General features: G+C 43.2%; 3 protein-coding genes, 2 long non-coding RNA genes and 2 other non-coding genes across 9 annotated transcripts; 2 read left to right on the top strand and 5 right to left on the bottom strand.

The window, feature by feature from the left end:
• Positions 1–9299: 9299 nt before the first annotated feature.
• LOC124177359 lies at positions 9300–9915 on the bottom strand. The gene is made up of 2 exons (XR_006869595.1): positions 9761–9915; positions 9300–9640 (listed from the first exon to the last, which is right to left on the bottom strand). It is a non-coding gene; the product is annotated as an uncharacterized LOC124177359 (long non-coding RNA).
• LOC124177332 (protein I'm not dead yet-like) lies at positions 9370–15009 on the top strand. Its single transcript, XM_046559628.1, has 9 exons — positions 9370–9460; positions 9549–9666; positions 9913–10178; positions 10420–10534; positions 10621–10685; positions 10885–11010; positions 11158–11487; positions 11635–12013; positions 13238–15009. Exons 1-9 carry the CDS (start codon positions 9381–9383, stop codon positions 13508–13510), a joined length of 1752 nt encoding a protein of 583 aa, XP_046415584.1. The 5' UTR covers positions 9370–9380; the 3' UTR covers positions 13511–15009.
• Positions 15010–24632: 9623 nt separating this feature from the next.
• On the bottom strand, positions 24633–27151 carry LOC124177360. Its single transcript, XR_006869596.1, has 3 exons — positions 27103–27151; positions 26785–26883; positions 24633–24684 (listed from the first exon to the last, which is right to left on the bottom strand). It is a non-coding gene; the product is annotated as an uncharacterized LOC124177360 (long non-coding RNA).
• Positions 27152–29870: 2719 nt separating this feature from the next.
• LOC124177772 (nuclear pore complex protein Nup88) lies at positions 29871–149976 on the bottom strand. Of its 2 annotated transcripts, XM_046560562.1 has the most exons (14): positions 149972–149976; positions 138553–138783; positions 50803–50972; positions 32923–33048; positions 32672–32846; positions 32460–32557; positions 32165–32351; positions 31877–32037; positions 31616–31701; positions 31184–31422; positions 30992–31105; positions 30646–30872; positions 30152–30400; positions 29871–30043 (listed from the first exon to the last, which is right to left on the bottom strand). In XM_046560562.1, exons 2-14 carry the CDS (start codon positions 138760–138762, stop codon positions 29980–29982), a joined length of 2106 nt encoding a protein of 701 aa, XP_046416518.1. In that variant the 5' UTR covers positions 138763–138783; positions 149972–149976; the 3' UTR covers positions 29871–29979. The 2 variants fall into 2 exon arrangements, with proteins under 2 accessions (XP_046416518.1, XP_046416517.1); XM_046560561.1 differs by lacking the exon at positions 149972–149976 and having other exon boundaries at positions 138553–138799.
• LOC124177773 (uncharacterized protein F21D5.5) lies at positions 71279–74903 on the top strand. 2 transcript variants are annotated; one of them, XM_046560563.1, is made up of 8 exons: positions 71279–71557; positions 71819–72315; positions 72555–72800; positions 72887–72958; positions 73051–73329; positions 73442–73723; positions 73842–73903; positions 74220–74903. In XM_046560563.1, the coding sequence occupies exons 1-8, from the start codon at positions 71350–71352 to the stop codon at positions 74452–74454; spliced, it is 1881 nt and encodes a 626-aa protein (XP_046416519.1). In that variant the 5' UTR covers positions 71279–71349; the 3' UTR covers positions 74455–74903. The 2 variants fall into 2 exon arrangements, with proteins under 2 accessions (XP_046416519.1, XP_046416520.1); XM_046560564.1 differs by having other exon boundaries at positions 71280–71557; positions 74331–74903.
• On the bottom strand, positions 139042–139115 carry Trnat-agu. Its single transcript has one exon. It is a non-coding gene; the product is annotated as a tRNA-Thr (tRNA).
• Positions 139427–139500, bottom strand: Trnan-guu. Its single transcript has one exon. It is a non-coding gene; the product is annotated as a tRNA-Asn (tRNA).
• Positions 149977–266036: the final 116060 nt, after the last annotated feature.

The raw sequence follows: 266036 nt of genomic DNA, 5'->3' as shown, positions 1-266036 counted from the left end.
AGGAAAACCGAAAATAACGCGTATTGCTGTTTGATGTAAACGCAATAGCTACAATATCTTATTCAAAACATACTCACCATTGCTGATTACAGATCATTGATGGTTCAATTGAGAAATCTACATTCTGATAAATAGTTCACAAGCTGCATTGACAAAGTAATTGCACTGATCTGCGTTTTATAAAAGTATGCCGCTTTGATACGTGAAAGGAATTTTTATTGAAGTTAGTAAGTTCAATAACAGAAATTGAATGTGGTTGACTACAGTTAGGCAAGTTGTTTTTTATGCACATCGTAATCAAATTCCGGATGTGGTAAAAATATTGCGTTTTATCCGACAACGTAAATGAAGTCGTGACATGCTGCACGGTGCGTACTAAGTGGATAATGTATGGGCACTCATTTGTGCGATGATTTGTCCTTGGGAATAAATAGTCGGCCTTGTAACTTTTTCTGATGTATGCAAAGTATCGTTTTACACATCTTAAGTTTAATATGGCATCAGCATAAAATCAATTGACAATCCACATTCGCAGTACACTTTAGACACATAAATGATAGAAGCTACATGAAATTCGATTCTTCAATTCGTCCAAGATAATTACTCGCAATGTTAAGTGCATCAATCGGAATAGGTGTTTTTTTGAGCATGCGACACGTAAGATAATTATGATACCGCGGTTGAAGCGAAGTAATGCCGCTTGTTCACGTATACCATTAACATAGTTCGAAGAATATATGCACATGGTAAATAAAATACGATGCAAAGATTGATAATGCGAAGGAAAAATTGTGCATGAATCTCTCGCATGTCAGACGAATCGTTTATCAAGAAGACGGACGTCCAATCTATCATCTCCAGTACTCTACTAATTGCAATTTGTACAAAGAATTACTTCGATTAACTACAATATATACTAATAGGCTATTAGCGATATATTACATAAGTAGATATTATACGGATGCCTCTTCGCAGATTGGACGGGCACAAAATGCTCTGCATCTTCGGTTGTACTACGCAGCGTATTAAATTTTCCACGAAAATAGTTGATTATGCTTGATTGGTTATGGGGCTAAACTGATGCCCTCACTTTAGGCTTGGGACAAAATGTTCATGCATTCTCTGAATAACGGCATGTTCTGATATGTAAAACAACACGTTCAGCTTGTAAGACAAAATATAAACGGCTAAAGAGTATTGATTCAGTAATGATAGCTTGAAGAAAAAACTGCAGCCAACCGCAAACCAACCGGTTTTCAGCTGGAACTTAGTATACATAGCCATCGCCAAAAAAGTGGAATCATTGGTTAGAAACCTCGCTGTTCTTGAACTTTATAAAACTCGATACCTAATGGTCAGTTCCACGAAGTGAAAATTAGCCTGTCGAAACATTGAAAACTCCTCAGCATAACCGTCCTCTATCTGTAAGAGTTTAGTCAGCGTTCGCATAAGTGTAATAGCCTGTCCTGACTTGGCTTACAAATATCCCTTATATCTTCAAAACTATTGATCTGTTTGTAACGAAATATGGCCTATAAAACCCGAGCAGACGCCGTAGCTGTACAAAGAAAAAAAAAAGAATTAATATCGGTTCAGCAGTTCTGGAGTTATAAGATAACATCCGAAGAGACAGTCAGAAAGACATTGATTTTATACTTATATATACCTTTGTAGAGAAGAGAAGAGATTAATTTTTGTGAGGACCATTTTCAGAAAACTATTATGTTAAGATATTCAAGTAACAAGCCACACATCCTGCAATTTCGACCAGAAGTTACAATTAGCCACTGCATCGTTCGAGCAGGGACTACTCAGACATTTTATCACGCATTTTATCGCAAATCAGAATTTTCGCAATCAGAATATTAACTTATATAGATTACACAATATCTTACATTGCGGTAAAATGAAAAAAATATCTCATCCTCCAATCGTACGTTGACAACGAGCTTGTTCAATCCATCCCCATTTAACGACAAGGACGTAGTCGTTGCAATGACGACGTGCCAGTTCATATGAAACCGAACATTTGATTGCTCGAAGAAATCAAAGATTGATTCGATCCAAGTTAAGACGCAGGCTGCGATCGCTATTGCGGTTTCCTCAACTTTTCCCGGTACAGTTAACCGACTTGTGAATATTTTGGAAGCGTTTGATTTTGAGGTGTTTGTGTTTAAATTAAAGTTGGTCGTTCAAGTGGTGGGGATTGTTTCCGAATAGATAATAGTAACTCTGAAGAAGTAGGCGATCAGTGGTTTCATAGTGACACTATTGATAGTACGTGGGGTGATCATCGAGTGACGGTTTCCCGAATCACTGATGTCGCTTGATGTTATACTGTTACATAAAAGCAGAGGTTTGATGATAAGCAGGCTCTGGATACGTAAGATCAAGTTACACAATAAGTACCAAACGAAATGAGAATTTATAGAAAGTGCAATCTCATACGTATATTGCCGGCAACATTGAGAACAATCCCATCATACAGCGTCTTTAGAATAAAACAAAATTCTTGAAATAGCTGTCTGTATGGTAATCTGACTTGCTGCTTGGGTATGTTTTGGGAAAGATTTAGGAAAAATGATTTGTGTTTATCTGTATGAACAATATGTCATATAAATTTCGTGGGTATTCCTTGCTGCAAATAGCCATGAATCAATAATTCGTGAATATGTAGCGTGCAAGTCTTTTCTTATTTTCGTACACCATATCCCGTATCAATCTTTTGCTTCTTTATACTGATTTAAACCTCGTGAATCCAGTAATCTGCGTGTCGATGCGGTCAAAGTCAGTGGGGAGGTGTATCAAGGTTGAATTCCGTAAGCGACAACAAATGGTCGAAAGTAAAAAAACGAAGAAATCGCCAGATCTGAAACATGTGTCCTTTCTCGTATCGCCCCACTTTCTGACGTCGCTACGATATCAGTTTATAAATAATCGAGTCAACTGAATTTCTTCGTTCGGTGATTGGATATTTGAATGTAACACAATCATGTCGAACTTGAGGCCAAGGTGAAGTGTGTCAACGCATAGCACGTCGATTAATTTTTAATACAGTGAATCTGGTCAAATTTTTTTGCATTCACAAGAACTTGTTCGCGACTGCAGCATCTTCGTATTAGTTTTGTCCTTTTTCGGTATTCATTCCGAATTCTCTTCTTGCTGTAAGAAGGAAGTAGGTATATAGCTTGCTGTTTGGCCCTTTTTTGTCCACTAACAATAAGGGATCAGAATTTACAAACCTGAAGTCATCTTACGTATAGAGGAATTGATTGACATCCGCTGTGAATGGCTGTGTCGATTGGTCAATTCTTCAACTGGGAGTAGAGCATGGAGAAACTGGACAATAGCTGATAAAATCATATCTTATCGGCTATAATCAGTATGCCGATGATATATGAATATATGATACATGTCATGTATATTGTATATTGATTTTGACATTCAAATGAACACCTTTGATATGCAATATATGATGCATATCAAAGGTGTTGATCTGAATGTGTCGATCTGTGGAAATAATCCCCAAAGATAAGTCTGACCAAGTGTGGAAACAGAAATTGTTAAAAATCTATTCTTCTGCTAACAGTGTTTCATTGAGAATGACCTTGAATTTCATAGTTGAGAACGTATATGTCTGCTTAGAGAAACGCTACGAAAAAAAAATCAAACATTTTGTTAATGCAAAATTGATTGGGTGAAGGATACACAAAACACGATCGCGTCGCTCGTCTAACTTGACATGAAAGATTCGTTGAATATGGTAAGATAGCACGGAGCTCTGTTGATATTTATTCCGTGGAGTTCGAGGTTAAAGTTCAACTGCAACCACATTCATACGTTACTTGTATCTCAGCCGAAGAGCAGATAAGCACCCATAATAACACGCACTTTTCCGTTTCGACATTAAGCCGTGTAGAAGTTTCCGATACTTTGTCTTTGCAAAGACAGATTAGAAAACATATTCCCAACTATGCTGTTGTTTAAAAACATCGTCTATATAGTCTGATTTCAATTATGTCGGTTTGTTTTCCGAACCGAAGGTGAGCGGAATTGACTTATAAAAAAACAGCAACACTCAAGCCGACAATAAATCACGATATTGCTTATTATTCCGTGTACAAATTTGCATTCCCATCGCGGTTTCATTCGTATATCAACAACGCAACGCCTCGAGTCTGGCTGGAATCGAAAACATAATTTCATGATGTATAAAAATGTCGGCGAGTTACATTTTCCGGTCACTCATACAGCAGCCTTCGAAATGCAAGGAACCCTGCTCGGTAATGACCGCGGAATTGAGAAAATCTGGTGGTTGTGCCGATAACATTCCTCAAGATTGCACGTCCAATATTCTGATACGTGTACTGCATGCAGAATAGAATAACACAGAACTGCACGATGAATGTCAATATGCCACTTCATCGCATCTCTCTCCACTTGACCGTTCTTTCTGTGCACGTTCAATTGACGAATTAGTCTACTAGGCGAGTCCGCGTCTCGGTTTGTCTACTTCTGTGACTAGAGAAGCTCAACGCGGATATGCCAAAAACGATTAGCACGTGGTCGAGGATCGAGGGGTAAGGACGGTTCAGTATTTCGTTCAAGTTCGTCAGATTCTGTTATATATCATAACATATTCATTGTCAGACTTTTCTCCAATTTTCGAGAGGAACTTGAGCGTCATTCTTATGTTACACAGGAGTAACCGTCCGAGGACGATAAACGTTTGTATAATTATGTGTTACGAATGGACAGAGCTTGTGAGTGGATTTTCCGCCCGTTTTGTATGGCGCAAACGATGAGCGTGGGAGGCGTAATTAGGCATAAGCAAAAGTACGATGCAACGTTAAACGGAGGTGGTTGGACTTCCAAGCCACCGCGAGGACTGACCGGACAGTTGCTGTTCGCTGCTCTCAAGAGCAGCAACACGTCCTTCGCCGCTCACTCTTGTATATAATACAGCACTACGGTTTTATAGTTCCACTTAGTTTTCGGATTGTTAATAAGTACAATAAAATGACTGTGATCTTGTGAAGACCAAAAAAACTCGTTCGTGTATGGTTAAGGGTCTGGAGGCTCCCTATTTTTACTAGCGACTAAGGTAAGGTGTCGTTTTTTATAACGGGTTTCAATCGGCGCAGGGTTTACTGCCTTAAGCCCGGTTTCGTATTTGAGATACGTAGACTCCGATATTTGATGTATACGTCGCGTCGAAATCGACCAGGGCACCCCCTTAAGCTTGAGTTTCTCTCCTCCGGAAGTGATCATTGTATGTACTTTCCATCACTAATGGTTATTGTTTTGTATTCTTGCGAACAAAACAATCGATTGTGTTACGTTGGCAATAGACCAACGCATACCGACTGTAACGGAATAAGGTTGACACTGCTATTTTATTCCATTGAATTTATTGACTGCAATCCAATCGTCGTCAGTGCGTGTTATCAATCGCTTGATCTTTTTACATAGGAAATCAACCCGATTAACATATCTCGGTAAGATAAAACTATAACCGCTGTACAGTGAAACTTCACTTAACGGACACCTCTCAATAACGGACACCTGTTTACAACGGTCAGTCTAACAATTTCCAGCAACCCGATTAACGCGTTAATGTTGTTTTAAATAATGGACACTTCTCAATAACGGACGATATTTTCAGTCCCGAAGGTGTTCGTAATTACGAAGTTTCACATCATTGGGTGGTATACGTGTTCAGAGTATATGAACAGTGTTTTTGTTTTTCCTTTTAAAGTTGTTTTTCCTACCGTTGCTGAATTTTTGCAGCTTTGCAGTCTACTGATTAGATGATTAAAATCGCTGTTTCCTGGGAAATCATGTTACGTTGGGATTTTTGTTTTCACTTCAATCCAAGGTCTTCAGTGCATTGTGGATCCAAATTAATTATTTGATACTTTGTAGTCGTTAAACATAGCGTGAGACGTGTCGAGAATTTTAAGTATTTCGTGCTGCTGCGGTATAATAAAATCATATTATACATAATACATATATGTATCATAAATTGAGCGAGTGCGATTAAAATGTCCAGCGATAGCATAATGAGCATTTAACGGTTTGCCATCAAATAAATTAGCCGTATTCCCAACTTTATTGGATTCTTTCACATCCTCGTCCTTGAAACGAATGACATAAGAATTGCGCATTTTTATAATTCACATAATGTTTTGTAATTGGACCACATATAATTTATCTCAATTGCCGAAATCGCTTCTTAAAAATCTTCTTATGAAAACGGCACGGTATGACCGTTTAGAAGGCGGCGTGTATTCGGTCTCGTCCGGAAACTATTCACACGTGACAATTCACACTTTCGGAACTTTGTACAGATGGTTTTGGACAGGCTCACGCACACCCATCCACTGCTTCAACTTTCCCCTACTTCGCTTTCGTATCACCCGGTATATGGTCCTAAAAAAACACGTCTTCAGGTCTCAGGCACCTGCGGAAGGTGCACCCCAATTATCCAACCATCACTGCTGCATCGGACTGCTTCGGTGGTGCACCGTTATTCTGCCCGTGGCATACTTTGGAATTTTTTCCTTCAACAGTATCGTGAATGTTCTATTTTTGTACTCGTAAACTACAATCTATACATCATGTCACACGGTATCGCATATGTTTTTATACGCGAAGTGCTATTTTTATACTGGGATGGTGCGAATAAAGATTAGTTGTAACCTTTACTACTGGTGTACGTGACGTGAATTGTGTATATAATAAGGAAGGTAATTCATTTGAGTATTAATCGTTAATTTGAGCTTATCTACTAGTGTTATTAATCGTCGTTTCGTCTTTTTTGTTTAACGAGAGGCGATGCTGACTGCTAGATACCATGGAATTCGGAAATACATTAGTTCGGGAAAATAGTTGAGACGTGACCGAATACCCGTATTTGTAGTGAACATAGATAGTTTGGCCAGAAAAACACGCTTGAAAATTATACATGTATATTCGTATTAGCTGTAGTCTATCAAAATCATAAGCGATAATCGTTTCATAGGTATATGCGTCATCAATGTCGTATAATTTGTCATCATACTCGATTAGGCACATGTGTTTATAATTAGCGAACGCGGTAGGCAGAACCGTTGACGAAGAAATATTTTTCGTCAGTCGAACATTAAATTTCAAGTCTTACAGGGAATAAGAGAACGACGAAAGCCAAGGCGATTATATTTCAATACTTATACCTATAACTGTCTCTATTATATCATGATTATACAGTGAATAAATACTTTAGCATTACTTCTTAACCGTTTAATTAGATTCTTGAATCAACATCTACGGTTTTCCTTTCTTATACGAAAGTGACTGACCTACATTGATTTGAAGTGCAGTGTAGATTATTGCACCGTACGATGCGGACTTTCAATATCGTAGAAGTAGAATTTAAAAATTGCAGTAGTAATCATCCACAAGATAAATCCAAGAGTGCATATTTGCTTGACAATTTCTAAAACCTAAAGTATCAGAGTAAAGTGTTCAACTCGTAATGAATTCTTAAATATGGAGGAAACAAATATTCAAATATTTCTCCTACTTTTCCGTTCTCGGGAACTTGCAGAGAAATGAGTCTATTTTCGATGATAACCAATGAACCTCACGAATGAAATTTGATCTTTATAATATAAATCTTTGTTTACGACTAAAGAAAATCGCTGAAAGTGGGTCTTGGCTACTCTTTGTTTTTACAACTGCGCAATTGCTTATGTGCAACCAATAGGTGGGTATTTGCAATTCAATTAAACTAAACTTGTGTGTCGGAAAATGAATATTGAATTGAATGAACTGAAAGTTGAACAACCGTTGGGAAAGGGTCTATTTTATTTTCTATGTTTGTCTTTGCTTTCTCCGGTTGGTTATCTTTCCTTTGCTTCAAAGCTTGTTACAATATTTAACATAATTTATACACATGAAGTGGCAGTATTGATTTCAATGCAGTTAAGAGCGGGTTGATAACTATATTTAGCATTACATGTCAAAGGTGAACAATAAAATTGTTATATATGTTTCATGAACTTCATAAGATGGAAAATCACGTTCGCCAAATAACGCACTGTTTCTCATATTGCGTTAGTATTATACGTAGAATTATACGTCCCATCGATTCGAAGTGTAAACATTTAATTCGGAAGTTTGCACTGCAAATTACCAGGTGGCATTCCTCGCGTAACCAACTCATTCGCCACAGTCGTAAAATCCGGTACTTCGGTCTGAGATATACCAAATTAACGATTTCAAACTATTATTTGTTCCTTGGCTCTTTCAAGTTGACCTACTTGACATTGGTTAACAATCAATTCTTGATTTTGATATTGTGTGTTACGTTCGTAACAATACTGTACAACAAAGTATTTCCCCAATTCAAATCTTTCTCCATTTTCTTCCAACGTTTCGCAATCTTGCATTCTTCTAATACTCGTATATTCAACCACCCACCATTTTGGAAACTTTCCGTCTATTTTAACCGTCCCTTATACCTGCAAAGCCTCATCCTCGTCCCGTACATTAAAAATGTTTTGGAGTTTCCTTCCCTCGCTAACGCTCTTACGTATTTTTATATGAACCAAAACCTTCCAACCTTTTGTCCTTTCGATAATCACCGTCAAATACTTCTGCACAGTTCATCCACTTTCCATCATTTTCTAAGATAGCACTTCTTAATTTTGAACTTAAAGGGCAGTCGCCGTTAAACCTCATCACTGTACACGCGTTTTTTAGCTCGTAACAAACTGTTGATTATTTCTTATAAGGTTATATACCTATAATCAATAAGTTCGCACGTCACTTCTATCAGACAAAGGAATATTCATTTCTGGCATCATTGTGTGCTTATAATCCTTTAGTTCAGAAAAATTCGAGGTCACGTGGGTCGTTGCATTCGCAATACGCGGAGCGACATGTGACAAGATGTATTTATATATCCATCCCACCGACGCATTCGCAAGTGAAAGAAGGAGGAAAACGCGTAGACGCGTAACAAATGTTTGTTCGTATTTTCATTCGTGATTTTCAAGAAACTTGATTCGTTATTTGACATTCAAGAGGTCAAGATTTGCCTACCTTGAAAAATGGTTATATCTTGACCACTTGAATGCCAATGCACAACATGTTTATTTCTAAGTAAATTTTTACCACTTGAATGTTGAATGAGGATAGAAGTTTCTTGAAAATATTGTTATTCGAAAGCAAATCCTGACGAGTTGAATGTCAAATGAGGATTGACGTTTCTTAAAAAAACGAACGAAAATACGAACAAACACATTCTTAAACACTGTAGCTATGAAAATATTCATTTCCTCTTATTATTGGCTCATTCCTTATTATTCTTCTTATCAGGCTAAATAAAACCCAATATGAGCACTGCAAAGCAGGATATCATCGCGGTTGAAGCTGCCGCGGAGAAAGAGCCATGCCTGGAAACGTCTGTTCCAAGGTTCGTTTTGGACAATTAATTTGTGATTATTTTTATCCCTCATTTCCACCCATGTCTCAACCAGCGATTTTTCTTATTTACCATTTAGGAAAGCTGCGAGTTTCCGACAACTTCTACTTCGATTCATTGTCATATACTGGCGATCCATTGTTGTAATAACATGGCCGATAGTTCTGTCTCCTATAATAATTTACAACAATGAAAGGGTGAGCGAAAGTTAAAATATTCACATAATTAGCTTCACCGAATATGTATGACTTGTTAATGTATTGCATGATTTTCCAATTTACTTATACACACCCAGTAATCGTAATACGTGTTGTTCTGATCGATATCAATGCCGTAACCGTTTCTTAGTATTCCCAGCCGGTTCGTTGCTGCGATTACTTTATCATTATCAAATCGAGAATATCACAACTTTACTGCAACAAAATTCATTTCTCTTTACACAGATGTACAGATGTTTGTACGTCGTTGCTATGATGGCGGTCTACTGGGTGACGGAAGCTCTGCCGCTTCCAATCACATCCCTCATGCCGATCTTTCTTTATCCGATAATGGGGATATTGGACACAACCGATACAACGAAGTGTTATTTAAACGATACCACAATGATGTTCCTCGCAAGTCTTATCATTGCCGTTGCAATTGAACATTCAGGATTGCACATGCGCGTTGCTTTCCTGATCATCAAGGTAGTTGGATGTGGTCATAGGAGGTAAATATATAACTTACGCTCTAGGCCTCACCGGCAATTACTTACGATAATGGAAATGTGTTGTAATTTTAACGAAGGCAACGGAAACCGGTTCAACTATCTCAAGTACTTGCGTATCATGTGTCGATATTTGTAATATTTGAAAGCGAGATTAGATCCCGCAATTGCAATTAATATGTGAATGCTGAACTGATCCTGTGTAATTATAAAAAACAATGATTTTTTCTTGTACTCTTCCAAGGTTATCCTTCGGTATTTTCTTGGTTACCATGTTCATTTCTATGTGGATTTCGAATACCGCCGCTACGGCTATGATGATTCCAATAATTAATACTGTGCTCATGGAAATGGAAAATGTAAGCGGAGTTATGCTCAGTTTACAGAATCGTATGCCGAAAATTCTGACTTGTTTAATAATCTTGCCTTATTGTTTTCATCGCAGCAAGGACTCGGCGCTATGTTTATCGAAGACAAAGACGACTTTGAAAACGCCGAAGGTGGTGAGTCGTAAGTAATTTCCAGTCATTGCTTTGAAGGAATCCTGAATTTTTGAGTATAGGCTTACAGTAATAGTTGTCAGCAGCAGTTTACAGTATCGTTTCAATGGATGAACAAACCACTTATGGAGATTATTATAAACGCCGTTAAGAAGTTAATGGATATTGAAAGGCTGTTTCTTAAATTGGTATCGCACTTTTTTTTTTAGTGCCAAGAAACCGACCCGTGCCACGATGACGTACTATATGATCGCATCGTACGCCTCTAGTATAGGTGGTACAGGTACAGTAGTTGGAAGCGGAACTAATTTAACTTTTAAAGGACTTTACGAAGGGTAAGTGTATTCGCACCGCTAACACGTGGCGTTAATTTCATTTTTTCAAACATTTTTTCTCTTTAAGTTGTACGGAAAATACCTCAAACCATGTTACGTATAACTCATCGGAGATATTTGGCTGATGAAGAATTATTTAACTTTCAGACGGTTTCCACATAGTCCAGGCATCAATTTTTCGGAATGGATGTGTTACGCTGTTCCACCAATGCTGATTTGTGGTTTTTTGATATGGATATGGCTACAAATTATGTACATGGGAATGTTCAGGCCAAACAGCAAGGATGCTCAGGATGTAAATATTGGCCGGGAGGGTGAAAAAATTGCCGAAAACGTTATTCAGCAAAAATACAAGGACTTAGGGCCAATCACGTGGCACGAATCTTGCGTTGCAATTCTGTTCGTTTTAGTCATTTTCATGTGGTTCTTCAGAAAACCTGGATTTGTTACCGGGTGGCCCACATACATTACTTCTATGTGAGTATGAAATTTCATTTCAAGAATATGAACACTTTTTCTACTTCGTATCACCTGCCGGTCTCGTCTGTATTCATACCGTGTTACGTATAAAAGTATTATAAATTGATGCACATACTTTCATATATTTTTGTTCTGTATTTCCAGGCCCTTCAAGGACTCCAGTTCAGCAATTTTCGTCACGCTTTTAATGTTCATAATCCCCGCAAATCTAGACTTTCTCAATTCGTTCAGTAAAGACCCCAGCAAACGTCCAACAAAACCGACTCCCGGATTGATAAGCTGGAAATTAATTCAGACAAGAATGCACTGGGGTCTCATGTTCGTTCTTGGCGGTGGTTTCGCTTTATCAGTGGGCAGTACTGATTCAGGACTCTCGACACTACTGGGAAATGCATTAACCGGCCTGCGGTATTTGCATCCAGTAGTTATTTTATTCATCGTTTGTTTCATGGCTCAGATGATTACAGAATTGACCTCGAACGTCGCGATTGCCAACATTATATTACCGATACTTGCTGAATTGGTAAGTGGACAATTGTGTCGTAGATTATTACTAACCTACAAATATACATGGCTAAGAATAGTACTGAATTTTCATCACATCTGTGGTGTAGAAAACACTATCCTGTTGAATGTACGGAATAAAGCTCATGACGGGTCAAATTACTTTATTTCACCGGTATAACAGTACTCATTTCAGTTGACGATTATAGGACTCATTATAGCTAAAAAAATAAAAATACAATTTCGTCCATATCAGAAATCATACTAGGGAAATAGAGTTGACTAACGATAAGATGAACTCCAAGATTTTTGCATCTGCGAAAATGAACTTTGATACATTGTATCTTGGGAAACATCATTGCACGAGAAACGACATGCAGGACTTTTTTCTTCCTCGTCAAATCATCTAGCAACAGCTATTTTCGCATTCTTTTTTTTAATTCGATGTAAACTGCATCTTTTTATAAATTAATACCTTGGCACGCTGTATCTTTGGTACGTTCATTTCAAAAACGAAGTCGTACCTGACTTTTCTTCCTCGTTCGATTATCTAGTGGTGGCTGTGTATAGATATTTCAAATTTTGCACACACATTCTGTGATTGAGGGACATGATGTAGTAGTACCACAGTACCAGTTTGTCAAAAAACGTATTTTGGATCAGTTTAAAAAAAAATGTTGAAACAGACGCCATTAGATAATGGAACGAGGAATACAAAATTCCTGCACGACGTTGCTGTCGGAAAGATCATACCAAAGATACAGCGTGCCAAAGTTCATGTTTGCAGATGCAGAAATCTTGAAGGTTATACGAGAGTGAAGAAGTATATTTTTATATTGATGGCTATAATATATTCGTACAAGGATTACGAATGAGTAGTTTAAAACTATCGGGCTCCTCCGTGATGGTCGCTATAATTATGGTCGCATTTTAATGAACGAAGTATTGGAGTCTCCTGGCATGATAAGATAATCTTATCAAAGTTTGCTGTATCTGCTGAGTGGAGAAGTTTACCAAGGGTATTCTTGAATCAGTCTTAAGATGTGTTAAATTGTAATTTTCGTAAATTTTGTAATCGCACGTATTCTTAAACTTCGTCCAATCTACTGTCATTCGAAGATATAATCCTTGTGCATAAGTATAGCAAGAATATCGTTAAGGAACAGGAGGTAAAATCATCCAAGTATTCAACGTTACAATGCGATCAACTAACCGAATAATTTTATGGTTTGATTGTTTTTAGTGCGTATCGATCAAGTTGCATCCGCTGTATTTGATGTTACCAGCTTCCTTGTGTTGCTCATTTTCGTTTCATCTGCCAGTCGGGACACCGCCAAATGCCATCGCAACTGCGGCCGGACACATTAAAACCAAGGATTTGGTGATAGCGGGTATAGGTCCAAGTGTAATTACGTTGATAGTGCTGACTATCGGATTCCCTACTTGGGGAAGTGTCATATACGATCTCCACGAATTCCCAGATTGGGCCAACATGACGATGAGTACCAAGAGTTAATGTATTCCGAAAATTTGAGGTGCATATCATCGATATATGCCGATAGAGGACTATACATACGTTTGAGAATTTAATGAAGTCATTTACCAAACAAGTTTGGTAAATAAAGTTCCTCATCCCAATTCAACAAGCTCATTTGATTCAAGACTATTCGAGCACTTCGGAATGATTGAATCAAAATTTGATTATATTCTTTCCGAATGCAAACTGTTATCCGAATCTTCTGTATAAACACAAATAAATGTAATTTGAATGGCGGTCCAATTATCGTTTCCGGTGCCATAAAAAGAAACAAAAGGAAACGTTTGAACGCATGACAATTATGTGGTCACTTTGTCGTTTGCAGAATTTGTCACATGATGCCACTTGCCTCATGTCCTCAATTAGTGTATACTAAAGGAAATAGGCAGATGGAATGGAGGCTGTAAATGTCAATTATCATGTATCACTTTGAACTTTTTCACTGTTTTCCGAATACAAGAGCAATCAATAACTTCTTATTCAACGAAGCATAACATATTTCTCAGGTTAGATACCATTAAGTGTAACTCTGGTACGTACCGTTCGTAATTTCAACTAAGGTTGTAACCGTGCAATGTAATTTAATTGGGGACCTTTAGTTAAGCTATCTTCATAGGTGTAATACACATCATGTAATGTATAGCACTTTGGCCTTTTGTAACTTGTGAAAATTGCAAAAGTAGCTCTCTATCATTATAGTCGTTGATTCACAGAAGATTCATGATCGTAATGTATAAATATTACATATAATATCTTCAATACACTTCAAGCCTTCGAAGAGAGTTGTGCTAGTTAATTTTTACATACTCCAGTAAATACGTTTTTTGCGAGTTGTGAAAGATTCGCTAACGAGAACTACTTACGCCATAATAAGGTTATTAATAACAGTGTGAATAGAAAAAACAAATTTCACGATTAAAATGAGAGCGAGTAACTTATCGTATAAGAGTGGAAATCTTTACCTAACTACGATTATCGTTCATTAAATCAATCATCATAATTAACACCTATCCAGATAATTAATCATTTTCTGGTTAGTTTATCAGAATAAGATTTTCTTTTACAATTAATGCGATGAATTGTTTATTCCATTAAGTCACAAATATAAATCAGCCTACTGTATTAGTCGGCGATAAAGATTCAATATGGTTATAGAAAGATAAGAGTACAAATGACACTTGCAATTATGATATGTGAAATAAGAACTCACATCAAAATGTTAGATGACCTTTATTTTGGTAAAAAAGACCTGTTTACAGCTGCTGCTGATTAGGCTCAACCTAATAGATTAAGTACTGGGAAATAAAGAGGGTGACTCGAGAATAGCAATAAGAAGGGCAAAAATTATACCGTGTCAGAATCTGTCTTGTCCTCGACCAATAGAATTGTGTTATACATACAGCTAAATGCCGACGTGAAATCATTTTACAACCTCATTTTAGAACCATCGTAACAAAGAATAAAAGTAAGCGTGAATATGCAAAACCTTGATGATTTTATGACCTCCTAATGAATAACGGTGGAGTCCATTCACTTTTCAACCTTTTTCTACGATCTAACAATGTTGTCATTGCTATTCGGCAATTCCTAGGGTGAAGAGAATGTTGCGTTTAAAACGATACTCAGGGCCGACACTCTTTGCATATTTGCGAAAGATTTGGGTCACTCGAAGAAAATTCAATTGTTTGAGATCCTGGTCATGTGCTTTTCAGTTCTCGTGCATCAATCCTTGAAATTACACAGGTAAATGACCGTGGCTTTTGACCGGCCAAATGTGTGACTTACACCCGTATTCATAGTCCTTTCTTGAGGAACAAGGATTCCTTGTTCTCATTTCATGTTTCATGAACAAGGAACCCTTGTTCCTCAAGGAAGGACTATGAATACGGGTGTTAATCTACAACATACTTAACTATTTGCCTTAAGAAACAGCCAAGTTCTTCGTAGGGGAACACATGGTAATGGGCCATGAGTATCCTGTAACGACACTTTCAAAATCTCAGATAATATTCCTATATTAAGATCAGGGTTATTTACTTTCAGATACTACGTCAAGATTAACCGCACGCACAGTCGGCTTCAATGGTCAATATAACTTGTGTTGAGTCCCTTCACTTGAACTCAGGTAAGTCTATCGTTGTCCAGTGATACTGCTAGCTCAGATCGAACAGCGGACAAATTTTGATATCACCCAATTCGTAGACCGAAGTTATCTCCACACAGTATTGGCATAGCACTAAATTGACAATTCATTTTTTCCAAATGAATTTAAAATATCTACACGCTATGTTACAGAGACCGCGCGAGGTGAGGTATCAGGAATCTGCAATATCTGCAACACTGAGTCTTATCATTCCATGAACAGTGCACTACGCACGGCAATTGTATACCCGATTCAACCGGCAGTTGGTGCTTGATGTGAAGCGAAAAGTTCACCACCCGAGAAGTAAGCGAATGCTTCGAGCGAATACAAAGCTTTTCAATTAACTTTAGTTTTATGGGTATTTCATAAGATGGCGTCGGTAGACAGTGAAGGATATAGCGCCACCGAGAGTCCTCTCCAATTATGCGTAAAGCATATTTTTATCCTGCCGGCTGTACGTACAACCGTTAACATAAGATACTAAAGTGTTTGAAGCGATAGATGAAATTATTAACACTAACTATTACCATAGATATGTCGGAAACGTGTTTTTGTTTGCAGGACAATGGGAAAAATCTGCCAATGAGAAACATCAGAAACCTGCACTTTAAATATTACTCAAACCTCGACCGATATTTGAAGGATATGGAGATAGTTATCTTAGTGGGCTTTGGTGTGACAGCCGAAAATCGTCGAGCACTCGCGTCCCCTGAGATGTTCCAACGTTAGAGTTGAGAACTTATTACACAACATCAGAGAGTTACCGATTTCGACATGATGCTGGCTGCATTCACCTTCCCAGTAACGCAGTCTTCGCAGTGGGTAGCCCAAGCCAGTACTTGACCTGTGTGTAATTACCGACTTGTCGACGATGCGAGAAATTCATAATGAGAAGAAATTTCTTCCAAAATTCATAGCAAAACAGTGATTTAATTGAAGTATGTAGTACAAAGGTACCCGAGAGAAGAATGTATACATAGATCATGAATAATAATAGATCAGATGTGATAATTATGCTGAGACCAAACAGTATGTACGTATATGCAGTCCATGTACAATATTAATATATGTGATCCATTTGCGATTGATGCGTGATGCATACTCTAAATTTTATAATTTTCCAGGAGATAAACTAGATTATCTACAATGATCGGCTATAATATGAAAATAGCAGAATTATTCACTGCGAAATGGGATTCTATTCGACACGCGCTCGATGTACTTCATAACATTAATATTTATGATTATTCCAACAACTTTTCACATGCTCTCTCGATCTTGAGTTTTCGTAGGCATAGAATCGAAACGCTGTTTTAGCTAGTCGCAAGTGAAGTATCTACGTTGGGTAGAGAAGCAGAATTGTTTTTCGGAAAGTGGTCGGATGAAAAAAAAATCAGAGTAACTGTAATACATCACGGATGCGCTAATTTTGATCGAGATGAAACGGATGCTCCGTATATGAGACAGTATTTAACGCAGTGTCCTGATCTAAAGACCTAAAAAGGTGATTGTCGACGATTTTTTATTTTTTTTTGATAGGGAGAGAAAGAACGAAGCTGCTTAAAACTTCGAGTGTATTTTAACACACATTTGAAAGATACGAGCGAAATCTTTCATCATCCAACTGTCGCAGAACGGCAGCGTAATTAGCCGACCCGTTCACTGAAGAATATATCTTCAGTCAACGGCTGACCATCGAAGGGCCTGGCCGCTTGAGTCTGGAATCGGCAGGAGAGATAAAGTGCGTATTTCTGGTATGAAACGTGAAAACTAAAAGCATTATACATCATATCATATCATCATACATCATACATCATACATCGTACATCATACATCATCATACATAGTATCAAAGTTCGAAACCATAGTTTGGATGTCGGATGTTCAGAAAGTGACGTCACCAATTCAAAATCAGCTAGCAGAATTCCTCAGTCGGGAAACAACCGCGCAGTAGAGCGGACGGATGAGAGTCGCGCTCCGCAAATTTCGCGTACCGGGTTCTCAACCTCCCGGATCCCGCGCTTCGGGTCCGCTACGTATTTCGAGTACGGGGTTCTCAACCTCCAGGATCCCGCGCTTCAGGTCCGCTACGCGGTGAAACTCGACTTCTAGGATAAGCGCTCCGTGGTTCCTCGTTCATGTTTACAATAAATTATTTCAATTCGTTTTTCGCGCAATCCCAAATTCGGTAGCTGTCAGTCCGCTACTAAAATTTCTCGACTTCCAGGATAAGCGCTCCGTGGTTCCTCGTTCATGTTTACAATAAATTATTTCAATTCGTTTTTCGCGCAATCCCAAATTCGGTAGCTGTCAGTCCGCTACTAAAATTTCTCGACTTCCAGGATAAGCGCTCCGTGGTTCCTCGTTCATGTTTACAATAAATTATTTCAATTCGTTTTTCGCGCAATCCCGAATTCGGTAGCTGTCAGTCCGCTAATAAAATTTCTCGACTTCCAGGATAAGCGCTCCGTGGTTCCTCGTTCATGTTTACAATAAATTATTTCAATTCGTTTTTCGCGCAATCCCGAATTCGGTAGCTGTCAGTCCGCTAATAAAATTTCTCGACTTCCAGGATAAGCGCTCCGTGGTTCCTCGTTCATGTTTACAATAAATTATTTCAATTCGTTTTTCGCGCAATCCCAAATTCGGTAGCTGTCAGTCCGCTACTAAAATTTCTCGACTTCCAGGATAAGCGCTCCGTGGTTCCTCGTTCATGTTTACAATAAATTATTTCAATTCGTTTTTCGCGCAATCCCGAATTCGGTAGCTGTCAGTCCGCTAATAAAATTTCTCGACTTCCAGGATAAGCGCTCCGTGGTTCCTCGTTCATGTTTACAATAAATTATTTCAATTCGTTTTTCGCGCAATCCCGAATTCGGTAGCTGTCAGTCCGCTAATAAAATTTCTCGACTTCCAGGATAAGCGCTCCGTGGTTCCTCGTTCATGTTTACAATAAATTATTTCAATTCGTTTTTCGCGCAATCCCAAATTCGGTAGCTGTCAGTCCGCTACTAAAATTTCTCGACTTCCAGGATAAGCGCTCCGTGGTTCCTCGTTCATGTTTACAATAAATTATTTCAATTCGTTTTTCGCGCAATCCCAAATTCGGTAGCTGTCAGTCCGCTACTAAAATTTCTCGACTTCCAGGATAAGCGCTCCGTGGTTCCTCGTTCATGTTTACAATAAATTATTTCAATTCGTTTTTCGCGCAATCCCGAATTCGGTAGCTGTCAGTCCGCTAATAAAATTTCTCGACTTCCAGGATAAGCGCTCCGTGGTTCCTCGTTCATGTTTACAATAAATTATTTCAATTCGTTTTTCGCGCAATCCCAAATTCGGTAGCTGTCAGTCCGCTAATAAAATTTCTCGACTTCCAGGATAAGCGCTCCGTGGTTCCTCGTTCATGTTTACAATAAATTATTTCAATTCGTTTTTCGCGCAATCCCGAATTCGGTAGCTGTCAGTCCGCTAATAAAATTTCTCGACTTCCAGGATAAGCGCTCCGTGGTTCCTCGTTCATGTTTACAATAAATTATTTCAATTCGTTTTTCGCGCAATCCCAAATTCGGTAGCTGTCAGTCCGCTAATAAAATTTCTCGACTTCCAGGATAAGCGCTCCGTGGTTCCTCGTTCATGTTTACAATAAATTATTTCAATTCGTTTTTCGCGCAATCCCAAATTCGGTAGCTGTCAGTGCGCTAATAAAATTTCTATAACCTTACATTCTTCTCATAATCTTCTTGGTAAAATATGTCGATAAAAAAATTATATCAAACCTTACACATTATTTTTGATTTGTTCTCACGCTGAAAATATTTATTAGTATTCGAGGTATAACTCGAGGTGGTTGGCGGTTTTCGTTGGAGGTAGTTAGGGGTGGTTGCGGGTAATCTCGGTGATTCAGGAGGAGGGGGACGAGGATTTGTGCTCGGTGAGTAAAACACTTTTATAATATTTGATGGCAATTGTAATTATATTTTATCTGAAATATTTCAAACTTGTCATGTTTACATTAAATTATTTCAATTCATTTTTCGCGCAAGCACAAATTCAGTAGCTATGAATAAACTTATACAATCTATTATATTATTATTCAATTAATTAATATTCTTATAATATTTGATGGCAATTGTAATTATATTTCATCTGAAATATTACAAACTTGTCACATTTACAATAAATTATTTCAATTCATTTTTCGTGCAAGCACAAATTCAGTAGCTACGAATAAGCTTATACAATTTATTACATTATTAATTAATTATTTAATCAATGACTCAATTATATTAATCCTTACACAATATTTTCGATGTGTTCTTATACTGAAAATATTTATTACTATTCAAGGTATAACCTGAGGTGGTTGAAGGTGATCGGAGGTGGACGAGGAGGAGGACGAGGAGGACGAGGATTTGTGCTGGGTGAGTAAAACACTTTTATAATATTTGATGGTAATTGTAATTATATTTCATCTGAAATATTACAAACTTGTCAAGTTTACAATAAATTATTTCGAATCATTTTTCGTGCAAGCACATATTCAGTAGCTATGAATAATCTTATACAATTTATTATATTATTAATTAATCAAATAATATTCTTATAATATTTAATGGCAATTGTAATTATATTTCATCTGAAATATTACAAACTTGTCACGTTTACAATAAATTATTTCAATTCATTTTTCGTGCAAGCACATATTCAGTAGCTATGAATAATCTTATACAATTTATTACATTATTAATTAATTGATTAATTACATTAATCCTTACACAATATTTTTGATGTGTTCCTATACTAAAAATATTCGTTACTATTCCAGGTATTACCCGAGGTGGTCGGAGGTGGACGAGGAGGAGGACGAGCTGGACGAGGAGGAGGACCAGGTGGACCAGGTGGACGAGGAGGAGGACGAGGTGGACGAGGAGGAGGCGGGGTGGGTCGTGGGAGAGGACCTCTCCTCTCCTCAGAGGAGGGGAGGGGGAGGGGCAGGGAAGGGGGAGAGGTGGGCGGGGAGGGGGAAGGGAAGGGAAGGGGCCGGGAGGGGAGGGCCGGGGGAGGGGGGCGGGCGGGCGGGAGGGCGGGAGGGAGGGCGGGAGGGAGGGAGGGAGGGCGGGCGCGGGAGGGGGGGGGGTGTACTGCTCTATTAACTCTAACGGGCTCGCATCGACATCCGTCCTCCACTCTCTCCATCCCTCCCGCGCCCGCCCTCCCTCCCTCCCTCCCTCCCGCCCTCCCGCCCGCCCACCCTTCCTCCCTCCCTCCCTCCCTCCCGCCCGCCCCCCTCCCCCGGCCCTCCCCTTCCGGCCCCTTCCCTTCCCTTCCCCCTCCCCGCCCACCTCTCCCCCTTCCCTGCCCCTCCCCCTCCCCTCCTCTGAGGAGAGGAGAGGTCCTCTCCCACGACCCACCCCGCCTCCTCCTCGTCCACCTCGTCCTCCTCCTCGTCCACCTGGTCCACCTGGTCCTCCTCCTCGTCCAGCTCGTCCTCCTCCTCGTCCACCTCCGACCACCTCGGGTAATACCTGGAATAGTAACGAATATTTTTAGTATAGGAACACATCAAAAATATTGTGTAAGGATTAATGTAATTAATCAATTAATTAATAATGTAATAAATTGTATAAGATTATTCATAGCTACTGAATATGTGCTTGCACGAAAAATGAATTGAAATAATTTATTGTAAACGTGACAAGTTTGTAATATTTCAGATGAAATATAATTACATTTGCCATCAAATATTATAAAAGTGTTTTACTCACCCAGCACAAATCCTCGTCCTCCTCCTCGTCCACCTCCGACCACCTTCAACCACCTCAGGTTATACCTTGAATAGTGATAAATATTTTCAGTATAAGAAAATATTGTGTAAGGATAAATATAATTGAGTCATTGATTAAATAATTAATTAATAATGTAATAAATTGTATAAGCTTATTCATAGCTACTGAATTTGTGCTTGCGCGAAAAATGAATTGAAATAATTTATTGTAAACATGAACGAGGAACCACGGAGCGCTTATCCTGGAAGTCGAGAAATTTTATTAGCGGACTGACAGCTACCGAATTCGGGATTGCGCGAAAAACGAATTGAAATAATTTATTGTAAACATGAACGAGGAACCACGGAGCGCTTATCCTGGAAGTCGAGAAATTTTATTAGCGGACTGACAGCTACCGAATTTGGGATTGCGCGAAAAACGAATTGAAATAATTTATTGTAAACATGAACGAGGAACCACGGAGCGCTTATCCTGGAAGTCGAGAAATTTTATTAGCGGACTGACAGCTACCGAATTCGGGATTGCGCGAAAAACGAATTGAAATAATTTATTGTAAACATGAACGAGGAACCACGGAGCGCTTATCCTGGAAGTCGAGAAATTTTAGTAGCGGACTGACAGCTACCGAATTTGGGATTGCGCGAAAAACGAATTGAAATAATTTATTGTAAACATGAACGAGGAACCACGGAGCGCTTATCCTGGAAGTCGAGAAATTTTAGTAGCGGACTGACAGCTACCGAATTTGGGATTGCGCGAAAAACGAATTGAAATAATTTATTGTAAACATGAACGAGGAACCACGGAGCGCTTATCCTGGAAGTCGAGAAATTTTATTAGCGGACTGACAGCTACCGAATTCGGGATTGCGCGAAAAACGAATTGAAATAATTTATTGTAAACATGAACGAGGAACCACGGAGCGCTTATCCTGGAAGTCGAGAAATTTTATTAGCGGACTGACAGCTACCGAATTCGGGATTGCGCGAAAAACGAATTGAAATAATTTATTGTAAACATGAACGAGGAACCACGGAGCGCTTATCCTGGAAGTCGAGAAATTTTATTAGCGGACTGACAGCTACCGAATTCGGGATTGCGCGAAAAACGAATTGAAATAATTTATTGTAAACATGAACGAGGAACCACGGAGCGCTTATCCTGGAAGTCGAGAAATTTTATTAGCGGACTGACAGCTACCGAATTCGGGATTGCGCGAAAAACGAATTGAAATAATTTATTGTAAACATGAACGAGGAACCACGGAGCGCTTATCCTGGAAGTCGAGAAATTTTATTAGCGGACTGACAGCTACCGAATTCGGGATTGCGCGAAAAACGAATTGAAATAATTTATTGTAAACATGAACGAGGAACCACGGAGCGCTTATCCTGGAAGTCGAGAAATTTTAGTAGCGGACTGACAGCTACCGAATTTGGGATTGCGCGAAAAACGAATTGAAATAATTTATTGTAAACATGAACGAGGAACCACGGAGCGCTTATCCTGGAAGTCGAGAAATTTTAGTAGCGGACTGACAGCTACCGAATTTGGGATTGCGCGAAAAACGAATTGAAATAATTTATTGTAAACATGAACGAGGAACCACGGAGCGCTTATCCTAGAAGTCGAGTTTCACCGCGTAGCGGACCTGAAGCGCGGGATCCTGGAGGTTGAGAACCCCGTACTCGAAATACGTAGCGGACCCGAAGCGCGGGATCCGGGAGGTTGAGAACCCGGTACGCGAAATTTGCGGAGCGCGACTCTCATCCGTCCGCTCTACTGCGCGGTTGTTTCCCGACTGAGGAATTCTGCTAGCTGATTTTGAATTGGTGACGTCACTTTCTGAACATCCGACATCCAAACTATGGTTTCGAACTTTGATACTATGTATGATGATGTATGATGTACGATGTATGATGTATGATGTATGATGATATGATATGATGTATAATGCTTTTAGTTTTCACGTTTCATACCAGAAATACGCACTTTATCTCTCCTGCCGATTCCAGACTCAAGCGGCCAGGCCCTTCGATGGTCAGCCGTTGACTGAAGATATATTCTTCAGTGAACGGGTCGGCTAATTACGCTGCCGTTCTGCGACAGTTGGATGATGAAAGATTTCGCTCGTATCTTTCAAATGTGTGTTAAAATACACTCGAAGTTTTAAGCAGCTTCGTTCTTTCTCTCCCTATCATCTTTCTAGGCCTTTAAGTCACTACGCAGCGTCAAATACTGTCTCATATACGAAGCATCCATTTCATCTCGTTCAGAATTAGCGCATCCGTGATGTATTGCAGTTACTCTGAATTTTTTTCCATCCGAATACTTTTCGAAAAACAATTCCGCTTCTCCGCCCAACGCAGATGCCTCACTTGCGACCAGCTAAACCAGCGTCTCGATTCTATGCCTATGAAAATTCAAGATCGAGAGAGAAAATGAAAAGTTGTTGAAATAATTATGAATACTGATGTTATGGAATACATCGAGCGCGCGTCGAATAGAATCCCATTTCGGAATGAATAATTCTTCTCTTTTCATATCATAGCTAATCTAGTAATATAGGTAAATAGGATGGTTGGAGGTGTTCGGAAATGGTAGGACATTTCAAAAGTTAAAGTCGACGATGATTCGGTGCATCAATTTTATCGTCACAGATTTTCTTTTCCCATGAGCCATAAAGTATTCAACAACGATAATGCAGTCCTTAAATTTCATCATTCATCTCTGTCTGGAAAGCTAATTCGCAAGGCGTGGTATTCTATTCTATTTGCATTATTAGAAAAATACCCGTACTCTATATACACTGTTTCTAATCTTTTGCTACATTTGGTTTAATCCCCATGCTTCCACAGCACGAATAGTCGGAAATGTTTTTGATTATCCATAATAAAATAAAAGAAATAACAAAGCTTAAATTTATTGTCAAAGCTCTAATGAATACATCAAACTGCGGTCGAATCAATTCATTTATTATTTGCACATGACCTCTGTATATTTGATAAATTATTCCTAAATACATTGAAACATATGTATTTATAATGGAATATCATGCAATGGGCTGTGTGAAGTATAAACTATAATTTCTATCGAATAGCTGCTTTTATGTCAACAGGGCTTTGAGACTCAGTTCAGTTCGTCCTCCTCCTCGTCCACCTCCGACCACCTCCAACAATCGCGAACCACCTCGAACAACCACCGATAACCACCTCAGGTTGTACCTGGAGTAGCAATAAATATTTTCAGTATAAGAACACATCAAAAACATTACGTAAGGATTCATATAATCACAGGTTTTGTTTTTTGGCTGTAACTTTCGAAGCGTTGATCGCAGCGTATTGGAACTGCGCCCAATCGATTTCTCTCGCAAAATTACGTCCGAATAGTGCATGAAAGAATTTATTCCAGCACTTTCCAAAATCGCGAAAATTTTCGCCAAAAATACAAACGGGTTAACCTTTCTTTTTTTTTTACCAAAAAATTTTTCGTCTCAGAATTGATTCGTATGACTCTTTCCCGACCAATTGGAACCCAAGGAATCCAGAAAACGCAGCGAAAAGAGCGTAGGACCAACAGGAGAGAAACGGCGAGCGAAAAAGCACCTGCTGAAAAATGTCGAAAACACAGGTTCTCGTTTTTTGGCTGCAACTTCAGATGTGTTGATGGCAGCGTGTTGAGACTGCGCCCAATCGAATTCTTTCGCAAAATTACGTCGGAATAGTTCATGAAAGAATTTGCTTGAGCACTCTACAAAGTGCCGAAAATTTTCGCCAAAAATTCAAAGGGGCTAGCCTTACCATTGGATGCAGAATATAAAGACAGTTGCCCTAATGGGCTTAGACGTGACAACCGAAAATTGGTGCGTGAGATATTCCAACGGTATAGTTGAGAACTTATTGCAGAACATCAGAGAGTTTCCGATTTCGACATCATGCTGGCTGCATTCACCTATACTTAACCCGTGTGTACTCACCGACTTGTCGGCGATACAAGAAATTAATAATGAGAATAAATATCTTTTAAAATTTGTAGCGAAACAGTGATTTAATTCAAGTATAGGTAGCCGAGAGAAAAATATATACATAGATCATGGATAAAAATAGATCAGATGTAATAATGATGCAGAGACCAAAAAGTATAAATGTAGGTACATGCGGTCCGTGTACGACATTGATATATATGATTAATTTATGATCAATATGTGATTAAAACTATAAATTTTATAATTCGCTAGGATACATACTAGATTATCTACTATAATCGGCTATAATATGACAATAAAAGAATTGTTCGTTTCGATATGGGATTCAATTTCACACGTAATCTACATATTCCGTAACATTAATGTTCAGAATTAGCATTAGAAATAGGGGTGGGATCAAGAGTTGGAGTGAGATCGTAGTAGAAGTAGGAGTAAGATTGAAGTAAAAGTAGGAGTAGGAGTAGAAGTAGGATCAGGAGTAGAAGTAGGAGTTTAGGAGGAGGGCAGGACCTAGAAGGGCAGGGTAGGGTAGGGTAGGGGTACTCCTACTTCTGTACTTCTACTCTTGATCCTACTCGTGATCCTTCTCCTGATCCTACACCCGATCCTGCTGCGACTCCTACTCTTACTCTATTCAATACTTTAGACTGTTATACACACAGCGCACAAATCTTCGTCATCCTCGTCCTCCTCCTCGTCCACCTCCTCGTCCACGTCCGACCACCTCCAACGACCACCGCTAACCACCTCGCGTTATAACTTGAATACAAATATATAATTTCAGTATAAGAACACATTAAAAATATTGTGTAAGGAATAATGTAATTAATTAATTAATCAATTATGTAATAAATTTTGTCAGCGCATTGATAGCCACTGAATTTTGGCTTGCTCGAAAAATTAATTGAAATAATTCATTGTAAACATGACAAGTTTGAAAAATTCCACCTGACGTATAATTACAATTGCCATTAAATATTATAAAAATAGTTGATTATAATGATTCATTTTGCACTATTATCGTCTACAAATGGTTCAAAACTGAACGCAATCAATAATTATACAGCTAAATATTTAAGTAAGACCGAAAAAAGGTTAATAATCAAATCAGATCATGGAGAAAAAATATCTTTTATATCGGTTAAAAGTGGAAACCGGGTTCTTTAAATGCTGCCGTATGAAAGATCGGGACAAGTACACATATTTTTTTTTTCTAATCAATCAAATACGATTGTTCGTTATTTTTTTTTTTTTTGTTAGGGTTTTAACTTACGAAGCTTTCTAGAATTTCGAGCGTATTCAGACTCACATTTGGACAGTACAAGAAAAATTTACTCACCATCAATTGTCGCAAAATGGCCAAGTTATTAGCTGACCATTGAAGCGCCTTGCGCTGGAATCTCGAATTGGCAGGAAAGATGGAGTGCGTCATTTTTGTCTGAAATGTAAAAAAATAAAATTACTTTGAATTGTCATATATTTTTTATCATCGACGAACTAAAAATCTCATAAAAAAACGTTGAATCACATTCATTTTCGTTCAGAATTCTTACGTTTGAGCTCGACAATTAACATGATATCACGGTTTTTTGGATCATTTTGGTACATCAAATAGAATGGTGCACGAATTAAAAATAAGTAGTTTTAAAATACTTACTTGCTGAAGCTCGCTCGGGGTCGGATGCCTATGTAACTGGTTACCTTTGCTGAATATAGTGAGGCTGACCCCTTTGGATTGTCAGTCAAAACTTTCAAGATCTTAGATGATGCTGAAATCAGTTCTTTTATGCTCTATATCGGCATCATTTTGCGAGAGGAACCGATTGGATGTGGTCCAAATTCCCTGCGAGCAATGGATCAAAAGTTACAGCTGAAAAACAGAAAAATGTATATGGTCAGCTTTATGCTGCTCGTGTTTCCTGCGTCATTTCTGTGCTGTTGGTCCCACGCTACTTTTGGTGCGTTTGTTGAGTTCCTGCAGGGGGTCGAATGAGTCAAGAAACGGTCATACAAATCAGATACCAGACGACAAATTTTTTGCTCGAAAAAAGAGTAAAGCACACCGTCACCAACCGACAAAATATGGTGAACAAAACAGCAATGAAAAAGATCTACTATGGTCTGGCAAATTCCATAATAGAATACGGTATAATAGGATGGGGCCGAACATACGTTAAACACCTGAATCCGCTGGAAAAAACTCAGAAGCTTATCCTGAGAAGCGCATCCCTGTAGAATAGAACGTATTCTACGGATAAAATCGTTGAAGAAACGGGACTACTATAGACATCAGACGAACCTACGTGAAGACTTCGGTAATAAAAATACATAAATCATGTTTAACGGATGAAGAATCCAAGATTGTACAAACGCATGAAACAAGGGCAAAGTCAACAAAGAAGTAACAAACTTGAAAACCCGGCGACAACAGGACAACATCAAGCTGACTACATGAGAAGAAATATTTATGACTAACTGACTAATGAGATGAGAAAACAGCCACGATGAATCTTCAACAAGGGAAGAGAATACTTTGACAATATTAAAAATCCGGAATGAACTGATCAAAACTAGAAAGCCAGAACACAGGATGGATGACAAAAAAATAATCATTGACTAATCGAATGCTAAACTCTGCACACCCTACGCTCAAGTATCCATACTTATTTAGGGATGGGCGAAGATGTCCATATGGATGTATACATTACGATTTTTTTAACTTAAGGTATATAATAATTAAATATCAACGGTAGTGGCTCAGGTGCTAGCAGGTGTAACTGCGGAACGGGAGGCCTTTGATTCAGATCCCCAGCCTGTCAGTTGGGTCCTGAACAGCAACTGCCAATATGTAAGACGGGCACTCTGTTCAGGCGCCGCGTCGCTAGTCGGTGGTTTGGTGACAGGTCCGGCTACACCTGGACAAGGGTTTCGGCAGTTTCGCTTATCCCTAGTGCGAATGCAGATGATTCTACCGACCACTGTCAACCCCCTGCTCTATTGTACTGTAAATCCAATCTATTGCAAACATATTTTAATGAATTGGCGATTATTATGATTATTATTATTGGAAGGCGGAAATCTACAAAATAAGACAAGCAATAATTGTATGGAGAAAAAAAAAAATGAAAATTATTTCATGTATATATGGTTGCACAACTATTGTAACGTCTTCACCGACTTTGTGAAAATACGGATACACTGAACTAAACTAAACTGATCTCTTTGGATTGTGGGTGAAAATTTTGACTTTTGACGATTTGGAAAAATGCTGAAATCAAATCAACGGATCAAGACTTACAGAGAAAAGACCAAAAATTTCCTTCACAATTTCTTTGTTGTTGGTCCCACGCTCTTTTCGACATCTTTCCTGCGTCTGGGGGTCTAATTAGCCCTAAAAGGATGAAGAAAAGCGATTCTGATGTTAAAAATTTCCATTTCGAAACATACATCTTCAGATAATATCATTCGTTACTTTCTCATGTCTAATTTAGAATCATAATTAATTTATATCACTTTTCAAAAACGTATCATGAGTGGAACAAGGGATTGACATGCGATAAATTACGTCCAATTTTCATCTATTTCATAACGGCAAAACCTTATTCGTAGAGGATATACGGCGTCTATAATACGTTGATACACGAAAATTTTAATCGGTGATTATTTCACAGTCATAATAATATCGGACGCTGCATTATGCATCTACGTACACGTGATGTAACCATTAGTTCTTGTCGTCCTTACGTGTCGATCCTGTACCGACTTAAGTTGCGCGTCGCAGACAGCGTCGTTAGACGATGAATTTATTTCGTCTATTTTCCGTTACCAAAGCCCCATTAGGGTAGCAGTCTTTACTGTATCATGAATGCAAGAAGAAAAAACACACGACAATCATACGAATTAAATTTTCTCTTCGACGAGCAAACACTTTGTGGTTGTTATGAATCTGCGTGAGGTATTGAGTTAGCGCTAAATCAACTCGTAAGAGTTGAAATACAGTCCCACTTTTTCAATAAGAACGCTCAAGTCCTCAAGGGGAAGAGTGTTCCCGCGAAATTAGAGTACCTCCATCATGTGCGCGCTTCTCGATTGCTGACTCTCACTTTCTTTTCTTGTAGACTTGGCGAGCTTATTGAGAGGTTCGCACGCGAATAATTCGAGCTTTGAAGTTAAGTCAGAGTGAAGGAACTGCGAGAACGACAAACTGGGGATGCGTTCTTATTACTGGCGTTCTTATTGAGAGGTCGGACTGTATGCCTGTGTGGTATTGAAATTCTTCACTCCATGAGATCATACAAATCCAAGCTGTACCTCTTCTAAACGGTTAATGTTTATTTGTAGGATCGATGCAGACCTCATAGCGTTCTTGTTCATATCTCCCCTTGTTAATGTTTGGAAAACTAATAAGACGCTTAGTGGTTTTAATTGAATGAATAGCTTTTATTTATAACAGATTGAATCAGTATCGTTAAATTGTAGATAGAATTTGTGTTGGCTTCGAAATCACAATAGACTGTAAACAAATATATGTAAATTAGGACAACACTTCCTCTTCTAATGATTTCACCGTTGACATCAAATTTGAAATTTTCGCTGATCTGCAAAATGATAAAGTGAGTCGGGTTATAAAATGGACTTGATTCCATTGCAATTACGATTTGTCAGTTCTAAAAGTAAGGAGATAACATTGATGAATAGATGCTTACATTTCCTTGAGGTTTGTCTTGATTGTATCTTCCCTGGCTGTGCTAATAATTATATTTTTGTTTGCTTCGAGTTTGTGGCAGTTCGCCAACTGCTCAGATTGATACTTTTCCTTGTATTTAAGCTTTTCAAGCTGCTGAATTAGCTCCTTTGTTTTGCTGCTAATTTTTTTAAACTCATTCGCTTCTTCTTTTTCGGCCACTGACATCGACGGCTGTCGTTGATTCGCCAACCACAAAACTTCTTCGGCTCTGCCATGAAACGAGATCATTTGAAATATTCATTAACGTAATTAACATACTGCATTAACCATTCATCCGTAATCGTATTATATATTTATCCGATTGCTGATCTACTGCCATGAGTTATATAAATAGATAACATGCAGTATGTGTAGGAATTAAATGTAATTATCGTACAGGCCTATCTGTGGCATCTAACATTAAGCTCTAGAAGTAGCCTGAAATAACTAATAATAGAAAAGGTCTTTCCGTACCTTCGCGCAAGTTCTTCCTGCTGATCTTTCATGTCTTCGTAGCGTTCAGCAAGACGTTCAGCGACTTCCTGTAGTTTTTTTTTCTGTTCTGCCAACAATTCCAATTCTTTGAGCTGATGCGTCTTCAGAGCTCGTAATGTACGGACTCGTTTAGCAATTTCTGTTCGCACTTTGTTGTGACGAGCAAAGTGTTCACTGCGAAATACTTCGGTGGCTCGCAATAATAGCTGAAGAGAGAAAAACCGTAAAATTCAATAGAACGCGATCTATCAATATAATTCGACAGTCTGCTAATCACGTGTTATTGCAACAACAAATCTGTATATGAAATATTCAAACGGTTTACCTGTAACACTTCCTGAGGCATCGATTCCGTGGTTGATCCAAACTTCAAGATAGGTTGCGACACATTATGCCTGAGAAGACTTTTGATATACGTATCGAATGCTTCCTTCGTTATCTGGAGTAAGTAAGTGATATTGATTTAAGCGAGCTTTGTAAATTTTTTATTATTGAGAATGAGTTGCTGCTGTCCTACCTTTTTACTGGGACTTGTGACTGGTTCTAAGGGCATAGGAGTTGGTAAATAGTAAAGATCCACCACAGATAGGCTGATTACTGTTCCGGTGTGAAGAAGCGCAATCATGATACATGGTTCTTGGAGAAGTCCGAAGCCCAAAACGGGAGCAGCTTTTAAACTGCTTTTCGTCTTGGTGCATACCAGATACTGAGAGCTTGACTGTGTTGATAATGACGGAAGGAATAAGTTTGAATCATCTGTGTGAAAGGAAAAACAAGTTCATGCGAATCAAGTCTGATTATTCACACGACTACATATTGCATAAAAGGATGAAAGCTCTTAACCACTATCTATCTTATGCTTGAGGTAATATTGCGGCTATTAGTGAAATAAACATAGATTTTAATAATCCGTTATATGTGACACAGTAAATCATTTGAATAATTTTACCATCTGGAGCCTGAATAAAGTCCGCCAATTGCGATACCATTGGCAAATTTACGACGTGAATGCCTGCGTTGTGAGAACAGAAGTACCTGCAGAACAAGTAACAATGGTAATCGAGAGAAATCAAGTTTTTTCTACATTACGTGATAACGTAAAGTGTGCGATATACAAGTTTCTTCCTAAAAAACTTTCCAACTCATCTTAAAAATCACTAGAAATGTAGTCCCAGCTTGTATTCAACATATTTGAGGAATTCTGTTATACCTCGCGCTGTTGCCACGATCCACGTGCAAGTGTACAGGGCATGAGTACTTCTTTTCAATGTCCCAGAAACCAAGTCCCAGCTCCATTTCAACACATTCGTACACGTAGAGGGCATCTTCTGGCGTATGAAGACTAAAGGTCGATCCGTACTGTGACCACGACTGTATTGGTAGAAAAATATCAGTGTATGGTTTAGTAATATGCTTCCCAAGATCGATCAATGATTCACCGTAAGGTAATTGTTTGGGTAGATCGAAGTGACGGACTATGCGCGAAGGTTCTTCGTACCGTTTTTTCATCGTCTTCGAATTTTTCCTGAAGTAAGATACTGTGGTAGACCTTTCCGGTATTAGTAGCCACAACGACGAGCGGAGGCGTTGTCTGTAGGCACATTATCGAGCAAGAGTCTACGCCGTAGTTGTCATGTGTCCTCGGGTATATGGACAACGGACCTGTGACCACTGGTTTTTCGCCTCTGGAAATGCACGAAGATATTGTTAATCGATGATGTAGCATGCTAGGCAATCATGCAGCGCGCGCTTGGAACACCTATCGTATATATAGAATAACACTTGAAACGTACTTCCCGTTTAAAATGTTGCCGTGTACAGTATAGACATTTCCGTTGCCCTTCAGTACCAAAATCGGCCATTCTATATCATTCCAATCCACATCTTTGCTCTGTAATAATCATGCGTTACAAACGTGAAGGTATATGAAGGTAAGCGAACGAGCAACAGAATTGGTTTGGATACCGATGCAAAATTTTTTCTAGACTTAAATGGGAAATCGTACTTGAGTGTCTTTCCTGTCAATTTCCGGTCTGAGAGTGGGAGTAGCGAAATCGAAGTCCACTGCAGTTTCACCCAAAGAAGCAGGACTAGGTATTTTTGCCGGCGAGCTAAACGCTGGACCAACAGTCCAGGTCTTGATCAGGGATTGTCCACCATTTGGCTCACACTCGTATAAGCTGAAGAATCAAGTAACGTCGTTGTGGAATTGCATGATATTTCAGACGAGAAAACGTGTTTGAACCAACGACTTACTTGAAAGTGTTCTGCGATGTCAGTACGAGGAGATGACAGTCTTTGGTGGAAGCTGGATGCCAACGAACGCGTCTCACTTCGGTCACAACCGAGCAGTGAAATAACCTTTCATCGAGACTGTGGCTCCTGCAAGATACAAACGATGATCTACATGTGTTTAGATGTGGATTACGTATTTTCTGCTTATCAATTGTTGAAACAGCAATTCTGAATGCTGTTGAATTTCTTCGAGTCATAAAGTGCATAAATTATGAATTAATTAATTTAGAGATAGAAACGCTGATTATAGCACGAAGGGACAATTGGAAGCATATATTCTTCGCCCCTTCCCCACACGTCTACCCTCTGCGGAGAGTCGTCGTGATACGAGGGCGTAAGCTGAAAATAATAATTATTTTAAAACACAGCGCGCATACGTTGTCCTCGGGCCTCAATTACGTGTGTTTTATTTAAAATTCTGGACCAGTTCTGATTATCTCGCCGCCATACTGCGACGCCGTGTGGAATTCTAATGTTTGATTATTCCCGCTTAGTCTCTTCTTGTCAGTTCTCGAAGTACCCTCTTCCATCAGCATCATGCAGTGCATTTGCTAGCCGAATACTGTGTTTCGATTTCAAATTGAAGATAGTATTACGAGGAGTCGACACAGACAAATACTCGACGCAGAAGAAATCAAAGATTTTTGTAACGTAACGCAAGGAGATTAATGATTAATCTTTGAATGAACTTGCAATAATAGTGGAGAAATGAGAAGCGGATTCAAGGCAGACTATAAATATTTGTGTGGGTGAGTGAATCCTTATTTGAGACATAAGAAAAATGTTGAGAGGATACTCTGTATACGTGACAGCGTATTCCTGATTCTATTTTTTAACATTACCGTGCACTCGTGTTCGGAGTTATTAATGCCCATAACATTGTACACCGGGTATGCAGCACTCACTGGCTATCCGAGTTCTTAATAATTGATAAAAATGAAAGCGCGCATGAAGGGCGGACGCAATATACCCGTACTTTTTATCCGCGCAGGGGGAGAAACAGCCACAGAGGGTGACGGACTGCAGAAAACGTGTTTTCCTTCGATCCGTCACAATTCCGGGATTATAAATATTCATGTATATACCTAGTATTATTTCAGGATAACGGAAAGATTAATCTCGATCTTCCCGCCACAATCACTCGAGGGCAGTGCTATAAGCGCAGTTTTCCGTTCGGAAACAATTCATATTAAGTCTAGCTTGCGCGTTTACGTGTATATTTTGCTTAATAGGCGCTAGGAGACATCCGGGGACCTGAAATTTAGCGCAATTGTAGCGCTGTAATAAATTATAAATTAGACAAAGGCTGAACAAGTTCGTATACTCGACTTGTACGCCGGTATTCTATACGACGCTTTATACCTATGCATACTTCCATCGCTTTTGCAGCTTGGGAGTATTTACGGTACGGAGTTTTCGTTGGCATACGTAGCCCGGAATTCACGTCGTGGAACGCCACTCCGGGCTTTGTAAGGCGAATTAAAGAAACTAGTAATCCGAATGCATTTACGTATATATTTAACGAGGGTGAGCCGCGGGGACTCTGGATGTGCAACCTTCTGCACCATGGAGAATAGGGGTTTTAGTAAATGCGACAAGGGGTTAGCGAGAGTTCAGAACAGACTTTGACAAAAAATTTCGTCTCACGCGCTGGAACCATACAAGTGTGTTTCATTTATTGGGAAAACAATGCATTTTCAACAATTTTGCAATCAAAGTTCCAAAGTTCTCTTTTAGGTCGTGGCATCTTTCAATCAAGGTTTGGAAACATTAGGTTCAGGTATTTGCGTAGATAAAAAGCTTGAAAAAAGAGAAATCGAGGATAAAGAAAGACGATTGATGGAGAGAATCGTTGGTTCAAATCCGTTACTACTTAACGTAGAGTCTATAGTCTATAGTACATTTTATAATGAAATAAAAGAAACAGCCTTGACGGCTCAGGTATAATTAAGGACTTCTAACAGGGTTGTGTCGCGCAGGGTAGTGTCGTAGAAATTAAAAATAATTTCCCTGACAAATATATAGGTCTATATATAGGTATATTCTAAGCCAGGAGAGACTTTTGAGTCGTAAGTATAATAATTTTCATAAGTATAACGAATGCAAAATAAAGTGTGAAAATTTATAGTAAGACTCGAGAGAAACGTCTAGGAGATGGTTCCAAATGAACTCAGGCTCATGAAGCGCTAAGTGAAGTATTAAATTTTAAGTCGAAGAATCTCGTTAACTAATGCCTGAAATTACAGGGGCATGGACGAAAACGGCAGTGGCGCGTCCTTTAGCGATTTCTCGAAATGAAAGATTAAAGAGTTGATTAGCAATCAGAGAAAATCTTTGCACCTGAAACTTCTCTTCGAAATGACAGCGAATACTTAATGTCCCAAGCGCTTGAAATTACGTTGAATACCTACAGGTGTAAATAGCTACTCCATGCGTTTGTTACACAGCTCATATTGCTAATAGTGACACATTGTACCCGTAGTGACGTTTCTTACAAAAGACTTTATATAGAGTATTTATTATGTGTGAGGCGTAACGACGGGCTCGATTTGTACAGGTATAATATGGACCAAGTCGAGCGGGACAAAACGATTTCAGTGAAACGAAACATTCCCTCACGAGTCTTGTGCCGGGTCCTGAAACTACAGGTAAGCAACCGTTATTGAAAAGACTTGTTTGCCGAGAGCGGCGTTGCTAATGATCAATGGCCACCACCGTGGAGCTGTGGAGCTGTTCTTTCCCTCTACGACGCACATTCATCGTACATAACACACATACCTTATATGCATTGTACCTACATGTGCAAATGTGTATTTCTCTGTTTATAGGTGTACGTACACACGTATAGTTGCGTGCAAGGGACAGGGATTAGGGATTTGAACGAAGTGGGAAATCGCTGGGGTGTGTGTGGGGGGTTCGCGAGGCGGCGAACAGTTAAGCATTAATGGATTTATAATCTAATGAATTTTTAGGTTACCTCTCGAGTCCCGCGGGTGGACTCCGGTATTTTCGTGGGGATTTATTGCCGTGCGAGAAAATCGTTTATCTCGAGTCTCCGGCGTCGTCGTCGTCGTCTCCCCCCTTCGCCCTCCACCCTTGCCGACGTGCCTCAAGCCGACCGCTCGCCTCTCTCTCTCTCTCTCTCTCTCTCTCTCTCTCTCTCTCTCTCTCTGTCTGCACGCCAGAGTACCCACCGTTCTCATTCTCACGAAAATCATTTTCCATATCCAACGAAATATCAAATCTCTTACACAATTTCCCCGAATTTTTGTTAGCGTGATTTTAAGCTACGTTCTCACTGCGTCTTCAAACCTCTTACTTGGTCACTCGACGAATAGCAAAGTACTTATGCCAGGCTTTATGCCTCGTGTGTTCAGGGGTCAATGCATGGCCCATGCAAAATTTCCATACTTTCTACTTGTGTTTTTTGGCCGCATTCAAAAACATCAGTCATTCGCCAATTATATGATATAACTGCTGTAGGGGCACAATGATTCTATTTTTTTAATTGTTCCAATACTTTGAACAGGGACCTCAAAATATGCAGGTTTGATATTTCTGTTCTTTTTTCACTCAACTTGATACTTTTTCCCGTAAGAATTTCGAATTCGTTAACCCACGGTAATGTCACGTTAAATTTGGTCCTCGTTTCGAGAACACTTAAAAGTAGAATTGCTTTAATATTTGCTTCGATACTAATTTTACGTTCAAAATTTGACTGGCAGTTACATCAATAAATAGTAAATAATACTAAAAGTCTTACATAAGGTACGAGGATTTTGGGAGAGAATAAGAGGAGATGATGCACGCATCGATTATAGCGAGTATAGATTCAATGACTGTTAATTGATATGATAGGAGACAAGATAAATCACGGAGAAGAGAGTTTCTCGCAGAGCGATTCGGGGGTGTTTCAGTATGCCTCATTGTCAGACGGTTAGCCGTATTCGGAACCGTTCTACTACAGATGAAGTCGCAGTGTAGAGCGGTGATGCGGAAAAAGTTGAATTAAGTAACCAGTGAGCGACGAAGAGAAGGCGGGGTAAGGTGGAGGAAAAGTTAACAATTGAATAACTTTATAATTTTTGGTTTTCTTTAATTCCCGCGATAATTTTGCTCCGCTTCATAATTCTCGTCCGACCAGCAGTCGCTCTTCCACCCCCCCGAGACCCCCGATCCTCGTCTCCGCCATCATCGCCACCGCCACCCCGCAGTCACCTACAAGTTTATGATCTATATACATGGAACTGTAAAATTTTGTCGCCATTCGCTCCTCCTCTTCCCTCACTTTGCCTGGCCGCTCTTTCTCCTTCGCTTTCGTATATACCTACTCGCACAGCGCATAAGGCTGCAGGTTTTCATTCGTTTTAATATATGTGTTTTTGTTCTTTTCTTTTCTTTTCTCATTCTGAAGATTTTTATTATTATCCCAAGCACCGAGAGCGGTCCGTTTCTTTTTGTAAGTTTTTGGTTAGGGACGAACGAATCACCGTCGGAAAGTAATTAGAAATATGGCTCGCCGGTGGTAAATGGGCCGTGATGCCTAGGATAACCTCGACTCCTCGCTTCTCCTCTTCGCCCCCTAGACGGTCGCCCTGCACAGCTCCGACCATCCGCGGGGTGCATCTTGGATTTAATTCGGATTGTGCAATATACTAATTTCAGCCGCTGTTTAAATCGGCCAAAACTGAGTCAGATAACGCATCGAGAAATCTAACAAAGACAGGTATCGGGTAAAGCGAGTTAGTCGCCAATTTTGGAGTTAATCAATTTAGACCGATTGGTCCGGTGAAGTGAAGGGCTCGTGGGAACTCGATGGGCCTCCAGGTTCATACAAATCGTTTATACAATACGAATATTTCATTTGCAATAAATTTCTGGTCAAATTCGACCCCGGACTTCTTAAGGTTATTGGAAAATTGATCTTTTCGAAGAATGCTGGAATACGACGTCGCCGCGTCGCCGCATCGCGTTGAACACGTTCGAGTGATAGTACAATTGACGATATCTCCAAAAAACGTGTCTTCAAAGTAGCCCGCAGAGTTTAATTAAAACAAAAGTGATGCCTGCAGGAACAATTGGTCGAGACGCGGTGCGAACGATGCAGGAGCATGTAGATGTAGTTGGAATTCGCGTATTTGCTGTGTAGCATTCAGAGAGTGTCACCCAACCGTTCTGGCTTCGTCCGGTCCGCAATCGGCCCGAGGGAGCTCTGATATTGCTTCAATTTGTCCGGTCGGAGGTTGCACAATGCCGTTTCAGTATCTTGGCGCTTCGAGGTTCCACGTCTCTCGGGAGGGCGAGGCATTCGAAGGCTGCATCCGGATGCAGGGTTTGGAAGAGGCGATGTACGTGCCTGAAGGTATACGGGGTATGAAATCGGCGTATGAAAGTGGCACATACAGTCGGAAGTAATAATCCCGCGTGTTAAATTTAACGATCTTTACTTTCGTTGTAATTGCGTCCCCGGCGGATCCCGAGAGGAGAGGATGGGGCGAGGTTAAATCCTTGAAATACGTTAAATATTTCGGTCTAAGCGATAGCTCTGCCTTTCGTACGCTCGCGCATACCTGCCTCGGAGGCACGCGTGAGTGCGTGTGCTCTCGTATATGGCCACGCGCTTCCGCAGGATCCTATTTTATATAAGCAACCGCAATCATGGTAACAAGAGCGGAGCAACAGCAAAGGCAACAGGAACGACAACAGCAGCCAGCGGCAGCAGCCGGTAATGTAAGATACTAGCAAGGGTGGTCCGCGAGCGTTAAAATACCCAAGGTTTACAATACGCACACATATTACAATTATGATATTAGGGCCCGGTATAACACACGCGAAACTCGTACCACCGGCGTATATACAATTGCGGTTTCTAACAATTACGCCACGTTTTCGCTGAATTTAATTATATATGTGAAATGCTCCGCGTTTCGCGTACGTCGCCATCCATGCAGCCTCCTCTAGGCTTCCGCGTCTTTACGATCCAAAACTCCAGCCAACCCGAAACTGGACTAACGGCACGTGCATACGTGCTTTGCTCTATCCGCACAGTATCGCGAAATAATAATTATTCGCATGATAGTGGCGGTCGAAAGATTTGTGGGAAAAGGCGATCTTTGTATGGTGCGCAGCTTCTGCGAGACTATCACGATCCGTCGTTACCGTCGCGTCGTTGAGAAATAGAAAAAGTTACCGCGCGGTTATTAAAGAAGGTCTTCGTCGAACGTCTACCGTGTTCACTGTATGCCTGGAGACTCGGGTATCCGCTCCTGGCCGCAGTCGCTAACAATATTACATAAATATAAAATAAAATATGAACTTTCTTGTGAAGTTTGCGCATAAACCCGCGGAGTGGCTAAGCACTTTCTTTGTGGGGATTCTTAACTTTGTCACCTCTTCCGGCCACTGAGGAGGGTGAAAATTTTGTCCGCGCAAGGGTTGCCCGCGGTCTCTGAGACTGGCTACGCGCCTTGAATCGTCGTCTGCTTCGAATTTTCGCGAAATTGACTCAAGGCAGCGTCGGGCGAGGAGCGACGGCCGGAAGTCGATGAGGAAATTCGCGAGGTGCGCATCTGTCGAATTGTAAGGAAACGATAAAATTGGACAAAACAATTCCAGTCGGCTGCAGCTTAGCAGAAATGGTGTGAGGGCTGTTTTAAGGCGTAATTTAACATAAATTTGGTAGGCAGAAGGAACGGGGGATGGGCGAATGGGTGGGTACCGGGATGGCCACCAAGATCACTGTGTATCTTTGTACCGGGCGACTTGGCCCTCCGTAGGGAAACTTTTTGATTGTATTACCAACACCAACCTACCACGGTGTTTAATGTGTTTGCTTTTTCGGCTGGAGAAACTTTTAATGCATTGTAAGCGGTAAATAATAAAGTTTCGTTCACTTTCGGACAAATACCGCGGCTACTCGTTAGGCGTCAGGTGAGTACCTACGTATCTTCTTCCAAGTACCTATCCATTATCAGAAGTCTACCCAATCGGACAAAGGACCACCGAAGCAGCGTCTGCTCTAAGGTGAAGCGATTATTCCCTAATTACGCGGATACTCGGCAGAATGTTCCCAAACCCAATTGGAAAAAGCGCCGATACTTAATCAATCGATTTTATCAATAAGCGAAATGATGCGTTGGTAGAGCCGTATTTGGGATTTGACATTCGCAACGAATCGTTCGACACATAGAAGCACGATTAGCCGATACTTTCGTGAAAAGTAAATAAAGAGATGAGAAATAGATTAGATGAAAATCGGAAACCAGTTTTATCGAGGCAAGGTCTGCGGCTCGGAATCTGCAGAGACGTCACACGCAGGTGGTTTAATGAGTTATGTCTAATCTATGCATCGGATTATCATAATGGGTCTCTCTCATTATATCTCGAGCATCCCCTTCCTCTACCGTCCTCCTTACTCCTCTTGCGATCCAAGGACGATGTAATATATTCTAAATAAGGTGATATTACGTTAGGCGGCCGCGTACGGCAAACTTAACTTCGGCAACTGTTGTCTCCAAGGGTGAGTTACAGGGCGCCTAAGTAATCGCAAAGAGTAAAAACCACATAAAGTACAGGTGGCGTCCTTCCCTTTCCTCACGCCTTTCTCATCCTCCTCGGCACACTCCCAAAGGACAGGAGTATAACCCACGTGCCTACACGAAATGGGACAAATAGCGGGTAGATCACTCGCATTATGATAAAGACTAAATCCATTCAGATTGCACAGCCAGCAAATGATGAGGAATCAGGGTGTTTAATTATCAAACCAAGTGGTAGGTACGGGGTCAGCTCATAGTTGGAATATCTTGAGTATCAAGTCAGTGAAAGTATACCTGCCGTAGAATAAAATGTAACAGATGTCCTATCACTGGGTAAAAAAATATCGAAGTGACTTTCTTTTGTTGGAAACGAGTTTCACTGATCTCAACGACTTCTTATCGAACTACAATTTTCTCGGCTGACTTTATTGGCAAACGAAAAATATACGTACCATCAGCACAAAGCTACTAAATCTGGTGTTCAGACGCACGTAATCTTTGGAGACGATCATACAGGAAGTTTTCAAAAATGGGCTTAGCTTTGTGTTTTATATTAATTTTTTTTATGTGAGAAGCCACCCGAATGTGTACGGTGCGAATGACGTGTGTTGTCGGTAATACAATGCGATCGAATAAAGTTCGTTAATAATAACGGCGTTCAATTTATTTCCAACAAGGGAAAGCTAAGAATAGATTGATATTTAATAAACACAAGCGAAGATCTAGGTCTGCAGTAAATTATCTGAGCTACACCATCTGGGACGTGATCAACGCTTCTCGGAGGAGTTCTACAGTAGTTTGAACTCGGGTCAAAGGGTAAATCCTTTGGCTAGTTAGAGCGGTTTCCGTATTGCACTTCGGTGGTATGGATTAGCTTATACCTATACGTACATATATGTATAGGTGCTCGCAGCGTCGTCCATTACGTATCTAGTTAATTAGTAAGTTACGAATAAGTTCTACGAGATTTTCGTATTCACGACGGCGTGTCCTCAAGTTCGTTCGCATCATAGCCATAAAATCAGGATGTTGCACAAAATATAACAGTTACCCTCAAGTTAAGACCTGTTCGCCGAGTTTGCCATAATTTATCCGTGTGCCCGCGTCCTGTGACTCTCGCGTCGTACGGTGGCGGGTTCGCCAGCGTCGCCTGCGACGTTCCCGTCGGCCCCGTCGGCAACTATGCCCGTTAATCCTGCCTAGCGTCTCCGGCCCCTATTTGCAAAGTCCCAGCGGCCCTTGTTGCTTCCCCTGCCCATACACCCCTCCGCCACCCCCTGGTTGCCACCTACTGTCCCGACGCCTTCCTTTACACCCCGAGCATGAAATACACGTACGGCCTTCGTGTATTTACCTGACCTCCTGCCGGTATGCATACCTACTCTAATTAAAGCTAGAGACTTTTCATTTGATAAACAATTGTACGAAGTTGACGGCGATACATTTTTTTACTGGGCGCAAAGAATGTGCCCCTTAGAATTTTGGCCTGTCGATATTGTTTTTTTCATAGACATCTGGCAATTTTTAGCGAATTATTTTTCCTCTCGCGATTAAGGGTCAAGGCTGACTATTTATTCTGGAGTGATTTTCAAGACTTTTCATTCGAATGCTTACACGAATGAGTAGATGAGACTGTCTGATGGTGTGTATTGCGAAAATGAATCTTCTTCCCTTCGCAACTGCTGGGCAAATGGCAAATGCGTACTCGACGGCAAAGAAATGATCAAGTAAATTAGCACGCGAGTGGACGATGACGAACGTTTCAAAAGTAAAAGTGAAAAATGAAAAAAACAAAGTCGTATCTGTCAGAATCTTTGAAGCGCATAATCACGATACAAGATGAAAAAAATTAGCGTCATTGAAGGTTTTACGGGCTTGGAAAACGGAAATGAAACTTCCACTCGTTGCATATCATCTGCAGTTCTGATTTGAGGTTACACGCGAAGGTGGTAGGCACAAACGTGAAGTATTCTACTCTGCGGAGCGAGGAATAGGGGTCCGCGGAAGGTTGAGTGCGATAGAAATTGAGATAAAAGAATAAAGGTATAAAGGATGCCCCTTTGCTTTCGGAGCGTGCGGATCGCACGTAGGATGGTAATTAAAAGAACCGACAGCTGTCTCTTTCGTCCTGGTTGGCAGCCGTGGTTTGCGTTTATTTCGCTACGTGCGAGGCATGTCTCGTATTTAAATTTTCCCTCTGTCTCTGCGGATTCTTTGATTAGAAAAGGCCGCCGGAGGTAGCAATGAGCTTGTGCATGTATATGACTACGTACAAATACATTTGCGCGAGGGCGCACGTCCGGCTATATACGTCATGCACACCAGCTCCTGTATCTTTCGTGCCCCAAAAAACCTATATTACTTTTGTATTCTTCCGACGTCCGTGGGGCTGCTGTTGACTCCCTTTATCTACGTGTACCTGCCCGGCTATATCTATGCATGCATCCCCGTCTTCCATCCGGAAGCTTTACATGCAGGATGTGTGGAATTTACTATTTCAAGAATTCAAGTGAAAATATGTATGTTATTATACTTGGGCAGGAAACGTAAGATTTATCAAATTCCGTCATTATTCGATTTGAAGTGGTCAATTCAACGAGTCAATTTTGATACGGAGAAAACCAGGCTTGGCTGACGATGTGCTTGCGGGAAAAACATGATTTCAGCAAAGCTATAGCGAGAAGAAAAGCAATTACGAAAGCGAAATTTCAGGCTCTTGAAAATGTATCTCGGTTTATTGATCACCCACAACGGACAAAAGTTGAATCAAAACGAACCGATAACCATTTGCACAAGGATCAATTTTACCGGCAATCAATTGAAATTGTACGGGCACGCAAGTTATACAACTGGTCGTTTTAATTTCACGAATTGTCGGCGGTGGTGGTTGAATAGGAAATTTCTTTATGTTCATAGAAGCGTTCTTAGAGATGCAGAGAGCTGCGGGAAAGGTGGATGCAGAGGCTGGTGGATGCACCGCGTATAATATAATATACATACACTCGCATATATGCAAAGTACTTAAAGGCTGCGCCTCTTGAAAAATACGAATTATTCAACGACGTAGAAAAATGTAGACCCGCCGTTATACGCCTGCTGTTACGGTGTGCGTGAACATCACGTAAAACCGCTCGACTCACGTTTGAGTCTTGATGGTGTCAGCCGCAGTGCATCAACTATGACGTTTCGTTTCCTTGCTTTGCTTTGCTTTACGCTCCTTTCCTTTGCGAAGAGTACAGTGCCGCTGTAGACCGCGATTCCAGCTCAGGAATTCAAGTTTGGCTCTGATGTGAGCCGGGGATCCAGCCCGGAGTCGGAGCTCTGAACCAGCTCAGCCGGTGGTGGTCGGGAGTCTGGCAAGATGAACCGGCTGATTAGCTCGTAAAACTTGCGATTGTTAACCGCGCCGAGATACTGAAAAGAACGTATAATACCGTGGCATCTTCTCCCCTCCCTCCCTTTCCACCCACCAATCTATGTGCTTCTACACACCCCGGCACGTGTGTGTCTATGAATGTTCACCACATTGCACAACTTCCCTCTCCACAAATTTGACACCCTGGTACTTCGTTCCATACTTCAATCTTTCGTCCCGAAACCACGGATTTCATTACATGCTTTATATATTAAATTAGAAACTTTTTTTTTCACTTTACCCAGTACTCGCGAACCCCGCGCAAAATCTTGTCTTTGCGGTTCTTCATCTCCCTATATCTACGCTATTTACCGATATTCCCTTACATTCTCTTAGAGCGGACGAATTTGGTTGAAATTGGCGGTGTAGGTTTTCGAGTTCGTTGGCAGCATGTTTTCGTTTCGATAACAGGCGGTTTTGGGTGTACTGGAGTAATTCCAGGGGGGAGACGGCACGGAGCGGCAGGACTACTTGACCACGTGGCGCGGGTTAATTTGGCGAAGCTCGTAAAGAGTGTCGAATTGGGCATCTCTGTAGGTCGTATAGTAGCATCAGCTCTCGGGCTGCGGGCGACTTACAAGAAGATACAGCCCAATCACCGTCCTCCGGCATCCCCGCCCCTCTCCACGTCCACCTTGTATACCTACGACCCGGCAGAGTTTATTTATTCATTAATTAATTTGTGGGAGGATAGCTGCAAATCACCTTGTCGCCATATATACCGCTGGCACGGGATCTTCAGTCTTCGCCGGGATAGTTGCGACTTGCGAGTTGAAAAATATTTTTTAACTATCTCTCCTCTTATATGTAGCCATGTTGGAAGAAAAGAAGCCGGATGGTTTTACCGCTTTTCGTATACACCTGCTTTATACAGGCGTGTGTACGCGAGAGTATACATCCGAAACTTGTCTGGGTGCTTGAAACTCTTTCTTCATTCAGGGTAGGTAGTATAAAAGTCGTGCGAAACCACCGGCGACGCGAGGACGTCGGTGAAAATTTAAGAGACAAGTTAATTTTTCCTTAAGAAAAAATTCTTCGAGACTACCCGCAAGAGTAGTTTTTTCGTTTTTACGCAGGTATCGCAGTAAAAAATTTCAAGGATCGAATCGCGAAAGCTGCAGGGTATTGAAGCGGATAAAAATATGGTCACCAAGTTATTTTTCTAAATTTTTTTTAACAATTACCCCACTCATAAAAAAAAGCAGAAGAAAATACACATTTTACGATGTAATTATACAAGTACTTTCACCCTTTCACGATGCTTTGACGGGAACCAAGGACCGTCGGAGACGTTACGCAGGTGTTTACTGTATTTTGCCAAATGCGTAAACTTAGGAGCAAAGCGTACGTGTGCAGAAATTTATCTGTAATCGTTCGAGTCAAGACTCCGGGAGGGTTTAACGAGTCCCGATATTTCACGAGGGCGGAGGGCCGGCCCTGCAGCTACTTGGTATAACGCGTTTATTTAAAAAATGATTTAACCAAACGGTTTTACATATGTAATCTAACGTAAACCTGGGCTAATCTCGGCGAACCACACGCCGTTGCCTCGTATATTCCCTCTGATAATCCATACGCGAGAGGGAGTCCCGGGCATCCCGCCCGCCCATCCCGGCACTCGCCGTTGACACAAACCCCTTTCACTCCGTCCCCCACTATCTGAACTTTTACCGCATTTTTTTCGATGAGCAAGCAGAGAGTAAAAATCGTCGTGCTGGGTCATTGTTTTGGGTTGTTTGCACACCGTGACCGACACGCCGCAACCCCGCGGGAGTGGCGACACCGCTTTGCAGTCGGCCGGCGCGCGATACAGAACGTGATTTAGTACCGTCGAATGAATTTTTCGCCTCTTCTTTTTCCTTTTTCATAACGGGGAGTAGGATCACCAAATCTGTGTCAATGGACTGGGTTCGGACGGGCGGCCAAAGAGCAAATCCTTGTTTATTCTTCTCTCTTCTTTATTGAGATTTATATCCTCTCGAAATTATCAAATGACGGACATCTCGCTTTTTGTCTACAGCGCCGGTGTTCCAAAATAGCCCAAGCGCAGAAATCATGCCGAGAAGTTTACGTCTGCAGCGCATTGAATTTTCAAATCTTTCATTTTTTAACATATACATACCTATGTATACATATATATATATGTACATATGCGAACGATTTATGAATCAGGAATTTATCAGAAACGTACAGAGATTTTTACATTTCCTTTTTTCTGCAAGCATGCGCAGCCTGCAGGGTTCGTTTGCAGGGGATGAATAATGATAAAAGCAAATAAGAGCATGAAATATCGGCGCAAGGTGGTCTATCTTGATCTCCCACGCGGACAGCTCGATCCGGCAGGGCGAAGCCGGAGTTTCCGGATGCGACCTCAGCTTTCGAAATTTGTCGCCGCAGCGTCCAAACTTCCCCCCCTTCCCCCCGCCCTTCCTCATTCTCAACACCTATATAATTCCTACGAGTGAATAGGTTTGATATGAAAGCGTTTTATGACCGATGATAAAACTCCGATTCAACCAGGTGTATACCTATACATATATGTATATGTATATACAACGCGGGGAGAGTTTCGAACAATATTTCACAATCACGCACAATTAAACGCGCATCTATAACACTGCAGTGAATTTTAATTCGCTTTATTTGCTAGTCTGTCGCTTTGAGCACTGCACGTCGTACGTATTACGGATATGATGAAATAAAAATTCGTAACATTCATTCAGGCTGCAGGGAGCGAGGCTATGGAATAAATGCATATCTGCGTAAGATATTGAAGCGTAATTCACGGAAGCCTGAGGATCGTTGAGTTTTACAAACTTGTGCGCAAAGATAACTATATTTACACGATAGTATAGGTGTTGTTCCGTATTAGAAGAAGATTTTTCTTGACCAATGACCGAGTCAGCTGATTCAGTCCACCGATTACGACGCGTTGTGATTTCGTTGTGATTTTTCATTTAGACTGAGACTACGCGCAGGTCCCTTAGGTCTGAGGTGTTAATCAGTATGAGCGGTTAACCACGTACGTGGCTTTTGCTTTGTGCATGAAATCATCGTATTTCCTTCAATTTTTTCACGTCGCGAGTAACTGCACGTTTATAATGAGGTAATTTGTAATGCGGATCTAACTTCTAGGAGGACTGTAACAGCCTCTACCCTACCTTCCTTACAGACTCCTACAACCGCCTATATACGTATATTTACTTACCAAGTATAGCCTACGAAATGAAATCTCGCGCGACTAAACCCAACCGCTGCCACCACCTTAGCCCGTAACCCTTCAAGATATTCCGCTAATCTTTTAATGGCCTCAGAAGTAGAAATTAGTCCGACGCGGTCTCAACGCTTCGCGATATGAATAGTTAATTCTCGAAAACCAAAAATGAAAGCACTGAAAAATATTACGAAAAACTAAAATCAGAAACTAATTACGCCTTTCGCGAAAGATATAACGTTACGCGAAGTCTGTGCGCCAAATCGTCGTAACTGCAGGCACAACATGCAGAAATCGGATGTGAATTTGAAATGGAAGAAATTGAAAGGAATCTAATTGCATTCGTCGACGAGATTTTATAAGAAATAATTGATCGATTTGGTTGGTCCGATATAAATTACACTCAGTTTTGAATTCTCTTCGCGTATACCACAGGTATGGATGATACCGACGATGACCTGGTAGGCGATCCGGAGGAAGGACCAGACCGGGCCTCGTTGCCCTCGCGCGCTCGGCTCATAAACGTACAGATGAAAAAATAAAACGACGCCATCGAGAGAGCGCCATGCATAAATGAAGTGGGACCCCCGCGATTCCCGTCCTCCGGCCATCCGCTATGCCAGGTCGAAATACTTTCGCTCTTTTCCTTATTTTACCTTCGTTTTTCTTTATTTTTTTTTTTTTTTATTTGTTCCATTTTCTTTTTCACCTTTTTTGTTCTCTCTTTTTTCCTTCTTTACCTTCGTTCGGCATTATTGTGACTTAGAATGCGTGGAGCGGGCATTACGGTTTACGAGGCGAACTTTCGGGGGTTAGGAGAGGCGCGAATTATTCATAAATGGCGGAGGCGAGGTGAAGGTGGCTTTGCCTTGCTATACACTCGCTGAATGCTACCGAATATTACGCCGAGCGTCCTCGCATAATAAACACATAACAGTAATCCTTAAAACAATAATTAGCTTCAAAACCTCGCCCGCCAAACCCCGAGAACTGTTTCTGTATCCGCCAGCAGGAGTGGGGAGGAACGAAGAGCGGATAAGGTGGTGGACTGGAGGGTGTACTCTCTCCTCTCCGAAGGGTGTTAATTTCCTATTCGTTTAAATTAATCCGCGTTCGCTTGTAAGCCACTCGATATAAGCCAACCGAGCACGTTTCTTTGCTGACCGTTTCTACATTTCCATCTCTAGCACTCATACGTGTATGTAACCTGTTGATATTTCAACAAAAATTATTCCAGCTATGGCAAAAATTGATGTTTGTCAAGTTAATTTCAAAAATTCTTTTTATCACGATCTTATCCACGTTGGAAAGAATTAATATACACCTTTTACATATATATGTTTTGATGCGAGCAACTTTGCTGTCCAAGAAGGTTCTCGTTGAATATAAAGCCGAAACGGAAAAGGCTTCGATTTACTTTTACTCAACGATACAATGGGTGATATACTTATATCGGAGTATTTGTCAAATGGAAATATTTATTCTTCAATTTGACGTAATAAATTGAAATGTAAGTTTGGGTGGTTAATGTCAAGACACGAGCTTCCGTCGTGATTTTGAAAAATCTTTGCAAGAATAACCAATCCTGGTTCCCACTGTACGAAAGTTTGCTTCTGCGTCACGGTGAAATGGCGGATGAAAGTTCTTAAGAAGAGAACGGGGTTGGGGATGAAGTGGTGATAGTTTTAATCCAGTGTCTTGGGGTCCACGGATTCCGCAAGCGGTAGTTAGTGGCTGGCAAGTCGCGCACCCGCACTTGCCGCGCTGATATCATAAGCCGAATAATTGCCATTATTGCAACCATTTTGCTAATCCACCGGCAGCCTGGTGCAAGGCGCCGCGGCGTGGTGTTCTTCACCCGGAAGTCAAATTAATGTTTCACGGTTTAAGTATAGGTATGTTCATCCGAAGCTCGCCGGGAGAAAGCGGGGAAGAAAGATGCACCAGAGCCGTGAGATTTTCGTTTACCTTGAAATTCTGAACCTCATTCAGATTTCCGTCGGTATGAAATCAGGGAATCCGAATCCGTTTTCGCCTTCAGAAATCGGGGAATGTTCGATACTTTGGGGCACGCCAGTTTATACGCAAAACTCAAGTCACTGTTATGATCGTCATGCGAAGGTGGTGCAAGAAATTTCCCGTCTTACAGCGGAAGATTTGTATATACCGTGTACAAAAATTAGTATGAAAAAGATGGTTACAGTACCGGGCGTCTGGGTTCAAGGTGTATAAAATAGCGGAGCAAAGTGTGATTGTAAAAGTGTGCTCTTTCGCTAAACTGCATGCAGCAGCTCGGGGACAGCGGGCCTTAAATCCCTGAGATTTGTTCTAATGGCTGCAACTTGCTTACAAACTATTCGCGTCGCATTCCCCCTTCCATGTTTCGTGTGTCACGTGTATATATTTACCTAGAAAGTATACCTCAAATATGTATATGTGTGCACGTTCTAGGTTACAACGGTGCCTGGGTATGAATGCGTCGGAGAATATTATACGTCCGATTGTGTAAATTTGGCGGAACACTCACCGGGACGCTAAAGGAAGAGCGAGTCCAGTGTGAGTGCAGAATTTGAAACGAAAAATTTCACTTCTGAATCCAGCCTTTGTTTTGTACGTTACGTATTCTTTTGGCATGCCAAATAATGTAATTAGTGAGAACTGTTTTTTATTTCCGTCCTTCAAAGCAAACGATACTTAGGTCGACTAATCACAGTTTGTCACAACACAGTGAAAATACATTTAGATACGAAACTGGAGTGGAAAAAAACAATAATTAAGAAGAGTCAAATGATGAGGGTTTTAGGCACGAAGAGTTAGATATGTTATAATAATAAATGTGAAATGTGAAATGTGGAAAGTAATGCCTAAGTAAGTTGGAAACGTGCGACATGTGAACGCCGTCAGCAGGATCGTGTTCGCGAAAAGATTGGATACCGACAGCATCGCAACTTGCGGACGGTTATCTCTAATAAGGCCACTAATTACGTGACATTATAATTGCCCGAAAGATTAGATCCTCGGGAGTTGGGCTGCGGGTGGGTGGCATGTGTTGTTGATGAGGCGGTTAGTATTCAGGGCTGCACCCCGCGCAGGACTTTTCAAAACTAACTAAGTAAAGCCCCGTTAATTCCATAAGAGGCTGCCTTATACCTTACATACCTTACACACAGTTACACCTCAGACCTCGTATACCTTATACCTCTCGCCCCGCTCGACGAACCCGACGAGAAGGGCTAGGCAGGACGGAAGGACGGAAGGACGGAAGGAAGGAAGGAAGGAAGGAAGGAAGGAAGACACGGTTTTGAGCATTATTATGACACCCCCGTAATTGCTAGATATTAGAACGCATCGCGAGACGTTGCGAGAAACGATGCTGTCTCCAATTACGCTTTGGTATGTTGATAACGCCGCGAGTCGCTGGTTGTCACAACGTTTATTCGCATTTTCTTTTCCTAGCAACAACCCAGTTAAAATTTCACCTTTACTCGTCAGCTGTATTAATCACGGTTAGAGTACCATCTTTTTACCGTCTACTTTCGACTATTATTTTCTTATTCAACGTATCCAATTAAGGTGCGAAAAAAGATCTTCAATGTTATCACCCACACCATGAGATTTTCACAAGTTCGAAAACGTGAAGATATGTTAAACGGTATGAAGGTGTTGAGACTCACCGACAGGAAATTACTTCTTTGCCACCTTGAAACAGAGCGTCTTTTCCCCATCGTTTTGGCAGCTCTACGACAGCTATCCCGCAGTTACCCCAGATTGCAAGTTGCGTTGTGGTTTCATTAATCTGCAAGTTTGTCACCTCGTACGTGGGAGGATCTGTGAGCAGTAATGTCTGAAAAGATAAAAAGTAAATTAGGATTAGCATTCGATGTTACCGTTGCACTATCTAGGATTGAATCCTATTAGTTTGCTATCCCGAAGCGGGCAGATTATTTGGAACCAGATACGTTTTGATATTCCATTATTGCATGGGTTTCAATCGACACGTCGGTTCTCTTCGTCATTCAGATTGTTTTGTTATTACATGTACGTACAGACTCTGAGGGTTCGGAGAAAAAAAGGAGACAAAAAACATCAATTAAGTGTTGAAATATGCATGCGAGTTTACAGAGGGTATTCCTAACTCTGGAATGGATACGCCTTATCTTCAAAGATGTACGGTAAGGAGAGGTATACATATACATGTCTTGCCTAGCGACGAACGTAACTCACAAAATATCTGCTCAATTATTCACTCTGAGGGGCGGGAGACGTCTTCATTTTAAGAAGAAGTGCACCGTTGTGTGTGCGTCTGTGTGTGTGGGCGGCCTTTTACCCGAAATCATATTAGGATGTATCTTACTTGAGACTTGAGTGGAATACAGTGAGCTTTGTGGCTTTATTACGAGTAAAAATTTTCCACAAAAGTATGAGCGTTGATATGACGATATTAATACGCGTTTGCGTCTACACGCATTATTATTTGTCATAAGATTTTTACGCGCCAATTTGGGGTGAAAAATCTCGTCGCCAAATATCGCACCAGCGGCTACAAGCAGGTGTTCTAATAATAATTTCCAATAATTTTTTTTCTCATTCCGACACACCGCATATTGAGATTATTATTATTATTATAACAACAACAATAGGATTAATAATAATGACAATAACTGTAACAGTACCAGCAATAATTAATACATGCAGTAGAGAAACGATTTATAAAAAGAACAAACGGTTTACTTTGAACTCTTCGACGAAATTTATCGGCAAACTTGAGGCTTGTAAGACGTTTGCCAAACGAGAAAATTACTGCAAGGAATTCGATGCCATTCTCAAAACAAGTTATATTGATTAAAAAAGTTTATAATACGAGGTCACCACTTATTCGTTCGTTACTTTGATTTTTATGTAGTCGCTGGCGTCTACTCGTGAATATGGTACCCAGACTCTCGATATTTAATTTCGCAGGAATTTCTACGTAGCCCGTTTCAAAGTAACTTTGGGAAGGATATCAGCCCATGGAGACGCGATTGCTTCTCAGGGCACGGAACTTGCGTTGGTTTTATTACTTTCAAAAACTCAAGCAGCCTTCTTGGACAAAGCCACGTTTCACTTTACACTCACTGGAAGTACCAAAAGCGGTTTACACACACGGTATTTTCGCGCGGATGATTCGATTTCTGCATCTTCATTAGGCTTCCTATCCAACAACAAGTGTGTAATCCCGTTCCCAGGCCCGAAACTGCCTGTGTTAGGTTTTACAGAGTTCAGGAAGTGCTCTTCGTATATATTGCCAAATATGTAAATCCATGTATCACAAACGTGAAAAAGGGCTCAACAGCGCGATTTTGAATTCAATTCTGAGCAAAAACACTACAATACAATATCATTTGATGCAGAAATAAAGACTTTGATATTTCGAGATACATACCTACGTCAACGTCGAAATCGACCATGGCACCTCCTTAAGGGAGTCGTCTAGTGTGAAGGCTGTTGTTATAAAAGGTTTTTTGGCTATTTTTTCAAGACAATCGTTGAAATAAAATGATTCTCATAATATATTTATCGACATTTAAACAAACTTTGTCAATTGTTTGGACACGACTCAGTTTAAAAAAAAAAAATTTGCATTTTCTTTCCATATGTTTAGCTCGTAAATCAAAAACTACCGTATGGTCGAAGTTTCTTCAATTCGAAGTTACTTCGGATTTTCGTATTGGTTTCAATGATCTAGGATGGGAGTTCCAGGTCTATTATGAATTTTTTAAATGAGAACTCACAATGATTGAGCTGTCGAATCGTAATATCGTTTATTAGCTCATATGGAAAAAGCCCGAGGCATAAAAACCCATGACGTTATAACGATCTTTATATGATATCAAATCGGCTTAGTGTAAACGGACGTTGCCCGTTTGACTCACACCATCGCAATCTCGTGTACACGATACGTTGGTTTCGCATTTTTTTTTTCGTGTATCCGTACCGGGGGATCTTGAGCTATTGCCGTCCCCTCGGAGAGATGTTCATTGTCAAAGGATCGGAGAATCTCGAGCCGTTGCCGTTCTCTCGATCTCTATGACAAGAACTATTTTCGTCAACCGCGTGAGGTTGGATGTGTATCGGCCTTAAGCCTTGACGTGAACGTGTTTTCCGGAGCGCGTCGTTCTGACGACTGCTCCGAATTCGCGCGCGCGCCTGCTCACTCGTCAGCGAGAAATCAGGTACCAGTGCTGCCATGAACCGATAGAGCGCGGCGATTTCGAGAAACTACGACGGCGCGATAGCCAAACGACTTTCAGTCACCAAACAACTACCAAAGCCGTCATGATTGTCCTAGTTCACGCGATACGTATAGGTATAATAAAGACGCCGTCAAAAATTGAGCAGGATCGGTCTAGTGCTTTTTGAGATATCATGTCTACACTTTTGAATAAAGGATGTTTTGAGAAAAACGTGTTTTAATGTTAGCGTGTTTAAAGTTTTGACCTCGGTTTTGACGTCGATTTCTGTATTAAATGGCATGGAAATTTTGCTTACCATTAATCTGCAATTCCTGGGACATATAGGAGGTTCACTAACGCACATCATTCTAGTCTTGAACTAGCTCTATCGAGATGCTCACTGTGCATTGTATCACTCAAGTACTCATAACTTCTTCAATTTTTGAAAATTTGGCATCGGCTTTGGGCCAAAATATTCTTTAAAAATGTAGCTATAATAATATGCAAATAAACGGAAACGATTTTTTTCAAATTTCAGGACCGGGCGACCCTCTCAATGCCAAATGCTGCGCTGTGACATGTTGGTATACCTTCATGAATATATGAATATATCAAAATTGAAACTGATACCGTATAATAATATAATAAGGAGACGAAGACAAAGTTATCATTGCTATTATTTCATATTATACTTCGCACCGTCCGTAACGTTGATTGAAAATTGAAAAGAGAATCTGATAGACTGGAGGGACGAGCGAGCTCACCGCACCGTGAAATTATTAATATTCCGTCCAAACTCTCTTAAGACGGTCCAAAACGTATCTTGAGAGAAAAAAAAATCACAGTTCATTATCATCGGTATAATGGGCCGCGAGACAGCCATTCGACCTTCAAGGACGAACGAGTTTATTACCGAGTGCTGCCAAGTTTCCGTAACCAAACACGATTATTTTTCCATATTATCGTGCAAATCGACAATCTACATTCTCAAAAATTTAAATCGGCAGATCGCAGCCTGTGTGAGCTGTGATAAATTAAAACTCTAATCGGATCAAATAGCAATATCCCCCTCGGGCTGATTCCTTATTGAGTTAGACAGAAATCAATCAATTTCGCTGGCGATCACACGGTAACTATATTTTGCCCTCAGGCAAATTGTTACCAAACCTGATATAAGCAAAGAGCAATTAATTGTTACTCTCACTTGCCTGTTTGTCCAAACTGACGAACAGAGTACCTGCATCTTTCGAATAGTATAATCATTGTATAACGTACGTTACTTTGAATGAGAGAAAAGACCGCAAGTAGATTGCTGGGACTATTTAAACAACAAATTGATTGTTGCGAAATTTTTACATTTTAACGGAATCAGTCTACCTGAGATTAATTTGTATTCGATTTCATGCCCATGACGCTATGCAAAATTCAGTAGATAGATATATGAGAATGTGAAATCAATATATGTAAATATATGTTACCTCTGAATCGGTCTGTACTGTTTGGTTTCATCAGAGTCATTAATTAAAGTTCTGCACGGATTAGAGTCCATGCCGCAACGAAACAATTTGCATTGGACAGCTGGACGCATACAGTATTTGTAGATCTTCACCGTGATGGACTGCAGACGTTGTTTGAGTGCATTTGGTGTTGCCGAATAAAGTTTGTATTCTCAAAAGAGCTTCCCTCGTTAAAACAAATTCCCTGGAGCCAAGAAACAGCGAGCAACGAGCAAAGAGCAAGGCGCAAGGAGACGGTGGATTACCAAGTACCTTCTCTCAGTGCGACGAACACATTTATTAACAGCTTCCACCCTCTGTATACTTTGGTAGCTGTCTACTGTCTTGTCCGGGGTTGGAACGAAAAAAGACGTCACATTGTCGACGCCTTATTAATCCGGAAGCGAGGATGGGAGGTGAGAGAGGGCGAGCTTTGAAGAAATTAAAAGAACAGAGCGTATAATGTGAATACATCCATCCACTCCCTCCGCCGGCGCCCCTAACCATTTTTACTTCGCCCCAGCCAAGTATGAGGCAGATAGACATCTTGAGCCTTGTCACGGTTTAAATGCGATGGTATACCGGGGTATTTTTAGCTGCAGAGTGATTCGATTATTTCTTACGTCGACTTTTGAGCTCTCGACATTTCGCTTCACTATGCATGGATAGCGTGTCCTTGGGGAAATTAGAATTAGGTAAGTATTCCTCGATTATTGACTGTGAATTTATTCGTACACTCACCATTCTCAGTAACGATTGTCACGTCTCTAACTGCTGCATGCTTAAACTGAACGAAGTTATCTGACTTCAATGTGAGCTGACCAAGGAGTAGCAATTTTTACATTTCTTCGTACTAAATTTAATACAAAATCGGGGTTGGTGTAGTAGGTTTTGAGGAAGTTGTTGGCAGGTTATAAAATTAAAGAAATTACGAGATAAATTTGCGCGAAGACTGTGATAACAGAAAGAAAAAAAATATCTATTTTAATAAAACAATGAGAAAAGGAAAGATGAGTGATGGATATTGAATAAGAGAAGGATGACCGAAGACGAAAATAACAGGGAGAGAACTATGTGATCCTAGGCTGTTCCAAGGACCTCGTGGAGCTTCCTGGCTGCGATAGGAGAGGTCTCTTCCAACGCACTCAAAAGGGATGAATCTTGGTGGGTATTACTAAACGTTGGTCCCAGGCACTTGGTCCGGGGTTTCGGCCAGGCCATCGAAAGACCGCAAAATTATAAGACTGAGTCCCCGATACTCGGTCGCTTCCCAGGCTACTTGAGAAGCATTTCTTAAGTCCTTGAGCCCGTTGTCTGGTATTATGCTTATCTTAAGATATTCTAGCTTATTCTATTTATTTACAAATATTTTCCGGAGCAGAATGGAGTTTTGGGATTTTTTTGCCCTCATCGCCAGCGAGGCGCGCGTACGAAATTAACGTAGTTTTACAACAGTATGTGACGTAGTTATTGTATTAGAACTTGTTCTAAGTTGTGAGGAACCGTTTAATGTTTCCGAAGATCTTATATTCTGACAAAAAAACAATAAAGTAAATAACACCAGATTTTTCACTGTCATAATCACACCTAGAACTTTTTCTCCAAGTTTTAGGTTTCAGCTTTAAAGCATTAAACGAATCCATCTAGACGTAAACAGGGTTAGATTTGGTTGTGCGGAAGAGAGATAAATTTGTCAAAGGGTGATCGATATAGTTTTTTTAATGTTGATTATAAACAGAGTCAAGGTATTTCCGTCACTGTGTACGAATACAAGGGGGAAACTATTGCCAAATTCAGATTAGCAAAACTTACCCCGTTATAAATAACTTACAATTAGATTCGATTTAAGGTAGCATATGATAACAGGCAAGAATTAGATTTTCCGTATACAGATTGTCATAAATACGATGATTGACTTTTTTCAAGTGCACGTACGGCGATATAAATGAGGAAATACGTGTGTATGACCTGAATAAAATGTATATATTACAAATAAATTTTTTCTCAACTAATGCATGAGATTCACAAATAACTTCGTTCCATTCGGCGAGGTAAGATGAGGCTTTTTGTAGCACATTTGTGTAACACTTCGGTAGTGATTGAAGATTTTTGAAACAGAGACACACGTGTCAGTGATTTTGTCAATTCTGAACCTTGGCTATGATTCATCAAAGATTCTGCGTGCTAACTCTGTATTTTACAAGGACATTTATCTGTGTTTTCCTCTTGTTTTAACATTTTATTTGTATACATCCTTTCAATAACGTCGTAAGAACGACCAATTACAATGTTCATATCGGAAATTGCTCTGATCTGCATGGTGTTAATTGAAGATTCATTATCCTCGCTTTCACGGCCATTTTCACGAGGTGGTATCAGATAGGATATCGCGGCAAAGATAGCTGCCATCGACGTCCTGGATTTGTTAACTGCTTCGATTTCTGCACTATCGGTATCGCATTCAATATCGGCATCGTGTTGTTGATTTATTCGCGCTGGAAGAAAAAGAAATTTTGTCATAGCCTGGGCTGCGTAGACTACAACTTTCTGTACGATTTCAATTTCATCTCGTATTCCAGAAAAATGTCCTTGGTTCATTGACTCCACGATGCTATAAGTGAGCGCAATCCATTGTTTTATTGCGACGGATGTTGAGTAAACAGCGGGTTTCACGGCAGACGAAAATTCGGGCAGTATTTGTTGAGTTATTTCAAAAAAAGTGCTAATCGAAATCTCGAGGAAACCAAATGTTTTATCCATACAACGATCAATCGAAGAGGTGTTATTACTCGCGTCCTTTATGTTACCAAACATATTCATGAATGCATTATTGATCATGGAAAACGATTTTTCCCGGCCTTTTTGTATCATAGATAAACCATCCATCAGTCTCGGCTTCTTTGATTGCACGGATATGGAAAGAAATTGCAGTGGGTGAAATATATCGATAACTATACTTTTCATCAGGTTGTAGGTTCTCTTTTTGGCGGCGGTGATGCGGGTTGAAATGAGATCATTTTCCATTCGAGTCAGTGGGTAGGCTTGATTGATAACGTCGCGAATGACACTGCACACTGAGTCGAATGCAGCTATGATGGTCTCAACTGTTCTCTTTCTGTATTCATAAATCATATTTCCGAGTTGAGTGTTGTTCTTTTGGCCGAATGCATTGAACATATGTTGCATTGCAGCCGTGAAGTTCGAAGTTGCTTGTTCCTGGAAGTCTCTGACTTCAGCTAGAATTCCGGCACAATTTTGACAGTATACTAGCAGGGTCGACTGGTAAATAACCTCAATCACATTGGTAAAATGGTAATGCATTGCTGACCTTGCTGTTTCAGCTGTTGCTGAAGCTCCAGGATTGATGGTTAAAAATGTATCCATCATCAAGTTGCTTGCACTTATTAATTTATTGATTATTTCAGTCAAGTTGACCTCTGGAGCTGCGATGGAGTAATTCGTTGGCAAATAATATTTACTTCCATTCTGATTTGTGATTATAATTTTGGCTAAGAAAGTTTCTATTATTTCAAATATCATTGTAAATGCATCGCGAAAATCAAAAGACGCTTTTGTTTCGTTATTTTGAATAAGAATAATGGATGTGATTTTAGACCGGTCAGGGGAATTTTTGTTCACTAGAATAAGTCGTATTGCGTTGAAAAAATGTTCAATGACACTCTGGAATGCGGAGCTTAAATCGGAGCGTGCTATTATAATCTGAGCTGAAAGCTTCGCATAATTGACGTTGGTCACCGTAGAAGCCTCAACCACAAGCTCAAGTACTTGGTCCATACCAATCAATAGCATCTCAAATTGTGAAGTTGCGTTTACTCGAGATTCGTCAATCACAGTTTGAATTTCATCCGAATACTTTTGGCCGTTTTGAATCGCCGTGAAGACAGCTTGAACTATATTCCGAGCGGTGGAAGGTATTGAATTATGAAAAGTTTCAATTTCCTCTGACGATTTTACCGCATCAAAAAAATTACTTACAAGTTTTTTCAAGGCAAAATCTATCATAAAACTGGATGTCATAGCACTTGAGGATGTTCCGGAATCGGTTATTGTAGCCATACGCAACACGACGTGACTAAAGTCCTTGAAGTTGTCATACGTTTCGTCTTTTGCAATATCAATGTTGCAAGAGTCAGATTCAGATGCGCTTATGTATTCGCTAGCAGTTTTATTTATCTCGGATATCGCGGCATTCGTGATACTGACAGTAACCGTTTGGGCAGCAGCCGCTGCCATTTCCTGACCCGAGTCGATGACGGAGAAGTGTCCGAACAAGTCAACACCACTTCCGGAAAGAGCGAGAGATTTCAATTTAATTGCGGTATGGATCAAATTCATCCTTTTTCTGACCGTGGCTATTGTTCTGTTCCTGTATTCTTCCAGCGTACAGCAACGACCCTGATTTTCGGGGTTAATTCTGAAAGCAGCCTTGGCCAAGATTTCCATTCCACTAAATATAAATTCTTTTTCAATCGTATTTTCTGAAATTACACTTAGCTGGATCTCCTTAAATAAAGCTTCGATTTGAGATTCGTATTTTTGGACGCCTTGTATTTTCATGAAAAGTTTCTCAATCACAGTATAGATTGCAGAAATTGATGCGTGTAGATTATCTCCTAGTTTAGCTAAGATCTCCGAATAGCTGTCACTACACTGGTTTGAAGTATTTATTATGAGATAAATTGAGGCAAAAATGTGATCAACTTCCATCATTGAGTAGTAGTCGACGACGTGTCGGATGTTTGTGTTCGCCGAGGATGCCGCTGGTTGCGTTCCAGCAATTGTATTTGACACAATCAAATATGCACTATCAAAGGCGGTAAGTGTTTTGTTTTTGGCCACTCGAATTTCATTCGAGACATGCTGACTCAAGATTCCATTTTCGTCAATAAGTCTATCCAAAATGTCACCTTGGAGATCAAAAATATGACCGATTCCTTCTATGGACAGACGAGTTGCTGTCTCTAGGTCAGCTTTTATTCCACAGTAGTCGATGTCAAACGAAGAACCGGAAGCAGTAATTGGCTGCACTAATCCGAGAAAGCACTGTGCAATTATCACGAGCACTATGAAAGTACTGATTTGGATTTTCATTTTTACAGAATAACATTTTTTGTACAAGGCGTAGCTTATATAGAGGTCTAAATTTGTAGCGCATATTAATACAGTTGCTGTTCAACCGTTCATACAGTTTTTTGAAAAACTAGGCCGGCTGTAGTCGTCTGAGCAAACAATTACAAGTATACTCAGCCTGTATGTTTGGTTAATGTAGTATTTGGAGCGTGACTCGATTTAGTGTAAATTTGGAGCGTATTTATTCAATATAAATAGAACTATCATGTTATTTACAATAATTTTTTCGGCTTCTTTCATGCGCAGTAATACTTCGGCGCATACGTATTACTAAGAACTTTCATCAGTTTTTTTTGTTGCTAGCATTTTTCCACTCGATCTTACAAACGTATGGGAACATCTCTTTTAACGTCAAGTTACGTCCATGTAAATAATGTCGAAAACATTTTCGTTTCCGGCATGATTGTGGTGGAAAGTATAACGTAACGAATGCTGCTGTAGAAGATTTTCTGGCTGATTGTACCTAAAAATTCTAGAGATTCGTAAATATTAAGTTTCATTGATGTAAATCATAAAATTAACATGGTTAACCCCTTGTAGCCCCGTGTGACATTTCTGTAACAAACTAAATAAGATCCTACAAAATCCATACGGAAGGTATTAATGACAAGTCCTTAAATGCTATTTATTTTAAAATTTATGATTTTGGGCTACAAGGAGTTAAATACCTAGTCTAGAGAATTTAATTCGCTGCAATGCGTGTATATAATTGATAGAAACATAAAAGCCTATTCCATAGTCATAAACGATTATATGACGCAATTTCCAATTAAGGATTTCGCTCACTAATACAATTTGAATTCACTAAAATTCGTGAGTTTATGTCAATGCAAAAAAGAATTATCTCAGATATTTCATAGCGTAAGTAATTTATGGAACGTATTAAATTACTGACTTACGTAGGTCACCAAAGTTCTTCAAGTAACACTGCCCAACACTGTGTGAGTAATCAATCGTCGAAGAATCAAGCTTTCGTACATAAGATGTGACGAATAGGAAAAAATAGGTTACACGTGTCTAAATACAATGCATTAGTTTCGGAACGCAATTAGGCCAACGGCAGATGAACACTTCCATAGTATTACACAAAATTCATAACAGAAAACGATTTTATCCGAAAGACGGTCTGTCTTCGATTGAACAATTCTGGAAAAGTGGGACATTTAACGCAGCGTTAAGAGTCACCCCCCCCCCTCTACAGTCCACACGATACTTTATCTAACAATACCATATTTCCGAGCTTTCCTTCTAAACTGATTTATTAGAGGTGCTACTACGGGAAAGTGTGGGAGGGGGGGGGGTCCAGTAACTTAATACTATATAAATAAAAAAAAAAAAAAAAAAAAAAAAAAAAAAAAAAAAAAAAAAAAAAAAAAAAAAAACAAACAAACAAACAAACAAACAAACAAACAAACAAACAAACAAACAAACAAACAAACAAACAAACAAACAAACAAACAAACAAACAAACAAACAAACAAACAAACAAACGAAGCATGACTAAAATAACATTTAAAAAGAATAAAATCGGTTGAAATATATTGAAGTAACGGGTTTTATCGTTTAGAATTTTCACTTACAATGAACCAAGAATTGTTTAAAAAAAACATGATGATTTTTTGACGAGGTATCTTTGACTTTTAGACCAGATTTATCAATATTTTGTTGCTCAGCTGATTTAATTTCTCCGGGGGTCACGCAGTTTCAATTTTTTGCCGTTTTGGCGGTGGAGTAACGGACGACGATATTATAATATGTTGCCAATTTTTGATTTGGCTTGTCATATATACATATATGTGTATATATTTCGTATATATTAGGAGAATTTTTAAATCGTAGATATAATGTGTACATCTCTAACTCAGTCATTGCTAACCTACATCGCTGATAATGTTTATTACAAATAATGTTGAATAAATAAAATCACGGCACAATTAAACACGGCCGATTGGAATTACTGACTTGTTGAATATTCGCCGCTTCTACGATTTCAGAACTTATTACACTTCCCACAGGGAGTTAGGAGCGTGTAAAAGCACACCCGTAATCCGGGAAAACCTATTCCATCAGATACCTTTCCGTAAATATGGCACAATTTAACGAGGTAATTTTCAGGCGACAGGAGCCCATTCATGATGCACAACGATATGAAAATAATGCACAAGAACTTGAAATACAAGTTCGGAAATTGGGCGATTTCCGGTGAGTGCGAAGTTTGCAGTGTAATTTGCTAAGGCGAATATTACTTAGTGTGAGAGATCCAGGTAGAGTCGGACAAGCTAGAATGGGTAATTCTTGTATAAAAATTGCATCTAGTTAGTTTCGAATTAAACGGTTTAGAGACCCTAAGAATGTTAGGAATTGCGACTTGCCTTGATGAATATCAAATCTTGGAATTGCTTTCGCACATCATATTACAGTAGCTTTAAAACCCTCACTCGGTAAAGCTCGCCCGGGGTCGGATGCCTTAGTGTAACTGGTTTTTGTGTTCGTGCGCTAGCTACGCTCGCTTACTCGTTGTCAGTGTTTTACCAGATGATACGAGATTTACCAGATACCTCACGCCCTCGATGCTTGAGGATTGTTCAATGGTTAATAAATGTTAGTCCGCTAGTCCGGGAGGTCGAGTTTCATCAAGTAGTGGACCTCGAGTGCAGTAACTACGAAGCGCTAGTCCTGGAGGTCGAAATCCACAAGGTAAAGGACCTGGACAGCCAAAACCACGGAGCGCTTGTCCTGGAAGTCGAGTTTCACCAGGTAGCGTACCCGAAGTGCAGAAACTACGGAGCACTTGTCCTGGAAGTTGAGTTTCAGCAGGTAGCGTACCTGGAGCGCAGAAACCACAGAAAATTACTCGTAAAGTTCAAAAGTCAGCAGATCAAGGACCTGGACAGCCAAAACTACGGAGCGCGAGTCCTGGAGGTCGAGATCTATCAGGTAGCGGACCTAGAGCGCAGAAACTACAGAGCGCTTGTCCTGGAAGTCGTGTTTCATCAAGTAGCGGACCTGGAGCGTAGAATCCAGGAGGTAGAGAACCCGGCACTCGAAATCCGCGGAGCGCGATTCTCATACGTCCATTCTACTGCGCGGTTGTTTCCAGACTGAGGAATTCGGCTAGCTAATTTTCGTCGTCGACGGTTACTATAGATCGATGACGTCAAGAGAAAAGAAATTTTGGGTGACGTCACTTTCTGAACATCCGAACATCCAAACTTTGGTGTCGAACTTTAATACTATGTATGATGTGTGACGTCTGATGTATGATGTATGATTTGTAGTTACTATAATATAGAGATTAATAAAAATTCGTACAGTTACGTCATATTTAAGTTGCATCAAATTGATGATCTGCAAAAGATACATTACATTATTATCATTACTACTACTACTGCTATTACTATTTTTTTTTTTTTTTTTTTTTTTTTTTTTTTTTTTTTTTTTTTTTTTTTTTTTTTTTTTTTTTTTTTTTTTTTTTTTTTTTTTTTTCCGAGGAGTTGCGGAATCCAAGTTACGGATTCACGCCAGTCATACGGGCTAGCGCGGATGTGGGACTCCAGGGTGGCCTACCCACTAAACCGCCACCTCCTGTGCAACGCTCCCAGCCAGGAACTATGGTGATATTACTTCTAGCTGGGAGCTCTGTCGGTGTGTGTCTCGTCAGTCTGTCCGTCCGTCCGTCCCGTGTCGGCAGTCCGTCAGTTGCGTTACGTCAGGCAGCCGTCCGCGTTCTTACGTCGTAGGATTGTCTCTGTGTAGGAGGCAACAAGTTGCCACCTTTCTGTACTATGGAGCATCACCCCGACAACGTTGTCGGGAGTGATGCCTCCCACGACCGTCTCCAGTCTATGTCTCAGTTCTGTCCAGCGGTCACATTCAAAGAACGTGTGTTCCGCGTCGTCTCGTTCGTGTCCGCAGTACGTACAGTTGGGCGTCCGTACTCGGTTCAAGTTGTATAAGTACCGTCTAAAATAACCGTGGCCCGTCAGAAGCTGGGTGACGTAAAAATTCACATCCCCAAACCCCCTCTGGATCCACGGTCGCAGGTCCTTAATAAGTCGTCTCGTCCAGTTTCCCGTTGTTTCTTCCGTCCACCGTTCCTGCCACGTCTGTATCGTCGCGTCTCTTTCCGTCGTTGCCGCGTCCCGTCGGGTCACGTCCGCGTCTCTTCCGTAGACCCTCTTGCGCTCAAACGCGAGAAGGTCTATGGGAATCACGCCTGCCACCACCAGAACGGCCTGTGCTGAGACCGTCCGATAGGAACAAGCGATCCTCAACGCGCTTCGTCTCTGTACCGTCGTCATTGCGTGACAGTATTTCTCAGTCTTCAGGGAGTCTGCCCAGATCTCCGCACCGTAGAGGAGGATCGAGTTCACCGTCGACATCAGTAGTCTCCGTTTCCCTGGTCTCGGTCCGTTCGTGTTTGCCATCAGGCGGCTTAGGGATGCTATCCTTTCAGCCGCCTTCTGAGCCGTTCGTCGTATGTGAGGCCAGAAGGTCATCTTCGTATCCAGGGTCACCCCCAGGTACTTGACTTCCCCTCTGGTCTCGATCTCGTCCGTCCCGACCGTCATGCGTAATATCGTCGGTATTCGTCTCCTGGTGAGAAGCACCAGTTCTGTCTTTTCCGTCGCGAGTTGCAGTCCGTGGTCAGTCATCCACCGTCCGACTCGTCTCATCGTCTGGTTCAGTGCGTATTGTGCCAGATCTGGAGTTCGCTCGACTATCACTGCCGCCACGTCGTCAGCGTAAGCGACCAGGCGAACGCCGAGCGGGAGCTCCAGTCTGAGCAGGCCGTCGTACATCCCGTTCCAAAAGTCGGGTCCTAGTATGGAACCTTGAGCGACCCCCGCGGTAATCTGTCTCGTCACTTGGCCTTCGGTCGTTTCGTACGTCAGTCGTCTGTTCCGAAGGTAGTCTTCAACAACTCGGAGCAAGTAAGGCGGGACCCCGAAGTCGCCTCTCAGCGACCCTAGAATATCCACCCACCTGGCCGAGTTGAAGGCGTTCTTAACGTCAAGTGTCACCAGCAGCGCGACGGGTCGCGCAGCGTGGCAATGTCTGTCTGTCGACCGGAAGGAGTCAACCACCTCTTGGATCGCTCCAATCGTTGATCGACCCCTCCGGAAGCCGAACTGCTGGTCAGAGAGGCCTCCGCCGTCCCGTATCGCGTCCGTAAGTCGTGGTCGCAGAAGCTGTTCGTACAGTTTCCCCGTCGTGTCCAGTAAGCTCAGCGGCCGGTAGGCCGACGGCGTGCTGGGGTCACCCTTACCCTTTGGGATAAGGACCAACCTCGCCACCTTCCACCGGTCGCTGAATGTCCCTGTCGTAAGGCACGTATTGTAGAGGTCGAGAAGTATCTCCGGCCTCAGGCTCGCCATCAGCCGAAGAACCTCCGCCGGTACCCCGTCCGGTCCTGGGGCCTTACCCCTCTTCATCGCTTTGGTCGCTCCGACGAGCTCCTCGGCGGTGAAGACGGGGGGCGCCGCCGTCTCGTCGTCGTTCGTCGCGTCCGTACGCGTCGGGTGCGTCGGGAACAGTCCGTCGACGATCCGTCGTGCGGTTTCAGCATCCTTGAGTTCTGGCGGGATCCGGGCCCCCAGCCTACCGGTCACAATCTTGTAACCGGCACCCCAGGGGTCGCGGTCCACCTCCTCGCAGAGCTTCTTCCAGCATCGCGTCTTGCTGTCTCTGATGGCGTACGTCAGTCGTTTCCGTTCAGTCTTGTACTCGGCCTGAAGGGTTTCCCTCTCGGGTCTCCCTCCAGCCCTCGTAACCCGTCGTCGTTTTGCCAGGCAACTCTTCCGCAGCTCGGCTATCTCGTCCGTCCACCAATATTGTGGTGGTCTGTTACGTCCGTACCGTCGTTTTGGCATTGTGCTGTCGCACAGCCGCGTCGTCAGCTTGGCCGTCTCGTCCGCCAGTCTTTCCGCCCTTTGCCGGCCAGTCAGCTCTGGGGGGACGTCGGTAGTTGGGGCCGGCGCTGCCGCCAGCTCCGCCGAGAATTTCAGTACGTCGAGTTTGTCTACGTTCCACCGCGGGGGGTGCCGTGTCCTCGTCCGTGTCGTCCTTGTCTCTCCTGCCACTTCGAAGGCGATGTACTGATGATCGCTGGCCGTGTAGCCCTCGAGCACCCGCCACCGCCCTATCCGTGGCAGAGTCCTGTCCGTCGTCATCGTTACGTCCGGGATGGAGTCTCCAAATCCCGGCCGTCTGTACGTTGGTACGTCTCCCGTGTTCGCCACTACTAGGTCCAGCCTTGCGGCCATCTCCAGCAGCAGCCGTCCGCGTCTGTTCGTTTCCGTCATGCCCCACTCGACCGCCCTCGCGTTGAGGTCCCCCGCGACCACTGCTATTACTATTACTATCACTAGTGTTGTTGTTGTTGTTGGTGTTTTCGTCGTCGTTATTCTAATTATTATTATTATTATTATTATTATTATTATTATTATTATTATTATTATTATTATTATTATTATTATTATTATTATTATTATTATTATTATTATTATTATTATTATTATTATTATTATTATTATTATTATTATTATTATTATTATTATTATTATTATTATTATTATTATTATTATTATTATTATTATTATCATCATCATCATCATCATCATCATCATCATCATCATCATCATCATCATTATCAACATTATCATTACTATTTTATGAAAGGAAGGAATGTAAAAATTATATTTGAATAACATACCTATTTTTATTTGAATTATTAATTTTAAGTGTTGTCAGACATGATATTTTTCAGTTAATAGGGCTTGTAAAATGTAACATAATATGATGTTAGTTCCGTAGTGACTTTCAACCAACGCAGATGCACAAATTCAGTTCTCTTGAAGTTGTTTTCATCAGAAAAATAGGTACTTTTTATTCTATGAAAAGACAGTATCTACGATAAAGTTATTTTCCAGTAGAAAGTTGACGGGCCAGGCAGCAGAATTTTACTGCGTAGAAAATTACTACGAAATGAATATGTAAATCTTCCTTTATAAACTAGCTTGTACCTCTGATTTCAGCTGTGAGTTACTAGAACGAAATGTCTACTTGGCTTCCGTGTCAAAAAGATACAGTGATCTTGCACTAAGTACATAAATAATAATAATAATGATAATAATTTAAACAAGGGCGGTATTATCCATGAATTCATTCATCAAACAGTTCACTATAAAGTTGAGGACAACATCGCACATAGCCTTAAAATGGACTATCACTCTTGATTTGGCGACTTCTATTGAAGATGAGTCGTATTTAAAACGAGGATTTTTTTCGGGACGGAGGTTCTTCGTATAGTCTTCAAATGCAGCGAACATAGTTTCAAATGCAGCCTCGCTCTGGTTGCCCGCTGAGAATTCTGCGTTATTGAGCTCAGGTGTGGATTTATGGCTTTCCTGGTCGATTCTCATAGGTATAAATAAGTTTTTGACGATAACTTCGGATAAGCAGATTACTGTTCTTTGCATGATTACAATTTCACGGTAGATTCCAGAAAACATTCTTTGTAGGATCAATTGAACGATGGCATAAATACTTGAAGTGGCTGATCTTATTGCGACATACGTTGGGATCCGGACAGTCTTTACAGCTGAAGAAGCTTTGTGGAAGACTCTTGTTACTGCTTCTTGCATTGCGTCAACTGCTCTCTTTATGCAAATGTACGTCCTGTTCTGGGCGCGATCAATGATAATGGTATCATTAGATTGTGAATTGGAAGCGTCATTCTTGAACATATCAAATAGGGTGCCGATTCCTTCGGACATCCCATCGTATGCGATCTCTCGTTGCGTTTGTATTTCATTAATACAATGCAAATATCTGGACTGCCTCGTAGAAGTAAGTTGATACACAAAGTAGTCTTGTACAGCGTTGTACTCGGATTTGACTTCTTTTTTCTTATTGAGAAGGAAAGAATATCGTGAAATTTCAACGAGAAGTCGACTCAATTTGTTACCAATCCTAGAAGATGGATAAATTTGCCCGAGGAGAGCTTTGATTCCAGCAAATCCCGTCGTAGCTTCATTCAAAATTGCTTTATTGGCGTCATTTCGTTGTTGTTCGATCTTAATTCCAATTTGGCTATTGCTCGGCGAGTCGCAAACCAATGGCTCGAAAGTAGAATTGACGAAACGGGAACTGTAAGATTTTGCATCCTCCAGGATGGCAGTCAAGTTATCTAGGACGTTGGTACAGTTTTGACAGCAGTATAATTGTATTGCGTTATTCACCGCCGCAAGTAAATTCTTCGCTGCGTCACGTACTTCCGGCCGAGCTACTTCGACGTTGGCGGAAGCATCAGGTTTGCTCTCTACAATTGAGTTAAGAGGAATTTGTGCTGTCCTTAAGACAGCATTGGACAATTTCATATTCATAGCTTGAGCTGTGCTAGAATTATTGCACTGCAGATGAACCTCCTTTCCAGTTCGGACTGCGGCGTTAATTTGTTCCTGTATTTCGGCAATCATATTAAACACTTGATTGAATTCAGTGGAATATTCAAAGTAAGTTTTGTCCTGATTCTCTTGAATTTCTAATAATATATCCGTCTGTTCGGATAGACCGAATACATTATATAACACAAGAATTCGCAAATTGTTGGTCATGTATTGAAATAGGCTCACAACATCCAAGTATGCACGAGTAGTAGATAATTGGATCTCAGATAAGACGACATCAGATCCATTCTGAGAACCTCTGCAATGAAAGGCCTCAAGTCCATTGAATATTTCATTTATTGCAAACTGGTATTGTTTGGTCGCATTCGCTTTGGAAGCGTCAAATGCACGTTGAATTTTCTCGGGAAACTTTTGACCGTTCTTGATTACCATCGCGTAGCTTTGTTCCACCGAAGTTTTGGCAGCAGCAAGTGAATCGTTTCTCCTATGTAAGATCGTAGGTTCCGATGCGGTACAATTTGCGGTTTGGTTCAATCTAAGTACTGCAAATATGTTTTTAACTATTTGCTCCGATAAGTTGGTAAAACCTGAAGATTGGCAGGTCATAGAAGAAGTCGATGAAGATTCTCCGAAAAGTGATGAAACTATATTGAGATACAGTAAATCCGCTTTCTGGAAATCGGCAATTGTTTTATCTTCAGCAATATCAATCGTGGAGGATTTACAATCAGATGAACTTTTTTCATTGCAAGAAGTTTTGGTTATCTCCGATTCCATTGCATCAAAAATATTATCAATACCTGATCTAAGGCTGACAGACAGCATTTTTTGGACTGAATCAAGGTCGAAGAAGTTTTGCAACAACTCATTTTTGCTCGATGAATCACTGCTAGTAATCATTTGAAGTACACCGTACATATATTTTGTCTGCGACCTAAGTGGGAGCATTGATTTCTGTCGTGTTTCTTCCAACTTGCAGTAACAGTCCTCTCTTCGATCGCCATTTTCGGAACTAAAACCCGTAAGAATTTCAATTCCATCATAAACAAAACCAAATACTTTAATGCATTCGGCAGCTGCTTTAGTTATGGCGTTCTCAATAACAGCTTCCATTCCAGGTTGGACTGCGTTCCTTTGTATTGGCAGGAAAGTTGCTCTGATCGCTGTGATGCATGCGGAACGGGTGGCGTTGCGTCTTTCGGCGATTTTAGCCTCCACTACAAAATCCCTACGACTACATTGTAGATTTGATACTTCCATGATTGAATCAGTCACATTATTAATAAAGTTAGCTGTTTCAGACCGTACAATGCTTCGAGCCATACTATCCAGTGAAGAAGCTTGCGTTTTTGGCCTTGTAGCTATGTATGTGTTTATAACATTATCCAACCCCATTGTTAATGCACCGCTTGCTTTGTCTCGGGTCATCATGATATTGTAGAAATCATGTTGACAAACGTTGTCCGCTTCATCGGATAATTTTGTACCGATATCCCTCATAAGGGTAAAACAAAAATTGATACCTCTTTCCAACTCTAGTAGCGAATACTCTTCGCTTAATTGAATCACATGCGACGAATCACTCACGGATCCATACTGAGTTACAGACGTAGTAGTTGATTTCGTTCCAAAACAGCAAGATACTACCATTGAAACCACCACAAAAATAATACGTTGGTTTTCCATTTTGTTGGAATGTGGCTCTATTCATTTCTAATCGCTTTATATACTACTTTGTATTGTTGACAATATATTTAAATTTATGTCGATACAGGTGACGCTAAGTCAGTTGGATAATTATTTGATAAGCTAGACTAATTTTCAACATTTGAACGTGCTAAGCTGTAACTACTGTTTCTGTTTGAATTAAAATTTAAAAGTAGTTCAATGAGTTTCTGTGGCATAAGGAATATAACCCAGTTTGATCTACATTAGATACATATTTGCGTATTGCAAATGTATTACCATAAGAAATTAAAAATTTCATACATGTATCTATTCACCCTACGTGGAAGTAAAGGCTCGCACAGGCGCTTTTCACGAATACTCAATATTAAAATAAAATACCGAAAGAAACGAAATAATGAAATAAATAGAAAAGTAATTATTGACAATAAAAAATAATAACGTAAGAATTGTTGGGCGCCAGGCACTAACTGTAAGTGCCATGACACTAGAAACGGACAAAAACAAAATCTTAATAAATAAAAGGAAATTGAATAAACCTCAACCAAACGATATGCTCGGCCGTCATGTCAGTGAGTGGTGAAGAGGAACGTGGGGGCGGAGAGTAAAAGGGTTACACACGCAAAACGAAATGGTTAATAGAAAAAATATAAATTCCTTTTTGGGACAGGAATGGCAATCCTCGACTATACTACCTTGTACAAGCGGTCCCGAAATGGTCGAAATTACAGGATGCGATATTCGTACCACTTCGTCCGCGTCGCGGCGGGATCAGTGCTAATAATCGGCAAAAACCAAAACGTAAGATTAAAAATAATTTGAAAGAACCTTCTAGTAAAATATTTCGCGAGAAGATTGTGCCACGTAAGGTAAGTGTACCAGTTATGATCCTGTCCAAAATATTGACCTCTTTTGGTTGTATCTGTTTGATCCTTAGTTCTAAAATTGGCAAAAAATTGGTTATAGCCGTCGAAAAATCCACAATTTGCGCCGTCATTTTATAATTTTATAAAATAAAAGGATCAGTAATTGGGTCTACACGTGTATGTCAATAACTGGTACACTTGCCTTACTCTGCGTCGTAGGCAACCGGCGATACCGCCGCGTTTATCCAGCTGCCTCCAATCACCACAATCGTGCTCCTACGATCTGCGAAGAATCAGACGGAAAATCACAAACTCTGGCACGGTGCGTCGCGCGTCGTTGCTGTTGGCTGCTGCTGGCAGCGTTCGATCAGCTCCAGCGGCGTCTGACTCGCAAGGTAAATGGATTCCGGCGCGTGTTTCTCGGCTACAACGAAAATCTCCGCGGTTCTCTGTTGTTTAATTAAGATGAGCGTGCCTCCGCAAAGTTGTTACATTTTCAGCGACGACAAATCGCTGCCGCCGATCTATCTTGCTGACGAAACGCCAACTTTCGTTGGGAGAAGCGTCGCCACCCAAATAACTGACGTTAAGTGCTCCAAGCAGCAAGGTTAGTTTTCCTTCGACCATAACCTAGCTTAACATGACCGTAACATCAATCTAAACACATTCTCGCCTCGAATTCGGACCCTGTAGGCCCGTCTCACTCACCAGAATGTTCGATTCAACAAGAAAAACGTCAAATATAATGGCGAATTATGAACAAATCGTACTTTTTTCATAATCATTGTTTCAAGTTGCTTTATTATTCATTTTTACATTAGGTGAATATATCTGGTGAATTATTATTTTTTTCATGTGAATTCACCAGTATGGCTTTATGCAAGCTATGCGGATTACAAAGTATTTGTCAAACAAGTCGGCTCTCACTCGTCCGGCTTTAACGGCTTTAAAACGCAGAAGAATGTGAAATTTATCGCCAAACACGGAGACTGTTTGGAAATGCTTTACAATAAGTACAAATACCGTATAGAATTCAATCCGCCGCCGGACGAGAAGGCCGAGAGCGGCAGTCTCAAGAAGAGAATTTACGTATCTAGTTCCGATGGTGAAGAGGATGGGGTGATTCTGAGTAAATCAGCAAAAGCTAAGAAATTCAAAATCCTAGATGAGAATATCGACCCAGATATGCAAACTCCTGAAGATCATGTAGAAGATAACGTGCCAGCTAACGGCAGCAGAGAATGCAACCAAACGGAGGATTTGGGATGTCAGGAAAGTTCAAAGCCGACAGAGCAAGAACTTTGGGAAGACATTGATAAGGCTTTACTAATATATACAAGCAAGGGTGTCGTAGCACGATCCAAAGTTAGTACGTGATTAAATGAATTTCGTAGCCGTAGTTGTGCTATACAAATTGAATCATTAGGTACTTTAGAGTTCGAAGAAAATGAAGCATAGTTTTGGTCTTGAAAATTCGTTAACGTCGCACTTTAAAAGTCAGGGAACGTCCATACAAATAAATATTCATCATTCAATTTAAACAGTAAAAACTTTGTGTTAAACTATAAAAAAAGAAACCTTGAATGTATTTTATGTTTTCAAAGATAGCAGCCTATGATATGGATGGTACCTTAATAAAGACGCAGTCAGGGCATGTTTTTCCCAAAGATCATAACGATTGGCAATTAATTTTCTCTGAGGTGCCCGGAAAATTGAAGAAATTGCACAAGGAAGGGTATAAAATAGTAATATTTACAAATCAGGGATCACTTAGTCTTGGAAAGTGGAAACCCAGTGATTTCAAAGTAAAAATTGAAAGGATTGTCCAAAAAATTGGAGTTCCGATACAGGTGCAGTTATGATTTTTATGACCTACGTAACAAAGGAAATTGTAATCCTGTAACCAAAAATAATCGCAAATATTTCGATAAAAAAGGTGTTTATAGCTACTGGAAAAAGTATATACAGAAAACCGTTGACCGGGATGTGGGATTCGCTGGTTAACCATGTATGTGCGCAAGATTAAATTCAATTTACACTATGATTGATGTATTCGAAGGCTTTTTAGGGGAATAATATTAATGTAACATAAATTTTTAGAAAAACGAAGGAGTAACTGTGGATAAAGATTCCTCTTTTTTTGTTGGCGATGCAGCTGGAAGAAAGAAAGATTGGGGGCCAAAAAAAAAGAAAGATCATTCGAGTGCTGATCGATTATTAGCTTTGAATTTGGGTTTAAAATTTCAAACACCAGAGGAACATTTTTTGGGACATAAGCCAGCGCCGTGGGAACTACCTAAATTTGATCCCATGAAATTGACCGAAAATACAGATGTAACAGACCCTCCTACGGCTAAGCTTAAATCAGAAAAGCAGGAGGTATCGCGTCGTTTCAACTTTTCATTTCAGCTATCAGATGTTAATGTATTTGTAATTTTCAACAAAAGTAATTGATTTTTGGCCATGTGACAAAAAATTACCTTCTTAATAGGTGATAATTATGGTCGGCAGCCCTGGTTCAGGTAAATCACACTTTGCTAAATTACACTTGCCTACTTACCGTCGGATAAACCGAGATACCTTGGGCAGTTGGCAAAAGTGTATTTCAGCATTGGAAGAAGCACTATCCGAGGGGAAGAGTGCCGTTGTGGATAACACTAACCCAGATCCAACTGTCAGACAGAAATATATCGATGTTGCCAAGGCACGGGGGATTCCGGTGAGATGTTTCTTAATGGGGACGGAACTCGAGCATACAAAACATAACAACAAGGTACCGATTATTAAATCCTTAATAGTACAAGTTATACAAAGAAATTTAGAATCGATTCACGAGAAGGCGTTGTGGAACAACTTTAAGTAAGTGAATAAATCATTTGCTTTTATTATAGTTTCGGCAGCTCACAGACAGCTTACATGACACGATAAGCGACGCAATAATCCACGCGTACATGTGAGTAGACAGTCATATTCATTACATTCTGTTGACAGAAATAACTGAAGATATAATTCAGGTGACGGTAAATGTAGTGTTATGATGTAAAGTCGATTAATTGAATGACTAAATTCTATTACAAAAATTCGGTAAAGTTTTTTTTTTTTTTTTTTCTTGGTAATTGATGCAGTATGGTAAATGAAGTATTTCACTAAGGGTGGCAGCCTGCTTTTGTAGTCTTAACACAGGTGGTTGGGCAAAAATGTGACAACGCCGTTACTATAGCTAGTCTAGGTATATTTGAGATCTCACGTTGTTTCCTTTGTATTGTTAGTGACACAAAGTCGCAAGTAATATGGCGCTGTATCAGATTTGTGAAGCTACTGCTACTGTTGATCTTACGATTCTGCACGAACTTCGACCTCATGAATGATGAACATTACAGAAAGAATTTTAAGCCGCCAACGATGGACGAAGGCTATACCGAAATCGTCAAGATCAACTTTGTGCCAAAGTTTAAAAACGAAAAAGACAAGAAGCTTTACCAAATGTACCTGCTGGAAAAGTGATTCCTCAAGAATTTTATACTCCTATAATTAACACTTAAGCCTTTTCCAGTAATGTGATTAGATTTTATGTACACGACGATTATTTATATAGTTAATATTATTATTATTCAAGAGTTGAACAAAATTTTGCCAGTCTGATTTTCCAAGCAATGGCTATGCGAAATTATTTACGATTCCAGTGTATAGTTTTTTTCAAAAACTGTTTTATAGTATTACTCGAGTAAATAGTTTTTCCTCATTTAAGGTAAATTTCCTTTTTTTCTGAAGTGATTTACAGGGTCGATGATCGATAAGTTTTTTCGAAGTAATTGCTTTCGACGTAGAGATTAAATTTATTGATTTTATTGTGAAGACGGAAACGAAAGTGTTATTGTACAATGATTTTAGTTACCGATTGTTAATCATGATGTAACATCGTGCCGAATAAAACAAAAATTTCGTACATTAAATCTTCCATATTCATAGTTACTCGTAGTGTGTACAGTTACTTGTAGTTCACCCAATCCTTCTTAGGTATAACGTGAAATACCGTAGCGGAGTACCGTTTATATTTATATTGTGAAAAACGTCGTTTGCAACCTGAATCGATTAATATGATTCTCGAATTTTTGATGAATCGTTATAAAATGTGATTTCGCGATTAATTTCGGTTGAGAAATGATGCATCATAGCTATCTTGAAAGATAATAAAATTGGGATAATAATTGAAAAAATAAAAATTGTCGTATTCCGGTCGACGATTATAGGGTAAAATATACGAGAGTTAAGCTTGTATACTTTCAATCAAACGCAGAGCCATACACAGTGATATTTAAAGTATTGAAAAAAGAAATTCTCCAAGGTCTCGAAATATCAGAGTTAAGTTAAGACCCTCGGGGTACTTCTGACGTTGAATTCATGTCGTATTCATGCTAATCAGGGTTAAGTCTGTAGCACGATAATGGAAAGAAACATTATAAAAATACTGGGCGGCAGGGTTGGTTCAGTCTTGATATAAGCAGGCGATGCTTCGGCGGCGAATAACTGGAAAAACGCTGGAAATACAGGAATTACGTTGAGCCTGGTAATTATTTTTCGTGCCCTTGGGTATAGGGAAATAGACAGGAGTTTTTCCTTCCCATTCTCCCTTCTTCTCGACCGCCGGCAAGCCCCGAGCGCGGATAACGACGTAGCAAAGAATTATAAAAAGAGAAGGGCCGAAGGGGGATGAGGCGAGATGGGGATGATATTAATGCATCAGGATTTAACCTCCACCCTCGGCCGAAGCATGAATGTTTATTAGTGCCAACATTTTTGCCCGGGGCTCCTTTTTCCCCCGTGATATGCTAACGGCGCTCGATCTGCGAATCTAATCGTCTTCCAGTAATATTCCCTGCCAATTTTCCAAGCACGTTTTTTTACAATTAGTTATTCTTTGTAATTACCTATCCTCCAAGTTCAGAGCGAGACTCTCAATAGCTTTGGTATTTTCATTTGAAAAATTGATAATTAATTTTCACAGACTTATTTGCTCACGTGTCTCTCCGCATAAAATTGAAATTTCCACAAAAGACGGCTTTGTAACCCCGAAACGTAAAGTTATCCATCACATAAATGTTACATTTCACGTATATCCAATCATTTGGTTATCCCACGCCAATAAAGCAGTCAAGCAATGCTTTTTTTCGACGTAATTTACAAATATTGACAATTTAAACTAAAAACTTATTAAATTCATCAAAATGAATTATAACTTATATTACTCAAGGATAGTTTAGCTTTTTATTAGTGAAAATTATTGAAATCGATTTAGTAGTTCCAGAGATTACCCCCTACGTATAAACCAATAAATTTGATCTCTTTATAATTTTAGTACAGATTCAATTGTGTTACACTTCATTAGTTTTGAGAAATTCTATTACGCGGGACCTTCAGCATCAATTCTGCTCTGATTCATTCTCTCATTATTTGGAATTCAAGATTTTATCAAAGGTATATTCATACATATATATATATACATTAGGCGCATTATTGCGACAGTTTGTTCAAGCTCTTGATGGAAGGTAAATTTCGATTTTCACGCTAATTGTTTTGACAATTCGTGCTGCAGTTGTTTGAATATCCGGCAATCTAATTCAAAGTTGACTCAATACGTATAGGTATAATGCAGTGCGTTATTTAACGCCAGATTTTGCAACAGTATTCGTTTATCATAATTATAACAACCGCTGTGTCTGTGTCTCCTTCGACCCGAATATACCGTACAGTGTTTACGAACAAATGCAGTAACAAATTAAAGCAGTAGCAAGAAACGATTGTAAAATGCGTATTGTAGCCTTCTTTCACAGGAGTGAAAGGCATGAATTAGAGGATGGGAAGGATCGCCCCCGTGTCCTCGCATCCCTTGTCTTGCTTGTCAGCCCCGTCGTTCCTTCCTGGGTGTCTAAAGGTCGGGCATATAATGTACGTAAGGATGGCAAATGAGGATGTTAGGCAAATAATGCAAGGCAAACCCGTCCTGAGATATAGTCCGGCATTTGTCCATATTAAGGCAGTGTCAGCTCGCACTCGGTTGTAGGGATGGACGAAAAGAGGGGCGGGTGGGTGGCAGAGGGTCGGAGGGAGGGCGGGGGGGGGGGGGGGGGGGGGGGATGAAAATTATATTGCCACCACGTCACCTGGTATTAGTCAACCTCGCATACCAACGATAACTATGTGTGTTTTGAGCACCCGTTATATCGCTACGTGTCACATTTCTCTGTTGGAAGATAAACGTAAACTCCGTGTGTTGTAATTTCGTTTATGCAATGGACATTGTGCCACAGGGTACTCAGAAAAGGGCTCGCCATCTCGTACCGGAATCCCGTCAAAATTCACCAATTTGTAATAGTCGGTACATATACAATCCTTAGTTGAATGTACGACTTGCGTATAAATATTCGACATTTTTAAAGAAGCGACGCCGTATGAACAATGCATTTTTTGTAGCATCATTAAAATCACAGTTAAATTCTTTCCGCAATTATTTTAATCCATAAATTGCACATGACTAAATACGATTTATGAGCTTGCTCAAAAAATTTTTCGATCATCGATCATTCTTTTATTGCTTGTGTCAAGTATGTTTTGTTACTATAAAATATAGAAACGTTTACCGTCAAAGAAACACCAAGTTTCAACGCATGATCAAACAAGTAATGCTATTTTTTCATTCGACAAATTTTCCAATATTCATATTTTTACGGACACCTTGACGGGATCAAATTGAAATAACACCGTATTTGAAATTTCGAAAAATTTTCTAGAACAGCGCGTTCAGATGAGACGAATTTCAGCGCGACAGGTGAAACGAATGTGGATGGCAAACGAAGTAGCCAGTCGGGCAAATAAATCAAGAGGTAATCACGTAATATCCTAATGCTCTGTTGAGTTGACCGAAGGCGGTCCTGATGCGACATCCGATAAAATATAGTACCCTGGTTTTCGTTTTAATTTACCATATCGTCGACTCGTGCGTGCTTGCCAAAATGTTTTTTTGATAAGATTAGCTGGGCCAGATTGGCGATAAATGCTCTTCAAATTTTGTACATTCGGTACAGCCCAATTTACTTTATGGTCGATCTTATCCGAAAACAAAAACTTGCCAACCGCGCTAAGTGTTATTCCCCCCGTTGCCCCTTGCCGTCAAACCAACCGACCTGTGGCGGGTGATTTCAACGCGTTTCGAAGCTAATCTAGTTTCTACAAACGCAGCCATCAACTTCATTGAAATCTGCTTATTATTTATTCATAAAACCACGTACCGTAGCTACAACGACTTATAACCTTATAAATAATTGATTAATTTGAAATGAAAAAGTCCAGTGATAAGTGAAAACTAAAAGCGAACGTGTATAATCTTATTATCAGAATAAAGTAATGTTTATGAAAATTGTTATTTGCTGGTTCGTTACTCAGACAGAACCCGAAATATATATAATATACGTATAATATATGTGATATGAGTAATGTATGAAAATATCTTTTGCTGACGCGTTCAAATTTTTCAATAGGTATAAACATATATATTACATTGTGGGTCATTAAACTGTATTTTACGAGTAATTCGATGTATCACGTACGTATCGTATGATAATTTATCATATATTTTTTGAACAAATATACGCATATGTGTCCATATTATTGTTCTCAATAAAAACGAGTTGTATATGCTAATATTTAATTTGCACGGCCTGCATCGAAATCTTCCTTCAATAAAAAACCATTATGAATATAAAGGTTTTAATCTACCGATTCTATATCTGCTTTCCATTTTTTGCTGCCACGTACAATACGTTAGATGGTTTGATGTTTTATTTTTTTGTTAAAAATTCAGAATTTGTTATCTTTTGTTTTTGCATTTACACTACTTTAATCTATTTAAACAGTTTTTGTACATACAAAGTCAGTTCGAACTGATCGAAAGAGAAGGAAAGATATCGCTTAACGTTGTTTTCACCCCGATGCGTTTAATCTTACAAATAGATGAACGAATGATTAAAAATAATTAATATTCACAGTTTTCTCTGTACAAGTTTATACACTTCTGATTTATTCATTTAGTCTTCTCTCTATCTAATAAAAAAGTTCTGAACAAATGAACCGGTAAAAAAGATTATAATAACAATAGTATACGCATGAAGTTGGCGGTGAGGTGAGATGCCGAAAACAAAACAAAACGCATCTAGCAAACAAAACTTCCTTTGACAGCTGTCATCGGCTGCATATGACAGTCTTTGACAAATATTTTTATAGGTATCCGTTTCTGACACGCAAAAAATAAACATGCAAAAACAGAACTCGAGGAGAAGTATATCAGAGAAGAAATGGGTTTCTTCGGATCCTGTAAATCCTTGATCCGGTTAACCGCTAAGTAACGGCCTTCCCAGTTTCTTTGCAGTTTCGGACATCGTCCTTTCTGTCTTCGATGTTGAAAGAGCCAGACAGAATCTCCGGGATTAAATTTTATACCCCTGGCTCGAATATCATAACGAGTTTTTAATTTGTCTGAAGCCATAGAAATTCTACTTATAGCAAAGCGATGAATTTCTTCTACTATGGGGAAAATAATAACTATAGCAAAATAAGTCGCCAAATGCAATTGGGGATGCATGGCATCGGGGGTTTTGTACATGTGAGTGGATTCGTTTACGAAAACAATCTGAGCAGACCTGCATAGGGAGCCAATAGCAATGTCGGGTTGATCGGAAACAACCGATCAACAGTTGCGGACCTGTCATCGAATCAGTCTAAGCGATTATCTTTGTAGTTTGAATCTCGTATTCTAAATAATGAGTTTTCTTTTTTTTCTTGTGTTAACGGAATATTTCTTGTCACAGACAAACAACCATTAAAATCTGCAGCTCGGACTCGCGAACGTGAAGAGCCAAGCAAAGTCCATTACAGATACACACGGCATAGCAGTTGGGTCTCTACTAATATGGCAAAAGCCAATTAAGACCCTTGAAACATTCACGTTCACTTAGGCTGTACAACGACGGGAAAGTTTGAAGCCTGTCAAATGGTCGCCAAGGTAGCAATTAATCCATGCGACGAGGCGCGTGGCGATATTTTCGTGAGAAAAATCGGTAAGTCGGACTTGTTGACCGCGTGTAACGCATAAGAGGGTTCGTACATTTGCCGGTGGTTAGTTTTCGAGGTTGGGTCAACCGGGGGTCACTGGAGTAACGCGAAACAGGGTTGTTGGGATTAGCTGCGCCACGGGAACAAGTTCAACTTTATAATGACCGTAGTAATACGTAGAGTCCTCGTGTACGTTCGTCACCTCCAACAAGTTGGCTTCAACGACTAGACGTCAAATTCATCAAATTTTCACTATTCTTTGCATATTCGTACTTCGATCCGATGAGGTGCGCTTTATCCGTTTTCACGCGCTATCGCTGTCGCGGTTGAAATTGAACATAATAAGAAGCGAATTTCCCTGCAATGAAGCTGCAGTCATTGCTTCAATCAGAAGTTTGAAAATAAAGTATGGTAAAGACCTGATATTTCGAACAGTCTTGTTTTTGAAGCGAGCTCTGTTACATCGACATCAAATTTCCTATAAATGATATGAAAGAAACAGAATTTTTCGATTCTGAGTCTACACGGAGATCAATACAATGGAACGCTTGGCAGATAAGACTCTGTCACAAGATCAAAATATGAATGGAAAAACTGTGAACACTTTTATTTTTGCGAACGTAAGTTTCGTTTTACGGGCAAAAACTGGAGCAAGGGATCTTATGAATGATTCTGCACGTGTGACGAATGAAATTTCGTTGTCGGTTTTACACGTGTACTACGGTCAAGTATAGGTACGATGCGAGATCTTTTTCCCTTTTAATTTCTGTGGCAATAACCCCACGCATTCTTTTAATGCGGATGAGCCGGCCTTTGTGCGTTTTTCACATTCCTGCAAAAATTTAACAAAATATCTTTTGACCAAGGTGGGGTAATAAAAAAAGTCGTCTCTAAAACACGAAACAAAAATCTTTTCTAACTTGCCTGCGCACTGGTATAACACATGAAGGGTAAGATATCCTCAAATTTTTGGCTCACCTGAAACAGAAGAAAAAAAAACGGAAATTAAAACTCAAGTCAGTGTGCAGCGTTCGAACATGTAACCTACTTGAAAATCACAAATACGCACAGTACGACGATGACGCGAAGTGTAAATAGCTGAATAAACGAAGATTGAGATAATTTTTTCAAGAAAATATCCACGTGTCGACTAATATTTAAAAGTTTCTCAATTCAAATAAAATATTATTGCATTATCGAAGAAGTATGCTATCAGTATAGAAACAGATGCTTCAATTGTAAGTATCTGGGGTTGAAAAAATATTAACATATAATATACGAACACACGTGATCGCATATATTTGATTAACATATATTAAGAACTTTATACGCAATACAGTTCGAGCAGGTACAAGTGTCCAACAGTTAAGTAAATAAAAATTTTCGCTAATGTTAACGCGTCGATTTTGAGCATAGCGAAGTACGGTGTACCTACGGTGGTGGCATAAATTTGAATTGAACGAAGCAGGACGCTATGGCGCATTCCTGGCCGGAGTTAATAGCTTCACAACGATAAACCCTGGCGTTCTCTCTCCTTCTCTGCGTTCGTGCTCCAGCCCCCGTTCTCTCTCTCTCTCTCTCTCTCTCTCTCTCTCTCTTTCTCTCGCTCTCCAACTACTATCCCCTGATAATATATGTTCGAAAGCGATGTGGAATAATTGACTCCGTCGAGGGATGAAGAGACGGTATCGCGACGTTAAACTTTCACCGAATAATAACTTGAAACCAAGAAGCCAATCGTTGCGCGGTAATAAAGCATGACCGATCATTGAGGGGTGACGATTTGAAAGGAGAATCGGCTGTCGGCAGCGGGCGACGCTGCTGACGCACGAGCCAATAGTTTCTAGGCCGGAAAAGGCGTTATAGGGGTTATAGAGAATAATTTAGTGGACAGTTTGATATACAAACAATCTTTAATGAAATTCTTGGTGTTCATTAATATCGCATTACACCCGCTCGCCGCCAGCCACTGTTCGTACCCTCGAGTCCCCCTGTCCGCACCCCCTTGTCCTCGCTTCGCCATCGTTTTCACCCCTTTAGCGTCGAGGACCACCCGCATGTGTTGACAGCGTGCAATGATCACCCGAAATTCCTGAACACCACCAAAGCCCATATTCTAGGTGTGGATGTTACCGGAGTTCGAGCCGGTTTCAGCTAGGCGTTAAATTTACAGCCACCCAAGGCAGTTTTGTGTATATACGTACATATACTATAAATGTAGAGTACAATCCTCAAGCCCAGTTGGCGTCAGGATAGAAAAATTTCGTGCAATCGTATGTGAGGAGAGATTGAACGCCGTTCAGCTGATTTTCGCTAATAACACAGGCCGACGTATGAATAATTTTCGGGATTTGTTTTCATTTTTATTGCTATTATTCTTTATTTCACGTGTTCTGAATTCAGAAGTGTCTGCATTGTCTTTCAATCACATCTGGTTTTTCTACAAAATTGGAAAAAAAAATCGTTCATTATATATTTTTTAAGATAAAGTCAATTTATTCAATTCAAAATATATCTATTCAAACATTTAGAAAGAAAATATCAATTACATTTGTTACATTACGATTTTTCTCAATAACATCTTTTGCGCTTTCCCATAAAATTGCGCCTGGGCATAATTTTTTCTTTTTTGTACTTTATATGGAATATTACGTTTTAATGACCAACTGTAATTAGCCATCATATTTACAATCACTCGACCTTGCTATCTTGTTTCCATATTTTTGATGTCTTTCGACTCGTGGAGAGAGCGTCGAGACTTAATAGCTTGAATTATAATTCGAAAGTAATAATTTTTATGAAAAAACTGAAAATGACCACCATAATGATTTTATTAAAAAACCTCATGTGATGCGATAAAACGAGTATTGGATTCGTAATCAGTGTCACCGAATCAGTAAAACAAGTTACCAATGTTTCGGAAAATAAAAATCGTGTCGACCTGTGTAACCAACAAAAACAGATACAACAGGAGTTTTTCTACCGCTTTTGTATTCCGATAACAATTTTTTGCACAATCCAATTCTTTTTGGCACTGGAGTTTATGCAGTTTGTTGAATTGCAATGTTGCTAAACCAATTTTGACATGCTTTTCATTGATGTGACGAAAATCAGTGACTCGAGTTCCAGTTTTCAGCAGGTTTTCAGGAATAGCACGTGGATTGACCACGTGGTAGTTCCGTAGTGGGCGGAGCAAATCGACGAGGTCACTACGCGAAACACGTGGCTCTTTACGACCCTCTGAAAATCTATCAATGGACGGACTATAAGCCGCAGGCTGAATGGACTCTTCAGTCACAGCGTGCGGTTTCCTCTTTGAAGTTAAATTTTAAGTAATTAATTTTATAACGTAACGATATCGAAGGATCATTGATAATTCCGACTTGTTCACTTATACGTATGCATCGTGCAGGCGATGGACTCGCAGAGTTCTTCCTTTTTACTCAATTAATAACTAATCGTGCAAAGAATCGGATTATCATTCATTCAGAGGTACACCGCGTATCTACTTGAGGTATAGAAACGAAACAAATTCATTAGGAAATTAGAGTATACCGACGAACCTTCTGGGAGCGTTTCCATACTATCGCACACCCAAGTGTATAAGGTAATTTTTTTTTCCTCACGTGTTGTAAAATTGCGCATAATAAAAAGGTGTACACAGTATAAGCTAGTCTGGCGTTGCTCCGTGTCGTAGAATCACTGTACAAGCATTTATCACTGATGGTATACATAGATTCTAGAGCTCGGAGGCACGCTGCTTAATTATTTAATTAATTATATAATTATGCCAGTAGAGCCTAGAAGCACGCAGCGTTTTGCCCGTAAATTTCTCTATACCCACCCGCTAGGTATACATATTCTCACGCAAATTTTATCGGCTGTATTAATGTTTAGAAATTTTTACATCATGTGGACTCAAAAACTCGCGAGTTTGAATGAATTATGCCAACGTACGAGCCACGCCCGACTCCATCACACCTTGTTTTCTGTCCAGCCTTTGAGGAATGTGCGATACGACACAACACGATACGCGCTAAACTTGGCAAAATATTTTTCGATTGACGAACAGCTTTTCACGGGTCTGCGATTTCGTTTACAGCTGTATGCTGTTTTTTTTTTTAGTAGGACATAGTCTAAGAATATGATGTACCGGCTTAGAAATTTAAGTGCTGCAATACTCGTGATTGGCAATAACTTATTGAACTATCATAAGTTGAAGATAATCTTTTTACGAGAATTATTTAATTTTGGTCTTGTTTTTATCGGTTTCAAGAGACGCTTCAATTTTCGAGCAATTTTCGTGAAACATTAAGGGGATCGTGGGACCTCCGTCAAATAAGGCACATTGTATTTTTAATAGGTTTTTCTTTTTTCAAGTAATCAAATCTCTCCAATCTCTAGGAAATTATGGAGCTTTATGATTGTGCCTGTGGATTGGCTAAGAAAAGTTCGTAAAATTGAGACATAGTTTGCACTCGATTTGAGATTATGGTACGCTAGTGCAGCTGAATCAGATATTTTCTACTTTCTATCACGAGTTATCACAACTTTTCTAAGTCAACCTATTAGCGCAATTATAAGCCTTCGATCATTGGTCAAAGTTTAGAGAGATTTCATTAGTTAGAAAAATACGATTTGCCGCACTTGACGAAGTTCCGACATCCCCTTAAGTTGCAATAGAATTTATTATCCCGCATTAATGGATGCATGTCATCTTTAAGTTCTATTAGTACGACGCGGAGGAAGGAAGGGAGGAAAAAACAGCAGTCAGCAAAGCGACCCGTAATGCATTTGGTCATTTATATTAACCCTGCTGGGCTTTTATTCTGAACCTGACCTCGAGGGATTCATAAAGCAGCGGTGAAATATCGCGGCAGAGTAAGTTACGTCGTTTAGTATGATTTGAGCTTGGCTAATATGGTTTAATAATGTATTTTATGTTTCGGGACACCATCACCGTACAGCCGCGGTCGAGGATTGTAGTAGGTAGCGGTATGCAAAATGGGGAAGGTGGAATTGGAACCCCCGCAAACACACACACACACACACACCGATAGCCTTGTTTTTCATTGCAGGTGACGAGAATGATTCCGGGTCCATGAGGGGTTACACAATTCGCTACTCAGCAAGTAGGTCAGCGTCGTATCACGAAAGATCGTTGATTAAACCTAGGCCGATACAACTGCGCAAAAGACATGCGGCTTACAGAGAGAACTTTTATGCAAGTACGACAGCCGCGGCAAGGTGAGTTTGAAATTACGGACTACAATTCGCGGTGGCTCCCGATTCCCAGGGGTTAATCCTTAAAGCGACGCGGGGAAATCGCTACGCCGTAAATAATGAAGATTCTACTTTTCATTGTTGCACTAATTCTGGTTATAATAACACTGCAGAAGTGCGGACGGGGCAGGTCCGTGTATAACGGCGATATATATAAATATATATATATACATACCGGCCTCTAGCAATTATCATAAATTACTCTTATTTTATTATAACGAGCCACCCCATTGTTGTTAAATCTGCCTTTTTTAATATTTCTAAAACTGCGCGGATACGTTCCGCCATATAAACTACTCCCTCTCCAACTCAGCTTCCTTGGACACTTTTTCGTATTCCCTTGTAGGTTGTGGTGTACGCGCTTCTCGCTCGTCTTCTATCTCGTTTTGCAATTTAATTGCATTTTCACGTCGGGATTTCTTCTTCACCTCTGCAGCGAATCCACTGCTGAATTCTTCTCGCATCGTGAATGTTGTTACGGATTAGGGATTCGACGTTTCGTAGACACATTTCGTTTGCAAGGTTCGTCAAATGACGATTGAATGTTGTTGCGTTAGGTACGGATAAAACATACGTAGCACGACACGATTTCCTTGAACACTGAAAAAATTTAGGTGAATCTTGTAAGAATCGACTACCCTATTTTCAGGATTTACAAACCATCCGATTTCAGTGATCTACCGATTTTCCATATCAACGTACATTGGTTAAAACTTAGGTGATCTAAGAAACAAGAGAGAATAGCGTCACGTGTTTCTAGGTAATACAAATTTGTACAATTATAGCATCGCAACCCAAAAGCCACACCCCGTAGCCATTCGCGACACGAGACCTGATCCACGACCACGTGAAGAACACGACGAAAAAACCACGTTTTCCACCAACGCATGGAAAAGCAATATCGGTTCGCTTCTTCTCGTCATTTCGATCCGCGTTATTTAACGCCAAATGTATTGTCATCGTGACGTTGAGAATTGGTAAGGGAGTTGAAACCAACGAACGTATATTTGGACAACAAAATTCTTTCGGCATCGCGGGCGTGAAACCTTACCCATGGGATTAGCTGCCCGGTTCGAAGTTTGACGGATTAAGGGGGCAAGGCGACAGGCCTTGCATGACGGTCAAATAATGTTAGTTCGTTAGCCGGGTCTTCAGTTTAGCTAATGAACCGACAGAAGCTCGTATGGACGGTCAGCCGGTCAGCCGGATATACAGAGGTGGACAGCCGAGCGGAGGAGGCGGATGAAGCGTCCGCACGGAATGACAATCAAGTTTTATATTAATGTTTGTTCGGGCTGCACCCATCTGTATATGGTGATGATTATTCATTTAATCAAACCCTGGACAAGACTCTAACCTGATTACTTATTGCACATTTGCGTTACCGACTCCTCCACCACATCCATCCACGCAGGCACACGCCTTGGACATGATTCAACAATTCCCCAAATCTAATTGCGTTATGGACACGGAAGTTATGACGAAGTCGTCCGCATCCGGTCCGATCGCAACGATACGGTCAATTTTTCGTATGCCCCTTAATGTAGAAAAATTTGAAGGAAGGCGCTTGCGTGCATCGTTGGATTGCGAATAAGAAATATGGATTGGAATTAAACGTGACGTCTCCGCGTTCCGAGAAGAGAAAATTAATATAAAATATTTCCGAAGTGCCCAGAAAAGAATTAGAATTCTATGGAAATCAAATGGGTTTCGCATGCCTCCTCGGGCCGACGCGTCGACGTCAAAATGAGTTTGTTATATCCGCAACGACGCGAATTGAGGCTGTATATTATTATTTTATTAAGCAATAATATAGAGAGGCGACCGAGATATTAGAATACTCGGGTAGCCGCTATGGTAATACGGGGTATCCGTTCCATGGACTCCCATACTCACGAGGAGGGCTGACATAGCGCCACGCAATTCCGCCAAGTATGCAGATCTAAGAATTCAAATGGCCGCCTATGCCACCCGTAAAATGGCGGACAATCGCGCTCGTAAACCAGTATATTAAAATTCTATACCATGGTCAGGAACCAACAGGGCTCACCGATGCGACGATGGCCTACCTTATAACTTACAGAGCACTATAACCCTTCTCTCTCTATTACGCGAAGTTAGCCGCTTGCTTCTGCGATCAGACAGATCCCTGTCTTAGAATACCGCACGAGCGCCGAAACGTCCGAGAAGAGAAACAGAGCGACGTAATCGACGAGTGAATCTTTTCGAATAGGAAAAAAGAAAAAAAAAGAAAAATTTCACAGAATTCTCATATCCAGGTTAATATCGGGATATAACCAAAGCGATGGGGGCTTCACTCAGTTATATCTTTGCATGGAACAGGGATTATGCGAAACACCGGATTAGTTCGGAGTAGCAGCGCGCGGGAAGTAAGTTCATGATGGCGAAAGGCTCAAAGTTTAGCATACTAATGCGAATCGGTGCTATTAACGATTTTATAACGTTTGAACCAAGTATTTAGAAGGTGCCACGTTGCTGTCACTATGGCAACGCTCTATAGTTGCTTAGCATATTAATTAGCGTTATTATCCCCCCCCCACCCCCCCTCCCATTCTGTATCAACCGAAAATTCCACAACTGCCTTATTATCGTCACAGTCTAGCTTCCCTGAATTAAAATCGCGTCGTGAGAAGAGGGCAAGTGTGGAGCCGTACCAGGTGATTCTAGCGATGATCCGCCTTTCTACCCCGATTATACCCCTAGTCAAGTCTTGCAATGAGAACCTGAACGTATTCCCCGTATTCACACTCAATTTTTTCGATCATGTCAGTTAGAAATCCGTAAAGTTCTACCTGGCTATGAGGTGAAGTCGGATTTATAATTGTAAAAATAAAATAAATAATTCAAAGGCGTTCAAGACTAGAGAGCCCACGCGCATAAAAGATTCTAAGGATGGCTGCACACGGTGTTCTAAGGCCGAACGGAATTACGCGTCGATTGGCAAATGTCTAGCCGATAAATACGAATGTCGAATCGGGAATGCGTTATAGCGACGGTAACACGCAACTCGTCTGGTAACGGGTACTGGCCCATAGCATAGTAGACTGACTTAACTTGGCTGGCAATAATAAAATGATATAGGAGGCGGAATATGCATTTAAATTATCGCCCCGCGATAATAATTTGCATACCTCTACCATCCCCACCTCCGTGGGTTTCATCCCTCTCCCCGTCACCCCCTTTCCATCCTCCCTCTCCGTCGAGCCGGGGCTTCCTCTGCATTCTCCTGCCACCCATACCTCTCTTCTCTTCTCTTCTCTTCTCTTCTCGATGCTTCGTTCGCTTAGTTTAGCTCCGTTTAATTTAAATAATACTTCTCCGCTCTGAGAGCGGCAAGATATACATAAAATAGCCATAACATTGTAAATTATAACTGATACGGCTTATATCGCGTTTATGCATTTGCGCAAACGATTACCGACTCCTAGGGCCGCCGTGGGCAGGGCTCGCACTCGTTTCCTTCCCTTCCCTTCCTTCCCGCCTTACACCCCTTGCGGAGGGATGCGAAATTAGGAACCGGGGATGATACAGGCTCCAAATTAGTTCCGTATTTGACGTTTTACCGCGTATATACCTCGAACATCAAGTATATTCTCCGTGCACGACGATTACCTCGTCCATTCATATCCACGCATGGGGAAAGAAGAAGAGCGGTTCGAAAAAAAAAAGAAGATGGCCACCCCGAGTTTGCTTCTACCTTCGCATCAGAGGTAGTGTGGGTAGAGAGCACGGAAGAGGGTTGGAATTTCAACTCAGGGGTAGTGGGTTTCGGACGAGAAACTGAATAAAGAAGGGTTGAAACCTGCGGGTAGTATTTTAATGCTCGACCGTTATCGCCGCGGGTTCGGGTCAGTAACGAAAGATACATGTAAGTTGACCCCGCCTTTGGACCTCGTTGGTCGCTTATGAATATTAATTTTTCGTTCGTACTGAGGGGGTGGCCGAGACCGACCGCTACAACGCTCGAGAACCCCGACAAGAACAAATTAGATCTTCCTTCCATATATTACCCTTTTATTGCGCCGGTGCTCTTAAAATCTGAAAACCCACCTGCGGCCGCGCACCTACCATCCTACCTAACCACACATCATTTTTAAAAATTTTTTATTTGTTTTTTTTTCACGTTCTTTTAATTCGCCTTCCCTTTTTCCCTCTTTGTTTTTACCCCAATAACGACGTTTTCGCGGCGATGAATAATCACCGGTCAAATTTAACTGCACCGAATCGGACCGCACGTTGGAAATATGAACCTAAAGTACGATTAATACATACTGTTCCAGTGAAATGAAACTCGATCAACTTCAATCGGAACTTGAGGAGTTAAACGAATCTTGCGATAAACTTCCTCCGGTGAATTTCTTTCGTTCCGATATTAAGAACCTGCGAAGTATGTTCCGAGGAAGCGAGGCTGTAACGAACGGAACGAAGCGTATACACGCAAACGTGTGGAGAAGTTGTTCGAGCAGTACCCACACCCCCCTTTCAGGTGTAGGTAGGTTGGCGGGTACTTGTTTTAGGGATGAGATTTAGTTTGGTAATAAGGTTTCCCCTCGCCTCGGAGTAGAAGAGAATGGGAGGCTGTTTGGGCTTCTAAGATACGACATTCGTGCTGTGGTTTTAACTCCCGGTTATATCTGTAGTTATGAAACTGCTGGATTCGCGAAAGTAGATGCGAACATGTATACGTGCACGCGTCGGTGCGTGGAGATGTTGGAAATATCAGGTGGTACACCTCCTCCGTACACGCAGTGCAGCTTGCTGGTCTTTATACTTGCCACGCTTTGCCAACCCGTGAGTTGTATGGAAATTTACATTACACACGTACGAAACACAAACGCGACTAGTAACAGGGAGCCTCGAATTTCATTCCGCAGAGGCCGAAGTTCGCCCCTCGAGCACGTGAACGGACCGCCGACCCGACCACGCGTATAAGTTACTCTCTCGCGATAATTGATACCCGTGATTAGTTTATTATTATTACTATTCTTTCGCCTGATCCCTCAGCCGGCGCTGTAAAAATTTGTCAAACGCGGTTGAACACGCTGCTTAACTATACAGTCGATACCGTCGATGTCGCTGTGCCGGATTAGAACCCGATCCCGCCACGCATAATCGACCGAACTTGTGAAAGAAAAGAGGGATAAAGAGAGAGAAAGAGCGAGTAAGTAGATAAAACGCGACAATGATCACGAAGGTTGCCTTTACTAGTCGAGGGTTGCCTCGAGGTGTGGTAGTCTCGACAGAAGAGAGTAACTGAAGGGGGTTACTCTTCACTTATAACTCTCAACTCCGTCGAGTAACACGCCCTGGTTCTCATCCGATCCTCACTGCACGCGTAATGCTGAGAGGAGCTCGCTGTCTTAATGGATTTTACTATAATTGTAAAATATTGTTCAACTTGCTAGGCGGCAAAAGTATACACATTACACATACATACAGGTACGAAGGTAAATAAGAGGCATTCCACCTCAAACCGACCCACGGCTGAGCCTCACCATTGGCGATTTTATTTATTTCTAAGTGTGTCGTAGAATGTACACAAAAAACTGAGTTTTATATTCGTTGGACCACGGGTTTGATTTTTATTACTCGCGAAAACACCAAAATCGAATTTTCGAATAAATAGTCCTAATCGATTGGCCTAAAATTTTTATTATGAATTCTTTGTTAAAAAACGAACATTTTGAGACCAAGATAGAAGTGGGAAAGTTTTTGTTTAAAAGCAAAAGGCAGAACCAGTAATTGATAAGGGAGAAAAATCGATTTAAATGTAAATTTCAAATACACGAGTTTGTATTTTATAAGTTTGTCTTACTTTTCACTTACTTGTTCCCCCTCTAGCTTCCAAATCAAAAACTTTTCCACTTCCACCCTGGTCTCAAAATTTTTTGAAAAGAATTCGTGAGAAAAATTTGAAGTCAATCGATTGGAGCTATTCATTCGAAAATTGGAGTTCGTGTTTTTGAGAGAATTAAATCAAAAATTGAAAATCAAACGCGTGGTCAAGAAAATCTAAAACCTGGTGAAAGGCGTATTGTTCGTACACTCTACACCGTACATGAAAACAAGAAGAATCACCGATGGAGAATGCTCCATAAAGAAATGTGAACTTGTTGGAGCGTCGGCTTTCAGTCAGGTAAAAATCTTGGAATAAATTCATCGTGACGCAGCCGAGATTGAGAAAACAGGGATTCGTAATTATGCTGTGTAACATGTACATTATTATACAGGGAAAAAACACTTGATAGTTTTCGCCGAATTATACGTAAAGGATCAAGTTTCGGGCATGATGAGATAGAATAAGTGATAACCTTTCGAATATTTAACCAAAATTGTTTGGCAAAACTTTTGGAATCTCAGCGTAGCTAGGCGAAGTTGGATTCAGCAATCGATTCGCGAACAAAATGGGCAGACATAGTCACGAATATCATTTCTCTTTCCGCGACAACCTATATTATCACCTACCCTGCATGTATAACCGCACACCAGCGACCATAGCACTCGGAAAACTCGGCGACGAATAACGAGTGTGGCGGTGCGATAACGCCTCGTTTGACAACCGAAAAATAGTTCTACATTTAAGTACAACCCCCTCGCGTCCTCCAGAACCCCGGGAGGCCAAACCCTCCATCATTACAATGACGGAGCTCGCCCGCTATATTCAATTTGCCCGGGAATTTTTCAACGGTCGCCATATTTATGGTTGCGAATTTCACGCTGACATTTTTCAGTCCTATACGTTCTCGTCACTGGTACAATACTTGCGTATCGAGTGTTATTTTCAAACGGAATTACATGATATTCGCAATCTATCGTTTCATCGCCAAATTAAGCCTGAAGAAGATTGGTAATATCGTTTTCAACGGAACAATTGCGAGACCATTTAAAAAAAATCGCTTTCTCACGTTTTGCAAAGTAACAACTTGAAATTTCTTCGAAAGATGTAGGCGTACGTTACACCTAGATTCTCGTCGAGAAGAATATTCAGGGCAACACGTCGCGCGTGAGAATAAATTCTAGTAAATTTATACCTACATCCACATCTCCCTCTGTGTGCGCGCAGGGTGGGTACTATAGGTAAGAGAGTATAGGTAGCATGGTATGAGGTAAAGTGACGTCACACGTTGAGCGTAATGCTTCGGTAGGAATGCTCCTCCATCAGCCACCATAAAGTGGCTATTTGTTAAATTATTACGCGTGTTTGATACATAGCGCCGCGGGCAGAAACCGTATAGTCCCGCCTCAATGTGCGCAAATGTGTGTAAATGCGTACGAACGCGTAGAAGCACGCACGTGCTTAGAGAGCTCTCCGCGCCGAACATGTGTTCCTAACGCGAGTCGATTTAAAATATAAATTTTACGCGATATATTACCGCCGCTCTTTAGAATTCGAAATCGCAAATGCTCGCCGCCACGTGACGCGGTGCACGCGACAGAAGGAGGAAGGAAAAAAAAAGAAAATGGATGGAAAATACAATAAAGCGAAGTGAAAAAAAAATATTATACGCGAAATAAGCACGACTGGTCCAAGCGAGCCTAAATTCATCTTCGAGTTTGATTATAATCGGGTTAGCTGTATGAAAATATACATGTACAGGCTATATCTGAGTAATTACCGAATTGGAGAATTCGAAATGAATATCTTCATATGGCCGCGATTTTTTAACTAGAAAATTTTTGCTCTATGGATCTTGATTAAAGATCCCAAGAGGTCCCAAAGAGAAACTTTGTCGTTCTCACTTCTGATTCTCTACTCGCAACGTCTAAAACCATTCAAAGTAATTTGACGTAAATGGAATTTATTTAGTACGAAAAGAGTCTGAAGCTAAGAAAAAAATCCAATTTCAAAACTTTGGAACACGGGTATAAGCACGGTTACACGAAGGTTCAAAAAAGTAAGAATCTGGTAAGAACAAAGATTTGAGAGAGCAGAAACGAAAGAGAAAAACACGGAGAATCGAGCGTACGGAGGATATCTTCGATCGATGAAATCGAAATTTGACATCGCGGTTCGTGGTCGGTAATATAGTCGTATAAACGCGTCCATATATAATATAGCTGCAGTATACGCGTGTGTGAGACAGACTTACGTGTATTTTGAGGGCGGCCTTTCCCCTCGTACGTCAAGCTGTCGTGGATGAGCTTCTCAAACAAATAGGCAGGCAATCGGAAAAACGCCGGTGAAATACCGAATCGGATTGTAGGCTCACATTATCATATTCACAATTTACTCAGAGAAAAACGCGCTCCGTGCCCACCGAGGGCTTTCTATAGGTATACACGATGCATTATATAGGCGAATGTCGGCGAATATATGGCATGTAGCCGAAGCAATGTATCACGCCGAGCAGGCAATACTAGATATCTGTCTAAAGCTCCGTCTTATATAAATGGCATTCTTGGAGCCAGAGTGGAACTAGTCAAAATCTAAGCTTCTTCCACTGTTGCCACCTACAACGCGTGACGGTTGCACCTTCAATCTCTGAAATGAGATAGACGCACCCACCTCTAAATTCTGCGTGTGAAAATTTATTTCGCGCCAGCCGCGTGGACGTCGTAATATTAACAGAGACATGTTCGGAAAATCGATAACGAGGTAGGTACACCTACAAGATAATTACGTTCTTTTTAGTTGTTTCCCTCTCGAAAAAGCTACATCTGTGCAGTAGCTTATAAGAACACAATTTGGACGTTTTCCAAATCGCTAAAAATTTTGCAAAAAAATCACTAGGACGAGCTCAGACAGCTAAATGTAAAGAAATTAATCTTTTTTCGGACACGGTCAAGCATAGCAGTTTTCAAACTGACATCTAATAACCACTTAAAGAGAACTTAATTCCTGCCCTCATTGAATTCCAAAATACTTGGTGTTTCGGTACTTTTTGTCAGGGTTGAGCTACCATGAAGTTCCTACATTTTGATCAGGGCTTATAGTTTAGCACCCAAAGAACACGTAATCATGCTGTAGATCATGGTAAGATTTTTTTACACGGCACTGCCGATGGTATCTACCGATTGCAAAATGGGCGTGAAAACAGATCCGCTGATCATCATCGTTCTTACTGTGTCATTCGTAGATCAAGTCTATGATTTGAGATATCAAAAGTCTGACGATGCATTCATACGCAAGTATTTTAGGTATAATTTTCACCGACTGAAAGATACAAGTGAGTGCACGATGCGGTGGATGTCAGTCCGTATTAGGGTACATTTTGGTAAATCGTGGGATTTTAAAAGAGGTTAATGATCAGTCGGGGGGGTTGTCAATGGTGAACGAGTGCAGGAAGAAAGAGTGAAAAACAATCGTGGACGGATTTCGCACAATGGGCGCAAAATTGCCGGGAGCAGACGGAGAACGGAGTATATGTCTTTGACAAACGACCCTGACGGTAGATACAGATAGAAGCCAATGCAGACGACGGACCAATCAAACCTCTCAGATACACTCGGGCGCACCCTGGTAAGAAATATCGCCGTTTGTCAGCTATGGGTAATTTATAACCGATGGCAAAAACTCCCGGCATCGGGAACTAACTGCGGGGTCGAATAGTTAGCTACGAATATGAATGGCTTCTATTTATTATCTTTAATGATCTTTCGTTCTCCATTGTTTACACCATACAGGTATAATACACGTCTGGATCGTGCCCCATGGCGATGTCCGGATCCATTTTACAAAGGGGTGTAATTTGATGTGAATTTATTAATCAGTATCAATCCCGATCCCGGTTGCATTTCAGTCAAATGTCACACGAGCCGTTTTGCGATGAAACGGTGTCGCTTTACAACGGCTTGGCTTTAACAACGGCGAATTTGATTCGAATCGTTTGAACAGCATGTGATTTTCAAGCAGGTTTACAAGACGTATTGGTCTTTGTGAAAATCAGCAAAACTCTCCAGGCGTCCCTTCGTTATGCCGGTAGAGCGAACGAGTTCAGTTGGATTAGGTATCAAATAAGGGGGAAGAAAATAAATACATAAAAAACGAAGTAGGTACGAATCAGAATGAGGTCAGGTATCACGAAATGCCGTTTTTAAAAAATCGAGCAAAGCGCCACTCGACTTCTTTTCTTTCCTTTCTTCTCACCCTCAACCTCCCACTTATTACACGCTTTACTCACTCAGCCCCAACAAATTTCACAACGTGCGAACCTCTTTGAGAATTTTCATCCCATTTTTCACTTGTTCGTGAAAAATTGCACTTGAATTTTATGCTTCGCCTCTGAAGCGACCTAACCGACAGTTGAAGACATTTTTTTCATCGATATTAAGCAAGCGTATGAAATTGAATAAAAAAAAACGTATGTTTCACCTGGTTGGTAGATATAATTTTTGTAAAATTAGCTGATTTCTCACTACTCGTAAGTCAAACACAAAATATTAAGCCCATAAAATAATGAATTATTAAACTGGTCCGCAAGGAAAAAAAAAGAAAGTTTATTTTTCTACTGCTTATTGTTACGTGTAATTGTAATAGATTTAATGCTCTTGAATTGAAATATAGTAATAGAAAATATGTACCATGTATACTTTTCATGTAATGATTTTTTTTTTTTTAATTAAACGCTATGTTTGCTTACAAATCATAATCAAATACTAACGATGGCAAAAATATTTGTAAGTTTGCGGCCTGTTTACCCAAACTTATCTCTGAAAAACAACAAACACGCTGAACGGGTTACGGAAAGGATAAGCAAGAGTGACCATCGCGGAATCATCGCCTCGGGAGAGAGGGGAGTGATTGACAGGCGCTCGAGACATCCACTAGTGTTATAGTGGATACTCAGTAAAATATATTGTAAATTATATTGTAAACTTATTCTTTTCATTGTCAACTAAGCCTATAATCCCGATCGTCAAAACCGACATTGTTGTTGATTTAGGTGACTATAAGTGTTATAATTATTTTATTTATTATTTATGTAATTATTTGTAATTGGTGTTAATATAATGTTTTAGTATCGTTTCTACATCAACCCAAGTCGTTGAGACTCAGGAATTATTATTTCCGCAACCCTTTTAAGTTATAAGAGTCACGCTTATAACTTAAATATTTATAAAAAAAGTTATCAAGATAAAAATGTTAAACATTAAAATCGTCAGAAAATCTATCTCCTAGTATAATTCTAATGATTTTGTAAATCTCCTTTCTTTCACATCATCGATTGGAGTTGCGTGGCGAATTTCATCTCTTCCTAATTTCTCCTTTGAATTCTCTTTCGATCAGTTCCGAACTGGTTTTGTACATACAGAAACTATTTAAATAGATTAAAGTAGTGTAAATGAAAAAACGAAACGCAACAAATTTTAAATTTTGAAAAAAAAATCGTATCATGTAATATCTCGACGTGACAGCAAAAAACTGAAAAGCAGATATAGATTCGGCATATTAAAACCTTTATGTCTACGTTTTTTATCGAAGGAGGATTTCGTCGCGGACTTATGTTATTAGACAAGTGATTATTTCTGGTTTCACGTATCTAATTTATTAAAAGAAAATCCTATACGTCCGCAGGGTTTTTCCGAGTAGCTTGTTCCGAACCCTCTATACTCGACCTTCGACTTGTCATTTCGCCCCGTGGTTCCCCCTCAGCCAAACTGCGGAATATTATTTAAACAAGGAACGTATCGCAGGTACTAATATCTCCTCAAAGCGAAGCTGGCTGGCGGCATGTTTTCAGAATATTAAATCACATGTTATCAATTATATAGGCGCACCCGTATTTGCTTTGTATTAATATAGTATTGTCTTTAAATTACAGAATCTGACGACATCGAGAAACATGATTATACCGCAGTAGATACTGTAATACAACTCGTCTAAAATTGCATGAAGCAAATCAATTGTTCGCACATCTTGAAAATCGTTCGTCTTATATGTACTGCCACACTAATGTGGAAAATTGCTAATTTAAATTAGAAAATTGGTACATTACTTCATCGCCACCGTTATCAAGGGGATACTTCGAAGAATGACGCGGGAAGTTATTGCCTGCATCGAGTTGTGCAGTAATAAAGCTGATATCGCGAGTTGAGTTCGGTTTAAGTTAAAGGTGAGTAATGGTATCCATTTGAATTTTACGAGGTACGCGGCGTTATCGAGTGTGGGCAATTCAAATTATATCTGTACATAATTTATACCCTTGTTTTCTCGCGGCACCCTATATTAGTGTAAGATATTTCAACGGACTCGGGCCCGTCCCTGCAGATATCCCCGAATCCCCGCGACCCCGGAAAGGAATTGATATATCAATTTAAATTATCCTGAATAATTCTCGCAATATCCGATCTTTATGGCACGGAAAATGCGCCCGTCTTTCGGCTGCCTAATGGCGATTTCCGGGCGTAATGGACTTTTTAAAATGGTAAACTATAACCGCAATGAGTTACTACCCTCCTTTCCGAGAAAGCTACTATTATACCAGTAGATATCGAATTTTAAATTTTCTCGACGAAGAAGCAGCTAAGTATTTTTCCATTAATTTTCTACAATTGTAACGTCAAAAAGAAAAAAAGAAAAAATCCTTTATTTCTGATTTTCAGTTCTAACCTCTGAAATTTATCCGCCATATCAGACGTGATACATGTTTTTTTTTTAATTATACGATTGATTCAATTCGTGAAACGTTTGAAATCAATTTCTGTCGAATTTTTCCAAGTTCACGATCATCATTCGTTTAAAAAAATGTGGAAATGCACTGCAATTCCTAAGTGAGCTTGACTAATTTTTTGATAACTTTCATTGGATAATTTCTTTATTAATAATTCGTCCGTATTTAAAAAATTGTAATTTCCATAATTAATTATACAACATTTACGAAACGTCAAATATTTCCTAAGAAATTTAATAAGTGGTAAAAAATTAATATCACTCTCAAATAACACGGCTTTGGAAATAATCGTTGTACGAATGTTGAAGAATACATTTGGAATTTCTTCAAAATATTCATATTTCACACTTTTTTCGGAGGTTGAAGAAAATGGTGTAAAGATACAATTACGGTTCAAAGATGAAAAACTCGCGTTCGTCTTCGAGTTTGTAAAAACTACACAGGTATATAACGTGAAGGGAAGACGAAATCGGAGAATGGTAAGATTTGTAGGCTGGCTTTGCGGGGCATCCAAGGCCCAATATAAAAAATCTGAGTGCGCATCATCGAGGTCGTACGGTCGCCAAGAGATGAGGACCGCATGAATTTGGGGCAGTGGTGCGGGTCCTCATTACGAGGCGAGTCACACGCGGCGACGAGTTAGTCGCGGATTGCGCACAAACGGAATATTTGAGGACGTCGTTGGCGTCGCGCTAGGTGACGAAGAGGGCGCCGGTATCGAATGACTGACACCTCATCCTAACGAAGGGTGACTCCTGTCACCTGCGATCCACCCACTTCGCTTTGATATCATCCACCATTCCGAAACGACCCTGCGACCCCCCATGCGATCTGCCTTGATCGCCTCCCCCCACCCTCCATAAACGTACAGTAGTCAAGAATCCTTCGGCGTCGAAATAAAAACGGCTCTGAATCCAAAGAATCGTGCTGTTAGAGTTTCGGGGATGATTCAAACATCGACCTAGACTAGCTAAGATTGTTATTGATCGTGGACAATGACATGTTGGAAAAATTATACTGTCGTACACGGTTGGAGAAAAATAAATAAACATAAATGAAAAAACCTATTAAGACAAAAAGAATTCCGAATTTTTATTTTTCAATGCTTGGATTCTTTCATGGAAACAAAAAACCAAGAATAGACTGTTGAATTGAAAACCATAATAAAAGTCCTCAACATTATTTATAAGCTTGTGCTAAGACTTTCACGTTTTCCAAATATTCATATTTTTGCAGAGTTAAACTCCTGATCATCGTTGATTACGTTAATTAAACGTTCACACGACTCAATTGACGAATTTATACAAACGATTCGCGAATATTCAGACTACGTTTCACAGTTAGCTATAAAAGCGAGGGTGAGATTGAGCTAGGAGATGAGTAGAAGCGTAAGAATAAGAAGAAGGACAAGAAGAATAAAATAAAAGAAGCGGCGTGCACAGGACGAGGTAAGAACTAGACAACGATATCGCGATATATCCTCGTAAGAGTCCAATATTAGAGTTGATGTATGACCGGGTGACGGGATGGTTGGGGTTCTGGGGTCGGGGGCGAAGATGTCCCCCAAAGTAACGCAATACGATCCACTTCGCCCTCTTCTCGCTGCTTCGTGCCCGGTATATTGATGCAAGCTGATCTGTACCCTCGAGTCTGCGGTCCTGCGTTTGAGCTACTGCATTTGTCTCTCGACGTTGCGCGGGATGTATGGCGTGTTTGTACCAATCCTACTCAGAATTCTTGAGAGCCGAGTATATCCCTCGCGGCTTTGCGCAGCCTTTACCTATACGGTCACTTCAAATTCATCCTGTTCCGTACGGATTTGTAAGACTTCCGAGAGGCATCGAATGTGAAACCATGCATCGATTAGGATAAGTACTGCACGAAAAAATCGCGGATATTCCAAAGAATGAGTAAAACATGCGGCACGTTTTTTACAACGAGATGATTTTCTTCACTTTGGATGAATCCACAATGCGATTGGGTCGGTTTTTAATTCACCAAAGCGACAGAGGTTCAGCATTGGTGTAGTTTAAAATGGAAATATTGTGTTTTCGCGGGGTTTATGAGAGTTGAGATCCGACTCTACAACACTCGGCCACGCTGGCACACATCAACGGTTGATAGTGGATGTACAGCTCTGAGATGTGCAAGGTATGTGCGAACCACTTATGTGATCTTACACTTATTTGTGATTGACTTTCGTGAAAAGTTTAACGATTCAAGCGGCTCGAAACGGTTATTCTGAGATAGAATTGTCACCCTCCAATCGAAATCATGTTCCAGGACACTCCAACTTTTCGATATTGTACCAATAGAAAAAAAATACAGAGCTTCTTATTTCTAGAAAATTAAACGACAATTTTCTTCACGTCTTTTGATGGTCACCCCCGAATCCCTCTTCCTGTTTCTTGCCTTTTACTGGATTTAGTTTTAATTTGTGACTTTGTAACTATCAACCCTGTTTGGTGGATATTCTTACTCCAGCCGTAAGTGGACCTTGCCCGTGTTTATCCCAGTAAATAAATAAATAAATTTAAAAAAATGCAAACTGTTCCTTATTTTCGGCCAAGGTGTGTGTAGTTCGAAAAGAAAAAAAATTCTGGAGTGTAGCGCGAGATTGTCAAGTCGAATAGCAGGAGACGGGACACACGGGAATCGGGTGTCACAAAGATGGCGAAACTGTCATCCCTTGTACGCGTTGGGACACTATAACGTAACTCATTCCGGATCCGATTCGGCTGGGTGAAGGGTTAATTCTCGTTGACGGGAAAAACGACGCGGGAAACAGATGCCGGACGGAAAGCACGGCGATATTATTTACAAGTATAAATCGAAGGACCCAAAATTTTAATCCAAACTGTGCTGACGGAAAGTGTAATCTTAGCAGAATAGCTGCTGTCGAGAAAGAAGCGGAGCTTCTTTCAAACTGGCTTGTTATTTTCGTATAATCTATCAATCTCGTCAAGGGGTGGTTTTGTAGGTCATATAAATCAATCTATCGAGGCTACGCAAATATCATAATTACTAGCAATAAAGCATCGGCTCCACTGTCTGCATAAATCCATTAATCAATCCCAGGCTGACAATGGATAACACTGAAAAAGAATCACGAGGATGAGGTTACTCGAAATCAGCTTACACGAGGATCGGAAGCCCCCTTCCATAATTGATCAGGTTGTTTGCTCTTTGAAGATCAACAAGCAACGGTGTCCGATTTTCGAATTAACCGTGGTGTATTCGCGTGGGGTAAAAACTGCTCTCAATGTTTATGAATATTTCTGTGAAAAAAGATGACCCTTTGATTAGTTCAATATTTGTGATTTTATTCCAGTTATCGCACAGTACCGCGTTTCGTGCTGAAAATGAGGAATATTCTCAACCGGGATGAAGTCGAGTGAATAAATATCGGATCGCGACGCAGCGGAGGCAGCAGCAGCAGCAGCTTCTTTATTATTCAACGAGCGGAATTCTTGCTTGTTGTTTCTGCGGGTAGTTCGATTTTCCTTCGCATTAGGTTCGAGTCCCTTTTAACCCCGGCTCCAGCCAGCAACCCCTCTTGCCTGCTTGTTACCCTTGCCGAGCGCAGCCAAGCCCCGATGCTAATGGCTTAATTGAATTCCGATTATCCAAAGATGTTACTGACTGCGGCCGTCGCGACGACGGTTAACTCGGGCGACTGCAGCAGCAGCGGCAGCAGCGGTAGGAATGGTATACCTACTATGAATCAAAAACAGCAAAGTCTGCACGTGACATAATTATTGAGACTTGAATTTCGATTTCATTTCGAAGACGTATCCGCGGCAGGGGAGACGTATTTAAATATTAATGGTTTTCGCATCAAAACGTCCGCTTTCACGTTTTCCACAAACTTTATGAAATGCTCGGATATACAGCCCTCCCACCCTTCCGTCAGGAAACAGATATTCCTTCACGGACTTCGGCAAATACCCGATACGAATTAGAATACACAATCACCGATTCACAAGATTGTAAAGCTTGGTACTGAAATGTTACAATAATATCAAGCGTTAAATTCTAAGAACTGATTTTCGTTGAATCAAATACGAACCGCCGAAGTTGAAACGGTTGAAAATATTAAGTGGAACGGGATCGGAAACAGTCCTCGGTTTACCTGCTCACTCATTTTCACCCTTACTCGGTCGAGTAACAATTTGTCAATTTCACCCTCATTTCCTGGTAACAATAATCTTTCAAAGAACCAGCAGCACTCTGAAGTCCGTCTCACCAACCCCTCACTTTTCACAGCCCCGCTAGAAGTCGAGCCAAAGGTTTGATTCGGTGGCGTTCATCAGTCCACGTCAGAACCAGAAACAACCCTTTGACTTTGAGGACAATCAAACGATTTAAATTAAAGATGAAAATAATAACCGCACGAGAAACGTGAGGGTTGTGGCGGTATCGTTTCCCGTTCTGCGATCTACCCCCTCGTCTGGACTCAAGAGGATTCGGAACTGGGGGAGAGATAAGCTTTTTGGTTCACTGCTCAACGATTTGATTTATAGATATCGCAACACAAGCCCGGGACGGGGAAGAAAAGCGAGCTACGTGCGGCTTACACCGAGAATTTCAACGATTTCAGCGTATTGAAAGGCGATTCACATGCAAGCTCTACCAAGCCTGGATGGAGTTTCGCGAAGAATACTTAGTTCGCTGCTTGGAGGAGATGTCGGGCATAAGAATTGCGCCAGGCTAACGTGATCAAGTTTTAATCAAGTCCCTTCGTAATTGAACGCAGCGATCAGACTGGCGAGAATCTATAACGCAGTTAGCACCACGAGATTATCTCGTTCCTTGGACTTGAGTCTTGCTCTAATTGCAAGACTCATTGTCAGACATAGTGTAGTGACTGCAGGCAATGTCAAACTCTTCCATGCCACTTCGTTTCTTTTATTCTGTCTTACCGAAGAGACGATTGGATTGAGAGAACCAACGTTGGTTGTCACGGTATTCTATTTTCTACTAGAAGTTTACCCAAATTTCGCCAAAGTCTGGTTTTTTTTTTTAGATCCCGAGATCAGAATGCCAAGTTTCCGGTGCGAAGCTGGTTGTCGAGTCGAAGCAACATTCGAACTTCGTTCCCACAAAATAAAAGATTACGTCGGTCTGAATGTAATCAATCCTCGGTGGATTCAATCCTCGGCGGTAACTCGCAAAGAAGTGCTAGTATGGCAGTGGAGAACTCTACAGAGACAGAAACGTGGTGAGAAAAATCGCCAATTCTATTCGCCTCCTAAGTCGGGCGGATCAAAACTTTTGACTACGGGTCTTAACGGAAGAAGTTCCGCTAACTTTTTAAGTCTGTCTCAGGTCTCCCCGTTTCCAAAATTCATGATCCTTATGGGCATCGGATTCTAGATCAACATTCTATACCGCTGTAAAAATAAAAGGCAATTTTCTTCTCAGGAGGAAAAAAAATTTATGAATCGAACGAACAGGGTGAAAATAATCTTCGAAAATCTTTGTTTCCGTATAACGCGACCACTCATTCACCCCCGGCCTTGTATTCGAGGATAATAACAGCGTTGAAGCGGAAAGGTAAACCGTTCACGGCAATCTATTATCCACGAATCGTTCTCCTCGGAGTGGGATAGTTGTCCGATATTACGCGAAGGGGATCACCTGTTGCTGGGGTGCAGGGACGGGATAGGGTATGGCGAGAGGTTAGAGTTCGAAAGCTATTCGCAGGCTATTCAAGCATTCAGGGTGATCCGGGGAACTCGGGGGAATTTCGAACCGTCGGCTACCCCTGTCGGTGATCGGCTATGAAGTGGTCAGGGTGTCGAGTTCCCACTACAGAGTGATAGAAACGTGGACGTATCATGAAGTAGTCAATTTCTGCAAAGTGACGTACAACGAGAATTTGGTTTGATTGACGGACAATTAGGCATTTTTTATCTGACGTTGAATTTAACATAGAGGACTCGAAAGGACGACTGATGACTGATTATAGTCAAACAATTTAAACAACTTTCTTCACTGATGATACGAAGTGAAATAGATAAGGTGGTCCGAAAAAACTATGTTTAAAGTGGCGGGGAGTTAGGAGGTAAGTGGAGGGTAGGATCCTATGGGAATGTCGAGATTAAACATGGAATGCTTCGTGAGTAACGAGGAAGCTGACCGTCGGCTTCTGGACCACGCAGCAATTCCTTCCACAGTGCACATTCGTAACAGCCTTGAGTTCACCAAAAAGGACCTCAACTTTAATGGGATGTACGTCTGAAATGGCTTTGTCCCTTTGGGAACAACCGTGACGTAATTGAATCTACGTCCTTCGTAGCAAAATAATGTCATCGATAATAATTGAAAGAAGCCGTTGTCATTTTCTTCAACTTCTCGATGCATATGAAGCAATTTCGTATTTGTAAACAATGCACCAATATTGGGATTATTTCACTATCGCTGGATGGAATGTGCGAAATGCAAATATCGCAGCCCATTTCTTCCATCCTTCTATGCACGAGAATCCGCTACAGAGGGGTATCATTCATTTCACTTTTGCCACTGCGTTATTTCCAACCCTGCGGGTGCGGATCACATGGTCCGCACACTGGATACCCACTCGCATCTACCGGATTATCGGGGATTTACGTACCGGAGTCCACTCGATGCTCAGCTTCCGGATTTACGTGCTGACGCGGTTCTACCTATTTCTGCAACACCTCCGTTATGCCGCGCTCAGTTGGCGTGATACGCATTGATTTGCAATTTATCAGCAAACGTACGTGGTGTTCGCACATTCGCACATCCCGCGAAGGTTCTCATTCGAATTATCTAGACTGTTTTTTACTGTCTTGAATTTTTCTTTAAATTACGTTCACTGTTTTTTTGTTGTGACAATTTTCAGCGGTATCAAATTTTCATCGGGAAAAAGATTCTTGAAAACAAACTTGAAGAGTGATCGCAAATCTATTACAGTTGTCAAAATGACAGCTCGAATAAGATTGGTACGCATCTTATAGTTGAGTTGAGAATTAGTGAGTGTCACAGATGATGATAGACTTTTTTTGTAGTGTACAACTACAAAATACAGATAAGCACATAACACATAATAGGTATATGTACCGCACGCAACAGGATTGTTGAACGAATAACGAAAGTACCAAAAACGTACCTTGTGTGTAATTTACACAGTTGAAAATTAATGACAATCACTGACATCAGACTGTCAATATGGAGTAGGCAGTAAAGCCCTGAACTGTGTTCACACATTTAGGGGCGTACAGCGTATTTACGCTCAGCTCGCATTGATCCACCTCAAATTACCCTTAGCCCAGCGTCAACCAACCAACCAAGCTACCCCTTAGCTTTATACTCCATATACACCATATCCCACAGTGATCCACCTGTTGGTTACCGATGGCTAACCGTACGAATTGATAGAAAATAAATTCGAACTCTGTTAGGTACGATTAGAAAAAGTTGGAACGTTGAACGATACACTGCTACGTGGTGTGAGAAAGAATGATTTAGGCCAATTGAGAGGTCTATTCGCTCGTGAATGAATTTCATGGTGAAAAGTTTGATTTTTAATGATTCTTTGGCACTCACCAAGTCCTGTTCAATGAGGATCAGGGGGATGAATTGTTGACAGCCGGAGTTTCTTGTCAACCGCAAAATAGAAAACACAATCAGCTTTTCTGTAGTCCTTTGGTATAAGAAACAACATTGTGATTCCGGTCGCCTGCCAGCTGCTAACGATCCACTAGCACTGGGTCTGGCGACTTCTTAGCCAATACCCACCCTAGGTACCCCACAATTAGCTTATCCTGTTAAGCTCAAGGCTGACTGCAGACTCTTGTCGCTTGGTTAAGCTCGTTAGAATTAGTCGTCGTTGTGTCGTTCGGTCAGAGACAATTTTGTAATAACTTTTTCTTCGCTTCGGAAGATCTTTTTGCCCGTTGAAGAGATGGGTACACACCTCTACGTAGGTACCCACACGGTCCGGGTCGTCGTCTATCCGGCTTCATTTACAAGACTCAAGAGCGGCCCGAGGAGCTTGATTAGCAAGACATTTTTAGTGAACCGCCTAATTCTTCGCCAAACTCTACCTTACAATTAAACACTCGGTTAAGACTTGTGAAATTGTTGGTTTCCTTTCACCGCATCATGTTACAATATCCGAGCCGTGGAATAAAAGACTCGAAATTACCTATAAGCCGGAAAGACTCTGTCTTCCGGTGTGCTTCCGACAGTCGATAACTCAAAGGGAAAAAAGGCCTAGCCGAATCTCTGGAAAAAGACTGAGCCTATATAGGGTGCCAAGACTCCAAGGACAGGGAGGAACGAAGGGGGGCGCGATGGGTACACCGGGATGTCCAAATCCCCTCAGTGAGCCTTATAGAGTGTTGGCTTTTATACAGGCAGCTATATATAGGGTCGCATTATCAGAATGAGCTCATTTCTTTCCCGTCCTATTGGAATGTCCCAGAGACTGTTATACCTATCGTCGGTGTCTTACTTAACGAACAATGACGATTATCCCTTGCTGCACAGTGTTAATAAATGCGAGCTCTGTGTTATGTACGTACATAAATATATACGAGTCTGCCGTGACGTGAGTGAAAAATTCTTTCTACCGTTTTTACACGGGCTGCTGGGTGTTTTAATCAAAGAATTTTTCCACCCCACTTTTTGCCCAAGTTTCAACAACGCAGAGGCATTCGGCTGTAACTATTCGTCAGAAGTGTCGCCTGCGTTACATATCCAATGACCAAAGTCACGATACGACGCGGCTCTAACGACTCGTTCATGTGTATTATGCAGTAATACGTCTAAGAGCAATACAATTGATTGTGCCATTAATCTTGGCCGGGGTCGTACCATGGTATTTTGGTGTGCCGCATGTCACGTTTGAGAGAACAGCTAGCCCGCCTTAACCACTGTTAATACCTGTTCCACACCTGCAAATCGCGCACCGCCAACGTCCTGGATAAAAGTAGGATATAATGTGCTGTCATCCACAACGAAAAAGCATTCCCATTTATATGCACGTACATACATTTGGGCACTTGCATATACACGTAAGTATCGCGTATGCGGTGGGTATAACCACCCGACCGAGCACTACGTGACTCAAGCTACTCTAATGAGCGCTGGCTCACCCAGCTATTATTTTATTACTTGAATGATAAATTGCTACGCGATATAGACACCGTGTACACTTCGTCAACTGTCAACGTCTGCATGGGTGTTCCCGCCTTTCAACGCCGGACATTCAGACATATGTATATAATATCCACACTCATACGTCAACGGGTTCACCTCCACCACGTGATCATTATCTCATTTTACTTGTTCTCACCAGATACAAGGCACGGGGTGTAAATTACCTGCAAAATATCGGACGGGGAACTTCTGACACCATGAAATTATAAATTTCGAATATCAACTGCTGTTTACTCTGCAGGTTTTGCTGGTAGAAGTCTGAAAAAACTGGTCCCTAATGCTTGTGGTCGCGGTGGCCGGATGTGCGAAAGGTTTGGTCGATGCATCGAAGTTAGAAATGGAAATGCTGCGAATATTTAATAGAACTCGTATTTGGAATAACGAGTGTCGATCTCGAACCAGCATGTCAAATAATGATTAGATTCGCATCTGACAACGGTTTCACGCAGAGTTGTCTTTTTTCGGGCTCAAAGTTTTTTCTCCCTTAGTCATTTTCTGAACGCTCATCGCCGTTTCTTTTTTCTTCCTTTTTCTGATTCCCTCTATACCGTTCGTTCGCTCGAAGCGACGGTTTATTTCTGAGGCTTAGATTAAGTCCGCGAAGAAAAATTTATCCACACCCGTCCCGAAAAGAAAGAAAGAAAGAAAGTCAGTAGCGTCGCAAGCGGTAGCAATATGGGTGTTGTCCTGCCCCAGGTCTCCTACCTCTACGGGTATCCTCGGGGGCGCTCCGAGCCCTAACTCAATTTAGATCGAGTGGCAGACATTTGTTACCAACTCGTGCGTCTCCTCCCCGGGGCCACCCGAAGCTACTTTATCCACTGTAGGATCGAGTGCTTTTTCTTTTTCTACGTATCTCCTTTTTCCTATTATTTATCCAGATAAATAAGTCACTCGACTTGCCCGCTCGTACCCTCTTTTTATTATTGACCGCATACCGTAATCGAGACTTATGACGAAATTATCCGGATTGATTCCTCCGATTACATCGACTGACCGAAGTCTCGGTTGCGTAGTGACTAACATGCATCGAGTTACAGGATACAAATTTCACGATGACGTACGTGGTGGAACAAGGCAAGAAAGAACTCGCGAGAAAAGATCAGTTCCATGAGAACGATGGATACGGGCAGGGGGTTTTTGACGAAGACGACGATATATGTGCGTCTGTAGTGGGCGAGAGATTACGAACGTTCCCAAAAGTCGCCGGGAGATGTCCGAAGAAAAGCTCCCTTACAGAGGATCATCGGTAAGTAGATCTCTCGGTCATTCTAGTCTGCACCCTCTACTCTGGCCTCTCGGTCATCCGTAAAAGCATCTGCGCGAGGGGTCTCCAAATGGCCAGCTATTAACGCTGTCCGACAATGGAACGTGCCTGTAATTGCTCGGGATCACACGTCCCTGTCAGTCGTCCGCGAATTACCGGGTTCTCGATATAAAATGAAAAAAAAAAACAAATGTCGAAAACTCAACCCAGAACGCTGTAAAATTTACACTTCCACACAGGGCTAGTCTCTCGAAACTCCGAAAATGGAAGTGGCCGAATTTTTCGAAAAAATGTACTTCGCTAGCCACTACAGATTTGTTTATTGCCATATGATAACGTCAAGGTAAACGACGGTGGTCGGATAGTGAGTCGTGCCCCGCGAAATAATTGGAAATCCTTGGAAATGAGAGTTGGTGGAATGTTTGCGATGGAGAAGGTAACAAATGCGATGTCTATTAGACCGGTCCGAACGTCTGGTCTATGTCCACTTCGAGTTGGATATTGCCAGGATGGTAAATGGTCGGTCACCTCACCTCACTTCTTCGACATTGCCCGCGTCGCTTCGTCTTCGGTAGGCTTTATTAGACAATAGGATATTTATCAAAGTGAACGTCCACCGGAAGATATCATTACGCCGGCCACACGTGGTGATGCTCGCCCCATTTTAGTATCGAGGATTCACTTCCGAGGAGAAATTCTTAATACCGAATAAAATTTCACCGTACCACGACGCAGCTTCATAAATCATACTTAGATCCATAATTTTTCCCTCTCATTTTCATCATCGACCGGAGCTAATCAGTCGATTCTTACACCCACGCCGAAACGGGAGTGCATTCGTTTGTAAAAGCGAATGAATTATATGGGTAAAATGGATGGTGAAACGGAAACGAATCACATCAAGTCTTGGCAATGAAGTTGGACGACGTCGACCATCACCGCATCTAATGAAAACAAATAAAATCTGAGTATATTGTTTGCTCCTCGCCAATTCCAGTGAGAGAGGCGCCTTGGGATCGGTAAGGCAATTCGTAAACCATTCACTCGGTCCACGCGGTACAACAAAATCTCTGTTACACAGTTTTATTGCTGATTGTTTGCGGACTCATTCGGTTAAGGAGACTACAGCCAGATACCAATTAAGTCAACGCTTCTGTTTGCTGTGTATAATGTTCGTTCGCCACCAACGATTAAGTAAAATGAAATGTCACTGTAGATAGGCTTGCTTAAATTTCCACTTGCCACATATACGGATTTTGAACTCAAAACAAAAAACATTAAATTCATTTTCCATTTTTGGAATAAAAAAAATAAAGCGTTTTCACAAGAAAATCAACCTTTTTTAAGCGTAGGAAACTGTTTTAAGACTCTAAGAAATTTCATACGTAATATTTTTATTGTTCAAGTTCAATGTTTTTTACTGAGCATGCAACACAGTTGAATATATTCCTGAATAAATATTACAAAACTTCTTGGACACGTGTTGAACTGTGCGCTAAGTTGAGAGGGAAAATTCTCTCGGCATTTGATTCGAATGTCACATCAAGACTCTTGGGATGATTCAAATGAGCGCTTTAATCGTACAACCGTTGTTTGTAATGACATAACAGAACGTTAGAGACGTTAGGCCAAGATTGCACCTCATACGCTAACTAATTATCCCAGTTTCTGTTAACGGCAACGGTACTTACGTTATTATTTATTACCACGCGAAACTGCGAACCATAACGGTTCATCGCAGCCGTTGAGGAGTACGTGAAGACTTGTAATTCTGAACTGCCAACAACGCGAGCACAGCCTCCTCAATACCGAGCGGTTCGTCCTTGACATGACAGTAATCATGGTTTCTACCAGGTGATCGCGCGTGAAGTCATTTACTTTTTCCCGTTAGATGTGATGAGCATATTTTTGGTGAAGGATTAGGCGGGATATTTGGCCGTGAGGCACTACAACAGACATTAGCTGGGCTTGATATGAAGGAAGATTCACTCCCGGCATGGCCGGTCCGACCACCTCGTCACTAATACGAGACATCGTGTAAATTTATAGGGTCACCATTACCCTGGATTCCTAGAGATAATGAATGAGCGTCCTGTACGACAGCCGTGGAGGATGCGTTGGTATATCCTTGCCGAGGCGTGATCGCCGACAATACCGAGTTGACAACTTGTAGCATTGTTCGTCCTGAAGGACGGTTTATCACGTCGACGTTATGGACATTGTCCAAGTAAAGGATGTCGGGGGTGTCTCTGTAACGGTTCTGTGTCGTGACACCAAAGCATAATACTCAAGGCTCACGTAAATAGGGTAGGGTATGAGGCCAGGAATTATGGCAATATTAAAAATAGGACAGATTTCGTCGTTCCCGTGTCACCGGGCGCCTTTATATAATGTCTTCCGTAATTTAAGAGGGTCAACGTTCAAATACTCGTTCCTGCTTTCGCGGCGCTTCAGTTACAATACCTTCCCTAGTTCCGTGGGATTTACAGCAGCGGGTCAGTTTCGATTATCTCCACCTCTATTGTCGCCGTAAGAAACGGTAGCCCGGGGTAGTTTAATGGCCAAAACGTTTACCAGTTTCGCCACCCTCCAATTGACGAGTCGGTGCAGGCATGAGTGGTGATAGATTGATTGCCAAAAAAAGTTTCGGTATCTTCTGATCCATGCGAAGAATGGTCGGTGATACCTGATCAATGATAAGACGCAGGTGATAAGACCCGAGTGGAAACGCTGAAGGGATTCCACTCGAGTTTTAAATACATGTTCATTTTCGCGAACCTCAAGCCTTGTTTCCTCACCATGGTGGCACAATGCAAATTTCGCGAGCGCACTTGACATGCAATTGAAAGAATCTAAGAGGAAACAGAAAGTGCCTCCACGAGAGTACCGGTGCATTTCTGAAGCGGGGACTTCCGTGTTCAAGTGGAACGCCACCAGCATTGTTGGGGGGAACGAACGACGATGGCATAATTACCGCGAAATAATTAATAACAATTAATCTCTCGTACATAGAACTGTAGCCGTAGTAATTATGGTTGGATTATAAAGGTCGAGCTTGAGTTCTGAAGGGCTATTCAGTTGAACAGTTGAACAGTTGAACAGTTGAACAGTTGAACTGTTCACTTGGAATTTCCATGCGGGCGCGAATCGTTTCTCGTAGCCGCCTCCCGTTTACAATAGAAACAATAGTGGCGCTCTTTTACCATTTTCGTCGGAGTTCCTCTGCCACCCCCTTCGCCTCTCGGCCCGACGAGGTGGACCACGCAAATTTTCGAGGATCGCGAGTCCCGCGCCCTTCACGGTACTCTGTATCGAAATATATATCAAGCTTTTTTCCCCGGTTCGAGGAAAAGAGATTGGAAATGCGAGAAAAATACAGCCCGCTTTAGACAGCATTCTATCGCATAATTGGTGTCAGAAAGATTGTCGCACGTTACAGTCTCACTTGCCTCAATTTTGAATTTCGTTCTTCCCTCGAGAGAAATTCCGAGTCGACGGATCTACGGCGTGGGGAAAAAGGCGGGTAGGCAGTGAGGCGTTGGGTAATGTCCTGACAAATTTTGGGATAGAATCTACGAAGCACCTGGGTCGAATTTCGAGTGTCGGTGAGATCAGTAGTTAATCGTACAAGGTCCCTTGGAGGCCGGCGATTCTAATTGCCGGCATTGTTACGATAACGGGGGTCAGCAGTAGTGTTGTTGGTTTCAGATGGACATTGCTTTCGAGAAAGGGCGGGGGAAGGACAGAGGTTTAGTTTGCGAGTAAGCAGGGTGTCGTATCCTAGTATCCTACTAGCGGCGTATGTGAAAGACGATTACTGTAATGTTCGGACGAGACCCTCTTGTCCTAAAGGGAAATCGGCTGACAGGTTTAAGAGGACTCCGGGTATCGTATAAACATTCTGCCGGCAAAGGCTTCGACTCTTATAAACTTCTGAAATTCCCGAGAAAAGAGAAAATACAAAATGTTTTGCTGTGTTGTGTCCCGTTTTACCCCATACTACACCCAATACTTCAAGAAGTGCCACTGACCCAAGTAGATTCAAACTATGAAGACATTTTGATGCTTGTCGTTCGTATTGGAACACATAAAACGAGAAATTTTTACTAACCGACAGGAAGCAAAATTTTTGTGTTAAAAAATAGAGTCCGTATCTATAATACAATGTTTAGTAATTCGCATGCTCAAAAAGTTCTCGTTCATCCACGACCGTAATTGAAATTCCCATTGCAGACACATTGAGATGGCTTCGAGTATATGCCTTGAGTAAAATTTCCCATCGCCAGTTGGGTATCTTGAATTTTCCGAAAACATAACACGGAAAAGATCTGAATTAAAAGTCTTGCACGGTGGGTAACATTGAGCAGGGAGAAGCTAATGGTCAGCGTCCTCTCCCATATCCCTCGGGATGGAAGGGAGTTGTTGCGGGTCTTCAGAGGGGGAAGAAGGGCGCATATGGGAGGCACCACGGTCCTGGGAGACTGTCATTGTGTTGCCACGTTAGTTCCATCGGGACACGTATATGGGCGAAAGCACACACGGTCGGGGTAGGAAGTGGCGGGCGGGTGGGCGGAGGGTGCATGCGGAGAAATTCGTGCGGCAGAATGAGAGTAGAGGCTACCCGCAATTAAAATAATTCCCTTTCCGCCGTCAGCCGAGCGGAAAGAACTTACCAAGGCCCCCCTTGCAATACCTCCTCCTCGACGGGCGCAAGGATCTCCTTTTTCGCTCTCCTCCCTTCCAGGGTGGTCCTAACCGTGGTAAGCATTGCTATTTTAATTGTATCATCAGCATCTGGCCGAGTGGTCAGCGGACAATTCTCGCGACGTACCCGGCTGACGGCTGCTGGCTCATATCCTGCTCCATCTCATCCCGGCCTCGTCTTCGCGCGCTACGCGCTTCGTTCCCTCCGAGCACCCGGGCGAGAGAAGAGAATTCTTGCGTTTTAGATCCTCGAATTGCTGAGCTGATTGCGTCAACGACTGGAATTCGCTCCGTCAACGCCAAGAAATTTGAGTAACGGGTGTTTGTCGAGGGGCACCGCCTACACGCGGGAATATGAAACACTCGACGCCTACGTGACTGTGACACGACTGTTCTGCGGGAAGTCAACCGGTGTACCTACATTATACCTTGGAAAATAGGTTTTAGCGGCGACGATTAATCTGATACCAGCCCTCGAGATGAAGCTACGAAACGCATACGTAAATCCTCTTTGGGAACCGAACCTTCTCCGGTGACGACGTTCGTTCCTCTCAACGTTTTGCATCATTTTTCAGTCATCGGATTCGTTCGTTCCCTGTTTTCTCGCTCCGTTGAAATTCCGTGGCTTCAGCTTTTCCCCACGCCTGCGAATTCTCAATCGTTATCTGCTCTTTTGAACCGCTACATGCACCTGAGATTGAGATGTATAAGGTGTAATTGAAAGAGTCTTTCTTAGCTCGTTAGACGTCAAAGAGGATTCCCCGCTCCGACCGTGCCTTTTGTTTCTTAGTTTCCTTTGACGAAGAGGCAAGGCTGACACGGAGATTACCCTTGCATAAAGGTGCAACGCACGTATCGAGAATGAGCGTGCCAACCTATCCGTGCATTTATGCAAGTTTGCCAGGCATTCGAGCTTATCGTTAGCGGGGAGAACGGTTTTCGCCGCGGCATTCAGTGGCTCCTTCGTTTGAAAAGATTCGGAATTCGGCTGAACAACTTCTCTCGAAGCGACCGCGACACTGGACGAGCTGCTGGTGACACAAGGCGAGAAAAAGAGAGCCGTGCCATCCTCGCGCCGAGAGAAGAGACATTGCGGAACTCCGCGCACTCTTAAAGCCACGGCTGACGCGACGTTGATATAATGGGTTGGCGTCTTACGCACCTTTCCTGAAAGCTGCGGACGAACGGTGTGAGTCACAGATATTATACGGGCATTCAAAACGGATAGCCGTCCTCGCCTAGCGGGTGACCAAAGTAAAAACAACGTTAAAACGCAACGCAAGAGTCGAATATTCGTCAAATTCAGTACGGCGTTGTTAAGAATTTTTCAATTGAATTTCGAAAATTTCGGATTTAATACGAAACAAAAAAAAAAAAACTCAAAGGGTGGTCGATGTTCAATAAGCTTTTGCAGTCTACCGAGATCGAATTTTGTATGTAAGAAAGGAATTAAAAAAAAAAGAAAAAAAATAAAATAAGCGCAGATCATTCTGCCATGGTCGCGCACAGTAAAGATACGCATACTAAAGATGAAGTCTGGCGTAAGTGCGGTGAGCATGACGTACCTATACCCACCTATCCCGACGATAAAATAAATCTCAACAGAAGCAAAGTCGGCGCGTATAAGCAGCCGGTTAGGCACCAATTAAAAGAGCGCGCGCGGACTGCCAAAGATATTAGACTCATCCAACCCGCTCGCGCCCGCAGAGAAGCCCTCCTCGCGGAAGGAACGAAGAAATAAGTAATTAAAAATACCGCATGGATAATATATGACGTAATTACGGTTGAGGGAGAGAGAAAGATAGAGAGAGAGAGAGAGCGAGCGAGAGCCATCTAGCTTCTAGCATCGGAGGTCTACACCGCTCGGGAGGTGGAGCCTACACCCAGATGCGGATTCATAATTAAACACGCCCTTAAAACAAAATCATTACGGCTGTACCGGCGGGGAAGGGTGGGAGGATTGCCTCCGGACTAGGGGGTCGCAGGGCACGGGGAGAAGTGTGGCTTTCTCGGTACCGGTGTTCGGGGATGAGACGCGAACTCGGCGGGGTGGGGAGGGGGAGCGCCACCCCCTCTCCCTGCCCGCCGCCGCCGCCGCCGCCCCCCCGATGTATTAATGCATTCGCTACTACGGTACAAATGCGAGTCCGCGGTGTTCCCCGGTGTAGCGGAACTCGGCGGGTGGGGATGGCGGCGAGGGTGTATGGGGGTGGGGGTGGTTGGGTATGAGTACGGTTAGGTACCGGCGAGAGCGGCGCCCGGTGCGAACATACATCAAGCTCGCCGCCGACTTGGTGGCAAGGGCGCGGGCGTCCCGGACCACTTCTAGATTATGCCCCTAATTCGGAAAATACCTGACTAGAATCTCATTTTTATACATAGACGTCACATTGTTAGTATAGGTATGCTGTATACACATATCTAAGCTAAGATATACGCGACAGCGATGTACGGTTTCGGAGAGAAGCTGATAGCCTCCGATATTAACATGTACGAGCATATACACAGGTGTCTCCAGCACGGACGGAAAATCCTGACGGTGAGCTTTTTTCTTGGCAACTGAAAGACTCGAAAAAATATTACCATTTACATGGCGTTCAGAAATTAGAGTACTTGTGTATAATAAGAAGAAGTCATCTGTGCTGTTATGAAAAAGACGACTTCTGATTAAAGTATGGGAATCGTTGGGTGCTTCAAATCCGGAATACCTACGGTAAAGAGGAATCACACAAATACGAATACAACATGAAAATCGTCCTTCAATCAATCAGTATAAGATGGGTTTGGTAGGGTTAAAAAGCAAAGAAAGTCGATCCCGATCGAAATTGACTAATTCTCATTCCGTATCTATTTCATTGCATATGCGATGGTAACTGTGTATAAGTATAGTTATTAACTCCGGAATTTATGGTTTAATCGACGAAAAATGTATCATTTGTCAATATTTGAAACTCTTCTATAATTCATCAATTCAATTAAAGGTTTCGAATACGTGTAAGTATACTTGTCGGTTATTACTTCTAGATCCAAGTTTCTCAAGAATTTCAAATCAATTTGCGATTGAAGAAATATCTTTAATCCGCGAATCTTGAGTACGTCACGATGATAACTAATCGGGAGAAACTGGTTTGCACTTCATTTGAATATCGAGAATCGGACTATTCAATACATAAACAATACTCTGATGTACTAATACTCCTCAACGGAAACCATTTCTCGGTTATTTGCAAAGCCGACCGGAGAGTTGAATATCGGAGGATATCGATGCCTGATAGGAAAGTGCTCTCCGAAGGCGGCGCGCGCGTTCTGCAGAAATATTCCTTGTGCCGTACTGTAAGTTTTTGATATTTCAGGGTCTACGTTCAGAAAGTCAAGCCTATCCGTAGAAAACATAAACGATTTGCAAAAGTCATTTGTGCATAGTTTTTATTTTTTTGTTTCTAGGCTACCAATATGAGCTGCAAACTATTGAATGCCGCGGTCCGATTGCTTATGCTGATTTTTGGCTGACCACAGCATGATCTTACTACTGCGGAAGATTTCATTGAGTTGCAGTTTTACTACGCGTATCATGAGACCGACAAGATATCATGGATGTGCAAATGAGACGAAATCTAATTCAATGAGCTGCACTGTAAGACAATAAAACAGAAGTCGTGTGATCAGTGAAAGATAGTTACACTGCAAGTGTTCTTCGGCGGTTTCAGTGCATTTCTTGTTTGAAAAATTAAAACTATAACAAAATACGTTCTTTTTTTTACGATGATACTTAGGCTTATTAACATTTTTAATGACACTGTGATTCTTCCAGAATATTGAATTGTAATTATTATCATGAAATTTTTTAGCAGTTTGAAGAAATTTTTCTCAAACCATCGAAATCTTCTACTTTCTTGATAAATCTCCTACAAATAATCAGTTAAACATTACGCATAGTGGTTAAAACTAAGCAAATAACCAGAGTTGTTACCGAGATATCCATTGGAAAATATGATCAATAAATTGAATAAATACAGTTAATGGGTGCAAAGATCACCGGCTATCATTACATTGTCACATGCGAAATTAATCGAGTATGCCTGTAGTGACAGCTTCGATGCAGAAGTGCCGTGACGTTGCATCATTATCACTGATACGTGTGATTGAGAAAAACGGCGAAAGTGTCAAAAGACGAATAGATCAGAAAAAAAAGGATTGTCGTAAGATGCGTCGTTCGCGAAAACGTTTGAGGAACACCTGAAAACGTGGGTTCTCTTCTTTCTAGCCCAGCCGGCGGGGTGGAAAGCGTTGGTTAGAGAGCTTAGAGGTACGTCTGAGGGTAGTTTTGACTGGGAGGGTGGATGAACGGGGTTGGACAGCGGACGTCGGGACGTCGGGAGCGTCGGGACGTCGGGCCGCGAACCAAGGACCCTCCCATAGCGAGCATCGCGCCGGTCCGTAGCCGCCGAACGCCCCGCGCATTAGTTCTCGTTGCCGAGGGCCGAAGCTTTCGAAGCCGCGTTTCTACCACCTCCACGACGCGGCCAACCTCCTCCACAAGAGGAGGCCACCGATGAAATTCTAACCATAGAAACGTACCGAGGACGAGAGGCGGGGAGGACGATACAGATACTCCAAAGACGCAAATTACAAGGCGTGTCATATTCGACGAAACAGATCTTTGGTTAAATTCAATCTTACCTTATACATTAGCCTGCTCTCATTTTTTAAGGAAAATATCACGCTGATTCTGCATTAATAGTAACATACTGTTGTTTTATAGCCAGTAAGACGATGTAGTCGATCCGTAGAGTATAAATACGAATACAAAATTTTTTTTGACAAGATCATACGGGGTAACTAATACTTTGGAAGTGAAATAATAATTGTATAAAAGTGCGAATTATCACTGCGTCATAATTTCCACGTGGTTGAAGTTAGTAATGTTACGCAATATTGAAAGAAAAATAATTATTCTGCAATTTTAGAGTGACGCTGAAGGTGGGGAATATAAAAGATAAGACTATGTTTAGATTTATTACGGTTTACTGTGAGTTGCAGCTAATCTGTTATAGAATAATCAATTTTTCCAAAAATGTACAGCAATGTTAACACGCTCGAAACTTTAACATGATTAATTTCTAATATTTATATTTTAGACTGGCATAATTGCTTCAGTCAATAATAACATGATCTTAATACAAACTGTCATGTGGACTGATTTAATTTTACCTAGAATGTGGAATAGAAAAACTTGGAGATTTTTTCATAAAACAACTCTAATAATATGTTAAACTTTCTGAATTAGATAAAGTAATCGAATGTCATTTTCGAATCGAAACGTTTTGCAATCAACTGAATTAAATACAAAAACAGTGATAGGCGTTATTTCGAGAATGACGACTTTTGAATGGTTTGATGATTCTACATGTTGACAAATTGTTGTTAGAAATATTTTTATTACTGTTACAAGCAAGATGTTGTGAAAATTTACGGTTTTCGGAACGAGAAATTGATCTGAGAAAATTGTAGCCTGCGACTCGGTTACAAAATCGTGGAAAAATTAGAAGGTAATTAGTAAAAGAATATGGGGGATGACCGTATGATGACGAAAAATAAAATCATAAGAACGAAGAATGAAAAAGGGAATAAAATGGTTAACAAACAAGTCACGATTTTCTAATTAGGCGGCTAAATACCCACGGCGTTTTCATTTCTTTTCTTTCTTTTTTTTTTTTTTAGCCGTGGCAATATTATCATATTTAGTATGCATACTTAGGAAGGCAGCTTAATAATAACCAGACCGGAGACTCAGTAGCAAGCAAAAGTTGCGAGCGTGTAATAAGTTCTGCGCCGGCCAAGCGACTGCACAAGCTCTTAGAGTACTTTTCTCTGGCTTAAAACGTTGCTCTCAACGATTCGTACCTTACAACGGATCTGCTGCAGTCATCGGATACTCACGCATACGTACTGGTGTTATGTCATATGCGTGTAAATTTGAATCTAAATTCCTCAGAAAATAGGAAAACAGATTTAAATATCGTATCGTGCGTGATCCATACGTGAATATATACGGTAGGAATGGATGAGAGAGAGAAATAAGCGGGAAAAATAATATAAATTTGAAGAGGATATCGAGTAAAAAGAATAAAAAAATGTTTTTACAGTGAAAATGGGACGAAGATATGAATGGTTTTAATTTAGTAAGTCGGTAAAAGAGAGTTTGCCTCTGAGACCGTGGCTACTGCTAATTTAAGGGTTAATTCCTTGGAAGACAAGTTGTCAGAATTATTACAGAAATATTCATGGAATTATGCATATATAGTCATTTATTTAAACAGAGCATTGCTAATAAAAATTAAAAGTTCTAATTAGAAAATGGTTTTCGCAAAGAGCTGAAAGTTGTATCAATTTCGTGTCCTTTTATTTTCGTCATCCCCGACATTTTACCGGGGCAAAAATTTCAAGTCACTTCTTTGGTAGGTATACCTACTTTTGACGTGAGTGAAATTTCGCGTTATCAAATATACGTTGCGATCCCGATTCCTCCGCACGAATACGTGTAAATAAAGAGTGAAAATGAGTTGAGAATGTCGCGTAGCCTGGCGCGAAAGGTGGGCGTTTCAATTTTCCCTGATTCACCAATATTTCAAAGGAAACATTGAATTCGCCACGGGTTAGGCGGTACACAGACGGACAGGGATACGATACTCCCAGACTACGTCTGCAGCGAAGAACATAATATGAAAGAAAATAACTCCAAGGGGGTGAAACAGCACGCTTGGGTAACGTTACAGTGAAATACTACGAGCCACGTTTGTCCTGAGATTTTTCCGAACGTCTGTATCGAGGATAAATAACGCGATACATTGCGAGAAGGCGACGTCGTTTTCTTTGAAAAGTTTACCTTTTTACACCTACCTGCAGAAATGAAATCTCTGACTTGTAACGAATAAATATGAATGACCGTTTGGATCCTACAGGAGAACCGAGCCGCAAGAATGAGACGCGAGTAAAACCTCGGGGCTGTTTTCTTTTTTCCTCAACACTGACTAAAAGACTAAGTGATGTCATTTACACTTCGTAACTTTCTCTTGGAAAACAAAAGCCGGTGAACTGTGGGTTCGTCTCGGAGTGTAAGAGAGGGCAGAGGCTGACGTAGGACTGACAACCAGATTTGTACTTTTTAAGTACGTTCTTCTCCGTGCTCTTTACGCCCCCCACTCACCCCCAATAAACAAGACTTCTTCGCCACGTCTCGCGACCACCCGATGCAACAAAAAGAAAAAAAAAAAAAAATAGAAATTTTCAAGCCATTTGTCTTCTTTCCTCGTATCTACGACCGGCTTAAAATCAAATTTTAATCCCGACCCCGAATTTTGCCCTGCAACGGAGGTACGTACATATAATAAGTGGGGAAAAAGGGAAAACGAACAAATGCCTATACTTAAATCTTCTGAAATTGGCGAAACAGGTGATGAGACTACGTATAGCCTCTACGTAACATGGTCGAATCGGAGATCCCGGTATTTAAAACGTCGGGTAATTCGCGAGCTTCCTTTACGATTCCGGCTTCTCCATAAGATGGGTGTTCGTATAAAGGTGATGAGAGAAAAAAAAAAGAAAGAAAGAAAGAAAGAAGAGAAAACTACACAAGGAAAGCGGAGAAAAGACGGCGAAGAACTCTAATTCCGACACCCACTTAACGAAGTCCGGGCTGTCATCGTTAAAGCGTACATCAATTCCGACTCGGGCCCCTTCCTCCTCCGTGGAGTAACAGGCCGAAGAAAACTCGCGGAATAAAAATAAAGAGAATTTATTTGCGTAATTTGAGCAGGAGCCGCTCAAGGAGGGTTGCGGGGGTTGCGGGGTGAGCGTATGTTCGAAGCCGGTAGCCGCTGCTAGGTAATCATCCTGCAGAACGGGCGCAAGCCGAGTGGCAATATAGTTTCCCTAATGGTGCTTAAAAAATCTTAAAAAGACGATATTACGAATGTGACTACGCGCCGCGGGGTAAGAACTGCAGAAGGAACTCGCGGGGGTTCGAGGAGGGGGCCGGAGAAATTGTTGTCGGGTTCGGCGAGCAGCTTCAGAGGGGGGTGAGAGGAGGACAGTCTGGTTAATCGCCCTAAGACAAGCGGAGAAATGAGCGGAAGCCGAGGGTGATATTTAAAGGAGTGTCAAGCACCGTAAAAAGAGAGGTACAAGCAGGAAGAAGAGACAGAGCGAACGGGGGAAAAATGTATATATATATATATATATATATATACGTGTGTGTGTGCGTGCGTGTACGTAGGTAAGAAACGAACCGAGATATGGAGGTGGAAGAAAGATGGAGAGAGCAACAGAAAAAGAAGCAGGATCGCGAAACACGGAGAAATTAAAGATGAACCTTTGCCTCCTCGGTGAGAATTCAAATTTTCACTCTCGCAGCCGTCGGGGGCGAATAACGCTCCGCACTTCGCTCTAGCGGTTTTGATTAAGTCCGTACGGCCTCCCGGGGATGAGGCAGTTTACATCCGGAGAGACACGACGGGATACCAAGAGACTTTTACAAGTATCACTTCTGTACTGTACGTGTACGTGCGTTGAAACGCGACGCCACCGAAGAAGGCCGACGATGGAACGTAGGGATCGATTTCAATCAAGGAAGATTTTCTGTAATTATCTTATCTCTGATAAAACATCGTTGATAAAAAATGAAATTACAGTCTATAAAACTTTACTAAGTAGATTGGAAGGATTAATTTTTACGACAAAATGGGCTCAATTTGAGAATAAAATAATTTTCATTAACATTATCAAACTGTCTGAAAAATTGCCTGAAGAGACGAAAAAAAAAAAATGAAATGTTCAAAATAGGTATCGAATGTTCAAAGAGGCGAAATTCGATTTAATAAAATGGATAAATTGTAAAAATTTCAAAGTATAAAAGGTCAGAATATAGAATCGTCCGAATAAAAAAGAATATAGTAAGCCAAACTATAAATTCCTGACGATTCTTGAAATTTTCGTATGTTGGAAAATCGGATATTGCGAAACGTAAATTATAGGCACGAAATAAAAGAAGTCCGACACTATTTACTCAGCGTGAATAAATAATCAACTTATCCCGTAACGACGGGCACTTCAGCGAAAATTGAATAATTTTTCTCCGTTCAAGTTAAAACGTGGGTTAACCTCTGGAGACGTCAGAATTGTCGTTTAGACCGATCAACTCCCGATGCCTGAGGGTCGCTCCGCTCCAAAACCTCCCCCCGCCCCCACCTCCACCGCCATCCCCGCGTCGTAATCAAGACAATGAATATATTTGCGCTGCCGCCCGTAATTACCGAGTATTTTTCACGCTCTTTCCCCAAAAGCTGATTGATATTTTGTATTCAGGGCACCTGCAGCCTCGGCCCTCGTGGCAGGAGAATTTCGAGGCTTGTAGACGGAGTGCCGGCGGGTGGCGTCGGGGACGTGAAAGACGGGGGCGGCCTCCGTCTGACACCCGGGTGTCTAAGGTCGAGACGAGGGGTAGTGGGGTGGAAAAGAATTAAGTGATTGGAGCCGGAGGGACGGGAAAAAGCTCCGCGCTTACGTAATTAGACTTTATATTCGAAAGACGAACGCTTGTTTACTTCGGGATTGGATTCGATCGGTGCGGCAGCCCCCGTCTTTCGGCTTCGATCCGTTGTCAACTACATCCGCGACGGTTAGTTTCCGTGATTTTTCTAGGACGATTTCTTCAATTATCGCGTACTGCGGAATTCGTTTAGCGAACGCGACTTGCAGGGGTAAAGTCGAAAACCCGCGATCGATAAGCCACGGGGATCGGCGTTGATCGGCTTGGGGACGCGGTTTTGGATAAACGGAAAAAGAGGGTCAAGCATCCGTTCGTGTTCATGTACCCAAATCCCGTCACCCCATGAATAAAGCAGCGGGTTTGCCCCGGAAGAAGTGCACGTATAACCTACCAGGCGGAATAATATAGCTGCCATGCAGCATAGACAGAGATGATGTATGAAACATTAATGCCTGGGACGGAATTAATCAGAAACAAGAAGATTTACAAATCCCGGCGTAATGAATCCTTTTCCTGACCCTACTTCCGGTCCCCTCCGCGTCGCGACGACGCGACCCTGCCAGAGATCTTCTCTCGTCGTCGTCGAGTGTGAGAGAGAGAGAGAGAGAGAGAGAGCGAGAGGGAAGTAGAGAGAAAGGGAGGCGAAACGAATTCTCGGAGATATTAAAAAGAGGATCGTTTTTTTCTTCTTCTTTTTTTCATTCAACACTACCTCGAGTATTCGCACCCGGGTAATTACGAAATTCAAATTAACTAGAAAAATAGCGGGCAACCATTTTTAAGAATCTCTTTTTTTAAGGAGCGGAACGTGACCCATTCTTCTTTCCTACACATATACACATCGTACTCTTACGCCGTTTCTTTTCTCCTTGTTTAATTGGGTACCGGAGTGAAATAATAATGAAATTTAACGTTTTTAATTTCGACATAGATGAGGTTCGCGCACTTAGATAGGGCGCGAGGCGGCGAATAAAAGGGGCACTCAAGAGAGGAAGCGGGAATATCCGAATGCGCGAATCTGAACTTGCCGAAGAAAAAATCACTTCTCACGTGTAATTTTGAAAAAAGAAGTCTCCCGAAAATTTCCATGATCCTTTCCTCCTTCTGCGAGTCGGATAAGGATCGAGCAGGGGGCGTAAGCACCGTGTAAATATGGCGTGTCCATGATAGCTTTGCTGCTCGAACGTAGAGATACAGACCAGCAGACTGCAATGCAGAGCTCGAGATGGGATGTATCGCATTATGGAGCGATATAAAAAGTTATAGTTACATTATAACAAGCCGCATAAAGTTTGAAGCCAGTCGCAGTGCGAGAACGGCTTTACATTAAAGTCACTATAAATATAAACGCGCGAATCCTCGTATAAGCTGTTGGTAAAAAGTCCGCCACGGCGGTACGCGGTGCGCGAATTTATCGCCGTTTAAAATTTAAATTCCCGATTATTGGCCCGTTTAGTGGAGGGGCAGATGGTTCGATTTGCAACCCCAAGATACCCAGCCACCTACTATACCGAATTCTAAACGTTATATGCCCCGTAAAAATTCTGCGGCATGAAAACCAGCCGCCCAACAACGCTGCGAGTATAATCGTCCGTCAATGTTACGCTTATAATCCGTATAATATTCTGCATTTGCGAAAAGTTTTGGTAACTAGAATTGTATGGTGAGCGTATCGTAGAGTTCGATTGGCGCATGAATCAGCGAATGATTATGCAATATGATCCTTGTGTGTTTTTCTCAAAGGTACAGCGAATGATGTGTATTCGCGATACGTTATAAAGGTTTCGAAATGAGAGGATCGCACGGCCGCGAAATTAAGCCTGTACTTTTTAATACTGATATTTATTTTTATTTTTGCCTATAATTTTCCCCATTCAGAGACGAAGTTGGAATAAACGGAAATTACTGGGGCCATCTTGCAATTATACGGCTAATAGGAACGCAATTTAGTGGCTCGAACTCGAGTTACCAGCAGCGAAGAGCCCGGAGAGCAACGAACCAGTCTCTGCTGAAAATTAAAATAATAAACGGCATCGTTAGGATTCATCATCTGATTTTCATTTCCATTTCAAAATGATTGCACATTATCTCTCCTTCGCAACCGCGTTGAAATTAACCGTCGTAGGTACATAACCGTGTCCTCCTTTTTAAAGATACGTCAATATTAGTCAGCCCGTGTATAGAAACGTTTACGTACATTTCTGTATCCTTCTTCAATTTACACGTATATCGGACGTTACGTATATTTATACGTGAAAATATCACACTGACAATTCGACATAGGTTCAATTACATCTGTCTGCATTTATCGGTTGACAATATTTTATCGCATGGTCGACGATTTGAGATGGTAAGAAGAACGCCAATCGTGAATAACGACATAATTGTCGTTCACAAAAATGTACTATCAGTTGCCAAAATGCAGGTAGATTTTGGCAAAATGTACCCTGACAAGTCTGTATAAATGCAGACGGACTTATCTTATGGTTTTCCATATAACATTATCACGATATAAAATTATAGAGGTAGGTATTTTCACCCTTGGAAACAATGACGAGACAAATGCAATTTTTTACCGAAGAAAATGAAACGTTGAAAGTCGCTAAAAATTTGCACTCGTACATTGATTTCCAATCTTCGTGTAATAAGCTCTGACATTCGATGTAGGGATGCTAGAAGAGTCATCGACGCGATTTCTTATAATTCATAATACATGATAGGTGAAAAGTGAGGGTACAACGATTTCCGACATTTGCGGTGAAAATGCACAACGTGTTGGCAGTATCACGAGGATGGTTGAACGGGCTCAGTTTATTTTACCCGGGTAACAAGTGCGTAGGCGGTGGCGAAGGAGGAGGAAGAGGAGGAAAAGCGGGACGAGGTCGTAAACGGTCTTTATATCGGCAGCTTACGAACAAAGTTGTCCCGAGTCTGCCAGCGAGCCAGGCTGCGAGTCACTTTATCGACTGAGCAGCGAACCACCCCGAGCTTTTATTGACACACCGCGACACCGCGGTTTTTATTAGAAACCTAAAATGCCTGGGTCCAACTTTTTCAATACCCTCTAAAAATCGTGAACCCCCGGTTTACCCGGGCTTGTACGACGACACCTCGTTACATTCATCGAACGAAATTCAAGGTGTGGTTAGCGAAAAAACACCGTGGAAAAATTCCAAACTTTGCAACAAACACCGGAAGTCGGTGCGGCAACACTGTTTCTGGAGTTGAAATTTATAGAAATTCACTATGACAGGTACGGGAAATTCCTCGTTGCTCTTGTGCCTTTGCAGAGGTTTTCATTTCCCGACTCGTCGTTTTCCGTGTCCGGTGGATTATCAGTATTATTACTTTCGTAATTACAACGAACAATGTTATTATTTTACCAATTCCAACACGTAAAAGAAGCGAGGGTGTGTTTTGAGACATGAACTTTATCGCTTTTGCATCCATTGTCGAGCGTACGCTGCAAGTTTTTAATGTCGATTTGGAATGAGGCTGCGGGCGACGTATAAATAGACCTGCTGAAATGTAGATTTTTATATTTTGACGCGTGAATCCGACTTGCACGAACAGGATGAGGGAAGAACGTTACGAAGAGGATTTATTCGTGTACCGAGGAACGCAGCGCGGTGCAGCGCGTTAAATATACTGTCACCTCTCAAAATGTCGGTTGACTTATAATTTCCGCGGAAGTTATAGACACGGGTTAGTTAATCTTGAACGCGGAGCACCGAGTGCGCAATAAAATTACACTTTCGATCCCCTGATGGTCAAACCGCAGGTTCCATTGCCGGAAACTTGCTGTTTTATTCTGTCACTCTACTTCAACCTTCATTCGTTTCCTGCTTTTTGTCACCGTCTGACTAGCCGAAGAACAAACGTCACTGATTGGACACGAGGTTATCACGGTGACCTCTAAATCAGATGTGTAATGTACCAAGAGATCATGGTATTAGAAAAATGTTAATTTTTTGTACTTCGATCCATTTTTTACTCGAAGCACCTTAAATTCAGGATGGTTGAAAATTACAAGTTTGCGGAGAGCCGATTCTATCATCATTCGCGCGTTTAACCAAATTTTCTAATGTTTCGGTTCACCAGCGGAAATTTTTGCCCTTGTCAACGTACCTTCGTGAAGCAAACGTGACAACAAATGCAAAACTGTAGCGAAAGACTAATAACTCATTGCTTTAGGGTGCCCTTGAATATCCGGAATAGGTACGAATCCACGGAAGCGTTAGGTCCTTGAAGAATCTCTAGTTTAGCCGCAACCAGGAGCTGAAGAAAGTTGTAAATACCACGAGTTGGTCGAGGGTATAAGCGAGGAGTACGATTGTCTTCTAGAATCTAGCGGGTATAGGTATGATCTATGTATGCGTGCGTGTGTATTGTAAGTGGCTAATTAACATTACAACTACCCGCGAGAATCTCCGAGCTAGTTGTTGGGTAATTTAAGTGTGCCACCGAAGACACGCATTACCGCATTTCATGGAAACCACAACTACGTATTATCATGGTAATTTGTTAGAAACAAACATTATAATTCTGGCCACGGGGCGAGCGTAGCTGGTAGAAGGAGGGGTTACGGCGATAGAGGCGAGGACGGGGGCGGGAGGGGCGACTTGGTACCCAACTTAAAGGCGTAAGATCTGCGCTGTTTTGGACAGTGTCCATTGTCTCGAGGATATTTATTAGAGACGGCGTCGCGAGTTGGTACCGCCATCCGACGCTGAGATGGCGGTTATAACATAATAGTAGATTTATCGCCACCCAACAAGACGGCATTATGCGCCAGGACCTACGGGGACCGGGTGGATCTTAGGAGTTGGGACCTCCGGGACCCTGAGGTCACCTTTCCCGTTCCATCGGCGAACTTTCGATGGACCAAAGGACGGTAGCGCGGTGAGGAATCGCGAGTGCATCGGTGCCGGTGAATCACGCCACGCCGGACCATAAATGCTGACGTTGAAAATTTGTTCACCGCGGGAAAGAGAAAACGAGTCGCGTAAGAATCGAGTTTCGCGTATTCACCGTGACGGAGTTGATCATTTGAGTGAAACTTGACATTCCCCGATCGGTCGTGACTAATGGGGTGAAACTCGTGCGTCCGAATGGGCGTGACTCGCGTTCAACCCTTCTTACGCTACTTTAGTCCTAGTCCTTCATGGATTATGCAACTTGGATATCAGCAAATTTATTAACGCGAATTCCCCGTTTGTACCGGATCTATTCTTGCGTGACCAATTACGATGAACGTAACCCCTTCGCCTTTGCTTCTTTGTCTCTCAGCGATCCGAGGGCGAAAATCGCCGCATCACGGACTGACCATTTCGTCGGAACACCCTCGGGGCCGGATCGTGCGAGTTATTAATAGCGCGATGAGATAATTGATGGAAACATATCGCTTTATTATAGATTCGCAGTGGTCGGATGACCGCAAATGTTATTCATCTTTCAAGAATTGTGCAAACGTATAGCAATAATGTACTTCTACCCAACTCCTATCCAACTTTCGAATGAATAAAAACCACATCGGATGGCATCTCGGTATTATTATAAACATAAACAGCCAAGGCAAACGGCGGTCCTTTTCCATCCGGTGTTATTAAACTTAGTTATGTATAGGAATGCCCGTTAAAACTGGCAAAGGAAATGCATTAGCCCACCATCCGAGATCGCACTCCGCGATCTTCGACTCGACGATGCTCCGGCATTGTACATACAAGAACCATTCACCACTCCATCTCTCCTGGCACATCCGGAAGATGGAACGCTCGGTTCGCACTTCCTTGATTTCCCGCAACGTTCGATGCGTCTTCAAAAATTCTTACCGATTCGAAATGAAGGGACGCTTTCAAGAATCCCGCATGTGGACCTTGCCAAATTTTGATGATTTTCTGAACGATCAACGGTGGAATAGTCGGAACTACAAGCATGTAAAATGTACATAAACGGTGGTTACTCGATTCCACCCGACGTGATAACATTTTTCTTCATCTTTTGTGTGAAACAGGCAAATAAATTTTCAACCGAAATAAATACGCAACGTCTATAGGTGATAACGAAGTTGTTAAATTGGTAATAAACTCCGGCAGTAATAAGGAATATGCTTCGGTAGGGTTATTAGCTGAGAATTATTATCACTTCGAGTGTACGGTTGTGTACATAACCCTTTCTACGCTTATAGACTATACCCCGGTAATAACGAAGGGGGGAGGAGGAGAAGGCGTAATACATCGAGAGTTGGTGGGTGGTTCCGAGCCCGAAGAAGTACAGGCAGAAGGGTAAGGAGGGGGCAAGGAAGCCGTAAGGGTGTCCCCGTATTTTAATGGCCAGGTTTGACAATAGGCGGCATTGTTGTATCCAGTGTCTTGAGAGATAAAGGCGCCATCCCCCTACTATCTTCCAGGTAGGGAAGAACACACCGTGCCATAGTAGTTATAGATGCTCGACAGTATTGTGCGCCCCGAGTCTTACACGTTTGTACTCCACCCACCATCCAACCCCCATTGCTGTGTATATTTCTTGAGAGATACGCCGAGCGAGTCCAATTCGCCGACCGACTTTATGACCGTTCCGTGGATCCGCAAGATGTTAATTTCTAATCGCCTTTCAGGGAGTCCCACAACCCCGGCCGGCGTTGCCGTTCAAGTTTCGCATTATATTGCGTTCACGGTACGCGTATCGGGTATGTACGTGTGAGCCAAGATCTGGTTTTCATTACCAACTCGGTACGGGCTTACATATCGTGTTATATCACACGTTAACCGAGAGGATGTTTTTCATGCAGTCTTTTCATATATTCTAATTTTGCATATTTTAATTTTAACTTTTCCATCATTTTCAGGTTTACCAGAGCAAAAATTTCATGCTTTCTACACCGACTCATCCGCGATGATTACTTGAAAATAATTACGAACTGCGAGGGTTGTGCAATCTACACATATATCGAAGAATTTGTATGTTCGATTTTATTAGGAAGTAAAATATTCGATTATTGATACCATTTACATGCGTGATAGACTTTTACTTGCAAATGGAATTCGAAGCGGAAACCCTGACAATGACGACACCGGACACAGTTTCACAAAATAATTACTACGTTAAAACGAGCCGCCTAGAGGGTAAGCCAATATTTCTGAAAGAATGTCTGAAAATAAGTGAAAAAGTAAGAAAACCTTTGCACACAGTTTCCACATGATTCTCTTATGTTCCTATTCATTCCGAGTGATCAGTAAAACGAAATAAATATATTTGCTCCAATTTATCCGCACTCCGGCGGTCAGCTTCAGCGCACTAAAAGATGATGCTTAACACCGCAGCTGCGTGAACCGCGTGAAGAAAAGTGCGAACGAACGATCGTATAACATATATATGTGTATATATATATATATATAGTTACATACATATAGATAATATACAGTCACGAGCCTTTGGTCGCCACAGCGCTTTATTCTTTCTAATTTAAAAATTTACGAGGGCAGTTTCCGACTTGTGCCTGCACGGGATTCTCCCCCACGGGAATTTTCGTAGATTTTCACCCAATACAATACCTTCGGGGAAGCCTCCACCTCGACCTCCACCTCCACCTTCACCCCAGCCTCGGTAACGTGCAATTCATTTTCGCCGGTATTCTCTTCGCCATCGCGTCACTTGTCCCAGCTTGACTTCCGTCGGCAATTACAAACTTCGCGACTCGAAATTTTTTCCATTCCCTCGCCCGGGGATTCAGTCGCCCCTCGAAGCACGCGCATATCTTTACGGGATTTTTCGGGGCTTCGCGATACGCAACGTCGCTCGCTCGCTCCGAATCGGTGGAGGAGGTAGAGGAGGAGGAGGAGGAGGAGGGGGAGGAGGATGGCACACTCGAAATATGGAAGTTTCGGGCGCGAAAGGATGGGCTTATATGGCAATGCGGTATACGGGTTATTGAACACCGTAGCGTTGGCAGTTTTATGGCAATGTGCGTCACACTTCACACCGTATCGAGTCCCCGGCATGCCGCCTGGGCGAGAAAAGGACGAGGGATAGGTTTTGGTATCGGCCCCGTTCGCGCCCATTCTCGCCCCTTTACGAGCCCAACGCCGTGTCGAATATGAACTCGTCGAAGATTATTGCCCAGCGAATGGACGAGTTCGCAGCATTTTAAAGCATGTGCATAGCTATTGAATACAATATATATGTATATATGGGCAATGTTCGACTTTTGCCTATTGGTTCGTACGGCGTGCGAATTTACTAAAGTTCCAGACGCATTTCGGTCATTTTGTATTTTTACATTACACTTTTCTGTAGCCGATTGCACTTTACGCGGGCTGCGAATCCTGAGTGGTTAACTACACCTTGTCATATTTTCACCGTGTGGAGAACTCGAAAATTTGATACCTCAACACGAATTCATCGTCGTACCAACATGACATTATTTTAGGAGTTGCGAGAAAGCGCGGTAAGAGTGACCATAATCAAATCGAATATCAACCGATACGAGATTTTCTCTTTACAGTTATAAAATGAATCATCATTTTTTATTCAGAAATGTACTCTTGAGCTGTGGAAAAATATAGTTAAAAAAAAAAATGATGACCGTAATGCAGGCCAATTGTTGAAATGCAGTAGAAATATTCAGCATTTGAAATCTGAAGAAGAGAGTGGATGTAGATTTGGTTAAATTTTTAAGCAGTAATGTCGGTCGGACAAATCGATCGTGAAACTTGGAGAAGCTTTTCGCAAAATATTACATTTCACTGAAGAACATGATATCGCGGTATCGCGAGGTCGAATATAACAATTCACACATGCGAAATAATTTTAGAAACATGTGATCCAACGTCGAATACTAAACCAGTTTATACATCAATGTCGCATCAAATGATACGAATGTTTTTTTCAATCGTTCAAATATGAATAAATATTTATTGTAAACACAAACATAACCGTATATAAAGAGAATTCGGCCTCGGGGAATATCAGTCTGATAAAATGAAAATGCAGCGTAGTGTCTTCGCCGGGCTAGCAATCGCAGCACAGTGCTGTTTATTAACGCGATTATTAACTATTTCTGCATCTTCGGTTGAACCTGTGAATAATTTTGACACGTCCGATGCCATCGAAGAGATATTGTCTGATGAATACGAAAATTCAGCCAGAATTATTTTAGATTTCATAATCGACGAGGTGTCCAAATTCGGAACCAGGATTGAAAACGATAGTAAAAATGACTTAATTGCGATCGAAATGATCGGAGATAAATTGACTAATGCAGTCTGCAAAGCATACGATGATGTTCTCGGCGCAATTGCAAAAATAGGGTACCAATCTTCGGAGATTGATGCAACCGCTCGGTACGTTATACGAAGGGAAGTGAGAAAAGTTGCTGATGACATGGTAAACATAATGATGGCTTTATCGAGATCGCGGTACCAAAATGTGGATTATTCGAAAATTTTCACCGAAATTAAAGTGAAAAAGAAAGAGATGTATTCTGCATGCAGTTCGGCGACGAAATCTGTTTTCATTGAATTGCGAGATTGCCAAACACGTTTACCTGGAATGCAGAAAAGTGTGATCGACAAAGTCGAAAATGAAGCGATTTTAAAATGTGGGGATGGTGTCGGTGGTATATACGATGAGATAAAGATTATGGCCGATGTCTTCTCCGGGTCTATCACCGAAAGTGAGAAATCAATCAGTTTGTTGAAAGAAATAAAGAGCAATTCATTGACCGCGTTGGCGGACATGGCAAAAGCTTTAGCGAATACGATTGAACTGTGCTCTGCCTTCCTAAACGTATAATCACGATGACTTGATGTATATTTATTCGTCATTGAGTCAGGTGAACGAATGGCAACGTTTTTCGTTCGATCAGCTGTTGGCATTTATTGTTATTGCTGATGTAATCGATCAATTTCTCGTACATTCGATACTTATGGTAGTTTGTATTCTTGCAAACAAATTGTGTTAAAACGTTATGTTTTGCGTGACAGTAATTCAAAGTAGATAATTTCTCGAACCAAATAACCGTTATAATATTAAGTTCATACTCATAACATATTAAACGTAATTACTCGTACTTATTAAAATGCTTATATTCAATATCGACGTACAAAACCTATTCTATGTACCGCTGAATAAATCACGTTTTAAAATTTATGTATTCACTATAAATTGATCTGTCTGCCTATTTTACTTTCATGAGTTCCACGCCCCATATTATACCCAAACGTTTCCCGGTTAATTTTGCGACACTTGTGCGTTATATTTATTCTATGGTATAAGGTATATTTCTTCGACTATGTACTGTCGGAGAGTATATTTCTAAAATACCGCAATATTTTTTCACCTTCGGTTTCAATTCAGTGTGAAAAATTTGAAGGGTACATGTTTGGTGAAAAAACAAAGGGGTGCAGTTGTCTTTCAAGAGAGTTGTAAAGATCATAAATTCAGTTCATTTGATTGTTCAAGTGACGATATCAAAATGAAAAATTGTGTTAGTCCAAGTGGTGCCCATAAATAACACACCACGTCGTTCAGTCTGTCCGTCAGACTTCCATCGATCTCAAATATAGATACAAGGTGGGTATAAACCCTCGTGCATTTTATACATAATCGTCGACGCGATGCTGAGACACCTCGTCGAGCGTAATAAGCCGAATCCTCGGGTGTGATAATTAAAAAGTAATTTAACGCTGACGTTTCTCATTGGTGGATGTTGCTCTTCCCTCGGACTCCCACGTGGTCCAGCCCGGGCTGCATATACGTACAGGTATACATATAGACGTACGCCGAGCGAACGAACGCGAACAATAAAATCCACGGAAGTGTTTTACATTGAAGGCAGCAGGAGAAGAGGCAAAGGCGGGGGTCGACGAGCCCGTGAATTCACTAAGTGGCAGACAATGGCTTTTGTGGTAGACGTTGCGACCGGAGTTATTCGCATTTCGTATTTCATGTTTCGCATTTCTGCGGGAGCGCTAAATTTTAACTGCCCCATTACCGCAGCCGGTCGACCTCAGGCTGCAAAGTGCGTGCGGGAACGTTTAACGTTTTACAGGTTCGATCGGAATTACGGGAGGCACGACACACGCATTACGTACGTGTTCACGGACAGGTGGATAAATTCAACCCCCGGGAAAAGAATTCGACGTACATGTCACCGTGTCGTAAGATGTGGTCTCTTATCGCAAGGATCGTAAGTTGTATCGTGAGTATGCTTGACAAAAATTAACCCTACGATTCCGACCAAAAATGAACCAAACTGAAGCTACGTTTCAATGTTACAAGCAAAGATCGCGATATCGCATATCTGTCAAACGACCAGTGAGATGGGGGGTCAAGTGTGTCGGATATAACAAATTACACACGCAAGTAATTAATTATGAAAATGGCGAAGATTAAGCTCAGTAGCTGGTCCAATGCAGTCGGGTGTCCCGAGGTCGCGAAGAGAGAGATTTTCCCTTGGCACTGAGTTAAAATGACTGAAATATTAGTCATAAATAATAAAAGTTGCTCGGCTTTCCCGCGGCGAAGTTGAAACCGGAAGATAGGTATCACAGCGTGTCGGGGGGTGGATGAAGAGGATGGGGTAAGGGGGGAGCGGGAGGAGGATAGGATAGGAGAGGAGAGGAGAGAACACAAAGACGCCCCATTGTCACCCGCGCCGCCATCGGAACCGGCAGCCCACCGCGGGAAACTTTGAATCATTTTTATTGCATCGAGTTATCTTTGTTATCTTTGTTATCTTTCTTTATTACCGGCGAACGTCTAACCGCGCCTTGACTTCGCGGCGGCCTCGAGAGGTATCTCTTTCTCTCTCTCCCTTTTTTGCGAGAGGCGAGAGATAATACGAAAACGTTCACACCCCTTTGACTAACGAAATGGGATAAGTTCTTTAATACGGAAATTTAGTGCAGGGTGAGAAAGAAGTAATTATTCCTACGAAGATCTGCGACACCCTGCTGCTGCCGCTGCTGCAGCCTTCCGAAAATGAAAAAAAAAAAAACGACCACGTCGCCACCTTCACCGGCTATACGAAAACTTTCCATGAACGGTTTTATTGTCAGAAATTTTCAGCTCAACAATCAATGCCGCGTACTGTAACCGAAGAAAGTTTGAAAACTTATAACGCAATATCGCGATTCGTACAGCCTGTTCAAATTTCATCAGTTGTATTATTATGTAACAAAGCTTGGATCTTCACGTTTTCTGTACTTTTCCCTGGAGGTTTGTGTTTCCAAAATGCATTATGTAACGATTGATTCCTCGACATCCCTGTATTATAGTATACGATGAAATTCATTGAGATAAAATATTTAATTATGTGCAATCTTCGAGAATTAATTAATTCACATACCGTAATTTCGGTGAAGTTATTCTAAACTTGCAATGAAGTTGAAGTTCGTAACGATATAATGTAACGATGCATGCACTGTTGCATTATTGTATGAAATGTTGTGTTATTTCGCAATTGTTCAAAATTCAATAAACTTTAATTCAGTGAAATATATTCATTTTTGAAAACTAAACTCCTTCAGTCATTCATATTAAGTTGTAACATACTAATTGTCCGTTCTTTTTTTTTTTTCTTAAATTTTTTTGCCAATTTCCTTACGTCGTTGCTAAGCCTCATAATTTCAACCTCGTGAATTTGAGCAGTAAAAATTTGTCTTCTAAACGGAAAAGCAAGAAAAATAAAACTGCTATTTATCGTACCTATGCCTCCCACTAAATAATAACCCGCATAACAGATCACGACTGATCGTTAATTTAAAAATTGGCCCTTCTACCGTGAAGAGATTTTCGTACAGCTGTATAACATATACATGAACATATATATATACCTTCGAAGAGATAAAAATTGGGGTCCGCCTCAGCGAATTATTTGCTGTGTGTAAAATTTCACGAAGAGAGAAAAGAGACAAAGCGAGAGGGAGACAAGGGATTTGGCCAAAGCGTCGATGAGAGGCAAACGGAGAGAAGTAGAAAGCGTGTATGGAGGCATCCTGCACCCCTGGCTTTCGACCATCCCTTACAGCCGACGGGATACCGCGGCGAACGACCGCAAGGCTGGCAGGGCACATTTACGCGCATCGAACGTACACATAGTCGAATATATGCCCGCGCATACACGTCGCCTACCTACACGGAGGAGGGAAAAGGGTCTGAATTTGCATTTTATTTGCCATGGTGTTGGTTCGCCTTTTCGCGGACGACATTTATTTTAATTAAATTACATCTGAGCGTCGAACAACCCATTTCCTATAAATTATCATCCCCTCTTACCCAACTTTGCATGTACAGAGGTTTTAATGCGCACGACGTTTTACGCAGAAATTGAAATTGAATGAAATACTTTTATCAAGATATATAATAAGTTCGGATAGGAGGCGCCCTCGTGACCCCTTCGGTCCTGTCAATTCGCGTTACGGCTTCAACTCCCTTAGCGCAGTTGTGACTTCACCCCGGTGAAAAATCGCTATCGAAAAACAGCCCTAATCGTCGAATAACACCAGAGATATTATGCGCGTGGGATAAAATATGCAAAACGAGCGCGTATTGCGAACGAAGGTAGAACCGAGACGTCGCAGTCATTGGCTCGAGGGTTTCTTCGATTTCGAGTTATTCAGATATTCTTACACCCACTCTAGTCCCTCCCGCCCTCCGCCGCTTCTTCGTCCCTATTTTTACGGAACCCCCGCGGTCTCCAGAGATGCGTGCGAAAACATATCGGAGTTTGATACAGTGCGGAGCACAAAGGCGATAAATAAGGGAAATAGTCCATTCGGTGCGCCCCGTTGGGCCATCCTCGCGAATTTGCGTATTGAAAAACTCACATGGGGTGTAGTCTCGGATTTGAATCCGGTTCAAAACACTCCCATACAGAATCAAACATTCGACTTTGCTCGTCTATCGTGAGAAGGACAATTGGCGTGCGATTGGCAAGCTTGAGAGAATCACGTCGTTCGCGTGTGTTTTGTACGAGAAAAAAAAATTCGAAACGAAGACAGAGAAATGTTGTGGAACATGGTGACTGAGAGGTGCTTGTAATTTTTAAATATTGTTTTATTAACAAATCTACGGTATGGATATAGGTAAAAATACGGAATACCGGACGGCAACTTTTGAACTACCCCTGACTTGGTATGTCTAATTGGTCGGCGAATAATGAAAAGTAAAACCGAAACGAAGAATGAAATATAATATGTAACATAATGTGAAAAGAATTTTCTATGCCAGCCAATTTCCACCCTCCAATAAATGAAAATCTAATAAAAGATGCGTCGGGGTGTAAATCAAAGCATAAATTATGATTTAACGTTTCAATGTAGCAGATATGTAATATTCAGAATATTTCGAATAGAGGCAATTCCAATGGGGAGATGTTGAGTATATACATTCGTATATAGCAATATGTACATGCGGATGGGAGCAATTTATCACGTTCTTGAAATCAGAATAAAAATAAATCTTGAACGTTTTTACATTGAAGTTATGAAATAGCTCTATTACTGAAGCCCCGTGAAAAGCACTTCATAACATGTCTCAGAAATATCGAAAGAATATACTATACATACCATCATAAACACGATATACATTGATACCTTGTTAACTTTTGTTGTACAAAATAAAAATTACTCGACGCTCTGTACAGGTATTACATTTCTTTAATACCCCTCCGGAAAAGCAAGCGATGGATATAATTAACGGATTTGTTGCTCGCTCAACAGAATTCGAAGCGTTATAAATTTTTCACATCATCAAAAACTGTGAGTATTATACACAGCAAAAAATAGTCAGTAAATGTAATATGAAGAAGGAAACGTCCAGCGTGTATTACATTATTGTCCTACATTATATATTTATCTACATTATTTAATAATAAGGAAACACTTATTAATCAAAGTGGAAATTCAATTGACCAAAACCACGTCTTATTGGTAAAATGCTCAAGTGGACAAAAACGTTCGAGCCAATAGGAGAATTCTGGTGGAAAGGCTTCGCATGCTGTCGTCGATTCCCAGTGAAATAATTACAGGTAAGCAATAGGCGAACGATTGTGTCAAATAAACTTGAGTCGTGTTGTCTAACATTGACATCAGTGCCATTGGCTTGTCAAAAACTCATATTATTAAGCTTCTTTCATTGTCAGTTCCGGATCAAAGAGCTGCTTCTCACATCATTGATGTCCGCAGTCTCGACGGTCCCTGGATTCGGTGTATTGAATCTCATCTTACTGATTTGCCAGATGTTTCATATCCAGCGATATCGTAATCAATATGGCTTATTTACCATTCGTGTCCCTTATTAAGCTTTTTGTACCAACAATCTTGTTTAACGCGTCTCAATCAACCGATTTAACACATATAAGTAATTCGCATAATTACAATCAAGAACATTCATTCAGCTGAAGTTTCACCGAAGTTCTCAAAAAGCATACGACACTACTAATAAACATTGTCATCGCTGCATCTAAAATACCAGTTTCTTTCTGGCGAGTAAGTCCCGTAGCTTCCTTAAATTTCAGACCAAAACACGAAGCGAAGTTGTCAGCAATATCAATCTGGACAACGGTGAAAAGTAATGCGATAGAAATCACACGATATAGCTGATAAAACGATTACCATTCGTTGTAAGAATATCATCGTTTACGAATCGAGGCAAATAATCAACCAACTACAAACAAAACCTGACAGAAAACGTGCTGACGCATTCCGCTCTCAAGAGGCATGAGTAAGCGAGGTTAGAGAGGTTAGGAACCGCAGAGTGCGATAACGGGTCAAAGTTATTGTCTACGAAGGATGATGTAAGCGGTTTAGATTCGGAATTCACAAATTAGTCAGTCTCATTGTCGAAAACAATGCCGAAAGATTGATAAATACCTGATAAACAATCTCGTCGCCGGTCTTCCCGCGCGCCGCCCCGACGTTCAGGGTCAAGATGCAGCTATCGTTGCTGTTCCAAACGTACAAAACGTTGTCCCGAATCTCGATGATGTTCAGAGTTTCCGTACCGTCGCCTGGCACAGTCTCCTTTATCACTTTAAACAACTTCGTATCGTTGAGACGCAACGTGTCCGTGCTCGACTCCATGATCACAACAAAACACGGCTTCTCTCTCACTCGTCAGTCTCACTCTCGCTCGCGCAAAGCTGACTGAACGAGCCAGTGCTGCCAACGTGAGAACGAGAACGCGCAGCAGCCACGTGACCCGCGGGCTGCGGCCGTTCGAAATTTAAAATTTGCTTACAATGAGCAGCGTCGATCTTGGCGTGATTCGTCACCGCTGTTTCGAGTTAAGAATGCGAATGTTTATCAAATCGGAGCAAAAATACGGCGAAAAAAAGATGAATCGAAACTTGAGTTCGATTCAGGCCCCGGGGGGATTCGAACCCCCGATCTCCTGTTTACTAGACAGGCGCTTTAACCAACTAAGCCACGGCGCCGTTGCGGACATAGTCTCAGGTATTGAAGGAAACCTATTTTTTCCGGAACTGTTCGAATTTAGAAACCCGTTTTGAGAGAGCATTTAAGCCGAGGAATTGTGGGCTTCATTCGGCAAACGGTTTTGGTCTGAATGGAAGAAAATTTCTACAGACCGTTGAGATAGTCATGGAGAATTCTAGAGACGATTCGTACAATTAGATGGTGATATTGTAACATTATTTCCGAAAATAATTCTACAATAACGACGTGATTCGGACGCTACTCTGCTGTTTCTTCTCAAGCTTTCGTACCAAAAAAGGGCAAAACTAAACGCCCCCGGGTGGGCTCGAACCACCAACCTTTCGGTTAACAGCCGAACGCGCTAGCCAATTGCGCCACGGAGGCCGTTGTTCAATGGGTTGTAATGAAATAACAAAAATACTAAAATATGATATGGAAATCTAAAATAATTGATCAGTGAAAATTTCCTTAGATTTTGATCGAGAGTTTGGTGAAAACGATTAGAATATGTGGATATTTCTTCTAGTCGTACTATTGATTATTCAAAACATTCAGAGATTGCGAAAATCGTTCTTATCAGTTTCAGTTAGTTAGACTTATAACTGGGATTGGTAACACTCGATTCTAACACGCGTCATCGATCTGATAACGTAGGCAAATTTTATTTCATCGCACACAAGCTAATATTACTTACTTGATTAAAGCGTGTACAAAAAATCACTGATCATCAGGTGTTCCATGAATTAGGAAGCAAAGAATTATACAGCTGGACATGTTCCGATTACTTGAATTTCAAAATTACGAGACTCGACGTTCACTCGAGAAATATACTTCATCCACTTGTTTTTCGCATATCGAGTTCATCGTTACAGCAAACTCCGCTCTTGACGCTACACTTCAGTCAAATCCTGATAACTCTCAAAAAAGGCTACGATCACGTGTCCCCGAAAACTACAAGGTCCGCAGCCCTAATTAAGTTCGATGGCTCGATACCGCGTGCGTATATCACAAGTACGCGGAGCAAGGGATGAAGGGAATTCCGGTTGTAGCGTTAGACAGACGAGAAGGAGGGCTAGGCGATGGCCTCCGGTTCGAGCCCGCGGACATTAACGGGGCGTTTAAATTGTGTGTTTAATTACAAGTAAGAGACAGTTGCCGCGAAATTTATTGGTCAGTGTTTTCTGCCTCCGTGCCCTTAGATCCGGGGCACAGTACCGAGCAGCGGCTTTCTCCTAAGTCCCAAGACGACGCCACGTGTCCCCTTCCGAATTTAGCGCCGCACGGGCTGCAGTACTAGGATTGATCGTTGAATTACTTATTGTTTTGGAATTTTTCGACTGATCGTTAACCCCAACGACGAAGCTTCGGTATACGTGACATCAGGGTGGTCCCTGTTTAGGGTATTGTCGAATTTTTCTCCAACAATTGTCTAATTTTTTTCGTATTTTAACCTCAACTTTAATTCTAAGATAGTCCGTATTGTGATCGAAGTTTTTTTATGGAAATGACATGAGAAAAACTTTTTTTCTCAGTATATATTTTATTGCAAGATCGTAATAATGTTCCATAAAATTTGTAACAGCGAGGTTTCAGTGGGCATTAATGCTACTACCTGTGAAAAAATTTACATCATCATACCATGCAATCTCGAAGAATTGCGCACTCTCGAAATCTGACTTTTTTTTATTTAGAGGAAGTGCAATCCATCTGCATTTACTGATATTATGATGTAAATGATTTTTTCAGATAGTAGCACCAGCAGCCACTAAAACCTCGCAGTTACAGATTTTTCGGAACATTACTACGCTTGTAATAAAATACAATACTGCAAACCAAAGTTTTTCCCATGCTATTCCCATAAGAAACTTCCATCACAACGAGGACTATCTTAGAGTTGAGGTGAAAATCTGAAAAAATTAAGCACGTGTTTCTGAATTTTTTGAAGTTGATTTGGGTAGTAGGGTGAAAAAAATGACCACCACCCCAAATAAGAACCACCCTAACATGCCATACAAGTGCAGGGACTCTCAGAGATCGAGTCAATTTCGAGTTGAAGTGTCGAGCAATTAATGCTGCACGATACGGTGGTAAATTAACGTCGCCTGGGTAGGTATAAAGGCATGCCAAATATGTGCATTATTACACGCGGCATAATATAACGAGCGTAAGGTCATTATTGTTATGATTATCATCAGCATGATCACCGTGTAGGTGAGTAGGCGGTATAACAGGGTGGTGGGTTTTATAGTAGGTAAAGGTGAACTCGAAAGGCGACCGGGTGTTGGGCGAAGGTGTAGTGGCTGCACGATGGTGGTTGGGTACCTCGAGCTGCTCCGTTTACTTCTTATTAGGTCGAAATTTATGGCCATAAATCTACGCGGGGCGCTGAGAGGATGAATCTTGGCCGACGAAGTTTACTCCGCTTAGGTCGAACCAGGCATCTCTTACGGGCTGCGTGCCTATACCTGTGTAATACCCACCTATAGGCACATCTACATTGCATCTGCCTACCAAGCACCGAAATACTCAACCAAGCCCGACCTAAAATCATCCAACGGGTGTTCAGACCGTTCCAACTCGAATTCCTCGTCTTTCCGTAACTCCACCGTCAACTGTGACTAGCTGTTGTACACGTTCAATTTCGAGCATTGACTAACCATTTTTCGATCTGAGGAAGTCATATCTTTTTTTTACATTTGAAAAACACAACGTCGAACGACAAAAGGATACAAATTACTGTGGAGGATGTTGAATAACAAATATTTTGCCTTCCCTTGTTTTCTACTCTAAAAAGCATGTAAGATCCGTGTTTCTGTTATTCTCAATAAAATAAAGCTTACCGTTCACGAGTTCCTCTTCGGAAACGAGGTGAGCTATGTTCCTTACGACGCAGACTTGTGAAAATCGGCGCATCGATACCAGTTGCAATACGTACTTAGTACAGAAGCTCCGGTGGAATTTCAGAGGAACCTTTTGTACGACTTTGTACGATTAATATTAAACGCCTGATTGGACGGCACTGCGTACAGAAGAAGCATGCTAGGCTCACATAGATTATTGTGGCGTTGAAAGGGACTAACTTATAGGAGCATTGGGGATTAAGTTTACTATAGTTTATTATTAGGGAGATACCGCGGCAGTTCGAGATCAAGGGTTCCTGTAATTCTCCTCACACTTGTCTCCCGAGAGGATACGCCTGGCGTTAAGATTTCCCACCACCCCTGTGTCCCCCCCAAGCCTTAACCGTCGGTCGTCGGCGCTGCAGGACGCTTTCAGCCCTTGTTCACCCCGAATCTCTTCACGACGCAGACTGTCCTTGATTAATTGGTAATTAGCAGGGTTAAAATTTGAAAGATCTCTGAAAAGCTTGCGACGTGCGCGTGTACCGAAATCCGTTATTCCCTGCAAAGTGGGAAGATGGAACCGATAGATAAATTGAGTAGACGAGAAAGCAGAGCAATCTGCGGCCTGCCAGGTCGATGTGCAGGATGGTAGGTCTTCATTTATAACTGGGAAAGGATGGAAGGATTGGCGAAAGATGTTGCCGCGCAGGAAGACGAATCGACAACATACCGTACCATCCCTCTCCTGGCATCTTCCATACATCAAACCGTTGCCCATTTCCTACCATGTGGTTAGATGCTCCTGCCTACCATATGCGACGCAGGGCGCGAGGCCCGAGGAGTTGAGAGGAGAGGAGAGGATATTTATACATACGTACAATTTTCTTCGCCGAAATGCCGAACTAAATTGGCCGAGGAAATTAACTCAATTTTGCACAACGTTTCACAGTGAAAGTTTCAGGCTTGGTAGGTAATTGTACGATACGTTCGTTTTATCGCGAGCTTTATGGCTAGTCGGAGAATTTCGTTGATTGATCCTGAAGGTCAGATATTGTTACAAAAGCATTTGAAAAAATTAAAATAGGTGTGCCTTACCTACACGAACGAAGAAATATCGTTTATCAATGAAAAGGCTTTTAGCCTGGTTGGCGAGCTGGCTGCAGGCTGCCGTGTCGGTCACGCGGGCAAAGTAATCAGTATCAATTAATGTTAAAAGTGTGAATAATTACAGGGAATACGTCAGGTGTCACTTAGGTCAGTGCAATGCCGTTTACACCCCGCTGTACAAATACAGCGCAGAAATATCCAACTGGCGTTAGTTCCGCGCGTGTTGCTCTATACCTACGGAATGTATGAAAACGGTACATTAACATGCAAACTAGCGACAACAAAAGGATCATCTGTGCCGATATGACTTAATGGATGTTCCAAGTGGGAAATTTTTCAATCAAGCAAAATGAGAATGTCGTCATGTATACGGAGGTATATCACAACCGCTGTTGTTCACCTCGCGTGAACGACTAAGGCGTGAAACAATTTTTTTCATTAATATTCCAACGGTTAATGGATCCTTTGACAGGTTTCTCATTAAAAGGTACAGATATAATTCTCCGTTTACTCGCTTTTTCCCAGCAGATCACTGATCACGAGTAAATAACGTTATTCCAAATATTTCCCATGCAAAAGATTCGGTATTTCATTCAGAAAGACAGAAAATGATTTCTTGAATTTTTGGTTTATGTTTATAAGAACGAGATTTACATTTTTCTGTATTCCTGAAATTTTACTTTGACTCGAAAATGAGTTGTAGACAAAGTTGCGCCACTGTATCAATACATATGTTGATGTATTTTTAAGAAATTCATATGATTTCATTTACTTAATACACCAACCAATTTTGGTGGTAAATGCTCTTATACATATATATATCGAAACCATTTCGATGCAACTTTCAGTCACTTTTATGCAGGAACAAACTGTCGTGCCGAAAGTCCTAATTACTATACGATTCGTGGACATTCAAACGTAGGTATGATACAAAGAGAAAAAAAAAAAGAAGAAGGGAAACGCCTCTCAAATGTCTCGAACCAAACTAAAATTAAAAATAAACAGAGAATACAACGCTGCAGCGGAAAATGGGCTCGTAAAAATATCAAGATAAGGGCGGTGAAACGAAGATACGAGAATACCGAGTATCGCATCACTCCGAAAAACTACCTAATTACAGAAATACAAAGAGAAAGAGAGAGAGAGAGAGAGAGTGGGAGAGAGAGAGTCGAAAGGACTCGAATTAAACCGTGATACGTTCTACGGGATCGTATGCCGAGGGTAGGACAAACTATGTATCTCACCACCCATCAAAATATATACGTACGCCGGGCATGATACCATCTTAAAAATGTCACTTTTTCCAATATGCGTTACCGGTATCAACAACGCGTGCTACTCATTGTGATATGCAACGACCGGTGGACACGCTGTTGTCATGTGCATTTGGGTAATTCTACTCATTAAACGCATTATGCCGGTGTAATAAAATTTCATGTGTCATTGTTTGTATCCTATAATCTTATGTACAGCTGGGTGTACCTCTACGTACATGTGTGGGAAGTGAGATAATGATTTGATCGATACGTTACACTCACAAAAAAAAATACTCAAGCTTGGTGGTTTTACTAAGGAATATCAGAGGAAACAATTATTCGACTGTCCAAACTCAAACTTGACATTGAATGCGATTTTACACATTGAGTAGACCAAGTTTATCTGCTCAAGTATTTTCTACGCTCGGAAATATTTTGGTAAGCAATATACGTTGCGTTTGATTGTGACGGTTTAAAACGAGGAAAAAACTCAATATTTGTCGTTCATTTTCTCTATAAATTAGTTGTGGCCATGTTTTCACCATACGATTGAACGATTAATTATACATATATATATATTTTCTAAGCGAAAGTCTTTTCTAAGCGAATGAAATCCGTCCGAATTGCGACAAATGTCAATAATTTTCTTCGTCAATACGATTATCAAGGTATATCCAACGGGGAAAATGATCAATGATTTTGAGGATTAATTTTAATATACTTGAGTCTGAAAATATCGTTTTCTCGACAATTTTGAAAAAATAACTCGACAAGCTTCGTTTGGCATAAAGGTTATAGTATAACGCCTTAAAATATACTAACGTTGGTTTGGTAATTAACGAGGCGTGTGCGTCTCTCCCTTACGGAGAAAGAGTTAACCTTCCCTAATCGTTAAACAAGCTTGACTAAATACAGACATTAAAAGAGCTTCGCGACAACTCCGTTATCTGGTTATAACGGAGCCAATAAAAGGAACAACGAACAACGAACAACTAACGGCCATATGGCGGCGGCGAAGCCATTCGTGTCGAATCTTCCCCGTGAGCGAGTTCGGAGCGTCCTCGATAGGTGTAATAAGGTGGGTTAATACACGGTTAATACGCGGCTTCCCTGCCCAATTCAGCACCCCACTTATCCACCCCACTTCTGCCGGCAAGGGCATGGATCGTATCTCGCGATCTCATTATTCGTGAGTGGTTTTGCAAAATCACCGAGGCAATCAGTACCTAATCAACGATTGAGCCCAACACCTGGACGCCTCTGTTCGAGGTGCCATCTAATTAGTTTATTGCGAATACATCACTGCTCCGGGGGAGGAGATAGCGAAAGGTCGGTGAAATATTTTGACTTGTAACGAATCCCCGCGTAACGCGTACACCGTGAGGACTACGTAGAGTAACGAGTAATTGTAATGACTGGGTGGAGCAGACTGCCCCCGTCGTGGCGGTGTTGATCCGTTATCTAAAAGTTTACGTACTCGATTGCTTCTGCCCTCAGAAAATCGCTGGATCCTACTTTGGCGGTAGCGTTTCGTGTGCCCGGTTAATACCTGCTAAACGATTCGTACCATCTCGATATATTTGTTTCAGTGACAAACGCTGTTTGTATAGTTGGTTGGAACGCAATCACTCCATCATTATCACGTAGGTTTACTCTACGTTTGTAACGGTGGCGTGGTCGAAATGGTAAAAAACCGTTCTCTAAATGTATAAACAGTCCTTTCGATCCGTCACCAAAGGGAAAATGTTTGACAGACGAATTCCTTAACTGACGGAAATGACACAAAGTTCCTCGTGTTGCAGATATCCTTTCTCCATGGACGGTTAAGATTTTCATGGATAAATCCTTTTTCCTTATACACACGAGTTCAAAATAGGTTGGTACTTTCTTCGTCAATTTCGAGGCACGCTTTCCAAATTGTCATTCAATAAAGTCTGCACGTGGAACGCAAAGTTTGAGATACTTGAAATGCTCAACCTAGAAATACCTTCAACGGCTTGTACTTCATCGAATATGTTCATGAAAATGTAATTATCTTTTTTGTTCGAGAGTGAATTTTTGCTCCGCACGACAACCGGAGAGATTAGAAATGAGCTGAGTAAAGTATGGGAAGTACGTTCAGCGAGACTGGAATGTTTGATCTATGGCTCGTTGATTCGGATTACCCATTGTTTCGTAATTAGGGTAAAACAGTTCTCAGACACACATGCTCCTGATGCGCTGGACTAGATATCCGTTTTATAGCTCATTAGAGTTCTACCATCAAATCGTAGCGCAGGATAAGGTCACGGTAGGACTCTTCGCTTACATTTAATTAAATTCTATGCCGAGTGTCGTAGATATCATACATTTCTCAACTTTGCATGGACGGCTAACGTGATTCTGGAACCAGCGACGGAATTATTTTTTTTTTTTTGGATTACAGGTATAAGTCTTGCGCAATTTGTGGAACAGCCAACTCTGGCGGATGAAAGAGGCGGGACTATAATTATTTCGAAAAAATTGCGTGATGTGAAATTAACCAACCTTACGGAGTACCTAAATATTACCAGTTGATTTCGTGCGAGGATTTCTGAGCACTGCATGACCGAAGGGTTGAAAATTTATACGACGACGGGCTTTTCTAATCGGTAAAGTTGTGCCGATATCTGAGGTGTTTCACCTTTATAATCCAGGAAATGAAAAATAAAAATGACGAAAAAAACGAAACAAAAAAAAAAAAAAAAAAAAACAAAAGAACGAAAAAAAAACAACAATAATTATCAAACTATAAATAAGGTCCGTTAAATTACAGAGAGAGCATCACTTCGGACGATTAGGAAATGCCAACGACGTCCATTTCATTCCGTTTCATTCCGTATCATAAATTCCAAGCTCTGACCCAAAGTCATTCGTTTGATGAGACACATGAACAATTCTTTAAGCGGAAAATAAATAACATCCCAGGGTTGGGTAGGGCGAGCATGCCAACCAGCAGAAGCCGGCCAACCTACCCTACAATCCCTCGTTCCACCGTCGCCGTAACGCTAACAAGAAAAAACCGAGGGGGACACATTTTAATGTCAACAATTAAAAATATTACACATACATTACTCCCCCTCGCCCCGATCCTCGTCATCTCCCCTCTGCTCCTCGCTCCTCCCTCCACCCCGACACCAACACCCATCTTTCTCTGACAAGCATACATGCTCTCACGTGATATGATAATGATACCAAAAGCTCTATATTACCCACCCACCCACCACCCCGCGGCGCATACCCACTCACAACTTGGATACTATTTTTATTTCACCCTCGTGTTTCGAGGGTGTGTTACATTAGGCCTCCGGGCTAACCCTTTCTTATTACCGGTCGTCATGTCACTGGAGCTTTGCTGTCATGTGGAGATTATGCCCGTCCGCGTTCGTAGAAACACTCGTCAGACGGGGTACGCGTATCCCACCTACACCCATATAAGTTTGCCTTTGACTTTTGTTTGCTCTCGACACCGCGCTCCCGTAATAAGCCCTCGAGTTTCTGGATGACCAGCTATGGTCTACCCGCCATTAGTATACGGTACCGTACGTATTACGTCTCCATGTATGAGCGTGCGGCGGGACTCCGATGAAAAGCTACGTACCTATCAACCGCTTAGTCCTACACGCGCAGCATATGCCGTCTAATAATGAGGGATGCCTCTAACGAACGATTTCTTTGGCTCTTGACGCAAATGGATTCCGATCACCTTCTCTTGGATTGATGTTCGAGAACAGTCGAATGAAAAAGGTTTCCAACAAAAGTTCGACGACTATCATTTTCCAACATGTCGCTGGTGTCAATTTTTCATTCGCATTTTCTCACAATTTTCAGATACCTGTTTGACTGTTTTAAAGGACGCAAGCCCCGTAAGATTACCCTGCACCAATTTACAGGAGAACAAATATGAAAATCCAATGAATACCACGAACATGGTGCGGGACGTCGATTAATTTCCTCGAGCAACGATATTCCGAGATTCCGAGGTTATCCTGCGGGAATAGATCGATAGCGGTACGGGCAGTCCCTCGTTTATTTTCATCGTGGAAACGTGGACGGCAACGTACGGCGAAGATGGAGGCGAGTGTAAGATAGAGAGTACATAGCGAGTCCGTATAAGGTGGAAACGTATCTATTAATGCTTTGTATTCCGCGTAAGATGTAAGATGCGCCCCAGGAGGACCGGATTCATTTATTTATCAGCCTCGCGTGTCTGGCGTGCCGATACTCAATCAAGTCCAGGACCATTTGTCACCCGCCCAGATCCGCGAATTCGTCTGTGCTCCGACTTCCAATCGTCGGTCTCGTTACGTTCCTCGATCGCCGTGGGCAGGCTGGTCTTCGCCTGGATATTATCGGATATGGGAATAGACTACACGGGTCAGCAGAGGAAAAAGAAATTTTGTCTTCGAATTTCTATTGAAGTAAAAGGATTTCGATTCTATACATCGATTTATAACCGAAACTTGTATTTATTACTTATAAAGTTTGTTTTTGTCGTTTTTACGTTGATAAGCAAGGTTTTAAGATTTTGGTTGACAGCTGTAATATGGGTGCCTATTCGGAGGAACAAGGAGAACGTTTTCATCAAGATGAGATGGACTTTATCGTTATTAACGTTATCAGGAGAAGTATCATGAGACCATGATGGGAGATTACGTTTGGGGTTTGATACGAGAAAGTCCGTACGAAAATCGAAGAAGTACGAGAAATGTTAATTCTCAAACTTTTTTTACAAATTCTTTTACATTTGTAGTTTATTATTAATTATTATTTTTGAATAAAAGTGATTCAAGTGCAATACTGGAGTTTGTTTACTTGTTACTTACAACAAATATTTGAGAAAATAGATAATTTTGCTTAAAATCCGAAATATCGTTCTGGTTTCTTCGAAAACAAACTTTATCTAGTAAAACTATTCTTTCATTTACAAGTTGCATAGAAGAAATCAAAACTTGACATCTAGCACCCAGACTCGAAATTCGTGTTGATCCATGCTATCGGCCACAAGCCGCAGGATCACGACGTAAAGTGATAGAAATTATTTCGGCTCCGCAGATTTCGAGTCTTCGAGCGATTTCGAGCGATTGACGCTAACGCGCACCGACGAAGCTCCTCTACGGCACCGAATTGACATTTACATATGCCTCAGCGTCGTACTCGTCGTATAAGAAGTGATACGCTAGGTTAAGAACACAGATCCTTCCTCCCTTCCGACGTATGCAAAACTTCGCGTCTGAGTGACAGAACGCGTATAAGGAATATATTCTCCCTCTAAACCGTTGTGTATTTTTCTATAGCGGCAAATAAATATGCGAATACCCATGCCTGTGTACGTGTGTGTGAGATTGCGTATGCAGGGGAGACAGACAGACAGGCAAGTCAGACGTCGGAAGTAGTACGAGACGGTTTCCGATGGCCCGCATTGTGCTCAAATCGCATGCAAAACGGACGAACGCGAACATAATACCCGAGCTTTTCATACTTCACATTCAATCGAAAAGTTTACCATCCGCAATGGATGTCACGAACTTCAGCTGCAAGAGGGTTACGCTTATAATATTGCAAGATTCACTTCTCATTGCGGTCTATTTTCTTAATCAATTCCTCCCGTTGGGGTTCAATTGGAATAACAATTCCAGTCATGTGAAGAGCATTTTTTATTCTATGACGAATATGTTTATTATAATTGGCTCACAAATTATATTCTCATTACCTACCAATCGTTTTGATAAATGATTTCAGGAGGGGATTTGTGTATATCCACTCAGAAAATACTTTTGATTCAATTTTTTCAACGACAATAATTTGTATACGTATTTTGCGGCTGATTGGGAAATCGTAACAAAATCCTCCGGATCGTGGTGTCAAACTTTTCCGTTATAAAAGGGCCTTGGAATTTTTTTTAGGATGCATCGATTCAACGTTTTCAGAGTTGTATATTCAATTATCGGGATAAAATAATACCGGTTGTCAAGACTGGATATTTTTTTCCCCGTGTCGTGACAATATTCTGTTAACTCTCTGCCAACTTGGAGTTACTTCGTTCCTTGTTTTCTTCTTTTGCCAATGCGCAATTTTCCCCGTCAAGAGATTGCCAAGGGTGTTATTAAATCACAGTATCGCCTTGTGGAACGAAGGGTAATAAATTTCCGATGAAAATCTCTAGGTAATTTTAAAATATAAACGCAACGCGCAGGTATCGATACGAGATACAAAACTCGCGCGGTAGGATATTTTTCACAGTCGACGATCAATTATAACGACGCGTGTAAACGCGTACAAGCAACACACAGGCCAGTGGGTACAATGTATTTGCATAATGATTGCAATTATATTGCTCAACCCCCGGCGCCCCTCACTCACTTGTAATCTATGAAACCTTATATACACAGTCGAGACGATAACGCCGCAACGCTACGGAGACACGACAGGCGACCGTTAAAATTCTCTCGCGAAAGCTTCTCGCTTTTCGCTTCTCGCAAGCCCCGTGAAAAGGGGTGAGAAGTCGACTCTCCTGTCGGTAGTACAGAAACTTGCGAAAAGCGGTGACGCGCCGATGTCGGACTCCCTTATCGACCACGCTCGCTCTCCACGCCTTACCAACTCTCCCCGGTAGAAAGGGGTAGCTGACAACTGTGCCAGGGGACACTTTCTGACCGTATCCGTAACGTCTCGCCGACTCGGACGCGAAATTTTCCTCCGCCAACAACGGGATTAAATAAATACGGTTCAAGATAGCGGGAGGAAATTTTTAATCATCAATCATGCCTGGTGGGGCTGCAGCAAATAACACCGGGTTGCAATTTCGAAATGAACAAGTGTCTGGCCTACGGCGTGCGGGTGTGCAGGTTACTCGGTGTGGGCATTGTATAGATTTTTATGCAAATTTCATTGATATCTGATCGCGGTTGCGATACTGCGGCGAACATGCGGTACACAGTCGCGATACGTTTCTCGGGAGGCTTGCCAAGGCTCCGCATGCCTGCCCTTTCGTACCTTCGATAGCCCCGTTTTGATTGGCCGCCGTTCTTCTAGCCGGTTTTTTCATTGGTCCGCAAGCGCCGGCGAAGAGCTTAACGAGACCTGCAAGTTGAATCGCGATTATCGCAAGCGCGGCTAGCCTCTGACTCGAGGGGTTGTTTAATTAAATATATGTGTTTTGGAAATTATGGGTACCAGCCGGGAAGTGGGTAGATCGAGTTTATGAGAAATCCATACTTCCATACGCCTAGCGCATAACATACCGTAGCTGGTGCCCGTTAAAACTGTCAGGGCCTAAAGTGCATATAGCACGAGATGCAAAAACCCTCCAGCCCGCGGGCGTGCATTTTACCGGATTCTCAACCCCGACCAACCTCGGACGGTATTCCTCGAGGAATTTTTATCTTTCCCAAGCTTGGGTATTATTCCGTATTAACGTTCTTGAATAACTTTTCAAAGAACAGATTTATCGTTAAATGACGAGAAACCTGTTTTGCAGAGCGTTCGATTCCCTACAAAAATACGTCCTAGTCTTATCGGTACATTAATGCGTTGACGAGATATAAAATTCCAAAGTTGAAGAAAAAAATTGAAATATTATTTAAATGGGAAATGGAAAATGGCGATCATCGATCTCTTAACGTTCGTATTGAGAGTTTGAACTTTGACAGAATTTTTTTTCGTCATTTGGAACAATATTTCTTATCTTTGATTCTAACTCAACATCAATTTCTACAACTGACCGCGTCTCGTCATTTATTTTACAGTCCCTTTTTCTTTTCAACGACAATTTTTGAAACCACCGGCTCACACTTTTATTTCCGATTTACCGGGACGTGGATTTTTCTTCATCCTTTCTTACAGCAAACCCAAGATTCGGTGTGGCAGACTAGCGGGGCGCGCTAACGGTTGACGCGAGATTAGCGGTCGTGGTAAGTCGGTTTCCCAAAACCTTCGAGATCCGTCTTCAGCCACAACTAACCACGGCGTTTGAGCACGAAGGGAATTGTGTGCGAGATCTAAGACGTTGTCTCAAGCTGCAGAATCCCACGCACTTAAACACGGGCCTAATTAAATGCCTACCCACAACGGAACGCTCCGAACAATGTTTACTTTAGCCTACTTATACGTTAACAAGAACGAGAAGTTCCGGGAGAGCCGAGGTTTCGCTTCACGAATCGGAGGGAAGGGCGGCCGAGCGTTCTGCTCAACAACTTTCGAAATAAAACTGCCCCCCGGTAAAATTCGGTGGCTGAGAAGGAAAAAAGGAGGAGGAAAGAGATTTCATGCTCTCAATGTGATTCCCAATTTTTTGTAATAACTTTACGATAGCGATGAGAACTGTCAGAAGTCACCTGATCTATGACCGATCTACCAACACTGCGTTTCTTTTTTGGACAGAACATTTCCATCACTTCTTGCTCTTAGCTGTAAAAGTTTTAGTCAAATTCTGATAGGCGTACTTCGAATGATGATAACAAGCAACTGGTTGATAAATTTCAGGCTAATACAGATACTTTATATTAATTTTATTACGAGATAATCGTCCGTTGAGTATTCATGAAATCATTATATTAGTAAGGTCCGAAAATTTCGGTAAAAATGGAAAAACAGAAAACACTGGAATCACAGACAAAAGCCTTGATATTTAGGAGTCGTTTCGAACCACTTCAAAATGGTTAAAAATCTAATAGTTTCGTTGGATTTCACTCTACGATGGCTCATTTTATTCAAAGACCACTTTCTACGAAGTCACCGAAACAAATTTCTTGCCATTTGTTGATTACAATCGACATCGTTGAATTATTGTAAAATTAAATATTCAACAACGGGACCATCATAAATAAATAGTTCAGTGGCTTTGTCTTCTGAATAAAATCTACTATCATTGAGTTGAATCGCCAGGAATCTGACAGATAACTATCGCGAAGAAATTCGAAAAGAAGCATCGATATCCACAACGATAAACTTTTGTTCATTATGCTAGTATTTTCTAATTTAAAATCTTCAAAGATTTGTTCGTAGCTTAGGAATATGAAAACTCGATGAATACTCAATGTATGACTGTCTCGTAATAAAATTGAAAAGTGGCTTGGATTTTTGACCATCCAACCCCCTTCAAGATCCAATCTCACTTATCTTCTCGCATCGAAGAACGCGTTCAGCTTACTGATAACGCAGATAGGTATGAAAGATCATCGGACCAGAGTGAATACGTCGGCAGTGTCACATCGATATACGCTGCAATACGAGTTTGACGGAACGAAATAAACGTATAAGGCAATATGTGTTCCATGGGCATTAAAAATTGAAAAGGCAATTGCGTCTTATATGCATGCTGGCTTGGGACGGCGGCTTTTTCGTATGGATAAATGTGACGGGACGTCGCATCTTCTTACACCGGAGTTCCCTATACTTTCAAATGGAAAATACCCCCTCCTGCCCTGACTTATCACGTGTCATTTATACTTTCCCCCGCTGCCTACGGTACGCGACGTCGGCCCTGCCTCGCTTTAAAATTGAATGTGTCTCAATTTCGCGTGTGTCAACACGTATTGGGAAGAAAATGGATGTTTCAAAGGGGGACGTCTGATGAATATTATACGAACCGATCTCGGGGAATCGGCGCGTTTCGGTTGCAGTTTTCATATCATGGAGCAAAGTTTTCCGCGTGAGAAAAATTCCTAGCAATATGCTACTGATTGCTTAATTGATTGCCACAAACAAAGCTACGGTTTCGATGTTTCAGTTGTATCGTTACACATTTTATTTTCAAACGATATATTTACCTTTCGTTTCGAAAGGCGGTTTCAAAATAAAAAAAAACAAAAATACGTTGAATAAAGTAAAATCAAAAAGAGTGTTCCTTCGAATGTATTTGAACGTTCAGGACTTTATGGCTAGGCGGAGATTTAAGGCAGTATTGCCCAGCTGGCTCAATACCTCGATACAAAATTCTTTTCACTGTCCTTGAATGGGTATAGGAAATATGTGAAAAGCTGAATTCAGACTTTGTGTGCTCAAGCCTTTCTGAATGTACGAAATAGGTAGTCGTGCTTGCAAAGAGCCTATAGGCTTCCCTGTAATGAAACATTAATTATTCAATCGAAATTCTCTCTCTTACCTCACTCTTTCACCCCTTTCGTTCAACCGCTCTCACTCTCTCTCTCTCTATCTCTCTATCTCGCTCTCTATTTTTCATCAAATATTTTTGCGAAACCTTGGCGATTCATTCTTTTAGATCTCCGCCGCCTCTACAGATCGTATCAGCTTTTTGCGAATGGGTGACAAGAACACCGCGTATGAAATAATGTAAAAATTAAATTTCACATCAAGTTTCTGCGATACTCGAAAATTCTGGGATAATAATATCGACTCTTTGAGCGCTCGGTGAGTTTTATCGAATTAAAAAATTTATCCGTCTCGCACACGTAGCAAAGTGTCGAATGCCGAATTTCCGTCCGATTCAGCGTTTGCATGCATACCACAAGTCGTGCACGTGTCACTTATTGCGGCTCTCCCCTGGCTTTTAAATCGAGGTAAAAATTATCGGGAATATATCGAACGCCAAAGAGGAGTGCAGAGGATATATGACGGGCATAAATCAAATTGGAACCCGGTGTTCAGCTAACCCGCCGTCAAATCCACACTCGACGAGCGTGTATTGATTGATACGAATCGGCATCAATTTGCTCCACACAATATCTCTCAACGCGGCTGTTGTGGCAGAGAAGGGAACACATCTCGACACGTTACAAATAAAAATAAAATACCCTTCTCGGTTTTTTTTTTTTCACAGCCACACATGCTTTATGATTGAAGTATTTTCGAAACAGCAGACTTCGATTGATCGATTGATCGAACAGTTGGTAAGTTGTTCATTAAACAACGGTGTGAATAAAAGGGGATAAAGCAGCGTGATCATGAAACGGAGTAAGAGTGATCAATAAATCTGATACAATTTATTTTCTTACTGTAAACATTTAAAAACACTATTCGAGAATTGATTCAGAGCTAGGTGACAAAAGCTTCGGAAGTTTTGTTGTTTGAGTTAATAATTTAGGAAAACAATTGCGCAGTTTTATCGGTGTCGCGTGCGAGCGTTTTAGGTCGGTGTATAAAGTTCAGCGGTAGTTCGATCAATTCTGATGGTTTCAACGCAATTCCGACTCGTTTCAGTTTCCCCCAAACCCCCGTCTTCGTCCACGACACCGTGGGGACAAACGCGTGACTTCGGCCTGCAGGGTCGTTAGGGAATCGTCTAAAATCTAAATGGTAGAGAAAAGCACGACTCGTGCGACACTCGGTGAAACGAGGCGGCGCCTAAGATTGCTTAAAAATAATCATTTGTTGACCCGTATTGACATTTTTGACAAATTTTCCGCGGCTATAATTTTAAGTTGGACGAAAAGTAGTGCCTATTTTTGACGTTTGCGTGAATGCGATTCAAGGCTGACAATGAGAATCAGTGTTCCGTTAACATGGAAAAACTGGCGCGGATTGTAGCTGGGATAGAAATAGAAACGATTTGAAAAATATAACAGAGAAACGGCGAATAGAGTTCAGCGGGTCGTTAAAACCAGTCGTGATTGAAACTGTATTTCAGTCCTCCAATTTCGTTGTTGATTGTTACATGCCAAGATTGAATATTGATCGAAGGAACAAGTGTTTTATATGAAAAAAACTACATGCACACGTCCTCGCTGTATTAGGGATGATTGAATATAAGGAGATTTATGGAAGCCGCGAAGTTGGTCGGGGAGTATGTACTTTTCGTGACTTCTTGTTTTTATTTCTCAAATTCCATGGAGAAAAATACAACGATTTACGAGTTCGAGACGGGACGTTATCGATACGATAAATATTCGTATAACATACCTGCTTCGTAGGTACGATACTGCAGCAGTCGACGTTTCTTTCTGAATGTAATAAATAGCGAAGAATAGGAGAGCGATATATACGCATCGAACACGACACGGCGCGACGTCATTCCAAAGTCTATATCATTTTAATATAGGAATTTTTACGTCTTATAAGCATTGCATCGAATATATCTTTCACGTGTCGGATATTGAATCCGTCCGATACGACTCGTGCATGTTTTGCTCTACTCAAATCTCGTCCGGTAAATCATCGAGACAAGAAAAAATCCTCATTATAGGTGCGGCGTCAGGTTCACGTTATACTCGAGGAGTAATTTTCCGAATTCAATCTCGGCTGTTGTCGAATTTGATTAGTCGCGAGTCGGCGAGGAAATGCTTTGATTTCAATCTCAGACGGAGGTGGTTCCTCGGATAGGTCACGAAATCTAATAAAAGCGCGTACGGAACGGGGAAGAAAAAACGCGATGAAAAACCACGCTCGTTCACAAATTCGGTAATCGACCGAGTAATTTCTGAAACTCGTTGTGAAGAAACGCGAACTAATTGCAGAAACAGGCAGACGATTCGTTGATTTCAGGACAGCCCAACGACTCTGGATTTATGAAACTAAGGGAAAAAAAAATCTTGCACAAGTTATTAATTTCCGTGAATTTATTGGAGGAAACTCAGTTGCCATTTGGGACGTTATAACCAATCATTTCCGTTGTTCTAAATCACTGGTAAAGTTGGCAGCGAACTTCGTTACTTTAAGATGGACAAGAAATAACCGACTGTGATATTCTGCCGAATGATGTATCGCCTCGGGAACAATGGCGTATGCGTTATACGTTCCGTCCGAGAGGACGCAAATTTGACAAGAAATATCTGACTCGAATATCTGGTTAAACAACAATATCGAACCATGAGATGGGAGTAAAATCTATTCTACACTCGCAGTTGATTCGATAATTCGAGGATCAGGATCTTGTGATCCCTCGGAATAAATGCGCACAACTTCGGTTCGCTCTATTGTCCTAAAACTTTTGACACTATAAACACAGCGTATTATATTTTCTAATGCAGAAGCGTGGCAAAAATATTATTACGCCAATGCACAAGTTTTTGGCAAGAACAGCAGAAACTCTGACGAGATATCGTGGCAAAAAGTTTTCCGGCGTATACGCCAACGTCGAGTTTGAGGAAAGACAGTTGCAAAGGGTAAGCGGAAGTCATTCGTTACATCGATGCAAGATCGTTACTTCAGCCATCCACAGTCGCTGTTGCTTCGGGCAGAAGTTATCCCATTCCGATGTAGACCAAACCGGAAGAGAGTGACAGACGCCAACTGGAACTCGCCGAGGGGTTGCAGCGTTTCTGGAACTATAAGGCAAGGAACCGCGTTTAGGGGGAGGTCCGAAGAGGAGTGATTTCGAACGACGAGTATTCTTCCGGCTTCCATTTTTGCCTCCGAACTAGGAACTGCAGGTTTAATTATCGGGCTAATAATCACTACGATAATTTCACTTAATTCATTCGTTGCGTGTGCGATGAGAGGACGGCAGATGTTTGACGCGCGGATGCTTGATGAACCGAACATCTGACACTTTGATATTAAATACTAACCCCGCAAGGATTTCTTACCTACACGACAAAATGATCAGCCGATGGCTAGACACGCGATGGTTCTCGGCAACGTGGTGATAAATTTAGTTCGCAAGAAAGTCGACAGCGACGTACAATGCACCGAGTAACAATCCGTATCCTCGGGAGTCTATTCGCTCCGAAATATCGCGAAGTAAGTCAGATTCCCGTATGTTAGCATATTTGCAGAATGTATAAGTCAAGTATCGTGAATAATATATAATCGTGCGGAAGTCTGTGCAAGAAACGACGTCGTTATGCAAGGGTATTCAATTTACCGTTGCCTGTAGAGCTAATGACGGGTAATCAATGAGCGGCAATTCTTATCGTTGAATCGAGAATATTTTAAGAGCCAATTACGAGGAGAAATGATCGTTCTCATTCCCGTCGTGCAGCGGCCAGTAAGCCGCGAGTAAGCCGCGAGTATTTCTTTAAGACTCGCGTAGAGCCGGGCGTTCGTTATTGATGAAATTTCTATTTCGAGCCATAGACACGCAGCCGCGGCGATAATAACGCAAAGGCGATCAAGGCTCAAGCTGTAATCACGCCTCCGCCTTTCACGACTTATGCACGACACGCCAAAACTGTCACCGATGGCGCCCGGCAACGATGCGATGGGGAATATCGCCTCTCGGCGACGTTGCTCCTGCCGAGGAGGTTTATCGCTATCGTCTTCCGCTTCCGGTAGCCCGATGAAAAAAGTCTGATTATCGCCTGAAAGTTAAAAAAAAATTCAGGTCGCCCAGCGTTGATCGGATTGCAGTCGACGGCTCAATTCGTGCTGGTATAAAATCGCGTAGATTTGCGTCAATCAGCGAAAGCGAATAATTACAGCGAGATTATGAAAAGGAGACGAGAGTGCGATGCTCCGGATCCGATAAGGGCTCGGAATTATTAATCACAGGTATCGCCTAGCCATCACTCTCCTCCTTATCTCTGCAGGGGGCATAAAACCGAGGAGTGATGTATGTAAGGTGCTCTCGACAGACGCCGCGTCGTGCAATAGCCGGTTGCCTATATCAGCGCAATACTTCACCGAGATAACGAGTAATAATCAATAGAGGTAACAAGTCCCTGTGCATGCACCGAGTGTTGTGCAGCAAGGAGGCTCGGGTCAAAGGTCGTCGGTTAACTAGCCGACGAATCGTCCCACGATACGGAGTTTGACTATCGACTGACCAATTTCCTACCACCTGCTTTCAGTTTAACGGTGTGTGGGCGTTGGGCCGGTCAAGTTTTACGATTTTTATCAACAATCTTGTTCCGCCTAAATTATGTTCCGCGGTATATCCACCCTTTCCCGCTGAAGGATTCGTTCGAACGTTTTTAACGGTCTTTGAGATTTTCGCGGGAAATGATTCACGGACTTTCTAACCCAGAATGCACCGTGAATGAGTTTATTCGACACACCTTTATCGATTTTCCTCGAATTCAACGCCGGACAAGTGATTCTTCAATTTCACCCTCGCATTTTTTTCCCCATAATCTCGACGGTTATATCGTTGCGGACGGTATCTGATTTCGGCGCAACGACACGCTATATACTTCCTTCAACGTTCTCTGTATAAACACAAACATAATTATTGTCATTATCACTTTTACGGACAGCCGAAGGGCTGATCAGATCCTTCCATCGTTAACGAGGCTCTTCGGACTGAACGAAACCGACAGAGACAACGCGACCATCGTCCACCCATGGATCCACATCCCTCTATCCTTTGATCCGCATCAGCGAGCGGCATTCAGATATCCTTGTCTCCGTCAGCTTTTTCGAATACGCCATACGAAAATCCGAAAGTGATCGGGCTCTCTTTTCCGCTGTATGAGAAGCGAGCGCATCACGTGTATACGCGTGAATACGAGAAGCAGGTTGAACCCAATACGGTTTTTGATCCGCATGGGTGGCGTGTGTACCGCATGCACGATCCCACACGGTGTAAGGTGCGGGTTTGTGTAAAACCGGTAAAGTGTAGAGGAGAGTTTAGTATCGCCAACGCGGCGGGCCTGGGGGGCGATGATCGAACGATACAGAGCCGAAGTAAAATAGGATAGGTCTGGTGGGGGGTGAAATAATGTATTACAATCGAACGCACGCAATTACTCCTATCGCCGTCTGTTGATCGGCTATAAAATGTAAAATTTAAAACAATAATTATCACGTGCCGTGTATCTAGGCGACCCTCGCCCTTCTCGTCTGAGGCCGTAGGCCTCCGACACCCGGTTCAATAATTAATATATCGACTAGTGTATTGTTGCTAAGCAATTATCCAGTATAAACAAATGCCCTATCGTTCACTCGCCGCGATGCCGACTGTAACACCCGCTCGATCTCACGTGCACGTTGAATTTACATGTGTAATATTACACGACGCAAGGTTTTCTCCTCCGTGTCGATGCTGAATCTTGTACAAGTTTTCCCGCGGATTATGCGATTTCGTTGTACACCTTGTCGGAAATCGGTTCGTCGCTGTGTTAGGCTTCGAGTCGCACGGAGGAATCGAATGGCGATGAAACGCGAAGACGTTCTGGATCAATGTACCCGCACGAAGGAATACCGTCGGCGGATGTTATGAGATTTCTTATTTCGAGTGAGCTTATATTGCTGTAGAGTCGTCGAATGTCGTTGAATGACTTGCATTCCAGCGATATGAGCAGTGCGGCGGGGGGAGGGAAAATTCCAATAATGTACCTGGGCTGTGGTTCGTTGTTACGTTAGCATAGAATCTGAAGTCCAACATTACAATATTATTCAATTTAGTATGTGCAGATCCGACAACGCCGAGAGCTTGCACGTATAGACAGGGGATTGTACGCGGATGCGATGTTCGCGTATCTCTCATATCACATCGCAGTCTTTGTCGTGCGGCCGATGGAATGTCACCGTCGTTTCAATATTCGTTCATATCTCGGATTCCTCACGCACTACCCGAATTCTACATTTTAAGAATTACTAAATTCATGGTACATCGTATATCCAAACCAAAGACGTTTGCTTTGCCTCCAATATTCCTCGCACGGAACAAAGAAACAGGCAAGGAGGAAAACTCGCAATTCAATTCGGGCCAATCTGATTTTTCGGTCCTTTTTCTTCCCCCGGTGTAAAGTGACAGAGGTCACGATCTACACACGAGAATGCAAAATACGCTGGCAAAAGCTAATCTTGGCCATTTTTCAATAACCACAACAGGCGATCGCGTATAACACCTATTTGCACAATTTTCATTATCCTATATATTGACGATCGCATGGCAAGATGTCTCGCCTGGATAAGCTATGCGGCTCCCGCATTACCAAGGCACATTATCTCAACGATCACGGTGTGCCTAGATGCGCGTTGGTAATCGATACACCACAGCCGGTAACTTTAGGGCGAGAAATCGACCCGAGTATGAAACCTTATCTGGTTAGTTCTGCACGAGAGTTTTACCCAATCATTCAGCGTGTCGAGACGAGCTGCACGGTCAAGTCATAATTCGTCAAAGGTTGACAATTTTCTTTCAAAACGAAAAAAAAAGCGGCCAAGTTCAATCTCTGGTAATCGTCTGTTCGCCAACATCTCCGACCTTTTTCGTACAACGTAACAACCGGCGATGAGAAATAAAAATCTCATTGTCCGCGCGATAGCTGTGTCGGACTGTCCGCTTAATTTCATGGTAGAAAAGGCGATGATCGGCGTGTGTGTCGTAGAGCGAAGAGCGAAGGGCGGGCGCCCCGAGGGAGAGTCATCGAAGTTTGAGGAAAGCAATCAATCGATCTCTCTTTCCCCCGAGTGTGGCAGAGTGGCGGGGATACGGGCGGAAGGTACATGTATAGCATCCCTCCACAGCGGGTACCTGGAAGCCCGTATTTGATTGTTTAATTAGTAAGATGACCTCCCCACCCCCGATCCCTGGGGGCCATCGGCGAAGCAGGAGCTGCGACCGCTCGCCCATCTCAACGTCGTCCAGGGGAGAGGGACCGACTATCTCCTCTCCTCGGAAGGATACACTCCAACTTCGAAGACCAGCTCCTGCAGATTCCGCGCGTATAGGGGTATTAATCCACGCCCTCAATTACCCTTTGTCTTGGGCTCGGCGTCGTCCACTTGTTAAGATACCGCTACTGTTTGTCTTGAAACGAAGGGGAACGGGCTGTTTCGGGTGTTTCGGGTGTTTGGCCTGTTTCGGTGGCCGCTTTGCATACGTACGTTCGCCCGTTTGCAGTCGCCGAGACGAACTGCTCCAGGCTCGCTACTGATTGCCGCGGTTTCAGTTCCGGATTTCCAACGCGCCAAACTACGGATCCCGCAACTCGCGATCTTACGGACGAATTTTTTTCTCAGCTCTTGTGTAACTTTAGAGTTGATTAATCCTCGGCAGACCGGCCCAACTCGAAGGATCAGGATCTTTTGGTAAGCTCGTGACCAAGACACGGGCAAACGGTTGAGTTATTTTCAAAATCGGCGATATTGAAAAAGTATGTTGTACCTTGTATACCGACGAGTGAAGTTAACTGGCAAGTTATCGCTGCGAGATAGCGTTTCGAACGAATAAATCGTGTTCCGGGTTTTATGTACATGTGCCAAAGAAGCGGATTAAAACGGCGGGCACGACGAGTCAAAGTTGGAATATGTATACGGAGAAGGAATATTGCTTATTTGCGTGCCGCCAAAAGTTTTCAGGCCACGTTGCATGTTCCCCGATTAATAATTGCTTTACAACTGATTTTATTTTATTTTCCGCCGGTCGTTGGGGAGGAGGAGAGACGCTCGGAGCTTTTTAGGCACGGTAAAGAGGGCTAAAAGCTGTATGACCGAGGCCAGAACTGCCTTATTACCACCACCGGTATACTTATTAGCATAATTAACCCGCCGTGCCGATAAATCCCAACTTCTGATTGTCTTTTTTCAACGGCATTTCACCTTCCGAAACTGCAGCCGTGTCGATGCCCGTTAGAGTCGGCTGTTAGTAACGCTGAAAAGTTCTCCGATTTTATCCTCATAACGCGGGTCTTCAAACGATCCCTGTGCAAATCGTCGGCGAAAGTTTCGATTATCCAGGTGGCTGAAATAGCCCGTCTTTAAAAATATGTTGCGAAATATAAAAGATGAACCGTCAATTATTCTGAGCTTTCGGAATTCGCGGAGAAAACACGCGAAAGAACGAGCGGGAAATATTTTTGACAAGTGAGAATTTGACATCGTCGAGTTGTATCAATTACCTCCTGGCAATATTTTCAGCAAACCCCGAGGCTCCGGGGAACGCGGCAACGGGTGAAACTTTTGGAAACTGTAACAACTCCTCGGAGAGTGCGAAGACGGCACCGCCACTCCTCACCTCAGCCGACCCTCGCGGAATGATAATACAAAACGCCGTAACTATCGCCCTAATCATACTTTATTTTAACGCGGCCCTTATAACGAGGTCGCGAAGTCCTTTGTGTCGACTATGCGCCGCGCGCGGATAAGCAGGGGATGAATCTAAATTCTAAATTACAAAATACAAGTACGCGGTTCCGTCCCGCCGCCTCCTCCTTACTCACACTCACTCCACCGTCTCCCACTCGCTCACTCGTAAAACTAATGAGACACCCTAGGAAACCACCAGCCTAGACCACCGAGACGATAAGAACTTGTACCAAAGCTTGCCGAGCGAAGCTATGATCACTAACCAAACTTTCGTTCGCTATTTACAGCGGCAGTAGACAAGGTATATTGTACATATGTATAATTGTTGAATTTCAAGTTTGAGCTATTGGCAAAATAATATATTTCCACGCACAAATTGCTCCGCGATTATTATTGACGCCAGCAGCAGCCCCGTCAGAACTCTGCTTCACGGAGCAGATGGGGTGGTTCGATTCCTGCGTCTGGCGATATTAAGATGATGTTAAGGGAATTCGAATGTAGCGCGAGGTGCACCGCTGCAGATGATATATTTATCGCCTTATTAAACCAGCAGGCGAGCGCGCCTCGCGCCTCTCACCTCGCCATATCCTCGTACGAGTCAGGCGTGATCCTCGATGGCATGGAAGCCGGGCTGTGGAGACTTCTGAATCGGAAGGAACTTTTTCAGGATACATCCTGACCGGCTTTTCATTGTCTCAAGTTTCCCGAGCAGCTATGTAAGTATAATAAAGAGGGGGGGGGGGGGGGGGGGGGAGGGGGAGTGTAATCTCGCAGACCACGAGGAGGGGAGCGAAACACCGATGGGGTTGGAAATTTTTGATAGCCGGCTTGTTACCACGGATTCGGAAGAATCGAGACAAGAGAGAATATAACGGCACGAGGTATATACACAGCTACTTTGCGAATTACCACACCCGGGGGTAAAGTATTTCTTGGCTCTTCGTTCGTATTTGTTCGATACCGGTGAGGGGTGAAATCCGTTTCTTTGCACAGGGAAGAATATCAATTGTTAGAAATACAAAGGGTGAGTGCCAAAGGGGCGGCCGAGAAGAAGGGGGTGAGGAAGGTGAGGGAGGAGACTCGAGGTAAGAGATTGAAAGGAGAAGCACCCCCGGCGCCGACCAAATTCTTAAGAGAATTTAGCCGTTTGAATAGCTCGCGAAATCCATTGCAAATGTTTACACGAGATTTATAAAATATCCCTCAGGTATTCCTTCCCAGCCTTGGGGATATTACACGGACCGATCGTCTCCTTCCCGGGTCAACCCTCGCGTCTCGGGGCTAATAACGCGTCTAAACGGCCGCGAGACTTCGTCGTTCGACGATGCCTGTTCGGGTTCGATCAATTTCACTCGGCCTTCCCTTTCACCGCAATTGCAGCATCGCGGGCATGATTCACCTGTGTGCAAAACGAAAGTTACCCGCCCGCTAAGAAGCCCGGCAATTTATAGAGAGCTCCTCGCGCTGCGGCGAACACTTGGCATCCGAAGGTGCTCCGCGCACCGCGAAGGGGTTAGCACCCCTTAGATATGGGGTTTATGCGTTTGTGGTCTAACCTCCGACATATTACTCTCCTGGCGGATCGTCGTCAATCTTATCCCGTAGCATCGGGACGTTAGCGTAACCGAGTAGGTACGCAGATATGTACGCGGTTCTGCCCCTGATTCACCCTGCAGCTGCAGGAACAGCAATTCACTTCTAGACTCGGTTTCCCGATTTATCTCCTCGTCTAGCACTTCTCTCTCTCTCTCTCTCTCTCTCTCTCTTTCTATTTCTCGCTTGCCGTCTCTGTCTCTCTATCTCTCTGCAAAGTAAAATTTTGCACCTTTCGTTATGGCGAGTAAAGCTTCTCGGCACATTAGGCGAGAAAGTTTCGCGAAAGATTGATCCGTGTCGTGGTGAATGTGTATTTTTTTTTTTTAATACTTTTCCACAAACTCACGGGCTATAATCGATATTAACAACAGTTGTGAAGAAAGTATAGTGATTTTAACCCGGGCACCGAGAAGTTTATAGCCATACCTCATCGCGGCGCGGGTTGCGTGTCGGTTTATGAACCAGCCGTACTATTAACGACACACAATCAATGATCTTGAGATATAATACCCAGCTGGATAGGTAAGTCGGTACAACATACGGTGTGAGGAGAAAACCTTCGCTGTTCGTATAGAAAGAATATTCATCTCTGATCGAACAATATAAGTCAACGAATGACGTTTCTTTTCTTCAATCCCGCCAGGATGTCGGTGTGTAACATTCCGAATTAACTTGTTCTTGATTATTTTTGAATCTGCAGAATATCAGGATCAGAGGATTTTCTACACAGTATTAATGCCATTTCAGGAGATTTATCACGTGTTGATATAGATTTCCATTAATTCGAGAGGGAGAATACTTTTGTATCGCGGTGTTGATTGATTCCTTGGATTAAGGGTGAGAAGGAGCGAGGTACTTCTATGACGCTGATGGGCATCACGTGAGGATATAGAAACTGACTGAAAGTGGCGGTGTGAACGAATCGAGTATTACAGGTAGGAACACGCCTGTGGGGAGCGATGCGAGAAGGGAAGCGGTAATCGAGGGTCGAGAGGGGGGGGGGGGGAAGAGGAATGGAAGCCGAACAGCCGGAAGTAGAATAAATCACGTATTTTTTTGTTGTTGCTCGAGTATTGCCGAATATCGTGACCTGCCAATCACGCTTTAATCTGATGATGTAATCACCCCCTTCGTAGGCTCCGCTCGTTCGTTCGTTCCCTCGATTTCACCCTCCTCCCACGACTGGGGCCGCGTTGGGGTGCTGGGGGGCTGAAATACACGGGGGTGGTGGAATCGTATCACGCTATCCGAGGATCAGCGTTCAAAAATCGCCGATATCTTTCATTGGAGCCTGATACCGGCCCCTCCACCCTCCCCTTCGATCACGGTAGCTGTGTAATTTCCTAATTTTGCCCGTAATTCGCGCTGCTCGAAAGAATGCATGCAGAGTGGATACGGGCCGATTTTTGTCCGACTTGCAGGGCACCGATCCATTAGTCGGATCCGGTCGGACTTCTTGGCAGGATGATCGTCGTAGTTGCCGAAGCGGCACGCGAGTCGCCGATAACGTTTACGTCGGTATCATCCATGCCTGACAATAATAGGTTATCACAACACCTCCCATCCTGCAATCAATCCGCTTTATCCATCCATCCCCGCACCTTTATTTGCCCTAGCTATTTCGGCGCCGAATTAGATTCACTTTGGAAAATAAAGCAGAAGCGCCGGCAAGGAGCAGCCAGATGAATGCCGTGACTGGTGCCCGGGGAACCTCGATCCGGAAACTAAACCAGCATCGATCTGACGAAATGATTGAATGGCATGCGGATAATTGACGCGGCGCCGTCGGCCCACGGCGAAAGTGATCGAACGATTCTCTCGACGGAAATGAAGACGGAATTAATGATATTCTCGAATCGGTGAGTGGCTACGTAGGCGCGTGGGCATCATGGTCAGCATCACGTCCACGTGTCCTCGCGTGTGATGACTGATATATCGGAGCGTTGTCTACCCGTGGGCGAGGAAATCGACGCGAATCGAGCGCTTCATACCCGCGGAAGATGAATGATCCAGAGTTTACACGCCGAGGTGTATCTGTGTACAAAATAACCGTTTCAGCAGCGATTACTAATTTTCTTCTATTTTCATTTTCTTCTTCGTGGAGAAAAATCAAATCTCTTTATTCCACCGGATCAGTCGTTCATTCACAAGAAAAAAGAACTAATAAAAAACAACCTGAGGCATCAGCCGTGTTTAGGAAATTCTTCTCAGAATGCAGACCAACGGATTGTTGCCGCGCAACGACGCCGAGTTTTTGCATTTTGTTGAAAAAATGGATTACGCTTGCACTTATACACGATCGTTTTGCAGGTGAGCGCAGGCTAATTACAACTCTGTGGATTCGTCGAGAACTACAGAACAATGCGGAATGCATTAAGGTAGGCGCCCATATCGCGATGTGCAGTAATTATCGAAATAAAGTTCTGTTACAGCCGTGCATTTTACACCGGTGTTAAATCTGTAATCAGTAAAATGGGTGTAAGCTCTTTAGTCATTTTATTCCGTTGCAATGATTTGCCTGTAGTATCGTTACATTAAATTGCACTAAGATCGTTTACGTTTTCAGATCATACAGATGTGCAAGACTTATTGACTATTTTCGACTGTCTTAACCGATGATCTAAATCGACGATCTCTTGAGTCTGATAAATTGAGTGATCCGATATTTTGTTCAGGGTGTCAATGTTACAACAAAAACGACACGCGATTGGCCCTGGCTAGAGTGAACTCGTTGCGTTGCGTCGCACATTCGAGACCTGCATACTTGTATGATAAATAAATACCGATGGCGATAATAATAATAACGATAATAATACCATGGTGATAAAGCCCGACGGAGAGCCATTCGGTCAAGTGCGTCTCTAATCGAGCGTTCAGCGATGAGAACTGTACGAGCTTTCAGCGTTTAAGCTCGTGGGTATGAATGCATTCTATCGCAGTGAATGTAAAATTGAAGTCGACATTGTAGTGGTAAAATAAAGAGTAAAGGAAAAGAAGAAAAAAAAAAAAAAAAAAAGAGAGAGAAACGTTCGGTGATGGGATATTTTTGCTCGGAATAAAGGTGTCGCGGGAATGAAGAATCGCGCCAGCCTTCACCGTGCGGTGGCGTCGCGACGCGGTGAAATCGCGAGGCTCCTCAGGGGTGCGACGAGGTGTTCCGGGGGTGGGAAAAGCGGTGGCGGGAAAAGAGGGCTGCAGGAGGGACGGCGCGACGCGACGCTACGGCAGAACGCTCCAGCACTTTGCGATACGTCGAATGACTAATACGCTGAAACAATAGACTGTCGTTAGCCGAGGGATGGGGGATGCCAATGCCACCACTTAGCCATTTCTGTATTCGTCCTGCCTTCGAATGCGAATCTGCATGCTGTGCGTACGTGTGCGCGTTACTATACATAGAATGCCGAACAATACACACCTACGTCTGCTAAGCTTTTATTGAGCCGGCTATACCGTTATACAGTGGCGATATTAAATTATGAATTATTACCCGTTGCATTGAGCTTTAAATCTATATAATAATTATATTTTAGCCCGGGCTTCGTTTTCTCGGAATTCATTTCCGCGCCGCCTGCGAACTTCGTTAAAATAATATCCTGAAAATAACCATCGCGAAGATAAGGTTTTTACGATATGGCTGCACAGCCTTCGAATTTTAGAAAAAGTATGTTGAGTTTCGACCGTTCAGAATCAGCGTATCAGACGGTGACTCGGCATATTTGGTATTTCGAATTGGGATGCAAGAAAATATTAACGCTTAACCACATCTCGATTGCAATTTACTTCTTCTTCCTTGAATTCGTTCGAGGTCTGGATAGATTTGACAATTGTTATCGTAATCAACTGTCACAGAAATATTCAGTACCCCGTTACGAGGATCCGAAAGAGTTGAAAACGACATTTGATCTCTATTCAACTATTCACAAGCCGTCAAAAGAAGCCCGAATTAAAAAAATTCACTCCGATCGTCACAAGATTATTTCTTCGATGACGTACGAGTAACGACGTCTTTTACAGAATACAGATCATACACGTGGTGAAACGAGTTGAATGCCCGCGATAAGTTTTCGCCGGGCAGTGGAAAGAGCCGGCTAGCGGACGGACGACCCTGCAGCAGGATGGCGAGCACCGTCGTTGATTGCGATTTCCCCTCGCAGCCTTAAAATTGACGTGATATTCGTTATCCTTTCAGCCCTTCTTCCGTCGTCTCGTTTGCCGCACCGGACCTCAGCGGCGGCCAGGGAGAAGCCACCCCCTGCGGGGTTGAATATCTCTTTCTCTATGCATATGAGGCTCCTTCCCCTCGTCTCCCGACGTGCCGGGGAGGGGGACCACACCCTGTCCCTATTTGCGCATACGTGCACCCCACCACCGGCAACGGATCTCCGTTCTCGCTTTGCGCTGACCACTTTGCCTAAGACAGCCTCTGCGCGTGTCGAAATTTAATTTCGGATTTTCCCGACTCGCCATGCTCGGAATGACCGGGGTCATTATACCTCACGATCAGCGATGTTACGCACCTGGATCTTTGAAGCTTCTGATACTTATCGAGGAGAGAATCGGGCCGCAGATTGATTCCGCATTCCTTCCACGGGATGAAGAGTGAGAACCCTGAATCACGTGGCGCGTACGGAGATCCGGGGAAGAATGACACCGCGGGGACTTAGCCGGCTCTGTTGCGGTCAATTCTTGATCGTGGCCATCGTTGATACGGCGGCTCTGAGGGGGCCGGTTTTGGGGGGAGGCAGGGTGCGGGATCCCCTCCTTGCCGCGGCGAACCGCCCTCCGAAAGAGCTTCTATCCCGGGAGAGAGCTTCCATTACTAATCCATGCAAAAACCGGAATATCTTTATCCCTCCACGTGCTGGAGACGTATTTCCGGAATAAACTCTGTAATTTACTGCTCCTATACCCTCTACTCTACACCCCGTATAACTCGCACTCTGGGGCTTGCGGCCAATAGCTGCTCGGCTTTGCTTTCCCGGCCGAACATTCGCAAGTCCATTTTTTTCTTACGGCGTAGCCCAATTTCCGCCACGGGTGTCGAATTTCAGAAGGAGGTGGGCGAGAGGGGGAAGGGGGGGCGCGGCACACTCGGAAGAAAAATCAGAGGTAAAACGGATACGCAAGAAAATGAGATTGCGACGCTTCGGAACATGGAAGAAGGAAGACCCATTCGAACCGATGAAAAGTAATTGTGCAGGGGTGAGTTTATTTTGGAAATGCGTGCATCGTCCGAGCCGCAGTGGGCACGAGGCGGCGGTGAAGCGGCGAGGGGAGGAACACCCTCAGGTGGGGAAGTAGAATACGAATATGAGAATTAGAGCCGCCGAAGGAATTAAAGCGTACAGCCGTGCAGGCGTGGATCTCTCAGTTCTGTCTGTCTGTGGGAATGCTTATACACAGCGCGGATATTGAGGTTCAGATCCGCGATTCCTCCTCCCGCCGATCCCAAGCTCGCCCTTCATTCTAGCCGTGGGTACGGGGCTTTAACCCCCCAAAGAGAGCCCGCGGCTTTTCATATTTTATTAAGGCGGTAGACGGCCGTTTGTATTTGCATGCAAAATATCCGAGGAACCAATGACTTTCCACTTCACTCCATACGTACCGTTCACGTCGATTTTCTTCCCCGTTATGCCGATTTTTACAAATTCGCAGGTGATGTTGATAATACACTCGTATGAAAAATTCTCTTCTCATGCATTATATCCCGTTCCAGGACCAGTTGTTATTACATTCGTTACACATTGAAAGGTAAAAAAATGAATATCGACGATAAAGTATTGATACAGGAAATAATCCGTCGAACCGACGGAGAACCGGTTGCCAGACAGTTGGCCACGCTTTCTTTCACACTTGATGGAATTTCGAAAGTTGTCTTTGTTTTTTGCTGGACTTTTAGGGAGAGCAAATTCGGTGGCACACGCGTGCATCGGTGCAACGCCGCTGGCCCTGCGGACGTCAGCAGCAACGTTGGGAGAGGCGAACGCTGGCATAGCGCGTCTCTATATCAATCACAGCTTTGGACAACTCTGGTTTCAGTTTTGGTATCCGCAACTCTACCGGAGCCGGGTTTTCACCCTTGGCTTGGCGTGTCCCCCAGGCCCGTTCCGCCGCGGTCGCAACTGTCTGTGCGTCAGGTCGAGAGGATTGCTGGACGCCAACCGATGTTTAGATTTATAATTTATGAACGTTAATTATTTCGATATAGCGTGTAGGTACATCCCGGTAGGCAATTGGTCTGCAATCACCGGCAGACACGGCCCGAAACTCGTGCAGCAGCGCAATATACGTGCAGTGTACGCGTACCTATAGGTATACAGCTGCGAGGAAGCGAAGGATTGCGATTTGTCCGTAGGCCAAGGGCGTGATTTAATAGAACGGATTATTTAAAATATTAATTGTAAGATTCATTCGATCCGCCGGCTGCACGACGGCGGCGGTGCATTCAGTTATAGGAAATGGGCTTGCGTCATTAAGCCAAGCATTGTTCGACGCGAGGTGATTGTCTTGGTTTCTCGCTCCAGTCGTAGTCAGAGACAATTGTTCAATATTCCCATTGATTTGTGAGGCGTTAACCCTCGAGGCGTTGCCCGCGCGGTCCTTTTCTCAATATCTCTATTTTAATGATATGAAACCCTTTGTCAGACGTCAAGCCCAGGTGTTATTATTTTCTTGGTGTATTTTGAAAACATAACACCGCGGGAACTCGGTGCCTCGTCGTACCGACGCGAAGAGATTGTACTTCCGTTGCGAAAACTCCAATGAGACCAGTGCGAGACTCGCGAACGTGACGGATCATTATTTCTTTCCAACATTTTGAAAAATAAAAGAAAAAAAAAAAACGAGAGAGAAAAAAGGCAGAAGAACAAACATCCACGTATAAAGGTAAGAATATATATGTAACTTGTATGTATCAAACAACGATGAAGCAAGTCAACACGTAGATCATACGCTCGCGATGTTGAACCGGATTTATCACGTTGGACGAGTCTCTTCTTTTTCGTTTGCTTCAAATCATCGCACATTTTGAGTTGATCGAGACTTTGACTTGCGTAATTATGAAACCGTAACAGAATTTAGAAAAAATTTCCGATTGTTCGTGAATTTTTTTTTTTTACCTCGTCTGACTTTATATTGATTCAGACGAATAAACAAAAAATTTGAAAGGAATTACACATCTTTTCGTCGCAGAGTTGAATGAAAGGAAAGACTTTGACGAACCAACTTGAATCCCACTTTCCGATGTACCTAATATAGTCGAATGAGAAGGGAAATTATAACTTGGTATGCCAAGAGTCAACGCCACAGTCTCAACTTTCTTATCCTCGGCGGCGATGACATTGGCAGATAGTCCGCTTCATAGAGATCAATAATTTATGTAAATGTGTACACGACGAGGGCGCAACCGTGTGCCGGTGAGTTAGAGGACTGAAACGACGGCTGAGGCGGATGTGGGGCTGGAAGAGGAGTGGGAAGATCACGACACCAAGGGGTTTGATGTTCAACCCTCAACCCTTTCATCGATTCTATTTCGGCTCCCTCTTATCCCTCTCCCTCTTTTTCACCCCGCCGGCCTTAAAATCTCCGGCACCGCGGTGCGTGTACACGTGGGTACTTCAGCATTGACTAATGCCTGATAATTTTCCTCATTTGTTTTCGGATATTCGTTAATTCTAAAAGGTCGGCTTACGGCGCGTCCCGTCGCTCGACTAACGCATCGACGCTTCGCCTCGCTTCGAGTCGGATATACCATAGATAATCTTATTTTATTGGATATCCCGGTTCAGAATTTACGAAAGGGTGCGGTTCTGATTTATCTAATGTTTGTACGGTCCTTTACCCGGCAAGTGCCGCGTTATTCTAGAATTAATTTCAGGCATCTCGAATGGTTAGGACAAAGTCTACACGAGGGAAAGGTGAAAAAAAAAGAGCAATCCCGATATGTAATAGCCACGGAGAGATAATACCGGCTCGGTGGGATACGTCGGAATAATTCTTCCAGTGTATGCCGACTAGACATTAGAAAGTTCAATCGCAGAGTTTAATTGAAGCACGAAACAATTTGGCGGTGCAATCGATAAATCGATACAACCGTAGTTCGAACTATTTCACGAGAGTTGTATATTTTCCAAACTAGGGCAAGCAGAATTGGTAAATTACTTTTCTCTTATCGGAAGAAGACGCGCGTTTCCGCGATGAACGGGCTGAATTCCATTTCCATTTCCACGAACTAATTACAGCTGAGTAGGCATTCGTTCGTTTCATGCAGGATTTCACGATTATATATGCGTATTTATATTATTCTGCGGGCAAACGCGGCAGTTGGTCAAATATTCCCGAAGCATTTTCGTCCGAAGGTTTCAACAGCGCTTATAGGGTATAGTTCCGGGATCCTCGAGCGAAGAAGGGAATATTTTAGGTGATTGGCATCCTCGAGTAAGGCTCCTCCGCACCAGATACCCAGCAGTCGCGAGGGTTTCCGTTGTATTCAAATGGGGTGGCCATTAGAGTTATGTTAGAATATATTGATTATTGGGGGGATCAAAGGGTAGGGGATGACGCCACCACGAACCAGAGGGAGAAAATATGGAGGAAATATGGAGGGTTGAACAGCCGATATCTCATTCTATCATCCCGTCGTGTTTCACCGCCACCTCAGACCGAAAACTCTTTCTCTTTCTCTCTTTCTCTCTTGTTTTTAGCGAGCACACCGAGCTTGAAAGCTTCCCCGAATTACAATCCCATCGAGGGAATGAAAATTTCTGTGAAAATCTCGTAAAATCATCTTCAAACAACGCATGACGTAGGTACAATCAAAGGCAAACATCGACGAAATAAAAATACTGAAAAAGGATCTTCCACGCGTGTAAAAATTTTCGAACTGATTCAGCATTTCGGTTGAACACCTCACCACGGATGAACGTCATCGGAGAGCCGGTAATTCGAAAGAGGATATGAGAGGATCTACGCTCGGAGTGGCCGGATCAAGACGTCCAAAGTGAATGTCTAATCCGGTGGGTATGGCGTTGATTTAGCCATTGCACTGCCGGACGAACGAATATGCGCGCACGTATTCATTCGGTGCGAAACTCGCAAGCCACTTCCGATGTGGCGACGCCGATTCGGTCCGCGGAAAATGATTGTTCGTAACGAAGAAAAATTAAATTAACGAATGAATTAGTTTATTTCATGCGATGAATCTTATCTCACAATTAGTCAGCGTATTGAATGATCACGAAACAACGGCGAAACCGTCGACGCATAAGCTACGTCTCTTCGTGACGGCGAGCCGAACAGATCACACCGACGATACCGTCACGCTATCCTAACTGATTGTCCGTTGAAAGCTAAGGTGACGCGGTCACCCGCGAACGATATCGTGAGAAGTAACGCACCCAAGTTTGATTGATTCGTCTCGTTATTTTGTGTATGGAAAACTTTTCCACGTTTTTATTTCAACCGCCGATTGCTATCAATCTGTCGGACTGATTTTTTTTGCTGGGTTAATTACAGCATGTCAATAATTTTGAAAATCGATTGTACGATTGTCGTCATGGATATCAGCAAAATTCTCTTATTCCACTTATTCTGACTAATTGTTTATGTCAATTTTTGTGACGGCAAAAACAAGATGAGAAACAGTCCTAAATCACGTTTCTATCGTTACGTTCGTGTGATCGCGTTTCTCCTTTCGTTATACATATTCAAACTGTGAATATTTTTGAAAAAGTGAATATATCAGCTGGCTTTTATTCAATGCCTGCAATTAGCATGGTGAAATTGAATACAGGGTGATCCACCCTATCCCAAAGGATATTATTCTCCACGTATACGTTGCAAATTTTCATACACGACGGTGTTTCAATTCCGCGGACAATTCAGCAGAAGGACGTCTGAAAAATTGCTCCGCCTCTTATTTGCCCGTCGAGTAAAAGTATGGAGGGGGTTGGTACAAGGTTGAAATAAAACTTGAATGAGGCGATCCCGTGCCGCCCTCTCGATAAGTGTTCAACTTTTGGCTCCGAGGCGCGTACCGAGCATTGATGGATTAATATGCGATCCATTGACAGGCGGATCCCCCCCTCCCCCCTAATCCCTTTCATCCCCTTTTCGGAGAGTAATAGCTCTGCGGTACAACTCCGCGCGACATACAGGCATACACATTATCGACAGCATTAGCGGCACGGTAAAGGGTGTATTGAGTGTTCGCGAGGGTTTCGACCGGGGGTGCGGGGGTTTTATCGGCTGCAGAGTATTGGTGCGATTAATGTATTTTCACGTCTACACGTTACCCTCGCTTTCATCCCCCCCGGCGCGGTTCTCTTAGGTGAGGAAAAGCCGGCAACTAAAAGGGTGAAACCTGCTCCCCGACTGCAGCCACGAGTTCCACGGCTACCTGAGACTGAGACCGCACCTACGGAATACGTTTTCAAGCGGAATTCTTGCATTTCTGTCTTTTTAGGTCTATCCGTGAAGAATTTAGAATTTTAATCTGTAACCGATATTCCTCCAAACAAGGAATTTGATCCGCTGATTTGGATAATTGGGATTAAAATTCTTCAATTTCAGAGCATGAATCAATTATTAATCGTTTTCTTGCAGTCGGATTAATCTGCAAAACGGTGCGGGGTGTGATCTTTGCGTTTGATTGAAGGGATCGGTCGAGCCCTTGAGGTTGGAAAGACGAAGGCCACGTGAACCGTTGAGAGAATATCGAATGTCTCGGGTGAAAGTAGGTATACAATACTCGTTCGATGTACGGGGTGGATACGAACTGCTTTAGGCGAGTGGGTAGGTGGGAAGGAACTAGGCGCCTATATAATACCGAGGGCTAATAAATCAATTTCTCGTTGCGGGATGAGTTAGGAGGGTTACGCGTGCGGAGCGATTCGGTTCTCCAGGTTGGTTTTTGGTTTCGAGTGCATTCAATCCGAAAATAAGGATTTACATATTCATGCAAGGATCTCACCAGAGAATCGGGGCGGATGTGGTGGTGGTACTCATCGCGGGAAGAGAACATGATGGGGTGTAGGGAAAAGACAATGCTGTACCAAGAGAACCGGGGCCCTCGAATAAGCCAAACAAGTCTACCTCAGGCACACTGCGCTGTTACCCGAAAACAAGATTCGTGGAGCCACCTCTGGATTATTTCGCTTGTTCTTATACCGTCATCGTTACCGCGAGCATCGCATGAGATAATCTTTATACGAGATGATTGTATACTTTTCTCTTATTCAACGAAATGAATAAAAAATTAGACTGAACTTAAATTTAATTGATCGATGAATAGACGAATGCACACGCAGTACCGAGCTTTTTTTCCAGAATTTCGATTCAACCTTCATCGTTACATCACTGGTGTGGGGATGACGGGGTCTGATACTTGTAATAGGATTTTATCCTGGCGCCAAGTCGAAGTAATATATTGGTGCATTTATATCGGTCGAGGATATATATGTATATACGAAGTAGTGTATTGGATTAAGAACTTTTAATTCCCCTTATCTGAAAATGGTCGGCGTGAGGTGAAATTCACCGCCGCGTTTCCTCCTCCTGCCACAATTTGACAATGAGGAAATTGAGAGTTACTACTATTATGATTATTATCAGAGACGTTATTGTATGGAAATTTGTTGCGAAACTTTCCGCATTTGTAATAAGCTCTGTAAAAGTCGGTAAATTTAAATGGATTCTCCCGCTGATATTCACGGGCGACAGACAATTCATCGCGAAATGCAGGGCAGGTACTCAACCGAGGGAGGAGCAGCTGCAAGGGACGCGAAGAAAAAGTCAAACGCGATTCAAGTTTATTTTGTACCGATTCGATTACAGAACACTTGCTGTATATCGGATCAAGCCACGGTTCGCGAAGTACGATAATTGTGTCGTCTGATTTTCCATGAAAAGACTGAAAAAAAAGGGCTCAATTATGACATTACAAAGTTGCATCGGGTGACAGTAAAAACGTCCACTTTTAGTAAACTTCAAGAGTTGACCTTTCTTATCATACGAAAGGTGTCTGAAAAATAATTTCTTCACGATACTGTGTTACGACGTCTTGATCGTGCAGAAACACTTTAACGTCAGAAACTCACAATTAGATGTCGCGGAGTCTAGGGTGTCTCCGGGAATAGAAGTACGGAAGCAGAGGAAGGAAACTGAGAGGATGGTGCCGAAGAAATAAGGGAACACTGTACACACGCACACACACTCACGCGAAACCAAGAAAGCTCGGAAAGCGTTCGTGGCTTGTACGAAAGCCGATCCCCAGTCGAGCCACGTACAATTTATTTAAAGTTTTCTTTTATTGTGGCGCTCGCGATTACCTATACTCTTCGGTAACTCCTCGAGCGGTTGGTGTACGTGTGGAATCCCATTCCATCTCGTTCGTCTCTGCGTCGTTGTCGTGGCAGCCAATGGCGGCGGGGTTGTAAGCTTTCCTGTATCTACGTCGGAGACGTTGTAAAAAGAATGACAATTCCAGAAGTGGCGTTGGCGGCTGTGGGATCGGAATGAAAAGGACCAAAAGATGCGGATGACGACTGCGAGACACGGGACGGCAGGAGGGAGAGGGAGAGGAGGGTCGAAAAAGAGGTTCCACTCGTTATCCGGCGACGCAAGTGTATAAAGCAATAACCGAGGTACCGGGGGTTTCTTTTACAACAAACTAATAAAGTGGTACGCATACTCATATTTGTCGGGGACGAAAGCAATCAAAGGGACCGATAACGTGCGATTCAGAAATGACACTAATCCCGACTCACGTGAATAATTACGAAACGGATTCCCTAGCCGCTCTGTAAAGAACCTCCTCCCGCGGTGTAGTTTTAAGTGGGTTGTACAAAGCCGGAGCACCACCACCCCCAGTCTCCGTTATTCGCTTCGCCGCTGTAACGTCACCCCAACATGGTTATCCGGTAATATATCGATGCGGAGCAGAGAGCGATTCCCACGTTGGATCTACCGAGCCAATCTTTCGGAAACTAACCCCAAGTCCGAGGAGGCAGCCGATATTTATAGGGCGGATTTAAAGTATAAAGGACTTGGTTGACGGGGGCGAGGGTGTGTGGCGTTGTATTCCAAAGACAATAAGACCGCGGGTACAAATTTCACGAAAAAATAATATCGCTCGACGGTTTATTGCGACCATTGTTTCTTGGCGCGATGTCCGCCGCGTAAAGACGAATGCTTCTTTAGAAACGTCATCGACACCCCGCAATAAAGCGCCGCCGCGCGATTCACGTAGGTACTGTAGTTTCAATTTCATCGGTTACCCATAACCAAAAGTTCTTGTATCCCCGCGGCTGCCGGGGCAGAAGTAAGACGCGAAGCATCCCGAAACCAAGTTGGCAGCAATCGAAGATAGAATGCTAAGCAGTTGAAGGGTTGAACACCGAACACTGTCGTCGACTCGGCCGCGCCGAGCTTGCGACGTAGCGCCACCCTTCGGTACTCACCCCTTTTCTCCTCGTTCCATTCCCGCCCATCCATCCCCGACCACCGTACCAAGGGCTGCGCGCATTTAGATAAGTTGAACTATAAATTAGACGGATCACTGGTACCCACTCGAGGAAATGTTGTCAGCGCCTGAATATGCATGATTTATACGACCTGACTAGTTCACCGATGTAATTCCTGCCAAGGTGCCCATGTGCCGGCCGCCTGCCTCCTGTTTGCAGCCTCGATGTATCCAAGGGGTGGAGGAACAGGTGTCTCGGCCCGGGGTGGCGGAGGCATCTTGACGAGACTGATAAGACCCGCAGGGACAAATTAGATTCGAGAGTTTCACGTATCGACAATAAGCGTACATGTGGAGCGGTCCAGGAAAATCGATACGCGATTATATTGAGGCATAGTCGCCGCAGAGATGGGGAAAAAGCAAGATGCACGCGTTTTCAGGATACTCCGGTAAATAAATTGGAAGTGGGATCGGTAGGAGTGAAACAAGCAGCACTCAGGGCGGAAGGTGGGGAGGAAGGCAGGCAAAGACACGCGAGTTGGTTTAGGATTTGGAGTTGCGATTGAGCGAGCGAATGCTCGAACGGAATACTAATCAAAGATACACAAATTCAGAGGCTAATACTTGAATCCCCTTCAGCCAGAATCCCGAAATTAAATTATTGGATTAGATGGCAGCGTCGCCTGTGCAACCCTTCTATATACTTGTGGAACTCGGCTCGGCGTACGAAATAGATAGCCTGCATTTAGACCGAGGATCACCGCCTTACAACTGGCCTTTCTATCAACTAAACTCTACAACATTTTATAGCTAAATTAAGGGTGAGGCTTGAGCTCGGCTTTGAATTGATCTTCTTTCGAGCTCCTTGCATGTCACGACTCCCAGCCCCTTGTACATGTATCCGTGAAACCTAATTCTATGTCAAGTTTCCAAAACTGCTATTCGTGCTTTCCCCACCCTCGGCACGAATTGTCGGTTTGAGATTTGTGTCGGCGTCGTGGCATCGATTGTTATACGTCGAAAATCATTCTTCAACTCTCGCACATTTCTTCGGCTCAGCCGGTTGACTGAGAACTTTTTTCCATCTTCGGTAGAATACGGGGGAAAAGGAAATAAGAATATTTTGTTAACTCGACTATAGTAAATCCATGAATAAAGTGACTTTGTGAAGTTGACAAGCGGGAAAAAAGTGGAAGACATTTGGCGGTGGTGGGGATGGGTCGAGATCGCGAAACAAAAGAAGACCGTTTTGGCGTATCCCCGGGAAAACCCGGAATCCCAGAGCAGCCATGGCACGATATACCTAACCAGTATTTCTACCTCTCGGCGAGCTCTATATTTTCATATCAATGGTTTTATGAGCGCATCGCGCTCCCCTCGTCGCGGGCAACCCGAGGAAATCTATATTTTATTGCGCGTGAAATTTTTGCTATTTATTCGCGTATAAGAATTTAAATGTTTCCAAAATATACGCATCCGACAAGCCCCCCTCCGCCCATCGGTAATCCTTATATGATTTAGGGACGGGGGTTGTTTAGAGTAAGGACAGAGAGCCGGGTTGGAGTTTTAAAAAGGGGGGGGGGGGGGGGGGGGGCGGGGGACGGGTTGGGACAAAGCACCGCGTAGATTAAGTTCGATTCCCCGGCATATTCTTGGTGCGCTACCGGCGCAAAAATATGATCGCGGTATTTTAAAATAACGACGCCATTAGCGAAACTCGTACAAGATGAATGAAGTAATGCCTCATTTTTGTATAGCCAGCGGCAGCTTAAAAAGGGAAATTTGTTTTTGATATTATACTTACGTTGTTTCCATTACGCTTTCTTATTCTTCATTAAATTTTACAGATTTATCTTTAATTTGGCTATTCCAAACATTCCATGCCTCCACTTAAAAATTCAATTACGAATTTGTCCCTCACCTCCTCTCTTGTTATTCAACCAGACGAATCTCCGCCAGTTCATCATCTACAGAATTTTCATAACCGTATCACGCATACTTCGATACACCAACCACCTAGATTGCTTTCGTCGATCAGGTATTTAAAAAATATCGTCATCATCCGTCAGCCATAAACTCACCGTTATCTGACTTGCCGTAAGACAAAAGATTTAACAATTTTCCTCTCGAGCAAATGTGATTAGAATTTACATTCGAAAACGACACTGTCGTGCAACTAAGGTTTGCAAAGCTGCAGTACCAAATTGATCACATACAACGGTCGTCTGATGTGGGTCAGAAGACGAGGCTCGGTGCAGCCACCCTTCGAGAGATGGCGCCACGGAGTCAGTGCCGGGGGTGCGATTCACCCTCCAGTGACACCAATAATGGCTCGCTCCACCTCCACCCTGCCCCACCGGGTGGGTGACTACTACTCGTGCCCACGTGTACACGAGCCATACCCTGAGGCTATAAACTTTGAGTTTACAGCGCGAAATGGAGTGGAAAGCAAAAAAATAAAAAAACATTCCGCGAGGATGAACTTTAATTGGAATATGGATTCGTTCCAGTGTGCTCTGATTCACCAATAAATTACGATATTTCCCACCGCGCAACATTTCCGAATAGATTACAATGGAATTGCACACATATTTTTATCCTACAATCAATTACTCACGGTGAATCGGTTTTTATACAATTCCTTACATCAAGTAACTAACTTTTTTTTTTCCTATAAACGCTTCGAAAAATAGTGACGTAAAGGTGTGGAATGACGTTTGGCAGAGGTTAGGTCCTTAAAATCATGGAAGGTAGCTATGAATTGATGACATCGTACTCGAAGACTTCTGGTTTCAGATGCTGATCTGAGCAAAAAGCATTATGACGCACTCGATATCAGAGTGGATTTGCATTTTGTTTATGAAAATTCTATAGTTTATGAGGCTATTTGTATGTATTATCGTGTATTAGCATATTTCAGAATACAGCAATCTCAATATTGGATACGCCGCGATTCCGTTCCCCGCTGTTTTTTCTTTTTCCATTTCTCTTTTACCGCATTCTACATGCTTGTGTCATCCCCCCATTCTTGTTTGCTCTCCACTCCCTTGCAAGCTCTGAGACCTGGTGGCCACAGCCGCGAAAAGAAAAATGACGCGTAATGGCCTGCATCCAGAAATCCAGGGCATCGACGGGTTTGAGGAAAGATAAAATAAGTAGGCAAGAAAAAAGAGCATGAAAAAAAAAACATGCAAACAAACGGAAAAAGCCGCGGCTAATGGAATTACTCGCACCAGTGCAACCATAAACGAATTCCCTCGGCCGATCGTCATTTTTCTCGGTCAAGCGGTGAACTTCTGGCTTGCAAACCACAGAGGCATTCGTTCAAAGACAAATTGCGCAATAACGCACGATAATTTATAGTTCGCAAAGATTCAAACCACTACAATTTGCTCCACAAATCACATTGGCAAAAACAAACGGATGAATAAATTTCATGAGTAAGACAAAAAAAAAAAAACAAAGAAAAATGAACAAATGACAAGAAATATGGAATAAATTATCAAGGCGGCGGAAATTGAAGGAGAGGTCGTCCCGAAATTCCGAGTGGGGGGTTGGTGGGGTGGCTCGGCAACTACGGGCCGGAGCCTTTGGAGAGAAATGCCGGACGTTAGCCTTCGGATGGTGGGCAATGACGGAAGTTGATACGCGCCGATGCGCAGGGAGTCCCTGGCCGCCCGAGTTGTGATCTATAGTGGGTGTGCACGGAGACTATCCGGGGGAGGGGATTCCCAGAGGATCTCCTTGACGTATGTGGCTATCTGACGAGAGAAAACAATCTTCGGAAATATATCGCTTTTACCTGCCGCGAGAGACGCCTTCGTCTCCGAGGACGACGACGAACGCCACGCGGAGAAATTGAAATAGGAATAGGAATAACAATTGGAATAGGAGCGGCGCAAAATTGTATCATCGGTTTTTTAGCGCATCAGTGCTATTTACATCCTACTGGTTCGTTCTTGTGTTCCACGTCGAGTGCTTGTGTTCGGGAATAAGGATTGATTAGTTGCTGCTCCACCCGAAGCACGTATCTTTTAGTGAACCTACAACCTCAACTACCTTTCTATAACCCTCGCAAACTATCCATTTTCGTGTCTTTTCCGGAGCCTCTCCGACCGGTGGTCTCTCCTCGTATAGCTGGAGATTTTCCTCGTCAATCTCTGGCAAATCCTCAGCCTTGCATCCACCTTCCGCTATTTGTTTCAAAAATATACAGTTGTTATATACGATCATCACCTTTAAATTTCTGTGCGAGAAAACTACCTGCAATTTATTAAGTCACGATGTAGGCGCTATAAGGGTCACAAAGTCGGCTGATCGTCTTCAGAAACTCGACCGCACAGTTGCAGGACGATATTATGATTCATGTCTTTCATTCAGGTGGGTGACTTATTTTTAATGGAAAGTGAAGAGGATCTCGATATTTTCGTGTTGAGGATAATTCACCTGGCGTATGTATTATTTCTCATGCAACATATACAGATATAATAATTGGTCAATTTAGCGTATTGGATCCTGTCTTGAAAAAATGGTACAAAAAATCAATAATAACGAAATCGATAGCTAAAGTTTCATCGAAATTCGTAAAATATTGTACAATCAATCGATTTATCAGAATCTTAGATATCTATCCTTCTGTTACCGGATGTTTCAAGAGTTTGCACGATTTCGTATATGATACGTGTAGCCATCAGCCGAAAATTACCTGATCTTCCACACGAACGACGTTCAGTTAAAAACAGTTTTTTTCGTAATGAAAATTAACGAAAAGAAATTTGATCAATTGTAAAACTTGTTGTCAAGGCTAGTTGGATAAACGGTTATCTTGAACGCTTCGCAATATCTCTGCAATGGTTGAAGTGAAAGATTTTGAATTTGATGTGGTTAGGGAAACGGGATACCGACTGGTATAGCGGGGGATAATCGAGGTGGCAGACACGGAGTGATTGGGGGTGGCTGTGGCGGAGGTGAGGCAGGATGAGGAGAAGGGGAAGTGTTATACCGCAACTATACCGTATGAAAGCCCCGAGGCTGATGTTATCGAGTTAGCGGATTGAAAGACAGTATTTACATATCGTTGAAAACGTGCTCCTGCGATCGGCACTCGAGCCGCGGCAAAGAGAACGCGTGTTGGAAACGGGGCGCAAATACGTGTACTACTCACGCAGCTAGAATCCACACATGCACAGTGATGTTTTCTTGGTAAATGTGAAAAATGAATTGCAGACTTTGCGAAGAGAGGTTTCCCAAAGAATAAACAACAAATTTATTGATCAAGCAAGAATTCTCGTTTTCGATAAAGGAAAAAGATCGTATTAACGAAGGTGCGAAGGTGATTACGAATATTAGAAAGTAGCCGAGATGTAGGGAGAAAAGCAAAGTAAAGGGTGAAGAACTTTTTCTAGTTCGCACAGCGTAACGCGGCGAAGGGTAAAGCTTTGACCGAAATTTTCCATCGCGTCGAAAATATACGAAGGCGTCCTCAGCGGCAGTGCTTTATTTACGTGAGAAATGATCCTCGCCCCTGATACACCGACGTATGAAAACGGACGTGTGTGTTGCCAAGCAACGCATGTCGGGGGACTCATCTCATCCGTAAAGTCCGCAGGGGTTTCGACTACTTTACTCATTTAACTAATTATTCATCGTCGAAGAATGATAGGAAATCAATAGCTACGGAGAAAACGGTGCACGAAGCCTTTTAGAGTGTCTCTGTTGGAGAATTCTTTCCCATTTACAAATATAAGATTGGATTCTGACGTATCTTGAACGTGTTGAATAAAAATTTGTCCGATTCCGCAATCAGCGATGCAGGCGATTTGCTCGTAGAATTATACGCAACGCCTAAGCCAGGTTCTGATACACAGCGAAGCATTTGATACGGACAAGTTGCTAACGACCTGACCAACACCCTATACATTCCCGATAAGCAACAACTCGAAACAAGAAACATTCCCCAATACCGTAGAGGGTGGTGTCGCCGTGGTATTAGAAGGCGCCGTGGTTGACTCGAGGAACGTGTACGTGTGGGTGGCATTAGCCCAACTCTATCTCTAAGCGTTACTCGCCCCGTAAACAGGGTGGTATTCTCCAGTCGATGATTTTCGGATACGATAGTTTTGGGAAGTGCGATTCGCGAGCGGCGGAGCAAACCGGGTCCAAGCGGGGCAGAACTGAGTCGAGAATTGCGATTCAATTCAAAGTTCCAGAGACGAGTGTCGCGCATGCGCCGATTTCGACATTAAATCGCCCGTAATTAATGCGAGTTATTAGTTCGCCGTTCGGCCCAATAATTAGAAGCAATTGTACGGAAAGCCAGTGCAGCGAGGGATTAGCTGTAGGCCGTAATTGTGTCGCGGTGGTTATCAATAAACGGTTATCAGTCGTTTCATCGACACCTGCAGGATCGGGGAAAACCTGGCGCGCGAAGGTATTTACGCGACGTAAAAACCATACGTCGTTTGTCAATCCCGTGCTACGACTTATTCGTGCTCCAGAGTGGCTCGCCCCCTGCTCGCGTTGCAGGATATATGGTATCGGTCCTGCGAAAAAAAACTTCTCCATTTCGCGTATGGGATTCGTCGGGTTAACCGCAGCTTGGGGGCGAGTGAGCTGCCACCGTACTGATAGCGTGTCTTTTCACCGTTTCGTAATTATGACCATAATACGTCCCATCAGTCAGACGTCGTAATTGTCCGAGAAGAATCTCCAGCAGTTTGTCAGCTCGACGGGTATGGAAAGTATTTGAAATTTTTTGGGCCGCCATGGCTGTTGCGAAACAGTCGTCTTTCACCTCCCGTATGACACAAACAACCTGCGAAATAGTGGATAACGTTGTGCCTTAGAGGCAAATGCACGCGTGCAGAGTTTGCGAGGAACCGAGTTTGTCAACTTTAACCACTGTATTGAACCGGGGATGTCGTAAGATATTAATAATAATAACAGATCCAAGGGGTGAGTTTGAGAACGAGAAGGAGAAGCCCACTTTGCATAGACATGCCGAGTCGACATATGATTTGTGGTAGCTGAATGTCATTCCGAGATACTGGGAGCATTTTTTTTCTCCCGGAATTCTATATGTATCATATACAACGCCGCCCGCACAGACACAAAGACCAACCAGCCTTAGTCGGGAGACGGTATCAAGAATATCGCGTTTGCGCGCCCAGCTCCCTCTCATCTCGTATCACCGATTCCCGCGAGCATTATTTTTTATTTCACCAAACAGAGAAGTGGACACGTTCAGAATACCGTGCCACCGAACGCAGGGACGTGAAAACGATTATTAACGAGGAGCTCGGATTTTCGGAAAAAAAAGAGGCAAAAACGGGAAAGAACGCGAGGAAGAAAATCTTGGCTAAAATTTTTTTTTTCTTTTTTTTTACTTTCTACAGCAAAAGTTCTGGCTGACAATATTAATGCAGTTTCGAATATTTATAATAACTCTTCGAATCAGTGACGTTCGCGTAAAAGATAAAAATAAACACTCTTGTGAAATATACGATTATTGGTAATCGCTTCTCGTGATGTACGGAATAGAGCTGCGGATAGATTTGGGACAAGGAATGAAAAACGATGTTATATTTCGTCGATATCGAGACCGAGCCGATTTAACGGGCATATCTGACATATTTTCTTTCCGATGTGGCGTGTCTCTGACCCTGACTTCGGCACGGCAGTACCAGCTCTGTTCCATTCACCCTGCTTTATGTCAGCTTCTGCTTATAATTCAGATAATACATTTTTTTTATAGGAATTCTTTGCTTGCTTACAACGCTCGGCTTATCTCCACAGCGAGTCTTGATTGCTCCATGCTTTTATGACGAGAATCATTACTCGTTACCTTACCGTCGTTGGGATCCCATTGTGCAGCTTTTATTTAGGCCTTTCCCAGTTTTTCTCTGCGCGTGAAGAAATCAAAATTTCAAGAAAGATCGAGGCGTGAGCTTCGAAGTCTGAGACGAGAAGAGTGTGTCATTATTATAAATATATAATAGAGCTACGTTGACCGTATTTCCAGTGCTGTAAAAACTCAACGACAATCGTCGACGTGGCCACAACATTTGTCGCAACGATGGAACAAAATACAGCATTAAATATCGTCGGAAAATCGATGGGTTATACAGGGCTGACGTCTACACCCTGCACATCGATGGATGGGCGCATAGCACTCTGTAACCCCACACCGCCAAAGCGAGTTCAGAAGCTCACTCAGTCTTATTACAATGGCGGTTTGATGAATACCGATAAATCAGACTGCGATATGAATAACACCGCGAGAGAGGTATAGGGATAACGGAGAGAGAGCGAGAGAGAGACCGCGGTGCAGGAGACGAGGAGAGGCTAGAAACATCCCCTGAGAACCGAACCCCAGAGCCAAATGGCTCTCTCACCCCGACTCATTAAATACCATACCCTTATGTAGACGAGGCGAGGCGAAGGGAACTGAGGTAGTATATGCAGATACGTATTTTAAAACATCAATATCGCCTATACGCTGACGCTTTGTTATGCGTGCCGTATATTGTATTACTTCGAAGCTCACAATGGCCGCCTTTATTACCGCAGAGATTCGCGTGATTCAACCCCTCCCCCACCCCCTTCCCCCGCCGATGAAAGCAATGAATCACTCGAATGTTGTAATCAATAACGAAGTGCGATCTCGAAAGCGATAGAGGACTAGGTATAGCTCTAGTTTTCATATTCCGCAGTCCTGCTGCAGGAACAAATTACCGGGTATTATGCATTTACGACAAGGACGGCGATCATCTCCCTTTTCTCCGCGTGTAAGCTACTCGAGTCTCGTGATAACAATATTGCGCTTCCCGGCGTGTTTCAGCTTTTCTAGCATGAAACCCGAGTCCTTGTTGCGCTAATAATTTCCGTGCGGGCGTACAAACGCTACTCGGGGTACTTCTGTGAATTTCGTTCGGTTCGTTTCTACAGATAATCGTGTAAAACGAGGTGAACCCAGAGACCCGAGTTGTATCTCCCCTTTGACCTCACAACTCTCAACGAGAGTTCATCCCTTCCTTCGCATGTATGTACACGGCGCATTTATTATGCACTTCCGCACGAAACATATTCAAATAAGCAATAACGCATTATGATTTATTTACCGATACTTTATGCCGGGTCCTTGGCCCTCTCACGTGGGCTGTGTGCGTGGATGCGTGCTTCATGGCGTATGAATATTAACGCGTAACCCACCCGACATCCCCCGCAGCCGCGCCGTTTCGAAATGCGTACACGCATGCAAATATCAAGCTAAGTGTATTGCAGTTTGGAATACTGCGCGAGGCTTCGGTTAGGATTTCCCGCGACTCGCGTCTGACGCAGGCGCACGCAAATCGAGCCGATACTCCGAATACGTAATATGCAGTCTTGTTTTCCCCGGAGGGTAGATGATGTTGTTTCGGAGTATTGGCGAAGCGGGATGATCACCGTGAAAAATACATAACCCACCCCACATACTTCATCGTGATAATTCGACTTGCGGTAGATACTAGAAATGGTTACTTCTTTGGGATTAACTTCACATTCAGCCTGCGCGAAACGACGAGAGAAGAATGGGTAATACGTGGAAGTGGACGTCAGACGTCAGACATCCGTGAAAAGATAAATAGGTAAATCAGGAATCGTCCAGAATTAGAGGTAGAATCGTGTGACTCGTAACCTTTGGCATGTCGTTGAAGAGCTTGCGAACGAGAGCTCTGGCTTCGAGAAATTCAGAATAACCTCTTTTGACGTACCCAAAACAGTAGCTTTGTTGAACTGCAAGGTAGGGCGTCGATGAATTCGAGAAAAAATTAGAAAAACGTCGCCTACCTGAACGAACTAGGCCTAGAACATCGTGCTATTCTTGTTATTTGCAAAAATTAAGGTATTGTTTCTTTACTGTCTCGGTCTCTCAGTTCTTGAATTTTCGTCAAACACTAAATTTTCTAAAAAAAAACTTTTCCACAAGCAATGAGAAACGATATTTTAATTTTTCAAAACGTGACCGTATGCAATAAAAGTTGCATGTTTTTTTTTCTCGAACGAATATAATAACCACCCCTTCCCTCTACGCGAAGTTGAAAAATATATTTCGCACAGCATAATACTCATTGTGTTGAATAATTTTCTCCCTGAAGTACAACGAAGGTACCGAACTTTTATTCGACGAGAAATTGTGTTCTAACCGAAGCAAACGTGTTTCGGGTGTTTCCACGGCAACGTAAGAAATGTTGTGCTTTACGAAGAAATGCCGTGGTGGGGGGAGGTAGGGGGATTTGGGGAGCGGATTGAGTGGGTGTTGGCCGCGATATAGCCGGGGTGGGCAGCGCGAGAGGTGAAAATGTAAGAGATAAAGCCAATCCATCCATAAAAGGGTTAACTCGCTTCCAGTCCAGGAATCCTCCAGACCATCCTCACCCCCCGCTTAAGTCGTCAGAGGATAAGCCGGGAGTCATTTCATTTGCATCGATAATTTTTAAGGAAATTTCTGAACAGAGTTGGTCGGTTTCTTTTTCCCATTGTTCCGTTATTCGGCTCTGCAGGGAGGAATGATGAAATCCGGTCCGGCGTTTGAAAAATAAAGGTGTTCTTTTTTCGAATCGCATCCCTTTTGCTATGTGTCAATTTTTTTCCCATTCATCTGACGCGTGACTCTGGCGAAGCTTCTTTTAATCTTTCCTACTTCCACGCGCACACTATTTACGTGTGCCACCCGGTATGAACCAACGGGCGAGAAAGTTACATCGGTCAAGGAGTCGCCATTGAACAGGTTTGTATTAATGACGCTGAACTACTTAGAAATGCAATTCAAGTATAATAGAATTTTTAATTGAAACCGGCCCTGCCATTCGCGCCATTCACAACAATTTTCGGGGCGGCGCCCGAAGTCGGCAGTTATACGCGAGAAATAATCCTTTCCCGTTCTCCCGTAACGGTAGAATTTTTTAACGGCGCAAAGGTTTCTTTACTTTTCCCCGTTCACCAGCGGCCTCCGTTCGTTCATTCGGGTTCCTCCTCGCTGACGGCGAGAGACGAAGTGAGATGAGACCGGAGAACTGTGGTGAAAGTGGAAATGGGACACGCAGAGAGTTATTATTTATACCTTTTCTGACCAGCTCTGAGTCCCGGGTTCTGGAGTACCGAGTCCCGAGCGACGGCCAGATTACATTTATGTCACACACGGGCATATTTTTTGCCCCGTCAAAGCGCCCCCCCGTCTCAGAGTATAATTATTTTAGTTGAATTAAAAATGTATCTCGGCTCTCTCTAAGGCCACTAGACACGGTCACCGTTGGTAGGTATCCAAAAGGGAATCAAGGAAATTATGGGCCGACCGAGTCACGTGCCCTGCAGCAGGATTCCAGATTCGGGTGACGCGGTACTTTCGTATTAATGTAAAAGTTCGGAACAGAGTTTACGGATTCAGCGACGTATGCCGATAAGATTAATCTTTGTGCAGAGAAATTTCATCGCTAGGATATTCGCGTCGGAAAGGAGCCATCTGCCAATCTTGAAGGTACAGACGCGATACCGAGGAGTGGGTATGGGTGGCGGAAGGGGAGGGGTGGAGGGGGATACCGGAGGATGGAAACTTGATCAAGTGGAGGCACGGAGTAGACTTCGTAAACAATAAATTAAATGCCGGGGATCAAACTAATTCTGCCTCAGACCGAGTCTCGAGGAATCTGCGAATAAATTATTCGTTCCCTGTGACGAGGATCGCCCGATGAGCCAGGGGAGAGGGCCCGGGTAAAATAGAGGGAAACGGAGGGGAGGGAGAAAATCAGGAGATGACGTCGAACGTCAGAAACCGGAGACGTCGGGCATCGTATTAGAATCCAAATGATCACATTACGAAAACAACAATAAAACTAACAGAGATAAAGGAAGAAGCAGTATTCACTGGAGCAGTATCAAGAAAGTTGGAATTAAAGGGGGCGAGAATCCAAGCGAAAAGTAGAAACCAGAGAGTGTTGATGGCATAAGAAAGATCTTCGCCTTTCATCAATTCCGGAGTCTCCTTTCTTTCGAACGCAGTTTTACGGATTTGTTCTTTGTTCGAAGTAACGGACAAAGAAAGAACATACACGTTATCTACCGGTCAGCGAATCGTAGATCTCTCTTCCCAGCCTGATTCCGAACGAAAGTGCCATTGTCAAAGTTAAAGTCTCTCTTGCGTGGTGAATTTTGACCAAAGTAATAGAAAATTATTGCCATTTCTTGACCCCAAGAGCGGCGTACTGCCTAATGATGTGTGGGATAATTAAAAAATTAACTTTGTACTTAGAAGAGCTAGCAGTTAACAGAAAGTTGAAGTGAAAATTCATGTTTTTGAGGTCGTCGGAAGTGGATTATTACGTGGTGCTATCCTCGCACGACTCGAGCACAAAGCTGATGAGGTGGCAAAAAGGTCTAAATGCCCTTTCGTACGCCAGGGTCTCGTTCTCAGGCAGACACGGCGGAGAATGAGATTTTCTACGTTTCGCCCGCCTACCTACTTTACCCACACCGCAATGTCCTTCGTTAAGCAAGCTTTTCCGATGTAATAGCACCGCGCCTACTTACCCTCCGGATGTGAATCAACGAGGATTTTTTGTACCTGCACATCCGGGCTCCCAGTCTCTGTATCTGTTATTTGGTCGAAGAAAATTCGTTCACGAACGAACGAATTTCGACACAATGATACCGCAGCACTGTCCGTGAATGACTATCTACATCACCGGATTGAGGTGAACTCATTCATGCCTTTGTGTAATTCAAAGTTTGTACTTTCGAAGCCGATATTGTTATTCGAGTTCGTTACGAAGTATTCAGATTTACTACCACTATAATACGATGACAGTTGTTCCATCGCTTCGATTCGACGGCCAGGGGGCATTTGTACCCAACAAATCAGACCATGCGACTCTCTTACAGGGAGAATTTCGATAGATAGATTTGAACCTGGGAAGCTGCATATGCAATTATGTGCGGTATTCCGGGTACGTTAGTCGCAGAACGCGACCATTAGTAAATAGCCAATGGCTTTCATTTTTCATGGTGTTCAAAAGCGGTGTTGATTCTTAAGAGTTCTCCGAGCATGGTGTAATTTTCACTAAACGTATAATTTGCAAGGAGCGACACCGCCGGACAAGCTGAACCACTTGAAGTCGGTGATGGACGAGGAAGCCGCGTGCGCCTCACTCGAGGAAACACCGTGAGGAGAAAAGCAAGTACCGAGCCGACGGTGGACGTCGCGACGACTTGTAATATTTGTTTAAATTAGAGAGTCGGTGGCCTGCGGTGTGGCGCGTCACCCTTTCATAACGTTGTTTCATGTTTACGCCAGCGTGCTCGCCGTCTGTACACCTCAACCTCCACCCCGAAGTAGGTGCCCCTTATCCGTGCCACGTACTCGACTGCGAAGGTAGCACGGAGTAGGCAACGCACGTGTCGTAGTCAAAGACAGAGCGGTAGGAGGAATCAGAAGAGGAGACGAGAGACCGAGATAGAGTCGGTCTCTATGTGAGACCGACAGCGGCGGGGATCTGCACCGGAGGTAAAAAGGAGGTGCGTTAAATGCGAGCATTTAGACCACCGCACGACGGTTCGTACGCGTGGCGGAGAATGAGGTAGCTGAGGTTGGGACACAGCCGAGGGGACAACGGGCACGGGGGTGAGATTTCGCGGGATGTTTGCGGGATTGAATGCGGAGGAGAGACACGTCGCATTACCCCCAAACGCGTTTATGCACCGTGTGTTTACCTGCCTGCCAGCCTACCGCCTTTCGCCGCACTCCGATTATATGCCGCGGATGGTCCAAAGGATGCTGCACGAGGCAGCGCGCTTGTAGCTCGATTCTATGTATAATTAAATGCGGTATTCGCACCGAACGAGTCAGGTGACACGCGGTGACGTGATCGACGGAACGGTGACGATGCCGAGTTGGCAAGACGTTACCGGGCGTGTACCGCAGACGAGATATCAGCGGGAGTTTGCTGCTCGGTGAGAATGGATAACCCCGCACGTTTCTTTGGCGACTGGCGTAAATCTTGAGGCACCGGTTTGAGGCGTGGAAGATGACGAGATACGAGACGGGGGCAGGTGTCGCGGTAAACTCCGTTAATTAGACAAGAACCAACCACCACCACCGCCCACCCTCAGGCTTGTTAATAACGCTTAATTACCATTATACGTGGCGATACACTCTTCCAACACACCGAGCAAACCCAACCCAACCCTATAAGATAAGATGACACCTTATTATACGCGTGCTCCGACGCCTGATATCGTAAACATACGAAACTCGGAAACTGGATTCTTGCGGATACCAGAGACCATTCTGAAGAGGATACCGCTTGGCGTCACGGCCCATGGTATGAATTAGAACAATGCCGTTATGCTCAACGTTCCACCTTGAAGTAATTTCACCAACGATATCGCCAGCGGAGGGAGAATTTTTCTCAATTTAAAACCGTCTTATGATCGTTTATACACGTCTGCTGATACCAGACTCTGAGTAATTAATAAATCAATCGATACCCGAAAGAGCTGTTCCTACTCTCATTGTTTGCCCTTCCCAAATTCCTTGAAACAATAGATAAAAATAACAATAACAACTGAAATTCACTTACCAATCGGTGTCAAGATCTTCAGGATGTCGCATGCATCTGCAAAGAAATATAAGCATGAATTAATTAGGTGAGAATAGAATCTTAGGTCTGCGTATCGTATATAATTTTCATGATGAAACGTGAAAGATGCGGCTTGATTTGTTACGTCCACGTTCTGCGGTGTGTTTTTGCGAACTGTAGGCGCTTCCAATTCAGGTAAGAGAAGTTTTCAAACCACGCACACCTACTACGTTACAGCATCGAGTAGCTGCAGAGAGTTTGAAATGCCCGAAAGAGTTTTGTGTTTCCGTCTCAAGTTTAGCGCTACCACTTCTATACGTACTAACAGCTGCTCTCCAGTTTTCCGAGCTATGAAAGACCATAGAATGTGCATAACGTTACTTACCTTATACGTCTATATTATCTACGCGTAACGCTTACACGTGTAGTCAGGTACGGGGAATGGAAAACGTGGTTGAGTTGAGAATAGAGACAGAGGGGGTTGAAAACTAAATTATGAACGAAAAAACCTTTCTTTTCAAAATTCTTCCTTGCCTTTGGCCTCTTCGCGTGCGGTACTTCAGAAAACTCAAATGCGTGGTAAAGTGCAGATGCATATCTTTGTAAATATTTGTTTGAAAGCCCTGCGAGGGAAATGAATTCACGTGATCCTTGATTTTCGTCCGATGCCGTAATCCGGTAGTTTCGGCGAACCTGCCAGGCAAGAGCTGCTGACAACAAGTGGAAAAGTATCGATGTACCTAATCCAACGCCAAACACGCGGAAGTCTTTCTTTCGGCGCTACTTGCCTAGAACCAGCGTATAGCTGCGGTTTGTAATATCACAATTATCACGAAATGAAAATGAACGGCCGGACGAGACTCGCCATATTTTAATTTTTCAGACAACTCGCAGTTCCCGGTCCCGGCAACCTCATGCCCCCCCCCCTTTCCGCGCCCTTGCGACCAACCCCTTCTTCACTCTTCCCACCGCCAGCACCCTCGTCCATGGCCCTTCTCGCGTTCCTCTTCCTTCCGTTGTTCGTCCTCAGCGCTGCGTTGACATTATAGCGCATAATATTTAATAATTATTTTGATTAAAGTTGTAATAAAGTTTAAAATGCTTTATTAATTTATAGAGGAAGGAACAAGTTAAAGGGTTGCTCACCACCGCGTTGTGACCACCGCGAGGATTTACCGTTCGTACCTGAGTTATTTATTATTATATATTGCACCGTCGGATCAGAAATATCCTTACCACACAGTAATCGTTTTGGATTTGCAATGCCAAATGATTACGATTTTTGCATAACTTTTCAGCAAGCTACTCGGAGTAACTTTTGTCCAATCGTTTCATAAAATTTCTAACGAATGACAATTATACGAGAATTAACAAATTGTCGGCCGACAGCCGATATTTATCGTTTCGCTTCTGCCGGACTTTTCTCATACTCCGAGCGGATGGGTATATTCATTATTTACGGATGAATGGAGCCGCGGGTCGTCAGGACGCTAACTTAATTATAGCACAATGAAAGAATGGTCGCGGAAATGTAAAATAAAGAGGTCCGTGTGTTTTTTCACCCTTCCACGCCGCCTGCCGTCGCCTGTCGCCCCTAACCACTTCGCGTTTCCTCGTTCCTCGGAGTTCTCGTTTCTCGTCGTCTGCTCCTTTTCCACCCCCTACGCCACAGCCCCGAGAACCACCCAGCCATTGTCAGTCTCAAAGGGCAACCGCGACCCTCTTGAAAAAAGGGTTAACTTTCCACAATTAATAGTGACTAATGTTCATTAAAAACTAATTCTTTTATTTATACGACGGTCCGACCCTTTGAATCCTCTCTTGTCTCCGATCCGGCCTCATTCCGGCCCCCTTTCCTCCTTCGTGTCCTCCGTGAAACGGAGCTTTTTATTTACTTTCTCCCAGGACACTTTGCTCTGTAACGAAACAGAAGTTTTTGCACGGTTCAAATGATGGATTAAAATTGGAAAAGTTTTTGTGCCTACAATATTTTCGCCCACAAAATAATGAAGATTCGAAGGACGTGGACGTGCCTACACCGACTCAGTATTCGTAGTGTTGAAAATAATCCTCCTCCGCGCTGAAATAAATCTACAGTTAGAAATTGGGGTAAAGTCGATTACTTTAACTTCGTCACGCCCATACATGTACCAGAGAATTTATATGTATCGATCACGCTGATGATATGACACAACTCATTTATGGTCTACTACAGCGACAGCTATTTCAAACCATAACTACAATCGTTCATCGCGAAATGTAAAAAAATTACTCATCGTGAAGTTTCAAATCCACCGAACCATTTAGCAGCTACGTGTGAAGGTGCACGTCGTGCGATGGAGAGACGGTGGTGAGAGGTGAGAGTTTATGCGACTTCACCTTATATTACAATTAGGTTCCTTGTAATAACGCATAGCGGCATGTATCTAATTAGTAAGATTCCAAGGTACAGGAAATTTTGATACTACGGTAAAGTGAGACAAGGGGCAGGAGCAGAAAATCAAAAATATACCGGGGCGCGATCCCTGCAGTAATGGGAGCAAGACTTTCATCGTCGTTAGTGTTTGGGCGCTGAACAACTTGTCACAGCTGATCAGAATTGTGTGCCATTTATATTATTTCCATTCTTTCCAATGAAAATCAGGCGAGATTCAACGCGTTATTACGGAACCCAACCCTCGTCTGAGAAAATTACTTCTCGTCGTACCTACTTCAGTTACTGAAAATTGTTTAATGCGTAAGTTACACGCAATCAGCGAACCAAATGACGGTATACATAGTCAACCTATACGTGTCTTCGGATCTCAAACGGCATTTGGCTCGGAAACGGTAAAGCAGAGTTTATCGGGTCCCGTAGAATTAATTAAACAAGGATTGTTTGACGTGTAAGCAGTACAACAAACCCCCGACCCTCTAAAATTCCCTTTCCCAACCTTTCCTCCTTCTGTCTTACGTGAAGTCACAGATAGGTAAGTATGCAGAGATCCAAGTGACAGAAGCGAGTTACTCGCGAAGTCGTTTCCTTGATCGTCTCGCGGAAACCGAACATTCTCGAAAAGGAATTATCAAGGAAATTGGGAGCGTGCGAACGAAGAATGATCGACGGCTTCTGAAAGAAGCGTATCCGCGAAATCGACTCGATGGTCTTATCCGGGTAAAAACTTGCGCAATCGATTGTTTTAATCAGAATTTCTTATACCGTGGGTTCGTACTCATCGCTACGTAAAGTCGAGCTCGAAGTCGTGCGTTCCCAGCGCGAAGGGATGTGTGGGTTCGGTGGATGTGTAGTAGTTATAACGAGAAGCAAGTAATTTAACCCTTCTTAGAGTCACGCCTTGTCTTCGCCGCCCCCCTTCGCCCACCCGCCACCTTATCGCCACCACCGCCACCCTCCGTAGGCTAAAATCTGCGACCCCCATCGTTCAACGTTGGTTTATTTAGACGCTGCCGTGGTGATCCCTTGATTAAATACTTCTGCTTCATCGCACAACTTTCCTGGGTACCTTAACTTGGCGTAGTCTCAGTCGCTCCTGCCGCGCCGTCAGCCTCCGCCGTTTCCGTCGACGTTTGCCCTTTCATTTCAGGCAGCTAAGCAGCCCCGCTTAGGTCTGTCACGTTGTTGCGTTTTTGACAGGCTTCTGTCTATTCGGAGCCGGAGGTCTAAACGCCTAATTATTCCGTTTATTTGAAACGCTGGAACTTAGGGTATAGTTATTCGCCAACGAGTTAGTCAGGAGTATGCGAGTAATTTTAAGACGATTATTAATTTTCTTTGATGAATAAAACGTTGCCGGGTTAACACGCGCAGCTCTCATTCGAAAAGATTGCCCATTTTTCGAAGGGTCGTGTCGTGTCGCTTGCTTTATACAACGGCAACAAAACTGGCTATACCTTTTAATCGCGTTTCCTCGAAGCTTGCACGTCGGCGGAGATTTTTATGCCACAAGTTCATCCAAACAGACGTAAAGTATAACTGACTGAGGCCCGGGGGTCGGTCGGCGGTCGTTGGGGGAGGTGGAGGGGTAATGCAATGCCGGAATATGTCACAAATTAAGCAGGAGAGACCGAAGTGCTCTCTGGGCGTCGTCGCTTTTATTAGAATTATCTTTGTCACTTTCCCAAGTTTATATTTACCACTCCTGTGAACCTCTTAAAGCCTCCCTCCCTCCCCTCTCGCGCCCACCTACCCTCCCCCCGCCTGCTGCCCGTATAGCGTGGCAGGAGCAGCCACCACTTGCTTATTATCTTTACGACTGGGAAGATGGAATTAAACTGAGTGTGCCCGAAATGTAATAATATTCATTACTATGCTAATGTCTCTCGGCTTGCGCGTTCCCTGGTTATGGTGCAAACTTGCTTCATATTTTTCTTATCTGGGACACCTGAGGCCTACTCAGATCATCCAGAACCGTGGAATTCGTGATTTGGCTCACTCGCCGCTCACTCGTTCACTTTAAAACCTTGTCTGGTGATTTCACGAATTGACCTCAGCTTTTGAAAAAGCTTTTCGCCAAAAACGAATCTGTTTAGCACCGAGTAGATAATTTCTTCAGTTTTCAGCATTGTTTCTTCGCTAAGTTTTTAAATTTAAGCGATCCTTCAGCCGACTAGACGCAGGTTTTTTTGATAACAATACTCTTGCTTTCTACTGTGTCTGATTGCAAAGTCGAAGACCGGTGTCATTTTCTTGGGGGAAATCACATCCCAGCAAATCATGCTTCCTAGTCTAGTGATACCTACTCGAGCGATACCAGGCTCGAGTGCCTGAGAGCTTGCTTATCTGGGTCGTCAAAATTATAAGCTTCATAGAGAAACTTGCCTTTAGAAACGGGGGAGGAAGGGAGTTGTAAATTTTCTGCTTTTGTCGAGAACAATTACTTAGCATAAACTATACAGCTGAACTTACCATAACTGAAGCTGGCGTCTCTCAAAGATAACGTAAAAATCTTTGAACGATGGTAGATTACAACTCCAAGCTCCTTTCGTCGAATCCACCTTCCGCGTCAGAGCTACGTATTACAAGTGCAACTAGAACGTACGAAATTTCCCCATAATCACAGTTCATTTCAGCCGCGACGCTTAAGGAACACGGAAATGTCATGAATTAACATGGCATTGCGATAAATAAAATATTCTGAAAATTCGCACTTCGCTGCATTGATCGGTCGCTGCAGATTCCGCGGACGAAAAGATGTGTGATAATTTTGCGTGTTTCCGAGCAGCCAGAAGTTAAACGTGAATTATAATAACATAGGAATTTCGTAACGTATTAAGGCAGGTAGAGAATAAAAAAGAAAAAAACAAAAACAAATAATAAAAATTCATAAAAATGAGAAATAAAAAAATGGAAAGCCGAGAAAAAAATGTAGTGGGAGGTATTTTAATTATCGTCATTAACAAGACACCCGTATAACTCAGAATTACGCTTTCGTACATATGCAGCAGGCACACGTGATAATGTACATAATACGTGCCAGCGAATGCGAACCACGCGTGGATTCGCCAAAACATAGCTGTGCGTTTAGGTGTGTTTATATCACGCGTGCGTACGGCACGCGTAGAAAGAGGCGATGCCGTGTGTACGGGGAATACACTCGTGCACGTACGCACGGATGGAGAGATGGACGGACGAGGTAACATTTGCGCCGCGTCGACTGTACAGTCAAATGAGATGCGGGGGCTGAATTCCCACCTTACCAATCCTATTATTAACAATTAGCTCTAAACTACTCTTTGCATATGAAATGATCCTCCGTCCGTCTCTCCTCGCCCTGTCCCTTTCCCTCGACTCGTAAACCGGAATGGAAATATACATACTACATGTCCGTCTGTCTCTCGACCTCTCCGTCAGTCCATCCGTTAGTTGAAAATGGTTGGAAGTATAATGAACGTCGTTTCGCGTATCGCAGAATTTCGAGAATAGCTGTCACCGTTCAGTTCCACATCATGTTTTATAGAAATCTTTAGCTCTCGCAGATACAGGAAACGAACAACGATCGGTAGACATATTGAACAAAATTTCGCACTGCGGTCACAGGTGTTTTTCATAACGTTTATCCTCTTTGAAGATTTTTTTTTAACTCGATATTTCACTGAGAAATTAGTTACCTAGTTTTTAGACACGGTGCTTTTGAGTAAGAAGGCCAATCGCACTCGTGATTGGGTGATGTTTAAATCCGGCTTCGTATAATATCGGCGTACGAATTTTCCACGAGTTTTTATCCGACCTGTAAAGCACGCGGGAATCTATAGGGTGCGATGGGGCATATTGCTCAATGTACCGCTCACTTCGTGCCGTTGGACCCGTAGGATCGTAGTGGAAGTTAATGTATTCCGGGGCAGGCCGTTGCCGATACTAATAAACATATTAATTGTTTGATTATTCCGATGAGGCATTATAGATACTGCTGTTTTATGCTTTACGCCTCAACTGGTGCTCATCCCCCACACCCTCTTCTATATTACTTACACCGCCGAAGTTTATGAACTTATTGTTCACCGCCGCAATGTGGCAAATTCACGTGCGAGGGAGAGGGATCGTTCGTATTTTTCATTCGTAAATCCGTCGGATACGCGGGATCGAGAATTATAAAAAAGCCTCGCGTGGGCCACGCACCAAGCATAAAAAATCGCGCTGAGTCACGTTCCGTGAAAAGTCACTGCGCGGCGATTCAGGAACTGGAATGTTATTCACATTCCTAATACCGGTTGATCGACAAGCCCATTGGGCACCAATTTTCCGGCCACTCAGTCCCTTCGGCGCCCTCCAAGAATCCCCCGGTCGTCCCTATTGGTACACATGTATACGCGTATACATGTTTTCGTTTTTCCGTTTGGCCCAATGCCGATTCACGTTCGTGTTTCCGTTCGACTCGTATTTATAGGCAAATCACTCCCACGCCACAGCTCTGCTACACAAGGACTCCTCTCGAGTAGAATAACAATAAAAAAAGAAAAAAAAACACAATGAATCCTCGGAGCATCTCCATATCGCTTTCACTATGCACATCGACTCTTGGAGCCAAAGAGATATGGAGGAAGGGGACGATATTCAAAGTATCAATAGATGGATATCTTTACGAGGCAAAAGCTACGTCGCTCTCACTCCCGGGGAAAGCATCATAAAGCCATTTGTCACGTATTAAACGATGCAAAAGGCTCGGGAGACTTCATCCCTCTCACCATTTCTTTCTTATTTTTCTAGTACTTTCCATTTTCTTATTACTTATTCACCCGTTTTCTCTCGTCAAAGAAACTCCTAGGCTCACGTTTAGTGGCGTGCCGGTTTACGCGAGGAATGGACAAAGTGAGCAGGGCACGTTCACAAAGGTGAATAAATGTAAAGAATATGGGTATAATACGTGAAAGCAGCTAGAGTCCGATTTTCAAAATAATCTAAAAAAAAGTTCACACAGGTGAAGTAATAAGAAAATTTCTTCCATCTGAAAGGGGTATCCCTTCACTTTAATTAATCTCTGAATGGGTCTATTTTGTGATGATACCCAGGGTTTCATGCAAAAGTTCAAGTTAATCAACTAAATCTAGGGTCGGTGGTTAAATCGTTTACTAAAATTATCACACTTATATTTCAACGAACATGTCATGCTTAACCTCGATCAGTTACGTCGATGTTTATTGTCGAATATTGATCCCTCATTATACTCAATACGCGGTTATTCAAAATTTTTTTATTCGCCGTCGCGATCAGTATTTATTTTGAAATGAAAAGTTTGATTAATTTTTTTTCAAATATCAGATAATCTGTATCCTTATATTTCATATCATCATTATATGTCTGAAAAGTTTTATTCGTTGTATAAATTTACGGGGCACTGAAAAGTTTGCATTAACGTATTCGTGGATTTTATCCCCGGTATTTCCCTTTGGTATTTGATTTCTTAAATTTGTCAGTTATAAAATACCGGGAGGCGATGTCTTCAGTGTGGGCATAAAAGTGTATAATTTCTGGATTTGTTTCTGCGAAAATGTGTAACACTGACACGTCTATATACACACCCTCGCAAGTGGTACGCGAAGCTAAGACTGTGCACGAAATACATAAATGTATGTAGGTAACGTGAGAATGAATTAAGCCAACGACACCAAAAATTGAAGCTTATTTCGAGGGACAAATAATATTCAAACGGTGGCATACATGAATTTTAAATTGGGCAAACAACGAGGCTATTCAAAAGCGAAACTGGCGGCATCGAAGCCACGGAAATAAAATCTAAAACCCTTTTATGCGGCAGGAATTGAGACTGTGCCGTCTACCACGCATACATAAAATATTTTTCTATATAAAATCACGATATATGAGGTAAAATCCTTTCCACCTCCCACCGCCCCTTTTCACCGTTCCCCTCGCCCCTTCCGCCCTTCTGGTATTAGCCTATAAAATCTCGAGTTTTGTTCCAGTTTTATCGTCGACGCGCGCGTAAAGGCAAACCTGCCACAGAAGCATCCCTTGCTCGAAGATATTTGTGTGCGCGAGTATAAAAACGCCTACACATAACCAGGTACTTTAAACGCGATGTGGAAATATTCATGGTTACCTATAGCGCGAAACTTGCATCTCTTTTCAATCCTCAACCAGCCCTCCGAACGTCGGCAGAATTTTCCAATATTTATGGGATACGAGGAGCAGATCGTTTCGATTCAACCGTTCAAGTGACTTCCGGATGAATTAGTTCGATCCGGTTGAGATGAAATCTTTCTCACCGCGGAGACGCGAGAGGCGCGCGACTCACCGCGAAGAATTGAAACAATCGGTTAAGTGACAGAGCACACAAGAGGGGTTCGTAACTTCGCACCTAGACACCCCTCGAGCCCTTTCTTAGCCCGGTTCATTAAGCATTGTGTACAGTACCCTAAGCCTAACGAGCCTCTTACCCGCGACTAATTTATATTTATATCTGCCGTTATATATAATACATTTTTATAATGTGTCCTCCGGGCGAAGGGTGGTTTTACGACGCGAGGGCCTAGAAGGGTTGTCTTCACTCGCCCCCGTCACCTCCTCCAGCCTTCCTTTTACCCATTATAACTGTAATTAGATACGTGATGCGTAGACAGAGAGCTCGACAATGTGTTCCAAAGCCTCGCACTAGCGTAGCCTACACGCACATGCCTCTTCACCCTCGTGCCTCTCGCCACGTGACATACTCGCAACCCAGCTGAGGACTCGCGGCGATGCAACACGGTATTTTTCAATTAAACGCGAAACATCGGGCGATAAATCTGTCAGTTTAAAAATAGTGTGAAATGACAATTTATACCGGTCAAATGATGACGCGTGTCGTTCTTCCGTGAGAGATAAACAGATGGACTCACAAATACGATATCGGAGTAAAAAAATAAGATCGGTTATCGAAAAACGTACGTTCTTTAATATTTGTGAATTGAGGAAATCCGCATGCTTAAAACAGAATCTTTTTTTTATTTCAGATTCTTCCAAAATCGTTTTCCGTTGACAAATTCTTCACAAATGAAAATCAGTAAACAAATCTTTTTGGCCAAGGGTGAAATGTTCGGCTACGAGGGTGTGTTTGATAAAAAAAATCTCTCGGCCACTTGCTTGGAAGAGCAAAGTACAGTTTGAGTAGCCGAAGAGAATGTGGATGTATATAAAGGGGTTCGGATAGTTCGGGGGTGGAATGGGAGAATACATCAGGCAAAATATGGCGTCCAATGCGATTCTCCACGGAGCAACTTTACAGCCCTAGCTCCCTTCCATCTCGTGCTTCTCTCGGATGCGACTCATCGGCATGAATATTCATTATTCGATGATATTTCTCAACCTCCTACCAGAACAGCGGCTCCTGGTGGTGGTCCTACGTATTCCGGGTGGCGTTAATTTGTAACTGCGATTGGCAGCCGTGAGCCATGGCTTGGTTGCTGCTGGCGTCGTAACGTCACCGCTCACAGAATGTACAAGTAGGATCCTCGTAAACCTTAGAGATCATTACGATCCGCGGAATAAACCAGTACCACTTCTGCCCGGTGACCGATATCGTACAACACTTTCCAATTAACGTTCATCGACTGCAAAAGTACTGTACATACTGAATATTTACCCGGTTTCTAGCCGTTGTTAGCAAAAAGTTACAGTGTTTGGCTCGACGTGAATCCAGTATGAAAAATTTTTCAGTCTCAACCACCTCCCCCCCCCCCCCCCCAAAAGCTACAGCCGATCAGCGGATGTCGAAAAGAGCGCGAGACCATCCGGGAATCATTTCTTCTTTGGCCGGTTCGTCAATACCCCTTCTGCGTTTGCCGCTGAAAGTACCTCTGGGGAGTGCCGGATTTACGAGGCCGTCGACAAACGGGTTGGTATTAGAAAATTAACAGGGAAATAGCATTTGAAATATGAATCAGCTTATTTATAGTTTGGTCGGTGATGGTGGGGGGTTAATAGGCAGCGTAAGAAGGGTAGCTTTAATGCGCGGGCACGCTGAAATATTCAAGTCTGAGGCCTTCTCTCTCCCTGCCTCTCCATATCTTTCTCCCTTACCCTCTCCCTCCCTCTCCCTCTCTCTTGCTCACTTTCACTTTCTCCCTCCCAGCCTCACCCTCTGTACACCCCCGTGTAGAATCTGCGTGTGGTATACAGTACGCATCCGACTATAGTGCCGAGTATATTACAATTTATAATATATACAGCCATGGAGGAGATAGGGTTACCGGATTAATGAAAGTCAATCCACGCGAGGCAACCCTCTCTAAACTAGCTCAACCGACTACACAACGCGCTATAAACAAGCCGCCTCAATCTCGATCAGAAATGTTTCAAGTCTCTGACTGTCGACAGCTGATACTACCGCTCAGACGTGTGTGTAATTCACCTCCTCCTCAAGCCTAGGCAGGGGAAATCGCAACACGACGTCGAAATTAATCCCATTCAGAACAAATCTCCAATGCATCCTCATGGTATTGTGAAAATTGTCTCGCATTTCCAACTATTAATTTGACGCTTCATTTGGCAAAAGTGAAAAACAAATCTCTTTCAGAAAAAGAAACTCGTTTACTTTGACACGAAGAGTGACGAGTCGAGGACGAATTACGACATGCGCTTGTATAGTTGGCAATGCGAAATTCAAGTTTGTCAAGTACACGGAGATCATTAATCCCGTGGTTAAGTAGCCAGAAAATATTCACCCATCGGTTACAAGCTTGGGTATAGGGAGTGGCGGACGAGGAGTACAAGGTGATGGTGGTGGTCTTGGTGCGCAGACTTTTCCAGCGGTGGAGGAATTTAAATCTCAAAAAAGGGCATCGTTCGCGTTTAGCATATCGTAAAAATGTGTTGTCGAGTTATATATATATATATATATATATACATATATATATATATAGTCATACATACTCTCCCGTTGTGTATCACACCATAAAGATTACTACTCGCTCTACTTTATTGTCACGTGTTATAAATGACACCGGCGACGTATACGCGATGTATTCAAATGATATTTTTATCCAAGACTTCGCTCGCCTGGAAGGAAAATATACTCGGTTGTGCTAATGCTACGATATTGGCGAGACCATTACGCCATCTTCCCACACGAGAAATCACAGTTGACACGAACCAACGACTCAGTATTCTTGACAAAGTTTTCGACGGTATAAATGGAACCGTAACACGCTTAGGTCTCGCCTGGGAAAAGCCATGACGCCTGGCGTTGACACCACGGGTTTTATTGATTCGCTTTGTACAATTATGGGGTTGAAATTGCGCCGATAATTATCACTGCAATCGGTACCAATGCACAAAAGCACGAACGAATATAGCGAAAACAAATCTATTTTCTCGACTGACAACTCGTATTCAATGTTTGCTGGCATTTTATGTAAATATGTCTTTCGTCAAGGAGCTAAGCTCGGTGTGATGGGCAAAGCGTACAGTTTACATGGTTTCGTCGTTGATGGAGTACTTTTTCACCCCTAAGACACATCCGCAGTGATACAGAAGTCCGTCGATTTTTCAACGTATTAATGTACTCGCGATCTTTAATAATAATAACACCGAAGACGACTACGATAATGATAACAATAACTACGTCGACGTCGAGGTTGACGATGATGATAACAACAACAACAACAACAACAACAATAATAATAATAATAATAACACGCAAGGCAGAGACGAGCCGCGAATCCAGATATAAATTACACCTCATTTTTATGCCGTTTTAATATCGCCACGCGACATTAGATATCTCTAGCTCCTGCACCCGGAATCTCTCGCGAGGTTGAAGAAATTTGTACCAAACATATATTAGCCCCTTTTTTATTTTTACTTACATTCTTAGCCGCGTCGTGCTCTCTCTCTCTCTCTCTCTCTCTCTCTCTCTCTCTCTCTCTTGAATCTTTCGCGTTGAATTTACGAAGATGATTGTGAATCTGAACAGTACGGAAGTGGCGTTAACATTTTCACACAGGTATTACCGATCGCGTAACGCAAAGTACTACGAAAAGCGTCAGAACGGTATACTAACAATACGGAGCCTGTGCGTAAGATATCATATATCCAGGGGTGAAAGGTTCAATTACGGATTATAATAAGGGAGAGAGCGAAGTGGGCAAGGCGTTTGGATGTTTTTAAGAAAAGTCCTGGTTTGGAAAAACAGGAGGAAGCGGGGCGGGGGGGTCTTTTTCTATATTATTCTTCGTGAATAACGGAGCCACTCAGTCATTCCTTCCAATTTCAGTGTAACGAGGCGCACCGATACATTTCTTCTTATTCTTTCGCCCGGCCCCCAACTTCAGTTCGCCCCATTCAACCCCCTCCGCGGTCCCGCGCTCTTACCTCAACATAATCCCATACAATCCAGATATTTTTCACCATTACACGAGCGGCTGTGATGGCGGGCAAATAATTAATTTCTCACGGAGCTAACGAGCAGCGCTTTTTCAACCGAGCGCCGCTACGGTATGGACAATACACGATGACATCTGAAATATAAAAAACCCGCGAACCACGGCTATAAGGAAGACGACTGGAATGGCGGGAGCGAGCGAACGAGAGAGCGAGTGGCGGGCCGAACCGAGCCAGAAAAAGGGGCCAAGGGGGGGACGAGGGGCGGCCGAAATAGAGGCGCCGAGATAAATAGCGAAGCCACGACTGATGATTATTGCGTGTCAAATGTAATCGCGATATTAAAAAATATCACAAAGGACCCCGCCAGCCACCCTCTTATTCCCCGAAACGATGGGCGACATGTCAACTATTGTGGTTTTAAGCTCCGATCATTTTCGATGCTCGAATGAACGTTGCATTCCTCGATTTTCAACCATCTCTGTTATTTATTGCCCCTGTTGTACATTTACTGCCAAACTTTCGTGCACGGTACCTGTACTCGCCGCATATTCTATAACTGATGAGATATATCGTTCGCAGCGCGCGGTACTGCGGTGAAAGGGTATAAGTACCAACGGTAAGCAATTGACGAAGTATAACGTGCCTTGCACTGATCAGGCCGTTTCCGGCTAAATGCTGCACAGTCGTACCCGATGTACGATCGATGAATCACCTCACATAATTCTCTGAAGAATTAATCCTCCGGGACAAGCTTTCGCCGAGTAACTGTTGATTATACAATTATGTGTAATTTCAATGATTTGTTTCTCTAACAACAGGTTTCATGGCCACACTTTTGACAAGTCGTCTTTACTGTAATAGTTTCAATATAAAAGCTGGAGAAACGGTGAAACAACGCTCAGAGTGTAACGAAAAAAGTGACCCACTTGAAGAGGAAAGCTCTGAACACTGGCTCATACCTCGTCTCTTTGCAGCCGAAGCAGTTCTTACGTACCGAGATTATCCGGGCTAAATCCGCCGAAAGTTTCGGAGCAATTCTAAGGCCATTCGAAACCCATCAACATAGTTGAATCTTGGCAAAGTGAAGAACGGTTGTAGCAGTCGAGTCAACCGGCGGCCAGCGATGGAGCACGATGGTCAGGGTGTACGGGCGGGGCTCGTTGGGTGATAGTTGAGCGATCTATGACCAGAGTTAGCCAACAGTGAGGGAGGGAGGGCAACAGGAAGAGGTAAGGGCGAGTCTGAGGGACAGAGAGAAATAGAGAGAGAGAGAGAGAGAGAGAGAGAGAGAGAGAGAGAGAGAGAGAGAGAGAGAGAGAGAGAGAGAGAGAGAGAGAGAGAGAGAGAGAGAGAGAGAGAGAGAGAGAGAGAGAGAGAGAAAGAGACAGAGAGGAAGCTGGAGAAGGTCGGAGAGACGGGTCTCCGAGCCGGCCAAGTAGGCGGAGGGCGTGAGGAAGGGGATTAAGGATTTACTAGTCACCCCCGCGTTCACACCACACAAATCCAAGTGACCGTCTCTCCTCATCCCCTCAGTTTCACCCAGCGGCCAACGATCCCCACGCGGTCTCGCGCCAGCCGGGCGAACTTACGACGTTCAAACTATTTCCCTATCAGAGACAAGGCTGGTTCCTTAGCCGAGGCATTAATGGCTGCCCCTCCGACGAGGCTGTACCGGATGCCGGCGTCGCATCTCGGGGCGACGCGACGTTGTCCCCTTTGGGAGGAAAGATTGATCGAACTTTACCCGAGAAGACGCGTTGTTCGGGTATTATATGTACAAGAGTGGCGTTTTGTCACTCGGTTTGAAAAAAGTAACACAGAAGAGAAAAATTGTCACTTTCACCGGCGTTCGCTTGCTTCCTTATCGTACCGAAATATCAGGGCCCCTGAGCTTCCCCGTTCGCGAGTTTGGTAAAAAGTAAAGTTATCGCGTACCGTGCAGTAAATGCCGGAGTTATGAATACGTTAGACGCAGCAGCGGAAAGAGGCGGCAGCTCATCGTCCAAGCTATCATCTTCAAGTCACGTACCTATACATACGACTTATGCGAAGAGAATTAGCATAACTTTAAATACAATACGGGCATAAAAGTGTATACGCTGCTTGGCAATAAAATTGGTCCTCGTGATATCTCCGAAGCTTACGGAATAAAGACCGTATGGATACACATTTTTACGATCGGAACGAGCGTCTATGCTTGCGTGAAATTAGCCACGTTTACGTCAATCGACGTAAAATTCAACGATGATATAACCGATAGCTATTGCGGTGACTCGAATTTATATTACACTCGGAAAGAAACTGCTTCGCAGCGCGGAAATCTTATCGATCAGTACAAATATCGTAGAAGATCGCGTTTTTCCCGACCTGTTGTACCGTAGCGAAACATTTAAATTCATCCCATCGAGACTGTTTCCGAACCTCAGTCCAGGAGTTTGCTCGTTTATCGACTGTATAGTAGAAGCGGAGAGTAGCTTGATAGGTTTATGTACGGGACGGAGGCTGTGGGGAACGGGAATGGTGGTCAGGGGATGCTTGATCTCTTCTATCCAATTACCCCCAACCTCTTCAGCCCCGGCGGGAACTTCCGGCGACAATACTCTTGCCTTGGCTTGACCCACTGCCTGCCTCTTTCGCGAAATATCACGCCAAGTGGTTCTCAGCCGAAATTTAAACTATCGCAAAAATAGCGATATGGTACACTTTGTCATTGAGAAAAATTTTCGGAGAAATCATTATTCTGTGGATAGAACTATAATATGGACTAGAAATCAACGCTATTTTCCACCTTTGTCGCAAATTTTGACGTTGATGATGATCGAAGAAAATCGTCTCAAGATAACAAAATAATATCAAGCTACCGACGGTAAAGTGGCGGATGAAGGAGTTGAAGCTGAAGCGTTTTCCCGATAGGGGTTTCACATTTGTAAACAGGGCCAGGATTATTCGACGGGCCAAGTGAGGATCACTGATCCGTAGGGCAGGCGAGTGGACGGCCGCAAGAATTTCGGCGGTCAGGGCTGGTTTATCAATCCACCCCGCCCCTCCGAGGGACCGGTCAGGGTAGCGAGCTTAAGCTTAAGGGTGGTCGGCACTTGATCTTACAGGCGACCACCGCTGTGGGCAGCTCGAACTCCACAACCACCGGCGGTTTCGGTTGTGTATAAGGGACGCCCGCCAACGAGAGGGCTAAATGCCGTTTAATAGATGACGTAGCGTCATGTCGTAATTCGCGACAATCGGGAGGAACGGAATTACGGTCCTTACCTCGACAACGGGCGAGCTTTTCTTTCGCTCCTTTCCGATTTCGGCACAGCGTCAAACTTCGAGCGCCGCGCAGCCGGGAATTGGATATTAACGAATGGCTGCGAGGCTCTTCAACGCTCGGCCGCATGCTCACCGCGGTCTTCGCGAAGTCGAGGTGAGACGATGCAGGGCACGAGATGGCTCCCTGGGGCTCCGAGTTCGAATCCCATTACCGGACGCGCGCCCGTTAAATAGGTCTCGCATCGTCAACCAGAAAATATACACCCCCTTCCGGCGCCGCCCCCGCCGCCACCCTCCTTGGCACATGTGTCGCGCCCTGCTCCACCCTGTTTCCTACCTAATGTATATCGATGTCTTCCATTAAGATGCAGGGATTGCGATGCTGCTACGGGATTACCTTCTGGCGTTATAGGTGTCTATGAGTAGTGTCGGTGTACGCTACAGTTGTCACGTTGAGCGCAAGCTTCTACCTTGGCGGAATCGTGCTGCAGCGATAGCTAAGTCTTGCGGTTTGAATACTAGGTTTGGAAAATCATCGAGATACCACTGTCGTAAAACTCTGCGTTCTAAGTATTTCAAAGAATCATAATCCGAAAATGACCCTCATCGGTAACTCGACTCTCGCAATATGATATATTATATATACGTAATATAGAAGCTGGTATCAGGTAAGGTAAGTGAAATTTCGTTGTGCTAATTAATTTGCGTTTAGCAATAACTCTGCGGTCGAGGGAAGGTCCAATTCTAAATTGGCTAATGATTGTTACCGGTGTAAAATGGTCACCGTTAACTAGCAAGTGGGTGTATATAATATTTACTGTAATTTCGATAACGCGAATACGAGAGGTGTAGCACGTGCCTATAATGTCCTGAAGTGTAATTTGAATAATCTAACCAAAGAGCAAAGTCGGGCTAATTCAGCGCCGGGAAGAAAATTTATTTGGCTTAGGCGAGAAAACTCCGTGCAGCGTTCTCGTTTCGTGTAATGTCGCCGACTTGATTCGTTATAAGGAAGAATATCACAGTCGAGTAGATACGCCAGTGAAGAACATTATGCAAATTTTATAGAGAAGCTGCATAATTTATAATCCGCGAGGCAAGCTGCACGTACACATGTGTACGTATCGTACACCAAAGCCCATCTTTTTTGCCAGCTTCTGTCAACACGCAAAATAATTGAAATTTTCGCAAGCCATTTGCGAAATGTAGAATTAGTTTCCATCCATAGGACAGTACCGTTGCGGTAGGGAGGTAGACTAATGCCGGAGCTGTGGTTTTATAAGATACACAAAACAATATCTAGCGTTCAAATATGGACGTTGGCTCGTTCAAAGGGTTCGGGTCTTTGGTTTGCGGTCGTTTAGCAGAGGAAAAGGAGGCCATCCTGGCTTTTCTACGCGACCATTGAGGTTGTAGCAAAGTACAATATCGCCGAGTGTCCTGCACGTCGCAGGAATGCTGCAAGCACTTCCGCCACGTCACATTTAGTCGTCCAAATCGAGAGGCGCTTCTTCCTCGGAGCCGCGTCGCTGCTTGTTCGGAACAATTTGAAAAATTGATACCTCTTTCATTCGGCACTGGGACAAAGATAAGGGAGGAAAAGGTTACTGCTCGCTGACCCGGGTGATCCGGGATTTAAAACGACGCCCGGACGCTTCGCGTCGGCGTCCTCTTCTCTCGCTTCGCTGAGATTGGCAGAGACATCTCGTGATTGCGAGAGGCAAAAAAATGCGACGGGGGAAAAAAAACAGGGTAAAATATTAATAATAACAATAATAAATAACTTCCCCCTGTTACTGTTTCCCCCACAACCGTATACCCTCCGTATCCCCGCGTTGTACACGCTTTGAGAGCATTGCTGCAGGTCAACCCGTTACGAAACCATCGTTGAGCCCTCAACCCCCTCGTTCACTCAAGGCGTCTCCACTCTTTTTCCGCCTTGCCGTTTTGGTACGCGTTTTCTTCGGCAAACGAGTTGAAGCGAGACGAGACGAGACGAAACGAAACGAAACGAAAGAAACGTAAAATGTAAGTGGAAATTTATCGCCCTCGGCGATAGGAGACGTTTCCGTACTTTTAAATATTTTATAAACTTTTCTCCCTGTCCGCCTTGATATACCCTGGCCAATTCTTCCTGCGGGAACTGCGAGTCTTTCGTCTCTTACTCCGCAGTCTTCTGTCGATTTTTTCCCTTCGAGATATATTGTAACGTTATTAAAACTTCTAAATGGCCATAGATTGCCGCCCGAGTTACAACCTTATACAAACTCTTCCACGGGTATTTGTTTACTCTTGCGCCTGCGTTCTGGCAATAAGAAATGCTTCGGAGGGTCGGCTAAGGCTCGAGGTAAGGAGATCGTCGGATCGGAAAGTACGCGACGCTGCTCTTGGGATTTTTCGTTATACCGTCGAATATATGACTAATGAAATTTTAAACATCGGCGGTTACCGGGCAATCTGCATATCACGTACCTCAGCCATCCGGCCAGCCACTTTAGTGTTTTCCCAGAGAATAACCATCCGCTAGAAAGTTGCACGCGGCGCAGGAGGTTTGACGATCAATTGAATAAATAATGCATGCGACCTGTTGTAAGCGAAGTCAAGAATCAATTATTGGTATACATGTACAAAGGCCGCGCCTATAATATGTGGTAACATCCCCGTATAACGTCGGCTCGATCACCCACGATAACCTGGTAACACGCGACAGTGGTTCGTGTACCGGGTGGAAAAGATACTGCTAACTCTGAAAATCAGAGAAATTGGTTCACTCTTCACTTCTCGCTCCTCGAATCGGATTGAAAACGACGAAATAATGATAATGAATCAATCAAAAATAATTCGTAGTAACGATCTTGCGAACAAAATTCTTCGGTTGCACTGATCGATCGATTAAACGGAAACGGTGAAAGTCTTCGACAACCAATGATGATAAATTATTTCACGAGCAGAGAACGGAATCTTGGTTAGGACGAAAAGAGAAGGTGCTCTTATTAGCGTCGCTCGCCTGGTTCCCTTTTCACCACCCGTTAGCCAAAGTACAATGTTGTATAATAGAGGCGGGTGGATCGCCCGTTGAAAGTCGTGAATACTTGATGCCAGGCTATCAGCACCTTTCAATATGGTCGGCTCGATATTGACAGCAGCCTCCTTTTCCACGGCGGGACGGGACGAGAGAACCCCCAAAGAATATACCTTTGGGCTGAATGGCCTAGAGCGGGAGGGAAAGTAATAAGTTTTTTATCGCTCTTCCAAACTAATAAGGCGCCGCAGGCAAACCGCTGAATTATTTATTATATCGGGGCAAGCTATTGCGGCTATCGCACGACTTCCGGTCTTACACCATCCATCCATGACGATCTCCGTGTATTTCTTTTAACTGCGAAGGATCGTCGAAGAAGGAACGATCCTTTTGCGGAAATATCTAACCGACGGCTGGTAAAATTGTTGAAAAATTCCCCGACTTTTCATCAATTTAGCACGTTTTCCCCACTCGAAGAGGACAACTCATTGTCAGTACCCGAGACTATCACTGCACGAGCAGCGTCGTAGCTCGAGGGTGGTGGGTACAAATTCCCATAGCCGAAACTAATGTAGTGGTAATAGACTATAAATGGGGGTCGCGGGCCGAGGTCAGCTGTCTTACGCCCCAAAACCGTCGCGTTTCCGCCACCTTCGCCCTCGCCGAGGACCGGCCAGGACCTAACCGTACCGGCCGGGACCTCAAACTCATATCGGACTCGACCAATTAAAACAGATCTGCGGTATACAGTAACTCCATGCCACAGATATCCGGGCCGAGAAACGAGAACACGATTCGCAGTTTCTCCGATACCTTTGAGGCAATACAAAGGTTCTACGTTTTCGTCTAAAATAAATACAATCATAGCAGATTGTCTTCGGTAGTATTCCTTAACCATCGGTTATAAGCAGAATTAGACTTTATCTTAATGTGGCGTCTCATACGCTACGACATTTGCACATTTTCATACTGAATAAATAAGTTTTGACAGTGTTCATATCCTTTAGGTGTAGAGAAATAGCTATTCGCGCACCTTATCACAGCTTTGTAATTCTTCATACCTACACAGGTGACATTTTCGATCGTATTAATTTTGGGACTTTTACATCCGTCGCGTTAGTTCAAGATTCTCTGAGATTGCATTGTACGATATCACCGACTCTTCCCGCTTGCTGTCTCCAAGAGATTTCCTGTCATCTCTGGCCCTGTAACTGCCTGTAGTAATATTTAATTACCGTTATCTGGTTCCTTGCGTTGAAATATTACATATCTCGCGGCTGGAGTTCGCTCCGGAATCAGAAGCCGATGTAAATTACTGGGCGCAGCCGCCAACCCGTGAAACTTCAAGCTTTATCTTTTTTTATCTTCAAGTATTTTAGCGGTTATTTTTTCCGGTTTCGCCCTTTCCCCTCACTCCCCCGCCTGTCGCGCCGGCGAACTGCCTCGAGGCGATGCAGAAACGAAATTAACTACTTTAAACGAGAAAAATTTTAATTATTTCTTATCGAAAAGTAATCTTCTCCAGTTCGAGGAGGGGGGGGGGGGGGGGGATGGATATCTAACCCAACCGGAGGTTGTACTCGATTTACAATTCACGTTATATTTACGCTTCCTATATTCAAATAATTATTTGGTTCTCCATTAACGGAATACAGAGAATTATTTAGCAGAAAAAAAAACGCCAAATAAATATAAACGTTAATGTTTAGGCACTTAATGTTTCGATAACTTGAAACTAATCTTGCGAATTCAAGAACACATTTCATCCAGAGAGCTCGAAAATTTGTTCATCGGATTTAAGTGTAAGTAACTCTCGCGTGAACAATGTATATAATAATAATGTAAATATAAAGATTGTTTTCTCGTGGAGAATTCATTATATCCGGTAATGAATTATATTTCACGTCGTGTAGCATCGTTTGAGAGTTCAACGAGGATTCAGATGAAACAGGGAAGCTGGAGGCAGCTGCCATCGCATGGTGGTTGCTGGAACTACACCAGCCAGACGAAACTTTTCCGGCGTCTGTAAAGTTTTGTTCGATTGCGTGCGTGGTTGTATAATGATAATCAGCCGAAAAGATTTCAAATTGCCAAAATTTTTCATTTTAGAATACTTGTAAATTTTTTTCAGATATTCTGGTCATCCGAGATAGCGGTTCAATTCACAATATACGAAGGGAAAATATTCGAGAAGCAGAATAACTGTAAAACGATGTGTCAGAGTTTGTATCAAAATCTAAAATGATGTCAGATTATCATTCATTATATGAAAAGCTTTAAAAAGCATAGTAAAACTCATTTGATGACACAAGAAGGTGCGTACTGATCGTGAGGTGGCAAAAAAAAAAATTTGCTGAACTAGCAAAATTCTTGCTGACTAACGCAGAGACTTTCACCTGTCCGTAGATTAAAACTTAGTTGCTGGTGTTGCATATCAGTTGTCTCGCGGAAAGGGGTTTTCCTTTCGGTATCGAATACCATATTTTACACGAGAGGCTCTGATCGCCCTGTGTGTTCGTTTATTTGCGGAAAATGAAAGTCGGCTGTAAAAAAAATTGCGTGTCCCGAAATTGGCAAAGGCTTACACTTAACGTCACCAGACGCGTACATCCTGGCAGAAGTAACAAGAGCAGAATTAAACAACCGTAGAGCAATAGATATATAACGCTATTGGTTACATATATATATATATATATATATATATATATATATATATATATATATATATATATATATATATATATATTGCATAACTATGTATGTACGAGAGCAGAGAGTTGAGACGACATAAGAGAATTGAATAGGCCTAGTCGAGTGCCGGAGTGGGCATGGTCAGCGTAGGGTGGCAGCCCGTCAACCGTATCTTTGAGTGGTCAACGGGCAGTGGGCAGTGACTGGCGGTCACTGCTACTCTATACTCGGTATAACGCTTTTCGCTCCATATAACTGCAAGCAAACGAGAAATAGCGAAGGGGGTACGATACGTCTATTGTCCCGAGACTTTGAAACAACTTTGCGCGAAAGGGTGACCGCGTAACTTTCCGCCCATTGTTCCGAAAGGCTTTCCAAGCTCGAGTACTGAAATTCCTCAATTTTCATTCCGATTACAACGTCTCACTGGGTTGGTTTATTTACTCGCCAAGCCGCGCCGGCACTTGTCGTAAAACGGATACGGATTCGCCCGCATCGAGGGTCTTTGATCGATAACGCCACGATCGAGTTATCGTGTACCCACATCACCGGTCAAAAAAGTAACGATATTTTTCGGGAGCTGCGGCGGGGCTTTAAAGCGCCGAATCACCCTGTTGGGAAAGGTTAATCACCTGGAAGGGGGCGCCCGTTGTTTAGCTCGAAGAAAGGATTAACAGGGTTGCAGTCGCGAGACGAGTGGGTTCGATTCGATGCGGCCTGATTTCTTTCACGACTGCTGTTCCCGCGGCATTAGGCTCCTTATTTATGGGCTTTCATTAAGATAAAGGCAAGGGTTGCGACGCCCGGCGTCGCCAACGGGAAGGCAATTATTTCTGTTTGCGTCCGTTCACGGCGTCGATCCGTGGTCCACGACGCCGCGGCGCGAGTCTTGAAGCCAACCGATGCAAATAAAACGTCAAATAAATTTTGATACCGATCTGTAGCCTCCCCCAAAGAAAGGGGTGCGACCCTCTTTTTTTTTTGCTTCATCGAACAACTTCTTCACTGCGTAGATTAGGGACTCTCGTGTCAGATAACTATGTTTGGTCAAAATGTACGGAAAAAATTGCGAGATTGATAGAATTCTTCTGACGTCGCCTACCGACGCTTGGCTTGCTTTTCTGTGTAATTGGCACACTTGGTGAATGTACTGGGCTTGATTTTCAAACTTACAAGTGAACCGAGTTCGAGGATGAATATCGATTCGATTTTATTTGTCACCTCAAAAAGTGGCCGCGGAAGAGAAAGAGAGACAAGAAGAAAATGAGAGAGACGGAAGAAACCGGGTGTGGTAAAAAACTTGCGCCCCTCGTACTCTAAAGTTTGTAAAAGAGTTTGAGTCTCCGGGGAGCGTCACGTGGGGCGAATGAAGGAGGAACAAAAGAAGAAGAACAAGAAGAAAAGAAAATAGGGGCTGGTAGAGAAGGGAACTAGGAGGGTTGAAGTGTAATAAAAGGGTTGCGGCTACATCTGTAAAAATACGCCAATAACTCATTGACAAGAATCTCATCAGGTGGCCATAATGGGACCCATTTTCTCCAAGGAACCAGTGGCGGGGAAGAGTCCCCCTTTGATTAAGAATCCAGTTTAAAAAATAATTATTTTTAATTTGTGGTCGTGATAAGGATTTTATTGTCTTCGGTGAGCAGGGCTGAGATGCGAAATGAAGTGGCGTAGCTATCATATTTCATGCTAATTTTATTGAGGGTTCTTTCGTATTCTTTATCTTTAATAATTAGTATTTTAATTGTATTTTGCTCTCCTGTTTAGTTTTAATTACCATTTGCGAGCAATGTCATTAATTTGCTCTTCGCTATCACAATAGCTTCTCTGCTACGCCTATATCCATAAATATCTTGTCAGGTTTACAAGTGTATATGATGTAAAATTCTTTTCCGCTTTGTTTTATTTATTCTTGACATTCCATGAGTGATTTTCTCACCAATTTCTTCAATGTTTCAGCGTATTATTAGTATTCGAAAACCGCGAGGACGGAGTTGAAGTTCCGATTGATAAACGAACCGTGACGAACGAATGGACCCACCAACAACTGGGCAGCGAAGAACGCGATATATACCCATCGGGAGTGTAGCTAATACCATCAAGGAGCACTTTGCCATAGCACCCCAGCAGTGTGACTACTCGCCCTTGTCCAGGACGCAGTATAAATCCCCATTAATTTTTTTTAAGTACCGTGCAGCATGCATAAATATTTGAAGGGATCGTAATTCACGAAGGCGAACGAGGTGGGTGATTTTTTTCACTATTTTTTTTTTTTTTTTTCCTCTTCAGCTGGGAATTTTTTTCCTACTCTTTCCTCTTTCGTATCGCGTCGTAATGAAATTTATTTTATTCCTCGTGGGCGCGGCCCGGCCGTGATTGGGTCGCAGGATTGTTTCAAATTTAAGAGTGGCAGGAGCACGTGCCCCGCGGAGTTCTGCCCTTAACTTTCGAGCAAATACTAAGGAAGACAACGGGGTAGCGAGTCGTCTTTGCGCGGATCCGGAACCCATTTTACTCGTCAACAGCGGTGTTTTCGCAACGGGAACAGCTAGTCCGCGAGTACTTGCCGGAAGCTTTACGTGTACGTACACCCACGCGAAGTTTAAGAGTTTCTTTGCTCCTGGAGAATGCATGTCGTACCCTGGGTTTCTCAACGCGCGGGGCTAATTAAATCGGGAGAGGAGGGTTACGCCTTTGAATGTTTCATCGGAGAGTTGCAAGCGTGTGACGTATATACATTGAAGTGGTCAGCCTGGTCGGTTCGGTTCGTTTCCGGAGTTCGCACATACACAGACCACACGTACGTCACACCAGGCAAGGTATCCCCGCACACGAGGCAAACCCTGAATGGCCACCGGGCGGCACTTGCCCCCGAGCGACGCCTGACGTTATCGCTATTGAAACAGCAAGTGAAATGCACGAAATAAATCTTGCAAGACCCCATTCACCGGAGACAATGCCGCGTCCAGTCGGACTCCGGTCGAGTCCAGCCGAGCCCCCAGCCCGGAGTCTATGGAGGCGATGTCGGGGGTTGGCGGTGCCCCGGCATTGTGTCCCCGGGAGGCGCGGGGACTCCCCGAGACTTCGGCTGTGTTGGTAAATAGAAGACGGGCGTATTTGTGCCGGTGCGATCTTTGCATGGGGGTGGCTGCAAAGAATGGTCGCATTCACAGTCCGCCACCCTTCTCTCACAGGCCGAGGCGACCACAGTGCAAAGTTTCTGAACCGAGGCAAGCCCGCGATATAATACCGCCGCTTCGGGAGCCGACCTCTCTGGCCACCCCTGCCACCCCCGAAAAGGGGGAGGAACGGGTCAGGTGTACGACATTCGTACGCTGTCGATTGATTTGCGCCGGGGTTACGGGGGGGGGGGGGGGGGGGCACCGACTAATACTGACCAGTCGTAAACAGATCAGATATGGACCGAATCCGTGCCCAAATTGTTAGTAATTCCCATCTTAATAACGCGTCCCGTCAGGGACGTCATCGTATCTCAGAACCTGGCAAATTAGCCGGTGACAAATGACAGTTGCTGAACACGTGTGGCATGGACCTGGCTCATTCTCCAGCGTCGTACACGGATTGGGGCTATGTGTCCGGGGCTGTATGCTCGACGCCAAACCTACGTGTGCAGGGTACTGGAGTCGAGGATTCACCGCAGCGTACCGCAGCACGTCGGCTACCGGGTGAGAAGCCGATCCGTGCAGCTGTCTATTCAACATGTGCAACCGTCATCGGTACCAGATACTATCAATCAAATCGATTAATTATTCAATTGTCCAATCGCGTTCGCAACACGTAGGAAATTCCAATGCGAATTACCCAACATCACCACTGATGTGCCTCTATTATCGATGCAGGCAGATGCCGTCACCAGTGTCGAGCAGGCTTGTCGAGCAGGCTTGTCGAACAGGGTTTAATCGGATATCAGATTTTCCGTTTCCAGAAACGGCGTGAGCGTCGAGATAAGAAAGAAACTCGTTTCTGGATTTCCTCTATTTTTCGAGTGGTCAGCTTATTCCGATCACACTTCACTGGTAAATGCTGCACAGCGATCAAGAGGACGTTTGATTGCATTCCGAGATGACGCGGATAACTAGGAGAAGATTCTCGAATACGCGGCCTTGTGATCTTACCGCAATGAGATGCGGTCAAGCCCGCGATGGTGCGACGGAATCTGTGAGTGACGTTCAATATGTCGTTGCCGATGGAGGCGATGCGTGCGGGTGGTCGCAACGCTGCATCAGAGATACAGTTGGAAATCTCGATAATTGTACCTGTCTTCTGTGGCAATCCATTCATCAAGCCACCATGTTGAGCACATGTTACGGTTCACCGCGCTTCAGAGCTCAGCGGTAGCGGTCGCGTTGGTGCGAAACAGCCGATGATTTCGATCCGTGTTGAAGAGAAAACGTTTCATTCGTCTATCGGCTAACCAAACATTTTTACCCAAGAATTTCCGAAGACAGTGTCAATCGGTACAATGGGACTCGATAAAATTGGCGTTACGAGTTCATAAAAGTCCATAGGTAGCTTATTGGTTCAGTAGAAGCTTACCGGTTAAAGTTTTCATCCCGGAGCTTGCAGTTACTGTCCCGATAATTTCACCTGATTGATAAAAGAAAAAAAAAATCATCATCGTCGCACGGGGTGCAGATATGCGCACAGCTGTGAATTACCCGGTGTTGCGACAGCGCCCTTATCAAAATGGCTATCCGCAACGTTAGTCGCGGCACCGGACGACGCGGGGTTGAAAGCTATCTATGCAGATGCGTCGTCTGTGCCGGGTATCGCGGGGCATTGTGTGACGTCATAATTTGCATACGACGCACTGGCGTGACCTCCGAACCTTGCCGTACCTACTACGGCGCTACGAACCCGAGTCCGGGGTTTTCGCGGGGGGTCAGGGGCCCCGCACCGCCACAAGCATTCGCTTCCCTAGACTCCCACACCCTCCCCCCTCCCCCACAACCCGAGCCGGACACCGGCCGCCGTATCTGTCTAATTATTGCCGCGACGCGAGGCCATCCTCCGCAGCTATGGTGATATACCGCATGCTAATATGCGGCTAAAGACCGGATGCCGCCCATAAATCCCGCCGACTAATCCTACTTTACCTATACCGACGGAGCGGGTAATTGATCTTCGATTCGAACGGCTCGATCACCCCTGCGGTTGCGGTTGGTAGAATCGGCGTATAGTTTGGCAGAGATCAACTGACGTGGGACTGATGGCACCGTTGTGACGAATCATTCCCTCTCTTCTTCGTGCTGACTTCATACAGCTAATTCACCCCTTTAGTCACAGTGCAGACTACGGTATGGTTGGATTGTATCCCCTGCACGTGCTGCAACACTGACCACGCATCAATTCAGTCCAAATGCACATCAATACTCGGTAATTAATACATCGCGCCATCCTCTCGCTTCCCGTGATGCCAGATTCCTCTCGGCTACACCGTGCCCTCGTTGAACTACTTTTGGCGGTCGGATATGCGAGTTAACGATACGTAGCTATTCAAACCTTTCGTTTGAGGGACGGTTTGATTTTCTCCTTGGAGAATTCAGGGAGAGAAAATCCACACGTAAAGAAAAATATTGTAAATTTTACTTGTCCTGGGTGAATTAATGGACTGCACTTTTTTCTAATTAAATCTACAGCAATTGTGGCAAGATTTACAATCCGATGATAATTAAAAAGGTTACAAAACCAATAGTAAGCGTTACGATATGCTTAGGTGGATCTACCACAATTGATGTAGATTTGACTTCAAAAAAGTGCCGTCCATGTATTCACCACAACGGATGTAAAATCTACATTACAGTTTTTTTCCGTGAACTAGGATTTTTTTTTTGTACAGATGCAGGTTGGAGCGGTTGAAGTGAAACATGTTTGGATGGAAATATGAGAGTCGGATCTGGAGGTATTTTCTGGGGGAATGACAACAGCGTTGGGTGGGTAGGTAAGACCGTAAAAATTCAATTTTCGTAAAATTGCCTGCCGGGGCTTGTCTGCAGCGTGTTTCCGAGAATTTCCACGAATTAGAAACGTATTTATCGCATCAACCGGAAGCAGTGTGCGCCCCCGTTGGCGGGAGAGAAACTCGGAGCAATCAGCAGAGTTCTCTCCTCCGATACGCGGAGCAAATTGGCATACAGAACAATCCCATTTCTATATGGGAGAAAAATTGTAAAAATCCCGGCAATGCAATTTATCTGAATATGATTTAACGCGTCTGAAGGGGAAGCTTATGGGCTCTGGGCGAGGTGGAGCAAGCAGGTGTATACACGCTCGAGATATCTGGTGATAAATAAAAATATATCAACTGCAACCTTTGTCACCGCGGATTGGCGCTCGCTCTCTGCAACGTACGGATCAAATATCTAACGGGTGATTTCAACGAATGCAAAACTCGGTGAATTCGTTGATCAGTTGTCGTTTGATTATTGTAAAGAATCTAGTGTCATTCGGAGAGTACTCGGGGTTTCATTTACCTCAATACGAAAGCAGCGGCGCCCGATTAATTTAACGATGGAGTGAGAAAAAACGTGACAGTAAAAAAGAAAAAAAAAAGAAAAAAAAATGTTAATTCACCAAGTATCCACACTTTGCGTTAAATCCGTTTTGTGAGCACACCCAGTTAAACGACCAGCCACTCAATTAAAACACGTGTCTACGGGATGAACAGGCCTGGTGGAAGGGATGTGGGAAAGGGTGTAAAACGTGAAAAAATTGGAAAAACCACCCCGTACGAGGACTTGAGCTGGGGTGTGTGAACGGGGGATGAATCGGGGAGAGTGCGATGCACAAATTGGTTATCAAAGGGCATCGCAGCGCGCCGTGCCACCGATATTCACTCGATTTGACGCGTTGACGCTATTCCACTTCAACCGAAGAGGAAGAGAAAACATTTGCGCACACTTCACACTTTGGTTTTATCGGTTTTTTTTCCAATTTCACACCTGCACTTCTGTTTTTTTAGTTATCACAGTTGTTTGTTAGGTTTATGATGTTTTTTTCAACGGATAATAGATCCAAATATTCTTACATTTATTTGATCAATATACTGCCGCTTTTCAAGGAAATCGCAAAAATGTTTCGAAATTATCATCTGTATTTACGATTGCACCCACAACTGTTGCGTGCTCGTACTATTCTACGATTTGCTTGAATATGATCTACCAAATTCTCGACCTGAACCACACGGCGGGCTGTACGACGGGCTAATAATCAATGATCATACTAATTGAGTGGGATTGATCACATCGATAACGCATCATAATACGTAACACTCCCAAAGGACTCGTCCCGTGCATTAGCAGAGGATAGTGACAAATGATTGTTGGGGGGTTGGAGGTCAGTCTTTGGAAGCAGCACCATCTCAGCTGGGCAGGATCAATACGGATGTCTGCGTCAACGAATTGGCAATGATTAGAGAACATCGGAGAAACAAGGCGACGTTTGCAAGCCAAGTTGTAATCGGAAACTTCAGGGGTCGGGAATTTAACTCAGAATATAATTCGACACCGTGCTTTGCAGAGAAACATTTCGCATCGCATGGCAAGCTATCCGATGGAATCGATGACGAGCGATCAACTGTCGCGAGGACGGCTATGGATATTTCCTGCAGGTAGAACTGAGCCAGGTGCAACAGTATACGCAGGATGTGGGATAAAGTCGCGAAAGAACCGGGAGTTCAGTAATGTAATAAGATTTACAATACCTCTAGCCGCGGAGGCCGCTCTGGCTAAAGAGCGAGGAGGTGAGGGAGATCGGTTACCGGTTTCTTCTGCAAACCGTCTGTCATGCAGTATAATTTTACTTTCGATTGTTTCATTAGTATAAAACTCGTTGCCACCAATCCGCTTTGTCAGTTGGATGCGAAGGCTCGTCTTTCGTTTTATCGTAAACTACAACGAAGGCACTGCGGTGGCAATGTTCGTATAAAGTACGTATAGTACCGACTTAAGTAACACTTCCGTTTTGCCTTTGCATCCTTCGTTCAAGGCTTGGGTTTCAGAGCCTGCATCTGTTGTTCTCTCGATTGCATTTTTACTCCAGGTTTCCTGCATCGTCGTGACATTAAAGACTTCGCATTTTGGGTAAAAAAGGTTTTTAACCAAGGATTACTAAACAGTTGAACGTGATTTAGATCCACCGAGGATTGCAACATTTCGTACATATTGTATGGTCCCATTGTGCCCGGCGTCACGTGACGTCTCTAATTATAATTAAACTGGCGGTGAGACACACGGGCCCAGCCGTGGTGTCCAGAACGTTAACAATAATGGTTATTGCAACGCGATTCATAGCCAGCAGGGATATGGCGAAGCGAGAATTGCAGATTGATCATTAGTGGAAATGGTCCTTCTGGGACGTGGCATTTTTTTCTCGGTGTAAAAACACACGTGTCCGAGCTTTGCCGAGACCCGGCGCAAGCAGAGCGATACATTGTTCGAGCAACTCGTTTATTCAATTTCATCCAGTGTTGCATCACCTCCGGTTCTTCTTTCTCGGTCATCGCTCGGTTAATCGATTATCCGGACCTCGGATGAGCTTGCTGCAAATATTAATTGCTGTCCGTGCAGGTCAAGCCTTCGAATTCGCGACCCATCACGCAACGGATCAGTATTTCGGCGAATGATGGTTTCCCGTTTCGACTAAACAGTCACCCGCGGGTGTTCCAATTGATGACTGGCGTCACCGGTCACCGCGCTGGATAAATGTTCGGGTCAGCAGCGACCGGGATTCAACCAATCATCATGAAAAGGCATTCCATCATCCGGCATCGACTGTCACCGTAGTCGATGACTTCTGTCTCGTTCATCATGGTTTAACGGTTCGTTCGCTCGTCAGGAGCAGGCATGGGACTTAATACCGACGAAGAACCGGATCGCTATTGTTTTAAAACCTCTGCCAAGTCCTGGAGTACGTAGTAATAGAAACTCGATCGATTAATTAACGCCATTGCGAAGACATGGACCATCATGATTACAGAATATCACGGGGAGGTTATTTGCGGGACATCCATGTGCATATTCGGGGTGCTGATTTATCGCCATCTTCATTATTAGGAACGCGAGGCGTTACCTAGCCATTATACGGAGTCCGTCTGTGGGCCGGCTCTCAACAATACGCAGCGACTCTCCGGACAATAGAATGCCGAGCATCCAGCCATGGGAAGGGGCCCCATACGGGTGCAGGCATTGAGACACGCGCCACCTCTGTCGTCCACGGATATAGATATAGATACGCAATTAGCTACGTCACCGTCTATAATTCTCCCAGATTAGTGGCCAGCATCCTGGAGGAATATCTCATGTGTTCGAGCAGCCAGATGCGACCAAAATCGTGAAATCCCTACAGGTCAAGGACCATATCACACTGAACACGGGGATCCCGCATCAATAATTCCCTCGCATTAGCGGCCACCGATTGACGGATTGCCACGATGCACGACACGCACGCTTTGAATGTGTCTTCGGGCTGCGGGCAAAGGGTCGAAAGAGTCCCGAGGGTGTTTAAACGGCAACTATACGCCCGCGGCGATGTAGTGAATTCCAAAATCCATGCACACCCCACCGATAAAATGGACCTTAATGTCCATAAAACATATTTTCTTCTAACAAGAGGCATTCGACTGCCACTCGGCTCGATCCCACCCCGGTAGCCAGTGGCGCTGATAGCCACCGACGGTTTTTTTTATCGACTCAATGGGATTCCGTTGCAGGAGGGCAATTCACTTTTATTGAGGCAAGCTCCACTCCTTCCGTTATAACATATCTCCCGCTTTACTAGGTACTCGTACGGAGAAATATTAATGTAATAATTTGATTTTCTGTTAACCTTTTGTTTCTCAAGTCCGTAAATGTCACTTGATGAATTTATTCCAAATCGACGATTTTCGGATTTCAGTTATATCAATAGTCGAATGTCCCAGCCATCGGTTACACTGACGTTAGACGTCCCGCGGTTCGGCCGAAGCGACGGGAGGGCCGAATAAAAACAAGCAAAATAGAGTAGTGTCGAGCCCAGATTTATTCCCGTGAGTCTTCCACAGCGCGGACCCCATATCCCGGTATGCTACAGGCAGTATTGACCCTTTGTACATCTATTTGTTATGCCGTGGCCCCTTATACGCTATGAATGCCGTCTCCCCAGGCCGTATTTGACCAGTATTATAAAAATCAACCGACCGATTTCCTTCGTAAAATATTGCCTCAAAGCTCCCCAACTGAATATTTTACTAGAGTCCACCGTTTTCATCCTTGGGGTAGTTTCTTATTGAATAAGGGAACAGAGAGGATCAATGGCCCTTCGGAGACTGCAGATTCAATGCTGTAAAATCTGACTTGATTCTTGATACGCCCGATGTAACGTTCGTAATATCCATCGTGGCAGAAAAGGGTTAGCGGAGGGTTGAAAGAGGACCGCGAAGCGTACACGGGCTAGTCGTAAAGGGTACAGGTGACGAAAAACCGCGTTGGAACGTGAAAAATTCGAGCGATGTATCACCATTAATAAAGCCATCATAATATTTCAGGCAATTTGAAAAGCAATATGCAATAATATTAAAATGAATGGCAGGACCTTGGTCAAAAGAAAAAAAAAAAAAACAGGAAAAACGAGATGACAAAAAATACCACCAACACCCCGCGAGTCGAGGGTCGCTGGTGTAACGGGCCTGCGTGTGCGACAGCGGGACGTGTCACTGGCACGCGAATAGTACCTGTTGTGTTCACGGTCAGTGAATGTACGTTGGTTTGCGACCGAAACAGATTCACGAACTACAAACGGACAGGTGGACGGACGTGGTATAGAGTGGCACAGAAACGCGGAATGCCCGCGGGACGGGCCACGCGCGCCCGTAATAATCTCCACTAATTTAGCTTCTGGAATGCCGTAACGGTATCGTTAATATTCTGAAGCAAGTGAATAATACATGTTGATGCCCCATTCGAGCCGATGAGATTTTAGGGAGCTTCGAGCTCGAAGAGGACCGTCCAGCGTGTGGAACCGACTACCACTCGGAAAAACGGGGTGCACGGCGGGGTGGAGGGACGAGGGACGAGGGTGAGCTGTAACAATCGTTTATAAATATTAAATTGATCCAGATCGTTCTCGACTGGCCGGTACATTTGAAGAGCGAAGCTCTTCGCTGGAAATGCGTGACCTCCTCAAGAGTGCCAAACATTGTCTACGGCGTCCGATATCGTGCCCTTCGGTCTGCAAAGGGGTGAACTATACAGAATGTAACCTTATTTACAGCGACACGCGTCGAGTGCTCCTCGCGATGTCTCACGGCTGGTCTTTAATTGCGTGTCAAAATTCATCACTATACTTCAGTCTTGTTTTATTTATTATTCAATCAGTTGGATTCTGCACACGGCGTTCATAGTCCGTCCGGGAGAAGCAGACTACGTAATCGAGTACGTAGTTCGCGCAGATCTCTGTTTTAATTAATTTTCAGTATTCTCTAGTGCGCCTGGCCTGATATCGCGCATAACTAACCCACTTCGCTCAGGGGGGGTAGACCTGCTATTCCAGACAGGTAAAGCCCTCGGGACCCCACAATCTGCCGGGAGAAATATTTTGTCTGCACAAAGGGACCAATACCTCACTTGCCTCTCTCCGCCTCTCGCACTTTTGCGATACAAGTTCACGGGCGTGCAAATTTTTTGTCTGTGAGGTGGCTGTGCAAAGCAATGCCACTTGAAAGTTTGTCAGTCGCTTGGTAGGTTGGCCTGGTTAATTTCAAAACATCGGGAGGTGAACTCGTAACGTTTTCCAATTGCATCTATCACGAGCGAGTCAAGTCCCAAGCGATTTCGTGGATGCGGTCTAACCGGCCGCTTCTCGTGTCAAATCAGGCTAGGCATGTCTGATTTTCATCAATTCTTTCACGGTGTTTTGCCTCAGTAAAATCTACCGCGGTGGCGTAAAGCGGCTTCAACCCTCCGGCGGCACGAGGAGCAACGTTGGTGGCCGAATGATTCGATTAGCGAAAGCGCTTTGACTGGAGTACCTCTTTTTCGAATGTTTTACCGTGGGATTTGAATTGACTTTGACGCGTATCAAGTGAAGCGATGAAAAAGGCACACACGTAGACGCACCCCTTGAGCAGCTGGGGTGGGAAATTCGGAGAGAAAAGTCTCTTGATTATCTTGAGAATAGCGGGCTTTCGGAGACCGTTGCATGTATCAGCGAGCAGAAGGAGTTCCCGTAAATTTTGGCTCGCGTTAATATACCGCGCGGAAATAATACCGTCGGAAATTCGACGCGTACTAATTAACTTGGGAAATGAAAACACAATGCAATTTTAATAAACCAAATACCTAGTTGATTCGTAGAGCGGAGAAGCTGGCTATTCAATAATAAAACACATACGGGCGCTGGACCTGGCGCTCGAACCAAGAGAATTAATTTCTGGAGAGCCTTTATGTAGACCGACTGACCAAACAGAGCAACGCACACCTACACGCACCCTTGCCCACAGATACCCGAAGCGAACGAGCTCGCGCTCGCGGGTAGACGTTACAACGCGTGAAAATTCAAAATACACTTATGGCAAGTGTGTATCTGGGGGGCAATATAACACAATGATCAAACAGGACCCCACCGCCCAAGTAAGGTTTGTATTCTCGTAAGCTGCAAATTTCCGTTTGAAAATTCGTACCTTGTTTCAAGGCGCCCCCGGCGGTTATATCCATTCTACTAAATCCACACGGTTATTATGCCACGGAATCATATTCCTCGCTTTAGCGATCACGTGCTAGTGCATTCCCAATTTGTAAAAACAATTCGGGACTTGGAAGATTTGCTTCCTCTCAATGTTCATCTTGACAAATATTCAACGATCGTTACAAGAACCGCTAAATCTCTGTATCCTCCACAAGTGATGATTGTTGAAACGAGTTTTGACAAATTTCCTATCTTCAAACAGTTCTGTTTCACCGTTAATGTTGGTTAGTAAAGAAATAACAAATATTGAATTGCTTCTCGAAATGTTGTATCTGTTTAAAATGTAGGAACGAAAATGGATGACAATGTTAGATGATCAAATCTGAAATCAAACTTGGAATACCAGACTAATACTTGTCAAAGCTTTCTACCGTTAATTGTTCTCGTATGTCTGAAAAACTAACGAGCTTGGATATTAGGAAATGAAAGATCATCGACCACGGAGTAGCTACGTACGTACGGGTGGTCAGTGCAGGGAGAGAGATACACACACAGTTGCTATATCCGGAGGAAAGCAAAGAACTGCGGCCGATGGAGTCAGCCGAGCGTGCCGCGGCGTTTCCCTTGGAAATGGTGAAATTGTAATATTAATTAAGAGGACCGACAAATAATGAATTTTTCTAATCATTCTTGCTGCGTTGTGTTATTTCCCTTACCGCTCCCAGAGGGGCGTAGTAATTTCGCAAGGGTGGTCGGAGACCCGTAGCTACGTTTGCGAAAATACATTCCCTTCTCCTCCTCGGCCGTTCCACCCACCACCCGCCACCCTCTACCTCTGACCACGCTTGACCGCAACAAAGGCCCCCGAGCGATGCTTAAGCCCCTGGTGTCGCTAGTCTTGTTTATCAACTAGGTTCGGCCGATCAAAAGCCAGACTTTACCGAAGCTACAGCTATGCTGGTGCAGATGATGCAAAAGCGATACCTAGGTATGAATACAATCCGCTTAGGGTCTTCTGCTTCTGTGATCTTTTAACTCGTTGTTTACTTGTCTTCAATGAATTTAGTGGCTGAGCCAAACACTGGATCGATACGCTAGATCAGTGCTACAGTAATTATGTCTCCGACATATCAGGTGATTGAATATAGATGAATTTGACGTCACTTTGATAGACGCTATCCGGTTCGAGCTCGAATATGTCTGTTAAAAGAGCTTCTACACGTACGTCCGTTGGTTGGTTCATTGAAGCTGCCAGTCAACAGTATCGGTGCCTATGCAGTAAGGCAAAACGGTAACGAGAAGCGTTAATCGAACTTTATCCCAATGGCACTTCAGCTTCTGGATTTCGTTGATCAAAGCGAATTGATGAAATTTTCAAACATATCGGAGTTGGCACTGTGTCGATACATTTGGTACAAATTGACCCTCCCGCAGACGAGCAGTGCCCGTTTAGGTATAAGCAATAGCTTAGCCCTGTTCATGTGTACGGTGGGTGATTCATTTCACGGGCAAGTGAGCAGGGTGATGCAGGTATGAGTATCGGCTTGATTGATTCCTCTTGGTGACGGTGCTATTAAAGCGTCCATCAAAACAACCCTGCCTCGGTATTCAACACCGGATTTACGACTACAAAGATTGACTTTTATACATTATAAAGTCATCAATCTTAACCCCCCCTGGGAAAATAACCTCGACCTTTCAATCAGTGCCGAGGTTCGAAAATGCCTGTATCCCGATCACTTTCACTTATTTTCTTGTCAAAACGAGTAACACTCACTGGTACATCAATGGCCGTAAAGTGATGAGAGATTGATTTATCTTGTGCGATTAAAAAAATTTCAACAGAGACTTTATTTTCACATTTATTTTTATACTCGGATCTCGGAAACCGGAAAAATTATTGGAATCATACTTGATTTTCTCATGCTTTTCAAAAGCAGACAAAATGAAACGATTCTGCACAATAAAGATGAAAAAAACCACGGGTGTACCATATGCCGAGCTGAATTTGATGCATGAATACGGACAGAATCGAAATCCAAAATCTGCAAAATGTGATGTATGGATGGACAAAGAATATAAACATAGTACAGCTATTCAAGGCGGTATTCGATGATTAGCTTTAAGGGTTAAGTTCGACAAAATGCAGATATAAAGCGATACCTGCACTGCGCCATACTGCGGATTAACATATTGCGTCCAATACTCCTCACCTCCTGAAATGCAAACATGCAATGCTGATATCTATCACCACCAATCAAAGGACATATTGGAAATGCTTTCATCCGTTATGCACAGAAGCCCGGAATCAATTTAAACGGAGTTGTAATTAATTGAAGGCTTAACGTTGCCAGCGATGAAATTTAATCTACTGATTTCAAGTTCCATGTTCTACGTGTTTTTTTCAAAATGTCAAATATTTGGCACAGACGGATATTCGGTAAGGTCTACAGTGGTTCGTTAGTATCGATGATAAAGCAAATGAACTCGACTTTTGTTCACGCTTCAATCGAACTAAGAATAACCGCAGTGGTCCTTCTACAACAACGAAGCTGATCGTATGAAATCGCACAAGAGAGAAGAGTTTGTCCAAAGGCCCTTATACGATTCGGTGAGTAGGCAAGAGGACAGCGCCGAGGTTTTTGTCAGTCGTTTAATGACAAGAATTTTCCATCCATCCCCCGCGAATCATGCACCCCAATAAATTCAAATTGAATTCAAATAAGAAATCTATAAAGGAAGCATCCTTTGCCAAGGGAGGCTTTGATCGCTGATGCATAACGGATGCCTCCGTCTTTTCGGTAGCATCAAAGTTCAATCAGAAAAGCACATCTTGAACGCGACCTTATGCCCTAAATCGCTGTACACTAATCAACGACTTTGTCGTGGTCCCGATTGCTCTTCCCTCAAGTGTCAAGGACTGGCTCGAGATTGAAGCGGCAGACTTTATCAGTAAAATTAGAAATCTTGGCGGCAAGATATCGGGCAGCGATCGGCGAGTCTGACGGTAACAATGGGGCCAATAACATTTAACCAGCTCGAAGCTACCAACCCAGGTTCCGAAATGTCGATTGATAGCTGCAGACCGGGTGGAGTGGGTGCTGGCATAAGGTTAGGTAAAAGGTTGAACCGTGTCTGGGAGGAAGGAGGAAGGTGAAAGCGAATGGGGGAGGGTGAGAGGGTGGCGATCAAGAGTGCCGTCGTGGTTCAAAACAGATTTCACGGCTCATTTCGCCTCGCAAGGTGCCGCTTTGTGCATTTTGCACACTCCTCGATTGATCTCACACTCGACACTCGGGGCTATTTGCGAAGCTAATCTAGACCACCGCGTTACCCTGCGACCAGTTGTCTGAAAACCGATAAAGAATATCCGAAGAACATAACCAAGATTCCCGAAACGACAGGGGCTCGGCAGATTAGTTCAATTTCGGCATTTTAGGTTTGCTTTTCCTCCTCTCACGTTTTTCTATCCGAGTAAACAAATGTCAGATTGCGTTGAGCAGATTACGGGAAGAGGACTCCTCTTTGATCCCGAATCACCGACGTATGTACTTCACCTGCCCGCATACACAAGGAAGGCTGAGTTTTCGTCCACCTCTGCGACCCGTCAACGGTTGACGATCCTAAAAATTCGGCGGGATCGTTACCCCGAAATCCCGATCTCCCTCGCAGGGAAGAAACTGGTCGTGTGGCCAGTGTCAATGCTCGGATTGGTGGTGGCAATTCGAGTGTTTGAGTTGTTTGGTCCGTTTGATTCCCTGCGATATAGTGGAGGCCAGGCTCTCAATTGATATAAAAGAGTTCCCTCGACGGGGCAACCCGGGAGCCCCTGCAGCCCGGTAAATCACCCATGCGATGGCTCGCGAGCCCGGAGATTTGTGCCCTTGTAAAAGGAGCTTCAGATCCATGGCGAACGATTGGGCGGGATAAAAGGAAAACCGAAGAGATTTGCGGCGGTCCCGTTTCTATTTGCCAGAGCTCGCCGACGACGGACAACTCAAACTCTGGATCTTTTGATGGAAGCCAACCGTTGTTTTTTCTTTTTTTTTACCCTTCTGAATTCTCCTCCTTGCAAAAGTTCTCACTCTTATCGTTTGCGTGTCGCAGTGCAGGATGTACATCAAGTTAATTGAGCCGTTAAATTAATTGAGTTTTGAGTACCGAGCACTTCGATAACGATACCAATGATTTACAACGTAGCTTGGTTATCCTATGGAATCGGGTCACTTCTCCTATCCAGTTCTGTCCTCGGATGAAATTTAATATGCGAAGGGTGGCTTCGCGCTGCATCACAATGCTTAATATACGTCCATGCTTCGCGACGTATTGCGATGAAATACGGAAATTGGAAACGCATGCGTGTGGTAGATGACGGGAGCGAGCGAGAGAGGCGAAACAACCCAACTATCCATTACTGTAACTATGGCCGAGGGTAGTCGTGATATAGGAGCTACTTCTCGTGACAACTTTGGAATAGGCTTTACGATACAGTTCTGCCAGCGGGCATGGGTTAGAAATTTATACAAAATTGACGACTCTCTGTGTCGTTAAGATTAGAATCACCGTGGAATTTTTCAGCCATAGATGCGAAGACACGCACAAGCTCACGTACACTCATGATAGATGCAGGCGGGAGAGTTTCCGAGGTCAACCTTTGCGCCGGGACAAGCGGATGATATATTGATGCGAGTCAATGCCTCGAACGAGGCGTCGAGAGGAAAAATGTTGGCAATAAATGTAACGACCGCAATGATTGAGGTATTATGTCAGATTGGATTCAGCCAGATGCGCCTCTTGACCTCCCGGGACTTTCTGATATGCCGTTTCGACCGCTGGTCATCTTGGTAAGTGGGTTTTTTTCTTTCGCAAATAAATATTAATACTCTTGGTGCACCCGCGCAAATGTTATCCTAACCGTAATGTTCTTGATTTACATTGAATGTGTTTTCCAATTTTCACTCTGCTTTAGTTTCTTATGGCACGAGCCGGAATCGTGACGGTTGGTTCTAAGGATTTTTCTTTCAGCGAATGATTTCACGAATCTCAGTGTAACCGCAAGATGGGAGAAAAGGGAGATAGAGAGAGAGAGAGAGAAAGAGAGAGAGAGGAAGAGAGACGTTACACCGAACCCCACCAAAAATTCCACCTCTGCGGCGTCCTTTATATGGATGTGATCCCTTGGACACGGTATTATATATCGCACAATGGTGACGGTTATATTTTGTCCGTAGAGACAGTCTGAGTAACGAAGGAATATTGGCAGTAGCTGTTCCACCGGTTTATCCTTCGCCAAACGCGACATATAAACATCAATTCAATATATGAAATATATATACGAGACACGTCAAAAGGAGCCTCGCGACCCGGTAGCAGCGTGTCATTTTTCTTTTCGTATATCTCACGTGATCTCCCTATAAAATATCGTTGGTACGTTATTGCAGGTTCGTCGGTCATTATCTGAAAGCGTCGTGACGCGTGTCTCTCGCTCGAACGCTTTGTTTCAAATTCTCCTCCACCTCGGCTGCCCTGCAGACGTACAAGAGCAGGTACTCGTGATACTCGAAATTTCACTCGACGGACCGAACGCTTCTGATTGGTGGACCGGAATATGCTAGGTGCTTGAGTACACTTTCCAAGATTTTCACACTTTCGTTCAACAATATATGCACCGGCCGCTGTTTGTTTTCTATAACTTCGTTGGTGGCACCTTCTATATGTATATTAGTATTAGTACCACCGTTCTGCGCTTTGGTCCAGACCACCATATTCTATTAGCACCTTATACCTCATGAGCTTCTTCCTGCGGCTGGATCTTGTGGGAGCCATCAATATTAATATGGCAAACAAGTTATCTCGAATGCGGTCTATGTACGTTGATTCTCTAGTTAGGGTGTATCGACAAATAGCCGCCAAAATAACTTTTCGACATTCAATATTTCTACTGAGAATTCCTCATCTTTCATTCCCGTTCCGAAGATATGTACATACCTGTCAGTTGAAATGATCCCATTTGAGAATAAAGAGTCGAGCAATAAAACTTCGGACAGTGTTTTCCGGTAAGAAAAAGAAAAGGGAATCATTCGCGGGTAATAAAAATTGCACATTTTCTTCGACGACGTGGCATCAGAATTCTTACATAACGAAATTTAATTTTGTGAACATTTTTTGCACCTCGTAAGAGAAAATTATTGATGATCCTGACGGCACACTTTGGAGTAAAAATGTTATACTAGCCGTCATCTCGAGAACGGTCGAGCTTTTTCGCGCAAATTGTCTCAGCGAAGCATGTCTCATCGTCTGACAATGAGCGGGAACCACGATGCGTATCTTCGGGATGGAATCTGTTGCATGCTCAAGCAAATGTGCGCGCTTGCATTAAACACACACACGCATCTGTCACACGTGAAGTGACAATAAGCTTGGTAGAGCTGTTTTATTTCACTGCATATTTTCTTGCTTTTTTTTATTTTTGTTAACGCGATGACTTTTTTCCAAGGAAACTAGCAGATAGCAATTATAGCTAATTAATTATAATTACCAACGACTATCGCTACTGCAGTAGGCGAAGGTATACGTAGGTCTATACCGTTCTACCTTAGCAATATTGCCGCGGGTTCTCTGCACGTGTTACGTTTGAGTCGCGTTCATTAGGGCAGTTTCCGGTCTGCATTCAATGTCCCAGGGTAATCAACGCGTGTACCCAAGGCTTGGCTATCTGTCCGTCCGTCCGTCCGTCCGTCCTTTCGTTTGTCGCACCTTGATGGGAAATCTTCGTTGCGGAAAATAATTAATTCTAGATAGAAATTAACTGTTTCAGTGTGGCTAACGAGTCAAAGTACACGGATACTTGCACAGATTATTAATACTTGCGCATACCAGATTGTCAAGTCGCTTATATACCTGGATTTGCTATACATGGTATTCCTTACTTCTTCTATAAACCTGTACAATTGCATTTTTCTGATTGTTAAATCCAATTGTTCACAGGCATTTTTCGTTGCCTTACAACGGGGGCTGAGAACTTGGCAACCTAAAGTTATATTAACCATCGATAAACGATCAAGTTTCATGGACTTCAACGGTCTTATAAAGTGTGTGGCATTTGTCGTTGTCTAATGGCTTCGTGTTCAAGTAGGTACCCACTCGAAGACTGTGATATAATTAGTACAATGCACGGACATTAACCACATAGCCGTACAAATCATGCTCGGTCATAATAATTCTTGAAATAAAAACAAGTCGCGTTACTTGTCTATAACACACTGGTACAGTCCGGTTACACTGGAGTTGTCTTATCAGAATCTAACATGTTTCCGGTGGTAACATAACGACCACTCAGAAATCGGTTCAGCTTCAGTGTGAAACGGTTGGAGAATCACGTGATCAGATGTAACGAGTTTCGAATAAGTTTTTCAGATTTCAGGCTTCCGTCTACTTTATGCAGCGAACCAAAGAATCGCGCTTCTGACTGAGACTTCCGGCTTGAACGACTACCGGCGGAAATTGCGACACTCTTATCTACACCAGCGTATAATACGGTTTACATATGATTTCAGCCGACGCGTGAAGTTGACCATTTTTAGACCCCAACTGTCGCCTGGCTTACCTACCGCAGTCTCGTTTATTGGTTGTGTAAATACACACCATCATTAATCTAGGTATACACATAACGCACACGCGCGGATCGAGGTTGGACGAGTGCAATCTTCAGCCGCCTGCCGTCGTCGTGCATCGAGGTAATCCCATTGTGACGAGTGAGTCGCGACCATTAACCTGTGCGCGAGTTTACCCTTGATGAAAAAAAAAGAAGCACACGCGCAATCATATCGGGCATCGGTCATTAAGCTGGCGGTTCGACTGACGTATTTTATAGTATTTTTATAGCCGTTCAGGAGCAATAACCACTTAACACATCAGTAAAATCAATTAGAGCTGCCGTTCTAACTAACATAGCGAAAGAACATCGCGACTCGAGCCTGCCATCCTCCGGTCGGCTTTATTACCCCCCGTCCACCACCACCGTCGCCGCATCCCTTGCCGGCCTTTGCGTCGCTCCGGTTCTTCGCCCCTCGAACACCATCTGATTGCGATTTATAGATCGGTTTATTGCTCAGGAATATATAATACCACCGGACGACGTGTGTGCTAAGAGAGTGTTACACGTACGCGTACCCCTCGACCCCCGAGGCTCGAGTGGGTGTTGTACGTGTACGTTGCAGCCTCGAGTTTTTACACCGCTCTTTGAATAATTAAACTTGACGTTGAAACAAAAGACGAACGCTAGTCAAAATTACTCTTCGTGGGGTTAATACGGGGTACGAAACTAGACTCCGCTTCGTCTCGTACTATTTATGCGTCTAGCTGTTGGTACTTATGTACTACATTCCACCTGTATATTAGCTATGCAAATAATTTCGCCCTTCAAAATGTAACTCGTGTTTCAGCGCTCGCTGATTACACTAGGAAAGTTTCGCCTCGTCGAGAAAATTTTACCAACCGAACGCGTAACTGCACGGTTCCCTAAACGTAGGTATGTGTATAGTTACTTTTTTGATTTTCCTCACTCTGCTCGAATCTCGATTTGTTTTTATCAAGCTCCGGTTTTCAGTTTATCATTGAGCACGATTCGTCTCATTCGTGCCTTTCATAAATAAAGGTGCAGTGAATTTCGTCGGGCATTGATTCTATATCTATCACCGGAAATACAATGTTTGACTTTTGCGGACGGTCGGAGATGTTTGGAGGATTTTACAACTTCCATATATTGACAAGTGTATTGTAATGTAAAGAAATATTTGTTTGGGATTCTTATAACTTCGAGAATTCGATCCTATAGATTCTGACATTCCGGGAATTCCTCACGCGACGTGGGGGAACTGAGGCAGTGACTATTGATTACTTTGGATAAGAACCAGCTTCGAAATAAACCGTGTCGTGATAATTTTCATTACAAGTGGAACAACGAAGGCTTTGTGTCGGCGCTTTATATGGACAGGGGCAAGGTATGTGCATTATCACCGAATGGCAACAATGACATTCTCGTGCATCGAACTTGGACAAATCTTGGAACGGCGCAGGGTTTTACACGTAGACGAGCTACGTACACGAGCATTCGTTCAACTATAGTAAAAATTTTGACACGCTGGAGGGACAGGTGTACCCAGCTACCCACTCGAGGCAACTCGCTTGAATACCATCGTAAGCCACATACGTTCGAAGAGCCATAAACCATCCGGCTACATGGGTTATAGGCATGATTTCTTTAAAATCGTGGCTGTGGGAATTTTGTGGTGTTTGATCAGCGTTCAGCAAGGGGACGGCCAAACATTCGAGTAGAAGAACGGAAAAGAGAACAGGACGGAGGAGCGAAACAGTGAAGCAGACGAAGGACCAAACAGGTGCAGAGATGGTCGGGTTCCTCAGGCGGGCCACCCCAACCCGAAAGTGTTTGCTTAGGGCCGTTATGATATTAATATTGTGTGAAAACATTCCTTCGAGCGGGCAGTACCTCGCGATAACTGGCCTTAATTATATAAAATATTTCAACCGCTTACACGTGTTAATTAAAAGGGTTCGAAGAATCATTTGGGCTGCTCCCCGGTCGGCGGAAACAAAGTATACAGAGTGTGGGTGTAGCGATAATTTCAGTTGCGAGCAAAAGCGCGACAATTGCGAGGCGGGGTACGAATTAAGGTTCGCGTGTATAACGCACTCGTTCACTTTGTGTAACCCCGCGTATTAACGAGCGGAGAAGAATGGAGGTGAGGAATGGCATTTCATTGAGTTGAAATTTGTGTCTCGTCGACAATAACGCGGTCTGCGGTGGGCACAATGAGGCTCACTCGCCGTGTAAGCTGAAACGGAGTTTACACTCGATGGGATGGCGTTTCAGTAAAAGCAAACATAATGTTGTTATTGGTGGCTCCCAAACGGTGAATCCTATCTCCAGGACGTCCGACACCCGCGGCGAGGAGCACCCGCCATCTTAAAATTTATCGGTCGGATCCGTATCTGGTTGATCTGTCCTCCGAATAAATTGCTCATAATTTTTAATTTTACAGTTTCGGGAACAATGGCGTTTGGGCATTGTCGTGACGTTTGACTATGACCACTTTGCGGGATGGAATGGCCCTAAAGAATTCAATGGATTGATTTGCATGAGAGTGTGGCGCCGTCGCCGTTTGTCCGTCTGTTGTATCTCAGGCTGACTTCGGCCGAGGAGCAGCTCTTCGGTCCTCTCTTTCGCTTACACAGACGCGCGGACATCGATTACTCTTCTTCGTCTCGGAGCTGCAGGCTATCGCTCGAAAAATTTGGAACATCCACTGATCAACGCACCGGAGAGAACCGTTCTCAGTTATCGGCAAAAGCTTTCGTTCAACCGCAGTACCTATCGCAATACGGCTTTCGTGTGATCGCCAATTTTACGTCGCGTAGAAGTATTCGAGCATCCAGCCTCATTGAGGAGAGATTTCATACCTCTTCCGGAAAAAGCGGTGGTGGGCACAGATGGGTTCGGGGTGATTACACTTCAATCAGAAGTCACTTGTTACGAACTCTTATTTCATCCGAGGACAGAGACATGGAGAAAGGTCGTCGATTGGCAGCGGGGGTCCCTCACGGGTCTGTCTGCAGAAGCTCCCGTCAGCTACCTTATATCTATCAGTCTGTCTCAACCCGTACTTAGAGCTCGCATAAATCCGCTGTTCCTCTCCGGCTTCGCTATCCCCCAATCTCGCCTCTCTTTCTCTGAACCTGAATGATCTCTGATACACTATTCATTGCTCAGTCTTTGAAGAGTCCACGTGGATGTCTGATAAAGAAAATCAACATCTCAGACTTGCCGGTAACGAGAATAAGCATAATATCTGCCTGCGTAACGATACGAGGGATCCTGAATCATCTGATTGCCCACTTATTGTTAGTCAAATTGATATCTCTGGAATATCGACGCGAATTCGGCTCCTGGCTCTCTTTCTCTCTCTGCAACGGCAGAATTTCATGTGCTCCTTTTCGCGGTAGGCACCGGTATAACGGACGATGAGATGATTAGAATCTGTTTACTACATATATAATATCTTCTGATAATTCCTCGGTTGCAAACATCTGGCAATGACAATTTTCGGGAGTTAATTTTCAGAGCGTCTTATTAGGAGATTGCTTAGGAAAATAATTAAATTAATACCTAATAAGAAGGGTCGCGATTTATGTAGTGTTAAATATGTGGCCAGCAATACGCCGACCCTCATATACGATCTTTGCTTAATTGGGGAACCTCGGGTTTCCGAACAGTTAAACTAGCCTGCGTAGCTATCGCCCCAGCATCGCAATACAGCTTTCCTCTCCGAAAGGGCAGTGGCTAACATCGCAAATTTTCTGCCAGTAGACACGGCCTCAAGTGTGTTTGAGAAAATACCTACCGACGGTACGTCTTAGGGCATATTGGTTCGATCTAAAAGGGATGGAGATAATATTTACCGTCGAGGCGATCGATCCATCTATCGGAAATCGTTTTTCGAGTGGCAGCTCAACCTTTCCATCGCATTGAAAGCTAATGATATTATGTTCCGTGGATGTAGTTCAGAATTTGACGTAGTTTATGAAATCCATGTCGGAAGAAATGTGATTTTTTTAACCAAAATCATTGCGAAAGGAAAATCAGAGACAAGTCGGTAGTGCGTGTAGGTCGAGCTCTGGAATTTGAGAACCGCTATGAGAATAGAAATGGGCTGGTCATCTAGGGGCAGTAAATGTCCCAAAGGTTGTATTAGGATGCGCGGAACGATATCCGGGTAACTGAACGATACGAACCTATTGGCCCGGGATCTCTATTAGCTGTTACCACTAGATTGGCCGATTGGCTCCGTCGAGCTTACCCGGTCAGTCGAACTCGTGTTAATTCCACCCGGCGAAACGCGTGGTAGAGCAGAAGTCGAATCGCCGTTTGCGAATAACGTCCGGGATTCACACCGGTTGTTGAAAACTGTTACGAAGGATCGCCATCCTTTGCTCGGATGGAAATCGACCTGCAAAAGTTCGAAGAGCGGTTGACCCGAGCGGTGTGCTGGGGCAGGAATTTACCGAAAATAAAAAGACGACTAGATGTTCGCGGGGAGGAAAATAATCGACTAGGCAAAGAAACCATAAAAGTAAGTGGTATGGATTTGTTGCTGCGCGGATGGGCACCGGAGCCGTTAAGACCGTTGCGTTCAATTAACGCAGTGCGTGGGCCCAGCTTCTTCTTCGTCCGAAAGCCTGGGGTAGTTAATGCTTGAGGCACACGTACGCTGCAGCCCTGCATGGCCAGTTTCTTTTATGGTCACCCCGCGGTAGCTCGTTCCTGGCTAATTGGTATCGAACTATTATTTTCCCTCATCGACAACGGCTGAGAAGGCTGAAACAAGTGCCCATAACGAAACGGTTCCTTCGAGTGCCACTAACGCTTTGACTCACTCAAAAGGCAATTCCGGGTCAGGAAAGGCTACCCGAAAATACCGTTTTGATTTTGACTTCGTGAAGGTTTTAGGTGTGGGTTTAAACTAGCACGGTCTTCGCTTTTGACTTGAGACGAGGCGTCGACGGAAAGGCTTGAAGCACCGGCAGAGAATTGAATAAATAAAGTTTCCGTTACATCGAAATTGCTGTATAAGATTGTGCCCAGAGACACGAAGTGTGCCTTTTGGCAGAATCTACGGCTCCATAACGCCTCTACTGCTGCGCGAAATTGATGGGGTGGCGAAAAATATATAAGTTCGATGGAAAAATGGGAAAAGATATACTGTAGAAAAATGCGAAAATTATTGATATTGCCGAGGTCACATATCATTGTCCCGCGATATAGACATCGCCTTCACCTCTCACACCCCATATAACTCTCTGGTTTCACCCAACCTGCACCTACGCCAACCACCAGGCCGTAACTCCGTGCGGAGCTTCAACGAGCCAGTGAGCATAGGCGAGGGCGCGTCGACGGGTCTGATATATTCTTGTAATATTTTTCGATCATCGCGTGCCCAGAAGATTTATGCAGACGAACGGAAGGCTAGGTGAGGCGGGAAGGCACCTGATCACGTACGGTGTACCGTATAACTCACGCGTTACCATTCGTGCAATCTGTAACGTCGTATAGAATAGAAGTGAAGTCGTCGATCGAGTCGGGGTCAAGCTGCACTGCTTCCCGAGAAATTTATTAGAGGTGCCCTGGTTATAAATTGAACTGCAGACCTGCTGGATCAGGGATTCGAAATTAACAGAATAATCAGAGAGCTCATAAATATAGTACGGTTGTATCACTTTTCAACGGATCTCGATCCTAGTTATTTTGTCCAACTAAAATGAATCCGGTTAAAAAGTGAACAAATTAAATGAATCTCCGTCATTTGCGGAGACAGTATTGACACGAAAGAACGGTAAAATTGACGCAGAATTTTTGCTGGTATGCAGAATTAAGGGCTTATCTGCGTACCGTTAATTTCATCACACCCTTGAAAAAAAGTAAAAAGTTTGAAAAAAAAAATTAACCAATAATTACAATTAGCCGCCGCGCCGCGTTAGAAGGGGCCCTCCGTTTGAGTAAGGGATACATAAGTGGCGATTGAATACTGCGGGATCTGTTTAATTCGGTCCCTCTGTACAAATACAGAGAAGGTAGATACACCAGATTGCGTTGTTTTTTTGGTGGCAGTAAATACGGTAGCACGCTTACCTATAACTGTGTACCAAGTCAAGGGAAAATAAGGCGAAGTTGGGTCAAACTAGTAGACGAGGTCAGAGGCGGTTACGATGGGTTGGATTGAACGTACTAGGAGAAATGCCACGGGGGATCTGTGCAGGTAGGTATGTCCCGGCGTTATTAGCGCGTTGCGGCAACCCGGTTCGTGTAATTTTCGGATAAAATGTTTTATTGCACCTATACATAGCTCGCTGCTCGGTTTCTCAGTCCTGATATCTTCCCCGTTCTCTGTCCGCAGAGGAAAGGGATGCTGCAATTGACCGCCGGTATTTCCTGCCCCCTGTAATATCGGGACCTCGACATTTTATACCACGTTTCTTTCCGGACAGGGGTTCTCAATTGACGACGAGACATCTTCATCCTGCTGCCAATCTACGAGACCCTGAATCGGCGATGAAGAACAGTGAGAAGAAAGGGGGACGAGTAGACGAGTGTTTCTAGCCTACCTCCGTGTTACGTCCGCCCGAAAAAAGTCGATATTCTAAACAGAATCGCCTGGATCGAGACGTGCCTAGCTCGACAAAAAATGTCAAGGTACTTTAGATATTCTGAAAGGATTCCAATGAAGAGAGTTTTGGAAAAATGAAGCGAATAAAAGAACTCGCTCTGAGTTCATGGTGGTGGTATGCTATTGAAATTGGCATGACTGCGGCGGTGGTCAAAACAATTACAGCCAGGTTATATGGGAAAATTTTGTACAACATATACTATCAGAATTACAAGATATACGAAAGCGCCACGTTGCGCGAAAGCGTCACGTCCAAACGAGTGTTAAATTAATTAAATTAATTCGATATTCACCACGACTTTGAGCTTTGTTCGAAATACTCGACCCTTGAACGACGCTCGGAAAAGATGTGGCAATTATGGTCGGCAATTATCCACAGGAGAGTTAATTGAATTAGAATTTAGCCCGGGTCCTAGCGGTTCTCCCGGTTCGGTAGGTATATATGGAACCGTACGGCGCGGAGCGAAACGCAGGCAAAACGGACAAAACGGAGAAAACGGTCAAAACAGGGGAGGGGAACGGGTAGTTTCGCCGATTATAAAATCAACTAAAGCCATACGTGACAAAAAGGAGAATGGTCCGGGGCCAAAAAGGTGGGCGGTGCCGCCAGCCTCTCGGAATTAATTTAATCAGAATAAAACAGAGGCCAACCCGTATTACCGCTAGCCAGCTTCGCGGGTCCTCGTGTAGGTGTAACGTGCATTCGTACGTACGTGTATAGACGTCTGCCTATAGATGGGGTCGATATACATGCCCGCCTTATACGTGATCCTCGCTTAGATATTAACCTGGCATGAGAAGGAGGAGGGGGGTCAGCGATGGGAAAAAGGGGATCACCGGGCATCCGTATCATGCGCTACGACAAAGTAACATTGTCGTTTCGTCCAAGTACTCGGAATAACACAAAGGCGAAAGAGGTGGTACCAGATGGCCCAATGACCTCGTGGCCAAGTTAAAACCTTCCCCGCGATGCCTGCAACCACCCTTTTAACGCTCACGAAAAAACACCACAAATCGGCCATCCGGGTGACCCGCTATCCTCACCGAAGCTCATTCACAGAATGACACGGAATAATCGTTGCACGATACTCGGATATTTTCATGTCATTCGCTACCGCGATGCTTGGACTCTTTGATACGGATACCAAAAGGGCAGCAGCCGGAAATTAGGATCAATTTGTTTTTGAAAACTTTTTTACTTAGTTTCGAAAATCGGAGAAAATGTTTATGTATTTCGATCCCCCAAATTATCATTTGTAAGTCTCATTCAGGGTACGAAAAGTATCATGAAGCATAGCGATTCAATCGAATTAATATAGTGTCACACTGTTGATGGATTGAATTGAAAAACCACATTATGATCAAAATATTTCTGAAAATCTTTACTAGGAATTGTAATCGTTACTAAAAATGTTCACATTTCCTGTTCATTGTAACCTACACATGATGCTTCCTTCGTACCTTCTTCTTCTTACGTAGCTGAGAGAGAGAAAAAATAAAAGGGAATAAATAGCGCAGCTGTTTCCTCCCGATCGACGTCATGGAATTGTACCAACGTTCCGGTATAAATCAAATCCCTTCTCACCAATTATCGATACGTCTTCGGTGCTATTTGTCTGATCTTCTCTATACGTACGTCCAGCATGTCCGCGATGTCGCGTCCCACACACGGCAATAAGTTGACTTCGTGTCAGGACTCAGTTCCCCTGGTTCTTACCTATAAATCTTATCCCTGGTATAAATCAATGTGCGTCGCCAGCGAGTGCCGCAGTAACGTAGTTGAGGATACTCTGATACACGAGCTCTTCGATTTCACTTACGGCATCACCGCATCCCGCAGGATATGGGTCCGGAGTAAGATCTCGTCCCGGAGGAAATATTTGCGAACGCACATGGATACTTATAAACAGATGCTCTTGCAATGCTCACCCATAGCGATGGATATTTCATCTTTTACACGGGTATCTTTTTTATCTCTACCAAATGGAAACATAGGAGTCTGAGCGTTGAAGCTGAAACACTATCGGCTATGCGCGCAAACCTTTTGACTTGACAACGGAAAGATCGGTCAATTTTCGAATATCTGGGTGAGAAAAATAGGTGAAATACATGCTGTTTTCTAAGCTGTTTATCGCAGCGCGTGATTCGAGAACTTTCGTCGCATAAAGGATGAAAAAATTGATTTCGATCAGGTTGCAATACGGGGATGGATACGTTCTGTTTTGGCACTGTTTGGGTCTCTGCAACGAGGTCGAGGGGTCGAAATAGCTAGAGATAAAAAAGAGGAACCCTCTCCAGGCGAGAAAAGCGGAGGCTGGTCTATTGCGAGAAGATCCTTTTCTTCGTTTGCCCGGGCCGCTGCGCGTTTCGTTTGCGAAGAGGCAGACCACTCGATGTTATTTACGGCGACTGATTTATCGGATGAAAGGAACTACCAGCTTAGCGGGCTGTCCAATCCCCAGCGACAATAAGAAATATCTTTCTCTTCAGCTTCCCCGTTGCCCCCTTCGCAGAGTGCGGCTCTCCCGAATGTCGTACGCCGGCGATAATGAAATATCGCTTCACGGCGAACCGAGTCGCCCTTCGGAGGTGTGCATCGGTAGCTATAGCGCACCGAGTGGGGCCGAATTCTTGGTGAAATTATTTCGGCGAGGAGGTGCAACGAATGCGCTGCAGCTCGCACAGGCGTTCGCGTTGAAACCTGATAAGCATCAGGGTTATATTAAGTGAGAGTTAATGCCGGTAATTAAGCTGCTCAGCTGTCCGTGTCCCTGTCTATTACGGACGGCAACTTTTGCCGAGGACCGACTGCTGCACAGGACGGATGGAGCTGGACAAACGCGTACAGGCGTGTGTACGTTAAATAATTTTCGTAGGTGGTGCCGGTGACACTGGCGAACCACGGTCAAACAGCAATCGTGCTCGCCTGCGAACGTAAAATTGAGCTGAATTTTTGATAAAATTCTGGAGAACAAAGTTCCACTTCACGATACATGCGCGTGGTTTGGTGGGCGTAGACGCGGAGCTCTATTATCTCGTTATAACGACGGATTCGTATCTTTGTTTAAAAAATTGGATCGGTCTGCTTAATGGCAAGCGAGAGCTGACGGCGGAGCGCGGTCGTAGATGGCGAGTTCCCGAGGAACGAAGAGAGGCCGCCGGGCTTGATATCGGTGCCGTTCTTTGTCGGCGGGAAGTTAAAATAATTTAAAAACCACAGGCACTGATATACGACTGAAAGTAGTATGAAAAAAAAAGACGGACGAGGATAGCAAAAATAACAGCAACAAAATAAGAGTCGTAAACCTCGTCATGCCTTCATTGGAGATGAGGAGAAAGAGAGACGGAGGGGAATGGAATGAAAGAGAGAAACGGACACACACGTGCATACCCCGTGATGGATAAAATTCAACTCGGTCGTGAATCGCGGTTACCTAGTACGTCACTGACTACTCGACCACAGCTCTTAGATCAAGAAAAGAGCATCGTCGTACGAATACAGTTTTACGTACGTACATACATAGAAATGTAATACCGGCGTCAACCGTTTGTCTCTAAAGACTCGGGTTAGTAAGAAACCGAGGACAATTTCGAAAGGATCAGCATTGGCCTTCTTTATGGTGGACGATAACTTTGCGAGATGAAAGTCTACAGATACCGCGAAAAACAAACTGTGCCAGAAACAACTTGCATGACCGTTGAGAAAGATGGGCCCTGATTTATTTTTAAATCATGTAAATCACACTTGTAAGCAATGTGCTGGTAAAATGTTCAGATCTGACAACTATACGACAGTTTTTGTTGCGATCTGAAAATTAGATCCACACGGTAATATCATTTTCAAAATATCGTAAATTATTTTCTATGAATGTGATATGGTCATAACTGTTTACCTTACTTTTTACAGAGATTTTCAAATGCTGTTTATTACATCACATCTAGCGGTTTGAGCGGTTTGAGATAATGTCGACCTAAGCGGTTGCCTGTAGCAGCGTTTATTGTTGTTTCAATTTGAGTACGTGACAATGTCATACGACATGGTGAATATTCCGTAGGAAATTTTATTGGTATTTCTGGCGAGCCACATGTACTTCTTCACAGCGTCAAACAGCACGCTTGACGAAGTGTTCTCATAATTGCAATTAGCAAACCGAAGACCGTAAACATATCAATTAATCTCTCAAGCGATAGGGAATCGTAATTAACCTTCAATGACCAACGTAATCAAGACTAATCCGCGCAAATACGGTTAAGAACTAGACGTTCTTCACATTTCATAACCAGTCGGGATCTTGACCCGCGAAAGAATGTTCAAGCAGCCTGAAGTCAAGACCTTGGAAATAACTCGTAATTTCGAGATATCTTGTTTTATACTCAAGCGAAAAGAAAATATGTTGGTTTTCAAACCATGCAACGTTCTTCTTCGTCATCGTAAATCCACCGCAGCCCACAAGACCGGTAGAATCTTCAGCACGGTCACGTGATTAACTGAGGCCTTGACTCAGGCAATCAGTGAGCACAGATCGCGGAAGATCGCGGTGTAGAATAGGTAGAATTGTAGTAGTTAGGTGGGTATAAGGTTCGTACCTGAAGAATTGTGGAACTCTGGATCCGTGGAACCGTATAGGTAGAAGCGGGTGAAGTGAGGCCGTGGCAAGAGTGAGATGAGGGCTGCGGGGAGTGAACGAGACAGAAAAGACCCGTGTATCGTATTTGTTCTTCGGGGTTATCACCGCTCATCTCTGTACGTGACGGGGGATATAATAACGATACCACAGCGACTTCATAACTGGTTTCTATGTACCTGCGAAAATCATTCACGTGGCGGAGTCACCTGAAAGTTTGAATCTAAGCAGAAAATCTTTTTTATCTTGACCGCCGGAGATGTGTCCAATTAATTACAGTGATGTATGAGAATAACAGGTTCCAGATAAATTAGAATTAATGAGAGACAAATATCAAAGCAAAATGACTGAGCGTAACAAGTATATAATTATTGTTGATTGCAGGCAAAGGAGAGTATGCGGATAAAGCAGATTGATTTCGAGAGATAATCCCTCCACTTTGGGTACTTCAGAAAGCGTGTTTGAGTAAATATTCAAGCACGCGGCAGCTGCTACCGCTGGTGTTGGCCTCAGAAAATCATACACCAGCCGTCGACAAATGACAAACTTATAAGCGTACAATTTTAGCTAACTGCGCGTTCACTGCTGCTGATTTTGGCACGCACTCGTGACTAAGGTCTAAGAATAAATAAAGAGGAAACAATGCGTCGACTGTTGATCTTTCCAGTTCAAGCATATAACGCACCTACGCCCCGTCTCCTTGATAAAAGATTATAGATATCAGCTCATTACAAATCATTTCTTAGACCTGTTCGAAAGGATGTTTCATTTAATGGCGTCGATAAGTGCAGGGACCTCGAGCCTATGTCTGAATCACTCATTTCTCGATAAGAGGGTTATTAGCACCATCGTGACAAATCGTACGTCGTTACTTACGCTCCACTCCCGGCCCAAGACTTTATCCCAAATATTGTGCGCCTATTAGTCACACAAGTAAGCACCAGGCTTCTCTTGTCTCGCGACAAATTAACTGATAAGTTCATCGTTAACGGCATTTCTAACGTCCCCGTATCAACCGGCCGGCAAGGTATCGACACTCAGAAGTGTTGCATTTGTCAAACGTCAAGGAGCGAAGGGAGGCGAGAGATTTAAATGCTTTCTTCCTACGAGGGTCGAAAGGGTCCTCGTCCTATGATCAAAAGCTACAAAACGGCAGACCGCATTTTTCGAATCTGGTTTTTAGAATTGCGTTCGAGTATCGTGACCAGCAGCCAATTACATCGAGCAATACTTTCTCCACTCCGCACCCTCGAGGTCTTCATTAAATCCTGAACGGTTTGAATTAATACATGTACCGCCGTAGTTCGCAATTAAGTATGACCAAGTTGGTTTAACACGCCTGATACAAATGTCCGGGAAGCGAGAACATATATTCTCACCGCAATTGGCTGCGTTGCAGCTCGGAACGGTCTGGAGCGAAGAAGAAAATTTCCAACCGACTTGCGTGTCCCTATTTGCTCCTTGTCCTTCGCCGCAACCGGTGCAGCTACTAGCTCGCCTGCTTCGCCTCCACTACCGTGATATCAGGTGGAATTCTTATGACCAATGACGTCATGTGCTCTTGATTCAATTGTTCTCAGTATAAAACGTATCGGGATATGAGAGATGCGTTAAGCTTGGGATGAATTGGAAAGTGAAATACAATGTAGGCAAGGACTCGAACAGGTACTGATAGAAACCGAGTGTTATTCCTTAACCGAATACAGGGGAACGAGCTAGCGAGCAAGCGAAGAGCGATGGAGTTCCCCGATCCCATTAATATTAGCGGTCAGCATAGGCAGGATCTTTATCGCCTTCAGCTCGTTCAATTCGCATAATAAACAATTCTCGGCGTGGCCGTGGCAAAGAAACCGGAACATATCTTCGCGACTCGGGAAGGCGACAAATAAACCATTATCGCCGTGGACAAGTCTCCTCGCACCGAAACAGGCACACTTATACAAACGCGTTACCCGTTTGGTACGACGAAGGCACATGCATCAGACGCCAAGAATCAAACGCGAACACATCCGAGAATACCAACAAACGTACGAACATAGCAATGCTTAATGGTGGTCCCGAGCTGAACCTGATTTATAAGTGCATTACTATGCCTCGGAGGGCAACAACGCACCTTCGTATCTATATCCTATTGGCCAGGGACAGCTCGTCTTGCCACCTCGGAATACAAAGGGCAGTTGTGAACGAGCAGCGGTCTCCGATGCGCCTTCGTCACACGGTAAAGCGAATGGGGGAATAAGTGATATTGCTCGTGCATCGATTCACAGATTTTTATCGACCAATTGGCTCATTCGTTGGGAATTGACTTCGAGGTCGAAGAATTTTCTCAACAGCGGAAAGAAGTTTCCTTTCAAATGCGGGGACGAGGACTCGAGCCGAAACGGTTCTGAGGCGCGATTCTGAGGTTCGTGTATACAGGTATAAATGTGGATCTGGTATCAGTCGTATTATCGCGCCCGACATTACAGGCCTTTGACTAATGCCCTCGAATGAATGGGTACGCATCGCCGATTTATTATACCGGCAAACGAGATGTGGACAAACACCGTGCGCATATATTTCAGATTATAGCTAAGCTACGTCGAACCACAAACACTCGTACGGAATTCGCTTCATTTCGCGAAGTACCTACCAGGGTGGCATTAAACGAATGAACCTCGCAGAGGTCACGTCCTTTCGTATCCCACCGTCATACCTCTCGCCACCCACTGACACAACACCTTCGTGGTATTCTCTACACGCTTCTGCTCGACTTTGAATCCCTCGAAGTTACATATACGCTCAATTTGAACACCTGCCAGGAAAACTACCACCTTTACAGAGAGTAACTCTTAATTTTCATTTACCGCCCATGAGGTAGTAAAAAAATCAGCTGTTCGAACTTACTGCAAAACTTGGGGAACTTAACGAAATAAAAATTCAGCTAGTCAGATAGCTGTGCCAAACCTGCTGCTTAGTATTGCAAATTCGCCACTTGAATTCGCGTTGGTCATTGAATTTACAGGCTTTGTACAATTAAGGTAACTGTTATTGAGACACGTATGAGCTTTCGATACTTCGACGGCAAAAATTTCCGTCTCAACAAGCTCTTCGAGACAGGGCGATAAAGAATGATAATAATTGACTACAGTCAACTGAAATAAATTGTTGCACGATCTTTTTTCCAAAGGCAAATTTCTTCACTAGTGAAGAAATGAATTTAACGGTCGGTCAACGTATAAGTAATGAAAAGTAAAACAATATTGAAACAAGTGTTAAGATTTGGTGAAACTTGAAAATTACATGCCTACGACTTGTCTAATATTACTGCATATCACAGACAAGTAAGATTCAACCTGTTAGAATGGTTAGCCATGAGTAAAACAGTCCTCCAAACTAGTTATACATGCAAGCGCAGGTTTATTTTACCTTTTTCCAAGAACTAAAATTTATTTTCCCCAAAGGTACGCTCATCCGTCTGCGAGCGTGAGCATTTATAAGCCCACGTGTGTACAAGCATTGTAGTTATAACACAAGTGTATAAATTGCAGATACATATACCTGCCGTGCTAACGCGTAGATTCATCCGCGGATAGGAACTGGGTCACGTGGCATCGTATGTCGAGCTCACATCTCGCAAACTAACGTTTCCCGTCATCCCGTGAATTCGTAAAATAAAGATCCCGAAGGAAGCGGAAGGCGAGCGGGGGTGGAAGCAGGGGAAAAAGGGAGGGAAGGGCGAGAGGGAGGGAAGGAGGGGGATGTGTCCCAAACGACGTATGCAAGCCGAGCCACGTAAACGATATTTCAGGGGGTTAGCCGCTGGGGACGAACCGACCTGGGCTATCTTTCTTGCACACATATGTGTGATATTCACATGCCCGGACGTGATACACCCTGGTATAGAGATGTGCCGTCGGATACACAGCCGCACGGCTCCTGTGAGCTGTAAATGTATTAACGTTTGATGACCGTAGAGGGACCCCGAGCCCCGCTCCCCCCTCACCTACTTTCATCCTCCCCCGCGACCCGAGGTTACGGAGAGGGTGAAAAGACCCAGCGTCGGTATCCGCGACACCATGTTTATTTCATTCCCGAGACAGGAGACGGTTCAACCTCTCAGTCAAGCTCGGAGGATCGAAAGATCGGCGAAGATCTTCGGTGACCTCAGGGACGGGAGTTTTATTCGTTTCGAACGGCTTCGCGTGTTTCGAAAAATTCTGCATTACGGCGAAACCGCACGCTCCGAGATCTCGATCCTCCCTCATCCGTGCCTCCCTGTTTTCGTCCCTTCGTCATCAGCGGTTGTGGCACGCGATCGGTTGATACGTATTATACCTTATACCCACCGTGGCGACATTTCTTAGGACTGTTGTACTCGAAAGCGAATGTCCTGTCCGAGGGCTAGTTGTCCAAGGAGATGGAGACTAGCGGAATCGAGAACCACGAACGGTCCGGGAGTTTAAATGCACGCTTGTACGTGTATCTTAAGAACGACGCAGGGTGGGTATCGTACGGAAGAGTTATCGTCGGTAATAAGAATGCCTGCAGCGGGGCTCCTAAAATTTGTAAAACATCGCCGCAAAACTGGAATAAGCTAAGATATATATACGAGAGGGCTAGGCGCGTACTGTTATGTATGCAATTTATCAACACAGATATTATTATGGCACACGTACGGCCACAAAAGAGGCGAACACTTTCGCATCCGTACCGGAGCGCATTCGCATTCGCATTCGCGTATACATGTATGTTACACCGTACACACATCGCGTGTATACCAGAACGATATAATACGAGGACGTAATAATACAAACTCGGAGGGGCATGGCGGAGTGCGCCCTCCCACCCCTTCGTCGCTGCTGCACCGCGAAGGGTAGTAAGATGCAAATACGCCATCAGTCCTTAGTCGATGAAAGAGGCACGTTTGCGTTCACCAATCGCCGTGTGGGTTGATAATTCTCCGTTCGGAAAAGGAGAGGTTAATGAATTTTTGGCTAATCGCGGCACCCGCGCCAAGGTGTCGATGCTGAAGGGTGTATCACGGGCCCTGCGACCACCGTTGCGCGTAGATTTACGATTTGAAACATTGTCCGTGGGCCATTCGGTGGTAATAGTAACGGAATATGAAAACGGGCGAGCGGAGAAGCGCGACAAACTCACACAGAGGCCGAGGAGGCTGTGATAAATAGGAAAAGATTTGCAAAATATATCGCGGCGGTAATGCGCGAGTTCTTGGTTCCCGCCCCCGTCGTCTCCGCCCGCCGGTGGAGATGGTCCCACGCACACCAAACCCTGCGTCTGCATACCTAACAAATCGCACATATGACGATATTCCACCCGTTCCTTGTTTCCTCCTTCGTGGTGTTTATACTAGCAGCTATATACCCACCTACGTAGGTAGAAATACTCTTGAGATATGGCGGAAACACGTGACCAAAATTATTTCCATAGCTTGGCCTGTCTCCGTTGGAAACGTTTCGTTTTCTTGCGGCCAGATTCGCTATCAGAAAAAGCGCATCGAGAGAACGCTCCGAGTAATATATCCTCGCAATATCAGATGCATTCACCAACTGGATTATAGTGCGGGCGGACGTCGTTCGAAGAGTGAGTTTATTGATGATAAATCGTTCAGAAGTTTGATTTGAATCGTTGAAGGTGGTTCGATGATCTCACGCACTGCTAAAACCACGACTAATACTTGATACAGTGTGATAAGCTTGGAAATATTTAATTCTTCATCAAAAACCGACCCAACGATGCAGCTACAACTTGAGAAATTTTGCTAGTATTTGTGCGGTACCATTTGTATTTTGATTCGTCCGATGGGGCGATTTTTGGCCAGTATACGCGGCGTGTTTCGAGGATTAAAATGCTCGTAAATAACGAAATGTCAGCCGATGTATCACCGCAAGGCTTAGGTCACATTATTATTCATCTCGGGTCTTCTCCGGGCCCGTACGGCATGTTGTCTTATCCCTTGCGGTGTGGAACGCCGGAGCTCCGGGCCTTCGATTAATATTAGGAAGTACGCCTAAGCGACAATCAACAGCCATCCATTCGTCAAAGTCCTTTATTTTTCCGCACGTACACATTGTCACGGTAATTTCATTCAAACGCTCAAATCAATCTTCCGAAGTCCCATACGAGAACGTACCATTAAACTGCGGAAATGCACTCAGATGCAAGGAGAGGCTTACGCCACGCTTGTATAATTAAATCTTGTGACGCAATGACTTGACCCGTTGCTCCCAGGAGTAAGAAGGGTAAGTATGTTGTTTCAAAAGACGGAGAAATCGACGTCTACGCGCTTGAAATTGATATGCTAGAGCGACCCCTTGGCATCCGACAATACGACAATTTATATAGATTTGGAGAATCTTCCCCTGTCTCTTCGAATCCAGTCCCAAGTTTTACCTTCCATTGCTTTCAATAGCCCCGCTTCTGGACTGTGAAGGTTTATCCCGTATTCAGTAGAGCTGGCTGCACCCCTCCCACCCTCATATGGATGGATCGGGAATCCTCTTTACTCATCCTCGTCCACCTCCACCTCCTCACCCTCTTCATCCTCATTCAATGGCAGATTACGTCGCGGCGATGTGTGATCTGTATGAGTTATGAGTCCGTACGATTTATGGAGTTGGGAGTTGGGTGCGCGGCTGAAAGGGATTGGAAAATAATTACGAACAATTGTCAGATTTTGGCAGTCCCAAGCTTCCGTCAAATCGTGAAATAAAGTTCTTCCCGATATCCGCTCCAGCAGCTCGAGTTGCGGATTACCCAAGGATTAAACACATTCATCAACCGTAAAAACATTCCATACGCCAAACGCGCAGCGAGCCAAACTTCGGCCCGACGATGCTGTATCTGAAATTAAATTGCCGGAGGTAAAGGCGATCCGCGATCGACTCCCGATCCTCGCTCGTGAGGCGCTCGTCTCTTTTTGGGCTCATTTCTCGACTGCCATGCAGAAAATTCGCAGCTTCGATACGGGGAGACGGTGCAGGCCGGGAGGCTTTGAGAGCGAATGAAATATGCCGTGCGAAGCCGTTCCTGAAGTTCAACTCCGAATCTTCCCCGCCTCCCGCCGGATGCCGCAGGTCCCCTCCACCCCCCTCAACCCTCTCAGCCCCCACGGATCCTCGGCCGCAGAGTCAAAATACTCCACGACGCGCTAGAGGTACCCGATAAATTATTATCTTCTGAAGATTAGCCCCGATGTCGCGACCCTCATAAATATCGGTATATTTTCGTCGCTAAGCCGATTTTCTTTCTGCCAATGCCTCCGAGATATGCCAACTGCCAAACCTTACCGCCTTCCCCGCCCGTGCAACTTTGCGGATTTTTATAGACCCGGAGATTAAACGCAGTTTCGATATTTTTGTTTTCACCTCAGGTATACGTGTTACATTATACGTACACCTACATACAAGAGAACTGAAACTCCTTGATACAATCGCTTCACACGTTGTTCTTTCGATCATAATTAACCACGTACTACCAAAACGAATCGATAATTTATTGCCATATTAATCCGAAGGCTGTTCAAGTATCAAAAGCCTGGCAAGAGTTCAGCACATCAACACACAAGTCAGCCTGAACGTAGGACGTCATCGATAGTGGGATAGAATTATCGATTGCGCCCACGCGGAAGTCGTTGATGATTTGTATTTTAAAACGGCGGTCTATTATTACGTCGTCGCGTTATTATACACACGGAGGACCTTCGAGACCAGCCGTCCGGTTGTTTAAAACGTGTTTTATTCCGTGATATATGTTGGCTACAGGACCCAGAAGTGCACTTTTCCAGTCTGTAACGATTTTGTAAACTGCTATTCTATGCTAATATTGATAAGATAGATAGATACTGCGGGGAATACGAGTGTCTGGGGAATTCTGGCAGGTATCGAAAAACGTTTTTTATACTCGCAGGGTGCGCTCAACTTTTGACCGATGCAACGAATTTGGTAAGCTCAAGCGGCAATGAGACGCATCTGACGTCACATCTTCGCACAGGTCAATAAATTTGCATCAATAGCTTGTGAAAAAGGCTCGCATACGTTGTTTGCGCGAATCAGCATAGAGATGATTTGTTGATTGCAACGCATGCTGCCTGGGTTGAGAACCTTTCCTGCGGCACTTCAGACTCCGACGTTTGACAAGAGATGGTGCTACTTGTACGTGTAGCGGTTTCGAGATAAGCTCAGTCGGGGACGGGAGATTTTACGATGGAAATGCGCATTCGATGCAGCGAGAAATGAAGCGTCGTTCCGCAGGGAAAGGAGTCAGTTAAAGAAGAATGCACTTAAGAAATTCATTAGCTAATCATTTTTTTTTCTCTCGACTTGAAAATTCAGAGGTGTGAGGATTGACGAAATATTAAACCCAAATGTGTGTACTTATCGTTTACACTAAGGGAGACAAAAATTTACGAAAATAAACGCAAACGCACGAATTCACAGAACGTGTACGTATTTCAGTGCCGTTTCCCGAACGATCGCACACCGCCCTACGTTTATTTAGTAGCATCGTACGTATATACTCGAGGGTTGAATGGGGTCGTAGCTGGCAGCTAACAAGAGGATGCGTTCAGACGGGATCCGGCCGCAGGAAATGACCAGTGAAATGTTTCCAGCCACAGCGGTCTACTCCGGCATCCACCCTTCTAAGATAAAACAACACAGACCCCCAGCCAACCCTTCAATCTCGTGCGGAGTTAAAAAGTTAGATTAATCAACCAGAGCCTAGATCTGGCTTCTCGATTCCGTGTCCGAATGCATCGATCACGCACATACCTCGACTAATTTTTCATCTATCAAGACTTCTCGATTATCGATCAGTCGAATATAAATTTATTTCAGTCGCGTTTTCCAACGTATTTATTGACAATAAATGCGGGCGAATCATTGCCGACCGAGAACTATCGCAACAGATCGTTTCAATAGTTATAGAGAATTCACATCCACCCCAAGTTATTTACAGTCAATATCAGCTGCTACTCGATTAAATTGTTCTGGTTGATTCTGTATTGATCCTTGTCCAAGTTGCTATGAAGTAAAAAAGACTTTAGTCGGTCCAGGAAATTGTGTGCCGTACACGGATGTGGTATGTTTGAAAATTTACCTTATCTTCAACACTGAAACTTCGGATATCCTAGATCGAATTGTGCGTTCCTAGATTTATGTAAGCGTCGAGCAAAAACTATCAGCATGATGCAGGTGAAAATTTATCAGTTGACGGCAGTAATGCCAACCCAAGTTCACTAGACAGTCGTTGTAATATTTCAAGATGCAGGAGATGCAATCACGAGCTGAGATCGGCAGTAACTTGCGGGTCCGATATTTATGATATTTATTGTCGCCGTAGAACAATGGATTGATATTATTTTCTGATTGTGATGGCATTGTACGTTAGGCGCGCTTTATGTTACTCTCAAGTTCCTCCGAGAGACCGTGCAACGTACTCTTACAGCGGGCAACCTACATATATAATATGCGTAACATACGCTCAAGGAGCTGCATGTTCGTGCGTACGAGCATAAATAATATTTAATACGACAACGACTAGCCTGCGGTAGCAGCGGTGCACTTTGTGATATTATATTTGGTACAGAAACGTCACCGATACGTGCATCTCATTCACCTGCCCCGCTACATCCGGTGCATCGAGCTCTCTTTGCGAACTCCGAGACTTCCAAACCGACGAAGCTCGCAAGCTGAGCTGACGCGCGGTGATAATATCACGGTGTCAACGAAGGATTAAACACTGCCAGAAAGCGGTGCAGGAGGCGATTTGTCGGAGATGACGAGACCCGATTTGATGAACCCGGAGCGGTCGATTGCTGCTCCTTTGTCCTTGCTATCCGTGCACGGAGGTACGGGTTCCCTCAATTTGTCAGGAAGATCTTCTCCTCGCAGAAGCTGTCGTCGTAGAAGCGAGCGGTATTCTCGCGGTTTTCTCACTGGCCGGATCAGATCGGCGGCGAGCGATTTGGATCGAGTATTGAAAAATTGCCGGAGAACAAAAGATCTTCCGTGCATTTGAATATCAAATTGATACCGACCGGATTGTCCGGCGGTTATCCATAATCGTATTTAAATGAAGATCGCATAAGGTATGGGGGTTTAACTGGGGTTATGCGGTCTTCGATTCTCCTGTGTACCCCGTGCCGAACAATAACGATAAACATAAACCATATAATGGTTCGCCGTAGCGACAAATATACGCCGCCCGTTTCGTATATGCATACAATTGATACAGATATACTATCGTCGGCTCCGCATTATGCCCGGTTAACATCGAGGATTGCGTATGCGTCTCGTCTATGAAAGGTACGGTCCGTCTAGTTGCAGAGGTATAAGTACGGTACAGGGGATGCAGCAGCAGCAGCAGCAACAGCAACAGCAGCAACAGCATCGGGCCAACCCGCAACTGGACGGAAGGCACCGGCTTATATGGCGCCTCCGCAACAAACTAGGCTCAACAAAGGCTTGTAGACATCTGTTCTTGTCATAACGAGGATTTACCGCCGACCAAACTATACCCGCAATTTATACGCTCTCGTTTTCCCGGACCTATTACCTGCCTACCTATCTGCCGTCGCTTCTTCGATCCGAATATATTACACCACGTGTTTCGGGCGCAATACGTGTATCAGAGAATATCTTCTCGGATGAAACCGATTCCGGTCGGGGACTCGGAGAGGAGTCGTTAACAGGATCGATTCTTCCGTCGGTTGGACGAACAACGTGTTCGAGTGCACACGTGCGTCTGTTTCTCGCCGCATCCTAACGTCGTCTGGTTTTCTCGGTTAAACGATCGCGTTTGACTCAGAATTCGTAGGTCGAACGAAAACTGGTTCTTGTAGCCGTATAACTCAGGCGTCAAGTCTGTTCCGACTTCTGACTCATGCCTTCGCGGCTCCCAGCCGGGCGAAGCTGCGGTATAACTGAACTTTCATCCGTATAGGTTACAGGTATAATATACCTAGCCGGGTTCGAGCGTGTTGAAACTTAAAATCACCGTGAAAACTTGATCGTCAGCGTAGTATAGCAGCTGCCGGCAGTTTCCGAGATTTGTGGTTATTCCTGGCTGATCTTGGTGAGATAATAGGTGGCAATGGGCTCGTTTGCGTACCACCTCACGGTGGTGAGTTGAAAAGACTCGGGTTGCCGAGCGTTGGCCAGCCGTCATCTCCGGCCGCGGAAACGTCATTCCGGTTCGCGACGTCGTCATCGGGGGTCAGCCACGCGCTCTTACGCTAGCTCGTGAGAAATACTCCTAGAAACAGCTTGTTTCACATTCTTTTTTAATTTTAATTCTTCACGTGTGCTTGCATTTCGCGTTTGTGTGAGCGTGAAGTGAGCCGAACGGTCACATTTCTGTCGCGGTGACTCAACTCGATCCTGGACCCCTTACCTTGACTTCGAATGTCCCGCGCGAGTTACCACGCACGCCCTGATTCTGGCTACCGTGATGTTTTCTTTCCTACACGCTAATTATCCCAGGCAAAAATCAGTCAGCGGGATTGATTTGTGTGTAGAGAATGTGGCCAATCAGCTGCGTCAATGACGAGTTCTTGGTTTACTTGTGAGCCAACTGTCGACACCAATGTTACCTCAGACTTTGATTGCAGCGTCCAGTTCATTATTGTCACAAGTATTTCCAGTTTGCGAATCAAATACTTGAGAAACGTCGATCTTATTCAATTATACAACGCACCACGAATTTTTTGCAAGTAAATTGAATCGTCGAATGCCAATAAAGTACGCTGCCTTCTACGTAGCAACCGACTTGAGGATGTTGATTTCTTATTTGTCCAAGCGTGCCCTTCGAACTTGACGTCCGTAATACATGCGGTGCTAAAGGTACGAGTTCGTTGTCGGTATATGTAGACCTGTATTCAATTTCAGTTCTGAGCAGTGGCCAGCATGTATCAGTGTCTCGAATGACGTGCGTTGGCGAGAGGAGCTGCGAGTCGTACAGCGAGACGAAGAGAAGAGGAGAGGAGAGGAGAGAGGAGAGGAGAGGAGAGGAGAGTGAGCGGTGCGGTGCGGGGGGAGGGAGGGAGAGGTCGATGCATTGTTGCAGGTCCATTGTTGGGGCCGAAGGTAGGCCTGGCTTCGCAGGCGCCGCCTCCTGCACTGACCCTGGGCGAGGATGACCGGAGAACTTTCCGTCCCACCGGGGAAACCGGGGAATCGAGGAACCAGAGATCGACAAGATCCGAGGCCGACGCTGTCAGCCTCTCAGATCGACGGACCGTACGTTTAACACCAGCCATCAACTGCCAGCCATCTTCGTACAACGTTCGACTCCCGTACCTTGTAATCAAAGTTGTCAAAACTCAATGCGCCGCACCTGCTTACGATCTCGGGGCGGCTACCAGGGAGGCAAAATGCTCGGCGTTTCAGATTGGCGAGGTTTTCTTTTTCTATTACCGGACGTGAAAATAAGCCAGACGCCTAAGCGGAGAGCACCGCACGTCTGTTACGGAGTTTAGGGTTAAGCTTGTCTTGATAGGTACTCAAAGCGTTCTCGATGGACTGATACTTTTTTTTTTTTTTTATCCAAAGTGTGGCGGCGTCGAAAGAAGTAAGCACAGATCATGATCGTGTAGGTTTCTGTGAGCTCGTGTTATTTGAGGAAACTAGTTGGCATCGCATTGTCGAGCCGCGGGTTCCAGACATCTAGTGCTAATTAGTGTGACTGCATTATAGGTTGCCATTGGATTTGACCTCTGACTCTTCGATTCAAAGTAAATGAAAGAAGCCGAGCGAGTCCAACCGGCGCGGCAAATAGAAGGGAACGGAATTGTGGAAACAAGACACGTCGTTGACCCGGCGAGATGGAAAAGTCCGAAGACTATAACCGCAGGTGGACACGCCGGCGTATTTGTCCGGCATGGATCTCATGCGCTCACGGAAATATCAAGCGGGGAATCAGCGCGCTTTCGAAGAGGTAGCCAAGTAGTCGCGAAAAAAAAGAACAAGACGCGATGGAAGGCTTCGGCCCTGCTGGAGCGGAGCGTTGTATCTGCGCAGGTCGACGCGAAGGGAAGGTCAAGGTCGCCGTCATTCCGATTCGTGCGCCCTGACAAGATTTCACGTTTTAATGAAGAAAAGTCAGAACTCGGATCAGTTACGCTTGAGGCAAAAAACGGCGATTTATGTCGGGAATTTGCCAGACCTGGATGGCCCGTGATCGAGAGACGATTTTCATTCGCAAGCGCAGGTAAGGCGTTGAGAATCGCGATGAGAACGGAACGGTAAGATGATCGGATTCGAGATTCTTAAACCGGTGCAACAATGGCTAACGAAAAAGACATATTAGAGATATCATAATGCCAGAGCAAAGCTGTGTTCTAATTTATAACGGGCTGATATCGCGATAGGGTTTCAGGTTCGTGGCTTTGTACTCAGTGTAGTTCGTTCCGTTTGTTACGGCAGGATCGACTCCTTGGGTGGGGTTCAGACTCCTTGGTGGCCGGCAAGGATATCCTTTTGATATCCTGTTAACTAATGCTCGCTATTAGTTACAATGCGCCTGAATATATACACCCACTTATATTATAGGTATAATATTATATGCCTCTGATACCTGCACGTGTACTATTGTATTTCTCTCTTCGTTGCTCGCTGGGCGAGTCCTTGAAAAATTTACTCGAAAAGCTCGTTATATATAACTGTAGTGCGATACGGCTTTATCGTCGTTACATTCAAGGCTACCTGCTATCACTGGCACACGTTATCTAAGAATTTGACCACCACTTTGATTACTCTTTCACCAACTTATATAATTAATACTCAACCATGAAATAACACGTGTCTACAGGCTTCCCGAGAATACTTGTAACCAACGAGTGACAACCAGCGTAGAATTTCGATGAGATGATGAATTGGTGAAGTACTACGTATTATCTTACTGTCGGTAATAAACAGACCTTTGTATAAATCAAATAAAACGAGTATGATTCTTGTTTGGAAGATGATATTGCGGTTTGCCCTGGAAAAATAATTTCCGAGGAAAATCAGCGACGGAATTATTCAAAATCCGGGCTTACGACCGTCCGAAATAAATAACTACCAGCAGCTCCCCCTTGTCCCTCTTGTGTGGGTGAGCCCGAGTTCTTGTCCCCCGGTTCGACCCCCCCTCCCTCATTCCCCCTCATCCTCGTCCGAGTCCCTCCTGCTCTCTCGCTCTCTTGCTCGACTACACTCCATCGCCGAGATGTTTAACATAACACTGGCAATCATTTATCCGTGGCGAGCCGGCCGGCGACCCCATCGTTTAAAGTAGTGGGCAGAACTGGCAGAACTAGCCCTTATGTTCTCGTATACGGGGTGTATACCAATGTCTTGGAAGTTTCGTGTTTGAGAGACTTTCCCTCTTACAGGGAGGTCGAAATTCAATTCGGAGTCTTCTCTCGAGCTTCGTGGTTCTCCTTCCGCTCCCTCGAGTCGTTGACTAACTTTTGCCATCTTCACCTCTGCAGGTATCGTCAGACTGTGGAATTCTCGTTGCAGCCTCACTGCGGCGCAACAAACGTCTCGCAGCACCAGGATATTTTGCATAGCCTTACGAAGGGCTTTGAGGACATTTCATGACTTCTGATTCACCGATCTATTTCTATGCTCTAATCAATTTGAGCCAACTTTTAAAGATTTGCAATTTCTCGAGGATCACTTTTTTTTTTTCTTGTTCGATCAGATGCTCGTCATTTCGCAATGAAGATGATCACTACGAAGAATATGCCCGACCGATTGAGGTTCGCCTATAATTTACTTGCCCCGCAGCTTTCTCTGGGTTTCCCCAAGGTCGCGAATCATGAGGTATGTACAGAAAAAATAATGCACGACGGGAGCTTTCGAGACGCTGGGTAATTCTGGACTTTATTTCGAGTCACGGAGTATATCGAGGGTGCATACGTACGTATGGCTTCAACCGGAGACCCCCCAGAGTGGTATAAAGGTGGCCCAAGCGACGGTAGCCATGTACGTATGGGTTAAACAATGCGGGGCACATTAATACACTTCATATTAGCCCGCTTTAATGCCGGTTTAACGCATGTTCGCCGGCCATTGTGAATGAGCGACACTGTTTATCACCAGCCCCCCTGCCCAACCTCAGCATCAGCTCCTTGGAAGCCGGAGCATTCGTCTTGAGACTAGCGATTGTGGGGATAAGACCTACGGATCGTTTATTCTCATTGCTCGGGACTAGAATTTATCAATAAGCGCATATTAGAATAAAGACGACGTACCCCGGGAGGTGGTACCACGTAGCGACGAATCGACTTACCACTGTCCGCGTCAAGAGTCCTCCACTTGCCCGTGACGAATTGTTTCGAATTAATAATTGTGTGAAAAGCCTGAAGAAGATCGAGTTACCGGAATAACTTAAGGGAACTGGGGAGTCCTCTGCACAGCCGGAACGAATTTTTTCGTTTTACAACTATTTTCCCTTTCCTACGCAGGGGTGACAAAAATTTTATGTCCCTTAACCGCAGGTCGGTACCGTTTTAAAGAGAGAAAGTTCAACTCGATGTCGAGTGTAAAAATAGCGAGGGCAATGCAAAACTCTTTCGAGGCTGTTCCCAGGTCTCGACTTATATTACAGCCGATGAATCAGAACGAACGGTAGAGCGATTGTCAAGACTACCGCTGGCAGCGGTAAATATAGTAGTTGGCTGATGATGTTAAAACTTAGAACTCCACCCGCTCTTACTAATATTATTTCTGGCATTGACTCCGCTAAGTGTACAAAACGACATGTGATCCCATGACTCACATTCCTCGAAATATTCATCTGCCTCCGATACTCGATTAACATGCCTAATTCCAACTGTCCCCCTATTCGAAAATATATTTTATGAGTGCCGGTGGGATTTTGTTAAAAACAGCTGTGTCAATGAAGATTGTTTTTCAGTGTGCGCAAAGAGACACCCATTGAATGTTAATTAATCGGAAGAATACTGTAAATACCATGCGGCGTTTTTTACAAGATTTCCCCTCAAACATTTTTCAAGTATTCGTTGGATAAATTCTTTTGTGACTACCATGTAAAGAAATGAACGGAAAATTGTGAACAATTGATTCTAATATCAATCAAATTATCGCGTGGTCGGTACAGGAATCTTTATTTTCGTTTTTACGGTAAGGATAAAATTGTATAGGCCTTTTGAAATGCTGGCAAGCCTTCAGCGATAAAACAATATTTCTCGTATATTAACGATGTGGTTGAGGAGGATCAGAAGTATAACAGGCAGAGAGCATCGTGCGGCATTTCAAGTTGTCTCATTCGTTTTAGGAGCGCGTAGGAAAAGCGGTCGTAAATAATTTTTGGAACGGGGGAGAGTTAGTGGACTTGATTAATACCGAATGTCGTCAGTGGAACAAATTTGTATTTTGAAAACAACGTCGTTAAGAATTGAAGGGTAAAGTGATCGACGAGTGGAAATTATGCCAAAAATCGCGCAACATTCCCTGGCGCGTATTCCTATTGTCTGCACGGATGAGTGATAAAATATTTATCCGAACCTGACGCCAAGAGTTGGGAAAGTATTTCGTAAGTCATTTCAAATAAAAAAGAACGAGTGAATCCCCAGGTGAGCATTAATACGAACAATGACAAATACGAGGGAAAGTATGCATGTACGATTATAACGAGAATCGGTGAAATCTGGTGTATTGGCTCAACCTGCAGAGAAATTCAGGTTAAGTGGCTGTGACACACGAAGCGTCGTTTCGTACCTTTAGCCGCGATGCTTTGTTTCGTGTGCGTGACACGATGAAATAACGCGACAAGTTCAATACTGCGGACGCAATAATCACTGTCATTCTCAACTAGAATCATTTGAACTTCTTGACGCTTCGTCGTGACTGTACAGTGGCTTTGGTTGTTTATGGGGGATTTGAGAGTGCCGGACGTGGTTTGGGGGGAAAGGGGGATCGACTACCAGAAACCCGAAAGAGAACTCACGTACCTCCAATCGTGGAACTCGGTGTTTAATCGTATAATATTGTATACGATAATAACAATTTCAAGGAAAAATTTGCAAGACAAAGGCAAACCGACGAGCGTGTAGTAAAACGTGGCCAGAATATGAATATGATGTTTAACCGTAAATAAATTGCCATCGCTACGCTGTCACCGAGCCAATCTCTCGTTGTTTGTATTTCGCAATATCTACAGCCAGTATGGATATTTATCGGCACAGCAACGTCAGGTGGATTAACTCGATGGCCGACCGCTCTAGTTATTCGTTTCGTTTCTGACTCGCGTCAGAATTTCTGAATTATTAACCCGCAGGTATCGCATCGACGTTGCACTCGCGCGCACTCGCTCTCGAGTTGCCCGGAGACTTCGTTCGTCCTCGATCGTTTCAAAGTTTGAAAAGGAGCCAGATTCTCAAAATCAACCCACGCCTAGCCTCGTCGGCTACCACACGTTACCTGTAAAAAGGCACGAGTAAATACACGAGTCGCAACATCAGCCCCAAATAAGCTCAGCCATTGCATCTTTGGTTAATTTCATTTTCAAAGGAGTTCATATTTCGTCTGGCTGTCGCGATTTCTTGTGCGGCGGAGTCGCGGCAAACCTACGCAGACAGATCTCGATATGGGATCAACGTATTCTTATTTGCGCGCATATCTCGGCTCTGCGAGTATCACAATGACTGAGAAGAAGCGGCTTTACTTACACTTTGTTGTCGACATAAATAGACGGCGTAACGAGCCGCGGTATGAGACTATATGAATACCCTGTCAGTGAGTGGTTCACGGTCTAACGTATTCGTAATATCCAAATACAAAAGCGTCTCGCAATGTCCCAACAGCGGTGAATTTTTTTTCTTGCTGCATATATTTTTCCATATAATTCTCCAAATCATCGGCTGAGAGGAATAAAACCCCATCTCAGAATTCGGTTCAACGAAACCTGATCTCAGATTTTGGTTCAAAAAAGCCCATCTCCGAATTCCGCTAAAAAACGTCGCATGTTTTTAGAGATCACTTTGGACATACGATGTTGTTCAACGAAATTCTAAGATATAGTTTCATTGAACCAAAATCTGAAATGTTGTTACTCTCAGCCAACGACATATTTATCTTTGCTTGGTGAAAACGCATGAATTTATTTACCTGCACATCAGTATCGATTCACATGATCTAATCTGGTAGCTATGTATGAAAAAGTTTTCCAGGCACTCGTTCGGTGAAGTATTATTCAATTTATGATAGAAGGAAAATCCCTTATCTGAAAATAGCTGTGGATAATTTGGCAGTGTATACAGGGCAAATATCTATACAAGAGATCAGAATAAGGGTTGGAAAGGGGTTCGGTATACCCAAGGACTGTGAGGACTATGTGGGTTATAGGGCGCGGAATCACTAATACAGGAGATGTTTGCGGACCTGTTAATAATGCCGGGTTTGCTCGCCGGGTTATTAGCGATGGCAAACACTTAAATTGTTCTGACATGGATTATAATACGCAGCTGCAAAATTCGCTTAGAGTTCTACGCTCTAGTCTCTATGAACGATAGCCTCGCCTAATTTATCCCCCTTCGCTAGCGGTGCAAAGGCTATACCGCACAAAATCAAAGATGAAAAACTGCATCGAACCGCAGTCACGAATCGCCGTTCAATATCACAAACCAAATTTTGCACAGACACAATCGAAGACCTGAGATTTATGCTGAATTATACAAGTCGGCGATGATACGAAATTCACTCGAGGGTCGCAACTCCGAGTCACGTACGGGAAGTGCGATCGAAATTGACAGGGCTGCTCGTGAAATTCTTTGAGATTTAGGCTTGTTTGCAGAGGGAAAGATACAATCTGAGTTGAGAACACCCAACAAGAAGTCTGCAGAGGAACACCCTCTATTATATCCCGTAGGATATTCCGTGAACATATCTGGTGAAAACTTAACTGCTTTAGCTTTAAGCACGTTAGAACCCCTTTAATAGCTTATGGGTAAACAATATTAACATATCTTAACAGCGTTAAGAATTTCCCGTCCCTACTGCCTTCCCGGCTAAAGCATAAGTTGGTTAAGTAGCGTTGAGCGGAAACCCGAGCTATCTAGAACGTACGAGTTACCCGGACCCCTGGAGAGGAGGAGTTTTCATTTTTGCCCAGCAGCCTTCGGTATCGGATCGGATCTCAACGTGTGTTCGGTACACGTACGGATCTGCCCTGCAGAAGGGATCGAGCATGAATATTTGATCGAAAACATGGCGTCCGATTGTTTTAATGCCGGTCGAAGACTGCACTCCTGTTTGTAAAAGGTGAAGTTCGGTAGGCTCGATCCAGACCGGATATATGCACAAAGGTTGAGGGTTATTGGGCGACAATTAAACAGGTGATGCGGAGGAAGAGGCCTGTTTGCATTTACCTGTGTGAGAATGTTTGGCGACAACGTACGAATAGAGAAATTAGGGAGTTGTGGTAGTTTCTCGATTCCGGCTACCAGATCTTCCTAAATCACTACGATAGAATCTACGAGTCGTCAGAAAGGGCTCTCTTTCAGAATCGGAAAAAGATCGAGAATTCCGAGATGGAAGGGAAGGAGCAACGCGAAGGATGTCGGACGCAGGAGTGGAAATAACGGATGGAATAAAAAATAAAAGGATACGGAGGACGCGTAACATAATTTTGACAAGTTAAATTTGGACAGGTTTCGCCAGAATAACACGAGATGAATAACCAAGTAGATCGGATCTTCTGGCTCCTGGCCTCCTGGCCTCCTCACAGCCCGAACGTGGGGTTGCCCACCGTCGAGAACCTCCGTCCGCCACTTGGGTCACCAGATACAAAGCTCCCCCGC

The sequence above is a fragment of the Neodiprion fabricii genome, chromosome 3, assembly GCF_021155785.1.
Source record: "Neodiprion fabricii isolate iyNeoFabr1 chromosome 3, iyNeoFabr1.1, whole genome shotgun sequence".
Taxonomy (NCBI): Eukaryota; Metazoa; Arthropoda; class Insecta; order Hymenoptera; family Diprionidae; genus Neodiprion; species Neodiprion fabricii.
The sequence above is the reverse complement of the archived record's forward strand: the minus strand, read 5'-3'. Positions and strand labels throughout refer to the sequence as shown.

What these genes read in the sequence shown, in the direction of transcription:
- LOC124177332 (XM_046559628.1), top strand. Translation starts at nt 9,381, where the DNA reads ATGAGCACTGCAAAGCAGGATATCATCGCGGTTGAAGCTGCCGCGGAG. An exon ending in GTTGGATGTGGTCATAGGAG is followed by an intron (nt 10,179 to 10,419) that starts GTAAATATATAA and finishes TACTCTTCCAAG; the next exon opens with GTTATCCTTCGGTATTTTCT. An exon ending in TTTAAAGGACTTTACGAAGG is followed by an intron (nt 11,011 to 11,157) that starts GTAAGTGTATTC and finishes TTTAACTTTCAG; the next exon opens with ACGGTTTCCACATAGTCCAG.
- LOC124177773 (XM_046560563.1), top strand. Translation starts at nt 71,350, where the DNA reads ATGGATTCCGGCGCGTGTTTCTCGGCTACAACGAAAATCTCCGCGGTT. An exon ending in GTGTCGTAGCACGATCCAAA is followed by an intron (nt 72,316 to 72,554) that starts GTTAGTACGTGA and finishes ATGTTTTCAAAG; the next exon opens with ATAGCAGCCTATGATATGGA. An exon ending in ATACAAAACATAACAACAAG is followed by an intron (nt 73,724 to 73,841) that starts GTACCGATTATT and finishes CTTTTATTATAG; the next exon opens with TTTCGGCAGCTCACAGACAG.
- LOC124177772 (XM_046560562.1), bottom strand. Translation starts at nt 138,762, where the DNA reads ATGGAGTCGAGCACGGACACGTTGCGTCTCAACGATACGAAGTTGTTT. An exon ending in GGCAACATTTTAAACGGGAA is followed by an intron (nt 32,352 to 32,459) that starts GTACGTTTCAAG and finishes GTGCATTTCCAG; the next exon opens with AGGCGAAAAACCAGTGGTCA. An exon ending in TGCCTCAGGAAGTGTTACAG is followed by an intron (nt 30,873 to 30,991) that starts GTAAACCGTTTG and finishes TTCTCTCTTCAG; the next exon opens with CTATTATTGCGAGCCACCGA.